The 240,588-nt window shown below is 42.0% G+C and overlaps 6 protein-coding genes and 1 pseudogene across 8 annotated transcripts; 1 reads left to right on the top strand and 6 right to left on the bottom strand.

The window, feature by feature from the left end:
- The first annotated feature begins 42,696 nt into the window (after positions 1-42,696).
- ASPRV1 (aspartic peptidase retroviral like 1) lies at positions 42,697-43,629 on the top strand. The gene has a single exon (XM_065927380.1). It carries the CDS (start codon positions 42,862-42,864, stop codon positions 43,627-43,629), a length of 768 nt encoding a protein of 255 aa, XP_065783452.1. The 5' UTR covers positions 42,697-42,861.
- Positions 43,630-60,332: 16,703 nt separating this feature from the next.
- On the bottom strand, positions 60,333-92,116 carry MXD1 (MAX dimerization protein 1). 3 transcript variants are annotated; one of them, XM_065928996.1, is made up of 6 exons: positions 92,067-92,116; positions 84,788-84,887; positions 79,904-79,933; positions 67,401-67,515; positions 65,498-65,657; positions 60,333-65,309 (listed from the first exon to the last, which is right to left on the bottom strand). In XM_065928996.1, exons 2-6 carry the CDS (start codon positions 84,862-84,864, stop codon positions 65,119-65,121), a joined length of 573 nt encoding a protein of 190 aa, XP_065785068.1. In that variant the 5' UTR covers positions 84,865-84,887; positions 92,067-92,116; the 3' UTR covers positions 60,333-65,118. The 3 variants fall into 3 exon arrangements, with proteins under 3 accessions (XP_065785068.1, XP_065785066.1, XP_065785067.1); XM_065928994.1 differs by lacking the exon at positions 92,067-92,116 and adding an exon at positions 85,625-85,921; XM_065928995.1 differs by lacking the exon at positions 92,067-92,116 and adding an exon at positions 85,067-85,586.
- A 3,380-nt stretch (positions 92,117-95,496) lies between these two features.
- Positions 95,497-102,822, bottom strand: SNRNP27 (small nuclear ribonucleoprotein U4/U6.U5 subunit 27). Its single transcript, XM_065927241.1, has 6 exons — positions 102,709-102,822; positions 101,615-101,735; positions 100,858-100,970; positions 100,067-100,146; positions 96,883-96,947; positions 95,497-95,887 (listed from the first exon to the last, which is right to left on the bottom strand). Exons 1-6 carry the CDS (start codon positions 102,740-102,742, stop codon positions 95,833-95,835), a joined length of 468 nt encoding a protein of 155 aa, XP_065783313.1. The 5' UTR covers positions 102,743-102,822; the 3' UTR covers positions 95,497-95,832.
- A 6,569-nt stretch (positions 102,823-109,391) lies between these two features.
- On the bottom strand, positions 109,392-155,218 carry GMCL1 (germ cell-less 1, spermatogenesis associated). The gene is made up of 14 exons (XM_065928999.1): positions 154,718-155,218; positions 148,129-148,252; positions 147,392-147,488; positions 146,076-146,173; positions 143,666-143,778; positions 142,641-142,706; positions 140,869-140,953; positions 139,262-139,352; positions 136,433-136,570; positions 127,610-127,679; positions 123,097-123,172; positions 118,254-118,399; positions 116,091-116,178; positions 109,392-109,616 (listed from the first exon to the last, which is right to left on the bottom strand). The coding sequence occupies exons 1-14, from the start codon at positions 154,975-154,977 to the stop codon at positions 109,488-109,490; spliced, it is 1,581 nt and encodes a 526-aa protein (XP_065785071.1). The 5' UTR covers positions 154,978-155,218; the 3' UTR covers positions 109,392-109,487.
- Positions 155,219-158,419: 3,201 nt separating this feature from the next.
- On the bottom strand, positions 158,420-231,574 carry ANXA4 (annexin A4). Its single transcript, XM_065929003.1, has 13 exons — positions 231,448-231,574; positions 205,525-205,577; positions 192,212-192,299; positions 186,732-186,826; positions 184,013-184,126; positions 183,104-183,194; positions 181,637-181,716; positions 179,565-179,621; positions 171,186-171,279; positions 164,901-164,996; positions 164,251-164,309; positions 163,103-163,225; positions 158,420-159,521 (listed from the first exon to the last, which is right to left on the bottom strand). The coding sequence occupies exons 2-13, from the start codon at positions 205,525-205,527 to the stop codon at positions 159,462-159,464; spliced, it is 960 nt and encodes a 319-aa protein (XP_065785075.1). The 5' UTR covers positions 205,528-205,577; positions 231,448-231,574; the 3' UTR covers positions 158,420-159,461.
- On the bottom strand, positions 173,479-174,407 carry LOC136162782 (gamma-aminobutyric acid receptor-associated protein pseudogene; annotated as a pseudogene).
- LOC136162783 (translation machinery-associated protein 7-like) lies at positions 195,472-195,734 on the bottom strand. Its single transcript, XM_065927242.1, has one exon. It carries the CDS (start codon positions 195,706-195,708, stop codon positions 195,514-195,516), a length of 195 nt encoding a protein of 64 aa, XP_065783314.1. The 5' UTR covers positions 195,709-195,734; the 3' UTR covers positions 195,472-195,513.
- Positions 231,575-240,588: the final 9,014 nt, after the last annotated feature.

Below are 240,588 nucleotides of genomic sequence, written 5' to 3' on the forward strand. Positions count from 1 at the left end.
CGTACTTTTGGACCCTATTTGCTAGTCCTTGGAGCCACTTCTCCCCCAATAGCTGTGCTACAACTCTTGTTATCTCTCCCTCTCTCATGTCTGATTTTCTCTCCATAGCTCCCCCTCAGCCCACCTCTTATAGTTAGGTGTCCTTGTTTCATGTGCTCCTTCACTCTCTCGGTGATCTTATCCCTTCCCTGGTCTTTAGCCATCACCTGCAGGCTGACAGCTTCCAAGTCTCTGTCTAGTCCAGCTATCCGTCCTGGGCTCCAGTTCTATGATTCTAGCTTCCCTTTGTACCTCTTCACCAGTATGCTTATAGGCATGTCACTTGCAGATCTCATTATTTTCCTCCACACATTGCCTTCTCTTCCAGAATAGCCAGTCTTAGTTAATCCTTCATCCACCTAACCACTTAAACCAGAAGCCCAGGAGCTCTTCCCCTGCTTATCCGGTTCCCTTACTTCCATCGTCTAATCACCCAGGCCTATCGGTTCTGCTCCCTAAGTATTTCCCCAGTCACTCGCTGCTCTCCAGTTCTTCCACTACTGCCTTGGACAGGCCCTCATCATTTCTTAAACTGTTGCAAGAACCCTCTCTCTGGTCCCCTGTCCTCCCTTTCAAACCCATACTCCAGCTTAGGCTGGAAACCATAACAGTTTTTGTTTTCCCATTAAATTCATATTGTGTACTTACATGTCAGGCATTGTCCCGGATCCTGGGGATACAACATAGAAAAGACACCCAGAAGGCACAGTCCCTTGCGTTCAGCACTCCCAGTATATGAGAGGAGAGAAAAAATAGAGGACACGAGAGAGCATGACACAGTGTTAGAGATTGGGGGGTGCTTGGGAACCCCTGGAAGCTTTAATTGAGGGTTAGCTAAGTTCAAGGGCTGGCCATAGAACAACTTCCTGGAGGAAGCAACACTCAGACTGCACAACTGGGTGGGAGTTAGCTAGGAGTGGTGGGAGTGTGGCGGTGAAAAAGATTTCCTAGTGATTTGATCATCCCAATTTCCCTGCTTAAAGTGCCCTTCTGAGCGTCACCACTGCCTGTAGGATAAAGTTCAAATTCCTTACCATGGAACACAAACTTCGTGGCCTCTTAACCATTACCCTGTATTCACCCTGAGCTACTTTCAGTTCCCCTAAAGCCCGGCTCACTCCCTCACAGTTCCTGGTCTTTGCATACAGGGTTCCTCACATCCTCCACCCTTCCCACCCACTCTGAGTTACCTGTGTCAGCTGACTCAGGAGACCTTCCCTGACCTCTCCCAACAGACACTGTGGCTCCATCGCCTGTGCTCCCCGCCTGTGCACACACCTGGACTTTATCTGTCACGTCATTAGAGCCCAGCCGAATGTCTCTGACTCTGGCTCCTACTTGCCAGTGCGAGATCCTAGGTCCTGCCTGGTTCCCACTTGCTCACCCCATGATCATTTTGGGGATCCTCAGGGTGTGTGTTTCCCATGTGCTGATGGGTAAGGTTAGTTTAACCCCCTACCCCCACTCCCACTATCTTTTCCCTTTGTCCAGCTCTGCAACCTCCCTTTGCCCCTGCCACACCCCATGGAGCTATCAGGTCTGCTGGACATTAACACACCCATCAGGCACACTGCACCTGCTAGGAGCCACTGACAGTCCTGTTGGTATGAAGTCAGTCAGCTGTCTAGTGTCAGAGCAGGGCCATGGGGCTTCTGGTACCCCTATTGCCTTACAGAGCCATCAGTTTCAGCTCCACAGGTATATCTATAAATCACAACTACCATCCTAGCTTAGAATTACCTCCTCCATTCCACAGAGCAAAGCTTTTGTCTCTGGGTCAGCTCATTGTACCTATCTCCTCCTCCCTTTAGAAAGAGTTCAGGCACCTCAACCCATCATGCAAATTTAGCTTCCCAAGGCACCAGTGGGCCAGACAGGTGTTACCTTCATCATCTTCTATCCCCAGGCTGAAGGTAAAAAATGTATGGATATTATTTATTTAAAATAATGGATTATATAAGCAATACTGAATATAGCTTAATCATTAGAAATCCAAGCAGGTTAGAGATTCATAGACTAATACTGATAAAGCTCCTCTTCCATCCCTACCCCTGTCTTAACAGTTTACATTCCTGGTAGGTATTGATGGGCTAATTACTTGCTGGAAATGTTCGGACTTTCTATTTTGCATTTACACGTATGTGTGACTTGCATAAAGCTTAAGAAAGGAATCTCTTTTTTTCTTCCCTGAATTTTCCCCCTTTCTACTCTCATATTCATGGAGCTGATTCCCTCTTGAGTGAGCTCTTCAGATTAGAAAAAGGAATCATCCTTTGGATGTCTCTGGCTTTTGTGTGTCAAAAACTTACACACTTAGGGAAACTTTAGGATGTGTAGACTAGCTCATGGAAGAAAAAGGATTCTCTTCCTCAGGATGAATGCTTTGACTGGAAACAAGATAGAAGAATGATTTCACCTAGGTGGCAATACCCCAACTCTTTGCAGCCTTACCCTCTACAGACCGGATGGGGGCAGGAGACAGAGGGGAGAAAGATCTGAGGTGTCTGGAGCCTTGCCCTGCCTTCTAGCAGTTCACCTGGGCAGGCAGGAGTGAGGTTCCAGAGAGTGATGGCCACATGGTGGGGCCAAGCTGGGGGGACCCAGGCAGCCTGGTCCAAGATTCCTGGCTGCCCACAGCAGCCAAGAGCAGCAGAGGTTACTAGATCTGGCCTCAACCCACTTCACAGCTGCCTCCAGTGTCCCATGTCTGGCACTTCTCAGTGTGCAGACATACCTAGCATTAAGCTTCCTGTTGGCAGGATGGAAACTCACCATAAACACTGTGTTAAGTTATAGAAACTAAAGTTTGATTTCTTGCACATCTGAATTTGTGAACTGAGATTTGTTCCTGTGGCTTGTACCATTCATATTTTGCCACTTGTGAAAATGATTTCATAATATATCTTGAAAATGTTTCCACAGAAGTGGATATATATTTATCTTTTTTTTTTTTAATAAAAAACTTTTTTTAAAATACAGGCTCATAGTAGGAAATTCTAACAATACTGCAGGAGAAAGCAAAAATTCTCCAGTCATCTATTCCCACTCCCTAGACATAACTACTGCTAACAGCTTCTTGAATGTTTTAGAAATTTCCCACGAAGATAAAGACGTGTCCGTTTCTATATAGCTCTTTTTATATATAAATAATCTCAAGCTACAGGTACTTATCTGCAACTCTTTTGATTATTTAACAATTTGACCTTTATTGTTAAATAAGTTCTATTATTTAAATAGATAGAGTTCAACTTTTTTTCAGTGATGCCCAGTATTCCATAGAATGGATGTGCCACATGGTTTTAAATTTCCAGATTTTTAGCTGTTACTAATCAAGGGCACGATGAATATCACAATAGCTAGCATTTATTTATTTATTTTTTTAGCTAGCATTTATTGATCACAGATACTGTTCTTAGCATATGGAAAGTCATAACTCTTATATCAGCCCATTGAGGTATAGGCCCTTGTTATTGCCCCTGCTTCACAAATAAAAGGACTAAGCCACAGAAGAGGTCAGTAACTTTCCCTTGGTCACATATCTGGTGGTGCTGCGTCTGGAATTTGAACCAGGCATCAGGTCCCAAGCCTAAACTTTAGTACACCACAGCCCCGTGTGAATGAATGCTGTACACCTGTGCTAATATCTCCAGAGATGGGTTTGTAGTAGTTGCAAATGCTGGGTCAAAATAAATGCACGATAAACTTTAACAGTGCTAAGCGGTTAGAAGCCTATTTTATGAAGAGAGCTATGTTCTTATTTTCAGAATCAAGTACAGAGGCCACTTGTTTCCTGAGAAGAGGTGGGGCTACACCTCTTGTGCCCAGAGACCTCACTAGGTAAGGCTGTTTTCTCTGCCATGGTGAGGGCTTCAGTTCCGCTTCCTATCTGGCCGCCTCTCTGGGCTAGACTGTGTTCCCAGGAGCCTCAGTAGCCATGCCTGTGCCCTTTCACTAAGGCCACAGCCACAGGCTGCCAGCGAAGTCAGCCCCTGGACTCCTGTCCTCCCTGCGCCCTCTTGTCTCTCAAGGGCGAGGGTACCTCCCAGCTAGATGGCCCAGACTCCAGTTTCCTGTTTATCTGAAAGAAGAGAAGCGGGTAGCCATCTAGAGAAATAAGTTGGCCACTGTTTACTTCCCCACCTGAAGCTCCTACATCTGACTGCAAGGGGCGTCAATGAGGGGCTTCCAGGTCTAGACCCACACTGGAACCTGCACAGAGGTGTGAGGTCAGAGTATGTGGTACAGCTTCTTGGCAGTGGTTTTTATAGGACTGTGTCATGAGTGTTTAGTCACTCAGTCATGTCTGACTCCACAGCACCATGGACTGTAGCCCACCAGCTTTCTCTGTCCATGGGATTTCCCAGGCAAGAATACTGGAGTGGATTGCCATTTCCTACTCCAGGCGATCTTCCTGACCCAGGGATTGAACCTGAGTCTCCAGAATCCAGGTGGATTCTTTACCGCTGAGCCACCAGGGAAGCCCTAGGACTATGTCAGTGGTTCTCAAATGGGGGCCATTTTGCCCTCACCGGCACCAGCAGGGGGTATTTACCAATGTTTGGGGATGTTTTTCATTGTCACAACTTGGTGAGGGGCTAGGGTGGGGTGTGCTGCTGGCGTCCAGTGGATAGAGGGAGGACACGGATGCTGCTAAACATCCTCTCAATGAAGGCACAGTACAGCTGTTCATGACAAGAGTTATCCAGCCCCAAATGTCAGCAGTGCTGAGAAATCCTGGGCTACAGAACAGCAGACAGTGCTCAGCACATGGCTGTCACCGTGACATTATCAGTGGCAAACACTTAACATCTTGTTCACCTCTAGCTTGCCACTGTTTTAAAGTAGTTTATACCCATGAACTCATTTAATCCCCACAACAAGTCTATGAAACAAGTTCCACTATTATCGTCCCATTTACAGATGAGGAACTGAGGCATGCGGCTGTAAACTACTAGCTCAAGGTTCCCATGGTGGCATCTAAGCTTGGCCTCTCTCAAGTGCTCATGGCAAGTGCCCCAGGACTTTCCTTCTCTCTCTGCTTCTTCCAGAACCTTGGGTTGTTTATATCTGTACAAAGAGAAGAAAAGCTGTCAACTGGTCCTCTCTTTGACACCTCTGTTTCCAGTGGCATTTGTATTTTCTTTTCTCCAGAGATTTTAACTGAAATGAGTACTGAGGGCAAAAATTATGGACAACCATGAAAATTTACTTGTTGAGTTTACACGAAAAAAATTCATCATGTCACTCCTACAGTGGTCTCTTAGAACTCTTTCAGCCTCTGGGCTTACAGGCTGGGCTGCTTGGGAAGTAGATTTGCTTAAACACGAGAGCAAACTTTATCCTCTAGGAGGACAAGGAGGAGCTGGTGAGTCAGGTTAGGGACACCAGGGATGCCAGGCTGTTCTGACAAGGCCCATAGTTTGGATAAAGGGGGTGCTTCTCCAGGTGAGGCCTCCAACAGCCAAGATGGGAAGTTGTAAATAGGATGAGGATGGCGGAAGGAGTGGGAAGGGATCTGTTGAATCAAAGCCAACTTTTCACCATAAGGAATACTTATTAATTATAGGATGCCACAGGATTGGCTATGCCTCTGAGTGTGGGAGCCGTAACCTTTGCTTTAAACAAACAGCCCCGTCACTCAGCAGTAATTAGCAGCAACAATAGGCATCTTCACAAGACCAGACTGACAGGTGGCCCACAACACACAGCCTCAAGCCTGGCTGGGAACCCGACTTGGATGCTATACCCGTGGAGCCAATCAGCCCGTGCTTGGGCAGCCCAAGAAGTACTGATACAAAAATGACATGCTCATCCTTGAGCTGTTTGCTGGAAACTTGCTATGTACTAGGTACTGAGAAGGGGCTTCCCTTGCGGCTTGGATGGTAAAGAATGTGCCTGCATTGTGGAAGACCCAGGTTTGATCCCTGGGCCAAGAAGACCCCCTGGAGAAAGGAACAGCTCCCCATTCCAGTATTTTTGCTGGAGAATTCCATGGACAGAAAGGAGCCTGGTGGACTACAGTCTGGGGGGTCTCAAAGAGTCTGACATGAATGAGCAACTAACAGTTTCACACTTTTTCTTTCAGGCTCTGACAGGAACACAAAAGAAATGTAAGACACAGACTATACCCACAGTCAAGAGAACTGAGTAGACAACATTAAGTTTGAAAAGTTGTAATAGCACAGAAATATACAGAATTGTCCCTCCATGTCCAGGCATTGGTTCGGGAGCTCTCTCCTCATCGCTGGAGTTACCAAAATTCATGGATGCTCAAGTCGCCTGTATAAAAAGGTGTAGTATTTGTATATAACCTATGCACATCTTCCCACATACTTTTTTTTTTTTTTTGCCTGGCTTGAAAAATCTTAGTTCCCCAAGTAGGGATTGAACCCAGGCCTTGACAGTGAAAACATGGAGTCCTAACCACTGGACCTCCAAGAATTCCAGTATACTTTAAATCATCTCTAGAGTACTTGCAATAACTAATACAATGGAAATGCTATGTAAATAGTTGTAAATACAGTGTAAGTGCTGTGTAAATGATTGCCAGTAAGGGGAAATTTCAAGTTTTGCTTTTTGGAACTTTATGGATTTTTTTTCCCCCTTGAGTATTTTCAATCCTTTGCTTTTTGGATTTGCAGATGAGGGCCGTATATTACATATAAGGACCCTCAGAGGCAAATGGGAATTCTAGACCAGGTGACGGGAGAGGTCTGTATCACACTGGTGTGTTTCTTGTAAAAGAAGTAGGAAACACAAAGAAGAAAATAAATCATACTAATTAATGCTTGTCAGAGATATATATTATAAACTATTTTGGTTATATCCTTTAAGATCTTTTTTCTGTGCACATACATGGATATAAATACACATACACATTCCATTACACAAATGGGTTCATATACGTTACATACTGTTCTGTGACTGACTTTTTATACTTAGCAATAAGTTGTTGACTGTTTTCCTTGTCAATAAATTAATGACTCTCTGGTATTTCACTATATACCTACCACAATTTAACCAATTCCTTATTATTGTCCCTTTAGGTTACCAACAGTGGTGGCCTATGTATAATACTGACTCTGTGCATGTCCTTATTTTTAATCCTTAGGTTTTAGTCTTTAAGTAGAATTGTTAGATCAAAGGATATGCACACTTTCAGTGATTTTGATACATTGCCCAGTTGCCTTTCAGAAAGTTTATATCAGTTTAGGCTCTGTAGTCCTGTGAGACTCTCTTTCACTACATCTTTCCTAGCATTAGATATTATTATTTTTAATTGCAAATTTGATAAGCAAAATAGTGTTTCGTTGTTACTGCTTTATTTTTACTTAATATTTTATTACTTGGACTTTGTTTGTTTTGGACTTTTTTTACAGGCCAGTTAGTCATTGGTGATTCTCTTGACAAATTGTTTGATTGTATACTCAATCTAGTTTTCTATTGGTATATTCTTTTTTTAAATTTCATTTGTATTTGATTATTATTTAGTGTTACTAGGGTTTTCCCTGGTGGCTCAAATGGTAAAGAATCTGCCTGCAATGCCAGAGACCCAGGTTCGATCCTTGGGTCAAGAAGATCCCCTGGAGAGGGGAATGGTGACCCACTCTAGTATTCTTGCCTGGAGAATTCCATGGACAGGGGAGCCTGGTGGGCTACAGTCCATGGGGTCGCATTTAAAAAAAATTTAATGTGGTTTATTCTTTTTGTCTTATTGATTGAAAAGAGTACTCAATGTATATTCAGACTGTTAACTCTTTGTCTATTTTATATTACAAATATTTTATCCTAGATTGTCATTTGCCATTTAGTTTTGTTCACTAAGCATTAGTAAAACTAAAATGTCCATGCAGTCAAGATAGCCTGTATAGGCTTTCCAAGCCACTAGGTGGAGGTGGCTGTGGCTGGGAGCAGGGAAGCCCATTGGTGGCCCTTGCACTGGTACCAAGGGGGCAAAACAAGGCCCATAGTGAGGCCCCTTGGAGAGAATTGAGTTGTGCAGTTACAGACAGAGTAGAGGTGGCCACGATATGGTGGTCTTGGTGAGGGAGTGAGGAGGGAGGGAGAGGAACCTGGGGCGGCCCACAGGGTGCGGATGGAGGGCAGAGGGAGCAGGTAGAGGATGAGCCAGAATGGGGACTACAGGAAGAGGAGGGGCTGGGGGTGAGGGGAGCGACTGTTGATGGAGTCTCTGGATCTCTAGGCCTGGCCTGGTTTCTGTCTTTGTGTCAAGCAGAGAGAGGCGTTCTCTGCTACAGAATTACAGATTTAGATAAATTCTCTCTTAGTACTTTTAATTTTATCTTTTTGGGATTTTTATTTTTACATTGAAATCTGGATGAATTTGTTGTATTTTCATGAGTTGTGAGTTAAAGATTTAACTTTCTTTTCCCTAAGGATAGATGAAGTGAAGTCGCTCAGTCATGTCCGACTCTTTGCGACCCCATGGACTGTAGCCTACCAGGCTCCTCCATCCTTGGGATTCTCCAGGCAAGAATACTGAAGTGGGTTGCCATTTCATCCTATTTATCCTTGCCCTCCTGATCTGAAATACAACCTGGATCTTACAGTAGATTTCCATGTATATACCTGAGTCTGCTCCAGGATTCTCTGGTGTTTCCCGGTGAATTGTTTTGTACTACACTAGCACCATATGTCTTGATCACATTTTCCTTAAATATTGGGTTGGCCAAAAAATTCGTTTAGGTTTTCTTGTATGATGTTACAGAAAAACCCAAGTGAACTTTTTGGCCAACCCAATATATCTCATCGGTGCTAGTGATAAGGTATACTTCACAGTTGTTTTTTTCCTCTCAGAATTTTCTTTGCTCTTGTAGGATGGCCTTCAAAATCATTGTGTCAGGCCCTGCTCCCTTGGACTGCACAGTGGGAGCTGGAAACACCAGTGACCCCAGTGGGACCCTTTGTATTCATCAGCACCAAATATACCAGGAACTGGATTTGATGAGGCTGGACTTCCTTATTGGTACAGAAATCACATGAGGTTTCTTTAGGAAGATGCCCCTCACTGCTATTGACTTGGGGGCATCCCCCATTCTCTGGCCCAAGGATATTCCTGTGGATTTTTCAGAGCCCCTGTGTCCTTGCTGCTGTGGCTGCTACAGCTCCCAGCTATATGCTCCCCACTGCAGAGAAGTCAGCCTGTACTAGGGTTTTTTATTCTTCATCTTGCAGGGAATCCTGTGTTCAGTCGTTGCCGTCTCCAAGTCTTCTCTTCTCTAATGATTTCCTGTAGGTTAGTTCTGGGGATCTTTCCTTAATTGACTCTTAAATGTGTTTTACTTCTAGAGAATTCTTCATAATTGCCAGCATTGTGACGGCTTCTTTCTAGTTTCCTCCTCTTTCACATTTGCTAGGTTTTTTTTTTCTTAATTAAGTGACTTTTCCAGGGTCCGTTTTTATTGAGGAGTAATGAACATAAAGTCACAAATTCTAAGCATACATCTCAGTGAGTTTTTTTGTATCTGTACACCATGGAACTACCACACTGATCAAGGTAATCTTTTCAGAGTTAAGAAGCTGTTGATGGGAAGTTGCATGGAGAGGGAGATCACGAGTGTGTCCCCAGGCTGCCATCTTTTTCTAGAGCTGTGTTTAAAGAGGCTTAAGGAGGGAGCCTCACACCAAGACTATATAGTGGTGTGGAGAGCAGAATGGTTAGGAGTGGTGGGTCATGGTTTGGTCATCCCCCTTACCAGCCATGGGACTTATGTACCTCAGTGTCAATAACTGTAAAATGGGAGTAGGTGATAGCTCTTACCTCACTAGCTTGTCATGAAGATTACACAAGGAAGTACCTGTCAGTGCCCCAAAAAATGTTAATTGTTGTTTTTGTTGTTATTAATAACGAGGAGGAGGAGGCAGTGGTTCTTAGTGAAGGGTACACATCAGAATCACCTGGGAGCACTTTTGCAAAAATATACATGCTCAGTCTGGCCAGATGTACTGAGTCAGAGTCTAGATTTTGAATACCTCCCCATGTCATTCTGTTGCTTATCTTGGTTAAGAACCACTTGGCTGGAGGCGGCCATGACAGAACGTAGGAAGATCAGTGGGTGGCTGCTGCAATAGTGAGGGCAGAAGGGGATTGAGCTGGACAGATTCAAAGCAGAGTGAAGAGGTCGCCAGGATGATGACCTTGGGTGGGGAGCAAGGAGGGAGGGGAAGGAGTCTGGGGTGACTCACAAGGTGCTGACCTGGATGGCGGCTTGAGTAGGTGGTGGATGAGCCAGAATCAGTAATACAGGAAGCAGGGTGGGGAGTGGGCCAGAGATTGCTATAATTCTTCTTGGGATTGTTGAATGGAGGCTTCTGGTGAAAACACCAAGCAAGTATGTGGATCTCCAGGCCTGGACCAGTGGTGTTTTTCAGGGAGTCACTGGTGGGAAGGAGATAGATCAAGCCATGAGCATGGTTGTAGAGTGAATGTAGAAGTCAGAAGAAGGCCAAGTTCATACTCATTCACCTCTGGGAAGGCGTGGGTCTATCTACTTCTTACTCCCTCCCTTGAAACAGAAACGCTTATTTCTCATGTAACTGTCCCGTTGCTGAGGACTGCTGGGAAATAAAATCAGTCTTCTCACTTGAGGATGAGTAATCACTGTGGGTCACTTCCTTTCCTCACAGGTCTCAAGGTTTTCCTCATCTGCTGATCAAAGAGCTTTATCTACCACCAGCATCCTCAGACAGCACATTCTTTGGTTTTCTTCAGGCCCTTGATATCAACCAGTTATGCTTTAGTAAGCATTTAAACCATTCCAGTCTCTCCCAGGCCTGGTTCACCTTACTCATTACCACAGAACACTACCCACACCTTTCCTTCTGCCCTGCGGGTCCCTCTCTATTCCTGCTTGTGCCATGGTAAGCCCTGCCTCCTCCAGGAAGACTTCCCTGACTCCCATCCCTTCCAGGTGAAGCCAGATGTGGAGCTTTGAACAGATTCCCACTGGCTTCCCAGTTGGGTATGGGGGTGGCAGGGATGGGTCTCAGGAAGATGGGTCTCAGGATGGATGTGCACAAGGTCACGGCCTTTCAAACTTCTTTGATCACCACTTACAAACAGATATATAAAACAGAAGCAAAAGTTTTGTGAAAATAGCACACACTCTGTGTGATCCATTTGGGTATTTTCTGTCCCGTTTATTTTTTAAAGAACAATGCTAGTTGCAGCCCCTTAAACTGATTTCACAACCCAGTCATGGGTCCCAACCCAACAGGGTGAAAAACGCAGAGTAAGATCATTAGTGCTCAGAACAACTCCAAACACAGCCAAGGGGCCCCCTCCAAATGTTGCTCTTCGGTTCCTCCACAAGCGGGCAGATGATGGCGCCGGCGGCCGTGTGCGCCTGGTGGCGGTCCACTGGGCAGTGCTCTGTCTGCTCTCTCTGTCCTTTCAGGGCCCCTGTTGGTTGTGCCATAAAGTGGCCATGGGCACAGATGCTTTTGTCAGTGCTGAGAGGTGGAAGTCTATGAAGCTCTCCAGATGCCTGACAGCAAGATGCCAGCTCAGTGTCAAGTGTCACAGGGCTGTGTATCTCATCCATTAGATGAGGCTCCTCGTGGAGGCAAAGCTTCCAGCCCCTCTGGGGCTCATGGTGTTGCTCACCTGGCTCAGTTGCTCAGTCGTGTCTGACTCTTTGAGACCCCATGGACTGTAGCACACCAGGCTCCTCTGTCCATGGAATTTTCCAGGCAAGAATACTACAGCAGGTTGCCATTTCCTCCTCCAGGGCGTCTTCCCCACCCAGGGATCAAACCTACTTCTCTTGCGTCGTCTGCATTGGCAGATGCATTCTTTACTGGTAGTGCCAGCCAGGAAGCCCTACTCACCTAACAGGGCTACAAATAACAAATAGAATAAGAGCAAAACATGGGGCTCTTGTATGCGTTATAGTAACAGTGATAGAAGTGATGGCTCTTACTGGCCAGAGGGTGGATGAAAAAGCCGTCAATACACAAGGAACATTCCAGGTGCAGTGAATCTTGGAGCCCTCTCTCACTCTGGAACTGGAAGTTAGTGAAAACAGAACCTGTAGGAGTAACTACTTCAAGACCCCTGCATTTAAGCCGGGTGCTTTATCTCTGTGAGAGCCTCAAAGTCTGTTGACATTTATTTAGTACACTTTTCTAAGAAAAGCGGCTATCTGATTTCTCAACCCACTGAAAAAGAAAATAAATTGCCTGGATAGGTGTTGGTGGTAGGTCTTTTCTAGAGAAAGAGAGATGTGTAGGTAACAGGAAAGTAAAAGCCATGGGGAGGGAGAGAGAAACAGTAAACAGTAACCACAATCATATGGTTATCTTATTCCTTAGGGAAAGCTCATATAATAATGACCACTTCAGTGGGAAAAGGGTATTTTTTATTTTTATTTTTTTGGAAAAGGGTATTTTTTAAAGCATTAGTAAACTGTGGGCCACATTTGAGCAACCACTTTAAAGTGGTTAAAATAGTGTTTTGGCTGTTGAAGTTTCATTTTTCAGAAAACATTCATGGGAACCTCAGTTATTCTGGAACTTAGGTGCTGTTGAACTGCTGCTGATCAGCGCTAGTTCGGGGTTTGAGGCATGCTGTGAGCTTGGGTTCATGGGCAAGTCCTCCCCATCCAGCCCTAGTCAGCCTCATAGCCTGCAACCCCTCCATTACTCTTACGTCAGGTTCCTTTGCTCACCAGTGTGAATTTGTGAATGAACTCCTTCCATTCTGAAAGCTTTTTGATACAGTTGTGGCTCACTGATATCCTGAAGGGAGATGTACAGAGGGGACTGAACTGGACACTCCCTGAGGATGGGGTGGGGCAGGACCTGATGCAGTGGCCTGAAGGACTAGTAGTTGTTGTTAAGTCACTGTTATGTCTGACTCTTTGTGGCCCCATGGACTGTAGCACACCAGGCTCCTCTGTCCTCTGCTATCTCCCAGAGTTTGCTCAAGTTCATGTCCATCGAGTCGGTGATGCTATTTAACCATCTCATCCTCTGCTGCCCCCTTCTCCTTTCATCTTCTATCTTTCCCAGTATCAAGGTCTTTTCCAGTGAGTTGGCTCTTGGCATCAGATGGCCAAAGTATTGGAGCTTCAGCTTCAGCATCAGTCCTTCCAATGAATGTTCAGGGTTGATTTCCTTTAGGATTGACCAGAGGGCGGGACGAAACTCCTGGGATTGGGGCTGGGATGAGTTTTTAGGGAGCAGTGGGGGGCCGAGTTCTACTCTTTTCACTGCTTTGCTTGAAGGCAGCCTGCTCACTGAGACAGAGCCAGGTTTCTGCTTCTCCCACAACCTGTCCATTTGAGGCTCACTGGCCACCTTATCCCCAAATCTGCTTCTGTGAGTCACCCTGAGTGACTGCAGGAGTGCCCCAAGGAGTAAGGGGACTTAAAGAAAAGTCAGGTTATTTCTGAGACAGAGATCACTTATTCCACACCATTTGAGAAAGCTACCTTTGAGTAGAAAGCACTGGAGTTGGCGATTTGTCACACCCCTGGAAGGTTTCTGTCTTATTTATTTGTTATTTTTGCCTGTGCTGGGTCTTCGTTGCTGTGTGTGGGCTTTTCTCTAGTTGCGATGAGTGGGGGCTCCACTTCGTGGCCGTGTGCAGGCTTCTCATTGCGGTGGCTTCCTTTGTTGTGGAACGCTGGCTCTAGGGCACTCAGGCTCAGTAGCTGTGACACATGGGCTTAGTTGCCCTGTGGCATGTGAAATGTTGCTGGACCAGGGATCGAACCTGTGTCCCCTGCACTGGCAGGCGGATTCTTAACCACTGGACCACCAGGGAAGTCTGAGGTTTCTGTCTTAACAATAGATTATACATAGTATGCAAGCATAATACAATTATATTATTAATATTTGCAAATGCTGACTATAAAATGATAATACCATGTCTCCCCATGGGGAGAATAACAATAAACTAAAATGACAATACCACAAATCTTTGAAAAGATTTCAGGAGTTTGCAAAGTCATTCACTGATGTGTCCCCAAGGCCTGAAATGAATTTGGGCTTGGTCAGGTGGTGGTTCTGAGATGCTACCTAATGGAATTCTTTTTTTTTTTTTTAATTAGGAATATAATGTGAAGGATAGAGAAAAAACCACTTAAGCTTAAGCACTGTAACTAGTGGAAATTAGATTCTGATGATGAAATCACAAATGATTTTAACAGGGAAAAGAAGGGGAATCAGCAAAAGAAGACCCATGAGCTTAGATTTTCAATGAACCCACTGTTTTTGCACATGTATGGGGTACTTGGTGTGTGGTACACGCATGTGAGAATGTCCAGAAGGAGCCAAGTTCAAAATTAGATTGTACAGGAATCCCAACCAGCATAAAAGTTGACTGCTTCCTTATTGAAGTCAAGAGGAGGAATAAGGCAAAGACAGGCCCTCTGCTGGGGGGATGGGCAGAGTATTCATGTCACAGAGAAAAAAAATATCAGCCAATTCCTATTTACTCCCAACTCTGCCTCCCTTGAGAATAGTCCCCAGGCTGGGGAGAAAAAGTAACAAACATCGTATGGAATGAAATGAAGCTCCCAACAGTAGAGGAGATGGTAATGGAACCTGCTTCCCCAGAGCAAAGTCCACCCGTCACATTTCCCCATCTCGGTTGACTCATGTCCCTGAAATAGTACTTCCAGGGAGAGGCAGTCTACCCAGAGACAGATCCATTTATTAGTCCTAGATTTAAACACAGATAAGAAACCGAAAGCTGTCCTTTTCAGCAATTTTAAATCAATAAAGACCCACTGGGTAGGGTCTGCTCTAAGCTAAAGATGACAGCTCTGGTAAATGGCTTTGGGGTGACAAAGTGAGGGTTTGAAACAGTCTTATCAGGGTGGAAACAGGAAGGAATTTTGTAAGGGAAAGGTAGTATTTTATATTTGGGTTCAACGAACTTAGTCATCCAAGTAGGTACTGGGGTAGCCTGAGATGGGCTTGTGGAGGGGCATGAAGAGACTGATTTTGCACAGGCTACCTGTAGACCAGGAGTGCTCACCAAGAAGGAAACATCCGGGGTGGGTTATCGGGATGGAGAGGGTCCGGGGACCTGGGAGCCCAGGGTGTTGAGCCCAGGACCGTCCGCTTTGGGAAGAGTCCAAATAGTTGAGAGTTGCCTGAGAGTGAAGGAGGGGACAAAGCTGTATGTCCCGAGGGCGGGCCAAGTGAGAGGGAAGCAGGCCTCGGCTCTGTCTGAGGAGGTTGTGTCTTCCTTGTCAGTGAAAGCTTTGTGCAGCCTTGGGATGGCCTCCCTGCAGGGACATCTCGGGGCGGATGCTTCTCCAGGTGGCCTGCAGATCCGCTTTGTCGTGGATGAGGAGTCCGCAGAGAGCACATTGGCCCAGGCACTTTGGAGCAAGGGGCAAACTGAGGCCTTGGGCTCAAGTCCTGCTTCTGCCACTCTGCCTGTTACTCTCTACACCTTGGTCCCTTCGTTAAACACATGGATCATGGCAATAGTACACGCCTGCTACGACTCTTGTGAAGTTTATGTGAGAGAAAGCAAGGCCCTTAGAACCACACCACAGCCTTGCTAAGGGCTGTGTACCAGATAACCTCTGTGATTGTCATCTACCTGATGTCACCGCCCCCACCTCCCCAATCTGTCACACAATTACTAATCTACTGATCTCTGGGCTGGGGAAGTAGAGGCAAGTACTTTGGGTCCCTGCCTTCCAGAACTCAAAGCCCAGTGTGGAAGGTGGAGACCCATCACATGTGAAGAGGGGGTTCGGGCAGCACAGGGCAAGCCTTGGGCAGGGTGTGTATGGCAGGCCGGGGCCTCGTTCCTCTGAAACTAGCTTCTGAAACCCTGACTTGGCTCCAGAGCATTTTCAGGTGTCCCAGGGCTGCTGTCTTGTCAATCCGGCACTCTCCTTGCCTGCTGGCTCTGGGGGTGGTGGCCGTGCATGAGGGCCCCTTCTGCATCCCATCAATGCTGGGACTGGCCAGGCTGACTTGGCAGGTCCAAGGGTCTAGGGGTGCCCCAGGGCACCCAGCACAGCAGGGACCCACAGACCTTCTTCCTGAACTTTAGGGCCCCAGATGCTAAGCCCCCTGGGTGCCTCCCCGGGCAGTCAGCACAGTGTATCCCGGGAGACAGGTGGTATTGGTATCAGTCATCCCCATTTTACAGCTAAGCAAACAGGCTGGGACCTTAAGTGTCTTATAAAGGGTGGGGCCACGACTTGGACCCAAGGTTTCCAAGGCCAAAATTGGGTGCCATTTCCATACCTCACCCTGGGCAAGACCCTAGGTGACTCAGCTGGGAACCCTGCCCTCCAGAGGACCTGGAGCCAGACGTCTGATAACTGACTACTCCAGCCAGGGGAGGGGCCAGAGGACTCCGAGAGCCCCACCCTGCCAGGCCTGTCTCCTGCTCCCCGGATCCCTGCCTCGTCATGGGATCCCCCCACAAAGCCAGTGCCTGTCTGGGAACCCTGGTTCAGGGGACCCTCCTGCCAAGTGGTCCCTGCCTGCTCACTCTTCAAGGAAATATCTCTCAACTAGTGATCATTTTAGAGAAAGAAAGCAGTAGTTTAGGAAAAAGACCTGTTTTTAAGCAGTGGTGGCCTTCTGTTTTCCCTAAAGACATTTTTAAAAAGAGTTTTAGGTCCACAACAAAATTAAGAGGAAGGTAGAGTTTTCCCATATACGTCCTGACCCCACACATACACAGTCTCCCCCAGCACCGAATATTTCCTAACGGATCCATGTATTTATTACAACTGATGAATCTATGTGGTGGCCTTGCTTCCCCCAGAGTTTCATCTGAACAGACTTGACATTGAAAACAGATATTCTGTGTGAAGAGAACGTGTGGAAACCTGTGCCTGCCCTCCTCTCTCTTGACCCTCTTCTACCGCCCCACCCAGATTCTGAAGAACCTGGATGTAGTTTATGCCCCGGATCTGAGATGGGGACAGTTAGCGCTACCCTTTGTTAATGAGCTCTGCTCCAGGTTGTGCCTCTAAAACCTGAGTTCCATGTGCCAGGTTTTAAAAAATATATATTATAAAGCATACACAACACAAAATTTGCCATTTTAACCATTTTTGAGTGTACAGTTCAAGTACACTCACATTCAAGTACATTCACATTGTTCTGCAACTATCACCACTATCCATTTCCAGAACTTTCTCATCATCCCAACCAGAATCTCTCCACTCACTAAACAATAACTCCCATCTTCCCTCCCACTAGATTCTGGCAGTCGCCATTCTACTCTGTCTCTGTGAGTTTGTCTATTCTAGGTGCCTCATAATTGGAGTCATACAATATTTGTCTTTTTGAGTTTGACTTATCTCACTTAGCATAATGTCTTCAAGGTTCAGGCATGTGGTAGCATGTGTCAGATTTCCTTCCTTTTAAAAGTTGAATAATATTTCCATTCCATGGTATGTATATGCCACATGATTCTATGTTTAATTGTTTGAGGAAACACCATGCCATTTTCCATAAAGGACATATCATCTTACATTGCCACTGGCAATGTACAAAGGTTCCAGTTTCTCCATGTTCTTGCCATCATGGCAGGGTTTTTAATCTCTTGTTCATGATTGTGTCCCCAGAGACTAGAACAGTGCCCAGCACATAGTTCAGTTCAGTCGCTCAATTGTGTCTGACTCTGCGAGACCCCATGGACTGCAGCACGCCAGGTTTCCCTGTCCATCACCAACTCCCAGAGCTTACTCAAACTCATGTCCATCGAATCAGTGATCACACCCAACAATCTCATCCTCTGTCATCCCCTTCTCCTTCTCCTTTCAGTCTTTCCCAGCATCAGGGTTTTATCCAGTGAGTCACTTCTTTGCATCAGATGGCCAAAGTATTGGAGCTTCAGCTTCAGCATCAGTCATTCCGATGAATATTCAGGACTGATTTCCTTTAGGATTGACTGCACATAGTAGGTACTCAATAAATAGTTGTTGGGTTGGATGAATGGGAGGCTTTGGTCTCTAGGCACCTGTGGAGCCCTTGTACTTGTCAACAGAATCTTCCCCTTTTAGTCCCTAAACTCCATGCGCAGAACCGTGTACCTACTGCTTCCCCTCTCCTCCTCCACTGTCTGAATTCCTCCACTAATTTTTTTATTGGCATGTAATTGCTTTACAATGTTGCACTAGTTTCTGCTGTACAACGAAGTGAATCAGCTATGTGTATACATATATCCCCTCCCTCTCGGACCTCCCTCCAACCCCACCCCACATCCCACTCCTCTAGGTCACCACAGAGCACAGAGCTGAGTTCCTTGTGCTCTACAGCAGGTTTCGACTAGCTGTCTGTTTTACACAGCTAGTAAAACCCATCTCCCAATTCTTCCCACTCTCCCCTATCCCCCTGTGTCCATGTGTCTGTTCTCTGCCCTGCAAATAGGTTCATCTGTGCCATTTTTCTAGATTCCACATATATGCATTAATGTACAATAAAAAACTAAAAATAAAACTACCATATAACCCAGCAATCCCACTCCTGGGTATATACCCTGAGAAAATCATAGTGCAAAAAGATATGTGTATCCCAGTGTTCACTGCAGCACTGTTTACAATAGCCAGGACATGGAAGCAACCTAAATGTCCATCAATAGACGAATAGATAAAGATGTGGTACACATTTACAATGGAATATTACTCAGCCATAAAAAGGAATGAAACTGGGCCATTTGTAGAGATGTGGATGGACCTAGAGTCTGTCATACCGAGTAAGGTTAAGTCCTCCACCAGTTTTTCATTTCAACACACTATCTGCCCAACCCAGGCCGGCCTGGCCCCGAGCAGGAGGAGAGCATCTTTACTCAGAGGGCTACACTGCTCAGGACCTCCCGCCTCTGCCCCATCCTCCACAAGAATTCCAGCCCACATACTCACCTGCTCTTTGCTAAGTTCTGTACACCCTGCGGAAAAAACCTCAGGCCACTTTTTATTTATTTATTTTCTAATTAAAAATTTTTGTTTTGGCTGTACCACACAGCCTGCAAGCTCTTAGCTTCCTGACTAGGGATGGAACCCATGCTCACTGCAGTGGGAACAGAGAGTCTTAACCACTGAACCACCAGGGAAGTCCTCAGGCCAGTTCTTAAACTTTCAAGTATGCTTTTTTTTTTGAAATTGACTCTTTTTACTTTACTCTTGGCCCTGTCCTATGTTCTTGGGAAGGCTGCGGGAGAACTTGGCCTTCCAACTGAACAAGAGGCTCTGCTGGGACAAACTGAGAAGACAAGTACTGAGACCGCCAAGTGTCCTTAGGTGCCAAGCCCTCCGTGGGGCTATGGGAGAGGTGGGTCTGGGGGAGAGACCCATCACCAGCTTTGCCAGCCCTTTCTGCTCCTCTTCACTCCTCCTTTAAGGCCTCCAGGCCTGAGTAGGTTGAGAAGCACATCTAGCTGCTCAGGACTGGGAAGTTGGTATGTTTGCCTTGATTCCCATTCCCTCTTCGAAGGCTCCTAGCACCAGTGCCCTCAGGCCCACCAAGGCTTGTCCATCCCAGGCGGCACTGCTGCTGTGAACCTTGGCAAGCCCCTAGCAAAGTTCTCTCTCCTGGGTTGCCTTCCCTTTCAACCAGCTGTATGTTGGGAGGTCTCATCAGTTAATTCCCACACAGGTGGTGCATTTAAAATCTCAGAAAACTTGTATTTATAGGGGAGATTTAATAGAGAGTGTCAATCTCAAAGGGTAACTTGAAGGGTTAGCTCCTTATTGTGGGGTTCCCTGGGCAGGGTAGTTCTAGTGCCTGAGGGATGGAGAGAGGGAGAGAGGGAGGAGGGGAGGGAGCAAGGACTAACTGGTGGAAGGAAGGAACTGATGGGGTGTGATTTCTTGTTACTTTCTCAGAATTCCATTCACACCATAAACAGATGGCCACCTGCTCTGCCTACAAAGGCTTGGCTTTTGGGGGCAGCTGGTCTCTACCATCTTGAGTTTTCTTTGAAAAGTAAGGAAAATAAATTGTTGAAATGATGAGAAGCAGTGAAATGTAGTATTTGGGTAGGGGAATTTTTTATTTCTTTTTCTTTCTCTCTTTTTTTTGAGAAATAATAATCCACAAACCGCAACGTTTACTCTTTAAAGTGTATAATTTAGTGGTTTTTAGTATATTCATAAAGTAGCAGAACCATCATCACTATTTAATTCCAAAACATTTTCTTTATCCCACCCATTAGCAGTCACTCCCTACGCCCCACTGCCAACCACTAACCTACTTTCTGTTGCTATGGATTTACTTATTCTGGACATTTCATGTGAATAGAATCATACAATCAGTGTCATTTTGTGTCTGGTGTCTTTCACTTGACACAATATTTTCAAGGTTCACCCATGTTATACATGTCAGTAATTCATTCTGTTTATTGCTGGAAAATATTCTATTGGCGGGTTATACCACATTTCATTTGTCATGAGGGATGTGTGGATTATTTCCATTTTTTTGTCTATTATAAATAAATAATATTGCTGTGTACATTCACATAGAAGTTATTTTTTGCAGATATATGTTTTCAGTTCTCTTGGGTACATATCTCATAGTGGAGTTGCTCGGTCATTTGGTAACTCTGTGTTTAAATTTTTGAGGAACTGCCATGGATTGGGGATTTTTGATAGCTTTTTTCCCTGATTATAAACATAATATACATTCATTGTAGAAAATTTACAATATACATAAATGTATTTAAGAAGCAGCTTAAGTGAAGTGAAAGTCACTCAGTTGGGTCTGACTCTTTGTGATCCTGTGGACTCTACAGTTTGTAGAATTCTCCAGGCCAGAATACTGGAATGGGTAGCCATTCCCTTCTCCAGGGGATCTTCCTGACCCAGGGATTGAACCCGGGTCTCCCACATTGCAGGAAGATTCTTTGCTAGCTTAGCTACCAGAGAAGCCCAAGAAGCAGTTTAGGTTCACTCTAATTATATTAATAACTATATTAATAATCTATTAATACATTAGTAGTTTAATATATCTATTAATAACTGCCTTTAACATCAATATATTGGTGGCTTTGCTTATGTACATCATTTAAAAATTGTACTGTGCTTAAAATATAGTTTTGTGTCCTAATTCTTTCACTTTACCTTCTATTATAAGCATTTTCAATGTCAATACATATTATTATAGTGTGATTCTTTCTGACTACATTCTATCATCATTGGATGCACCATAACTTATTTACTCAACATGCTGTTCTTGGACGTATTCTTTTCCACATTTCTGTGGTTATCACAATTGGTGCAATATCCTGATACGTAAATGTCCATCCACATCTCTGATAAGTTTTGAGATAAAATCTTAGAAGTGAAATTCTGGGTAAAAGAATGTGAGCATTTAAAAAAAAAAGCTTTCACTTTGAATAATTTTAGATTTGCAGAAAATTTGCAAAGATAGTACAGCAAGTTCCCATATTCCCTTCACCTAACTTCCTCTATGTTAGTATCTTATTAGCCAGAGTATATTTGTTGAAAGTAATCAGTTAACACTGGTATGCTACTATTAACTAAACTCCAGACTTTATTTGGCTTTCACCAGTTTTCTTACCAATGTTCTTTTTTTAAAAAGTTCATTTATTTTTAAATTGAAGAATAATTGCTTTACAGAATTTTGTTGTTTTCTGTCAAACAGCAATATGAATCAGCCATAGGTATATATAGCTTACTAATGTCCTTTTTCCATTCCATGGAAAATTCAAATTCCTATTGTATTTAGAAAATGAATACTTTTAAGGCTTTGGCTGTGTGTGTGTGTGTGTGTGTGTAGAAAAGTTGTATCAATTTTTATTCTCATGAATAATATAGAAGGAAAAAGACTTTGCCAATCTAATAGACATGAGAGCAAAAACAGGAATGTGACTTTAACAGGCTTTTTTCTAACCATGCCGCACAACTTGTGGGCTCTTAGTTCCCTGACCAGGGACTGAACCCAGGCCCTTGGTAATGAAAGTGGAGAATCTTAACTGCTGGACTGCAAAGGAATTTCCCTAACATGCGTTTCTTAATTGTTAGTGGGTTTACAGATTTGTTCATATTTGGTGGCCAGTTGTACTTTTTGTTTTTGGTTTCCAATCACCTGTAGGGATTTTGTCCATGTCTAGGCCTTTAGCTTCCACCCAAGCTGACATCATACCAGTGTCAAGTGAGTTTCTAGAAAGTCATCATTGCATCCTGCCAAGTCATCAAGGCAGGGGTCCCTGGGCAGGGTGGGCCCCCCAGGTGCCCTCCTCCAGGCCTGTTTCTCCCACAGAGGCCCGGCCTGGGTCGTGGACCCAGGTGACATGAGGTGTGCTCTCTGAGATTAGGCTCAACCAGTGGCCAGGAGACCAACTGTATGCAAAGAGCAGGACAGGGCAGGCAGTGATGTGTTGTCAGGAGCTCTGTCTTGGGGTCAGAAGAATTGGGTTTTGTCCTGCTTCTCTTACTACTTATGTGGCCTTGAGCGAGTGCAGTCCATATACCGAGCTCCGGTTTTTTCCCTGTGGTTGATGGGCAGAATCTCAGGGACTGAATGGACAGTTGTGAAGGCACTTGGTCAAGCGCTATACAAATGGGTGATGTGGTCAGAGAGAACCATGTAGTGAAGGGGCCTGAGCAGTGCCTTGTGTGGACAGTGCGAATCTCAACCCACCACCCTCCCGAGATCAACTCGTTTCTACCCCTGAGCTCCCATCAGGTCTGAAGGGGAGGGAATTCCACCGTGGTCATTCTAGGGCCCTTCCCAGGGAGGGTCACCCTGGAATCCAGGAGGCTTGTGGTGCCGCAGGAAGCGGCCTCCTATGGGCTGTCCACGCGCTTGGGCCCTGGTGCCCTGTGAGACTCCACCTCTGCCTCCAGGTCATTAGTCAGGCTTCTGTGCCCAGGATCAGGTGTCTGGTCCTGAAACTCAAAGAAGACAGATCCAAGACCTTCCTGGAATGGCAAGAGAGAGGAAGAACACAACCATAAAACACAAGTTAATATCTGGGAAGGTAATCTGGCCATGCTGAGAAGACACGGGAAGATATGTTCTCTTGTCCAAATGGCAGTCACAACTCGTAGCGTGGCCTCTGGCATGTCACCCATAGACCCTGAGAATGTTTCCTTGGCTGTGCAATGAGTGGGTGGTTTCATAACCTCTACAGCAGCTGTGGACACGCACCGTCCTAGAGCCTGCCAGTCCTGGGAGGGGGCAGGTTTTCCTTTTTTGTGATGTTCCTGGCCTGTGCCAGTCCCTGTCACGTGACCTGACTAGGAGTCCTTTAGCAGCGTGGCTGACAGACTTCCTGAGGCCTGCTGTTGGTCTAATCTGTGAGGGGTGTGCAGCTCTGTGTAATCTTCACGGTAAATATGCTCTAGCTCTGGGTTGGCCAGTGTTCTCGGTACACTATCTCATTTGATTCTCATTAATGTGTGTTGGGTTGGTTCTATCTTTCATGCTATAAGAGAGGAGACAAAGGTCAGGTAGCTTTCCCACAGCTGAATGGTGACTGAAGGGCGGTACTGGCTGACTCTGAGGATTCTAGGCAAAGAATTCTAGATTCTGTGCTGAGGATTCCAGCCGACTGGGTTGTGTCCCCTCCGGGGCAGAGGAAACCTGAGGGCAAGTGTCCTGGGAGGCACGTGTGACCATCCCAAGAACCAATCGAGGACAATCCTCCCGAGGAGACTCCCAGGTTCTCATGTCCCCCTGCATCCTGAAAAGATAGGGAGAGAATATTGGGAGGAGAGTCAGGACTCCTGGGGAAGAGGGTTCTCTGAGGGTGACAGCAAGCATCTCTCAGAGTTCTGGGGTCTCTGCCTGCACAGAAGGCCCAGGACCTGCCTGCACACCCGTCATGCAGAGGGCTCTCCTCGTTTCTCCTGTGTTTCTGCAAATGGGGTCCAAGGTACCTCCCCTGCTTCCTCCTTAGGCCAGAGTGAGGGTGACATCTGAACTTGCATCCAGTCAGTGGGCAGACACATGCATTGTCACTGTGCACCCACCAAGGGCAGAGACCCACATCTGGGCTCACCAGCTAGAGATAGGTGCAAGCCAGCCTTCAGTGGTTCAGTGACACAGCAAGACCCCGCTTAGTGACTCTGTCACACGAGTCCCTCCACTGCCCCCACAGAGTTACTCCTACTAATTTCAACCTCTCTCCCCTTCACCCCAGGGGCTGAAAAATTGGTTGTCAAAAAAGAGAAGAGCTCTTATGATCCTCCAAAGATGCATTCTATCCAACTTTCCTGAAGAATTTGTTGGGAAATGGTACCTTCATCCAAATCTTAATTCAGATTTAGGGTTATGTTGACTCATAAATCATGTTGGACCATTTCTTTCCATTTGTATTTATTAAAAGCCCTTCCAAGGTGGTACTGGGCCAGGTGCTGTGAATACAACAGAAGTTCTAAAGGCCAGCCTTTATTTTCCAGGTGGAAAGAGGATAGCCCAGAGACACTAAGGAGCTCAGCCAAGGTCACATAGCCACTTAGGTTCCTGCCTTTTGGCCCCGTTGCTCTTTCAACAGCATCTTACGCAACTTACACTCTGGTTGGAGATGCAGGAAAGGCACCTGTGGAACAATTACAGAACTCTCATGGGGAGGAGAGTTCCCCTTACTGGTGATTTCCCACCCACAGTGGGCTTGTTGCCAGTGTTTTTATGTTGTTTACTTATATATGCTCGTCTGGGGAGGGGTTGTAATTTTCTTTTGAGACACTGGGAAATCCCATAATTTAAAAAAATTCAGTGAAATCTAATTCCTATATTTTTATCCAGTTTGTGCTTCTTCAGTGTCTGTGTGTGTGTGTGTGTATTTTGTATTCTAGCACTTTCTATCCTCAGACGATTTCACATAGACTGATCTGGGTGAGGGCTCTCTATGTGTGCTTTACATGGGGCACAATGACAGAGACAGAGCAGAGTGGGCATGAAGTGTGGGGAAGAGGCAGCCGGTGTCCATGAGGAAAGGAGGCTTCATGCCGTCTTCCTCTCTGGGATGCTCCAGACCTGAGGGAGAAGGGGTCTGTCTGCCATGGTTGTGCCCTGGTGGGATGAGGTGGAGTCTCTGGAAAAAAGGAAAGAGGTTTGGTAAAAAGTTTCCTTAACCCAGAGATGTATAGGTTTTTGAAGGAGCCTGACAGTGTCAGTGTCATTCATTCATCCATTCAAGTAATTCTGGAGAAGATTCAACAAATAATGATATAAAATCACCTTTGGGCAAAGACCCAGAGTCAAGTTCCAGAAGGGACGTGTTTCATATCTGAGGGTATGTCTTGGTTCTGTTCTGTCCTCTCTACGAAGGAATCAGTCTGCTCTGGGCCCATGGCCTGCCTGAGGGCCTCCACTCTGCCTCAAGGCCCCAGAGAGACTCCTGGCTGGAGCCGGGCCTCTTGGGGCTGTGGTGGGGGTGAAGGCCGCCCTGCACACCGCTGCCTCCTCAAGATCAGATTGGAGGGAGTGACGTGCCATGGGGCTGGCCTGGCTCCAAGAGAAAGCGCCACCGCAGCTCCCCTGAGAAGCCAGCAGACCAGGAGCAGGGCTTGGAGAATTGTGGGCCCCCAGTCCTCCCTGACGTACCCCTGACCTTCTGTCAGAGAAGATGAAAGCAACCAGGCCCACTGTCCAGAAATGAAACCAGGTCTGGCTCTCACGAGAGACCAACATAGAGTGTAAAGATGGAGACCCAAGGCCCCTGGCACATGCTGGGGCGCCCACCTCAGGGGTCTCTGTCCTGGGTTGGGCCGCCCCTGGCCACATGGTAGAGTTAGATGGGGACGGGTGGGTCACATTTCTGACTCCTGTCTCTTTGCAGCTGTAAATTAGATAGATTTTATCTTGCTTGTTTTGACCTTTCATGAAGCAACAGCTGGAGGTGGGGTAGAGAGTGTGCAGGTTCTTCTTTTGGCCCATTTAGCAACTTCCTGTAATTTTTGAGCAAGGACAGGTATAACCCCTTGTGCCCTGAGGCACACAGGTTCCAACATATGCAGTGGCCTCAAGGTCATCTACTGACCCTGGCTCAGTCCAGTCAAAGGGAAATTCATTGTTTTTGGGGAAGCATGGACATTAAATACGCCACTGAGGCTGGGCCCTGCATCTCCTCTGTTTTACCACTTCCAATTTACTTTGACTCATGGACCTAACATTCCAGGTTCCTATGCAATATTGCTCTTTAGCATCGGACTTTACTTCCATCACCAGGCACATCCACAACTGGGTGTTGTTTTTGCTTTGGCTCCGTCTCTTCATTCTTTCTGGAGTTATTTCTCCACTGATCTCCAGTAGCATACTGGGGTCCTACCAACCTGGGGAGTTCATCTTTCAGTGTCCTGTCTTTTTGCCTTTCATAGTGTTAATGGGGTTCTCAAGGCAAGAATATTGAAGTGCTTTGCCACTCCCTTCTCCAGTGGGCCATGTTTTGTCAGAACTCTCCAGAATGACCTGTCCATCTTGGGTGACCCTACACAGCGTGGCTCATGGCTTCACTGAATTAGACAAGGCTGTGGTCCATGTGACCAGATTCGTTAGCTTTCTGAGATTGTGGTTTTCATTCTGTCTGCCCTCTGATGGATAAGGATAAGAGGCTTATGGAAGCTTCCTGATGGGAGAGACTGGCTGAGGGGAAAACTGGGTCTTGTTCTGATGGGCGGGGCCATGCTCAGTAAATCTTTAACCCAATTTTCTGTTGATGGGCAGGGCTGTGTTCCCTTCCTGTTGTTTGACCTGAGGCCAAACTATGGTGAAGTTAATGAAGATAACGGCGACCTCCTTCAAAAGGCCCCACGCATGCACTGCTACGCTCAGTGCCCCTGACCCTGCAGCCGGCCACCACTGACCAACACCTCCGCCAGAGACTCCTGGACACTCACCGGCAAGTCCGGGTCAGTCTTTTGTGGGGTCACTGCTCCTTTCTCCTGGGTCCTGGTGTGCACAAGGTTTTGTGTGTGCCCTCCAAGAGTCTGTTTCCCCAGTCCTGTGTAAGTTCTGGTGGTTCTGTGATGGGGTTGATGGCGACCTCCTCCAAGAGGGCTTATGCCATACCCAGGTCGGCTGCACCCAGAGCCCCTGCGGCAGGCCACTGCTGACCCAAACCTCCACAGGAGACACTCAGACACTCAAATGCAGGTCTGGCTCAGTCTCTGTGGAGTTTCCTGGTGCACATAAGGTTTTGTTTGAGCCCTCTGAGTGTCTCTGGTGGGTATGGGGTTTGATTCTAAATGTGATTTTGCCCCTCCTACCGTCTTGCTGGGACTTCTCCTTTGCCCTTGGATGTGGGGTGTATTTTTTTGGTGGAATCCAACATTATCCTGTTGATGGTTGTTCAGCAGCGAGCTGTAATTCTGGAGTTCTCACAGGAGAAGATGAACACATGTCCTTCTACTCCGCCGTCTTAAAAATAAATGTTAGGTCTGAACTGAACTGAGGCCGGGCCCAACTGATCAGTTATTCAGCAAATAATTTTGGGCATCTACTTTGTGCTTGTCACAGTGAGGGGCCTCCAGCCTCACATTTCCTTCAAGCTTCACTCCTTTCCCCTTTATCACTCAGCAAGGCCCACACTTTACCGGTGATGACATGGCTCCCCGGGGAGAAAAACCACAGACTTGGCCTCTGCCTCTGAGTGAGGCGTGTGGCAAATTCAAGTGTGTCTGCTCTAGAGCCTTCCTCAAGTAATTCTGGGTACTTTCCAAACTCAGCAATTCCCTAAAGGAGGGGGAGGGGGCAGGGGAACTTTCCAGGGTGAGGAACAGCACGTGCAAGGGGCCTGTGGTGGAAGGTAACAAGGGCCCTTCAAAACCCTGAAGGAAGGCAGTGTGACGGGAAGAAAAGGGGACTTTGCAGGTTGGGGCTCCTGCTGGGCAAGTGGGCCCTCTCTGTGAGCCTCCTCTTGATCCCATCACTTCACCTAGGGCACTCCTTTTTTCCCTCAGATCTCAAATGTGGAAAGCCTTCCCTGAGTGTCTGGAGGCAGTCAGATCCTCTGTTAATGCATGCTTATACTTCCTCTCGGGACCTTATCGTCAGAGGGAGCTCTGCCCTTCAGGGTTGGGGGTCTTCGATCTTCTGTGGCCTCTGGCTGAGGTGGACCCTGCCTGAGGGTCAAGCCTTAGCCTGGAATTGCCCTGAGGGGAGCACTGGCAGGAGGGTTAGCCCTGCTCCAGGGGCTCAGGGGGCCATCAGCCACAGGGCTACATGGCCCCAGCTGACGGGGGATGTGACAGGACTGCAAACGTGCCGTCAGTCCACGACCCCACATCCTGGGAGCAGCCTGGCCTCGTGGCACTGTGCCCTTCTCAGCCACCCAACACTGTCATGACCTAGAACTGTTCCATCTCTGCTCTGAAACAGTCGCCACGCTCTGATCCCAGCTTTCTCCCTCACAGACTTTTCATCCGTGACTCCATCACCCTGTCCTCAACCTCACAGAGTTCCCCAGCACCCGCCCTAGCCCATCCTCCCCTCCTATTCCCAGAGGCCCAGACCCTTTCCTCACGTCAGGTACCCTCTTCCCCCAACCTGCCACCCCCTGCTCCTCCGTCCTTCCGCTGCCCTTGACTGGGCTAGACATCTGGCCCAGGACAGACCAGCCTCCCGCTATCCCCATTCCCCCGTGGGGGAACTGAAGTGATTACAGACTCCAGGCCTCCACACGCAGCCACACCTCAGGCCTCCAGCATTAGTCTCCTTCTCTCCTGGAACTGTCCCAGGCCCTCCCCACCATCCTCCATCCATCAAGTCTCCACCACACACCTGCCAAAATCCCCAACACCACGTCTCTGAGAGATGGGGAGCCCCCGCTGTGGCCGTCATGGAGGCACACTGCTCAGTCCTGGGAGGGAGGCTGAGAGGTATGGGGGGAGCTGTGTCCCAGTAGTAGCCAGTGCTGAAGCCGCAGGGCAGGGAGGGGCCCCCCACTTCTTCCCCAGCTGTGAGGTGTCTCCTGCCTGCTCTCAGCCTTCTCTGCCCTCCCTCTCTCTCACAGGTGTCTCCCCACTGAATCTCGTCACTCCTGACTCTATTCCGCATCTGCTTCCCAGGGAATCTGGACAGACACCCCGCCTTCCTAGCTCGCCTTGGTGTCCCCCTGCACACCTCCTGAGACACAGCTCCTTGCCCGCCCAAGGCTAACCCTTCCAGCGGGGCTGTGGACATCTCCCTCATTTGTCCCCCTCAGGTCCCATGCTTCTGGGAGCCAGCATCCCCTCTTCCCAACCTTCTCCTTCCCTCTGCTGCCCTGCCCTTGTCCTCACCAGCTGGCCTTCCTTCGACCCATGTCCCTGGGCCACCAAGTTGCTAAAATGCTTAGCCATAACTTCCATCCTTCCCACCCTTGGCTGGTGCTAAGCATGCCCTCCTCCCAGAATTGTCACCCCTTCTGTCTCTCTGTGCTCTACTCTGCTTTTGGCCTCCTGCCTCTCTCACTGCTTCTCCGTCTCCGGGCCCATGGCTGTCCCTCTGATGCTGGTGTCTTGAGGGACACCTCTGATGCTGGTGTCCCCCAGGATGCAGGCCTAGGCGGGGTTCTCTGCCCAACCAATTCCCTCTCTCCAAGGGGTGATGGTTCCTAAATACTAATCTGTTGATGACTCTCAAGTTCCATCTTTCGATCATGACTTTTTCCTGAAGTCCAGATTCTAATATCCAACTGACAAAGGGACTTCTCCATTTGGTTGAACATCAACCTCAAACCCAGAACACCCCAGGATGAGTTCATAGTCACCCCACAATGCCATTCCTCTGGGGTCTCCAGAGAGTGCTGCCACTGTCCTCCAAGTCACCCAGGCCAGGAACCAGGCAGCCCTCTTAGTCATCCCTTCCAGGTGGTCAGCAGGTACTCCTGCATTCCTTCCCAAGCTGTCCACTCCTCTCCCCAGAATCACCGTGCCTTAAGCATTTTTTAATTGTACTTCTGATTCCATCACTTAACCCTGTACTCTGTATTTCTCCATTATATTTCTCAGATTGATCCTTCAGAAAGGCCTGTAATTCTGGATAAGGAAGAATTTCATTGCTCCCTGTTGCCTTTATCACCGTTTATTAGCATCACCATTTATCAAATTTTCCCTATGTGCCTATTAAAATCCCTCTGGATCATGCCTTTCTCTGTGGGCTTCTCTTGACCCTTGCTGGCTAGCCAGACTGAATCACACAGTGGTTTCTGGCCTGGGTTCCTGGGTGGATGGAGAAACCCTTCACCAAGATGGTAGCCCTGGAGTGGAGCAAGTTTGAGAGCAAGAAAAGTAGTTCAGTTTTGCTTACAGGATAGTACCTGAAATTTATACATTGGAAGGGGCCATCAAGCTGGGAGAACTTTGTGGAGATCCCATTCAAGGCAGAGATGGGGGGAGGGGTCAGGTCCACAAGTGTTCAGATCAGATCGGCTCCTAAGGGCTAAATTCCTAAATTTTTAGGAATTTTGTGAGACAGTTGTTAAACCTAGCTATTTTTAAAAAGTTAAACTATACAAAATTACAATGAAATAAGTTCTGTTAAAAACAAAGATAAATACTCAAACTCATCATCTCCTAAGAATTTTACAAGGTTTTACTGTTTATGCTTTTTTTTTTTAACCTCTCTTTTGTCTGTGGAAATGCTATATAATGTTGTGTTACTGTGCTTTTCTTCCCAGCTCTGCATTCAGTGACATCCTGTTGGTAGCTTGAAGTCAGCCATGGTGGGAATATTTACATCATTAAAATTCATAAATACCACAAATCAGGGCTTGATTGATTGTATTGTTGACTATCTAGACATAAGAAATTTATAAAGGAAATGTTAACAAGGCAGATTAAATTAATTTTAAATGTATGTTTTGCCAGTAGCCCCTACATTATTGAATGGCGCAATAAAATTTGAACACATGTTCTTCCAGTATTCAAAAACTATCTGATTCAGTAGGGAAGTTGGTCACACCATAGACAAATTCCAACATATGTTCTTATTGTTTCACTTTTTTTCTCACTAGATAGCACAAACAAAAATATCAACCACCATTCATAATGGAACTACACTCATTTTTCAGTTATAATTTTTGGTTGGTTATGGAGTCAGGGGGTTGGTAAAAATCAATGAAAGCATTACATAAGACTCCATTTGCTATATTCAGTTACAATAAAGAATACAGTATTTTTATTATTATTTATAAATTGCTAAATATCTTTTATGTCAGTAAAATTTATAATAAACTCATATACGTGTATATATGTATACATTATTTTCTCTAGCAGGTCTGTTGTTTAACATTTATCAGCACACCACAGGGCAGATTCCTTAGGCTGAGGGGTGATCAGAGACTTGATTCTTTGGAAGGATACTCAGAAGAGGGAGGGAATAATCGGTGAAAAGAAGCTCCGTCAATGTAGAGAGGAGGAGTGGGTGAGTGAGACTCAGGTGGAGGGATTAGTCTGATGGGCACAGAGTCCCCGAAAAAGGAGTGGGAGTGGACAGAACCTAGGGCTTACTATATTCTCTCTGCCTTGTAGGATGCAAGCCATATTCTGAGAGCATGAGAAAGAGAGGAAGCAAGGAGTGAGGTGGTTTGGCTGCAGTGGTCAGTGAGGGGCAGAGAAGGGACCTGCAAGGATGAGGCTGACTCAGAAAGACGGGGGACCAGGACAGCAGAATCCTAACTGTGAGCGTCAGAAGCAGGGGTGTCAACCAGGTTCCAGTTCTGGGCCCCTCCCTGCAGGACAGATTGTTTTATTAATCTCCCAGGATGATTCCAAGAGGAAACGGAGGCTGGGAGAGGCTAAGTCCTTTGTCCATGGCCCAGAGCTGCTTAGTGGCTGAGTTGGGATTCGAATGTAAGCAGGGTGGCTCCATAGACAAGGAGCCTGCATAGCAGCGCTTGCCGCCTTAGCAAAGCCCTTCAGACTGTGCAAGTTGGAAGTGCCCTGGCAGAGAGGTTGGCAGTGCAGGAGTGGCACGTGTCAAGGGCTCAAATGCATTGCCTGGCAAACAGGCCTGGCAAAGCAAAGTCACCTCACATCTCTGGTCCCAGCCTAGCATCTACCTCCCAGCATGCTCCTGACATCACACCACAGTGTCTACGAAGGATATTTTTTTTATTATAACAAATAGGGGCTTGTGTTATTTTTTTATATTTTTGTTATTTTCTTTTCTAATAATTCATTTTTATTGCTAGTTTTAAAAAGTAAAGCATAGGACGGATTGTAAATGCACAGGGCCTTCACTTTCATACATTTGAGAGGCACTGTCCTAACCCACCCTTCTAATCATGTTGCTCCCTTGCAGGAAACCCTTAGTGATCCCCACTGGCTACGGCAGAGGTTTTAAATGGTGGGGGCAGGGGACCGGTTCATGGTTGGGAGCTTAATTTAGTGTGTCAGTACCAGCATTTAAAAAAGACAAAGTGGAGTAAAATAGAAAACATGAGTGTATCACATATGGTAAATGCATTTTACCCAGTTAAATTCCTGTCTTGGGAAGATTCCCCTGGGATCTTCCCAAGAAGAAGAGATAGGCCATCCACTCCGGTATACTTGGGCTTCCCTGGTGGCTCAGATGGTAAAGAATCTGCCTGGAGTATGGGAGACCTGGGTTCGATCCTTGGGTTGGGATGATCCCCTGGAGGAGGGCATGGCAACCCACTCCAGTATTCTTGCCTGGAGAATCCCCATGGACAGAGGAGCCTGGTGGGCTACAGTCCATGGGGTTGGGAAGAGTCGGACACAACTGAGCAACTAAGCACAACACATACACATATGTAAACGTATTTTTCATATGTTATAATGCATATGTATGCTGGAGTATGATGAAAAATGTCTTCCTTACTATGATCACAGTACCAGGTTTGAATAACACCAGTCTACCTGGTAAAGACAGCACTGCTAGCCTGACTTGCAAAGTCACAGAGGAGAGGCAATTGTTGAGGGAGAGCAGGTAGTGCTTCTGGGGAAAAGAGTGAAGGTGAGCAGGGTCTAGAGGATGGATAAGCAGAGGGAATGATAGGAGTAAAGAGCCTCAAAGACCACGTCCTTCATGCTTAGATTGTGCTGGTGCTCCAACTAGGAACTGGTCTGGCCCTGGCTTCTGGAAGCTTGCAGATGGCATGAAGACTATAGTCCCTGAGATGGGAGCTTAGAGGATGGAGCCCTTAAGTCTGTCAGGGAAACCAAGGAAGACTTCCAGAGGCAGCAGTAGCTTAGCTGACTTCTGGGGGAAGAGTTAGAGTTCACCTGGAGAATAGGGCTGTGGGGAAGGCTTGCCCAGCCAAGTGAGAGGCCTGTGAAAAGGCATGAAAAAGCCTCTCATGTTTGGGGAAATACAAGCCATTTGGTGTAGGTGGACCATGAGTTAGGGAGGGGCCTCACATGCCCTGCTGAGAGTCAGGACTTTGTTCGGCCTGAGGAGCCATGGAGGAATTCAGGGCAGAAGAATGACATGAGTAGTCTTCCATCTCAGGACTCTGGCATCCCCGGGAGAGTGGATTACCAGGGAGGGGACAGCTGGGATGGAGACCTGTGGGATAACTATTGCGTAGTTGGGCTTGAAGTAGGGCAGTGGTGGTGTAGAGGGCAGACGGACCGGGATGGGGGTGGGGAAGGAGGGGGGTGTGGGAGTTGGGGTAGGGACTCAGAAGGAGCCAGCAGAGGAGGCGGGCAGTAAGGATGAAGGAATTGGGAAACTGGCTCCACGGTGGTGACTTTTGCCCAGATAAAGAAAGAACGCATGAGGCAGAGCAGGTCTGGGAAGACAATGTGTTTAGTGTTGAAAGTGGACTTGTGGGGTGCACGTGGCAGTGGAGCGGAGAGTTAGGTCAGGGGTACAGGCTGGGGAGAGTGTAGAATGCCAGGGGAAGGCGCCAGGAAAGACTGGGGGAGTGCTCTTTGAGGCACAAGATCAAAAAACTTGGGTCCCAGGAGCCGATGGGGCAGGAGAGACCTAGGAGGAAAAGCAGATTCCCTGAGGGGCTCCTGGGATGCGGCCATTGAGAAGCCACTGATGCCCTTGGCCAGGGTGCAGCTCCGGGAGGAGGGGGCAGAAGCCAGGGGCTTGGGGAGTGAGTGGCACGGACACAGTGAAACAGAAGGAAGCAAGGTTGCTCTAGACCACACGGTGCCTTGTGCGAGGTAGACCAGCTCAGTGACAGAGGGACACGGGTGGCCTTGAGTCCCATGTGCCCACAGTGGGGCACGTGCAGGCCTTGGTCCTGTGAGTGTGGACCAGCCCTTCTAGAAACTGACTGGGGAGGAAGGAGAGGAATGGTCATTAATCAAAGGGGGGATGCTGGACCAGCGAGGGACTCATCTTTAGGATGTGAGAGCCTGGTGCCAGCTGACTCAGATGAGGGAGGAGAGTCCATGAGGAAAGAGTACAGGCAGGAGCCTGCAGCCTGCAGGAAGCTGGATGGCGGCCCCGGCAGGAGGGTCAAGGCTAGTGTTGTTGCCATGAGCTTGGGGAGCAGGACTGTATGTTGAGCCTGGACCCTAGGCCCCGTGTGCCAGCTGGTGCTGCGGACAGGAGTTAGCTGAGAACCTGTGCTCTGGGGCTGGGGAGAGGATGCCCAGCAGGGACACCGACCCTGCCTGTCCTGGGTCACCAGTGGCTCCAGTGCCCGAGACGGTGACACACAGACCCCCGGGCAGTGGGTCCAGAACTGGGCAGACCAGGCTGGGGATGGTCTCGGCACAGAGCTTTGGTTTACTTTTTTTTTAATTTGGTTGTGTAAGGTCTTAGTTGCGGCATGCAGGATTTTTAGTTGCAGCATGTGGGATCTAGTTTCCTGACCAGGGATCGAATCCTGGCCCCCTGCATTGGGAGCATGGAGTCTTAGGCCCTGATCGCCAGGGAAGTCCCTTATTTACTTACAATTTTACTTTTTGTTATGGAATATTTTTGAATATACCCCAACGTTGTGGGAAACTCAAACTCTCTTATACCTATCATTTAGTTTCAACAGTTATTACTATTGTCAATGTTACTATCCCTTCTTTAAGAACCTTTTAGAAATTAAAAAAAAAAAGACTATTATTTAAGGAAGTTTTAGATTCATAGCACAGATTTCTCATATACTCCCTGTTAAAAACTTTTTTACTTGAAAATAATTTTAAACTTATAGAACTTGCAAGAACAAGTTTATTTATTTTAAAATAGTCTTTTTATTAGAGAATATATTCTCAGAATGAATATAGAAGAAAATTAAGGTCCTCATGATCCCACCACCCAGACAAAGGTACTGTCCTTGTTTTATTGTATTGGGTTAGCCAAGAAGATTGCTTGGATTTTTCCATAAAATGTTAAAAAAACCTGAACCAACTTTTTGACCAACCTAGTATCTTCTTCCAGTCTTTTTTCCATGTTTATACACATATTTTCAATTGGACTGCTGTATCTAGAAACTAACTGCCTTCCTGTCTTGTGTGTTAGCCCGAATGCCTTCGCCTCCAAATCCCTGCACAGAGTGAGCTGAGAGCAACAGCAGTCCATCTGAATTTGTGATGTGTGGTTGCCCTCATTCCCTGGTTTCAGCTCATTCCCTCCTCTCTAGCATCCCTTTACTTTTTGTTTTTCTTGGGTAATACTAGTAGATTTCTGGTGGGAGGAGGTGCCCAGTGCTCCTTGGACCACCATCTTGCCTATCTCCCATTCTCATCTCTCCGGAATTAGGGCACCCGTGTCTGAGTCTTTCTTCCCCACTCACCTGAGAACTCTGTGAGGGCAGGGCTCAGATCTGACTCATCACCCAACGTGAAGCAGGGTTAGCCTCAAGAAATAGGTCTGGAATGGAATCAACCCGCTTCTTCGGCACTGCCCATCCCCATCTAGCTTCAGCCTAGACTCAGAGCCTTACGCTCACTCACAGCTGCCAGCATGGTGTGTGGCCCAGGGTAGGTGCTCGATAAACGGCTGTTACTGCTGCTACTAATAACCTGGAGATTTCCATCCGTGTCAGGGCTCCCCTGGCATTTCCATCTTCCCTCTCCTGCCTTCCCCTCCTTCTTCTGGATGGTAAAGCAGAGACCACTGACACGCCAGACGGAAGGGGCCACCCTTTGTCCCCGTCTTCTGTAAGTCAGGAGCAAAGCTGAGTTGGCAGTGGATTCCAAAGCAGCAACTCCTGTGCCGAGGCTGTTTTATATGTTTGCATTCCTCAAGATACCAGTTATCATTAGCAGCAATTAAAGCTATTTTGGGATCAGTTCAAAGCTGCCTTTGAGGTATTTTAAGTTGGACAAAAGTCCTCCATGTGTCTAGATTTAAGCTGAGTGTCCTGATGTCATTAGAAGCCCACTTATACTTGGAGACTACAATCTGTATACTTGGATTTTTGTGAATGTTTCATAAATTTCAGGACTGTTTGTTAAAAGTGAGTCTCCAGAGCTGTTTGGACTACCTGATGAGTCCTGCTGCCAACCTCAGTTAAATGGAGGGGACCATGGGGATGGGAAAGAGGGGGATCTTCTGGGGTCTTCCCTTAGAGCCAGTCCCTGTCACCAGGTAGAACCCCTGCCCCTAGGGAGGGTGGCAGAAATCAGAGAAGGAAGGGATGAGGGCTTGGTCCAGGGTGGGGGCACCAGGAATTAGGAAGAAGGAGGAGCCTAATTTGGAGGGTCTGGGTTGGGAGGAGGGGAGTGGGGAGGCCTTCCAAACACCTTAAGTTATCTTCACAGTTGACTGAAAGATAAAAACAGGGGAAGAACTGGTTTTGGCATATTGGACTTCTAGGGAGTCAGCCAGAAACTTGTTGTGACCAAATGATGGTTGGTCCTGGCCTTGACCCTGGGTCTGGAGGGCTGGCAGTGGTTTTAGGCCTGGGATCACTGTTCCCTAAACATCTCTGGGACCCTCCAGTGTGACGGTCTTGCAGGCTGCTGACAAGGGGAGTTCAGCTGGTGGGTTGAGCGGGGTGACGTCCAGGTGGAAGGCTTTTAGACCAGGTGGTAGATGAGTGTCGAGGGGGATGCAAATGGGAGAAGGTGGTCCTGGAACAGTGAAGAACTGGGGCAGGGACCCGGGGCAGGAATACTCTGTCCCCGAGCTGTGCCCAGGACCCAGGGTGGGAAACACACAAGGAAAAGCTATCCTGCCTGTGCGCCTTTGGCCACAGGTGATGTGAATGCCACGTGTGGCATTCCCACTCAGAAGAGCAGGACTGGCAGTCCAGGGGCTGTGGTTTGGGGTTAAGGCACCTGCCAGCACTGTGGGTTTTCCCACGTGCCTGGGTGGTCAGAGCCCACCCAGATGCCCTAGGATTCTGATCTGAATCCCTAACTAGATTTTCATGCACAATTCACTGCTCTGCTCCTCTTTCCAGCTTGAGGACCTGATGCCACCACCTACTGAAGCAGGACACCAGAAGCAGCTGGGTCCCTACCTCCCAGGAGCTGTGCCATCAACCCTCCCCAATCCCACATTCACATCAACCCCAGGATAGGGCCTTGGGAGGGATGGGCCAGGTGGGAGCTGCAAGGAGCGAGGCAGGCCTGGGGGAGTTTGCTTGTGGTGGGAGAGCCTGGAGGTAGGAGGAATAGAAGGCATCATGTCTTTGGCCCCGCACAGTGAGGGCGGTGGGTGGGGGCAGAAGGCGGTGTGACCTACTTTTGAAGCAGTGTGGCTGTGACTGGGGCTGCTTCAAGTGGTCAGCCTGCACACACACGTTGGTCTTAAACTCTTCAAAACCAGGCTGTTAACCAGCTGTATCCTGTTTTCATTAGCGTGTAAGCCACGGTGATGGGACCTGCCTAGTTTTCCGGGCCAGTAAGTATGCCCAGGGGCTAATAAACTGCAGGTGCCTCCAATAAATATGGTTTTAATACTCAGTGTAAATGTGTGTGCAAAGAAATCTGTGAAATGAAAGGTGGGAGCTGAGTTCTATATGCATGTTACACAATTGCTTAGTTGTTTTGAGCTGAGAACTATAGTGTGACTGTGTGTTTGTGTTTGGTGTGTTTACATGCACAGGATGTGAGCACAGTGTGTGGGGGGTGCATTTTTGTGGACGTGTGTATATGTGTGAGTGCTTCCCAGGTGGTGCTAGTGGCAAAGCAGGAGACGCAAGAGACATGGGTTCCATCCCTGGGTCAGGAAGTTCCCCTGGAATAGGAAATAGCAACCCACTCCAGTATTCTGGCCTGAAAAATCCCTTGGACAGAGGAGCCTGGCAGGCTTCAGTCCACGGGGTCATAAAGAGTTGGAAACAACTGAGTGACTGAGCATATATGTGTGATGTGTGGTAAGGAGGGTGTGTAGTATGTGTGTGGGTATGTATGTTTCTGTTGGTGTGTGTATGTGTGTGCTAAATCGTTTCAGTCCTGTTTGACTCTGCACTCCAACCCATACTGCAGGGGGTTGCTGTGTCCTCCAGGTGATCTTCCCAACCCAGGGCGCAAACCTGTGTCTCTTACATCTCCCGCCTTGGCGGGAGGGTTCTTTACCACCAATGCCACCTGGGAAGCAGGTTCAATCCCTGGATCGGGAAGGTCCCCTGGAATAGGAAACAGAAACACACTTCAGTATTCTTGCCTGCAGAATCCTATGGACAGAGGAGTCTGGCAGGCTTCAGTCCGTGGGGTCACAGAGTCGGATACAACTGAGTGACAGCATGTGTGTGATGTGTGGTAAGGAGGATGTGCATGTGTGCATGTACATGTGCGTATAAGTCCATGTGTGTGAAGGCCCATCAGATGGGTTGGAGATACAACCAGCTACATAATTTACAGGGCCTGGAAAAATTTTGCATGGGGCTCCTTGTTCCAAACTACCAGGAATTTAAAGTCAGCAGCACATCAGACCAACCCTGGCCTTTCTGAGAGCAGAGTCCCTGGGACTTCACAGGTTGGATGCTCATGAAGACGTCCCTGCTTACAGAAAGTCCATCTTCTGTCTCCCCTCAATCTTCTTTGTTGCCTTGAAAACTCCTCAAATTCGTGTCTGCTCTCGCCCCATCCAGTTCCCAGGGTGACCTTGATCTTGGGAGTGTGGGGTGCCAGCCAGGCAGCTGGAGAGGAGCTGCAGAGCCCCTTATCTTGGCACAGCAAGGGCTGGTGGTGTCTTTTCTGCCCCTCCTGGTGTTACATCTGGGCCTCACCCGGAGCCCTGGAATTTGTAGGGTGTCTCTAACCTCTTTGCTCAAAATGACCTCCTGAGAATGCCCAGGTCCCCTCCCAGGCCCCCGCCACTGCCCACCCTCCACCCCAGGACCCCCCTAATCTCAGAACTTGAGGGGTTGGGTTTCTCTCTGGGCCCCACTGTGCCCCAGCAGTGGTCAGGCAGAAGAAACAGTAAAGAGAAGGGGCATGCAGCTTCTGGGGTGTCCCCACTGCTCACCAAGGGCTTCAATTCTCAGGGGCCCCCAATGGGCCCTTTCATGGGCTTATAATGCGTCACATGCCACTCCCCCACCCCTAGGGCAGGAGAGGGATGAAATGGCAAAGGGGAGGCAGGGAGTGGGGCCAGCAGAGCTCACAGCCCCGAAATCTCAAGGAGGGGTGTGGAAGGTGGGGACCCTGTAAGTCCTTCCTGTTTATCGTCCTGATTTACCTCCTCTTGGGATGAGTGCCTGCCTCCAAGCACACTTTGGAGATGCCAATGGGTAATAATGAGGGTGTTCCCGCCCCAATACCTATATTTGTCAATAATTAACCACGATTTCCTGGGACCTGGGAGGAGGCAGTGGCGCCTGTCCTGCCCTGGCTGGGCTAGCGCATCAGTTCAACACTGACACGGCAATCCCAAGGTTCCTGAGTGGTTCTGAGGTGTTCCAGGGATGGGCCTCTCCCAAGGCTGAAGGGAGCCGGAGAACTGAGGTCACCATTTTCCTGATCTTCACGAGAGAATCTCCCTAATCTCAACCCTTGCCAGCTCGCCTAGTAACCATGAGACCCCCTGTGTGCTTCTGTCTTGGGGACCCCGGGTGGGACTGTGTGGACAGCTAGCCTGGAGGGGTTTGCTGAGGAGGGCCTCAGGTCCAAGGACCCAGAAGAATAAGGGCTGTGGGGGAGCATGAGGCAAGGGGGGCTAGAGAGGGGACTTGTGCACAAGTGGTTGGGCAGGAGTGGAGATGATAGAAGCTTGTTAATCACTGGCTGTGGCGCTTTGCCTGCCCCAGAGGGAGTGACCAAGGTCCGCAGGCAGGAATGTGATGACAAGCTGGCTTTCCAGAAAAAGGGGGGCTTGTTAGAATTTGCCAATTTCTGTGGTATAAATGCTCCCACCATGTCTGGTTTCAAGCTACCAGCTGGTTTAAGACTAACTCAGGGGAGGGGGGATCGGGATGGGGAATACATGTAAATCCATGGCTGATTCATGTCAATGTATGACAAAAACCACTACAATATTGTAAATTAATTAGCCTCCAACTAATTGGGAAAAAAAAAAGACTAACTCAGAAAATTCTCAAATATTTAGCCATCAGCTCTCACTGCCCGCTAGATCACTGCCCTCATCAGAGGCCATCAACAGCAAAGCCCCAGGACCTAGCTGGATGCCTCTCTGAGCCCAATACACCTGCTTTCCTGCCTTTATTTGCAAAATGCCCTTACATGCACTGGGCAGCTTGGGCCTGAGACAAACCATTTAGCCATTCAAGCTCCTTATTTTTCAGAACGGTGGAGTGCAGGCTGGTCTGCCCTGCAGGTTGTCCTGATGCTCACTGCGGGGATAGACGTTGAATGACTTGACCAAAGTGAACACCAAACCCAATCAAGTGAGGACCATGACCCAGGTGCCAGGGACGTCCTGTTTCCAGACAATGGCAACAGGGAGACCTGACGTCACTGTCCACCATGATGGTCTGAAAGGCCACAGTGGGGGCGTCCAGCAGTCCTAGTTGCCAGTTGAGAAGCCACCTTACTTCTTAATTCTCTTGGTCACATGGCAGCCTCCTAACTCATTCCCACTTCCAGGGGACCAAGGGTTCAAGGTGATGAATACCAGGGAGCCACAAAGCCACTAAGGTCAGTTGCCTGGGCCACAGAACAACGCCCATTCCAGGGACTGGGAGTCCATCCACAAACATCCACTTGCAGAAGGGGCTTCCTGGTCTTGCGGGTGCAGGGCCATTTTTCTGGGTGCAGGTTTTGCATTGTGCAATCCTCTGGGAGACCCACCTGCCCAGTGACTCCACTTCCCCCTCCTCTGGGTTTCTGGAATGGCATGACGGCCCCACCTCAGCCAGGCAGCTGTGATGAGAGGTGTTGACCCAGCTGCCTCTGAGCTGGCTCACTGTGTCAGGTGCAAGGGGCTGACACAGCCACAGGGGCTGAGGGTCTTCTGGCATAGTCAGAGGCCCTGGGAACGACCAGGGGCAGGACTGAAGCCAGGGTCCTCTGGATTCAACCAGGCTCGGGTGATCAGTGGGACAGGGAGTTGGTGAGAGACCGGCTCTGGGCCAGGAAAAACAGCCCACAGCCACAGGGGTGCTGCTGGTTCTTGCTCCTCTCCCGTCTTCATCTGTCCTGTCTGGTGACAGCACTCAGCAGGCTTGGAGCCCAGTAAAGAGCACCTGCTTCCCCAGAGTCAGTTTCTACCAGGCCTGGAGGCAGACGTACATGCGCAGGACACAGACTGAATGAATGCACCACACAGCCACGGTTGTCACCTGGGAGTGGGCACACTGGTGAGGCCAGAGTAGGGCTCTGTGCAGGGGCGACACTTAAACAGGGTCATAAGTGTGGGTCCCCCAATAGCCCCAGTCAGACTCCAGCCATGAACTCCCAGATCTGTCTTCTGGGTATCCACGGGGTGGCCTGGGACAGCCCTCCACCCTCCCACCCCCAAGCCCAGCAAGAGGTCCCACAGCCAGTCTCCTCCATCTAAAGCCATCCAGACTCTCACTGCTGGTTCTGCCAACAAAGTGGATGCTTCCACCTCTTGGAATAAAAAGAGTGGAATTCTCTGGTTGTTCTTTCCACAAATGCCCAGATGAAGAGGTGGTCTGAAGAACCTGGGGAACAGACTCTTATAAAGGCTTCTGGAAGGTGAGAGGGGAGAAGCCAAGGAGGGGGCCTGCCCAGAGCTAGAGTTGAAGCCCGACTCCAGATTCCGGCACCCACTCCCAGAAGGCAGAATGACTCTGAATTAGGTGTGATCAATGAGGGAACACTACTGTAGCAATTGCATTCATGGTAAATGTGTGCATGTGTTCCCTCATTTAAGGAAACTATTTATGGGCATTCTTGATTCTGGGGACTCTCCTCCATCTCTCCAGAGAATCTTATGGGATTCTGTACTTGGTTCAGAGCTCATGAGAAACACCCAGCCTCTCACTTCACACAGAGCAGAAACACAGTAAATGTAAGCTCCTTCCCCTTAGCCACTCAAAGGGGATCACTCAAGGTTGAGGGCAAAGGGGCCTCCCCAGTGTAGAAGCTGATGGTCTCTGGTCCCTGCCTCTGGTCCCTGACTCCACCTTCCTTCTCCAGCTGATGACAGACACCTGGATGTCGTAACGTCGTCCTGTCCTCATCTGTTATTCTGGGACACAGGCTGGGGAGGGTACCTGAGGAGGCCCCCTCTGACCCAGGCTGGCCTTCCTTGCAACGTGGGCTGCCCGCGGCCTGTCCCGTTGATGGATGCAGAAGGGCGGGGCACTGATCCTGCCCGTCGGACAGGATGCTGGAGGGAGCGGGGTGGGAGGAGCAGGGGCGGAGCTCCCAGAACAAAGGCGAATGGGGAGCCGTGGGGGCCCAGGCTGGGTATCAAAAAGGCTCTGCAGAGTGAGCAGGCCACAGCTCTGCACGCAGCAGTCCGTCAGACAGCCTTCGCCTGGTCCCTCCAGCCTGCCAACAGCGGGCAGCCAGCAACAGTCTGCTTAGAGAAGCCTTGTTCTCCAGCGTGATTGCGCTGACACTGCTCTGTGGCTTTCTCTACCTGCCGTGGGTTGTTGCTGCAGTTCCAGAAGGGAGCAGAGGGATGGCCGGGAGCGGAGCCAGGAGCCGTGAGCGTGCCTTCGTCCCAGGGCTTTTCGATGGAGCCAATGTGGCCCCACACCTCTGGCTGCATCGCTTTGAGGTCATCAACGACCTCAACCACTGGGACCACGTCACCAAGCTGAGGTTCCTGAAAGAGTCTCTGAGGGGAGATGCCCTGGGGGCCTTCAATAGCCTCAGTCCCGAGGACCAGGGAAACTACGGGGCTGTGAAAGAGACCCTCCTGAAGACCTTTGGGGGGCCCGAGGCTGCCCACAGCCACCTGCCCAAGGAGATCGTCTTTGCCAACAGCATGGGTAAGGGCTACTACCTCAAGGGGAAGATTGGCAAAGTGCCCGTGAGGTTCCTGGTGGACTCCGGGGCCCAGGTCTCCGTGGTCCACCCGAGCTTGTGGGAGGAGGTCACCGATGGCGACTTAGATACGCTGCGGCCCTTTGAGAACGTGGTGAAAGTGGCCAACGGGGCCGAAATGAAGATCTTGGGCGTCTGGGATACGGTGGTGTCCCTGGGCAAGCTGAAGCTGAAGGCAGCCTTCCTAGTGGCCAACGCGAGTGCGGAGGAAGCCATCATTGGGACCGACGTGCTCCAGGATCACAACGCCGTCCTGGACTTCGAGCATCGCACTTGCACACTTAAAGGGAAGAAGTTCCGCCTTCTGCCGGTGGGAGGGTCCCTGGAAGACGAGTTCGACCTGGAGCTCATAGAGGAGGAGCCCTCCTCAGAGGAGGGGGGGCAGCAACTCTCTTGTTGAGAAGCCCCGTTTGCCGCACCCCTCAGATATTGGCGGGAGGACCCACTGTGGTGGAGGGGACAGGCACCTCTCCTCAGGGGGCCACTGGACTTGGCCAATCCTCTAAAACCAACTCCCTCCCTCCTGCTCCCCACTTTCCTGCTCCCCTCCCCGCTCCTCCCTCTGCAGGGGCCTTTATCTGCCCTGGTTAGGGGAAGCTTCCATTGGAAAAGGAACGGGTGAGGAGAGCAGGCTGGCTGTCTCAGAGGGAAGGGGGTCCTTGTGGTTGTCACACTGCTGTTGGTGGCAAAGACTTGGAGGCTAGAAGAAGGTTCCAAGAAGGCTGCAATGATGGTCTTTGAGAGAGGACTGGGGGACCCCTTCAGCTCCCCCGAGATGTGGCTCGATCACCTGTGGGCCAGGTAGTCTGACTCGACTGAGCTAGGTCCTGGCTGCAGGGTCCTTACAAGTAAGACCCAACCCTCAAGGCCAAGGTCATGGGTGCTCTAGGATTCTTCACTGTTGGGTCTTCCCACCTGCAAACTGTTTCCTTCTGTCATTTACTTTGAAACCCACTGTGTCCTGTGCCAATAATTCATGACTTCAAACAGCAATAAAGGATGACTCATGGAAAAACCATGTAATGTGTTGATTGGGGAATGAATGCAATGGATGTGAGAGGTTGGGGCAAACAGAGAAGGAGTGGTAAAGAGAAGGAAGGCTCAAGTATTTTCAGAGGGTCTCGCTGGAAAACAGAAGAGAATACATGTATAGAAACGCTATAGCTTGGATTTTCCAAGACAACCTCCATTTCAAATAGCTTGACTTATTTCCTCCATAATTCTTGTCATGTCTAATCTAATCCTGATTCCTCTAATCATTACAAGCTGCAATATTTTAGTATCCAACATGCCTCTTATACCCAAGAGTGACCCTCAAGTTGTGGTCTTGATTGGAGATTGGAAAATTATGATTATTGTAAACAACTGATAAAGTCTATGCCTGGAAATAGGTTCTTAACAGCCACCTGGGAGCTGGGACTTGGAGGCAGAAAGCATGATTGGGGGCAAGAGTTACCCTGCCTGGGGCAGCCCAAGGGCATTCTGCAGGATAGTGGAGGCTGGGTGGGGGGGAGGACACTCCAGATCAAGGAATGGGGTACATCTCTCTTAGGGGATCTACCTCATATTTGCATCCAGGTTCCTGCCCCTCTCTCTAGAACTCAGCAGGACTGGGACTCTGAAAACTCCTTGGTCCAAAGGGAGACTAAGGGTGCAAAGCTTCAAGAAATGGGAGGCGGGAAAGGTCTTCTCCCTACATAAGGGTGGAATGAGCCTCTTCTGGGAGTTTCCATCTGGACATTCGTGAGGGAGAGGGGAACAGCCTGAGTGGGAGTCAGAGGTGGGGACGAGCTTTATTCTAAGAAGCCTTTGGGGCCTTGACTTTGAACCTGTCTGAGCCGAGAGTGGTTGCTCCTCCCTCAGATTCCAGCTATGATTCTCCTGGAAACTGCGGCACCCCCAGTCTCTAATCCCCTTGATTATGAAGACCCTTCCCTGGGCTCCCCAGCATCCTAACAGGGATCGGCTACATCAGCCGCAGGGCGCATGGGCCAGTAGCAGGAGCTGGATCAAGAGGAAGTTCTTCCTCAGGAATGTGAGGACCAGAGAAGTGGTGGCCCATCCCTGGCCCTTGCCTTGGAGCTGAGGGGAAGTGGAGAAAGAGGTGGGTCTCATGGCATTCAGGTCCCCCACTCCCCATCTCAAACTTGGTTTTCAACGCCTGACAAATACATCTTCTCTCCTAGGCCAAACCCTCCCCTGAGGGGACTACCTAGGTGGCACCTCCCTGTGACCTATTTTCCTCTAGGTCCCTCAGATCCTAGCCACCTGCTGGGCTGGAGGAGGGAAGGGAAAGAGTGGGTGGGAGGTGAACAGGTGAATGGGGAGTTGGGTGCCAGGTCAGAATTTCAGGGCAACACCCAAGTTGTCCCCTCCCTGTGATTCCCCACGGACGCGGGCCGCAGAGCCCTGCCGGTGTGAACAGGAGTGGGATGGCCTGTGTCCCCGCCTCAGAGACCCTTCGTCTCCTGCTATGAGTGAGTCTGAGTCACCAGGCTCTCAGCCAGCTCTCTCTCCTAGGGGAAGCGAGCACCCGGGTGGGCCCAGCCAGACTGACATCACAGCACAGGCCTCCTGGAGGAAGGTGCTGAGAGAGGGTTCCTCTTACCTGGAGACTGGACTGAGACAAGACAGGTGCTGTGAGTGTGAAGGGAACCTGGGTTGCAGGATGGGGACGCTCTAGGGGGAGGGGGGTGGGCAGCCGGGTACCGTGGGTTTAGGCCACACATCTCAGAGGGCTTGATCTCCGGGTGGGGAGTTGCAGCTAACTTGTATGAAAGTGTTTGAACTGTGAAGGAGCATCAAGATTCACCTGGCTTCTGGGAACAGGACAGAGTAGAGCAGCAGCAACAAATTCAGCTTGGCAGCCATGGCAGTATTCAGACTTCTGGTCTGAACTTGAGACAGTGGATAGAAGACAGACACAGGTGAGGCTGTGAAGGTCTAATCCTGGCTGCCCATCAGAATCCCTGGGAGGATCAATAAAATCCACTTCTTCCTGGTGGTCCTGAAGTGCAGCCAGGCTTGAGAAGGCCTGGTCTTAATCCCAGCTGTATCCACCTCATTGCGACCCATAGGGTGGTCCCTGGGCCAGCAGAAATGCATTGTGAGCATCACCCGGAGTTGTTAGAAATGCAGGATCTGAACCCCACCCAGACATGCAGCAGAACTTGTACTGAACAAAATCTTCAGGTGATTCTTACACACACAAATGTTTGAGAATTCCTGTCCTAGAACTTCCTGATGCCTCTAGTTAAGGGGCAACTCATGATGCCCACCAGACACCCTCTTTAATGATGACCCAGGTGGCTCTGGGGTAAAAGAATCCTCCTGTCAATGCAAGAGTCACAGGAGATGTGGGTTCCATCCCTGGGTGGGGAAGATCTCCTGAAGAAGGAAATGGCAACCCACTCCGGTTTTGTATCTTGCCTGGGGAAATCCCATGGACAGAGGAGCCTGGCCTGCTACAGTCCGTGTGGTCACAAAAGAGCTGGACACAACTGAGCGTGCATGCAAGCCCCATATACTAAATGCCTACTAATTCTACTAACTTTTCTAGAGAATTCTTCATGCTTTTTTTTTTTTTAAGTTTAATTAGTTCCCTGACCAGGGATTGAACCTGCACTCCCTACATTGGAAGCACAGAGTCTTAACTACTGGACCACCAGGGAAGGCCCAATAATGACCCTTATAGTGAAAGAAAACAATTGTTCTCTTGTTCAGGATCCAAGCCAGCCACACACTGCATTTAGGGGTCATGTCTCTTTGGTCTCCTTTAATTTGAACCAGTCCTCAGACTTTGTCTTCCATGATCTTGACATTTATGAAGAGCCTGGTCAGTTATTTTGCAGAATGTGAACCTACATTTGGGTGACTCTTATATTTTCTCAGGATTAGATTCAGGTTATGCATTTTTGGTAAGAATACCCAAAAGTGGTATTGTATCCTTCTCCGTGGATCATACCAGGTGGTGTGGGACACCTATTTATTCTATTACTGGTGATGTTAACTTGAATTAGCTGGTCAAAATGGTGCCAGATTTCCCCCTGTAAACTACATGTATTTTCCCTGTATAATTTTTTAAAATATTTATCTTCTTTATTACTTATTTATTTGTCTGCTCCGGGTCTTATTTACAGCACACAAGATTCTTTAGTTGTGGCATGCATACTCCTAGTTGCAGCATGTGGATCTAGTTCCCTGACCAGGGATCAAACCCAGGCCCCCTGCATTGAGAGTGCAGAATTTTGGCCTTTGGAGCACAGGGAAGTCCCTTCCCTATATAATTAATGAGTGTCTTCCAGGCTGATGCTCTGAAACTATACAAATAGCCTTTCTCATCAGTCACCTATTAGACCCTTGATGGTCCTTGCCTGCCAATGGTGATTTTCTAATTCTACCCTCCTACATTTGTTAGCTGGCACTCAACTCTGAAGAAGAGTTTTTCCCTCCTGTTTGTTTATTTAAATAATTGTAGACTCACAGACTGTTGTTTTATTTGGTGAGCTGTACTCTGTTACTGAGAGGATGAGATGGCTGGATGGCATCACTGACTCCACGGACATGAGTTTGAGTAAACTCCGGGAGTTGGTGATGCACAGGGAGGCCTGGCGTGCTGCGATTTGTGGGGTGGCAAAGAGTCGGACACAACTGAGCGACTGAACTGAACTGAACTCTGTTACTATCATTCTGATGCTCACATTGTTTTAAATTTGGCCTTGGGAAACTCTTTAGACTAGTTTTTGTCTTTCTGGGACAGGTCCCTACCATCATCTGAGCCCTTCTTTATTTTCTGTCACAAGATGTTCTAGGTTCATCTTGTACCTTCCCTGAACCACCCCTGAAACTGGTCATTTCTCCAAGAGCCCTGGTTCCTTTAGGTGGAATCTCGTATTTAGAAACCAGGAGCTGGGTGTTGGGTATGCTTGTTACTACTAGGGTGTCAGTACTCTTAGATCCTCTCAGTATCAGAACTAAGAAAAAAATAGTACATCTATGTATGCTTCTGTATGTATCTCTCAATATATATATTTAAAATTTGAGTTCATACTGAACCTCCAATTCCAACCCAGCACCATAGAGTTTATTCTAATCTCCCTTCTTTCCATATTTGCAACTTCTTTCTCCAGTGAGAAACCTGACTCCAGGTTACTTATTTGCTCAATCCTAAGTACCCAGAGAGTAGTTTCAGAATTGCTAACCCATAAGCCTATGAAAAACAAAGCCAGAAGCAACCAGTTATTAATCACCTACTCAGTGCCAGGTGTGGGTGGTCCTTGGCAACAAATAAGAAAGATAAACAATCAAATCAGACTGCAGTCATCACAAGGCGAGTTAAGACTCCCAGGTGTGCTTAGGTGCCCTTCTGTGGCCATTAGTTTACCTTGAGGACATAATGTGTCCATCAGGAGGGCAGTTGGTGTCAGAGACCAGAGGCCACACATCCTTCTCTTACGGCAATGCTGAGGGACTGGCTGGCCTCAGTGCCCCAGAGAGGTGACCTGGCCTACCCACCTGGTCCTCAGCCCCCGAGGAGACACTGAGGCAGCTGTCAAAGCTGATGCCACCACGTGTTCCGGTCCCATCAGTCACTGTCCTGGCCAGAATCTACTGCTACCAAGCAACCCTGGGTAATAGATGTGGCTTCCCTGGCTTGGTCGCAAGGAGGACAAACCTTGCTCAGACCACTAGACCACCCACTCCACTTGGCTGTTGCTTCTCACTGCGGACTCATAAATTGGTTCTTGAGTTCTGATTGCTCAGGTTTTGTGGACCAGCCTTGCCTAAGCCTGGATGGGGGTGAATTCTCCACCTGCTGCTTGTGGGATTTGCCTAGGGCCAGCCTTGCCCTGCCCTGTCTCTCTGAGCTCCAATTAGAGCATCTTCCAGCCCTCTTTCCTGGTGGCTCAGAGGTTAAAGCATCTGCCTGCAATGCTGGAGACCGGGTTCGATCCCTGGGTCAGGAAGATCCCCTGGAGAAGGAAATGGCAACCCACTCCAGTATTCTTGCCTGGAGAATCCCATGGATGGAGGAGCCTGGTGGGCTACAGTTCATGGGGTCGTAAAGAGTCGGACACGACTGAGCGACTTCACTTCACTTCAGGCCCTGGGAAGGGTGTGAAGGAGCCCTGCCCTCCAGGGATTCACAGTCTGAAGAGGAGGAAGGCAGCCAGGCAAAGGAAGCCCAGTGTGGCATCCCCTCCTCATGCCCATGTGCCCAGGGGCTCAGGGAGGGTCATGTTGTGGGGCTGGGGGTCAGGAAGGGCTCCAGAGGAGATCTTTAAGTTGAGTCTTGAAAGACAAGTGGTTCTTTCCCAAGATGATGCAGGGTAGAGAGAGAAACGTGAGGGGAGGGAGGGAGACAAGCTGGGCTGGTGCTGGCTAACGGGGTGACTTGGGTTGGGGACAAAGGGGCAGGGTCCTAAATGGCCTTTGAGGAAACTCCAGAAGGCCAGGAATAGCCAACACTGGATTTCTTCAGCTCTGAGATGCACTCAATTCAAGAGTGCATCATAAATTTAGTATTTTTTGGAGAAAGAAAAACTAAACCTCGTAAATGTTAATGTATGTACCAATGGTGTAGCCCAACTTTAAAAGTGGTAAAATGTGTTTGTGGAGGATGAGGTGGTGGTAGTGGCAGTGGGTCCTAAAGTAAACACTTGGTTTCATCTCAAGTACCAGCTCAGATCCACACCGCTGCCTGCCCGGAGGCACTGCAAAAGGTTCTGGGACTGTGTACAGACACTGCCAGCAAGATGGCACAATTGATTGGTGATGTCTGTCCTGGGAGCAAGTGTGGAGAAGAAGCATCTGCTTCCTCCATTGTGTGTAGTCAGGGGGCTTAATTCTCAGGTAAGGGGAAGGCAGGGAAGTGACATGTTGACATCTGCATTTGTAACACATCTGAGCCTCTCCACAAACTCAGAGATGTGTGGGAAATGCCACTTAAAGATATTTTCCCCCAATATAAAAGCTAATTATGTCTTACTCTGAGTCCCCATTTAACTAGGTCTTAAGACAGTCACTGTCAATCATTTTGGGGACATTTCCTGCTCTGGATTGGCGAAAAGTCCCAGAATCTTAGGCAGCACTGAAGCCTTGCAGGAGAAGGGCTGCAAGTCACAGATGCCCGCGTCTCTGTCCACAGGTGCCTTTAGGCCACATGGCCGTTCTGGGCTTCTACAAGAGGCCCAGGTCTCAGGTCCCGCCATTAGGGACACCAGGCTAGCCCCTCCCTCTGCTATCTTGTCACTTCTTTGGGATGAGGCTGCTGCGCGGTGTGTGGGTGTCTCTTCTCTCCAGGACTGACTGCTGTCCACCCCCTGTCCGGCCAGTTCTGTCCTCATCTTTTCTCACTCACCTACAGGCCTCCCCCCACCTCCCTTTCAGGACACTCAAACATATTGTCATCCGTGGGTTTGGGCAGGTACAAAGGATGGGGAAGGGACGTATCTTCTGTCTTACAGGCGACATTGGCTTTTGGCCCAGGGACGTAAGAGAGCCCAAAAACCCTGGTTACTTGCTCTAGATGGAACAATCAACAACAAAAGCACACATTTGTATTCTCCTGTCCCACTACCCACAGATGGAGCACAGGGAACAAGTCGGGGTGGAGGGAGGCTGTCTAGGATTTTTGTGGGATTTCTGTGCTGCTCAGGCATTGGCTGACGAGGCTAAGCAGGCTTAGTGGGGAAAGGGGCCGATAACATGGAGGAAGAACCAACAGGACTTGGGGAACCTCAGTGACAGGCTGTGAGAGGGGGGACAAGTCTACATAAGGCAGCAGTTTTGCCCTCAGGGTGCAGTTGGCAACGTCTGGACGCAGTTTTGGTTGTTACAGCTCTGGGGGTGGGCAGGTTGCTGATGGCATCCTCCAGTGCCCATGACCACACCCCAACCCGACCCCCCAACACAGAATTCCCCAGCCCTGCGCATCAACGGTGCTGAGATGGAGACTGGCCTGAGGTGACTCGTGGGTGCTGATGTGGGCATTTCTTTCTAAGTGTCACAAAACCCCTACAGTGTAGGTTTTACCCCCCTTTAACAGATGGGGAAGTTGAAATTGGGAAAGGTTAATTTGCTGTGTTGCTCTCACGGTAAATGATTGAACTGAGGTTGGCACTGAAGCCTGCCTGCCTTTAAAATATTCCGTTCAGTCCACTGGAGCGGTTTGGACAAACAGATTTGGCTAAAGTGAATTTAGGTTGTTTGCATCTATTATAAATAGAGCAAGACAAGACAAAGTGGGTGAAAATGAATTTGAATAGCTGAAATGTTCAACAAAGAGGTTTTCATTAACTAAACAGTGTGTAAGGTATTTGCAGAACTCACTAACCTGTTAACTGTGGTTGGAAACATTCATTGATTCTATCGCTTTATGAAAAAAATTCACAAAAATCATCAAACACGTAGAGGAGACATATTGGTGTTAAAATAAACTAGGAAGGAAAACCCTCCCTTAAACCTCACCAAAATTCCACAGTCTTTTTTTTTTTTTCTGATTGTTGCTTATTATTGCTTGATGAGTTTTTCATTATTTAAATTCTTTTTTTCCCCTTTCTTTGACAAAAGCAATACTGCTCATTTAGGAAAACCAGAAAATTAGGTCAGTCCAAAAATATATGAAGAAACTTTGCAAAGAGCCTTGTACCCAACTCACTCTGTCTAGGTCAGACGTGGCATATTTTTCCAGACCTTTCTCTGTAGACTTTCATATGGATGTACTTCCCTTCATTCCTTCTCTTTCACTCCCTAACTCTTGGTTTTCTTTTTTAGCAAAAATAGGATTATGCAGTACTTTCTGTTTTGTAAACTCATACTTTATTTGGCCAATTCCCTATTTTTGGACCTTCAGATTGTTTCCAACCTTTTGCTGTTACCAGCCTCACAATACAGTGATGAAAAGAGCATGCTGCAACCACATGTGACACACACAAGCCTCCCAGCTACACTGGTAAGTGAAAAATATGCCAGACACAGACATGTACGGTGTGATTCCATTTACAAAATATTCTAAAACCAACAAGCAAAACTAAACTGCAGTGTGTACAGATGTCTACTCAGGAGGGAAATTATAAAGGCAAGAAAGGATATGATTACAGCAGAAGCAGGGTTGCCCTATCCCTTTGGGTAATGAGGGTTCTATGTTGGGAAAGGCATTTGGGGGCGCCTGAGGGCTGACAGTGTCCTGGTTCTCGACTGGCTCGTGTCTGTATGGGTGTTTATAATAATTCACTAAGCAGTTCATTTATGTTTTATGGACTTTTATCTATATGTGTGACATTTAATGAGAAAATTTTTAAATGAACAGAATTAAAATATTAATAATTGGCTAAAATGCTAACTAGATATTTAAAGCAGAGAGTAAAACTATTCTGAAACTTAAGCAACATACTTGAAAAGGCACAAAAGTATGCACTCCTCTTCTATGCTACATCAAAATTCCAGTTTTTGGAAAATAAGGTGGAATGTGTTTTTTAGACCAAATTGTCCCTCAGGCATAATTGTTTTCCTCTCGACTTCTTCTAAACCAAATTATTTTCTATCAAATTGCTTTTTTTATTTGGCCAAGTCATCTGGATTATTCTAAAGCTCAGGCAATTTCCACGACTCTCATCATGCTGCCTTCATTGTGCTTTGATGGTGATAATGTCCTTAACATGTAGGAGAAACCTCACTCCATGTCTCACCATCTGCCTTTGGGGCACATGACTGTGGAGACTATTGTCTGCTTCTGCTATGAATTAGAAGTTGGTCTCTTACTCATTCACTCGCTCACCCATCCATCCCTCCATCCATCCATTCAAGCATCCATCCATCCAGTGTGGTGTGCTGGGTACTGGCCTAGGTGCTAGGACAGAGCCACGGAGTCAAGCCTCTGCTTTTGCACAGCTGTATTTGAATACCAAACAGACAAAAAAAAAAAATGACTTGTCCTGTGGTGATAAAGAGAAATGAATCAAGGTGGGTGGGTGGTGGATTGAACTGATGGGGGATATGCAGTTTTATGCCAAGGGAGTCAAGGAGTTCTCGTGGGTCAGCTGATGTTTGTGCAGAGACCTGAGTGAAGGGAGGAGGCCGGGCTAGCCTTCTAGGCAGAGGCCCAGCCCCCAGGCCAGGGCAGGTGAAACAGAATGAGTGAGGGGTAGGATGGTAGGATCTGAGCTCAGAGAGGGTTGTTGTTCAGTTGCTCAGTCGTGTCCAACTCTTTGCGACCCCATGAACTACAGCTTGCCAGGTTCCCCTGTCCTTCACCATCTCCTGGAGTTTGCTCAAACTCATGTCCATTGAGTCAGTGATGCCATCCAACCATCTCATCCCCTGTCATCTCCTTCTCCTCCTGCTCTCAATCTTTCCCAGCATCAGGGTCTTTTCGAATGAGTCAGCTCTTTGTATCAGGTGGCCAAAGAATTGGAGCTTCAGCTTCAGCATCAGTCTTTCCAATGAATATTCAGGGTTGATTTCCTTTAGGATGGACTGGTGCAATCTTCTTGCTGTCCAAGGGGCTCTCAAGAGTCTTCTCTAGCTCCACAGTTTGAAAACATCAGTTCTTTGGCTCTCAGCCTTCTTTATGGTCCAACCATAAAGATTCTGTCATATACTCTCACATCCGCATATGACTACTAGAAAAACCATAGCTTTGACTATACGGACTTTTGAAATTGGCAAAGAGGTGTCAGGAAGGGTGGCTGGGACCAGGTCAGGTGGGGACTCAGATGTGCTGCTGAGTCAGGTGGAGTTGGGCAAGGGGGTTTGGGCCATTAAGGAAGGCTGAGATCTGAAGTCTGTTTTGAAATGCTCATGGATGGGGGTGGGGAGAGCCTGGGGTGGAGTGAGGGGAGCAGAGCCAGGGAGGAAGTTTTGCTGGGCCCCGCGCTGTCTTGAGCCGTTAGCCCCCACTCTGGGGGCCCCCACTTGCTCTGGTTTCCCCTATGGGCCTCTTTATGAGACCTGAGGGCTTTGCTCTGTGGTATCCCCTTCACAGTGGAGGCTTGGCATCCAGCCCACCTGGTGACAGCCCCCTGTGACTGGTATGTTCACGACTGAACACAGGAGCCTGTACCATCTCTTCAAATGCATCTGTCCACGATGACACCCCTCACAGGTCCACGACGCCTCTCACGGCAGCCTATCAAGAATGACTGGACCCTGATTCTGTCAGGCGGTCTGTGTGCCAACTTGCTATCCAGGGGTCGTTGCAGATGTGGAGAACGTGCCGGCCACACTCGACTCCAGGTTCCCATAGTTGTATTGAATGGTCCAGGGCTGAAGACAGTGTTCTGTTTACACAGCCGGGCACCATCTTGCAGATTGGCCTGTGTCCACTAACCCATGGTCCACTTGGTGGGGCCACGAATAATTTGTTAATAAAATGCTGACCTTTGCGGGTGATTTACTTTTTAAAACTATGCACTAGAGCGGATTCCAGGCTAATCCTATAAAAACACTATTCTCATTTGCTTTCAATCCAGTGAACTTTCTTGAGTTGGGAAGAAGAGTGGTGTTCCTTCCACTTCTGACAGGTGACTCAGACCCAGGTCAACTCTGCGGCTGCCTCCAGCCTCTGCGGAAAGTCCCGGAGGAGACCAGTTTCTCTAGATGAGGTGGGGTTACCTTCCGCCCCGAGGCAGCTCTCTTTTATACTTTGGCAAATTCATTTCCACTACTTAAAGAAAAACACTTCACCTTCCCTGTCCTCATTGTTGACCCTCATAACCTCACCCTGGCTTAGTCAACCTCACTTCCCCCTGCTTGCAAAAGAAAAGACCGGAAACTTTTTCATTATACACAGGCAGTGCTCCTATATGACCATCCTCTTTGTTCTCTACAAGAGTAAATCTGAAATGACTCCCAAGTTTACATATATTAAAGTAGGAAACATTTTAAATAAAAATAAAGGTGACAGAAAAGACTAGGGGGAATTTAGAACACTAATTATAAATCACATGGTCTCACATAATTACTAAAGGTGAGGTGTGCATTTAACTGTGAGCTTCCTGGCAGCCAAAGCAAGAAAAGAAAGATGATCATCTTCATGATTCACCGTTTCTCTGAGGAAACACACACCCTTTCTTCAGGGAAAGCGCTGGGATACTTGCACTGGGTTCGAATTTTTGCCCTGCCTTAAAGGATCTGAAGTGAAGTGAAGTGAAAGTCGCTCAGTCGCATCCAACCCTTTGCGACCCCCTTGGGATTCTCTAGGCCAAAATACTGGAGTGGGTGGCCTTTCCCTTCTCCAGGGGATCTTCCCAACCCAGGGATTGCACCAGGTCTCCGGCATTTACCATCTGAGCCACAAGGGAAGCTCAAGAATTCTGGATTGGGTAGCCTATCCCTTCTCCAGCAGCTCTTCCTGACCCAGGAATTGAACCGGGGTCTCCTGCATTGCAGGCAGATTCTTTACCAACTGAGCTATCAGGGAAGCCCTTAAAGGATCTAAGTGTGGTGAAGAGAGAGGCCCTGCCCTGATGATCTGTTTCCATTGGTGCCTTTTCTAGGCCCCATGCAGGTACTGCCTGGTGCTGGTCTGCACTTGACCAGCAACTGCTTTGACTCAAGCTTTTAACTCCAAAATTGCAGAGAATGTCACCATGTCTGTAGTTGCTCAGAGTTCACACCTGAAGTGTGGCTTTTCCTTGACTGTCTGGCTAGCGCTATAGCTATGATTGGCCTGAATTTGCTGTTAGAAAGATGCATGCAAAGGCCAGGACTTGAGGATCTAGCAGTCTTTTGATGAGTTACTTGAAAACGTCTCTCAGAGCCACCCCTGCACTCCCTGCTTTCTCTTTGAGGGTTGCCCTTACCGGACTGGGGATTCTGGGCTGATTGTTTGTTTGTTTGGTTTTTTTTTTTTTAATATTTATTTACTTGGCTGTGCTGGGTCTTAGCTGTGATACACAGGACTCTATAGTTGCAGCACATGAACTCTTAGTTGCAGTATGTGGAATCTAGTTCCCTGACCAGGGACTGAACCTGGGTCTGAACCTGGGCCCCCTGCACTGGGAGCTTGGAGTGTAGCCACTGGACCACCAGGGAAGTCCCACTAGGGCTAGTTTTGCCTTCTGAGCAGCACCCCGGGTGAGGGACCACCTGAAAACTGGCGCCTCCCCCAGTCAGTCACCTTCTGTCCCTGAGTCAGCCTTTCTCTGCTCCTCCTTTCAGTTTAACCACTTCCTGCCCACAATTTGTTGTCTAAACAGCACAGTCAGAGTGACATATTTGAACACTTCCCTACCCTCTAATGTAATTTTACCTTCCAGGCTGGTTTCTTTCGGAAAGTCAGAACTTTGTTTCCTGAAAATCTGTTACATTCCTGACACTCCTCCAGCTTCTATCCTTGCTAGTGAACTGACTGTCATTGCTCAGAGACACTAAGCTTCCTGACTGCCAGGCCCTGGACTTGCCACACCATGTCTCCCTTAATCCCCTCAACAGCCTCAAGAAGTTAAATACTATTATATGTTCACTATGCAGACCCAGGAAACTAGGGCCAGGTCACCCAGAGTGGAAAGGGTGGGATCCGTCTGACCAGACTGTGTGTGTTTGACCATCACCTGGGACCCCCTTCCGAGGCATCTAAGGGACATGGTGCTCCTCCTGAGGACCTCTCCTCCCACTTGGCCATCCTGCTTGTCTTCGTGGATCAGAATTCGGTCTGGTGTTTCATGAAAACATCTTCTGCCTTCTGGGCAGTGGGAATATCAACCAGGCAAGGCAGGAGTTGGTCAGACATTCTGTTTTTAACTGAATAAACTTCCCAGCAGATGGATGTTGGGTCTCCTATCCCCCGGCCCTCTGTGCGGGGCTGGGGACAGCCTCCAGGCGTCTTCTCTCCCAGGTCATGCTTTCTCTGAAGGTAGGCGGAGCCTTGACACAGAGCTCTCTGCTTTGACTGTCCTCATCCACCTCTGCCCCAGGTGCGGCCAAGAGTAATCTACAGAAGAACACCCCACCACCACCCCAAGGCTTCTCAGGGGGCGCTAGTGGTAAAGAATCTGCCTGCCACGCAGGAGACTTAAGAGATGGGGTTCAATTCCTGGGTCAGGAAGATCCCCTGGAGGAGGACATGGCAACCCTCTCCAGTATTCTTGCCTGGAGAATCCCATGGACAGAGGAGCCTGGCGGGCTAAAGTCCATGGGGTCACACAGAGTCAGATGTGACTAAAATGACTTAGCACCCATGCCAGGGCCACAGTGAGCCTCTTCAACCCGCCAGGTTCCCTGGCCTTCAGCTCTTCCGTGGTCTTGGGGCCACTCCCTTTGCTCCAGTGCTGGCTCTCGCCTCAGCTACCCACCAAGTCTAGAGCCTGGGTTAATAGAGACGCTGACTTTGCTCAGAAGGAGGGAGGTTGGCGGAAGCTCCAGCCAGACAGAAACTACCCTCCCATCCGCCTGAAGGAGGCTCCCTCACGCTCTTCCTGCATGTGGCTTCCTTTCCCTTTGGGCAGCCTGTCACCCCTAGTCAGCAGCCCCAACCTCTTCATCTGGGCTCCACACGGCCACTCCAGAGGTCTCACCTGGGACTGAGGGGGCAGAGAGCTGACTTTCCACCCAGTCAATGCTGAGCCCTGAACAGGACTTCCTGTGGGGCCCTTGAGCCCTGGAAGCTGACTCTCCCAAGCAGAGGGGAAGGCCAAGAGGGGTATACGGCCAGGCCTGCTAAACCAGGGTCTCTGTGTAGGGAGCTTCGGTGTGCCCGTCCGCGTCTAGGTCACATGACACCTAAGAGGTGGACAAAGCGGTGCTCGGTGATGATGGGGTGATGGGGACTCCAAGGCCAAGCAGATCTGTATGTGGTAATGCTGGTAGAATCAGTAGAGTGACGTCATGGGGTCTTCAACCCAAAAGACATGGTAGAGAAAGAGCATCTTTAACTCTTGAACAGAACATCCTCCTTCAGGAGCTGCCTGGGTTGCTGCCACGGGCTCCATGTTAGGGTTCAGAGAGGGTGGTTATTCCTCACTGCCAGCTCAGAGAGGAGAGATCTAGGGGAGGGTGATGACCAAGCCATGACATTCCACAATTGTCTTGTGCTTTCCCTGTTTCTGCCCCACTAACTGGAGCTGAAGGTGCCTCCACAGAAAGTAGGTAGCTGCATTCAAAGGCTTAAAACAGAAAAGGTGCCTATGCATAAAAAAGTGATTAGAACTTGACACAATTGCAATTTGCAAAAATTGAGGCAAGGGAGAGCGGGACTCTGGCCAGAGGTCACCAGCTCCGTGGACTCAAGGCAAGATGCCTCAGCCCTCTCTCTGAGTCCTCACCTGTGAAGTGGGCATAATGATGGCACATCCCCAGGGCTGTGAGAGTTCCTGGCCAGGGTCGAGGGGCACAGAGCAGAGCACTCAGTGCTCAATGAGCACTCAGCACGTGTGAGTTGACCATGGGCCCAAATAGCAGAAGAGGACTCTTTTCATCAGGCTACTATGAACAAACAAAGTCAGGAAACCTTGAAAATAAGATTTGTCATCTTGTGGGCGAGGTTCTCTTTATGTGAGAGCTGTCTTGGTTATCTGTGGTTTAAAGCTTCCTCTCTCGGCCACAGTAAACAGGGGTCCTGATGCGAGGCAGAATGTAGCTTTTGTCCATGGTGCTGGCAATTTAGTTTTGGTGGATTCAGTTTGGAGCCTGTCCACAGAGATGGACCCAGGACTCACACGTCCTAGGAAGGCCTACCATACAGTTCTGCTTTTTGGGGAGAAAACAGAAGAGGTAGGCCTTAGCTTTTCCCAAGTAGAAATACCAGAAGGATCCTTTTTCATAACACCCTCAAGTCATCATAGTTCACTTTTGGGGCACAATAAAAACCTTTCAAAAATTTTAGGTGGTTTTAGAATAAGAAGCCACTGGCCAAGAAGAAGAAAGACACCTTTTTCCTTAACTGAACAAGTGCTCTGCTGAGGGAACAATGGCAGGTCAGGGCCGGGTACTCAGCTCAGCAGACTTGCCTGGCCAAGGACTTGAACACGAAGCCTGATGCTCTAGAAAGAAACTCCGAGAGGGCAAGGGGGTTGTGTATTTTGTTCATTGGTATGTCTTCAGCTCTAAGATAGAGCCTGGCTTAGCCCAGGCACTCAATCTCTGTTTGTCAAATGAATGGATAGAAAGGGACTTCCCTGGTGGTCCAGGGGCCAAGACTCTGTGCTCTCAATGCAAGGGGCAGTTCAATTTCTGGTCGGGGAACTAGATCCCGCATGCCATAATGAAGACTGAAGACCCGAGTGCCACAACTAAGACCTGGCACAGCCAAATAAATGAATAAAAAATAATAAATATTTCAGAACAATAGCAACAACAAGGGAAGTCTGAGTGACTGTTACAGTCAGAGGAGTCTGAAGGAGAGATGATTGGGATTTAACATGTGTCTTTGGTAGGATCGTGGATCAAGAAAAACAAATGAAGTCCAAACAAATTTTTAAAAAATGAATGAATAAATGTGAATTAACCAAAGGGTTTAATATGTGAAAAAACAAATTTCCTAAACTGGGTGTGTTTTCTCCTCTCAGTGACTTGTCTTTCCTGGTGCGGTGTCCCCCTTTGCACCCCATCACTCACCACGGGCTCCCAGTCACACCCCAGCCCCAGGAGCTCTCCCTTCTCCATCACCTGCCTGGTTGTACTGACTCATCTCTTTGCCTGCAAGGGAAAACTCTTTCTCCAGGGCCCAACTTGAATGTCACCACTTCTATGATTTCTCATAGCCAGTCCCTGTATGACTTTATCCCACCACCAACTGTATTGCATTGAGTGGTGAGTACATTGCCCTCTTCCACACCGACCATGGGCTGCCAGAAAGACAGGGTAGTCTGGTTTGCTGTGTGGTCCCGCAGACAGTCTGCATGATCAGATGTAGCACAGTGGAGCAGAGCCAAGAGCGAGTGCCTGAGCAGGAGAACAGGAGGAAAGCAGCGGGGAAGGGCCTCAATCGGAGCCACACGGTCAAAGCTCCCATTACAGAATCCAAGTCCTGAGAACTTTTGGCCAGCAAATTTTCCATGATTATTAAAAGGAAAGAAAAACCTGATGAACTCAGTTCTCTAAGTAAAAAACCACGAAAGGTTAAACTGGGTACAAACATTAGGAAGACGAAAACTTCTTTAATAATGAAATAATTTATTATTTGTTAACGGTTGAACAATACAGAAGTTTACATATACACAGCAAAGATTCTCTAAAACATGGAGTAGTTCTCAAAATGCATGTACTAACTGTAGTAAAAAGCACCATTCTCTATGTCTTGACACAGGATTTACATTGGCATCATATTTACATCAAGAAATAAACATCTGGAAACAGAAATTCACACTCTTGTCTGCTGCTCCCTGTTTAGGCTGTGTTTACTGTTAGGGTGATGGCCCCCAACATTGATGGTTGACAGCAACATTCCTAGAGCACCAATTCTAAGGACAGGGGTCAAGGCAAGCTTGGTTCTCTGGTGAAAGCTAAAATGAAGAAAGCCCTCTCAATCCTCCACACCCTCCAGACAGAATATAAAATCAAAATTTAAAATCTGGGTAAATCTTAGAAAGAAGTGCTTTACTAATTCTTATTTTATGATTTTGAGAGAAGACAAAGATACTCAATTTCTTCAGCCATTCAATAGCTGATGATAACAGTCCCAGGCAATTATTTCTTCTTTCAGAAGATAGGGTAAGAAAATCATCCATGTAGTTAATGAAAAAAATCATGATAAATCACATATCATACCCCCTGCCCCCATCCCCAAATATTTCCAAAAACAAAACATCCCACAGTCTACAGAGGTCTGATCATGTAGAATGAGAAAAAACACCTCATCTAAAAGGGTCTTTGGGTCATCTTCTCCCAGGAAGGATTTTTAAAATCAGGAGTAGCCAGCTACTGAAACCTACTGCATCCAAGAGTTAGACATACAAAAATAAGAGACTGACATGCAGGAAATTGCTTTGCAGCCTTTGACTTTCTGGTGTTCAACACACAGGGCAGGTAAAAGGGGAAGACAAAGACACTTGGGGAAACAAAGAAGAAAGAAAGGAGTGAGATTTGGGGGACTAAATGGATTATAAAGCACAATGAAAGTGGTATCCTTGCCAATTCAGTATGATATAAAAACCTAAGTTATGTGTCTGTATATACTTTTCAAAAGTAAGTTTTCTCTTTAAAGGATGGGGGCGAGGAAGAAGAAGTCCACAAAATGCATTATTAAGTCCCAAGATATTGCTTGGCAGTTATTCTGAACATCACAATCCTACCCAGTTTATACTTTTTTCCCCCACACCCCAAGATTTGCTTTTGGCCACTTTAGGGACAGAGAAGAGACCCATAGGAAACGCAGGGAAGGACCCTTTGTTTCTTTTGAAAAAAAGTAGAGGTTAAAGGAGAATGCCCATCTTTTAAAAAAAAAAGTCCTCAAGCCACTTAAGTGGCCAAGTGTAGGGTCAGGGCCTTCTTAGAGCTCAATTCTGAATCAACACTGAAATTATTTTAGCTTTGAGTTGACAGGAAGAAAAATCTAGGTCCTGCTCTAAAGGGTGACGCTCTTTGAATCACTAGCATAAGATATGTGACTAAAGAAATGAGCCATGGTCACTATCAGCACCTTGAATTCTAGATCTCTGCTTAGCAAAAGAAACCAAAAACACCCTGGATGCGTGCCCGCCATTCTAAGCCAACAGGCAGGGAAAGTTAGGTCTTCTGGGTGTTAGCAGAAGCACACATAGAGATTTTCTCACTGCATGAAATTAAACTGTACTACATACTCTTTATTTTCCCACTTGCATTGCAATGGTATCAATAAGAGTGTAGATTTCTTAGTTTCTTAAAACCAGTTTTCACATAAAAATATGCATGTGCCTATATTTACACATATCTATTATTTACGTACAACAGTCAAAGTCTTAAAGGCTGGGGTTTATATCTTTGCCCATCCCCTCCCCCCAACAACCCTAATAGAAAGGTTTTTCATTTTCCTTAAAAAATTAAAAAAAAAAAAAAAAAAAGAAAAACCAGAACCAAAAAGACTGTCTAGCTCTTAACAGTCATGCTGGTGGATAAGTGAATGGCAGGGCAGATTGGCGAATCAGGGCGGCTGATCAGCCACATGGGGAAGAGGATTAGCTGCCTTGGGCTGAGTTTGCTGGTCCTGAAGTTTACAGTTTTGGTTAGAGAGAGGCTTGTCTGGCACGCCGATTTGGTCTACCTCGAGCTTTGAAAGTTGTGTCTAACCCTGGTGTCAGTTTATCACAAGTGAATAAAAAATATAGAGATCTATCAAGTTCCACATTTATATGCCATCAAATTGATAAAGGACCAGACAAACAGTGCAAAGGTCAAATAATTACTATTTTATATTGGGACAGTACATTTCATATTTCAACCAAAAAACAAAAATGCAGTTTAACTCAAAAGGCACAACAATTAAAACACAGAAAATAACGGCATCTCTCAGATGCCTTATTTCTAAATTAAACAAACAAAATACATGAGTTTTGTTCCCTTCCCTCCCTCAATGCAAGCCCACAAGCTTTTCCCAAAGTCTTGAGTTTTCGATGCCGTACAGCATCCAGCATCATGGACTTGTGAGGCGCTTGAAGGTAGCAATTAAAATGCTTTCGAGGTCTAGTGAATGGCATTCAAAAGGGACCTCAAAGTGCAGTTATATCTTTTTTCAAACATGTTACAGGCTGAGCTGGCTCTTTGAACACTATCACTCTGCTTAAATTCAGGAAGCAGGCTTTAAAAATGCAAAAGGCATACAAGTTGTATTTCAGTGCAAATCTTCAGCTGGTAATTGGAAAAGATTCCAACAATTAAAACACAGAAAAAAGAAAGAAAAATCTTTTGTATCATCTGCCCCTCCCCCCACCCAAAGCCGAAATGAAGAGAAAAACAGAACAAAACAAAAATAGAAGAATTAAGATGACTTTGGAATCATTTAGGAATCCACTACTTCCAATTAAATTTTTTTGAATACATTAAGAAATCATTTAAAAAGCAAAAATAAACACAAAGGTAATGTTTCAGACTGCTCTTCACGTCTAGAATGAGCTTCCGTGTGGAGTGCGTTTGAACTTTTAGTTGTGGGCAAGGAGGGGGCACGGAGGAGGTGCGAGGCTGTGGTGGGGAGACCGCAGGCCAGCTGGGGGCACAGGTGGCCCCCACTACCAGTTCAGCCAGCGAGCCCTTAGGTTGCAGTGCGGCTGTAGATTTTAGGAATGTTCTCATCACGTTGTGACACACACTCTGTTTCAGCGTCACAGTTATTACAAATGGTTCAAATTCAATGAAAAAGGTTCGCCAGAGGTTGAAAACATCGAGACCTCAAAAATATGAATGCAAAAATATTAAGGGGAAATGAACCAATTTTGTAGATACCTACATACAAAGTTTCTAGAACATCTATAAAAGCACAAAGTCGTAAGAATTTATTTTCCATTACATTAGTTTATATAAAATGAATAAATAGTATTTATAGATTTAATGTGTCTTATGTACATATACATGTGCTCTGTTTTAGCTTAAATAAAAATGCTACAAAGTGGGAGACCACTTAAGGGAGAAATCATAACCAGAAAGAAAAATCAGCCTTTTAAACTATCAACCCAAAAGCCTCCATAAAGAAGTTTCCGGGTGCGTCCAAAAACAGTGAGGAGAGGGATTCTAGTAACACTGTACCATCCCCTCCTGTTCACCTGCAACAGAGAGTAGAAATGTGGACTTTTCCTCTTTCACTGATGATGGACACTAGCTCAGCTAGTGCCAAAGCTCAGTTATTGCTGAAAGTTACATAGGAAAATAGTTAAGGATTGGACCAAATGTCACTTATTCGGGAAAAAAAAAAAGAGGCATAATCAGTTTGTGTTAAGTGGGAAATGGAGATCTCATTTATCTCTGAGGTAGGAAAAAAAAATGTTCCAGAGACAAGTAGCAAAACCAACTTGGAGGGGAAACGTGCCTTCGGAGAGCAGGACACAGCACGGACCCAGGGACAGCGCACAAAAATAGATTGTACCATTGTGTTCGTGAGAACAAATAACGTTGGAACTTTTATAAGCAAGGTGTCCATCTGAAGGTGAGAAATACTGCTCCTGTCTGCACGTGGGTTGGGGCATTCACTCGGGATGTGTGTACGTGTGTGTGTGTATGAACGGCATGTTTTCTGGAGGTATTCCTGACTCGTCACGGGTGGTGAGGGCCAGGTCTAAGTGCTCTTAAATGCCACTTTCAAAGCTTACTTTGGAGTTCTGAGATCAGAATCTCAACTTGAGAAGTTTGTTTCCTTCAGTTTCCTAAGCACAAGACACATTCGGACGTTTCTGCTAGGCATGTCACACAGGAAGCCAGAAAACGTTACGGAAGGTCTAGAAGACCACACAGGACAGTAAATAAGAGGGGAAACTGCCGAGATGTCAGAGGTGCTCATTCGGCCTCAGAGTTCTTGGATGCTTCAAACTGATTGGAATGTACGGTCTCTCAGAGAGACTTGTGGAGAGAAAGAGAGAAGCTAGAGGATGCAATCAGAAATCCACGATCCTGGTCGGCGTCCCCCAACTTCTTGCGGGGCTAAGCAGCGTTCAGCCACCCCATACTGAGCAATACGGAGTCGAGATGCTCCTGGGTGTCCTGGCTGCACTGACTGGCTCAGCGGCGCGGGCCGCTCAACCCCTTTCGAGATGGGGATTGGGGATTAAAAAAAAAAAAACACAGGAAAAAGAAAAAAAAACAGGAAAAAGAAAAAAACAGAAACCCACAATCCTAATCACTTCCTTGACAACTTTAAACGCAGCTGCTCTTGGTGACGTGGTACACGGAAGCCGACGTGCGAGGGGATTGTGGGCAGGTCCCATACGCTACCTAAATCGGAGCCGACAGGGAGGACCATCCGGGCGGCAGCCGAAGCGACCACGCTCTCCTAGAGACCAAGACACGTTGTCTTGTGACTGTCCTGGAGCTTTATTCTCTTGACGCTGGAGCTGGAGTAGCCCTCGTCACTGCCCAGGCTTTGCATGCTTCCCCGCTCGTCCGAGTCGCTCACGCTGCTGCAGCTCCAGTCCAGGTCGCCCGTGAGATAGTCTGTGCTCTCGACGTCCACGTCGATCTCTTCTGTGGGGACGAGACAGACCGCGGTGAGGGCGCGCTCTGGGAAAGACAAGCTCGGCTGCGGGGCCTGGCCGCCGGGGGACCGGGAGGCCGGCCCCTGCAGGCCACACGGCTTGACTTCGCTAAGTCAGGGGGCCTCTTGGTCCCCGCTCTGCCCGGGTGGGAGGGGGCGGGGGCGGGGGGACGCTCACCCCTGTCGGAGTCAGAGCGCTCGGAGGAGACGGTGGAGCCGGTGCTGTCCATCCGTATCCTCTCGATGCCCAGCTTCTCCAGCTGCCTCTTCAGGTGCCGCTGCTCTCGCTGCAGCTGGTCGATTTGGTGAATGGCTTTTCTGTCACAGTCTTCAAGTTTCTGCGGGTCGAAGGGGCAAGTTGTTGAAGGGCGTGGGCAGATTTCACAATCGGTGATGGCCCCGCACCTCCCTGCCTAGAGGTGAAATGTGCCCGTTTCCCACAGAAGCCGTCCGCCGTGTCCCTTGTTGAGCTTCTCGCGGGGACAGGAAGCAGCTGACTGGCTGCTGACCCCGTGTTCATCTGACTTGATCAGCGTCAGCGGCGCGGTGAAACCTGCACCGTTGTGTGGATTCCGGGGTGAGCTGACACACTGGCACCCGCCCCCCTCAGCCACGACAGTGAACAGACTGGCGGGAACCCCCAAGCTGGTCTCCCCTGTCTGTGGTGACGCCTCCCCCAGCACCTACTCTCTGAGCAACTGTGTGTGACAGAAGCTTCAGAAACATGCCTTTCCCTGTAAAGGTAGTTTATTCAAGTACGCATCCCAATTGCACTCGTGATTTTTTTGTGTCATGCCAAATCTCAATTAACTTTTGTCTGTTGGCAGGAATGATATTCCCTTTTGAAGTTCTCATTCCAAACTGTCCAAGTAAGAGCTTAGAAAACACATTTTCATAGATCACTTTGTTTTCACAAATCTGTTCTCTAGTTTCTCAGATAATTCTTCAGATAATTATGAAGATTGTGTAATTGTGGTTGTTTTGCTCTAAACAGAGGTTCTTGCCCCACTGCCGCAGAACTGCCATGTATGCAGGCTACTACCTATAATTCAAGTGACATGTGTCCACTTGTCACTATGACTATAAAAACACGCTAAACAGTGATTTTGGCTCAGGAGTTACCCTTTGCTTTTCAAGACACATACTGTGTGCTGACTTTGTTTCAGATCCTCTGGGAGGTGCTAGGGATACAAGGTGAATACAAAGATCTGGTCCCATCCTTGTCTGTATCCTAACATAGTGGATGGAGACAAGTGAACATTCACACAAACCATGGTCAGATGTCAACTGTGATGAGTCCTAAAGAGAGAGATCCAGCAGTAAGGACCATCTCTTAACAGGAAGAAGGCGAGTCAGTCATGGAAGGTGTCCCTGCACCATGATACCTGTGCTGAGGTCTGAAGGATGACAAGAAGTTAACTAGGTGAAGAAGGGAGGGGCAGAGTGCACCACGCAGAGGGAATAGCATGTGCAAAGGCCCTGTGGTGAGATAGCCTGACAAGGGCAAGGGACTGAGAGAAGGGCCGGGGGCGGGGTGGGGGGGGAAGAGGAGAGTATCTGGCATGAGCTGCTGCTGCACAGGCAAGGGAGTGGGGAGGGGGCGGGTAAGGCAGGCCTGGTGACACAGTATGTCCTGAGCAGCCATGCAACACTTTTACATGTGGTGACATGTTGATTTGAACTTTGGCAGGACTGACCTTGGGAAGCAGGGAGATTAGTTTGGAAGAGCCCTCTGAGGAGTCTGCTGCAGTTCATGATGGTGTTTATGGAAACAGAGCAGGCTGTGGCATATGTGAGTCTTGAAGGCATGTGGCTAAGGAGCAAGATGATATCAGGATCAAGGGTGACCCTGAATTTCTGGCTCGTACATCACACGGACAGCTGGATGGACAATTTAACTTCTGGTTCTTGGGGGTGAGAATTACTCAGTTGGGTGCTGGACAGGTTTAGTCTGTGATTCGTCCAAGAGGTGGGTTGGAAGAGTTCAGCGGAGGGAACTGTCCTGGAGACAGTCTCTCATAACAACAAACAAACTCTCAGTGGGCAGGTCAAGACAAAAAGGCACCTCAGGATGCACTTACCTTTATGTGCAATTTGGCTTTTGTTAATAAACTCAATGTAGTGTGTCGATTTGATTCTGGACCAAGTGGCACCAGCCCCTTCAACTTTTCCAGGCACAAGCGAAGGTGGGCCCGTCTACAAAAACAAGATCACAGAAGCACTTGAGACTTTCATAGCTGGCCAGAAGGCACCCAGAAGAACAAGCTCTAACAGAGTACAAAGTTGCCCAGGCCCACTGACGGCAAATGCCACCAGGGACTTCTGGCCAAGTGAACATCTTTTGAAATTAGGCAACTCTGATAAAAACCAAGGAGATGCAAAATCCATGGTTTTCTAAAGTTAAGTCTATAACACACATCAAGGGTAAACACTGATATCTATACACTGTACATGTCAGTGAGAGAATCCTTTGAACCCATACCTCTCTTTCCCCTTTCAGGACCACTAAATCATGACAACTTTATCTTGCTGTATATAATATTTATCCTTGTGAATGACAAATGTGTATGGTTGTTACAATTTTATTAATAATAGCAAAGATTGAAACAGCCCAACCCATCATCAATAGGAACTGGTCAAGTGAATTAGGGTGTACCCAGACAGTAGAGTAGTATGCAGCTATGAAAGACAATGAAATTATGCTCTATGCATTATGAGGAAAGAGCACTCAGATACTCTGTTAAGAAAAGAAAAGCAAGATACCAAACTATGCCTATAACATGCTAGCTTTGAGTAAAAATGGAAGAAAAATAATTATCTATATTCATATCTTCTTGTGTGACATAAAGAAAATCTGAAATGAAACTAGTAACAGCGACCGGGCAGAGAGGCATCAGGGCTAGTCGGACAGAGACAAAGAAAGAGAGGGAATTTTTACTGAATAATTTGTTACAGGTTTTGGTTTTTCAGCCATTCAAAAAGTTAAATGCATTTTTTTCAAAAATAAGGAAAAAGCCTATCAGTGGTATTGCTATACCAACAAGCATGCTGAGAGCTGGCAAGGACCACCTGTATGTCTTGGAGCAGGACAGAACGGGAGGAAGGCTGCCTGAGGCAGAAGCTGCAGACACTCACTGAAGAGACAGCATTTACTACAGACCAGAAGCACAAGAGTCTCTAGAATTTTGGAAATGAATACTTCACTGAAACCCTGGTTTAGGCTTTAACCTGGAACCTAGCAGATTCCGTGAATGTAAGAAACAGCTGAGGTTCAGGGTTCTTGTTTCAGTGAACCTCCACCTCCTCAAAGCCTTCACAGGCCATTCCAGTCCACAGGGCTTCCTCCTTTTCCTGAGTACTTTTCATATTATTCATTGGGAAATTCACTGTTCTGCCTGAATTTTTTGGTATTTGTGACTTAACCATTCATTGCTAACTCCTTAGAAAGTCAGGATTACAACTTAACTATTGTTGGCTTCCCTTGATGCCTTCCCCTCTCATATATATGCTTAATACATGTTTGTTGCATGGATGGTGTCTTCTATTCCACTGGACTAAGTTTCTCGGGGCTTGAGTGGTTCTGAGCCCCCGCCTCATCTGCTTCTGAGCCTCCTTCCTCATCTAGCTCTCGAGGTTGCCCTAAGCTCTCCAAGGACCCCTAAGCCCTGGTGTCCATTCCTGAGCTAGGAAGATGTAGTGGCATAAATTCTGTACTATTTTATAAGACTTCTGCTTGCTCTGAAAATCTGCCCACGTGGAATGACTGCAAACAAAGACTCACATTAGAAGTTTGCTCCTTCAACTACTACATAAGGAGAAACACAAACACAAAACCTGTGTATAAAATGTACTTGTTCACCTCTTCATAAAAGAGCCATGAAAACAGATCCTACTATTAGAAACACTATGAAAAACTATGATTAGTCATATATAGCTATCTAACTTATTCCCACTACAAAGTTTACAAATTTTTTTAAAAGTTCAAAAATTAAAATTAGACATTTTTTTCAGCCTGCTCACTGCAAACACTGCATGATTCAGAACAGTGTCATATTAGTCCTTCTATGATGTGGGTTTATCTATAGATATGAGTATGTAAATTCTTAAGGAAGTTTGTTTTCTGATAAAAATAATAAAAGTCATCTTTCCATGCAGTGTCATTTCTAGTTATCCAGGGAGTCAGGCCCAGAAAGGACAATTTCACTCCTCAAGTGTGGGTGGCCGAAGAACACTCCCAGTTGTGAAACTTGAAATCATCCATTTGACTGGTTCAAGCTTAGAGTAATACATGTTCGTTCAGTATTTGCTGACCTAGTTTTATGAAAATAGGACCGCAGTGCTTGCTAGATTTTTGTAGAGATCCAAAGCCAGCTGGTGTCTCTGGAGTGCCTGCCTCGGCCTGCTACAGTGCCTCACGGCTCCAGCCTCACAGCTACCCTGCCCACGTGCCGCACACACATCCGCAGGCTGCTGCCTGCACCGACCTCAGGGGAGGGATGAGGTGCGTGAGGAAGCTTCAGTTCCATCACAGAGCAGTGAAATTCAATTCTTGAGCCAGATGCAGAAAAGCAAACAGACCCCCCTCTAGCAGCTTCCACCGAGGGTCCTTGACTCCAAGACACACCCCTACCCCCAAGCTGGGACCCAGAATCCGTCAGCCAGCCATGAGCACCCATAGAGCGCATAGATCTAAAACAAGTAGAACAAGCTCCTGTCTCAGCTTTCTGTCCTCAGTCCTGACCCCTCCCCTGCCCAGGGCTCTGGCCTTCTAGAAGGAGCCTACTGTCCCACCGTGAACCTGGCCTAACCCCCTCTTCCAGGAATTAGCAGGTTTGGCTACATCTCCTCAACAGGAAGCCACTCGACACCTCCATCTGACCCTTACTTGGGTCCCCTCTCATCACTTATTCAGACAGACCTCTTCCTGTTGTCAAGAGCTGCCTCCCAGCTCCCCACCCCCGCCCTACCCCCAGCAGAAAAGAGTAGTCAAATCCTGGCCCCCTCCTGCCCCAACTGCCTCCTCTTTGCACTGATCCAACTGCTTTGTAAGTGATGGACTTTGACAAACCTCACCTGCTGACTCTTCAGAAATATTGTTCTCGTTATTGTGAATGGGTTGATACACCTTTGGTCTACAGTAGCACAGAGAAACCAGTCTTTGATCTGGATGCTCAGAGTCAAGTGTGGCCTATAACTAGTGATAATTAAACTAGATGCAAACTACAGCTTCTCTTTGCTATGCTTTTTTTTTTTTTAGTATCTCAAATTTTATTTTTGTTTTTAATTATTTTTATATTCTGAATGTGTCAGTCACTATACAACCAAATATTAGCGTAATGATTAAGGGTAAAGGTTTGGGACTCTGGCCTTGCCACTTATTTCCTGTGTGGCCTTGAGCAGATGACTTAACTCCAAGCAGCATCCGTTTCCTTGGCAGTAGAGGAGGAGGGCAGTGCCTCCCCACAAGGCCTGTCGTGAGTGTTAACTGAGACGGGGTGTGGAAGCCCAGACCAGGGTCTGATGGGAAGTGCTCTGTATATGGTAGCAGTTATTCTTTCAATCCTAGCTTCCTTTGAGGAAGGATAATTGCTGGGAGCAAACACAGATAATTATAACCCTATCATATTCCTTTCAAAATCAACAGGGAACTCAGAGTGTCTCACTAGGTAAACAGAGGCTGTCTGGTTACAATCCAGTTCACTCAACTCTTCCTTAAGGAAAACGGACATCTTTTGTCATTAAAAGATTTAGTGGAAAATCTAATCCATTTTCTATGGAGACACAGATCTTGCTTATGCCAAAGTTACTATTTTTTTTTTTAACATTTAAAAAATTAGCAGGGACTTTACAAAACAACCCATGCCAAAGGAAAGACTCGCTTGGGGCCACCTCCATTATGCGGAGGCAGGGCTGGAAGGGATTCCGAGGTATGGAGGGAACCATCTAAAGCACATGAAGACTCCTGCCTACATCTCTAGTGCAAAGGCCAAAGGCAAGTAAAAATCGGGGTAAATATGTACTGACCTTGGAAATGCAAGTACATTTCCGGATGTGTTATCCATACCCAGAAAACCTAAAATATTTCATGTACGATACCAAGAAGAAAGGAAAGCACGTCTAAGTACAGACTTAAAATAGTCTGGGAAGGCTCTCTGGGAAGAAAACTATAAAACTTTGCTGAGAGACAAGAAAATCTGAATAAATGGAAAAAATAGCACATCCCTAGATATGAACCCTCAAAGTAAAAATATCAATATTACCCAACTTTTTCTACAAATTTAACGTAATTCCAAGAGAAAAAAATCCCCATAGCATTCTTTTTAATGCTGGGAAATTAAACTTCATTTAGAAGAATAAAGAGACTGCCAAAATTCTTAGAAAAGATGAATGAAGAGGACTGTGCTATACTGATCATTAAGTTGTATTACAAAGTATCAATAATTAAAACCAGAATATACTAATATAGGAAAAGGTGGACAAATCAAAGGAAGAGAAGAAAAAATTCCCAGAATCAGACTTAGGAATAGATGTGAATTGAGCATATAATGGAGCTAACACTGCAAATCCTTGGAAAAGAACAGATTACTCCGAAAATAGCAGGGGAGTGGGGAAATAAATATCAAAAGACAGTCTAAATATATTAAACATTTAAATATAAAGTATATTTTGATATGACTTATTTCTGTTGTTAGTTTTCCTGAACTCATGTCAGCCACGAATTATGGAAAATTAAACCTGCAAGTGAATGAGGGTCATCAGTGAAGTGGGCTCTGGTCTTTTGGGGGCACTTCCTGCCATTCAAGCTTGGCACTGACAGAAGGTACGTAGGTTCACCAGTGTGCTCTCAGACAATTCCGAATGCTGCCCTTTTTATTTCTGCTTCCAGATTCAAGCTTCTTTGATTCTATCCACACCTTGCTCGCTCAGGTGAGCAGATTTGTAAATTGATGGAAAGATGCAACAAAAAAAGTCTCCAGGTAGAGATGATGCCATTTGCAGACAACGCTCCTGAATTTACTCTGTTATTCCTGAAGTTCTTCCTGACTTGTATGTAGCCAAGACCAGGAAGAATGGTATGAAAGCACGTGTGCAGGCGTGTGTGTGAGTGTACTGAGAGAAAGGCATGTTATCAGACATTACTCTTCTTTATGGAGGATGTAACTGAACTTTCTCTGCCAGATTTTCACAGTGAAATGTATGACACAAAAACGTATCAGGCTGGGGCAGAGCGAACAGGATGGTAGCCAGTGAAGAGGACAGATAAGTAATGAGGTTCACAGATGGAAATCCTGAAACATACACTTGGCTGTTTCATTCACTTATTAACCTCTAGCATCTCTCAAAGGATTACTATGCACTGCCACCTTCCTAGGTGCTGGTGATAGAATGCTAAGTGAGACAAAGTCACTGCCTTCGAAGTACTTAAAGTTTAGCTGAAGTTTACATCAAACATGTAAACAAATTATTGCAGAATCACTTATCTCAGCTACCTTCAGGCTGTGACAAATAACAGCTCCCACTGAAAGTTCTAGAATGGACCCTCCTTTGCCCTCTACCAAACATTATTTTTTCTTTTCCCTTATCCACATCTTGTTTGACTTAACTTCTCCATAAGGGTTTTCACAGCTTTCACAGCTTATTAGAAGCTTGTTTCCCTTTCCAAATAGATAACATTCATTTATTCTTTCACTTGCATGCTGTAGACCTCCTGTGTATCTATTTGTTGTTTCTTCCATTACCAACTAACAGAAGTGACTGTCTTCCATTTCATGTTAATCCACTCGAGTCTACAAATAATAAAGCACCTGCAGATGCTGTCCTAAGAGTAGAATCTGATCTCTTTGGTAATTCACATGCCTTCTCTTTGAGGAAAGCCGTGCTTAATGAACATGATCCACTGGACCTCATCGAGTATTAGTTTTCATTAAAACTGGGCCTAAGACTATTAGAAGGGAGAAAATAAGTTACATAAACCATGCCTATTTCCTCTCCTACTTTTGTGTGGATACAGATTCAGCCAATTAAACAGTAAATCCTATAGGATAACTGTAGGGTGAAGTGAAGTGAAGTCGCTCAGTCATGTCCGACTCTTTGCGACCCCATGGACTGTAGCCTACAAGGCTCCTCTGTCCATGGAATTTTCCAGGCAAGAGTACTGGAGTGGGTTGCCATTTCCTTCTCCAGGGGGTCTTCCCAAGCCAGGGAAGGTTGAATAACTGGAGGATGAATAAAGATAATTTCCAATATGGGTATGTATGAGCTGCATAGTGATTTTAAAATAGAATATTTAGTATAGTCTAAGCAGCAATGAATCTTATGGTGCCAAAATTTACTCCCCTAAAAGTGACTACAGGTCATGGAGATCATAACCTTCTCCAGATTTTGAGTTGAGACCAAAGCCTTACTGGATTACAAAAAAATCCAGGGGAAGAATACAAATCACTCTCTGATGGAAAAAAGTACTCTCCTTTTTCTAAAATGGTCCCTTTATAAATATTGCCAAATGCATCTTTATTACTGACTTAAGTGGAATCTTGGAAGGTTTTGAAGATCTTTCATGACTGTGATAGTAAGCTTTGTAAAATACACAAAGATAGCCATACATCCTCACTGTATGGGAACATGACACTAAGTGAGCAATGCGTAAACAGTAATTCATGCTGACTACATCTTAATAAAGTTAATTCTCTATTAAAGTATTAAATACATAATCATCTATTTAATATTTCCTTTATAGAGCCCAATTTTTAAAAAACACAAAATACAGACTATAGTTAATACCTGTTAGTTCTATTTCATCCTTCAACTATTACTGTCTAGGACAAAAAGTCAGGGAGTGCCTCCAGTGTTCTGGTAGGGAATTAGAAATTGACTGAATAACTAGCTTGTTTCTTCTACAAGTTCTTCTAAGAGGTACAGTCCAGGAAAATGGATTCTAGTAGCACAAATCAGGGTGCACCTCCACACCATCACCAGAGAGATTTGTACACTAATACCTATAACTTTCCTTTGTAATGACCAGGCTGTGTCTTCAGCCCCCTGTGGCAACAAAACAATGTGGATTTGTTACAACATTCTAGTGAAATGTGAATGTGGTAAAGGGCGTTCAAAAGCGGAAGAGTGGTGCAATGCCCATCACAACTCAGGCCCCTACCCCTTCCATGGGAGTGTGGCCATTTGAAAAGCAAGACTCCAGAAGAAACAACTCTAGGGAACTGCAGTCCATTAGCATATCTTTCCAAGAGAGACCTGACTGGAATGGCTTCTCAAGTCAGACCAGATGCCATGAAATACTGTTTGACCAGATGAAAACAACAGCTTAGGTCAGGCTGCCGAGTCTTTCTCACAGAGCACACACAGAAATCTTTTGTCATGGGGTCAGAAGACTCTGGCAGAGGTAATCTCTCTAGACCAGCTGCTTAATTCCAGAAAGGCCTGCATGTGTGTACTATTCCAGAAAAAATGGGTGTCTACAATTAAAGGAGATGCTAGAAACTTCTTTTGAAAAGGAGCCCATTCAACCACCTGACTCCTGACCCACAGGCTGCAGCGTATTTGCATTCACTCAGCCTCCATTTTGCTGAGCAGTGTATTGAAGGGCATTCAAACCAGAGGAATTACCAGCTAAGGAAAAGAGACAGCACAATTATCATCAATAAAGGGCACAAAAAAAGACTAAAAGGTTTTCCACATCCCAACATTAATTAATTAGTAGTAGTAACAGTGGGAAACAAGTAGCAATTTTAAAATATATACACATAAATCCAGGAATACCTTTTACAAGGCATGTGTAAGATTTACACGGAAACACAACAAAACTTGGCTTAGAGACATAAAAGAGATCTGAGTAAATGAACATACACATCAAAACCTGGATGGAAAACTCTAATATGTAAACATGTACTTTTAAAGGTTAATTTATACTGAAATTATTTAGCTTGAAATTTGAAAATCCCCAAAGAATTTGGGGTATGGAGAATTGAAAGACTAACTATAAAATTCATTAAGAAAAATAAACAGGTAAAATAAAAAAAAGGAGGAGGGAAGAATAGGGATTTGCTTTACCAGATCCTAAACTGCATGAAACCACAATGATTAAAACTGTACACTGGTGCAGGAAGAGCAGACAGATCAGTAGAACAGAAGAACAAGTCTAGAACCAAACTTAGCCATAAACAAGAATTTAGTACACAAAGAGGCAGCAACTTTAAACAGTGTGAGAACATCGATTCTGTAAAGGTAAATGACAAACAGGACAACTGTATGATACCTGAAGGGACAACACCGTTTTTTTGTTTGTTTTTTTTAGCCACATGGCATGTGGGTCTTAATTTCCCAACCAGGGATTGAACCCACGCCCCTGCATTGGGAACATGGAGTCTTAACCTCTAGACTGCCAGGAAAGTCCACCAAGGGGCAATTTCTTTCATACACACCCTTCATATTTTAGAATCTTTTCAAAATAAAGAAAAAGATAAATGCTCAGTAGAGAATTGGGCAAAGGTTATTTAACAGGCCTCCCTGGAAGCTCAGACTGTAAAGAATCTACCTATAATTCAGGAGACCTGGGTTGGATTCCTGGGCTGTGAGGATCCCCTGGAGAAGGGAATGACAACCCACTCCAGTATTCTTGCCTGGAGAATCCCATGGACAGAGGAACTTGGTGGGCTACAGTCCAGGGTGTTGCAAAAAGTTGGACACAACTGAGCAACTAACACTTATTTAACAGGCAGTTCACACACACACATACAAACTGTCAAAGATAATGAAAACTGTTAAACTGTCTTAGTAATATAAGAATGCAAGTTAAAACAAGTTGCGTGTTTGCTTTTTATCTATCAAATTTATAAAAGTCTTAAGATAAAATATAAACTTGTGAAGGTAGAAGGAAAATATGGCCTATAATCTGCCTGGTGGGCAATCCAGCAGTCAACATCAAAAACCACAACCATTTGGATACCATTCATTTCACAACCATGAACTTACCCTAAGGAAATAATTATGATGTTGGATAGAGATTTATCTATAAGATAGTTTAAGGAAGCATCAATTATATTAGCAAAATACTGGGAAGAACCTAAAATAGGAGACTGGTTAAATGCGTTATGGCACACCATATAATGTAATATTGATTTTTAAAAAGTATGCACAAAAGTGTAGTGGATACAGAACTTAGCAAGAATGTTGACAGTTGTTACTGCTGCAAGGTCTGTTACCGGTGATTTTTATTTTTTGTGTGCTTTTCTGAACTTTCCAACTTATTACACTAAACTATTTTAAATACTTCTTTCCAAAAAACCATTGAAAGATACATTTCAAAGTTTCACTGATCTCCTTGGGCTGCTAGAATTATGGATAATTTAATTTTTAGTATATGATTTTCTATATTTCTCAAGGCTTCCCCAGTGGCTCAGGAGTAAAGAATCTGCCTGCAATGCAGGGGATGCAGGAGATGCATGTTCGATCCCTGGGTGGGGAAGATCCCTTGGATCTGTCCAGTATTCTTGCCAGGAAAAACTCATGGACAGAGGAGCCTGGCGGGCTACGGTCCATGTGGTTACAAAGAGTAGGTCACGACTGAAGTGACTGAGCACACAATACACTATATTTCTCAAAATTTTCAATGAGATCAGTTTTTAAAAGCGAAAGAAAGACCACACACGCACCATGGGTGTTTCCTTAGGAGGCTAGACTCACAAAATTAGTTAAAATGCAGAGAAGCACATCCCAAGTGACAGATGTATCTACAGTGACACTAGACTGAGCCCTCCGCCCTGGGGGCTTGGGTTCTGTTGGGCTCTGGATCCCAGCACCTAGTACTCAGCATCTACGGTGCTCCACGAATGCCTAGTCTATCGAATGAAAATCAGCGCTGCCGCCTCTGCCACTACCACCTCCATCTCCACCATTCAGGAAATCTTTTAGTTGTCCCACTGCTAAGATTATCAAAGGGGCAGTTTGAATATAATGTCCTCATAGTGGAGTCCTGATGCACACCAACTATTCAGAATCTCTAGAAAGCCACAGAAAAGGTTTTGGTGTGAAAAAACTTAACACAAATCTAATTAACTCTGCAATGTTAAAGAGGAAAAAAAAATCCAATTATTAGAATTCTTTTCCTCAATTGCTTTTTTTTTTTTCAGAGTCATGTCAATCTTTTTTTTTTTTTTTAATGTGATGTTAAGGAAAAAAATGGCCTAAGTGTATTAGCATTTTGCAAGTTGGTCTTCTTTTGTAGGATTCAGCTACGAAAACCAAGGAGACTGCAGCTGTTCAATTGACCATCAAACCTTAAAATCATAAGCATCTACTCTTTACAAGAGAAGAACCCAACAACTTTAACTCCCTCCCACCTCCCCGACCAGCAATTGCAGCAACCAGCACTTGGTTAAATTAACTGAGAGTCCTTACTTCCCTCTCTTCTGCTCACATGCTTTAGACTAGAGGAAAAATGATCAAGACCAGAGAAGACCAAATTCCAAAAAAGGAAGGACAATAAGGAAACTAGATCACTAGCCCTTCAATAAGCAAATGTTGACTGGTCACGATCTGAATTATAAGCAACCGGCCCTGTGATGACTTCAAATCCAGTTTTCTAGAATCTTTACCTCCATCGCTTCCTGTGCAGACTGTCTATATGATTCTCATTAGACAAACTACACTTCTCTAAGATGGAGACCATGGATTTCATACCCCAGGATGAACTTACTTAGTACCCCAGGACTGAGCACAAGCTCTTAAGACATGGCAGGCAGAAAATAATCATTCTTGAACTGCTAAAATAAATGATAAAAATTGAAACCCTGTGGTATTACTGCAGAGGGTGAAGCACAAAGCTGAGTACACCTAAGAGCCCTTACCTGAAGGGATGACATTTTAATAATACAAATAAATGCCTATGAGGAGGAGGAGAACTAGGAGGCTTTTCAGCAGAAAGAGTCCCAGTTAACCAGTTCCCCTAAAAAGCATGGAGATGTAAGAGAATCTAAAGATGAGAAAGAGAAGCCACATCAGACTACCTTTCCGCCTTCAGAAGAGATACTCTGGAGTTTCCAGTTCATCACACACACAAACACGAGTAATGCTAAATGTTTGGCCTGTTCCAAGATTCTCCTCCCTTGTCAGGTCTGGTATTCCCTTTCACTGATGAAACATGTCACTCAGAACCTGACTATCAGAGTCAGACTCTCTTCAAAGAGGGTTTGCATGAAATAACCACATGTGTTTAGAGAACCATCATCACACATCATCCTGTTAATGGAGAGCGCCGAGAAAGCATTCAGTCTGGTTGGGCAGCCTGTACTTCAAACTGATGGGAGTTCAGAGACCAGAATGAGGCTTGTTCAGTGGTCTGCAGCCCTGGCTGAACATGAGAATCACCTGGGGTGCTTTTAAAAAAATACTAGTGCAGGATTTCAACCCAAATCAATAAAATCAGAATTGCTAGGGGTGAGGTCTCAGCATTGGTGTGTGTGTGTTTTTTTTTTTTTTTTTTTACCTGAAGTTCCACAAAGAATTATTAACTTTTTTCAGCATGATAAAAGCAAGTGGTTATGTTTTGTATTACTAGAGGTAGAAGAAAATGTGCTTTTAAAAACACTCCACAGAGAGTTTATTATACAAGATTGGTAAAATGCTGATAATTGTGGAAGCTGTGTGATGGATACATAGAAGTGGATTACATATTCACTCTACTTTTGTATATTTGAAAAATTCTATAATAAAAAGTTACTCTATAAAATGAGCAGAAATAAAAATGTGTTCTCTTACCCCAAAGAGTATATGACTGTGTGTGCATGCTAAGTTGCTTTAGTTGTATCTGACTCTTTTTGACCCTATGGACTGTAGCCTGCCCGGCTCCTCTGTCCATGGGATTCTCCAGGCAAGAATATTGGAGTGGGGAACCATGCCCTTCCAACTCATATGAGTATATGTGTATACTATATTTAATGGAAAAAAATTTTTTAAAAACATTAAAATAAAGGCTTTGCAAGTGATTCTAACGTGCAACCAGAGTTGAGAGTGACTAGGCCACATCATTTGAAAAATAAGGAGTCAAATCAGCAGCAGAAGGGAAGTCAGGTGAGATGTGGTAAGAGGGAGCCCAGGGAGGGTGGCCCGCCTTGTCTGAGTGCCTCACTATCTCCAATTTCTGCTTTGCATATATTTACCTAAAATTTGAGCATCTTTATTCACAAGTGAACTTCTGTTTGTGTATGTATATATCTCTCTATGTGTGTACATGATTTAAGACAGCACTACCAATTATATTCAGTAGCATGTAATTTTTGAAAAACACTATTTGTGGAAACATTACCTCTGACTTAAAACACTTTGGCCTTAGAATAGTCACATGGAAAGCCCTGCTGGGGAACAGCAGGCTGCAGGGGTGAGGGTTGGGGGTATCATCTTGGGAACTGGTGAGCCCATCTATCTAAGGGCTGTACAGGCAGTGCTGATTAGAGGGTCCTGAGTGAACTCTAATATCAGGAGCTCATTGTGAGAAGTCAAGAGCAGCAACCAAGTGTCAATGAAAAAATACATCAAAGCTCCCCCCATCCCATCCCTGGAACCCCCAACTCACCTATTCTTCTCCATTTCATTGTGAGTCGATCTGAAAGAGGGAACAATAAGAGAAACATTATTCTTGTTTTAAAGGACTGCTCCAATGCCAACACAATTATTTTAACTTCTTTCTCTCTCAAGCTGGAGGGAGAGAAGACAGAGGAAGGGCTCTACTAAAGAAATTAGTCCCTCTGGGGAAATAGATAAATGTAAATATCTCAAACAGTGTTCAAGCAGAAGGGAGAAACTGAGAGGCATGCATTCCCTAGTGGAAAAGTAATCCATTTTAAGAAAGGAAATAAAAGGGTTCTATTTATACAAAGGGAAAACAGCTGCAAAATGTGATGCGAATTTGGGTTATATAATACCACAAGGCTTTCTTTAGGTTGAGCGTGGAACACCAGAAATTTGGCATCCCCACCCAACTCTGCAGTTCTCTAGGTGTACTGTACACCAAAATTGTACGCTAAGTTGTCTGACTATAGGACACAGTTTTAAAAGGATAAATATAACCTTTCTTCCCTCAATCTTTCTACTCCTTGAAGTTATTTTATTGCATGCAACCTCCCCAAAGATGCTACTGTTGAAGAGCTACCAAATGTTTTTAGGAAGGGGCTTCCAAAACTCAGTTCAATGTAAAGATGACAGGCTGGTTAAGGCAGCCCTTTGGGTGGAATCTGAGGTCCAGCTTTGCCACTGACCGATACTGTTGAAGAAATAAAAACGCTTACCATCCTGTCCTTTACTCTTTTGTAAAATGGAAATAAAAATGATTGCCAATTATTTACAGAACACATGTGGATCAATGAGGTAGCAACTGTAAAAGTGATGAGAGAGGCTTGGATGAAAGCACAGGTGTGTGTGAAGTCAGACTATTAGTGTGTTTATAGCTGACCTTGAATATAAGGTCTGGCCTATGGATTTACAGACAGGTTTTCACAGATGTCACAAGAAGTCAGTCAGTGTGGCTATCTCAGTGTCCATCTCACATAACTCATCCCAACTAGTTAAAAATAAACTTGAGGAACCTCCCAGCATTATAAATGAACTGAATTTTGACCTTATTTTTGGAAATTCTCTAGAATCTAATCAGTTCAGGAGAGATGACACCCTGGTTCAGGTCAAGAATTCTGTGGGGCAATAATTGGAACTTTACTGGGCATTGGAAATAAATTCTCACAGTAATCATGGAGAAACCGTACTTCTGTGAATGCTCAACCACTCATTCACATCAAGGGGCACCACCATCACGTTCATTCACACCAGAGACTAGTTGTGGGATCTGGGGCATTCTTGAAATGGGAAATTTCTAATCCAGCACTAAACTTCTTTTCCACAAGGCTTCTGGGATACCAATTTTCATTCACAAGGAAAAACAAACAATACAATAATGACAGTATTTTAAATTTTAGAATATTTGTTTTCTAGATAAGGGATATGTGAACCTTAAAACTGGTTAACTTGAAAGCTTTAAATTGATTCACTTGGTTACCCTTCAGTGTTCTTCAGTTATGTTTTTCTGATGTATACTTCACTTCCTGCAATGGCCAGCAGGATATCACAGTTAACAAGAGTTTGGCCTGCAACTGCAAACCTTTGGCTTGATAGCACATGGCATTCTGGTTTTAACAGAGAATAACAAGTTCAAAGTCTGACAGATTTTTTAGATGGATGAAAATATATGATGACAGGTGGTCAAAATTTCCCTGTTTAACTGTAGACAAGGACCATTCTGAGGAGGTGGAGAAGAAAAGGGTGGATATTTGAAAAGAACATGGTGTCTGATTACAGAAAAATCAAAGCACCACAAGTTACCCTTATCCCATCTGGATTCTTTGAAGATACATATAAAAAAATTCAGAATTCCCAAGATTATCTTTTTTACAAATTCCATAAGCAGCACAACTCCTTCCAAACTTTGAACAGTTTTGGAAACTATGGATCTTATTTGATTACTTAAGAGTGTTGAACACATGGTGATTTTTACAAGGGGACTTATACCTAACAGCTAGGACATTACTGAAGTACATTTGGTTTAGTGAAACTAAATTTGTCTTTAATAAAAGGGAGGCCATTCAAAAAAGGCCCTCCAGAGACTCCCTGTCAACTCTGTTGATGGGAAAACATTTGTATTTTTAATTTAAGAATCATAAGAATATATAGACACCTTGTATCAAAATCATTTTCCATGTGATTACTGAAAAGATTGGATAACTCTGGGCTCACTGATAAAGGTCATATGTCATCACTTAAAAATATATTTTAACAAAATGTAACTAAGCCAAATAAGTCCCTGGGTTAAAAAAGATTCACCCTGTCAAGTCAGCTATATGACCACTGTCTCATAAAAGAACTGGGTGACTGAGGGCTGAGCTTCCTCTTTCACATGAGTGCCAATGCCTGCTTCACCAATGTAACAAAACACACTTTTAAAAACTCTGGATTTCAAGTCTAATTGTTTAAGTAACTGATTTAAAAAATCAGTAGGAAAGAAAAAAAAAGATTCCATCTTCCTGTAGTTCTCCAGATGATTCCAGAACAAACAATATTCACAATTTCACTTGTCTTTGTTTTTTAAACAAGCAATTAGAGAAATTTAAGATCTGCATTTTCAGTTTCCAAGAAGTTTGCTATGCAGCTAAATCTTATCTTTTTTAATTGTTGTCCAAGGAAGAGTAACCCCCAGATGCTACAAGCAAAGAGCCCAGCACTTCAACCTGAATTAACAAGAATACACTGTTACCAATGATTATGTAAACCAGAAGTAATCTATAGCTCTTAAATCAGTTCAAAATTCTGACCATACATGGCCTTGGATATAAGTCTGATTCATATCAAGGGGTCAAACTGCATTCTCTGGGGAGATGTCTCATTGTTCAGGTAAGGGTCATTCCAAACAGGTCATGAAGGAAGTGATTACATTTAAAGAAAACAACCTGCTGTTGCTTCATCTGTTTTGCTTGGTGCAATCTCCAGGTTTAATCATGGTCTTGCAGAGATCCCCGCACCACTTAAATTATTGCACGAATTGATCATTAGTCAAGAATATGAAAAACTGTGACAGCCTCCTGTTTCTAACCAGGAAAGCAAACCAAATTCATTGACAGAAATAATAGAGGTTTCCCCCAAATCCAGAGTTGCAATCATTTTCCCAGGAATAAAGCTGGATACTAAAGAAATGAGAAAGAATCTATTTCTTGAATTGAAATTCTCAACTATCATTATTTTTCTTTCCTAATCACCTTTTGGAGAAGGGAATGGCAATCTACTCCAGTATTCTTGCCTGCAGAATCCCATGGACTGAGGAGCTGGTGGGCTACAGTCCATAGGGTCACATAGAGTCAACACAACTGAAGCAACATAGCATGGCATAGCATGGCATAGCATGGCAATCACCTTTTGGGGCCAAGCTACTTCTCATTGACAACATCCCCCTCTTCTCCTCACCACTGAACATCCCTTCAACAACTTTTCTGTGAAACTTAGGAAAAAAACAAGTACTAAGGATTAAGCCTTGACTATTAATGTGAACAATTCCTCTCAAATCATGAGTGGACAAGAGCAAAAGTAACAAATGAACTACACTTTTCCATAAAAATAAAGCCAAAAGCTTCACTGTCCTGTCAAAAAGTTATTAAAAAAAAATACTGTAACAAAAAGCAACACAGATATTGCTTTATACCACTGCACACTACAAGTCAGCATTAATCTTCTTCTTAAAGGCCGTCAGTACTCGTGCATAGATCTACTTGCTGCCACCTTCAGATAATGCCAAAGGTGGGAGGGAAAGGAAAAACCACCAGGTAACTAATTAACAGGTTCATCCTTCCCATGCCTTCCTATTCAAGAGCTCAGCACATATGTGCTGCTCACTCATATCCTGTGGTTCTTCCAATGCTACGGACAATGGGGTGAACCAAGGACAGAAGAGGAAGGAAAAACAAGGGAGTTAAAGGTTTAAGTGGGAAACCTCTGTCTTTTAGTAGTCTGTATAAGGTCATAGACGCTAACCAAATACAGTTATTTGCAGAGAGTATTCATGAGAATGGGAGATAGACAAGGATTCTAAATCAGTAAGGAAAATGTCAATGATTTTCAATTACTGGAATAAAAGGTATAATTCAATGAGTCTAATAAAAACAGATTTCCCAGCTAATGTATATATTAAGGGCAAAGAGAGGAAAAAGCGGGTGCAACAGCATTAATGGAGTACTCATTTATATCAGGAAGTACATTCTGGGTTTTATTATGTGATTTCATTGACCATTAACCAAATACTTTCCAGTGAGACTTAACAAATTTCACGAACTACAAGATTAACGTAAAAAACTTGTGGCATATGAATATTTTAATATTATATCAATCTATTCCTCCATCACCAACAAGCAGGTTTGAACCTCAATCATTCCTCTTTGCCATTATAAATCGAGTGACAGATTATCAGACATATCACTGTATTTAATTTACACGTCAAATATGAAATCCTACCGCCTATGCCAAATCAATATTTTAACATATTTATAAAATCTTCACTATGAAAAGTAAAAAGTGGGTAATGTCCAGGATTTTCAGCTATAGAAAACTTGCCCTGAATCTGCAACTTCTGAAGACAAAATACTGTCACTGAGGCTAATCTCACTTGAAGTTTCCACAGATTTTTTTGTTCCAAAAGAGGTGAAAAGCAAAATTAAGTTCTGGAAAATAAAAGTTCATAAAGAAATAGAAAACACTTCCATTTCTCTTTTCTTTTCAGTCCCCTCAACTCAAACAGAAGGGTTTCTTCCAATGCCTTAGGACTATGTATACATTACTGAATCACGACTGCCGCTTCATTTACGGGGTTAAAACCCGATATCATCTGCGGCATAACCTAAAAGAGAAAGGGAAATATTTACCAAATTACCTGCTACTGCTGTTATTCTTCTTGGATTTGCTCCTCCGTTTTAAGGCATCTCTGTCCTTGTTATTGTATGGTAACATGGAGGCATAACCATGTTCAGCTTCTAGAAAACCGGAGGATCCAGTTAATGAATGAACCCAGAACAGTCAACACTCTCTCCCCTTCACAATATTTCCTTTTAAAAATGGATTTATTTTTCATTAAAATAAGACTGTGGAAATAATTAAAAGGAGCAAGGTGGAATTCTTAGAACAATGATTGTTTTTTTAATTGAGTGAATACCCTCAGTTCGGAGCAGGTGTAAGCATTCTAGCTGCTCATTGTTGAGAAAGACACAGCAAGTCTCATGGAGCCTGGGTTTCCCATTGGCAACGTCCAGCAGGTAGGTGTATATTAAGTGGGACCGGCCTCAGACGAAGGTGCGGGGCCAGACACCGGGAGCCGAGGACGGAGGATGCGGGGCAAGGGAGGCGCTGCTCCGCCGACTGGGAGACCCGGGGCCAGGCCCACTTGGGGGCGGACCGGGAAGAGCCGGGTGAGGTAAACCAAGTGCTTGGCTGAAGGGGCCCCGGGCACCCCACTCACGACGGGATGCGGAGGGGGAAGCGCTCAGGATCCCGGGGGCAGCGGTCCCTTTCCACTCCCATTCATTGACTTTGGGGCAGTGACGGCCTCCCTTCGGACCGCGCGTGAGGAAAGCTGGAGGGGTTGGGAGCGCTCGCGGGTCGCGCTCTCAGCTCCTCCAACCACCCCCGGAGCGGCTGGGCTCCTGGATCCGCTGCCAGGCCCCTCAGAGCTCCCGGCACTAGCTCGGGCCGGACCCCTCCCGTCCCCGTGCACCTCTCTCCCGTCGCTCCAGGTAGTCAGCCGCCTCCAGCAGCATCTGGATGTTCATCCGAACCGCCGCCGCCATTCTGCACCGGGGGCCGGAGCCACGGGACCAACCCCCACTGGACACGGGCTCGCCGCCGCCGCCGGACACCCGCGCCCCGCTGTGGACCCCGCAGAGCAGGGCTGAGAGAGCCTCTCTGGCGACCACGCTCGCCGGAAGGGGGAGGGGACCGGCGAGCTGGGCACCACCGACACCGTGACAGAACCTACAGAAGAGCAGCAGCCGCCACCGCCGCGGAGTGTTTATCCCCGACTCACCGTTCCCCCGCCCCCAGGCCCTTCTCTTGACAGGCCCACTTCGGCTGCATTCCTCATTGGGCGCCCTAAAGAATTCCCCGCCCCCGGACCTGTCCGATTGGGGGAAGGCACTACGGCCCCACCCCTCAGAGTCCGCTCCTCTCCCTGGTTGGTCACGCTTGACAAGGCCCGGGCTCCACCTCCTCTTTCCAATTGGTGACAGGATTCTCAACTCCGCCTCGTGCTCCTTCCCTGTTTTCCATTGGTTCTATACGGACAACCGGGCCCCTTTTTGCTTTGTTAGTATTGGCCAAGAGCTACAGAAAGCAAGCCACTTTGCCTGTCTCCCATTGGTGAAACCTTCCGACACCGCCCAGCTACGATGACGTCATCTTTGCCCTGGCTAGCCATCCCTGAATGGTTGGTGGTTAGACGCCGGGCTATTCCTACCCGAATCTGGCATTGGATCGCAGGGCTGACCCGGGCACCTAGCAGCGCTGATTCACCGACCCCGCCTCGGACCTGTTGCCGGAACCTGTCTCCGGATAAAAGTTCCGGGGATCTGCTGGACGTCCCTAGAGTGGAAGCTGGCACCGCGCTTCACCTGGGCGCTTTGCCCTGCTCGGGTTCGGGGCCAGATCCCCGGGCCTGCTAGCTGCGGCCCGGAGGTTCCAGGCTTTCCGGGGCCAAAGGTCCCGCCGATAGCCCGGTAGGGCGGTGGGCCTGGGGCTCCGGCTAGCGCCACGTGGCTGTAGCACTCGGCGGGGGAAACTGTCTCGTGTTCAGTGCTCGCCACCCAGCGTTTTTTTTCTCTCTCCAGAAAGCACTGGAATCGTGAGGCCGTACACCCCGCCCTGAGTGCTGGCCAATTACTCCCTCCTGCGAGTGGATTTTAACAGCTCAGAAACTTCCCGTACCTGCAGACTGACGCTGAATTCTGAGATTTGTTTGACATCTCTTTCAGAGTCTTTCCTTCCCTTTTAATTCTAGAGGAAAACATTCAAAAAGAATACTTCCTATTCAAGATGGCTATAAATAATGTTTTTGTGTGTGTGGTACCAATATAAATGTACGTAGAACAGAACTAAAATTTTTAAGAATTGTTCCTTAAGCTATCTGAGACCCAAGTTACGCTGTTAATATACTGACAGCTCCATTTTAAAAAGCTGAAATAAAACTCTTGGTAAATTGAGACTCCTTAATATAGAAATGAGTAAAGCATGAACATATTTAACAAAGTTTTAAAAAAGTTTATTGTTGCCAATATGTGAAAACAATAGCTTGTCAGGTAATTTACCTACATTATTGCTAATCCTCAATATAACCCCATTAGATAGGTTAATTATCTACATTTTGCACATAAGAAAACTGATGCCCAGAGAAGCTAAATGACTTTCTTATACATCCATTCAGCCAGAAATGGAAACTGAACCTAGATCTGTTTCACCCAAAGCCCATACTATAGGTGATAGTTTTTCTAAAAAACAGGAATTAAGAACCGGATCTCCATGAGTCACAAACACTGACAAACACGGGGGAAAGAAAGAAAAACATGTAATCATGATGGTAAGTTTTAAATATGTCTTTTCTCATGGTTGATAAATCCATTAAACTCAAAAGAAGAATAGAGTAACCCAGTCCTGACATATAGAACACATTTTCTGGTTTTAATGGTTAATTGGATCTAAAAGCTGATTCTTTACGGCAATTAATAAATACACTGAAGATAAAAGTTTTCAAAACACAAAAAGCTAGAATTGGGGATATAAGTTTATAAAAATTATAAAGATATTATTTTTAACTGCATGTTATTTGTAAAACAAATCTGAAAATAGTAATGAATATAGTTTTTACTGATAGTAAAAACACTGATTTCATTCTTAATTTTGGATTCTGTATACTTCTATATTTTCTCTTTGATTTTATTATGAACATTTAGCATCTCTTTATTCTTTCTCTTACCCTCAACTCTTTTTTTTAAAAAAGCCAGTCTTATTTCAAAATCATGATCCTTCCCCTGGAGTTTTAGCCTGATTGAAAATCACACTTATAAAATTAAAAAAGGAAAAATGGTTGAAATCTGAGTCAGATATAGCAAAGGAATCATTTAAACACCGACAGGTTTAGCTTAAATTCCAAACAAAAATAAATTATATAATATATAAAATCAGAGAATTACGACTAAGGAATGGACCTCTTTCTGTCAGCGGAGGGAGAAATCAGTAATCCAGTAACACCAACTAGGAAATTAGTTAGTATCATGAACTCCAAATGGTGTCTGATGCCACCTACTGGACATCAAGCAGTAAGTATAAAACAAAGGGTTTTTTCTTGTTTTTCTAGCAATTATTTTGTACAAATATATTACAATGACCAGTTAGATAATCTCAAAGTATAGATTTCGAAGAATTGAAATCCTAAAATGAAGAAGTGATTACCCCCAGCATTTGGCACTTCAAAGGCATTACACAAGCACTAACAGATGGATAGGCAAAACCCTCAAAATAAGAACTTGAAATTCCAGAATGTTTTAACCTAAATTTTATGACCAGAATTTTAAGTAAAAAGCTATGTGAAATAGGATAAACATAGGCTGACAACAGTTTATATCCTTGAGCAGGTATTAAGCTAAACTGATAAAACTGGAAACTAAAAATATATTGAAAATGGGAAGCACAAAAGATTGTATTTGTCAAATAATCTTTACTGTATTTTTTTTAAAAGCCCTAGTTTCCTTCCTCTGAGGGGTTTATACTCTAGGTGGGCAAAGGACAATATGTAAATACCAGTGCTGAATGGCAGGTTTATTAACTGCAATGGAACTTCTGACAGACAGGTACATTTCAGTTGAGTACCTCAGAGTGCAGAGAAGACAACTGTTGGTATTCTAATCCTTTAACTGTCTAAAAAGTTCCAGAACTGCTGAATGCTGAATTAAAAAACACTATTTATAATGACATTAAAATGAATTTTGTTTTCTAAGTTTCTGAGGAACTGATTTTATTCTTCGAAGTTGAAAAATCAGGACTGTGATTTACTGTCTTAGTATTAATCCCTTTCTTTGTGGCTACCTGGGACACTCTAACATTATATACATGCATGGAAACATCTCCAAGGCAGTGCTGAGTAAATAGCTGAGTTATAAGATGATCCCTGTAGCATATTATCTGTGTAAAAAAAAAAAGAAACAAACCAAATACCTCAAACTGGGCTTTCCCCCTCATTTCTAACACTAAGTCTGCTACATATATATATATATATGTATACACACGCATGCACGTCTGGAAGCAAACACTACAAAGGATTCACAGTGAATCAGGCCTGCTCAAAAGGGATTAAGCAGTCATGTTTTAAAATTTTTATAGGAAAAATGTGTTCATTTAAGAGTTGGATAACTAAAGGTTAACTTAAAAAGTTAGGGAAGTGGAATGAAGTTTAAGTCAGAAAGACAAATATCACATATCACTTATATGTGGAATCTAAAAATAAATGGTACAAATGAACTTATTTAAAAAACAAATAGTCACAGATGCAGAAAACAAACTTACGGTTACCAAGAGGAAAAGGGGGGAGGGATAAATTGGGGGACTGGTATTGACGAATTCATACTACTATATGTAAAATAGATACGAACCTCCTGTATAGCACAAGGGACTCTACTCAGTACTCCATAATGACCTATATGGGAAGAGAATCTTAAAGAGTGGATATATGTATAACTGATTCACTTTGCTGAAGAGCAGAAACTAACACAACATTGTAAATCAACTATACTCCAATAAAAAAAAAAAAAAAGAAAAACAACACTGAGAAGTCCTTAAGTGAAGAAATGTCACTAGATTACATTCAGGTACAGGTATTCGTTGAGTGCTTTACTGGGTACCAGGCACTTGTGGTGCTGGGGCTGCAGCAGCTAACAAGACAGAAGCCCTGCTTCTGAAAGTTCAGAGACAGTAATACAGAGTGTGTCAGGCACTGATCGACTATAAGGAAAACGAAACTGCAGAGGATGTGGAGAAACTGGAAGCCTCACAAATTGCTAGTGGGATATAAAATAGTGTGGTTGCTTTGGAAAACAGACAGTGCTTCAAAAAGTTAAACATGGAGTTTAACTATATAACCCAGTAATAGCACTCCTAGCTATATACCCAAGAGAACTGAAAACATTTGTTCATACAAAACCTGGATACAAATGTCCATAGTAGCATTATTCATAATAGCCAAAAAAGTGGAACAACCCAAATTCCCATCAACTGATGAATTATAAATTACAATGTGACATGTGGGGGCTTCCCAGGTGGCACAGTGGTAAAGAACCCACCCGCCAATGCTGGAGACAGAATTGGGTTTGATCCCTGGGTCGGGATGATCCCCTGGAGAAGGAAATGGCTACCCACTCCAGTAGTCTTGTCTGGGAAATTCTATTGACAAGGAGCCTGGCTGGCTACATCCATGGAGTTGCAAAGAGTCGGACACGACTGAGCAAGCACACACATCCACAGAACAGAGTATTATAAACTATAAAAAAGGGATGTGTGTGCGCTAAGTCCCTTCAGTCATGTCTGGCTCTGTGCAACACTATGGACTGTAGCCTGCCAGGCTCCTCTGTCCGTGGGATTCTCCAGGCAAGAATCCTGGAGTGGGTTGCCATTTCCCCCTCCAGGGGATCTTCCCAACCCAGAGATTGAACCCAAGTCTGTCTTCTGCATTGGCAGGCGGGTTCTTTACCACTGAGCCACCTGGGAAGCCCTTTAAGTACTGTTTATGACACAAGATGAATGAATCTGGAAAACACTGCTATGCAAAAGAAGCTAGACACAAAATGTCACATATTGTGTGATTCCATCCATTTGAAATGTTCATTTACATGAAAATGTCCAGAATAGATATACCTTTAAAGACAAAGTACATTTAGCGGTTTCTGGGGTGGAGGGTAAGATGGATGGGGAGGGATGAGAAGCAGCTGTTAATGAGCATGGAGTTCCTTTTGGGGATGATGAAAATATTTTAGAATTACTGGCAATAAACACATAACTCTGTCAATATACTAAAACCACTGACTGGTATATTTTTATTTATTTCTGGCCATGCCACATGGGGCTTGTGGGATCTTAGTTCCTGCAAGTTAGTGCAGAGTCCTCATCACTGGACCGCCAGGGAAGTCTCTGAAATGATATACTTTAATAGGTTGAATTTTATTTCAATTTAAAAAAAGCTAATAAAATAAATAAATAAAATAAGCTAAATAAAAAAGAGTAAGACAGGGTAAAAGGATAGAGAGCGAAGGGGAGGCTGCTGTTTTGGACAAGGTAGTCAGGAATGACCTTATTTTAAGCAGTGACCTGAACAATATAAAGAAGCTAACCATGTAAATCTGAAAGGTGGGAGGAGGGAGAGGAGGGATATTCCAGGAGGAAAGGCAAGTAGGAAGACTCTTAAGGTAGATATATATCTATTTTTAAGGAACAGCAAAGAGGCAAGTAGTGTGGCTGCGTGCAGTAGCAAGGGGTGAGGCTGCAGGAAGCCACGGTCCGAACTATACAGATGTGTTGACCCACAATAAGGACTGGTCTTCACTCTAAATGATAGAAAGCCATCAGAGGCAGAAGCAATGACCAGATGTACATTTATAAGGTTCACTCTGCTGCTAGGTAGGGAATAAACTGAGGCAGAAGGGAGGGAAGGAAATCTATTAGAGATGGCTTCTGTTAGTATAGGTGGGTGAAAAATGGTCAGATTTGATGTACATCTAATCACCACAATATACACTTTAAATATCTTAAACTTGAATTTGTCAATTATATCCCAATAAATATGGGGGAAAAAAGTTGTTGGATTCAAAATATACTGTTAGAGCTGAAGGGATTTCTAATGAATCAAATGTGCCACACAGGAGAAAGAGAGGAGCGAAGGATGAGCCTAGGGAGTTTCGCTCTGTGCAAAGGTGTAAATGGACAGGCCACTCACTGAGATGGGGAAGCCTGAGAGAAGATGACAGGGCAGGGAAATGAGAAGTCATTTCATCTTAAATTTGAGGTGCCTACTAATCCAAATACATCTACAAGACTGGAATTCAGTGAAACAGTAAGGCTAGAAGTACACAATGAAGAGCCACGGCAGAAGACATTTGACGCTTTGTGAAGGGATAACTCACCAGAGGCAGACAGGAGAGTCTAGGGGTTGGGCCCTGGAGCACTCTGACATTTGGATACTTAGAAGATTTGGCAGAATTTATGTCTTCGGAGAGGGGCAGCCTGTTAGAAGAAGACAAGAATGCTCCATCTTTGTTATTCTTACAGAATCAGATGATCTGATGGATAAAAGTTCCTTCAAAGCAAGACTTGATCTCATCTCTAGATCTTTAAAGATTTCTTCCTCTTCCTTTTCTTTGGTGTTAGCTCACAGAGAGTGAACCTATTGCTCTATTAGGTATTCTCAGATTATTTCTTTACAAAGTATGCTGCCTTGAGGATCTCAAGTTAGTGTGCTGAAATGACAATCATACCGAACACCACACTAAAATGACAATCTAAATACCCATTGTTTGATTTGGAGCATATTATTTCATTCCAGAAATTTTAGCTTCCCAATAAGACAACTGGGTGTGCTTTTCTTTAGATGTGCACAAATGTGATCAGAAACAGTCCTTATCGCAGATACTTTACAGATAGGCTGTATTTCGGAGGGTCAGGATATGGGAATCTACTCAACTCATTCGGCAAAAAGTCTAAGCAAAATAACCCAACTGCTTGGGGGAGCGACACTTGTGCAGTGGGTACTACAGGCTGACAGCTGATGTGGCGCATCTAACCAACCATAATTGCTACCCTTAAAAAGAGGCAATAAGGTTTCCCTGATGGCTCAGTGGAAGAGAATCCACCTGCCAACGACAGAGACACAGGTTTGATCCCTGATCCGGGAAGATCCCGTGTGCCGTGGAGCAGATAAGCCTGTGCACCACAACTATTGAGCCTGTGCTCTGGAGCCCCAGAGGCACAACTGCTGAAGCCTGTGCAGGGGTCCTGGAGCCTGTGCTCCACAAGAGAAGCCACTGCAGCGAGAAGCCCATGCACCACAACTACAGGGTAGCCCCCACTCTCTGCAACTAGACAAAAAGCCTGCAGAGCAAAAAGACCCAGCCTACCCAAAAATAAAATAAATAAAATCATTAGAAAAGGAGTTGGGGATGGACAGGGAAGCCTGGCGAACTGCAGTCCACGGGGTTGCAGAGTCAGATACAACTGAGTGACTGAACTGAACTGAATATTACCTACTCTGATAAGAAACAATCTTAAGATGTGGTAGTAAGTGAAAAAATAGGTGCAAAATAGAGTGTAAAGTTTGCTTAAATTTGAGTAATAAAAGACACGTATAACATATAAATTATATGCTTATGTATTCATGGAATATCTCCAAAAGGATGCAGTTAGCACATCATATTGTGTTCCATGTGTTTATATTGGTTACTCAACACTCCCCCCCACCCCCCGCCAAATTAAAAATCTAGCCACAAAGCCTCAAATATCAGTGAGACAGGACACAGAATAGGCAATGGTCATTAGAAAAGGAGATTCCCTCAAATAAGAAAAAGAAAAGTTTGCTGAAAGACAAATGGAGCCAAGGTTTGAAATTAGTATTTCACAAAAGAAATATACATGGCTAATACATTCTAAAAACATACACTTCCTTAGAAACTAAACAAAACCAAATACCATTATTTTAACCATCAGACTGGAAGCCTAAAAAAAAAACCCAAACATTCAATACTGGCACACGTATACAAAACAGGAATGCTCATACTTTACTGGTGATGCTTAGGTGTTAGCCTTCTAACCATACATGTATCAAAAGCCTTAAGCATGCACATAAAGGGTAAAGCATGCACCTTTCTCTCACCCAGCAATGCCACCTCCAAGAACTAAACAGGAGCAAATAAGGCAACAAGTACAAAAAGATACATGCAACAGGGATACTACTTCATGGGTGTTGTGTTTTGCTTTTTTCCCCTTACTCCTAAATAATCTACTCATAGCTTTAATTATAACAGCAAATCTTGAAGGGAAGCCAATGTTCACCAATAAAAGATTAGTTAATAAATTACAGTATAACCAAGTAGCTACTAAAACCTAAGTTTCCAAAGAATTTATAACAGCATTTAACAGATGTTCACAGTACACGGGAGAAAAAGGATTAGCAAAGAAAGCAGCATCCGGTCTCTTTGGCTAGGGGCAAGAAATATACACCCATAGGAGCCTGGAAATATAAATACCAAAATGTTAACATTCTGGGGGTAGATTATAGGTGATTTTTGTTTTTTTTCCCTACCTTCTGATTTCTCCCAAGGTGTTTTTTATTTAGATGGGAATACCAGACCACCTGACCTGCCTCTTGGGAAACCTGTATGCAGGTCAGGAAGCAACAGTTAGAACTGGACATGGAACAACAGACTGGTTCCAAATCGGAAAAGGAGTATGTCAAGGCTGTATATTGTCACCCTGATTATTTAACTTATATGCAGAGGACATCATGAGAAATGCTGGGCTGGAAGAAGCACAAGCTGGAATCAAGATTGCTGGGAGAAATATCAATAACCTCAGATATGCAGATGACACCACCGTTATGGCAGAAAGTGAAGAGGAACTAAAGAGCCTCTTGATGAAAGTGAAAGAGGAGAGTGAAAAGTTGGCTTAAAGCTCAACATTCAGAAAACTAAGATCATGGCATCCGCTCCCATCACTTCGTGGCAAATAGATGGGTAAAAAGTGGAAATAGTGGCTGACTTTATTTTTGGGGGCTCCAAAATCACTGCAGATGGTGATTGCAGCCATGAAATTAAAAGACGCTTACTCCTTGGAAGGAAAGTTATGACCAACCTAGACAGCACATTAAAAAGCAGAGACATTACTTTGTCAACAAAGGTCCATCTAGTCAAGGCTATGGTTTTTCCAGTGGTGATGTATGGATGTGAGAGTTGGACTATAAAGAAGGCTGAGCATCGACAAATTGATGCTTTTGAACTGTGGTGTTGAAGAAGACTCTTGAGAGTCCCTTGGACTGCAAGGAGATCCAACCAGTCCATCCTAAAGGAGATCAGTCCTGGGTGTTCATTGGAAGGACTGATATTGAAGCTGAAATTCCAATACTTTGGGCAGATGCGAAGAGCTGACTCATTGGAAAATACCTTGATGTTGGGAAAGATTGAGGGCAGGAGGAGAAGGGGACGACAGAGGACGAGATGGTTGGATCGCATCACCAACTCAATGGACATGAGTTTGGGTAAATTCCGGGAGTTGGTGATGGACAGGGAGGCCTAGCGTGCTGTGGTCCATAGGGTCACAAAGAGTCAGACATGACTGAGTGACTGAACTGAACTGAATAAGCACGTATTGCTTTTCAACTGGGGAAATACGGTATTGGGGCAGGGGGCAAAAAACACAGAAGACACAAAAAATCCAGTTATATTTTTTCAATATTCTAACTTTTAAACCTATGAAGAATCATGATATCTAAATCTATGGATGAAAAAAGAAAATGTGTAGGGAGATTTTTTTTTTCTAGTTATAAAAATATCAAATACAAAAGGGTAGAAATTATTGCTTTATTTGAGAAACTTACTTCCAAATCATTTTTATGTATTTTAAAAAGTCATAAAGAGCATCCAAGAGAAAAACATATATTTCCATAGGAATAAGGACAAAAAAATGGGGTTGATGACTGCCCCAAATGATATTTCCTAAAGGAAAAAAATGTAATATTTAACTTTTTTTCTTGAGGCAGGGTAAGTGAACTACACACATCATAAATAAAATTTTCTTACTTTACAAGGAGGAAGGACTGTGATCCTGTTTTTGATGCATATTAAATACAAAAATCCACTGTTCTTAAGATGAGGAAAAAACATCATTCTTCAACAGTTCAGCTCATGCAATGAAATCCAAAGGTCTGTTGAATCCACCTTTTCGATTCATGTACTGCCTATGATGAGAAAATTTATTTATTAAAAAAATTGTGGGTTTGTCTTATAAAAGAAATAATCATATGCTTCAGAAGTTAAACCTATAAACTATTTCTAAAATGGCAACGTCTATGGCAGTAAGTATTCAAAGTCAAAATCTAAACAAAAGTATTTTTGTTTAGATATATTTTCAGTATTATTTGGGAAGATTCTACAGACTTAAAAAAAATCAATCGAAAATCCATATTTAAGTAACACTAAACACCTACCAAGTTTAAGGAAAACAGAGAAGAGTTTCAAACGGGTACCTATCAAGCAAATCTGATTACACACTGTACTAGTTCTCCCCATAAGACCTTATTTGAAGGTAATTTTACAGTGGACTGTTGATTCGAGTATTTTAACTCACAGCAGTCTCAAATCACACCATTCATATTCCTAAATTAACTGAAGTATTAGTCTAAATTAACTGAAGTGATAAATGTAGAGAAAAAGACAATGTTTGAAGATGTCTTGACTTCTTGTTCATGCACTGAGATTTCAAGTATGGATTGGTTTGTTTTGTGGTATTAATAAAATATGCCTATACTTAACAGAAAGGTATTTATAGTTGAAATCCTTACATAATCAATTTAGATAAATAATTCAGGAGGAATCCATTTTAAAACCTGTAATTATAATGAAATTAAAGTCTAAAGACTTGAGATTATGCTATTTTGAAGAAAGAACTACTTATAATCTAAAATATTTAAGCCAACTACCCTTTCTCTGTAATAGTTTCTGGTTCACAGGTAAATTTAAAATTATTTTAACATACAACAATATAAACAAGGAAGATTAAATCAAGGAAAAATATGGAAACCTCACTAAAGTACGGGATTGTATAGAAAACTGCAAAAAAAAAAAAAAAAAACCAACTGCTACATTTCCTACAAACATGATTATCCCAAAACCAATTCTTTCCCAAGCATATAATTTATATTAGTTCAAACGTAATAATGGCAGTTATGCATACCTATACTTTCTCTTCTGAGACACATTTATGGCATAGGCATTTACAGAGCCATCCACCTTTTTCCCCTGGAGAAAAGCAAGAAACAAAAACCAAAACACACACACAAACAAACAACACACAAGAGAAAGAATATAGTAAATGACTTGATCAAAGAGCTGGATTCCACAGACCTCTTTAATGGCAAGATTCATTTAAGCATGACGTAGTCCAATGACTAAAAGAATTTTCAGATCCTGATGATATCCCCGAAACTCCCAAGTGTTGTAACTCTGTTCAAATTTTTAGTCACATATAAGCAAATACCAATATTCAAACCAACAAACGCTCATATGTATTATGTGCAAGGCATGAGGCATGCGGGGAAAGTAGGTAGCAGAGCCTCACCTTTTCTGGTCAGGGCATTCTTCAAAACCAAATACAAGTTATGGATATCTCCTCTAGAAAAATTCATATTCACAAAAATTTAACTTATGACCTGAACTGATGGGATTCTCAAATCAGTCACTATTCGTATATAATCCCATTTCTTGCGTAGGTTCTGAAATTTTGATTTTTAAATCAAGAATCAGGGTAACAGGTACTAATGTTGTATCACTTGTATCTCAGACTTTCTTTTTCATTAATTCCTTTATGGGTCTTCTGATTCAGCAAAATGAACTCACCACTTTCTGTACCTCATGCCTAAATGCCTTCTTAACTCCCATCCAATCTTCAACCCTCTGGTTCTTGTGCGTTCTTCAAGGCCCAAGTCAAATGACCCAGCTGCTAGGAAGAGCTCTCTCCTCTAACTCCCACAGAATGCTAACTGTGCTTTCCTCACAATTCCCTCATTTTCTACCCTCCATTTATCACGATGTCTAATCATGATGATAACATCTACATGATCACCCTGTGTAACATCACACTGTTGTTGTTGTTTAGTCACTAAGTCACATCCGACCCTTTGCAACCCCATGGACTATAGTCTGCCAGGTTCCTTTGTCCACAGGATTTCCCAGGCAAGGATACTGGAGTGGGTTGCCATTTCCTTCTCCAGGGGATCTGCCCCACCCAGGGATCAAACTCAAGTCTCCTGCATTTAGCAGGCTGATTCTTTACCACTGAGGCACCAGGAAAGTCTATTAATTTTTTTTACTAAGTTCAATTACTGAAGGCTGATTTTTGAAAACTATTTGTAGAGTTGTATATTTTCAGCTTTTTTTTTTTTCAGCTCTCTTCTTTGTCCATAAATAAACAAAACCAACTTTGAAATTTTTTAGAATGTTAAAATAGAAGGGAAAATAAGTGACTAATTTGGCATTTGAAGAGGTTCCACCATAGAATGATGATGAAATATTACAAGATACACATTACTGAAAAATACAAATGAGCTGAGAAACTATAACTGACAGTCCTGAAGTCAACTGCGTATGAATTAACATCCTTGTTGATGTCATTAAAAAAACAACTGACATCATTTGTTCTTGTGGTACTCCATAATTTTTATGGAATCTATAAATTCTCACCTAATTTTTCCTTTATAAACAAACATCTTCAGCACAGACTACATTTAAAAGTAGTGGCTCCATCTTTACATCTGAGTCTCAAGAATTCTAAACATGTCAGGCAATAGTAAAACCAAAAAAAAAAACCCCAAAAAACTAGGAATTCTAATAAGATCCTTCACTATTCTTCTAAAAACGGTGAAATTTAGTTGTCTCATTTTGAAAATATTTTTATTCATCCAATATATGTATTAATAAACCAGTTTACTTACAAAACCCTCACTGGAATAGCAAATAAGGAACTGGTATAGTCAAGAAAAAAACCTGATACAGAAATTGCATTAAATTTTAAAATGGGGTTCACATAACCATTTGTGAGAATCAAAAAGCTCATTCTTAATTTTCTCACCTCAAAACAGTCATGCCTCTGGTACTCCTCTTAGGCCACACACTGTCATTTAAAAAATACACAGGAATCCTACAGAATAACATTAGTTAGATGCTCTTAGAGCATCTGCAATTACCCCACTCCATTCATGACATAATGGAACACAAGATTAGGGGAAGTGACACCTCTCCTCAGAGATCGCAACTTCTACTTGCAAAACGAAAAGGACTTAAAATTCTATAAAGAAAGTTTTAAAAATATATTTTCTCTCCACACACACTCTCCTTGTCCATTCTTAATAGCTTCCTCTCACTTTCCTCCCTTCTTTCATTCAATTTTCTCTCTCCATCTCCCCTTTGCTCTATTTCTCTCTACCCCATCTCCCACTCCACAACCCCTCCCTCTTTTGCCTCCCCACCTCCTTATTCTTTTCAATATGATGGTCAGGGCTAGAGAGCATTCAAATTCCTGTCAATCCCTCTTCTTGAGTTATGAGATATGTATGCAGCTTGCAACGTCATCTTTATCTGGCAGCTGCTTTTCATTCTGTTTCATAGCACTCCCCTTTCCTACAATCCTTTCTTTGGTTAACCCTATCAGCCTGACACCTCAGAGTCATCACTGACTACTCACCTCCATTCCCACCACCACTAACTCTTGCTTCTGAATTGTTCTCAGTATTCCAGCCTCTCTCCTCAAATCAGACCTTCATCATCTTTCACTGCATGACTGGGCAGTTCTCCCAGTCTTTTGTTTGTCCTCCATTTAGTCTCAGGTCTTCTTTCTAAACATACATATATTCTGTTGCTCCCTTGCTTAAAAACCATTGCTTCCTCTCATCACCAAAATAATCAACTTATATTCCTCAGTATGGCTAAGGATATCATTCTGTGATTTGCCTCCTACCTCTATTTCTAGCCCCATCTATAGTCACTAGCCCATCAACACCCTTTCTCTAGTCACTGAATTTGAACCTCCTCCAATACTCTATGCTGCTTCACGCTGACAGGGCATCTCTGTGAGCTTTTCCCTCTACTTCAAATGATCTTCCTCCTCTTCTTTGTCTGATCACCTCTACTGGCCCTTTAAGATCTAATTCAAATATCCCAAGCAAATACTCCCTGAATTCCAACGCTAGTCCACAACTTCCTTCTCTTTGCTTTCAAATCCCTTCACACAAATAGTTACCGTCTTCTAAAAGAATAAACTTGTTATCATTGGGAGAAATTACAAGCGATAGTAAAATAATATTGAAAAATGGGGCAGATCAATTCACATTAAGAATACTTGACTGGCTACATGTTTTACTTACTTTTGTGGAGTCAAAGGAGGCAAATCCCATTAACTTCATCATTTCTATTTCTTCCTCTGTTTTGCCCTCTAAGTCTTCCTCTACAAAAATAAGTGATACATTTTAAACTAATTTTATACATAAAAAAGAGAGCTGGCAACAGATTAATAGTTGTTCCACTTTACCAGCAGAGAATATACTAAACAATTAGCTAAAGACTTGAATTTAATGAAAAATCCCTCAAACTGGACAGAATATAACTTAAGGTGCAAGGAAGAAGTGTGGTCTCCATCTTCCATTTTAAGAGATTGCTTAAAAGGATATGCTTGGCATCTTTAGGGAGGACCACCTTCAACATCCGACAGTGAAGATACGTCCAAAATAGAATATTGTCATGTTTTTAACTGTCCTTCCTGTATCAAGAGCACCAAATAACTAGTAATTAAGGTACAATTAAAACAAAATCTCAGAACCATATGCAGTGAACACTACGTGTGTGTGCACTCAAGTCGTGTCTGATTCTTTCACAACGGCATGGACTGTAGCCCGCCAGGCTCCTCTGTCCATGGGAGTTTTCAGGCAAGAAGAGCAGAGTGGGTTGCTTTCCTCCTCCAAGGGATCTTCCCAACCCAAGGACTGAACGTGTGTCTCCTGCATTGCAGGCAGATTCTTTACTACTGAGCCACTGCGGAAGTCCCTAATGAATACTGTCAAAAACTTAAATAGCTAAATGTTCAAAAATTATACTTAATTTGATAATTGAATTTCTAAACAAGGCTGTACATTTCCTACAGTGATTTATCTAATATTACCAGTTATCTGACGTTCTTTGCTCTTTGTTTCTTTTGTTTCTTTCTTCTCCTCATCTCTTCTTTCTTTCAGTCGAGAAGGGGAAGGAGATGTGGATCTATGTCGTCTTGGAGACCTAGTATTTAATAAGGAAAGATGTCAGAAACAGAGACATACCTGATGACCTGTGTTGACGAGCACAGATATACATGAGTGCATGAAAGGTAAAGGCTGAACAAAAGTCGGATTCCAGAGAAAAGAATTTGTTCCCCAAAGCAGAATGAGGAAGAAAGTTCTGCCTAGGCACTGACTATTAACAAAAAATTATTCATTGTTTAATTATCAGGTACACTCAGTATAGCTAGGCCAAAAATGTTTTTGCAAGGCAGAAAAAAGAAAACAAAAAGTGTATTTGATGGTTATTTAGAATCAGAGTCCACTTTTAAGATTCTTCCAAGATCTCACACTCTTGATTATATGGTTGACTAAACTATTATCACCAAAAGTTTATAAAAAAATAAGACTATAATACACAAAACGCTTATTTCTTACTCCTGCTAACTGCTTTTCATGTATTATTTCTCATTTATTCCTCAAGGCAACTCTACTATGTGGAATGTTATCAACCCCATTTTACCAATGGGAATGTTAGGTTTAGAATAAAGTGGGATAAAGTACCGCTGATGTCATGAAACCGTAAGTCCCTTTGTAAGCAATAACAACAAAGTCAAGAGCAGCGACTACGCAGCTGTGGTAAAACTTCTGCTCTGCTGCACTTACCTGGAACGCCTTCTGTGTGGGGAGCGAGAGCGGCTTCTTCTCCGATCTCGCTCCCGGGACCGGGACCTTTCTCGGCGCCTGCGTTCTCTTTCCCGGGACGTGGACCGGGACCGCCTACGCTCTAATAAAAACAAAATTGCAAAAAAAAAAAAAAAATTGCAGAGTCGAAAATTACCTCAAACATCTACTGGATGCTGAGCCGGCCAACAGTAATATAATGCAAGCCATTTCTAGATGTCACATTTAAAAAGTAAAGACACGAGATTAATTTTAACAGCATAGATTTAACCCAAACCACCCACCACCATTTCAACATGCATTATATATATATATATATAAACATATTCTTTTTATCCGCACTAACCAAGGAAAACCGGTGTGTTCGACACTTAAACAGCAGTTCTCAATTCGGATTGAGAACTTGTTAAGTGCTCGATAGTCCTCTGTGGTTCGAGGGCTCATTTAACTTTTAAGATAAACCCTGATTAGCTGAAGGTGATAGAAACCAACGAGGGGGCAGAATCGAGGTTGTATGCGAAATCGTCCCCTCTCACTGCCCCCTTTAGGGGGCTGGGGCCAGAAGTCATTAAGAGGTGAGCACCCTGAACGCAAACTCCTAAATGTCGATTTCTCTACTGTAAACTGGGAAGGAAACCCTGAGCACTTAAGAACCTGGCGGCAGCACATGCTGAGCATTACGGAGTGTGGCATCCATTCTCATGTTAGCTTTTAAAAGATAATATTTACCCTAGATGTCTAATTACGGGAATTCGGACGCAGGAGGGCTGGATGACTTGCACTCGGTCACCCAGAAACTGGAGGAACCGTGGCCTGACTCTAAATTCCCAAGCCACAAGTACAACAAAAGTTATTACAGGAAGCTGACAGAGTCGGCCAAACCCCAGTTGGGTAAAAGATTGCCTTCAAATCGGAGGGCTGAAGCGTGTAGGGCCCAGGTCTTCGTTCCCAACAGACCCCCTCTCTTCTCCTTAGAAGAGAAGGTTCCCCCCTGTCCGCGGCCCTTAGACTGGGAACCAACGTGGAAACGAATCTCCAACCGAGCCCTAGACCCTCAGAGTCTCTTCTAGACTCACCCCTCCGTGGGGAGCGGCTGCGGCTGCGACCCATTTGGAATCCTCCAGTACAAGTCGACCCGGAAACGGCTGTGCAACAACTTCCGGAGGGCCGGGAACCGAGCTTTCACCGCCGACTGGGAAACGTCCAAACGACTCGCCAGGGTTCCGGCTTCTAAAGAAGAGAGGCTGCCCCAACCTAATACCGCCTCATCCGAGCCCAGAGGTTCCGTTGAGAACAGAGTTGTCATCTCTGCTCCTCTAACCCCTCTTTCCTGGTGGCTTCACTATCTTTTCTCCCGTCTTTGGAGGTGGGCATTAGAATGTGCTTTGTTGTTGTTTAGTCGCTAAGTCGTGTCCCATTCTTGCTACCTCATGGAACCTTCAGGTTCCTCTGTCCATGGGATTCTCCAGGCAAGAATACTGGAGTGGGTTGCCAGTTCCTCCTCCAGGGTATCTTCCCGACCCACGGATGAAATCCTGTCTCTTGTATTGGCAGACGGGTTCTTTACCACTGACCACCAGGGAAGCCTCTGCTCCCTGTTGTTATTCTAGAAATGTAAGGAAAAAGCCATATATAAACCACCCTAACACAGTTCTCACCCCCGCCTCGCCCCCATTATTCTTTCCGACTATCTTGTCCATAGGCAAAAAATATTTCATATCAAACCAATCTAAACTTACCATATGCAAAGTTTTAAGTCCACATGGGGATGCAGTAGGGCGGGTCAGGAGGCAGAGGGAGCAAGGGGAAAAAAAGCATGACTGAGAGCTTTTGTTGAGTTTTGTTGGAGGGAATAGAAGAAACTGGGAAGCAGGCTAAGCAGGTTCTCTAAGACTGATCAGCGAATCTTGAGATTTTAAGGGCTGTCCAGAGCTGTTGGTACCTGGCCCTGGGATCTGTGGCAGAGAAATAATGGCTTGACTTGTGAGCTTGATAAAGGAGGTGATAGGAGAGTAGGGGCTTCCCATTGGCTGGCTTACATACTAAAGTCAGACTCATAAGGGGACTCATTTGCTATCTCGCAGAATTAGCTAGTCCTGGGAAGGGCAGTCTTGGCAAGGCCCCAGATGTCAAAACACCAGAAAATGCAAGCAATTAAAAAGGCATGATTAATACAGTTATTCACAAAAATATTTATTGCACACCTAGTACCAGAGGATTAAAAAAATTTTTTTTAACTTTAAAAATTTTTGGTTGCGCTGGGTCTTTGTTGCTGTACATGGGCCTTCTCTAGTTGCAGCCAGCAGGAGCTACTCTCTAGTTGAGGTGCGCAGACTTCTCAGTGCTGTGGTTTCTCTTGTTGCAGAGCACAGGCTCTAGGCTTTAGGGATTCAGTAGTTGCAGCAGGCAGGCTCAGTACTTGTGGCACATGGGCTTAGTTGTTACACAGCACGTGGAATTATAATGGATCAGGGATCAAACCCATGTTGCCTGCATTGGCAGGTTGATTACTATCCACTGTATCACCAGGGAAGTCCTGTACCAGAGGGTTAATCAATGAAAAAGGCAAGTCTGTTCTTGAGTACTTGCAGTCCACTGAGGGATACAAACAAGTAAACAGTATCAAGATGCAGGAGAGGGGCAGAACAAGATACTAGGAGTTCACATGAAGTGGATACCTAACTCGTTTGAGGGCAAGGGTTCTCAAGGAATGTGTCCAGGAGGAAATAATGTCCAAATGAGACCTTAAGGATAAGTAGAAATTAGCCAGGTCAAATGGGGTGACTTTTGTGGTGGGGACAGGGAAAGATTGTCCAGGCAGAGGAGACTGCATGTGCCAGGGCAAGAGGTAAGGGAGCAGATGGGCTAAAAGTGGAGACCTACGGAGCAAGGAGTGAACATGTGAAGATCAGACTGGAAGCCTTATAGGCTGTGGTCAAGTTACCCTGATGTAAAAGCAACAGAGAGCTGTTCGTTCAAGGGCTTTGAGGACCGGAGGGACTCACATTTGAGTTTATTCAGAGAACACGCTGGGTGACGTGGAGACTTGACTGGGAGGTGGGGGTACAAAACACCCAAGGAGGAAGGTACAGTGGTCTAGGTTGGAAACTCCAGTGACCTACACTAGAGTGGTTATCAGTAGGTAAGGTGAAAGTGGCTGAATTTGAGAATTGGTAAAACTGGAAAAACTTGATTCTTAGATGTCTGCCTGAGAGTTTGAAGATTCAAGGATGGCATCCAGGTTTCTGGCTTGTGAAACTGGGTAGATGGTAACATCATTTGCTAAGATAAGTCATTTAAGTTTTGGGTGAAGGCTATGTATCTTGACCTAGTTTGAGGAGCCATTCTGAACACCCAAAAGGAGATGCCAACTAGATGTGTATCTGGAGCTTGGAAGAGAGCTCTCGGCTGCAACCACACAGAAAAGGAATCATCAGAATACAGATGTTCATTTGAAGCCATGAGAGGGCATGAGGCCACTCAGGGAGGCTGAGAGAAAAGGGCCTGCAGACAGCTAGAGGAAGAACCCCAAAAGGAGACTAAGGGGTAGCCAGAGAAACGGAGTGTTATCAGGTAAGCTTTAAGAGAAGCCTGCTGTTTTAAGAACAAAGTGGTTAATTTAAAATGTTAAGATGAAAAATAAAAAACACCAAACCCCGCCCACATCTAACCTAAAGGATTTAGCAACAAAGTCTTTGTTCACTTAGTTTTATAGAGTTGTGAATGACTTTTACAGTGGAGAATTTGTATAACTGCCCCCCCCCCCGCCCCGTTTTTTAGGTCTGTGTTGCTTTTGAGATATTAGTTCCTCCACCAGGGATTGAACCCAGGTCCACCATTGGACCACCAGGGGGTTCCTTGCATAACCCGCTTGAGAAGTTTGGCTTATGCAGGGCGAAATATGGCAGGGCGAAATATGGGTGGAGGTAAATCCGGAGGTTTTGTGAAGATGGAAGAAACCTAAGCATGTTTAAAATATTAGTGTGAACAAGTCAGTTTAGAGAAATAAAGGGGAAAAAAAAGTACAGAAGAGAAAGAGAAAACCAAAGGAGTAAAGTTTCCTCAGGGACAGCCCTGAGATTTACCTCAGGCAGAAAAGAAAGCGCCCCCTCTCCCCTGCCTGAAGATGTGGGACACAAACTGTGCTCTGCTAAGGCTTCCTTATTTACTAATCAAGTTGCCCTCTCTCAGAATATAGATTATCCGTCGCTGTGTACTTTCAGCACTGTTATCTTGAAGAAAAATCCCGTTTCTAATACATGGCTTGAGGTTCCCTCATTCTAATGGTTCTTTTAATGACTTTTCAGTGGGGTAGGGTTGGAGTACTGTCAACACTTGTGATCATACTTACAAGTTCCCTCCCTAACCAGACAGGGCAATTTTCAATAAAGGCAAATTTGTGTATGTTGTTGTTTAGTCACTAAGTTGTGTCTGACTCTTTTGTGACTCCATGGACTATATAGCCTGTCAAGCTCCTCTGTCCATGTGAATTTCCCAGGCAAGAATACTGGAGCCGGTTGCCATTTCCTTCTCCAGGGGATCTTCCCAACCCAGGGATTGAACCGGCTTCTCCTGCACTAGCAGAGGGATTCTTTACCACTGAGCCACCAGAGAAGCCAGGAAGTGTATGTACTTTATATAAGAATTAAGCATCTGCGATTCCTACAAATGTATTATCTTGAGCCTTGGTTAAATTCTGTTTTACCTTTTCTAGTCCTATTTTATGTAAAATCACCAGCCTTTACAAAAGCATCCTACTTTTATCTTTACAGGGGTCTTCCCTGGTGGCTCAGACGGTAAAGCATCTGCCTGTAATGTAGGAGACACGGCTTCAATCCCTGGGTTAGGAAGATCCCCTGGTGAAGGAAATGGCTATCAATTCCAGTATCCTTGCCTGGAAAATTACATGGATAGAGGACCCTGGTGGGCCATAGTCCATGGGGTCGCAGGGAGTTGCACATGACTGAGCAACTTCACTTTATCTTTACAAATGAATGCATACTGTTGAGTCAGTAATTTCACCACCGATTAAGACGTAGTTTGACCACTAGTTAACAGTGATTGATGATGTTTGAGGTTTTCTGTTTTTGTATCCTTTTATCATGGACTTTCAGAAGAATCACAAACTGTGGCTGGGAGGAAACTACTGTGACTTTTTTTTAAAAAAATGTAGTTAATGGATTTAGGTCCAAATTACTTGAAGTTATGATTCAACACATCATTCTAGGTGGTTGATAAGTTATCTACCATTTGCACTCTATTATCCTTTTCTATTCTTTACATGGGTTCATCTTTAAGGGAATATAACTCCTGACAGTTTCAACGTTAACAGTCCAATGTTCTAGAGCAACTCTGTTCCATAGAACTTTTTGCAATGATGAACAGACTCTATATTTGCACTGTCCAATACAGTAGCCACTAGTTACTTGTGGTTAATTAAGCACTTGGAATGTGTCTAGTGTGACTGAGGAAGTAAATTTTAAATTCTATTTATTTTTAATTAGCTTAGATAACCACAGTGACCCTATTTTTACATCTGATGTTGAAATTTACTTATTAATGATGGCAATCAATCCTCTTTAAAGACTTTGAAATGTGATAAAATGTTGGCTACTAAAAGCTTGGTAAAAAATCAATGACTACCACTAATCATTTAATTCTGCCTGCCTTGCTAAGTTTCAAGCCAAATTGATTTTTTGAAAAAGAATGTATACCTATATACCTCTAGTAATTTAGCATGGAACTCTAGAATATTTCCTCTTAAGGACCTCTTCTTTACTGATAGCCAAGTAAAAATAATTATTAGTTGGCTAAATCTTGTTTTCTAGCCCTTGCAGCTTAAAAAAAGACTTGGCAAAGGTTATAAGGCAAAAGGTGACCAACACAAAAATCTTCATATATTAGTTTATATAAGACTTCAACTGACACTTAATACTTTATTAAAAATATTTCAATTAAAAAGAATGAAAAGTATGCAAAGTATTTGGTAAGAAAACAAAAGCAGATCTTTACTATCAGTGTGAAGTACTAGCTGAAAATTACCGGTTTCTCCAGTGAGAATACAACTTACTTGTGACTGAAGAAATAATTATTTTGTTTGTAAGTAATGTGGCGAGGAAACAAACAAGGGGCAGGAACCATATATAATTCCAATTTGATTAATTCATATAAGTGAAATGAAATAATTTTACTAATATACTCAAACTTTAATTATCTTTACTCCCAAGATTTGTAAAAATTCAGTTATTTTAATAATTTGATTTAAATTTATGTAAGGGTAAGGAATCTCTGATGTTACAATAAGACAGGAAAAAAACAAAAGCATCTCATGAAAGAGATATAGCCAAATACAAAAACAAGAAATGTAGTCTCTTGATACAGCCAAATTATTGTATTACAACCATTCAAATTACAGTTCTAGGGGAGGAGACAGGGAAGGCATTTAAAAGCTTCCTTTAAATTCACCATGAGGATAAATTTTGAAAGGACAAAGGTGTTTTATGAATCTATGGACATATCGCTAGGGAATAAAAACTAGCAATTAGTTCTAAAAGTTAAATCTAACTAGAAAAAAAATCAAACTTGGAAAAAAAATTCTGGTTTCAACTGAGTTATTTTTTTGGTTCATTTTATATGTTATTTATTCTTTCTCCAAATGGGTATTTATTATTTGTACAGATACACAAAAGTAATTCCCATTTTTCTTAAAACATACTAAAAATATATATTAACCACAAAAAGTACTCACTTTGACTGGAAAGATGATGGGCATGGTTATTTTCAAAATAGCAGTAAATCCAAGAACCGAACATATATAAATCATGAAAAATGTACATCTTATTTTTGACAAAAATAAGTTCTATTTATACATTAATGCTTTATTATCAGCTTCTATATGATATCCTCCGACCTTATTTACATTTACTATGAGATTTCTAATATTATGTGTAACTCAAAGGCACTCAATTCGGAGATTATATAGTCCTGAGCTTAAGTAGGAAATAGGATTCCCAACTGAAATTTGAAAATAAATAATTCAAAGATCACAGAATATGAAAATGTTTAAAGTATAATATTTGGTACATAAATAATCTGTGACCTAATGATAAAGTTGTACAGAAATCAAAGAAAAGACCATTAAAGGCAAAGGAATATCCTCAGAATCAAACTAATTTTCTTCCCCTATTCAAGATCATTTGAAAGTCTGAAGCTGATTTTCTTCTTGTTAAAATTCTAGGAAAGCAAAATAAAAAAGCATGAAAATGCTTAAGTTAAATAAAAGTTCCTCAGCTTAGTCTTCAAAACCATGAAAAAAAATTTAATGATTAATAACATATAAAGACTGGAAGAATATCTGACTAGTAGGAGGAATCATAAAGAGCAGTTGAAAAAAATTAAGGACAGCTTTAAATACACCAATTGAAAGAGCATTTATAATTGGCCAGATTATTCCTTTAGCATTCTTTTAGTCAAATAAAAATGAAACTAACAGACGGATTATTGAGGTTCACTAACATTAAGTAGGATCAAAGTTCAAGCTGAAAACTGACTCTATGTATGGTTGCAGAGAAATGTGAAATTTACCTATAGCAATTTTCTACTGATGCTAAATTAAAAAGCATGAGTTGATATCTTTATTAGCAAATGGTTTGACAGATATTCTCTTGGCTTTAAAATACTTTTCCATATATGCATAGAAATGTAATGAGGATAAGAAGAGTCTTCTTTATTATCTGTACAGTTCGTAAGGCCTTTGTCATTGTTAGTCACCTTAGATGTGAATATCTGCAGGGCCATTAAATTAAAGCTGGCCAAAAAGTTTTCAAAGTGCTGCTGTTTCCAACTGGTGAGATCTTCAGTTTTCTGGATTTTCTGGATGATGACTATTTTCAGTTCTTTTTTCTGGCGATATATACAGGAAGTTACAGCAGATATATAAAGGGAAGATCAGAAGCCTGCTGTCCAAGTTCATCACTACTTGTTCCTATAAAACAAATTTGTTACTTTAATGATAATAGTAGTATTATAAAAATAAAACAGAGAATCAAACTGTTGGATCGAGTGAACTAAAGGTTAGTATGGTGGTTAAAAGTTTGCATCTGGAATCTGACAGTCACTGTTCAAATCTCAAGACTTCCACCCACTAGCTTTGTGACCTCGGCCAAGTCACTGACTTTTATCAACTGCAGCTTCCTCACTGTAAAGGGGGAGAATAACCACTCCATAGGATTATACTAGGATTAAATGAGACAGTGCACATAGAGGGCTCAGCAAAGCCAGCTATATATTAAGTAACCAATAACGGTAGTTATTTTCATTACTGGAAAATTTCTATCAAGTACCTACATATTTTATGAACAGATACGGCCCAGAAATACAGAGACTTCTCATTTGGCTTCTATGTCTGATGGTCTTTATGTACAGCAAATACTTGATATGAGTCATTAATAATGACTTGGGGAGTCATTATTGTCATCAATAAGCATGACTCCTTCCCACTCTTGTCTAAGATATCCCACCATCTCTAATGCAAACAAGTTATTTGTCTCTTGGAACCTAAAATACATTACCATGTAAAATCAATTTCAAGTTCAGTTACATCAATACACATGAGAGCAACTTGAGATTCCAGAGCCAGGAGTTGATGCTACACCTGAGAGCTACAAACGGAACCCTCACTCACTCATGCTACAGACCTCTGGAACCGTTTACCAGCAGGTTTTCATGAAAAGAATAAATCCTTAGAGTATAAGCAGTGGCCCTGAAATGGGAACGCCTCTATTTTTTCAATAGTTGGATATATTCTCTGAACTAATATGCATTTGTTTCATCTTTATACATTCTAAAGAATATACTTTTTAAAGAAAGAATTAAAAAAATATTTGACTGTTCTGGCTCTTTGTTTCTGTGTGCGGACTTTCTCTAGTTGTGGTGACTGGGGGCTACTCCTCATTGGAGTACACAGGCTCTAGAAGAGCGGTCTTCAGTAGTTGCAGCTCACAGGCTCAGCAGTTGCGGCTCACGGGCTCTAGAGTATGGGCTCAGTAGGTGTGGTGCACGGGCTTAATTATCTGCGGCACATGGAAGCTTCCCGGACCAGGGATCAAACCCATGTCCCCTGCACTGGCAGGCAGATTCTTATCCACTGTACCACCAAGGAAGTCCCTGAAGAATACACTTTTAAAATACTGTTTAAAAATAAAATACTGTTTAAATCTAGAATTTTATATTATTTACTGAAGCATGTGTTCCTACAATGAAGAGGGACTAAAACTGGAACATTTGAGTGACAGACAAAGGCTCAACTAGATACAGCTTCTGTGTTGGAGCAGCAAGATAAATTTGGATAAAGAAGGTAGGGAACAGAAATGTTACACACACACACACTATAGTCTCCAAAATGGGCAAAATGATATTTTGTTGTTTAAGTGAACAAAATGGATATGATGACAAGTCAGATGAGGATTCACCTGGGCTGGCGGTGCAAACACAGTTGGCAGAGAGCAAGCATGTCAAAGCACAGTTGACCTTCAGATGCTTAAGTCACCCTGGACTAGTCAACATCTGTAGCAATAACCTGAGTCAAGGCAGATTTACCAAGTGTGTTGAGGACAAAGGCTTTGATGATGTGTGTATCTGATGATAAAAGCAAGATTCTCTACCCACAACTCTTAAGAAAATTAGCATTCTGGTATCTAAATATAGTTAAGGTTGGTGGGGGAAAGTAGGTCAAAGATCCAATTCTGGGGAAAGAGCCATGCAGTTATCACTTGGGAGCTGAATGGACATACCAACTTCTGACTATTACACTGTACTAATCCCCATTTATCATCCATTAGACACCTAACTCTTGCTTTGTTAAAACCTTTAACGCTGCCCGATGGCTCAGTTTATATCCATATGTGCACCTTTATCTTTAGAAAAGCTCCATTTTCCTTCTTCCACTATGGCATGGAAGCAGTGAAGTCCACACATCACAGCATCAGACATAGTGGTGGTATCTTCCTAGTTTTCATCTGTTTCCAAACTCTTTTTTTCTATCTTTTCTGCTTCTCTGAGGCTCATGTTACTTATTTCTACTATAGCTCTATTATTTCTAAATTCCAGAATCCTTAAGTCCAACTCCTTACTAGAAATCTTCGTTTAGACATAAAGCAACTCAAGTTTAAACCATCAGCTACTGAATACTACCTACTGTTTCCATTCTTTTTGGGCCATCAGTACTGTCATGCTTGCAAATGGTTTTGATTCCCGATCCTAGTTCTTAAATACCTCACACCAGGTTACTTTTTTTGCCCACACCTTAAATACCAATGTTCTTTAGGTTTCCATCCTGTCATATTGTCAACATAATTTCCTGTAGGTTGTCTGATCCAATCATTATTCCTAGCCCAGGCACTGCTGATAAACTCTAGACCCACTTGTCCACCAGTGTACCGATTTTTACCTCAGTGCCCTCAAATCAAATATGCTTTAAACGGAATTCATCATATCTTTACCCCCAAGTCATGTTCATTTTCCTTCCTATAATTCAAATATAAGGGAAAAAACTTGCCCAAGTCAGAAAGCCAGGTACTATCTCTGACTGCTTTCTTCCTCACCCTCACACACACCTAAGCATCAAATTCTACCAAGTGCACGCCTTAATTTTAAGAACCCATCAACATCTCCTCACTCCATTACTATCCTCCTTAAGTTAAGGTTCTCGTTTCTGATCTGGGTTACAGCAAGAGCATCTTTTTTTTTTTTTGAAATTGGATATTGGTTTCTTTATTTTTTAAAAGGGTCTTTACTGAGGTATAAACATACAAGTTACATAAAATATACAATAAGTTCTACTACATGTATATACTCTTGAGAAACCAGCATACTCAAGATAATAGACATATCCATCACCCTCAAAGTGTCCTTAGGTTCCTGATGCTTCCTCCCCCCTCTAGAAACCAACTGCCTGCTTCTGTTCCATAATCTGCCTTTTCTAGAGTTTTAAATAAAAAGAATCATATGGAATGTACTCTTTTTTGTCTCACTTCTTGCATTTAGCCTATTATTTCATCCATGTTATTGTGTGTACCAATAATTCATGCCTTTTTTACTGCTGATAATTTGCATTATAGCAATAGTTTGTAACCTGTCTTCCTGCCATTATCATGCCTCTAAGCTCAAAATGGATTATAAAGACCTAAATATATGATCAGAAACCATAAAACTTAGAGGAAAACACTGGCAGAACATTGTATAAAACATAAAATCACAGCAAAGTCCTCTATGACCCACTTCCCAGAGTAATGGAAATAAAAACAAAAACAAGTGAGACCTAATTAAACTTAAAAGTTTTTGCATGGCAAAGGAAACTACATAAACAAACTGGGAAGACAATCTTCAGAATGGAAGAAAATAATAGCAAATGAAACAACTGACAAAGGATTAATTTCCAAAATATACAAGGAGCTCATAAAACTGAACACCAGAAAAACCACCCAATCAAAAAGTGGGTGAAAGACCTACCAAACAGACATTTCTCCAGAGAAGACATACAGATGGCCAATAAACACATGAAAAGATGCTCAACATCACTCATTGCTGCTACTGCTGCTAAGTCACTTCAGTCATGTCCGACTCTGTGTGATCCCATAGACGGCAGCCCACCAGGTTCCCCCGTCCCTGGGATTCTCCAGGCAAAAACACTGGAGTCGGTTGTCATTTCCTTCTCCAATGTGCGAAAGTGAAAAGTGAAAGTGAAGTCGCTCAGTCATGTCCAACTCTTAGCGACCCCATGGGCCACAGCCTACCAGGCTCCTCCATCCATGGGATTTTCCAGGCAAGAGTACCGGAGTGGGGTGCCATTGCCTTCTCCGACATCACTCATTAGAGAAATGCAAATCAAAACTACAATTAGTTATCACCTCACACTGGTTAGAATGGCCAACATCAAACAATAAATACTACAGAGGGTGTGGAGAAAAGAGAACCCTTTCGCACTGTTGGTAGGAATGTAAACTGATACAGCCACGATGGAAGACAGTATGGAGATTCCTCAAAAAACTAGGAGCAGAACTATCATATGAACCAGCAATCCCATTACTTGGCATATATCCTGAGGAAATGAAAACTGAAAAACGCACATATACCTCAATGTTACTGAAGCACTATATATGATAGCTAGGACATGAAAGCAACCTAGATGTCATCATCAGATGAATGGATAAAGAAACCCGTGGTACATACATACAATGGAATATTACTCAGCCATAAAAGGAATGCATTTGAAGTTCTAAAATGAGGTGGATGAACCTAGAGCCTATTATACAGAGTGGAGAAAGTCAGAAAGAGAAATATCATGTATTACCCCATATATATGGAGAAAGATGGTACTGAGGAACCTATTTACAGGGCAACAATGGAGATGCAGACTTACGGACAGGGGCAGCAGGGGAGGAAGGAGAGGGTGGGACACAGGGAGAGACTAACATGGAAGCATTTACACTACCATGTGTAAAACAGACAGCCAATGGAAATTAGCTGCGTGACTCAGGGAACTCCAAGCAGGACTCGGTAAGAACCTAGAGGGGCGGGAGGCGGGAGGGAGGTCAGAGAGGGAGGAGACACGCACACCCATGGCTGGCTCGTCCTGACGTATGGCAGAGGCCAACACAACACTGTGAAGCAATTTTCCTTCAATTAAAAATAAGTTAAAAAAAACACTACAGGACAAAAAAAAATGATGTTGCACATATACATTTACTGACAAGAAAAGCTACACACAACAAAGTGGAAAAAAAGCAGGTTACAAAGTAGTTTAACTGTAAGATAAAATTCTGGAAAAAGAAAAAAAAATTCAGGAAAAAGAATATAGGAGATGAAAAAAGTGTCATCTCTCAGCGAACCATGTATGATTTTTTTCCTGTTTATTTTTATTTTCTATAACAAACCTCCATAAGCTACATAAAATACATATATGCAACTCCCATAGCTCTCTACAGATCTCAGGAAAAAGTCCAAACTCAATCCATAGCCTATCATGCCCTGCTCTACTCCTGATCTCATCGTCTTTCAAACCTCTCAGTTCCTTGAAGGACCCATATGCTCCCTGGGCTCCATCTGAGGATTGGTTCAGGTATCCATTCACTTTTCAACTTGTCCAGAAGAGGCTTTCCTGAGCTGTCCCTCACCACTCCCCAACACTAGAGTAAAGGTTAGAGATATCTCCCTCAATGTCACACTCTTTGAGCCCACCTCTCTTGTGCTACTCAGCTTTATAACACAAGCTTCTCTTCATTTCCTCCACTCCTAGCATAAAACCTAGCATGTAACAGGGACACAAATGTTTGTTGAATGAACAAATCAAGGAACACTAGGAATACAACTATCTTGGCCTGGTGATTTTTAATTAAGTCTCTGGCTGCTTTGGGCCATGACAGTGTTTTTTTATGGAAGTTCTAAGTTGAAGGTAAAGACAGACAATGTTCATGCAGCTCCAGAGGGTGAGAGAGAGACCAGTAAAGAAATTCAGTGGAGGCAGATTTGAACTTATTATATATCTACCTTGTCATTTACTACCTCACATGACAGAATCAGTTTTTCATCCATAAGAGTTCCAAAAGTAGTTGAAGACCCTCCATAAGAATGCTGTTAAAGAAGTTCTCATACAAGGCAGGGAGGTCAGAACTATCACTTCCAAGGCTGTTCCATGCAGTGCTAAATTCTGATATTCTATGATAGGCTCTTCAGTCTGATGAAAACTGCTAACTTCTTTGTATGTGTGTTTTGCTTTTTATTTTCTATTTTTTGCTTTCAAAACTACTAACTTCTAATAATTTATGTAAACTATAGGCTCCAAACCCTTTATAAACACAGTATGTCCTTTGAAATGATGGTTAGCTTTACTAGAAACAAACTTTCTTGATTTTTAACAGCACTCATTTTATTTTTTGAAACTGGTTTACTTTTGCATCATGACATTTTGAAACTTACACATGCATGTGATTGATGAAGAAACAAATGGTCTTAGAGATAATTTTAGGAACACTGTAGATGTCTGTCATTTTAGAAACCCACTGTGCTAGCAGATTAGGTTCTCTTAATATCCAGGATCTATGGAAACTTAGCAGATTGTTTTTACGGTATCTGTTATTAATGTATAAATAAATGAACACAATGGAGAAAACAATTAAGAGTCATAACTTTTTGAAGATGTTAAAGATGAATAATTATTTCCATACTGTCAACTTTTCCCTGCTCCCCAAATCAAACTGTGTTTCCTTCTTTTTTGTCTTAGTTACACTTCTGCTAGAATGGAGTAAGTTTGAATGAGTGAACATGGCACTTCCATCTTTACTTTCAAAAAACTCTCAAATCGATCTTTAAATCAAATATTAAAATCTTCTTATGAATTTTCAAAAAGGAGTCAAAAGACAAATACCTACAATAAAAAATTAACAAAAATAATCAGACATACCTGGTCCTTTTCAAGTGTAAGTATTTGATAGCCAGTTGTTCTACTGCATATTAGTTTTCCACTGCTATCAAAAGAGGCCAAACGTAATCTAGAATAAAAACACAAGAACAAAAAAAATGATTTTTTAAAGTGCAGATTAAATAAGCCCTACTTTAATTTCTACTTTTTTCTTCCATATTCTTTTACTTTAAAATTTTTATTTACTTACTCTCTAGAAGTCTTTTATTTGGTAATACTTTGCAAAGTCTTTTCAAACTATAAATTGAGTCCGTTTATATTTTTAAGCTTGTGCTATTATATATATCTGGGATATAAAATTAATTTATGTTATGCCTTTTTAATTGTGATAAAGTATACATAAAACTTACCATTTTAACCAAGTTTAAGTGTATAGTTCTTAACACTGAACACATTTCACACTGTTCTGCTGTAGTCAATACCACCATCCATCCAGAACCTTTACTTCTTCCCCAAATGAAACTCTGTACCCAGTTTACATGAATTCCCCATTTCTACCTCAGCCCCTGACAATCACCATCCTATTTTCTGTCTCTATAAACTCGTCAGCTCTATGTACCTCATGTAAGTGGAATCATACAGCATATGAACTTTTGTAACTGGCTTATTTCACTTAGCATAGTGTCTTCAAGGTTCATGTTACAGCACATGTCAAAATTTCCCTCCACTGTAAGGCTGAATAATACTCTGTTTTAGGTATATACTATGTTTTATCTGTCCATCTGTTGACACTTGGGTTGCATCTACCTTTTGACTATTGTGAATAATGTTGCTATGTATACAAATATGTTTGAGTCCTTGGTTTCAATTCTCTGGGGGTAAATAACCAGAAGAGGAATTGCTGGGTGATATGGTAATTCTATGTTTAATTTTTTGAGGAAATGCCATACCATTTTCCACAGAGTTTGCATCATTTTAACATTCCTAAATTTCTCCACATCTTCACCAACACTTTTGCTTTTGATATTAGCCATCCTAACAGGTATGAGGTGATGTCTCACTATGGTTTTGATCTGCATTTTCCTAATGATTAGTGATGCTGAGCATCTCTTCATGTGCTTATTGGTCATTTGTACATTTTCTTTGGAGAAGTATTTATTTAAGTTCTTTGCCCATTTTTGAATCAGTTTTTTGTTGTTGTTGTGGAATTTAGATGTTCTCTATGTATTCTGGATATTAGTTCATCAGATATATGGTTAGCAAATATTTTTTTCCTATTCCACGGGTTACCTTTTCACTTTGTTAAGTGTCCTTTGGCACATGATTTAATTTTGATAAGTTCAACATTTTTTTTTTGGTTATTGTTGCTTGTGTTTTGGTATCATATTGAAGAAATCACTGTCAAATTTAGTATCAAAAAGCTTTCTTCCTGTTTTCTTCTAAGAGTTATTTTATTGTTTTGGCTCCTATGCTTAGATCTTTGATTCATTTTGAGTTAATTTTTGTCTATGGTGTAACATAAATATGACTTCCCAGGTGGCACAGTGGTAAAGACTGCCTGCCAGTGCAGGAAGTAAGAGTTTGATCCTTGATATGGGAAGATCGCCTAGAGAAGAAAATGGCAACACACTCCAGTATTCTTGCCTGGAAAATTCCACAGACAGAGGAGACTTGCCAGCTACAATCTGTGGGGCCATAAAGAGTCGGACATGTTTGAGCACACACACACACAAGGTAAATATGAATCTAGGACTTTTAAATAATCTGTTCAATAAGCTATTTTCCAATTTGTCAGCATCCTCTCCAGAGAAATATTGCCAGCTCAACTATTAGGCAAAGCTGAACATCTGAAATCCTATAGAAAGTTAAGGATAATATGAGACATGTTTTCTTATAAAAGTACCTTGTTGTATTTCCAGTTTGGACCTTTTAGGATTAGCAGCAAGGAAATAGCTTTAAGCCCAGTATCAAGCCTATACCATTTATATTTTAGCACATTCTTTCTTCCTGATATATTAGATCTAGGTTTTATACTTTAGATTATTAATACACTTTATAGGAATGGAGCTTTATCATTTCCTTCCCATTTCATTGTATATTGTATCTTACCAAAGTTCTACCACTGTTGGTATAAATTATGGTTTTATTTCATTTTTATAGTTCTTCTGGAGTGAGGAAGAGTGGGGTGGGAAAATTTCATCCTACCTAAATGCTATGCTCCTTCGAGGCTGTAAACTGACAGATCCACTACATGGCTGATTCAGTGTATTGCGTTTGAAAATGATATATCGATTGGTGTAAGTTACAAGCAGGTCAAAGCCGAAGTTAAAACCTGTCCACCGCCAGCAGTACTGAAATACAAAGGAGAAAGATTAACTTCAGTTTATCATACTAGCAAGTCAAAAATTAAAAGATCAAAATGTCTTTTCTTTTTTTAATTCATTTCAAATATTCCTCTATCATGGTTTCCTAATTTTGTCAGTGCCTTAAGACTTACCACACAGAATATATCTGTGAGACATATGAAAGGTTTACTACACAGACATGGTATATATCAAAGCCAGCAAAAGCAGCCTTTATAATCATTATTCCTTAAGGTACTTTCTTAATATTGTCTCTTTATGATTTATTTCATCAACTCTCCACACTGTAATTTTATCATAACTAATATGGCTTTTTACTACAATTCAAAGGAGGTATACAGTTTAGGAAACTAGGAGTCTAGATAAAGGTAGTAAGAATCCACTAAAATTTCTCCTGCTTTAAAAATACTCTGAAATACCTTAAGTGATACCTTGTGTGATCTCTCTTACATGTAAAAAAAAAAAAAAAAAAAGGTATTAAAAAACTCCTAAGCTCACAATTACAGAGAACAGCTTGGTAGTTGCCAGAGGTTAAGAGGTAGGGAGTAGGAGAAATGAATGAATACTGCTTTAAAAAAAAAAAAAAGTTTAAGTTAAATTATAAAAATACTCTAAACTAACCAACACAATCACCAACTGAGATATTTTAAATACCATCAGGAGGGACTTCCCTAGTGGCTCAGTGGTAAAGAATCTGCCTGCCAATGCAGGAGGCACAGGTTTAGATCCCTGACCCAGGAAGATCCCACGTGCTGTGGAGCAACTAAGCTTGTGTGCCACAACTATTGAGCCTGTGCTCTAGAACCCGGGAACTGTAACCACCCCGTCCACGCGCCCTTAGAGCCTGTGCTCTGCAACAAGACAAGCCACCGCAATGAGAAGCCCATGCACCACAACTACAGAAAAAGCCCACAGAGCAACCAAGATCCCAGTGTAGCCAAAAAATAAATAACTAAAACCATCATGAGGCTCACAAGTTTGTTTATTCTATTAACTAATAGTCAACAGACACTATTAAGTAAAGTGGCATGCTACAATGAAGTTGAAGTTAGGACTTTGAGTGCTTGGTTGACACTATGAATTACAACATTAAATCAACAGTTCATTGATTATTTATTGAGCACATATTTTGTGCCAGGTACTGCTCTAGTCATTGAAGAGATGGCAGTAAATAAGTTTCAGCCCTAGTAAATGTATATTTTAATACATGTATGTTTCTGTGGAGGAGGACAGAATGTAATTCCAGGAGAGCGTGACAGGGCAGAGGATGGGGGCTGGCAGCTGGGGAGCCTACTGGTTCAGGCAGGTGGTCAGGGGACGTCTAAGGAGATGCTACATGACTAGCGCCCTGAGTCAACCAACGAGCGGATCGGGTAGCTATCTGGGAAAAAGTGACTTATACAAAGGGAACAACGAGTCCAAAGCTCTAGAGGTAAAAACATGCTTGGCATATCTGAAGAACAGCAAAAGGGCCATGTGGCTAGTGTAATAACTGAGGGGGATAGAAGCTGGAGATGAGTTCAGAGAGCCAGTCAGGGGCCAGAGAATATAAGGCCTAGTGTCCATAGTAGAGAAGAGTTTGGATTTCTTCTAAATGTGATAAAAGTCTAATGGAAAATTTTAGAGAAGGAGGTAACATGATCTAACTTGCATTTTAAAAAGATGATTTTGGCTGTTGTGTGGAAAACAGAATGTACAACAAGAGTAAAAACAGGGAGAGCACTTATGAAGCTACAATATAGCCCAGGCAAGGGGTACTGATGACTTGGGATTTGGGTCATAGTAGAAGAGAGGGCAAGTACATTTTGAAGCTATATGTTTAAAGGAACTTCTTACAGACAACAGGTGTGCAATGAAAGAAAGAAGAACCCAAAATTTGGAGCTTATACAATGAATGAACAAAGGAGCTATTTATGGGTTGGAGAATACTTGGGAAGGAGGAGTCTGGCAATGAAAATCAGAGTTTAACTGGGTCTTTTCTATTTGAGATGCTATTAGGATTCTAAGAAAGATGTCACATGAGAAACTGGATACAGGAGTTAGAAACTGGTGTTAAGTCATAGAACTAGGGGAGATCACTTAGGAGCCAGCCAAAGAGCAAAGACAAGGAAGAAGTCCAAGTACTGATCCTCCAGTCATATCAACATTTGTTGAGAAAGAGAAGGATCTAGCAAAGACTTAGAGGAAGCAGCCAATTAGGTAGAAAAAAAAAACCCAGCATAGTGTGCTTTCCTGGAAGTCACAGAGAAAATCTCCAAGGAGTGAATAAGCAGATAGGTCATGCTGCCAAGAACTTTCAGAAGACTAAAAACTACTTGATTTGGTAATGCAGGAATCAGTGGTGATAGTGGCATGGCAGTTTCACTTGAGTTTACTGGAATAAATGAATTGGAATGAAGACAAGCAACTTTTTTCAATGAGTTTTGCTTAAAAATGATGCAGGGAAATGGAGTGGGAGCTAGAGTGGAATGTGGGTCAGGGAATGGTTTAAGATGGGTGATGCTGTAGCATGTTATATGCTAAATCAGAATGATGCAGAAGAGAAAAACTGACAATGCAGGAGAGAGAGGTGATGACTATATGAACAAACCTTCTGAATATGTGAGAAGGGATGGGGTCGTTACAGGAGGAGGGGATGGATTAGGACAGACACATACAGTTCATCCATTCTGATAAAAGTACAACACACGGCTATAGATGCAGGTAGACTGGTAGTATTGTTGGTAGAAGATGCACAGATTCTCTTCCTATTGCCTTTATTTTCTGAATAAAGAAAGAAGCAATGTCACTGGGTAAGAATAAGGGTGGTAGCACTGCCCTTGAGAAGGTATGAGAGTTACTCCAAGTGTGGGAGGATAAATTCACTAGGGAGATGCAAGGATCACACAGCATTAAAGACCTGCTTGAAGTTTACAGTTACAAACAAAACCTGCTGGGGTATATTTGGTATTTTTCCTTAGTTGAATTCATTTGTATGGAAGCAGGCATGGAAAGCAAGGGTTTCCCTGGCAGCTCAGTGGGTAAGAATCCGCCACTCCAATATTCTTGTCTGGGAAATCCCATGGATAAAAGAACTTAGCAGGCTATAGTCCATGGGGTCTCAAATGACTCAGACATGACTTAGCGACTAAACAACAATAATTGGCATGAAGAGCATGGGAAGGGGGGATTTAACAAGAACTGAGCACTAGCCAGGTGACTTTGACAGAGTGAAAAAGGGAAAAGAGAAATTAAGAGTATAAGCCAGGGACCAATTTCAAGACGTAACATAAAATTTAAGTCAAGTAAAGAAAGAAGTAGGGATGTGGTGAGAAGGTAACGGGAAAAAGACAGTAAGGACAATGTAAGGTACATTCCAGTGGGGTCAGAAAGATGTTGGGAGGTCAAATACTAGAGGGAGAGCGCTACAAAGATACACTCTGCAAACGGTGTGCTTACAATGGAGATTTTGAAGGGGGTGTATGAATCAGGCATACAAAAACGGAGGATATGCTTACAGGAAAGGGTACCTGAGGTAGAGTGGAACACAAGATCATGGAGGGAAGGAAGGTTCAGGAAAAGATACTAAAACCACTGAGACTGCTAAGAAAAGTGGGGAGAAAGCAAGCCAGCGAGCCCAGGGAGTGATGGCCATAGTCAGAGTACTGAGTGGTGAAGAAGTATGCTTGTCAAAGGAGATATCATTCAAGTATGATGAGGGTGGAACAAGGTCTGGGAGCGGCAACTAGGATGACTAATGAAGATGCTATTTCTCATTCATATTCTCATCATTTATCACAACTGTTAACACAAACATAAAATAATAAATCTTTCAAAACTTAAAAGTTAAAATGAGGAAAAATCTGGGAGAAAAAATAACTAAATAGTGATCTAAATTAGGCTGGCTATCTGTTTCACATATGATAATATAGATCGCCAGTCCAGGTTTGATGCATGAGTCAGGGTACTCAGGGCTGGTGCACTGGGATGACCCTGAGGGATGGGATGGGGAGGGAGGTGGGAGGGGGGTTCAGGATGGGGAGCACATAGAAATGAAAAGTTAAAAAAAAAATTAGGCTGATTTTTTTTTTTAAAGATAAAAATTACAATTAGGGTAGAGTTTTTTTAAAAAATGTAGTTCATGTCTCCTTAATGGTTGTAAAATCAATTTAATGAGTCACACTCAGTTTTTAAAAATAAATTAAGTAGAAACAAAGCTTGGGACACAGAAGCTGTAAGCACTGTTTTGTAATACTTTTGTTTCCCTTATAAGCATTTGTACTGGGTGGTAATGACAAACAATTCTTAATGTGGATGGCAATCAAATCAAAAAGGTTTGAATGTCTTTGATCTAGGGTTGTAACTATAAAATAGAATCACTCTTAAGACTATGTAATGGCTCTCATGAAAGATATTAAAATATTAATAGGATAAACTTATTTATCTTAATTTCTGGATTACTGAGGGATCTTCTCATATCTCTTATCTAGACTCCAGAAGTTCAACAGTCTCATGAAAGGCTGACAAATCAGTCACCACTAAGCATGTAACTCCTTGCCCAGGAGATCATGCTACAGAAACTAAAACACACAAAAATGCTCTTCTGAGTTGTAACATATATCATGACTGTTACTGAACACATATTTTGCACTAACAGTAGAGCAATTTGTATAAGACTATACAACTGAGTTACAACCCATACTTACTTCACCATCTTTGGCAAGCTTTCTACCACACCTCATGCTGTTTCCCTCTAGTTCTTCTTTATTAATTTCTTGAGGCCTAGAAATATACATAAAACATGAAATCTCATAGAAAATAAGCAACTAATAATTGAAAAATAATTGTGAGTTCAAATCAATAGGAATAAATTGCTACTACATTCAAAATTTTGTGGTGTAGATAAAGATCAAAATGCAGGGATTAAACCTAGCCCATTACCTTTGCTAAATAAAAAAATTTTAAATCTTTAGTGTTTCACTTATTGCCTTGACTTCTAGAACACTTTTACAAGAGCACAGTAAAACCAGAGAAGAGGTGGGGGAACTCTATGAGAAATTCTGCTTACTAAGAAAGAAAAATACTTAAAGTCTAACTATTAAGTAAAATTTATTAAAATCTATTATATAAGATGTGACTTGGTATCATCTATTATTACTGTTTCACACACAACCCATTTTTTAAGAGTAGAAAAACCAAGTTCAGCATTTAACAGAAAACTGCTATAGAACTTTATCAATTAATTTTTACTTGGCCCTTTAAAAACCATAATCAACTGAGAGAGAGTGTTATTTCAGTATGAAATAACAAAATGACATTATTACTAGCTTAGAATATCAAATGATAAAAGTGATGTAATATATTCATTCATATATAGCATTTTTAAGTACCAAGATACTGGGGCTATCATCATCTCATAAATATACTGAAACAAATACAACAAATAAAAATTAATTAAATGTAGATAAAATAAAACATGACCTTGACATCCAGGACCCCAGTCTAGTAGGGAGCTAGACTTAAGTAATAGTATAATAATGTGGAGAGAACTAATGTTAAGAGCATGAAGAAGGCACAGGTTTATTGCCTGGGGTTAGAGTGGGATCATCACGGAGGAAGTATTATTTGTGCATGAGAAGGAGTTTCTTGAGGTAGAGGTCAGGGATGACCTCTGCAGAAGAAGGTCATTCCATGCAGAAGCTCAGTAGGTAGAAAAGGACCAGAGCATGAAAGGATACCAAATGTCTGAAGAATGTAGTGCAGGCAGAACCTAAAACGAGCATGAGAGACGAAGCAAAAGGCATTTGGGACAGACTGCTGAAGGGCTGCCCCTGCTACACTAATGTAAGCTTTAAGATGAGAGAGTTCCCATGTATTTTTTATTACTTTAAAATTTTTTCTTATGAAAAATTTAAAACATGTAAAAGTAAACAGCATAATGAGCCAAATTTTTTCTTGCCATCTAGGTTCAGTAATTTTTAGTTTTACTCTCAACCCACTTCTCCCCACACTCCTCCCAACTATTTCTGAGGCTGATCCTCCAGACACCATATCCTTTAATCTGTAAATAGTTCAGTATGTACTTCTTAAGAATAAGAACTTTCAAAAAATATTGACACAGATTTATCACACATGAAGCAATAATCCCTAACTAACCTCAAGTGTCCCTGGTCCTATTTAAGCAGGAAAGTGAAATTATATTTATACGTAGGAAGATAATCCTGTTGGCAATGTGGAAAAGAGTTTGGAAGAGGAGAACCCTGGAGGGAGACTTTACTTGATGATAACCCCCTTGAGTCCAGGGAGTACACTGTCTTTCTCACTTTACTGGCCTTGCAGTAGCAAGGAGATGCTCAGCATGTGTGGAATAGAGTGCTTCATTAGGGGCAATACAGTCATATACTTCTGAGGGCAAGAAAACCACTTATTCTAGCTCAGACTCTTAGGTAAGACTCTATATTATAAACTCAAAAAGGGTATACATGAGAAAAATCTTGGGGAAAAAAAAAAGACCATCCATCTTATAAAAACTGAATATACAAAAGAAGTAGGTAGGATGGTTTATAAAATATTTCATACATTACAAAATTCACATCCAAATTCCAATAAATAATTTACTTTCATTGTTTGGAGGGATTTTTCTTATTCCTACTCCAACTATCTTACTATATTTCTGCAAAGTAAGTATGTTGTGAATATATCTGGGAGAAGATGAGATATAAATTATAAGTAAATAGAAACTAAGGACCCTGGATAACAATCTTGTAATCATTATCAAGAGTTTACAGAACCCTTTCACATACTCACTGTTTAGATATAAACACACTAGACTATTATTTTAGTAAGTTTTCTGGTATATAAAAATAAATTTAAAGAGACTGGGGCAGGAAAAAAATTAAATGTAAAGCCCTTCTATAAACTTATAGGTGGACTGTCTCTTCATACTGCCTATACCAAGGAGCTAGTATAAAGATCAAACAATAAATGTGGAAGTACTTCTGTGAACTGCAGAGCACTACACACTGATAAAACAGATAATATGCTTCCTATTAAAATCAATTACAGTACAGAAATATTTTGTAGAGGCGTCATGTGCTTTTGACAAAGACACCTATATCTAAATGAGTTAATTCACCTTAAAGTCTTCAAAAAACCTATCACATTAGTGAAAATTTGACAATATCACCACAAATAAGAAAATCAGCTTTACCTATACATATATATGCAGATCATGCTTTATGAAAGCATTATTCCAAGTAACATTTCAATTAGGTTAAAAGAAAACTGTAACACTGAGACAAAGCACATAAATTATTCAATTTTACTAATAAAACAAATGACAATGCAAATACCCCATTACACTAATTGACCAGAAAGATAAATATTTATAATACTGACAGTTAAAGAAATATAATAATAAAAGTTGATTACATGATCTTTTCTCTAACAGCTCTTGATTTTAATACTGTTACTGTTTTTTTCAACATAATGAGTCCATTTAAAAATTCAGAGCAAAATCCACACACCTATCATCAATTAATCTACAATAATGGAGACAATAATATACGAAGGGGAAAAGATAGTCTCTTCAACAAGTGGTGTTGGGAAAGCTGGACAGTTACATGTAAATCAATGAAATATGAACACTTCCTCATACTATATACCAAAAAGAAAAAATAGTTTATATACCTAAGTATAAAGACATGATAGCATAAAACTCCTAGAAAACAATAGGGAAAACATTCTCAGATATAACCCAAGCAGTATTTTTTTAGATCAGTCTCGCATGGCCAAAGAAATGAAAGCAAAAATGAACAATGAGACCTAATCAAAGTTAAAAGCTTTTGCACAACAAAGGAAACCATAAACAAAATGGAAAGACAACCGACTGAATAGGAAAAAATACTTTCAAATGATTTGACTTTCAAGGAATGTTAATATCCAATACATACAAACAGCTCATACAACTCAAAAAGAAAATGAACAACCCAATCAAAAGTGGGCAGAAGACCTAAATAGACAATTCTCTAAGGAAGAAATACAGATGGCCAATGGGCACGTGAAAAGATGCTCAATATCGCTAACTATTAGAGAAACACAAATCAAAACTACAATGAGGTATACTCTCGTACCAGTCAGAATGGCCATCATTAAAAAGTCTATAAATAATAAATCTGGAGAGGGTATGAAGAAAAGCGAATTTTCCTACACCGTTAGTGGGAATGCAAATTGGTGCAGCTGCTACGAAAAAATGGTGCAGAGGTTCCTTAAAAAGCTAGATCAGAGCCACCATATGATCCAGCAATGCCATTCCCAGGCATATATCCCAAAATGATGAAAACTCTAATTCAAAAGGATACATGCACCCTAGCACTATTTATAGTAGCCAAGACATCCAAGTAACCCAAGTGCCCATCAACAGATGATTGTCTTAGAAAGATATGGTGTACAAACACATAAATATATAAAGTGGAATATTACTCAGCCATAAAAAAGAATGAAATAATGCCATCTGCAGTAACATGGATGCATCTAGAGAATACTGTACTATGTGAAGTAATTCAGACAAAGACAAATTATCATATGATATCACTTATACATGGAATCTAAAAAACAATAAAAATGAATCTATACAAAAATACCCAACAAACTTGCTTATAAAACAGAATCAGATTCACAGGCATAGAAAACAAATTTATGGTTACTAAAGGGGAAAGGGTTGGGGGGTAGGGATAAATTATATGAGTATGAGGTTAACAGATACAAACAACTATACATAAAACAGATAAGCAACAAGGATTTACTGTAGAGCCCAGGGAACTATATTCAACATCTTGAAACAGATGATGGAAAATAATCTGAAAATAAATATATATATAACTGGATCTTTTTGATGTATACCTAAAATACAATATTGTAAAATCAACTAAATTCAGTATTAAAAAAAATTTTTTTTTAAAAAATAATGCTATGATGTACCATGGGGGCTTCCCTGGTGGCTCAGACAGTAAAGAATCTGCCTGCAATGTGAGTTCCATCTCTGGGTCAGGAAGATCCCCTGGAGAAGGGAATGGCCACCCCATTCCAGTATTCTTGCCTGGAGAATTCCATGGACAGAGGAGCCTGACAGGCTACAGTTCATAGTGTCACAAGGAGTCAGACATGACTGAGCGTCACACACACACACACACACACACACACACGATATACTATACTTACCCCACCTCACTGTCTTGTTCTGCTCGGAGCATAGCCAGCCACTGCTGTTTATACACAGAAGATAGCCATTCTAAAATGTAAAAACAAATATAATATAATAAGAAATACGGAAAAACAAAGGATTTAAAATTTTAAGAGGTTGATAAAATTTTTACCATCTTAAAATTCAAATTTCAAATGGCAATAAGTAAAGCTGGTAATTTGTATTTTACAAATATGCTACAACATATGGCCTCATGATCTTTAAAGTGGTAAACGTTATCTTCCTTTGCCTTAGGACAGACTCTACTTTAATCACATATATTTAAATCTTTATTTAAAAGTATATTCTTACATTTAATGGTTTTCTCTTCATAGCTCACACTGATTTTCATGTGAGAAACATACCAAAAGTATTATTTTTAGTGTTTACAAAAGCTTTAATAGAAAATTGAATAATGGAATGTTCCTGTACTGAATTATCTAAAAGCAACTAAATAATGAGAAGTAAACCATTTCTAAATTATTAGATGAATCAAGCACACTCAATAAATAATTCTGACACATTAGGTTTAGATAACTATTATAATTAAAATGACTGTAAATGCAATATAATAGATGTTTTCCTTCAGTAGTAAGCATATTAATTTTTCTATAAAATGAGACTTTGGAAGCTGAGATTTTAATTATTTTACATAAAAACATGGACTTACTAAAAACCTAAGTAGAAGTGGCTTAGCACCATATTTATTTTTTTGTTCTTATTTATTCCCAACTAAAAAGACAGTTTTTCTAATTTTTAAGTTAAGTGATTTGTCTATCTCTACCAAAAGGCAGGGGGAAAACCCTAGTGCAATTAAAATCTGGATGTTCATGTCATAATTCTCTTTCTAATAAAGGTACCCAGATGATTTGCACTGATTTATTAGTGTCCTTCCTCAATATCCTCCATAAATATACTTTTGAGTGTTTCTTTCCTCAAAATAATATTGTTGCCATTATAAAGGATAACTGCTAAATATCTAGGTGACAAACAATTCATCTTTAGTAGGTAAAGACTAACAGCAAAGTTTATGTGACTCAGTATATCTACAAACATATTCAATCTTACTTGCAATGTATTTGGATTTTTAAGTTTTGTTTTACTGTATTTTATTTTTTTAAAAAACAGCTGACCCCTTCCCATTAAAATGATTTCTCAACTCACTACAGGTTATGCCGATAGTTTGAAATTCACTGATTTAGAGATAGAATATGGCTTTTTATTATTCACTTATAAAAATGGAATGAAAAGGTTATACATTCACAAATATCATATAAGCTATTTCCCATGAAAATGATTTAAAACTTAAGTTTCAACATCTTTGAATAATCTCCTTTAAAACTAAAAAACATTTTTTTTTGGTTGTGCCATGGAGTTTCCTAGAAACATTTTTAACAAGTTAAAAATGTGTGTAGATATTTTTGTCCCTCCTTTCTTGCCTTAATCTAAAGGTAAAAAGTCAAACTAGAAATTTTTTCAGTCACTGGTAGTTCATCCAATAGCATCAGCCTCAAATAAGTCAACAGACCCACTGGTTCGAATGCAGTGCTGACAGATGATACATAAGGAGAAATCCCTGAAAAAAACAAGACTGAAAAACATGGGATGAAAAGTGAAACAACTGCCTTTATGTAGAGCTTTTAATATGATTATATGCAGACATATCTCCAAAAGGTAGAGTTTGCCAGAATCCTTTTCGGCAGTTAGTGTTGTGGAAAGATTCTGAAAAAGTGCCTTCAAGAAGCTTCTACTTAGTGAAAACAAGTTCAACCACTTATTTTAAACTTTATCAGACCAAAATCCAAAACAAACTCAAAATTGGCACATCAAGGTGGCACCGGATAGCACTATAAATCAGCAGTTGCAGATGTAATGATAACAGTCTTAAATGTAAACACAGTGCTTTTCTAATAGAAAAAGGTCAGAATGAATTTATTTAGATAATTTCTCTTGTCTTATACAAAGGATATGGGGAAGGGGGTCTCCAAGAGCAAACTGTTTGAAAATCTAAATGTCTTAGATTTACAAAACTTTAAAAAACAAACAGAAAGATAAGATACACCCCTAGCTTGCTTAAATGAAAAAGTGTATATTCGGGTATTTCCTGAAAAATCTGTATGCAGGTCAAGAAGCAAGTTAGCACTGAACATGGAACAACAGACTGGTTCCAAATAGGAAAAAGAGTACGTCAAGGCAAAAGAGTACGTCAAGGCTGTATATTGTCCCCTGTAATTTAACTTATATGCAGAGTACATCATGTGAAATGCCAGGCTGGATGAAGCACAAGCTGGAATCAAGACTGTCAGGAGTAATATCAATAACCTCAGATATGCAGATGACACCACACTTATGGCAGAAAGCAAAGAAGAACTAAAGAGCCTCTTGATGAAAGTGAAGAAGGAGAGTGAAAAAGATGGCTTAAAGCTCAACATTCAGAAAACTAAGATCATGGCATCCGGTCCCATCACTTCATGGCAAATAGATGGGGAAACAATGGAAACATTGACAGACTTTACATTTTTGGGCTCCAAAATCACTGTAGATGGTGACTGCAGCCATGAAATTAAAAGACACTTGGTCCTTGGAAGAAAAGCTATGACCAACTTAGACAGCATATTAAAAAGCAGAGACATTACTGTGCCAACAAAGGTCCATCTAGTCAAAGCTATGGTTTTTCCAGTAGTCATGTATGCATGTGATAGTTGGACTGTAAAGAAAGCTGAGCGCAGAAGAATTGATGCTTTTGAACTGTGGTGTTGGAGAAGGGAGTCTTGAGACTCTTCAGAGTCCCGTGGACAGCAAGGAGATCCAACCAGCCCATCCTAAAGGAAATCAGTCCTGAATGAATATGGAAGGACTGATGCTGAAACTCTAATACTTGGGCCACCTGATGCTAAGAATCGACTCATTTGAAAAGATCCTGATGCTGGGAAAGATTGAAGTCGGGAGGAGAAGCGGACGACAGAGGATGAGATAGTTGCATGGCATCACCGACACAACGGACATGAGTTTGAGTAGGCTCTGGGAGTTGGTGATGGACAAGGAAACCTGGCGTGCTGCAGTCCACGGGGTTGCAAAGAGTCAAACACAACTGAGCGATTTAACTGAACTGATATTCAGGAATACACAACATACAAAAATCTATTCACAACCAGTAAAGCTTTATAGCAAAAAACAGCCTGTAGGTTGAACAATTATATGAAGCACATTGTCAGAATTAGATCATGAAGGTGTAGGAAAAAGCCTACATAATAAAAATTCCTATCTGGATAAGTAAGAATATCTTGCATAGAGCATCTAGGTATATTAGTATAAAAATGGAGTAGTTCAGCCCAAAGATCTTCATGTATAATAATCTAAAAATCTAGTTCCAAAAGATGACAATTTAACTTACTAAGTACAGTATTTTTCAATAAAACTACTTATATGAATTTCTGTATTATATCTTTCCACTTTAAGCAACTTATTTTCATAAAATTCATACTTTAACAATTATCATCTCTACCTAACTTACAAAAATATTAAAAGTTCCCCCATTATACCCACAACAGTAATTCCTGACATTAAAAAGTTACAAGGATACCTGTAAGGGAATAAATCTATTTCACTACTTTGTTATCAAGAGCCAAATCAAGCATACTTGAAAGAATGGTGACTCAAAATTACTGCTTAAGTTTACACAATTGGATATGCAATTTTAAAGAGATTAAACCTAGTGGAATTCTTTTAAGTAACCAGTAAGTTGCAGTTGGGGACTTCCCTATAGCTCAGATGGTAAAGAATCTGCCTGCAACGCAGGAGACCTGGGTTCAATCCCTGGGTCAGGAAGATCTCCTGCAGAAGGAAAGGCAACCCACTCTAGTATTTTTGCCTGCAGAGTTCCATGGACAGAAGAGCCTGACAGGTCAGAGTCCAACACACGCTTACTTAGGTTAAGCGACTAACACACACACAAGATGCAGTTAAAAAAAAGGGGGGAGGGGTGCTTTAGAACAGGAAAGACTTGGGCTGGCATTTGAGCTCTGCTTCTAACTAGCTGTGTGACAGGATAGTAGTACTTCATGTATAATACGGAACAATTACCTTGATAATTTTAAAAATAATGTTACATAATAGACATTAAATGCATAATCTGGCATGTTACTGGGACACTAAAGAATTTACACATCTACTTTTTCTTCTCCCCTTTATAATTTCTTAGATTAGGAATTAGAATCTGAACTTATCTGATAGAGTAAATGCAGTGTTGGGCCATATGTAAGTTAGTATGTTTTAGGACACAATTTTAGTTCACACAAACTGAGTGCCTACTACCTATCAAGAACCTAAGAGAAAAAGATGAAAAACATATGGCCCAAGAGAGCCACAGATATACTCTGTACTAGAGTAACCTAGCAAGAGATAATGATGCCTTAACAAGGAAGTGGTAGCAGGTACTGGGAAAAAAAAAAAAAAAGGTTTGAGAATTATCTAAGAAAAAAAAATATAGGACATGGTGAATGGATGTGGAAGAAAAGAGTCTGAGGAGGAATAGGATGACTTTCAGGATTCTGCCATTTTTGAGAGGCTGGGCAAGTTATTAATGTTGATGATTGATAAGCAAATATAGGAAGAAAAAAGAATGCAGGGATTAGGACCAGAGGGGAAAGATTAAGTATTCTTTTGAATAGATGAACTGAAGCAATTTATAGATGGCAAGCTATCAGTTAGATATCTAAGTATGAAACTCAGGGAAGAGGTCAGAACTGTATTCTTTCAATAAATCATAGGAATGAAGGAAATCATTTGGGGACACTATGTAGAATGAAAAAATCAATGGGCCAAGGGCACACTTAGGAGGTTAAGAGGTGGGCAGAGTAAGAGAAGCTTACAAAAGAAAATGAATGGTCAGAGAGACAGGGAAAGAATCAGAAGAGTAGAGTATTTCTAAACTAAGTACTGTACAGAATTGAAAGAAAAAACAATAAACCATGATATAAAATGCTAGGGAAGTTAAAACAGGGCCAACATAAGATCATTAGATTTTAAAAACAGGACAGTCCTAACTTTTGCTAGAAAGTTTCAGTAAAATAGTGGGGGCAAAAGACAGATTGTAGTGGGTTGAGAAAAGTCTGAAAGGTAAGAAGATGGAGACAGCAACTATAGACTACTTTGAAGAAGGTGATTCTAAGGCAGAGGAATAGTAACCATGAAGGGGACTCAGGGTCCAGACGGGAGTTGGGGGGATTTGGTTTGTTTTTTTAATAAGAGGTTTGACCATATTTATAAGCTGAGGGAGAACAGGAGGGGCTGAAGATACAGATTATTAAATGATAGCATAAAATTATAGGATTATGAACACAGTAGGAAGTTGGCCTGAATAGGAAGGGAGCACTTCAACCTCTAGGACAGGACAGGAAGGAGAGGTGATTAAGACTAGAAATCTGAATAAATCTTTGCCTGATTACCTTGAATTTATATAAAAAACAACAGAGTTCCCATGGGCTTCCCCTCGTAACTCAGTTGGTAAAGAATCTGCCTGCAATGCAGGAGACTCAGGTTCAATTCCTAGTTGGGCAAGATCCCCTGGGGAAGGAAATGGCAACCCATTTCAGTATTCTTGCCTGGAAAATCCCATGGACAGAGGAGCCTGGCAGGTTATAGCCTACAGGATCGCAAGAGTCAGACATGACTTAGCGACTAAACCACCACCACCCACTGATAGTGAAGTGACTGGAGAGGAAACTTGAACAGAGGGGCAGAGGTTTGATAAACAACTGCTGAAGCAAATCTTAAAAAGTCACCAAGTAAAAGTGATATAAGGAGTCACAAGGTCCAAGCTTAGCAATGAAATATGAGTTTGCAGTGGCACCAATATAAAGTTATAGAATGTTCTGGAGCAGTACTCAGCACAAAGTAGAGGGTATTAAGAACAAAGAAGGTTTAATTTAGTTTTAGAATTTTGTAAAGTAGGACAAAAAGTTGAAGGCAACTGTGAGAGAGAGCAGTTCAGATGATCTAAAATGAAATCCAGGTCTGAAAGGAAGAAAAAAGTAGGAGGCTTGAAAGACTGGCAGAAAATGGAGTTCAGAATGGACTGGAAATCAAATAACAGTGTAAGAGGGATGAGACTACGAACCATCTAGAAGGTTATTTATAGCCTGCAAACTACTGCATTTCTGATGCTGAGAAATTTTGGGTTACAGCAAGATTCAAATGTAGCAAGTACTTAATGATCAGCAGATAAATGTTACAGGAGTTAAGGTCAAATTACTAGGAGGCTAGAAAATGTAATGATAATATGGACACATCACATTACTGAAGAAGGGTGGAGAAGCAGCCAGAAATCAAGTGTCCAGGTCTTAAATGAATGTGAAAGAAAGACTGGGGATCAGAAGAGAAAGAAGAGAGCATGAGCTGGATCACATGCAACAGGGATTTAGAAAGGGCACTCAGGTGGCTGGGCTGATGACTATGTGGCCTCCTAACCCTTTATTAGCAGGATGTGTTGAGAGAAAGTCCTCCACAGAGGGAAAATACTCTCTTTTGAGAGAGCTAAATAAAATGGAGGGAATATAGGAGAGGATGTAAAGAGAAAGATCTGGGAGAGATGGTAACAAGATAGGTCAGAGGTATCAATGGGGAGGGAAGCATGACAATGAGAGTATAGAACAAAGCAGACTTAATGACCTCACCTAAGGTAAATCTAATTCGTGAGAGCTGGACCACAAAAAAGGCTGAGCACCAAAGAACTGATGTTTTCGAATTGTGGTACCAGAAAAAGACTACTGAGAATCCCTTGGACTGCAAGATCAAACCAGTCAGTCCTAAAGGAAATCAACTCTGAATACTCATTAGAAGGACTGATGCTGAAGCTGAAGCTGCAATACCTTGGCCACCTGATCCAAGGAGTCTACTCACTGGGAGATCCTGATGCTGGGAAAGACTGTAGGCAAAAGAAGTTGGTGGCAGAAGATGAGATGGTTAGATAGCATCACCAACTCAATGGACATGTATTTGAATAAATTCCAGGAGATGGCGAAAGACAGGGAATTCTGGTGTGGGGCAGTCCATGTTGTCACAAAGAGTCAGATACAACTGAAGGACTGAACACAACAAATCTAATTCTATGAAATAATGGAATTCAACTGTGCTTAACACAGTTAAATCCTAAAATACTACAATGTTTCTACACAAAGTCTGGATTTAATTTGGAATTAACATATCTCTATTAAAAGTTTAATTTTTTTCTCTTTTAATTTCCATTTGAATTTAATTCTGACCTAAAGATGATAAAAGATGTATATATTAAAATTCCCCAGATTACTGAACATATAACTGTGAATAGTGTTAACACATTTGGCACTATTTCTGAAAAATGATCAGCGAATTTCACCTACATAATTGAAACTATTTTCACTTATTTCAAATCTAGGATACATTCTTACTGAGAGAATATACCAATGTATCTTGAAGGTGTGAGCTACGTGGTCACTTTTTGCCCTCTCACAAACAGCATGGGATTTAATTTTATTTATACCCTGCTTTTGAAATGATAATTTATTCAGATATACAGGAAAAACTATTTGTCCATTTATATTTTAAAATGAAAAAAATTGCCCTCTATTGTAATTTTAAGTCAGAAAAAATCATGGATGAAATCTGGTCAGAAATTTGGGATCTAAATTCTTTTCAATTTTATATTAAAGCAAAGTCAGACTAGAAATATTTATGCCCATTTTACACTCCAAAAATATAAAGCTTATCCCCTTGCATCATAGACACACCTAAATTAAACTACTTTAGAACAGACTTTATTTTTTAAACTCTTTAAAAATTTATTAAAGCCTTAAAAGAAGTAGGATTAGAGTGGGAGTATGTAACAAGGCATCTAATGTCACACACGCCAGTGTTTGGTGTATAATATATACTAAAACTATTATAAAGCTGCTATACTGAAGGGGAACATGATCTTCAAATGAAATGGAGACTGAGCAAACAAACAAATCTCAGACCCACACCCACACAAATATAATATAAATGAATAATACAAAATTAACAAAAAAGCACTCTGTCTATAAACCTGCCTGAGTGATTTTATTACAAAACACATTACTTTAACTACCAGAAATACAACTCTCAGTCTGGTTTCCACTGAATACCTTTATAAATAAATGTACAGATTTCAACAACAATTTAAATCGATAAACATAATTATGTTAAAAACTAAGGTGTCAAAAAATTATAATTTTCAGACAAATCTATACAAATTTACAAGTAAATCTTCATATGCTACTTTCTATTTCTTAAATGTGAATACAGTACTAAATTTAATCCTACACAAGCACTAGACACTTAACTTAGAAAATTAAAACAGTAATTGTTTCACAAGTTTTAAATCATAACTAGTAAAGATATTATATTTGCTTTGACATAAAGTTTAAGACTAGGATACGAAACAGAAAAACAGCAAATTTAAGCAGTATTAATAGAAAAAGAAATTGACCTCTAAATAACACTTCGAAAGTCAAAGTCTAGTCCAAAATAGTGTACTGGTTAAGCAAATTAAAGAACACCCACATTATAGAATACTATACAGCCACTTAAATATTCTGAAGAGTATTTAAAGATATGGGAAGATACTCACAATATATAATGTGAACATAGAAAATTATCTACATGGTATGATTCTGTGTGGTATAAAAATCCTTACTGGAATTAAGGATAACTTCTATTTTCTTCATTATTATTTTTCTATGATATATATTACTATTACAGTCAGAAAGATTTTACTTAAAATCACAATTTTATCATGTTCTTACCTGAAGGTACTAGAGAATCTTGTTCAATAATTCTTGCGGAGGCCAAATCACTGATAATATACTGTAACCTTAAATGTCTGAATACTGACACAAATGGTTTTCCTTGCTCAGTTTCAAGGAAGGTCATACCTTCAAAATCTACAGAACGAATAAAACCAAACAAAAAAGCTTAAACTAAATAGCCATTCTTTTCAAAATCTATTAATTTATCTATATGAACTTGGGGAGATTTAGAAAAAAGCCCCAGGAAATTAACTTTGGTTCTAATTAGACCCTTGGGCTGGGAATTCAATTGATGCCCTTCTGGGGATTGGAGCTTACAGCACATAGCCCAGCAAGGTGGGAAAGGAAGGCTTAAGAATGGTGATCGAGGGTAGGATATCTTTCCAGAATCCCTTTTCCCAGGGACTGAGCACTTCAGTGGAACTCGAGCCCAAATGCCTCACTCAAGGGTCTTCACAAGACACAAAGGACCTGGAACATTTCTTGGCATCTTTCTAATTTATACTTTAGTTACAATTCTGTACTACAATACAAAATAAGATACAAAGACACTGTAGCTGTGAATCTGCAACACAAGGGTAGTATTTATTGTTAAAATAATTCAAAGTTATGAATTTCTTCTTCAGGGAGAATTTAAGCTTATTTCCAGAAATACTCTCAGTTGCATTCCATTATGCTCTCATGAGTGGGAAGGAAAGGTCTGCTGCTATCAATCGTGGACTTGCACATAATCCTTAGCCTGTTTTCTGTTACAAGGTATACCCACAGCAGTGGACTCAGCCCTGTTGCTATTAAGGATAGGAAATAAAAGAAGCAATCTTTAAGTATAACTATGCAGAAAATTTTATAAATTTCTATTGTTCTCTTGGTCCTGATGCATATATATCTGAAAAGACAAATAATTAAGATAACCTAAGAGAAATATTGGGCTTCCCCTGGGCTTTCCTGGTGGCTCAGAAGGTAAAGAATTTGCCTGCAATGAGGGAGACCCAGGCTCAATCCCTGGGTCAAGAAGATCCCCTGGAGAAGCAAATGGCAACACACTCCAGTATTCTTGTCTGGAGAATCCCATGGACAGAAGAGCCTGGTGGGCTACGGTACATGGGGTCGCAAAAGAGTCGGACATGACTGAGTGACTAAACAACAACAAAGAGGAATATAGTGGGTAAGGGGACTACAAGTGATCTTTTTGGTCTTATTTTCTGGGTATTTTCACCTTTATAATTTAAAGACTGTTTGAAATAAACTTCTGAAGTCCTCTTTGAAAAACAAGGGCATCAGGCCTTATGCAGTAAATGTTTCCCTGAAAAGTTATCTTAAACTGTATACTTTTATACTACTGAGGCTGGGACAGAGGGCCTAGAGTGGGAAAACCAGAAGGCAGAGGGGACCACAGCTTCCTATTCTAGTTTCTGCCACTCAAACTACAAAGTAATTTCTCTCTTGATGGACTGTTGCAGTTAATCCAACTGGAGCTCAAATGAGCATAAACTTATGTCAAAATTTACCTAACATCTACTGTTTCTATTGAGCCTCTGTCTTTTTAGCTTCTCTACCTTCTTTATCTTTTCCAGCTTTAACTTCTGTTTTTTAACTTAAATTTTCTCCTCTACTTTTTTCCTTTACAATTTCTTAAATCCCTCTTTTACTTCCATAAAGTATAACTTAAGACAGAAATTTAGTGTTTTATTCTTGAAGCAACTTAAGTTAGATTTTATTGCTATGGTCATTTACACATTTTTGGTCATGAGCTTCAAGGAAAAATAATTACCTAGTAAATCTCACTACATAATTCTAGAAAATTTATGTAAGTAAGACTGAAAGAGCACACTGAATTTTAATATGAGTCTCTATTCATCAATACACCTTTAAAAAAGTTAAAAAACAATCTAAACTGAAAGATAAATGCAACACATATTTGTGACAAAGAATTGGTTATTAAGAATATATAAAGAATGCCCATAAATCAGTAAGAAAAGACAATTACAATATTAAAATAGGAAAAAGACCTGAACAGACATTTCACAGAAGAAGAAACAAATGCTGATAAACACACAAAGAGCTGTTCAATCTCTTTAGTTTTCAAGGAAGTGAAAAGCAATACCATAGTATGAAATAGTTCAATAACAATAAAAACAGGATGATATGTTGTCCAAGAGTAAGCTGAATCTGGCTTGTACTGGCTCACAGGCGCTGATGGCATGCATTTCTTTCCAACTCCACATTCAGTAGTATCATGTTAGTCTGAAATTAGTCATGCTAAGAAAATTTGTTATCATTAAAATTTTAAAAAAAATGCTATAAATAAGTGATTATTTTTTCAGAAAGCCAGCTTACCAGCACATCACTATGTTATGCATTCATGTCAAGACATGTGTAGAATGCCATAACACTATTTTTTAAAAGCAAGGGAAAAATAAACACAAAATTAAAGACAGTGGTTGGGGAAAGCTGAAGTGACACAACAGGAAAGAAGCACATGAACAGACTGAATTATTAATGTTCTAGTACTTGATTAGTTCATTGAGGTTCAATACTTTTTTTTTTTTTTTTTTAAGAAAAAGGTAGCTATGCATAGGTAAACAATGATAGTGAACTAAGAAAATCATGAACTAAGGACTGTGATTTTTATCCACTTTTTTGCTCCTGATGGCCATTAAATTTTTTTTTCTGTAATCTCTTTTATCCAACCTAAATTTTTTCAGTATAAATAAGGGATTGAGTTAGATCATTGCCAAGGTCCTCTCCAGCGCTAAAATTCTCTATCAATAAATCAGGGTTCAATTTTAATTAAATTTCAATTTAAAATAACAATTTTAGCCACACCTTTTCTCCTCTTAGAAAACCAGACATCTGTTTCAGTCAAAAGCTGTTTTAAAGATCCATTCCAAGAAGGCACAAGTTGAAGGAACATCCACTAGATTAAAAAAAATAAGAAAGAAAAAAAGCCCGTAAAACTTCATCATTTTGAGTTCACATTTTCAAACTGCTCTCTTAAAACATAGTATCTAAAAAATGTAATTTCCATTTTATAAGCAACTGAAAGAAGTACAACTATTACATGATATGCTCATGATAAGCCTTAAATTCATCATGGCATTAATCGTGGTCCAAAGATAAAAACTAGATGAGCATATCAGGAATAAGCTAATACCTGAAAAATATTTATGGCTTCAAATGCACTATAGTTTTAGTATTGAAAAGGTAAATGTTCCACATGTGTGTGTGTGTACACACATACATATAAAATATACTATATTATAGAGGGTAGACACAATACACACATATATATACAGTATATAAAATTTACTAATTTATTTTACTCAATTAACAATTAAATTTCACTATATACTATGTGACGTTAAAAAAGAAATTAAATATGGGAAAAAGGAGTTTCTCATTGTCTAAGTGCTGTTGAGACAGTACGCACAGTAATGAAGAACATGAATTTTTAAATCCTGGCCCTGTCAATTAACAGAGAGGGAAATTACCTAATTTCTCTGGGCTTTAATTTCTTCATTTGCAAGATGAGCATTATAATATGTCAACCTCACAGGACATTAGAATTAATACGGGTAACATACTTAGAGCAGTGCCTAGCACATAGTAAGCATTCATCAATACTTATGAGAAAGAAAGAGTGCTACCAGTGGCTCAGAGACAGAAATGGGCTGTCTACCTTCCTTTAATGATAGGTTACCACATTACTAAACTTCTTTGAGGAAAAATAGTAATAGACTCTCACCCAGAAGGTGACTCATTCCCAGGTTTCATGACCATATTAATGTAAACTTGGTGCTAAGGACAAAAGGCTAACAGCAAAATCACGCAGTGAGGAAAGCAACAGACTAGAACTCACAGACCTGGGTTCTGTCTCACGTCTGCCATGTAGTAATTGTAAGAAATCTAAGTGCTACCATCTACAGAACAAAAGTAATAGCCCATTTGTTTCTTCAGAGTTGTGAAAACAAAATTATACTAAAAATGTTGAAACCTTACAAAAGGATGAAGTGAGACATATGCCTTAAGTACAAAAGACCTTTAAAAGAATCTCAACATTCTCTAGAAAAATGTGTGAAAAATTCATCATAAAGTTATTAATTCAACTAAAGCTCAATTCTGAAACCATTTCTGAAAACCATATAAAATATTTAACATTTCTGATCATGTAAATAACATGCTAATTATTGGAAAAAAAAAAAACTTGGAAAAAACAAATGTATTCCTAGAAGAGAAAAGTATAAAGAATACAATTAAAATTACTCATGATACCAATTCCCTAAAGCCTAAAGACTTAGCATTCTGGCATATTTCCTTTTCCTCTTCTTGCATGTATAATCACTCTTACCACTGAACACTAGCTGTTTTCAGTTTTTCACTATTATAAGCAATGCTGAGTGGCTATCTTTACACACATCACATTATGGAAATACCTTTTTAAGGGCTGTGTATACATCCATCTCCACTTGCATCACAAACAAGTTAGATGAACCAATGAGTTGTTTCATGACATTTATACTAGAAAAGATAAAACAGAAGTAGTGAGCCTCGCTTTATACCAAAGTTAAAGACCCTGGTGGAACTGAAAACTTTTTAAAGTCTTTTTTATCAAAAGAAAACACGGAATTAAAAAACTACATCAGTCTTTTTGCCCAAGACAAAGAATCTTAGACAAAAACAATCTATTTGAATGTAAGGATACTTATAATTCAGACTGTATGCTGCAAAAGGTTTTTTCTTGCACTGCTGAGGAAACAAAGAGCTTGCTCCGCTGATTAATCAAGGTAAAGCAAAGTCCTAGTAAGATAAGTTTTAGCATGCTCTGATAAAGTGGCAGTCTTCCCTTTCTTTTGCCTTTCCCTTTTATTCAATTAACAAAAATTCTGTCAAAATTCACTGAAGGAGATATATCTTCAAAGTAACCTTTTACCTCTAGGCTTAAGAGAATTGTTTAGTCATAAAACAAATTTTTATTTTACTAAGGGAGTAATATCAAGAAATAAGTGTTAGTGTAAATTTAGAATGGAAATGATATTACTAGCTCTTTCCTTTTTTCCCTTTCCCCCCACTACCCTCAACAAGCCAGAAGAGCATCTGAATTTTTAAGGTGACCACTATGATTTATCTCCCTTTTGAAAAAAGCTCAGTGAGAATTATAGAAGAGAAAAAGTGTTTCTAATGACTTTGTTTATGCCTTGACATCATTTAGGTGATGATTTTCTGGTAGAATATAATACTTCTCAAATCTTTCTATCAAAGTACCTCCTAAGGGCAGATGAAAGGAAAGGACCCAGGAATCTAGGAGAAGGCTAGCCATAAAAATAACATTCCTATTAATTTTTGTACTTATAAGCCCAAAGAAACTTGAATTCTCTCTATTCCACGATGTATTTAAACATAAAAATGTTTACTTCTCTCCTACTCCTCCCTACTCTTGTCCCCCCAAAAGTCAGCAAAACTGACAAACCAGTAAGCCACTCAATGTTAAGCCTTTGGTCTTGTACATTTCCATCAGAATGCTATATACACCCAGGGACATTTGTACCCCTGTTTCAGAAAAGGGTACTGAACCCTGTTCTGCAACCCTGAAAGTGTTTATAGAGTTTCTGGTCTTTAAAAGTTCATTCCAACTCTGAATTTCTCAGACCCATAGCAGATATGTTAGCTCCATTATTACAAATAAGTTGAGAGAGAGCAGAGACCATGACGTAATTACCTCTGCCTCCTTCAAAGCCCTTAACAGAGCACCTTTACATATAGCAGCCATTCAGAAGTTACTTGAAGGGAGGAAGGAAGAACAAGCAAACCAGATCAGAAGCCCACCTTAATTGTGAATTTAGTTTCATCAGTCTTAGTAACATGTTTAAGACAACTTTCTCAAATGTAATTTCTGGATAATAAGAGATGGTGGTTTTTAAAATAAATGTTTAGATTCTCTAAGAGTCCAGCAAAAGTGAGATAACCCTAGAGATTTTCTATAGTTTTACAGCAGCAATGAATTTTTCCATTAAAATTGATCAAAACAGTAGACATAATATGCACTGTATCAAAAAAATGCACTGTATCATTTACAACAAAGGAAAGAAACTTAGATACATTTCATTAAGTTCACTTTTTCAGAATATATTTTTGTTTTATACAAAAATGTCTTGCATACTTTAACAAATAAAGAACAGTATTTTGAAGCTTTTTAAAATTCAAATACCTGAGTTCTTTAAAAAGTTCAACATTCTGGTGAGTCATCAAATTGTTCAGAAGCCATTCAAGGCACCTGAAATTAAAACATGGAATTATTTCATTATACATTATATATTTATGATTTATAAAGTAGGACATACAGTTAAAGTAAAAACAGAATATTAATCTTGCTAGGACATGCTCAAATATTTTAATTTAACAACTGGAAATTTAGTACTGTTTTTGTCAGCAGTTAGTAAGGGAATATTCCCTTAATATTAATAAGAGCCTTTCTAATTGAGAAAACTTCCAAGTTTGTGTTAAATGGTTTATGAAGGGCCTTACATACTTCTGTTACCTTCTTTATAATTTGAAAATGGGTACTGCAATTCTCAAGAGTTAAAAACACTGCCAGTAGTTGCACTGATATACAGTCAGCCCTCGGTATCCGCGGGTTCTCTATCCGTGGATTCAACCAACCGAGAATTGAAAATATTGGAGAAAAAAATAATAACTTCAGAATGTTCCAGAAAGCAAAACTTAAATTTGTCACAAGACAGCAACTATTTACATAGCATTTACACTGGATTTATAACTATTTACATAGCCTTTATACTGGTATTATAAATAATCCAGAGATGATTCACTGTATACAGAAGGATGGTTATTTGAAAATACTACACCATTAAATAAGGGAGGTGAGCAAACGCAGATTCTGGTATCCACCCAGGTCCTGGAACTAATCCCCTACGGATAGTGAGGGACGACTGTAATAGCTATTATGCCTACTGCTTTAAAACATTTAATAGAAATGTACTGTAAAGAGGGATCATAGTTTTTATAAGCATGTATAACCCACCCACAGTCACAGGGACCACACTTGAGGAGTTTACTAATTAGTCCAAATATAAAAAGGAACCTTTTATAGCAAATTCTATTCTTTTCTCTCTCTCTTTTTTTTAATAGCTACACATTCTCCTAAGGAACCAAAGCAGTCAAATTCCCAAAAGTGGAATGAGAGGAATGAGAGGAAAAACAAGTTAGGGAACTCACTTTTTCTTTACAGAGTCTAATCCATAGGTCCCTGCTGATGAGTAATAGCCACACACAGTTTTCACATTGATTGTCTCCTTCATTGTCTCACCACACTGCTGTATTAAGCCATCCTGTAAATATAAATAAGCACTGGAAAGGCCCATTTCATGCGGGAAAAGTTAGCTCTGAATATGTGCTTTCACATATTAAAAAGAAAAAAAAAAAGGAAGAAAGAAAGAAAAGAAAGAAAACCATTAAGTGCAGCAAGCCTAAGTCTTTTTTGAAAGTCCAGTAAAACTTCCTAAAAAAAAAAATTCAGCAAGTATTCAACTAAATACTTGAACTGAAAAATGGAAGGGAGAAGGTAAAAGCAGTAAAACAGAGATAAAAATTGCTACTCTCTTTTCTGTTCTCCTCTCTGGACTTTTGCAAACTTAAGCAGCATTCTGTTTTGCCTGTTCTTTTAAAACTAAGACCTTTTTACATAGATGACTATGTAATGGGCTAGGCAAGTACACAATATGAATCAATTTAAACTTACGTTGAAATTTTAATCTAAAATGTTTATATATAAGATTTCAAATAGCTAATTTTATTTAATATAGGGAAAGAATTCTCTCATTTTTTACTCAAATTATATTCACCATGCAAGAGTATTACTGTTAAACAGCTAAGTCACAAAGATAATGCAGAAAGTGAATTTATTCAAATTTCTGAACTACATCCACCATGCAAGAGTATTATCGTTAAATAGCCAAGTCACACAGATAATGCAGAAAGTGAATTTAGAACAAAACCGAAACAGGATTAAAAGTTTAAAAAGTATAATTACTGAAAATAAGTATTGAAAGGATCAAAACATTAAAAAAATCAAATTACTTCAGCCAAGGATATTTAACATGCTATTAACTATTATTTCAAATAAATCAGTATAAAAATGCCACATAAAAAGAAACTTAACTTTTTAAAATGATCAAAATAAAATGTTGACTCAAATTGGGATTTTAAACTTTCCGGCAAGCTATTCTAGACTCCGCCCCTTTCCTTTTAACATCCATCTGGGTCATCAGGTCTAGAGCATAATCCCTGCTTAACCTTGCCAGTATCCAGTTTTCCTCTTCATGCTTTTACCCTCACCTAGACCCTCCCATGGATTACTGCAATAGGATTTATACTCAACTTTCCTTTCAGCTCATCCTTCACATTGATAAAGCATTCTTTCTAAAATACAACTCTGTCTTTCCTCTGAGTAGAACTTTTCAAAAGCACTTATAATATGCAAAGTGTTAACTTTTTAAAAGGTACTGAGGGACTTTCGTGATCTGGGCTCTGCCTCCTTTTCTCCAACCCTTCTTCTATTCTATGCTAGATCTGTGTTCCTCTCAGATTCTCTAATGCTCCATTATTTTCTCATGTCTATATCTTAGTTTTCTGCATGAAATGCTCTTTCTTCCCCTCTCTTCTTACAAGATAAACACATATCTAGTTTTTAAGACTCAACCTCAAACACAACTTCCTTCTTTGACACTACCAGGTTAAAGTGACCACTTTGCATATCCACTAAATGCTACAGAAAGTTTATCATCATATCTATAAGATTGGACAGCTCTTACTTTACTCTTTGGGCTTATATATCAACCCTTCCTCCCTGACTCTATACACATTACATTGTGAGCTTCTTGAAGGCATAGATATCTTTATTTACCTCTCGATCTCTATGCCTAGCTTGACACACTGCTCAATATACGTCTGTTGAATGAACAAATCTGTCATTCTACCAATAGATTATATACATGTAGGTGGTTTACACACAATTATTTCCTAAGAAAACATTTACATAGAAAGCACTCAATGTTTTCCAAATCCATGAACTATATGAATTAATAATCAAATCATAAGCCACTTGCTTCATAATAGTCAAGGAAGTCATTAATGAACAGAAAGAAGTGAAAGTCGCTCAGTCATGTCTGACTCTTTGCGACCCCATGGGCTATATAACCCATGGAATTCTCCAGGCCAGAATACTGGAATTGGTAGTCGTTCCCTTCACCAGGGTATCTTCCCAACCCAGGGACTGAACAGGTCTCCTGCACTGCAGGTGGATTCTTTACCCGCAGAGCCACAAGGGAAGCCCCATTAATGCATAGAAATCTATAAATGGATTTAGACAAGTATATTTGTTCCACATTATAGTCATTCTAAGATCTCTACATAGAAACAGCCTGCATTCATTTTACACAAGTATCAAGACCCTCCTCATTTGTAGTAAAGTTTTTGGTTAAACATTTTAAATGACTTATCACAAAAGAAGTATTTATATATTTATTTTAAAAATTATAAAAAGCTAGGTTTTATTATTGTTTTTGGAAGGGATACCTTGAAACAAAGACACAAGTGTTACCCTTTTTTGAGTAACACGCATACTTACCAATTGTAGCATACAAGCTGCTGCCAAAATGGCAATGACTCGACTTGGCTTTATTAAGACATCATCTCGATACAGTGACCCAAATGCCACCTGAAGTGCTGAAATCAAAATACACAGATAGAATGAAATAACAATTTGAGCTGTAAGAATATTACAAGAATAAGGACAGTCTTTATACACTGAGACATATGTCTAAATCTAGTATAAAAGGATAAGATGATTATCACTAATAAAACTACTAGTAATGGTTACGGACTGATGATGCTTTAATAACAATGTTATACATTTCCATCAATTCTATCAAATCCTGCTGGATTCTCCTACATCTAACCTTGTTATCAGTTAGTGGTCAGAATTAAGACACCCTTGGAAAGAGTTTTATGACGATATCCCCGAGTAGATCAATCATTAAGTACAACTACACAGACCAAACGACAATCTTAACCCTGGTGTTTCAGTGCTTCACTGCGGAGCATGGAATACCTCCTGGTCCTGTGAGTGAGTGCTCAGTTGTGTCCAACTCCGTGAGACACCATGGACTGTAACCAGTCAGGCGGTCGTCTGTCCATGGGATTTTCCTGGCAAGAATACTGCAGAGTGTTGCCATTTCCTCCTCCAGGGGATCTTCCTGACCCAGGAATTGAACCCGCATTGCCTGCGTATCCTGCCACCACAGCTATTTGAACCTGTCCATCCTTTTCTCTACTGCCATTCTCATTTGTGTCCTGCAAGGTTTGCTTTATAAATATTCTTTGCCTATGAGGTCAGTACTGGGTACTTCCACTTCAGTTATCAAAGAGAGAAGCGGGAGCACCAGGACAGGAGTGAGAACTATAGTCTGATCCTACCTCACTAAGCTGCTCTGAGACCTAAAATAAGTCTCTTAAATCCTCCTGGCCTCAGCTTCCTCATCTAAAGGCCATTATAACTCTAAAACAATACTGACTACCTGATACATCTACTTGTTCCCAGAAAAGATCTTAATGTATATGGAATAATTAATGAATACTGTTTACTAGCTTACTGTTTATTGGTTATACTTCTCCTTTCTTCACTCTGCATCCTCTATACCCCAGGCAGATATATTTTTAAACAAGAAAGAAACAGACTGATAAAGCTGACATGACAAAGTAAGATGAGGGATACACAGAACAGAATTGATAAAAGTATAGAGTAAATCAATAAAAAATTGTCACTGTGGAGTGTTAAAAGGAGCTTTTTTCCTGGTTAACAAGAAGAAAATATTTTCTGCCGAAAGGATAAAAAGGTTATTTTTTTAATCATTTTTACATAATGGTAATTATGGTGACAGTTACCTTCTATATCAATATTCTGGTCAGGAATCTCCAGTTCAATGGTATTCATGCTGGATTCTTTCCAAGAACCACTGAACATACTAGAAAAGTAGCCAGACTTAACAAAATGAAAAAGAAATTATGATAAAGACACTATTAGGCTTATCAAAATACTATGTTTTTAATTAAAGAAAACGAAATTCTCATATTACTATCTGAACTGAATTCTTGTGTTACTACTTGAACCAACTAAGCTTGTCACTCAGTGGAACAATTTCTGAGTATATTACATATATATGTTTTCCTTTTCAATAGTACTCTAAATTCAGGCATAGAAATTATATATTTAAGTATCTCATAAACATATGACTGCACACAAGATGGACATAAAATAATACACTAAGGAAGAGAGAAAAGAAACTAAACACTGTTAGAGTCCTTATTCTATCCTCTTCCCCTAACTTTTTCCACTTTTGTCAACAGAAGGCACTAAATTAAGTACCTCACTGGAATGACAAAAACACACTCCTAGGCTGCTGTGACAATGAAAACTCAAAATCTGTTTCCTAGAACAAACTAAGTTCTCACTAACAATATTCATAGTGTATCTCTTACAGAATGAGACTTTCCATCAGACAGGACAAATATTCATGCAAAAGACTACTGTGAAATACAATGAGAAAGAAAAAGACTTAAAAGAATTTGAGTTGTTTTAAGCGACTACCTTGGCTACTCAAAGAGAAAAATAAAATACTTACTTGACATAAATATATTTTGTGTAAGCTCCACTCTTCTCCTAGAGCACAAATCTTAATGTCACTGTTTTCACCATTTAAAAATAATGTTTGATAAATATATTTGGATGTACTCTTCAGTTTTTTCCTGTTAAAAGAAATGCAAACATTATATATGTGTAATACTGAGTATTTTACTTATTTTGCATGTAACTCTAAATACTCCTTTTGCTCAATTTCTATTAAATAGAACCAATCTGCCCATGGTGTAAAAAGATAGAGATATTATACATTCAAATATGCTTATGTATGGAAGGGCACATAAAAAACTAATAATAGTGGGGATCTCTGGAGTACTCTTTCCCAAGAGGAGCAACAGTGGACAGAGGGGGGTGGAGTGGGAGGGAAACCTTTCACTATACACCTTTTTGCAATTTTTGATTTTTGAATTAAGTCAATTTCCTATTCAATAAAGATAAATCAGCATGATGATTTTGCTTATTTCCTTGTCTAGAAATCAGCACTATGGACAATGTCAATATAATTGCAATAATACTGCAACTACAAAATGAAGAACAAGACCTACCCAAGTATTTTAAAAGTAAGTTACATTTGCTGTTACTTTAGTACCAAACAACTTTTTTAAAATGTAATTTACTTTTATTTTTGGTGTGCTTGGTCTTCATTGCTGTGCGGGCTTTTCTTTAGTTGCGGCAAGCAGGGGCTACTTTCCAGTTAAATAGTGTGCGAGTTTCTTATTGTGGTGTCTTCTCTCATTGTGGACAATGGACTCTAGGACATGCAGGCTTCAGTAGATGCAGCTCTGGGGCTCTAGAGCAAAGACTCAATTGCAGAGGCACATGGACTTAGCTACTCTGTGGCATGTGGAATCTTTTCAGACCAGGGACCGAACCCATGTCTCCTGCATTGGCAGGCAGATTCTTTATCATTTAGCCACCCGGGAAGCCCCCAAACTATTCTTAAACTCCTAAAAGCGTGTTTTTCCCTAAATTAGACAAATGGTTCACAGCCTCAGACCAAAGGTTTTCAAAACTATGCTCAATGGAGCAGTGTCTTAGGTTTTACAAAGGACAGTGAGGAGTGAACTCTGGGTATCCCATCTAACCTCAACCAGAACAGCATCACATATTATTATGCATCTGTAAATATCTTGGATTTGTGCATAAGATTTAATTTAAAGGAAGAACTGTGTAATTTTTGTTTTGACAATCTGTGATCAAGATGGTCCATCCAGTAGGTGAGGAAACCCCTAGGCAGAGGTTGCTCAATATTTTTTATACTCCTGGCCAATTCTGACAGCTTTCTTAGTAAAACTTTTAAATGTTAAAAGAAAAAAAAATCATTAATCATTGATTATTAATGAAAATGTAAATTTAATAATTGATTACATTTTTTATTACATGTTAAAGAAAATCAGTGATCATTCTGACGGCATCTTAAATCTGTGTATTGAATACCTCTTCCCAACAGACAATAAAAATTGCACATGCTTTGGTGGTAGACAGACTTGGCTTTGAGTCCCAGCTCTATGACAGCTCAGTTACCTTACATGTGAGAAAAGGGTATAAATATTCACTTCATTGGGTTACTGTAAGAGATAAATGAGACAAGTAGTCTCCAGTTCCCAAAAGCACTCTCTCTAGATCATATGAAGGTTAAAAGTGCAGAAATGAATAAACCAACAACAGCAATAAGGTGAGGTTGGGCTTATCACGTGATGAGAAAATTCCATGGATCTGGAAGTTAGAAAACAAATTGGAATGGAAAAGAGCAGTGAAAGTCACAGCCCAAAATGTATCAGGATCTAGAATGGAGGGTGAAGCCCTTCAGAACTGTGGGGTGGGGATGGGGCTGGGAGGACGAGATGTCAAGAGAAAAAGAAGGCAGAAGTGAGGTAGAAAATGGGGAAACTTGTTCCCCTAATGACCTCCACCACTATGAACACAGAGCATAGGTAACTCCTGCAAACAGAATCCAAGGTTTTTCTAGAAAGAAACAGAATATATTTATCAGGAAGAATTAAGACTTTGGTGTAGGTGTTGGAGCCTCATCCTGGCATTTGAGCAATCTGTAACCTGTTACTTACCAACCTATTCACCAGGATTTAATCCTGGTTCCCAAACAGTGTACCAAAGCACCTGAAGCACCACAGCAAACTCAGGGAGGCATGTGAAATATTCCAAACTTACAGGAAATCACAGCAACATCATTCAGATAGTATGTGATCTACACTATTAACTTGTTTGGACCTGACTATTAAATATTTCTTTAGGGCCAGAGGTGCCAAGGAAAACATTACTGAGACACCAAAGGTACTATGAACCAATAACGTTTAGGAATCTCTGTTCTAAAACAGAGCATGCTGCACCCATATACAACCATATACAACTTAGTAGACAGTCTTCCTACTCAAAGGGGAGGCTCAGTAGTAATAAATCTATTTACTCAACACACACACACACACACACACACACACACACACAAGCTACCCATTCTGAGGCAGACAACCAAGGATCTCCCAACATGAGGAAAATTAGGAGTATTAAAGACTATTTTTAAAAAGAGAGAATTTGGCATCAGGGGAAATGTATAATTCAGGGGAAAGAGAACTTAAAAAAAATCCCAACACTTTAATTATAACTAGCACACCTACAGAGTTGAGATTTTTTGTTGTTCAGCCGCTCAGTCAAGTCCAACTCTTTGAAACCCAAGGACTGTAGCACGCCAGGCTTCCTTGTCCTTCATCATCTTCCGGAGCTTGCTCAAACTCATGTCCATCACAGTGGTGATGGCATCCAACCATCTCGTCCTCTGTCGACCCCTTCTCCTCCTGCCTTCAATCTTTCCCAGCAACAAGGTCTTTTTCTAATGAGCTGGCTCTTTGCATCACGTGGCCAAAGTACTGGAGCTTCAGTTTCAGCACCACCAATCGAAAGCATCAATTCTTTGGTGCTCAGTCTTCTTTACAGCCCAACTCTCACATCCATACACGACTACTGTAAAAACCATAGCTTTGACTAGATGGACCTTTGTCAGCAAAGTAATGTCTCTACTTTTTAGTACACTGTCTAGGTTTGTCATAGCTTTTCTTCCAAGGAGCAAGTGTCTTTTAATTTCATGGCTGCAGTGATTTTGGAGCCCAAGAAAATAAAGTCTGTCACTGTGTCTATTGTTTCCCCATCTGTTTGCTATGAGAGTTGAGATTATTACATTTATAAAATAGGATGCTATGATAAAGGATGACTCAGAAGAAGAGGGAGAAAAGAGCTCTCAGGACCAAAAACATGGTTGCTGAAATTAAAAAAAAAAAAGGAAAGACAAAGTTAAAGAAAATTTCCTAGAACATAAAGCAAAAAGGACCTAGAAAGAAAAAAAAGAGAAAGAGGTGCAGTCCAAGAGATCCAAAATTCAGTTAAGTGGGGTCCAAGAAAGAAAAAACAAAGATAATAGAAGAAAGGGAATTACAGAAGAAACTTTCCCCAAAGCAGTCTTTAGACTGTAAGGATCCACAAAGCACCAAGACCATTAAAAGACCTATACTTAAGCACCTTCTAAAGTCCAAAATACCAAAGAAAAAATTCCAAAAGCTCCAGAGAGAAAAAAAAGTCACCTAAAAAGAAAAGAGAATTAGACCAGTATCATATGAACTAATACCATCAAAGATATAAAAAGTTATTTCAGATTAGACTTCTATAAAAAGATGACTAAAGTGAGAGACTAAATTTACAACTAGGTAAGCACAAATTACCTTCTTTAGCAATTTTCTTAGGAAAATATAGGATGTAGTTCCCTCAGAAGAGTTCAGAAAAGACACAGGCTATAGAAAACAGGATCTAATCCTACAGAGAGGGTCAATGTCTGTCCCAAGATAAGTGCTGACCTAGCGGGCAATGAATCCAGATTGGAACAGGAGGATGAAGGGACCTGGGAGGGAGGTTTGGGTTTAAATAAGACAGACTCCATGCAAGTGTGTTTGGAAAGAGAAAAATCTGAAGACAGGATGAAGGAATATCATTTTTTTGTCAATGCTGGGGGTGGAAGCTAGTCAGAGAAGTCTAGGAAAATAAAAAAGCAACACACAAAAAAAGAGTACTGCTCTAATAAGCTACAAATGAAAACAGGGTCCGAATTTAAACGCTTAATGGAATGTAAAAAAAAAAAAAAAGAAAAAAGATTCAATTTAATTATGAGGTTAGAAGATTTCTCCCAAGAGAAAAACAAGTGGTTGTGACTTCGGAACCAGGAAGTACGATTTATAATCCTAGCACACTACGTGACTCTGCGGTGAACAACATTTACATAGCTCTAAGAACAAATAACTGTTCACTAGATTTCCATTTTGAGACACTCTGTAGACAAGAAACTAAAGATCTGGTTGCAGAACAGCTGAATTTTAAGTCTTGTTAATGTAAAAGTAAAACATGAACTTGACAAAAGGTATTAGGTAGAAAGTGGGCCTGGAGACCAAAGCTTTTCATGGAGTGGTGGCTGAGGCAGAAGTGCACACGAGACAACCTCAGGAAGCGTATCAGCGACAACTCAGAAAATTCCTGATCTTAAAATTTTCTTACAACCCTTTGTCCATGCTGAGCTGAATAAACTAGGCATCTTATGCTGGTATACTAGTATAACACACTAGATTCTGATATACACTTCCTAATAAAGATTTGCTTTATTAGATTTTCCATTCCACTCTACTCATGTAATCTGGGGGTCGGCAAACTTTTTCTATAAAGGTCTAGACGGTAAATATTTTCAGTTTTGTGAGCCAGACAGCCTTCAAGCAAGTTCTGATGGCATGCCAGTGGGTGGTTTCTTGCTAGCCAGTCTCAGCCTTCCACATCTTAGCAAACTTTTCTACCATCTAGAGGGCCACAACTCCTTTAACATTTGAATCTCAGCTTGGAAAAGGTGTCCCTATTCCAAATTTGTTTCTTCCTTGGATAGTCTGTCTCAGCCCTAGAAGTAGTGACTGCTCCCTATGTCCTCTATTCTTGTATTTTTCAGAGATCTCTTTACTTCAATAATGGTTATGTTAAATTTTCTCTCCTCAAATTACTATGTAATTTCTTTCAAACGGACCCCGACACATATATTTCTATGCGTGTGTTAGACGCTTAGTTGTGTCCAATTCTTTGCAACTCTGTGGACTGTAGCCTGCCAGACTTCTCTTGTCCATGGAATTCTCAGGCAAGAATACTGGAGTGGGTAGCCATTCCCTTCTCCAGGGGATCTTCCTGACCCTGGGATAGAACCCAGGTCTCCTGCATCGCAGGCCATCTGAGCCATCAGGGAAGTCCCATATATTTTTATAGTGACATTAAATACAGTGGTCTAAATACTAATTGAAAGGCAGAGATTATCCTATTGGATTTTTTCAAAAACAAGACTCAACTAAATGCTGTCTACAAAATACTACTTTAAGACACAGGTTAAAAGGGAATCAAAACAAAGTGGTACTGGCTATAGTAATACGGATGTAAATATCTTTATATTTTGTAAAGATAAGGGGAGCCGATTCATCAAGGAGACATAATATTTACTGACTGCTTCCATACCAGGCACTGTGCATTGTATTAGCATCTCCATTTTAGTCATGAGGAAATAAGGCTATTAAGTGCAAATTATAGACCAGAACTCAGAACTTGAGCTTGTAAAACTATACTGCACTAATTCTCCAAAAAGGGAACTGAACAGTTTGACAGTCGGGTCCCTTTTTGTAAATATAAACATAAAACTGTATGAAAGGATTTAGAAATCAAATTACTTAGAGGTTATTATGATACTCTTATTTTACAATAAACATGTAACGTGTAGCATAAAATTTTACACTCTTTTAAAGTTTCCTTTAAAAAATTACATCTATGTGATCCACTGATAGCCTTAAAAAAGGTAGCAACGAGACTGTTTATGTGAAAATATATTCAACTTACAAAGGACATTTTAGTTCCCAAGTAAATACTCCGTTTTTCAACTCTTCTAAAAAATAGGTTAAGCAAGCTGCCTTACACTTGGTCAAAGACTCTGAGTGTGTGAGACGCTGAAAAGACTCTGTTGCTATTGAGGAACAAAGGTACACACTACTGATAAATTTCACCTTTACAGTTAAAAAGAGCTCCTGTATGTAATCATTTCCCTTCCGCTGTGGGACAACAGGGGTGCCCATTTCAGGGCCTGAATGTACGTGTCTCGTACTATTCAAGGCAGCCGGATGCAAAACAACTTAATTCTACTGCCACCCACTCAAGAGAGGACCAAGGTACGGAAGGCCGGCCGGCTGGCCCTGTCTAAGGTACGAGGCGCAAGCCTTGGCTTGGCGTTTCTCAGTCTCATCTTGGGGCGGTAGCACCACCCTGGCGGCGTCTGCGGTTTACAAGCCAGACCACGGGGCGTCTCCCCAGGTGCACCCCATCCGGCCCGCCTCGGACCGACTCTTAGGTCTACCCAGTCAAGGGCACGTCCGGCTCTTCACAGGCTGGGGAGAGCCGCAGCCCCTGAAACCCCCAGGGCTCACCCCCAGGCCGGGCCGCGGAAGCCGCCCAACAGGTGCGAGCGCGGACAGTGCGGGCGTGTCCCCCTCCCCGCCCCGTACCTTCGAGGGGTGTTGAGGAGCCGCTGCTGCTCGTCCCCTTCCTCCTCATCCTCGTCGGTCTCGGAATCCGGGTTACAGTAGCAGAAAGCCCCGCTGTTCCGCTTGCGCTTGTGACTGCCCGGACAGTAACAGAAGCCATGGCCGGGCGCGTCGCCACCAGTCTCCGGCCTCCGGGCGGAGCCCCCAGCCCCAGAAGCTGGCTCCTGCTGGGCTCGGGCTCGCCCTGGGTGGCGAAGCACCCGGCTGCTCAGCGAGCCCATGGGTCACGGCTCCCCGAGACGGCAGGGAGCGCACCTCAGGGAGCCCAACACAGACGGTCTCCCACCATGGCCCGGCCACCACCGCCAGCCTCCACAGAGCCCGAGTTGCCTACACAGCCACCTTCTCACGCGCGGCCACGACCGTTGCAGTGGACACCACAGCCTCCATCCTCCGCCCCGCCCGCTGCGTCTGGCCGCCACTCGCGCGAACCGCAGGACCTCACCCCCTGGCTTTTGCAACAAAGCGCGGAACGTAAGGCGCATGCGCACGGCGAGCCTCCGGAAGGGGCGGGGGAAAGCGCGCATACGTCACAGGTGGAGCCTGCGCAGAATGGGTTGAGGGCGGGAACAGGGCAGCGCGTGTGCTGTCCCCGGGGTATTTACGCTGAGCTTGGCTGATCTCTCCAACAATCCTGAGTTGGAGGCAGAACTGCTGTTTAGCTTTAGTTTGGACATCACTTTGTGTTAGCAAGACTGGCAATTCTAGCTTATTCGTTCTTTCTGCAAAGATTCCCTAAACTCCAGATGTCTTCTGGGCGCTCTGACCGGCACGGGGCAAAAAAGACATTGCTGTTTGGGGGTCTTTTTTGGAGGAGCTCACCATGTGTGAGCTTGGCGTTGCAGGGTCCGACACGACTGAGCGACTGAGCACCAACCATGTGCGAGGGTCACGCCCTGCTCAGGCTTTCCAAGAGAGGAGGACCTCGAATGTGGAGCTTTGCTAAGCCCTTGGGTTTTTGTGTATGTGTGTTTTATTTTTTAATGTTTTTTTAAATCGAAGGATAATTGGTTTACAGAATTTTGTTGTTTTCTGCCAAATATCAACATGACTCAACCATCGGTATGCATATGTCCCTTCCCAGCCCTTGGATTTGTTAAGGGGCACCTCTCGCCTGCTCTTAACTGATTACAGCGAGTCATTCCCAGGACTCTTTTCCTTCCCTCCCAGCGGCAGTGGGATGTCTGAATAGGCTTCATACCGGGCCTGTCAAGGTTTAAAGTGCCTTCTGGAGGTCCAAGCAAAACTTACAGGTGCTGAGCAAAAATTAAAGTTGTATACGTGGAGGATGCAGCCATTGCTATGGACCCTGGGTAGTCAGCTTTCATTCTCTGATTACCTTCTGCTAGTTTTCAAATGAAATGTTTATAATGACAGTGAAAGTGAAAGTCGCTCCGTTGTGACTCTTTGAGACCCCCATGGAATTCTCCAGTCCAGAATACTGGAGCGGGTATCCTTTCCCTTCGCCATTGGATCTTCTCAACCCAGGGATCAAACCCAGGTCTAGAGACCTGGCAAATTCTTTACCGGCTGAGCCACAAGGGAAGCCCTTATAATGACAGTATTTATAATGAAATATAAATGGAATACTTAAAATGAATTACTCTAATATGATAAATACCTATGGACTCACCACAAATATAACTTAAATTTTAGTAAAAACTTCAGTATATTATACTAGCTTTGATTCATTCAAGTAGAACAATAGAAACTCCCTTCCCTCTACACTATCCTCAGAATGGTTAGATCATTATTCCCATGAATGTTTTTATATGTGTACCCATAGCAATATATTTTCTTTTGCGTGTTTAGACATGTAATTAAATGGAATCATTCATACCTATCATTCTGCACCTTTCTTCTCTCTCAAAATTATACTTTTGAGACTTAATCAGTTGACAAATCTCTAGTTAATTTTCACTACTCATTTTGTGACTAACCCAAAATTTCTTTATCTTTTCCTTCACTGAGGGAGTTAGGTTGTTTCTTCTTTAATGTACACAAGAGCAGCAGTGAATACCATGTGCAGAGATTCACTAAACAGATCCCCAGAAGTGTTTGCTGGGAACTTTATATAACTTTATTATCTATTGCCAAACTACTCTCTGAAATGATTACACTAGTTTATACTCCCATCAGTGGTATATGTAACTTAGGGTCCCAGTGTACTCACTCAGAAATATGAACTGAGAGAGGCTGGCTGAGGTAGCTTGGAAGGGAAATGGGGAGGGGAGGAGCAGATCCCCTGCTGCACTGCCAGAATACCTTTTGTCAGCACAAAAGGATACACATGGAACAGTTGTGGGCCACTATAAGACACCAAGCATGGGATCATCTTAGATCCTGTCTAAAAGGACTGGGTGGCATGACAGACTTTGGCACAGAGCCTGAGTTTCTAGGAGCTGAAAAAAGGAGAACTGCATTTGCTTGCGAAAGGAACCAAAGATGAGTAGTTTATTGATGATGGAGTTGTAAAGGAAGGCAGGATTGTCTTTAAGAATTAGCCTTTAAACATCTGATAGCATCACACAACATTGATCATCTACCATCACAGCACTAGTAGGTAAAAAGCTTCCTGTTCCCCTTTGCTCTTCTCCTTCCTGCTAGGTTGGGGAGGGGAGGTTTAGAAGGAAGCCAAGGTGAAAAAAGAAGCCCATTGTCTCCAAATGCCAGCTTCCTGCTGGCAATAAACCAGAGCTAAACAAGAGGAGAAGCCTCAGCTGTAAATGAAGTTTGAAATTTTAACTGAAAACATTCATTACTGAAATGAAATTTTATGACCTGCACAGTAGGACTTTTTAAAACCTAAGAATGACCAGAAAAGTCACAACCCTATCCTCTATCTAGAATTTTCATCTAAAGACAGGAGAAGAACTAGACCCAATGAATAAATGTAAATGGATACTGGGAGAAAAAAACCAAGTTGCTTCCTAAGTATATTACAAAGTCGTGCTTCTTCAACTTAACAATCATTCCCTCCAGGGTGGTTTTACCGCCTCTCTAGAAAGCTTCTCATCAACATGTACAATTTGTTTTAAAATTCTGGCTAAGTCATATATTGGGTTGGCCAAAAGTCCATTCAAGTATTTCTGTAACATCACATGGAAAAACCTGAATGGACTCTTTCGGTCAACCAATGTAATTTAAACATAAAATCACCAAAAACTTGGAGTGCTTCCAAAGCTAAATAAAGTTGACCTGGAGATTGCATGCTTTTCTAGGTAGGTATTGAAGCAGCAGTACTATTTCCTACAATTAACTGCAATGACTAAATATTCATGTAAATAGCTTTCCCCAATAGTCAAGCACTTGCAGTAGGCAAGAAGGAACAAATCCCTATATTTCACCCATCAAAATACAACAAATATTACAGAATGAACAAAGAAGACAAATATTCTTATTTGATATGAATGTTCTACTTAGTAGAACTGAGAGCATCACTCATTTCCAGAGATAAATTAAATATGCTATTTTCTATCATTAAGTAGAATTTGGTGTATGTGAACATTAATTTTACAGCTGTAAGGGTAAATATGTTATTTTCCTTAATGCTGTACTTTCTAATAGAAATTGAGTAATATAAATCCTTCAAAAAGATCTCACTTCAGAATTCAGGATGAAAAAACTCACAAGCAGAAAAGTCAATCAGAGAAAGCATATACCTCATTTGAAAGACACCATATTTTATTGGAATTATTTTTCTGTGTTGTATGCAAACTGAACTTTTAAATTAAATCCAAGTACACCTTTACAATAATTCTAGAGTTGAAAGGCACAGTGCAAGTGTAAATCAACAAAATGCAAGTATTCAAATCAACAAAATTAAAAATGATTTTAAAAATTATTTTTAGCACAAAAATTTGTAAATTCAGAGCACTACACCATCACCAGAATATGTAGTTTGACACTTAATTTTTTCACATTCATCTTCAAGCTGGCTTTAAGACCATTATTATTATTATAATATTATTATTATTATTAACCCTAATATTGTGGAATGTTCAGCATTTATGTTTGGTAGTCAGACATATATGATCTGTATAACCACACAGAGTTGAATTTATTCAGACAAGTCAGTGAGTTTGTTATACTTCAACCTGGAGAGTCTAACTGACCTTAATGTAAGATGTGATGGAGGGAGTCTCCAATGCTGAACTTAGTACTAAGATCAACTAGCACTTTAGATGAAAACCTAAACAAAGCAGATGTGTAGATGCTTTCAAACAATGACTGTAAAATAGCAAACTGGATAGATATTCTTACTAACTAGACGCTGACAATTTCAAGTCAAGAAATTACTAGCCACTCTAACAATAGAATGAGGGAATAAAAGAGGTTTTAGAACAGTCTTCCGGTCTTCCACTTCAATAGTTTTCACCAAAAAGAAAATATGAAATAACGTAATATATCCCAATTTCTGTGAAACAAAAATAGGAAGAGATCTGTTGAAAACATGGAGCACATTCTTATTTCTAATTTGAAATCTCCTTTTAGGTTTTATGAGCTTTGAAATGCAAGTACAGCTTTAAAGCATCATAGTGGGTAATTATAGATGAATAATAATACAGGCTATATCCTAGGAGGCATCTGTAGGCGTTTTAATTGGAAATAAGCATTCTGAGATAATGCTAATAGCAGTGTAGAAAAATTAAGTTAAAAAGAATTCGAAGTGTAGGGAATCTTCCTGTGCTCTCTGGATTTTATTTTAATCATCTCCTCCACAGAGAATGAGCAGCACCTTCCTGTAGTCTCCGGATGTGTCACCCTGGTGGTGGGGGGTGCAAGAAAAGCAGAGTTCAGTCAGAGAAACGGGCTTCAAGATAGAATATACAGCTCAAAGTCACCTAGGTTAACTTTCCCAATCTTGCCTGGATTTTTCTAGGAGAAGTGTTTTTTTTTTTTTTAATGACATTTGTTATTTTTTTTATTACAAAAAGAACACTTGTTCAATGTAGAAAATAAAGACATAAAAGAATATAAAGATCATCCATAATTCCAACATCTAGAGATTACTATGCCTAACATTTTGGTTTTTGTATATCCTTCCTGACTTTTTTCTATGCATATAGATTCCTACATGATGAGATTGTAGTATTCGTCTGTATTCTGCTTTTTTACTTAATATTGCTGATCTCCTATTATTAAATATTCCTCCACAACATCATTCCTTAATGGTTACAGAGTATTCCATTTTACATAGGTAAAATAATTTATTTGATCTCCCCCCATTGGATATTTATGTTGTTTCCAATTTTTCACTGTTAAAAACACTGCTGTAATAAACATACATTTTTGTGCATTTTCTTAATGATTTATTCAGAATAAATTTTCATAAAATGGGAATTGCCAGATTAATGATCATGCATTTTCCTTTAGTATGGTTTGCAAAATAGCCTTCTAGAAAGAATAAATAATTTTTAGGTAGAATTTTTCATGGTCTAAATAATAGATCAGTTTTTGTTAGTGCTTCATGGGTGACTAGAAAAGATGGGATTGGATTCAAAGTTTACTGTATATTATTCAAATCAACCTTAATACACCCTTGTTGATACTTTGCCTCATTGATCTGTCAAAAGATAAGGATGTATTAAACATATCCAGCAAAGTATCCCCATCAACATCTTCTTCTGAAGTCTCAAGTTTCTTATTTGTATATTTGAATGCAATACTGTTTGGCAACTAAAGTTTCATGGTAATTTAATCTTGGTTGTAATGTGTAGCTTTTATCAAAATACAGTGATCCACTTTTTCTCTGTTTAATGCTTTTCCCCCATAAATTTTTTTTTTTCTTTCTGGCCATGCTGCACAACATGTGGGATCCCAGCTAGGGACTGAACTCGTTCCCCTTGCATCGGGAGCCGAGAGTCTTAACCACTGGACTGCCAGAGAAGTCCTGAATTCTTCTTTTTATTTACAGTATAACCCCTGCTTTCCTTTTATTTGTCTAATGTTCTTTTCCCTGGCTTTTTCTTTTAAAGCTTCTTACATATCACTGTATTTCAGTTATTCTTTATAAACAGTATGCAGTAGGATTTTGTATTTTTACCTAATCTGGGAGTTTATTTATTACCATAACTTATGTTTTTAACCTCACTGCTGTCTTTTTTCTATTATTTACATATTTTCTATTTCTGTCCTGCTCCTTTTGGCAGTTGTTATTGAATGGGCCATGTAGTCTTTATTTTTAGACTTTTCAGTGTTGTATGATATGAGTGTGTGTAAACACATATTTGCATATTTATACATATACAAACACATAATGTAAATATATTTGTTGAGCTGTTTCTCCAAGTCAATATTTTTTACCCCATCATTTTAGGGTCTGTGTAGTATTCCATTGTATAGATTTTCCATAATTTGAGTCATCCCCTATTGATTAATAAAAATGAAAATAATATGTAATAAACTCTGTAACCACTAAGTAAGAATTTCCTGTTCCCCTCTTTCTCCAGCCACTTATAACCTCTAGTGTGCTTTTGGTCTCTATGAATTTACCTAGTCTAAATATTTCATGTAAGTAGAATCATATACAGTATTTGTCCTTTTGTGTCTGGTTTATTTCACTTAGCGTATTTCCAGAGTTCATCCATGTATCAGAAACTTCATTCATTTTATGTATGTATCTACCACACTGTAAACATTCATCTGTTAATGGGCCCTTAGGTTGTTTTCACTTTTTGGTTATTATGAATAATGTTTACATTGGCGTACAACCTCGTTTTCATTTCTTTTGAGTATATACTTGGGAGTGGAATTGCTGGGTCACATGGTAATTCTATGTTGTTTTTTTTTAAATTCTATGTTTAATTGAGGAAGTACCAAACTGTTTTCCACAGTGGCTGTACCATTTTACATTCACACCAGCAATACACAAGGTTCCAATTTGTCCACGTTGTCACCAACATTTGTTATTTTCCATTTTTGTTTTAATTTTAGCCATCTTAGTAGGTATGAAGATAGTCAAACCCTCTGTGATTTTTTAATTGGATTGTTTGTCTCTTTGCTATTGAGCTATAGGAGTTCTTTATACTTTCTGGATAGTAAACTCTTACTAGATATGATTTGTAAATATTTTCTCCCATTCTGTGCATTAGTGCACCTTTACCTTATTATTTCCCCTAAAGAAAACACTAACAATAGCTACATAAGAGGTATAGTTTATTTTTTAAACATTTATTGCCAAATTGCCTCCTAGGAAAGTTAGACTAGTTTACAGTGCTTCTGTAATAGATGGTGAGTTTTCCCCAAGCCTTTCTCAATGCTGGTTATGAGCTCTTTAAACTTTGTTAAGGTATTTTAGTGAAAAATGATGATCCATTCTTATTTGTAATCTATTATGTATTAGTGAAATTAAACATTGTCCATATTTAATGTCCATTTTGTGTTTCATCTTTCATTGAGCTCATGTTTTCTTTTTGTTCAGGTTTTTCCTTTTGGATTTCCCCCCCACCTTTTTCTTAGTAATTTGTACAAGCTCTTCAGATAGGGATATTAACCCTATATTATATGTTACAAATATTTTCCCATAGCTTCATTTACAGTCATCCTTGAATCTTAAAATTGTTTTATTTACAGCTAACTATATTTCAGCACTGCAAAATAAAATGACCTCACAGATTGTACAGAAATAGAAACAACTTTCTGAATGCCTTGCAGACATAGTTACAAACTCTGCAGTTCAAATCACCCAGTAGCTACACCTCTCCAAGCTATGAGTAGGATTCAGAATATTTAATTCACAGATCAAATCCTGACTTGACATTTACTGTGCTGGCAACACCAGCTTCTAGGGACATGAGTCTTGGTTTCATATTCCTTGGCTTCATATTTCATGTTCCTTCTGGTTTCCTCAAAGAGCAAAACTGCAGTAATGAGGGGTTTTGAGCAATGTCAATCATTTCTCATTACTCCCCATGCCATGTTAGGACGCAATGTCTGGTGCCAGGCAAAGAACAGCAATCCAGGACAACTGTCGTGTTTTCCCTTATTTTCAGCAGACCTCAGCAGGCCCAGGATGGGGTTCTGGATGACTGATTCAATAGCTTACCTTTTATTGTAAGAAGGTAGAAATGGAAATTGTGCTCTTAAAACCATTCATTAAAATATAATCTTTCTCTGTCTGGGATCCACAGGAAATAATTACTATATTTAGAAGGCAAATATTTTCAGCTTCTAACCAGGCAGAGATTTAAATATCCATGTGAAAGGAGACAGACTGGAAATATTTGAGAGTACCACTTTAAAGGGAAGGATATCTGACAAGAAGGAGATGATAGGAAGTGTCTAAATACCTAGGTCAGAACCTGCTCCTTTCATCAGCGTTTTCCCCTGGCTCCCGTGACCCACCTTGATGAAGGAGTATAGGGACTTTCCATAGAGTCTCTTGAAGTTTGCCCGGATGTCCAACATGTCAATCTCCGCTCGAGAAACCATCACTCTGATGAGGGTGTCGTCATCGGTGCCCAAGCCCTAAGGAAGAAACCAGATCCCTGCATAGAGAGCTGAGCTGGTTTTCAGACAGGGCCCTTCGTTAGGCTATCAAGGCAAGACTATGTATCAGTCTTCCATTGACATCCTCTGGGCTACAACCTTAGGGGCCTGTGGAATATCGCTCCTCCTCACAGAGCTGAAGGCTTTCTCCAACTTATCTTTTCAACCCTCTGTGTGCTGACCAGAGGAGACCACCCTCCGCCCTTCTAGAGACATCCCCTGTGTTCTCCAGCCCGCCTGCCTCACCTACAGTGATCCACCCACCATGTCATCCTTCCCTTCTCAGCTTCACCATCCTTCCTACCATGTAAAATCCTCTGATATAAAACTTCCTTTAAGGTTCTGCTTAAATATACCAGTTCCTTATAAATTTGTTTTTGATCCTCACCCCCAAACAAGCATTTTTAAAAATACCCTTTCCTTTGTGTCCTTAAAATATTTGGATCCTCAGTGACTGTCTTACATTCTGTTTTGTTCTTATGGTGTTTTGCACATACCTGCCTTCCTGTCTAGAAGTCCTGCCTTCCTGTCAAGGCTAGAAGCTCTCTGAGAGCAAGGACAGATTTTGATCTCTCTTGCCCCTCAGCAAGCAAGAGTGCTTCCACAGAGTACCATTCATGGTTAGGAGCTGGGGCTCTGAAGCCCGTCTGCCAGTGTTGGCATTCCTGCTCCATTAGGACCCTGAGCAAATTGCTTAGCCTCTTTATGCCTCAGTTTTCTCAACTATAAAATGGAAGTTGGTAATGGTACCTGCCCCACAGAGCTGTTGTGGGGATAAAATTATACATATAAAGCATTAGGAAGAGTGATCACACATTATAGAAGTACTCAATACATATTATCTAGCATTATTATTAGCAAGCACTCGGTGAAGTATTTGAAGAATTGAACTGAATAGCTCAAGCTGATTTTGGCTACTTTGTGTGGGGTATGTAAATAAGCATATGAAGGTGGACATATAAGACCCTCAGAGCCATTCAGACACCAACAACGAGGCCATTTACCTTCATGGATTTATAAAGCCTTTCAGCAAAATATGCAGATTTGTTCCTCATGCACTTTACTGTCAAGAGATTAAAAAAAGAAATGAAAAACTTACAGATAAAATCTACGAGAAAAAAGTGACAGTTGTTCCCATTGTTTCTACAAGGTCTGAAATAGTATCTCTTGATTGTTTTGTTGGAAAAATGTAGCCAACAATGTTTTATGAGCATAGGCTATGCTAAATGCATTTTCACAGGTGGAAAGTACCCTCAATTTATTGTCAAGTTCCTGAAGAAATACTTAATAAAGGCCATTAAAGCAAAGGCACCAAAAAATTTCAAACATTATTATTATCTGTACCATATGAAATAGTTATTAGTTCTAACCATTCACAGACTTGCAAGAAGCAGCTAGTATAGGATTAACCTTTCCATGTACTGAGATATAAAGGCACAAAGGATATAAAAATATATAAAGCCACATGGTACAATAACAATCAGGCTGTATATAGTATTTCTCACTTAAAATTCTGGCTCGCGCACATCATGAGTGCTTTTAAAAAATTTGTATCCCCGAAAAAAAATTTCTACAACTCATGATGACAAATTGAGAACAAGAAGGAAAGCCTGTAAAAATTTGTTTCTCCACTCCCCACTCCCTACCAGCTTACCTATGGCCAGCAGAGCATCTTCAAAGCTGCCAGATGTTTCAGATTTAATACTCTGTTCAATATCCTTTTGTGCTACCCTTTTGTATTCATCAAACACTACAAAAAATAACAAAATGAAATTATAAAAAATTTAAAAAAAAAAAGAATAGAGGAAACTAAAATGTTTAAGAGAAAGAGCATTTTGAACTAGACGATACTGGTTATTCTCCAGCATTTTTCAAGAGGAAACTAGTTAGCAATGCGGGTGAGAACCAGGGTGCCTATGACAAGTGGAATGGGCCAGAGATGTGAAAGAATGTTGCGAATCTTGGAAGACATAAGGCAAGTCATTTCCCTTCTGTGGGACTCTGTTTTCACAGCATAAAGTGGAGATTACCTCTGGAGAGATACACTTTCTTAGCAAAATGTGTCTCTTTAATTTTTGCCTTGGTAATCACTTCATCTTCCTTTCAGCTCATCAAAACTAGAGCAATTCCTATTTATATTACAATAGTCAAGACATGGAAGCACCTAAATGTTCATCAACAAGTGAATGGACAAAGAAGATGTGATATATATAAATACACACACACACACACACACATACACATACAATAGAATATTACTCAGCCATCAAAAAGAATGAAATAATGCCATTTGCAGCAACATGGATGGACATAGAGATTATCATACTAAGTGAAGTTAGAGAAAAACAAATATTATATGATATCACTTATAAGTGGAATCTAAAAAAATGATACAAATAAACTTATTTATACAACAGACGCAGATTCAAACATATAGAAAACAAACTTATGGTTACTAAAAGGGAAATGAGGGGGAGGGAAAAATTAGGAGTTTTGGATTAGCAGATAAAAACTACTATATATAAAATAGACAAACAACAGTATCCTACGGTAGAGCACAGGGAACTATATTTGGTATCTTGTAATAACTTATAAAGGAAAAGAATATGAAGAAGAATATATATATGTGTACACATACACATAACGGAATCACTTCTGTATAGTGGAAAGTAACACAACGTTGTAAATCAACTATATTTTTTTAAAAAATTAGAGCAATTCAACCTTTTCTAAACTTAGTCCCATTTGATAATATCTGGTTGCATCTTTTAATAGACTTTAACATAACTAAAAATTCTCTCCTTTCTTAACAAATATTTTAAAATGTTAAGGATCTTCCCATGTGTCTCAGTGGTAAAGAATCCACCTACCAATGCATGAGACATGGGTTCATTCCCTGAGTAAGGAAGATTCCCTGGAGGAGGAAATGGCAACCCACTCCAGTATTCTTGCCAGGAAAATCCCATGGATGGAGGGGCCTGGTGGACTGCAGTCCATGGGGTTGCAAAGAGCCAGACACAACTGAGCAACGAAGCGCACACACACACTTTAAAATGTTGTGTACGTATTTTCCTCTCTTGCTGCCTCCTCCGGAGCGTACTTAGGGTGTGTATCTGTTTTATCTTCTTAACACTGCTTTCTTTGGAATGCTGTCCCACAACCCTATCAGTCATTCTCACAGGACTGTCAAACCAGGGACACTCCTTTCACTGAACATATACCATAAACTCTAACAACTGAGTGAGCAGTTCATTCAACTAGGACCAATCAGCCTTACTCTCCTGGATATTTTTTGACTGAGCAGACCATGAGGATGGCTAAAAGCACAGTAATTTTTAACCTCAGAGAATGTAAGCCTCACCTGGGAAACCCGTTAAACTACTTGGGTGTCACTCTCAGAAATTCTAAATCAGCCTATCTGAAGTAGAGGTTCAAGAATCAGCATTTTAATTTTATTTTTACTTATTTTTGGCTGTACTGGGTTTTGGTTGCTGCACCTGGGCTTTCTCTAGTTGCAGTGAGGGGGAGTTATTCTCTAGTTGCAGGGCTCGGACTTCTCACTGCGGTGGCTTTTCCTGTTGAGGGGAGCACAGGATCTAGGGAGTGCCAGCTCAGCAGTTGTGACACACGGGCTTAGCTGCTCTATGGTATGTGGAATCTTCCCAGACCAGGGATGGAACCCATGTCCCCTGCATTGGCAGGCGGATTCTTGGACCACCAGGGAAATCCAAGAATCAGGATTTTTAATGAAAACCCAATTTTTGAAAACTCTGCCTTAGAAATAAATCCATGACTCCCTTCTACTGAGATTTCCCAGAACTGCCTTGATTTCTAGTCTTTTTAGAGCTGTTCAGCTCTCTTCAGTACAGTGGATTGCTAGTATTTTCCATTTCATTTTTATCCCATTCTACATTGTCTCCTCTTTTCCTATGTAATTATTAAATGTGTATCACTTGGAATTAAAAAATCCAATTGACACATTTTCTAAACCTCAGTTTTCTCTACTCTAAAATGGGGAAAAGAAGAGAAGCGAAAGGCAAGAGAAAAGGAAAGATATATCCATCTGAATGCAGAGTTGCAAAGAACATCAAGGAGAGATAAGAAAGCCTTCCACAGTGATCAATGCAAAGAAATAGAGGAAAAGAATAGAATGGGAAAGACTAGAGATCTTTTCAAGAAAATTAGAGATACCAATGGAACATTTCTTGCAAAGATAGGCACAATAAAGGACAGAAATGGCATGGACCTAACAGAAGCAGACGATATTAAGAAGAGGTGGCAAAGAATACACAGAACTATACAAAAAAGATCTTCATGACCCAGATAATCACAATGGTGTGATCAATCACCTAGAGCCAAACATCTTGGAAAGCGAAATCAAGTGGGCCTTAGAAAGTATCACTCTGAACAAAGCTAGTGGAGGTGATGGAATTCCAGTTGAGCTATTTCAAATCCTAAAAGATGATGCTGTGAAAGTGTTGCACTCAATATGCCAGCAAATTTGGAAAACTCAGTAGTGGCCACAGGACTGGAAAAGGTCAGTTTTCATTCCAATCCCAAAGAAAGGCAATGCCAAAGAATGATCAAACTACTGCACAACTGCACTCATCTCACATGCTAGCTTTCCTTGAGGCTCAGCTGGTAAAGAATCCACCTGCAATGCAGGAGACCTGAGTTCGATCATCCCTGGGTTGGGAAGATCCCCTGGAGAAGGAAAAGGCTACCTACTCCAGTATTCTGGCCTAGAGAATTACATGAACTGCATAATCCATGGGGTCGCAAAGAGTCGGACATGACTGAGTGACTTTCACTTTTCTTTCTTTCACATGCTAGCAAAGTAATGCTCAAAATTCTCCAAGTCAGGCTTCAACAGTACATGAACCGTGAAATTTCAGATGTTCAAGCTGGATTTAGAAAATGCAGAAGAACCAGAGATCAAATTGCCAACATCCGTTGGATCATCAAAAAAGCAAGAGAGTTCCAGAAAAACATCTATTTCTGCTTTATTGACTATCCCAAAGCCTTTGACTGTGTAGGTCACAATAAGCTGTGAAAAATTCTTAAAGAGATGGGAATACCTGATCACCTGACCTGCCTCTTGAGAAATCTGTACGCAGGTCAGGAAGCAACAGTTAGAACTGGACATGGAACAACAGATTGGTTCCAAATAGGGAAAGGAGTACATCAAGGCTGTATATTGTCACCCTGCTTACTTAACTTATATGCATGGTACATCATGAGAAATGCTGGAATGCATGAAGCACAAGCTGGAATCAAGATTGCCAGGAGAAATATCAAGAACCTCAGATATGCAGATGACACCACACTTATGGCAGAAAGTGAAGAAGAACTAAAGAACCTCTTGATGAAAGTGAAAGAGGAGAGTGAAAAAGATGGCTTAAAGCTCAACATTCAGAAAACTAAGATCATGGCAAATAGATGGTGAAACAGTGTGAACAGTGACAGACTTTATTTTGGGGGGCTCCAAAATCACTGCAGATGGTGACTGCAGCCATGAAATTAAAAGACGCTTGCTCCTTGGAAGAAAAGTTATGACCAACCTAGACAGCATATTAAAAAGCAGAGACGTTACTTTGCCAACAAATGTCTGTCTAGTCAAGGCTATGGTTTTTCCAATAGTCATGTGTGGATGTGAGAGTTGGACTATAAGGAAAGCTGAGCGCCGAAGAATAGATGCTTTTGAACTGTGGTGTTGGAGAATACTCTTGAGAGTTTCTTGGACTGCAAGGAGATCCAACCAGTACACCCTAAGGGAAATCAGTCCTGAATATTCTTTGAAAAAAGTGATGCTGAAGCTGAAACTCCAATACTTTGGCCACCTGATGCAAAGAACTGACTCATTGAAAAAGACCCTGATGCTGGGAAAGACTGAAGGCGGGAGGAGAAGGGGACGATGGATGATGGCATCACTGACTCAGTGGACATGAGTTTGAGTAAACTCTGGGACTTGTTGATGGACAAGGAGGCCTGGTGTGCTGCAGTCCATGGGGTCGCAAAGAGTTGGACACGACTGAGCGACTGAACTGAACTGAAAATGGGGAAAATAATGTCTGCTTTCATTGTTATGTTGCAACAAACAATACTTATAATATACTAAGCACTGCACCTGGAAGATAGAGAATTAACAAAATTTTAGTTATGATGAATCCTCACTATTGTTGGTTGGTAAGAAAACTATGATGTTTGTTCAAATAATGCTTAAAAGATTTTCTTCCAGGTGGGAGGGGGGATCGGGATGGGGAATACGTGTAACTATATGGCTGATTCATGTCAATGTATGACAAAACCCACTGAAATGTTGTAAAGTGATTGGCCTCCAACTAATAAAATAATATTTAAAAAAAAAAAAAAAAGATTTTCTTCCAGTGGCTTACAAGCACAAGTTACACTACTGACTTGTGCCTAGAAGCGAAAATTGTTAAAAATATATTAATATTTGCATTAAATCCACCTCTGAGGACATGCAGTTCCTGAAAAGTATCACCAGGGGGAGATGTGCTTTATTAATAATCAGGCAAGGGAAGGCAAAAAAATAGGGAGCTGAATCAGAAGTTGGTGCATCTGATGATGCTTGCATGCTCAGTCGTGTCTGACTCTTTGCAACCCCATGGACTGTAGCATGCCTGGCTCCTCTGTCTGTGAAGATTCACCAGGCAAGAATACTGGAGTGGGTTGTCATTCCCTTCTCCAGAGCATCTTCCTGACCCAGGAATTGAACCTGGGTCTCCTACATTGGCGGGTGGATTCTTTCTGAGCCACCTGGGAAGCCCTGCATCTGATGATAGTTCATGACATTTAATAACTGGAATAATCATTTACTGTCAGTGTGGAATACCTGGAATAACTGCAACTTTCAAATATATTGTAATTTTCAATTATTTTTTAAAGTTTTCAATTTAGCAAACTCTTTCGCCTCAAATTTCTCACCAGTTTTGTAAACTGTGAGTGATTATAAGGGCATGATGAGTTTATAAAATTAGGATATAGCATAAAGACCTAGAGAGCTTATATAATACATGAAATATCTTACTAAACCTTTACCACTGTTTACAGGAAGAAAATAAACCAGACAACAAATATTCTACAACTGTATAGTGCCTTTTTCCCAAAGAACTCAAAAGTACATTACAAAGACTAGCATTATCAGAAGCAAAACAGAAACTTTACACATAGGAAATAAAATTTGAAATTATCCACACTTCATCTTATGCAACAAATCCCCTAAAGAAATCACTTCTATTAGCTTTTACAACTTGGATGTTAAACAGGAATAAATGTCAACCAATATTTCTATTTTAATACTTGCTGATGTACTAAAGATTTTGTCTTATATAACTAAATTTAAATAGAGCTACTTTAGAAAAAAAGATTGACTATGGAAGTGGGTGAAACTGAAGTTTCTCAGTCATGTCGGATTCTCAGTGACCCTGCGGACTGTAGCCTACCAGGCTTCTTGGTTCATGGGATTTTCCAAGCAAGAGTACTGGAGTGGGTTGCCATTTCCTTCTCCAGACTATGGAAGTGAATTTCCTACAAACAGGAATGCCAAACCTCTATGAACATATCTGCTGCTGCTGCTGCTAAGTCGCTTCAGTCATGTCCAACTCTGTGCGACCCCAAAGACGGCAGCCCATCAGGCTCCCCCGTCCCTGGGATTCTCCAGGCAGGAATACTGGAGTGGGTTGCCATTTCCTTCTCCAGAACATATCTGCTAATTACTCATAATTAATCTTCCAGCAATTGACTCTCATGCATATCTTTGCACTCAACAATTCTCAAGCTAAGACATTTAAGACAGATCAGTACAATTAGTAAAGTACTTTACACCAAGTAAAGGAAAAAAGGTTATCGGTTATGGGTAATATCATTTTCACTATCTTTCAAATAGTTTCTGTAGAAAAAAAAGCAAGTGCCTTACCATGCAACAGATGATTTCGATTCCGAGAACAGAGAACAGTTAGAAATTTCACCTCATCTGTCCCCCATTTCTTCTCTCCAGCCTCATACAGGTCCTGAAGCCAAACAAAGCACGAGTTTAAAACACAACAGAGAAGGTGCCAGAACATCTGTAAATACTTCCAGAACTTCAAAGAGCGGGAGTTGGCTTAGTTTTATTTTCCTGGTGACGGGGGTAGAAGTGGTGTTGGCAGTGAGTGGAAATGACTCAGGATTTTTCCTTAGGTATAAGACTAATGGAACTCTATGATATCTCCCAGAGAGTCAGAGCAAACATGCAGACTTCGTGGTTTGTCTTAAGAACCAAAGGAATGCTTGACTTGGGCTGTTCCCTATGGTAGCCACTAACTACATGTGGCTATTTGAATTTTAATTAACTACAGAAAATTTAAAATTCAACCCCCCAGCCATACTAGTCACATGTCAAGTGCTCAATGGCCACATGTGGCTTAGTGGTTACCTATACTAGACTCAGAAGGTGTAGAACATTTTCAACATTAAAGAAAGTTCTATTGGACAACACCACTCTAAAATGACCCGTGATTTACTTCTCTCTAGTGGCACGTGGCTTTTCTCCCCACTGTTCATTTATAACCAGCAGCTGGCTTGTTAAATTTCTCAAAATACCCTTCACTGATACATTTTGTCACTCCTTGGGCTTACCGCCATCTACTCAGCTGTTTCTTCACTTCCCTCTCTACTGCCATATGATTAAAGAGTCAGTTCTCAGGACCATGGAATTTTATCATTTTACAGTTGATTTACAATGTTGTGTTAATTTCAGGTGTTCAGCAAAATGAATCAGTTATACATATATACTCTCTTTTCTAGATTCTTTTTCCCATACAGAGGACTGTGGAATTTTATTTTTATTTATTTATTTATTTAGGACTGTGGAATTTTAAAGCTGGGAGGACACAACAGGTTTATCTAGTTCAGTGTTCCTCAAATCTGATTCTCAGCAGGCTTGTGCGTGCTTCAATCAATAAAGTACAGTGGTGGTGACACTGATTTCCGAGGCTAGGTCATAAAGCTCAGGCAGCTGTGGTTCTCATGGAATGCTGGCTTTCTAGGTGGTCCCTCTTGAAAGGCAGCCGCCACGCTCTGGGAAGCCCACGCCACCTGAAGAGGCCACAGGTAGGAGACCCTTTCGAAGCCTGAGGTGAGCCCCGTGTTCATAGCCCAGACACCAGACACAAGTGATGGAGACTCCTACCCCCAGCCATCTGAGCCACCTCTAGCAGTTCAAGTCTTCGTGGCTAAGACCTCTGACATTATAAGTGAGGCAGTTCTTACACAGCAATTGTAACTAGAACATGTGGGCAAACAAGGAACTTTCCATCTGTCACAGAATGATACTTTTGTAAAATATCAGAAAACCTAACTTGAAAAGGGTAAAGTTTTAGTTATGGGTAGAAAACGGTATCTTTTTGTGTTAGTTTTTTAAATAACTAGTGAGGTTGGTCATTTTTTGGTGTATTTGCCATTTCTATTTTTCTTTTTTTTGAGTTGCCTGTTAATGTCCAATGTCTTTTTTTTTTTTTTTTTAAGAAATGGGGCATTCTTATTCAGAACGAATATGAATAAGTTTCAATAACAGTATTGAAACTGTAGTTTACTTATGTATTTTCATATTAAGTTTACTATACATAGGGTGAAATTTCTCCCCATTCTATCATTTGATCTTTAATTTTGCTTGTGGTATTGTTTGGTAAAACAATTCTTTCTTTTTAAAATTTAGCCAAACTACTTTATGGTTTCTATCTTAAAAGAAAGTGCATACAAAATCCTTTTCCAGTTCCAGATTTTAAAAAGAATATTTAACTCTTTATACTACCTTTATGGCTTACTTTATTTATGCTAAAAATTTCATTCTACTTGGGATTTATTATGCTGTCAGGTGAAAGCTGGGATCTAACTTTATTGTTTCTCAAACGGTTAGCCAATCTTTCCAACTCCACTGAGTAACCTGTGCTTTCTTCACTGACTTGAAATGCATATATTCTGTATATATTCCTGTATATTCTCACATAGGCTTGGTTCTGCTCTTAGACTTTCTAATTATTCCATTGACTTCTCCCTATCTCACACCAGGACCACGTGCTTTAATTCATTTGTACATTTACTATACATTTTTTTTTTCATTTGTACATTTACTATACATTTAACTATATATTAGGGCAAGTCTGTCCATACCCTTCTTGTTGAGATTCTAATCTCCACTGTCTTTCCTCTACAGTCCTCACCTTATGTGATTGTTTTGTCTTTTTTTTTGGTGTTTTCCTCTTTATTGATGTGCCTCCTACCTTCCCCCACAATTTCAGTCCCTTCCATCTACCCCCCAAAAAGAAGGTAGCGAAAAGAAAGGATTGTTGGGGCTCTGAGCCCCTTGGGCAGTTAGAAAGGGAACAGAAACCAAAACAATCACCAGATGTGACAGAGATTGACAATCAAGAAGTCTAAAGCAGAATGGGAAAAGTGGTAAAGAAAGGGGAAGAGAGAAAGGAGAGGTATTAGAGGCCATCTCCCCCATTAAGCCTTGTGTTAAGAGGGTCTGGAGGACAGTCTCAAACATTAGGGAGTGCAGGTCCTGAAGAAGGGAGGTGGTGTTTTAACCTCAAGGAGGAGTAGGTCAAGGAAGGGGGGCCACCTCTCTCTTTGTAGAATGGGACCCCCCATCTTAGGGGCAGCAGCTTCACAGACCATAGACACTTCCATCACTGTAGGCAATGTATAGAAAGAAGTCTTCTTCAAGGTGTTCCTGGTACAGCTGACCCATCGTGGCACTGGTGGGTGGAATGACGTTGTTGACGAAGAAAAACAAGGCATCCTCTGCTCGGAAATGAATTCGCTTCCGGAGTAAGAAGTAAAACTGACCAACTGTAAGATCAGAAGGCACCAGGTATTTCTTTTTGTCCAGGTCTCCTATCCGAGCTTTGGGAGCCTTTTCTACTATCACCGGGACCCGGTCCGGGTATTTCTTTCGGATCTTCTTGCCCTCAGAGCAGCGCTTCTCGAACGGATGCTCCTCTTTATACACGAACTTCATCCTCCCGGGAACCAGGTTGGACCGGGCTGGGCTGAGGGTGTTTTGTCTTTTTTTTCCCTGAAAATTGGAGGCATTTTCAGCATTGCCTTCGACAACAATGACTGTTTTGTGCAGTGTCATTTCTGATCAATGCTGCTTCTAATAAACGTTTATTCTGTCTTTCCTTTGTTTCTTTTTAGAATATTTATTTATTTTTGGCTGCATCGGGTCTCAGTTGTGACACACGGGCTCTAGAGCAAAGGGTCAATAGTTGCGGTGCTCCGGCTTAGTTGCCCCTTGGCATGAGGGATTTTAGTTTCCCACAGGGACTGAACCCGAGTCCCCTGCGTTGGAAGGCAGATTCTTAACCACTGGATCGCCAGGGAAGTCTCCTTTCCTTGTTTCTAAGAACACTTCCCCTCCGCTCCTCTAGCCTTCTCTTTATCTCTGCTTGTCTTCATGCAGTTCCATTTTCAGCTCCATTATTTTCTCATTGCATCTTTTTTTTTAAAAGCTCTTGTTTAGGTAATTAAAACCTGTCATTCTCTTATGTGTGTCAGGATCCAGAGCGAGCTGAAATTTGTCTCTTCCTTAAAGTGAGCCCCTGTTTGCCTCCCTTTGGGTCCCAGTTTCTTCACGGGCCACATAGTATTTGAGTTGAGATTAGTGGATGTTCATGATCTTTGATCTTGAAATGATAAACAATTTATCCAGACCTGGTTTTCTCCACACAACACGGTGCAATGGATTCTTCTTGGAGCTCCTCACTTTTCATCTGGATGAATTTCAATCAGGAGGACTCGCTGCAGGTCCAGTGGAGGCGGCTGAGACACAGCCCAAGTTTTCCCTGAGGAGTTTCTCCACTTGCAGGAAGCCACTCTATTTCCATCGGGGGCAGTGTGTGTGTGTGTGTGTGTTAACTTCTTTTCTGGGGCAGCAATGACTATCCGGCATCCTTGGCCCAGCTTTGCTGCCCATCTGGCACGGTTTCCAGTTTTGATGCAGATTTTTCTCTATTTTTGTATTTCCTGGTTTGTTTTTCAAAGTGAATCAAATATGTGCCAGATTCTAACAAAAGCTCTGAAGGGCATTTTCAATGTGCTTTTAATACATTATGAATTTCTTTTTCAAGTAGGAATTCTGAATACTACCTGTTATTTCCTTGGGTGTGGTTTTCATTGCAAGAATAGATAAAATTGGACATTTAGCTTCTCTATATTTTAAATTTTCTACCTTTGATAATAAATTACTACCTAATTTCCCCTGTCCTGATAATTCTTTTCATCACAAACTAATTTACTTGCCTCAAAATCCAGTTCCATAATACCCAAAGTCTGCAAATGGCCCTTTGCTGATGCACCTTAAAGAACAAAGGCTAGCCAGATTTTCCTCTTGTTTTATTTTGGAAGAAGAGTGGAAACCTTGGAGAGGGGTTCTTAAATTCTTTGTTTCTTTGTAAGACTTGGAGGATACAGAAAAATGAGTTCCAGTCCTTCCAGCTTCCCCCAGCCCATATTTGTTGTTAAGCACCTTTTCACCTGGTCACTTACAAGGAGAACTATGCTCCCTGAAGGACTCCCAAATATTTGTTAAATTGCATGGTTTTGTTGTGTTTTTTAAAAATTAGGCATAATTGACATATAACATTATGTTAGTTTCAGGTGCAGAACATAATAATTTGATATTTGTACACACTGTGAAATGACCCCTCCCACAATGAGTCTTACCATCTGGCACCACATATAATTACAAAGTATTTTTTCTTATGATAAGGACTCTTAAGATCTATTCTCTTTGGAATTTTCAAGTATGCAATATAGCATTAGTGTTTTTTTAACACAATTTTATTTATTTACTTTTGGCAGCACTGTGCAGCCTCCCTGACCAGGGATCAAACTTGTGCCTGCTGCAGTGAAAGTAGAGTCTTAACCACTGGGCCACCAGGGAAGTCCCCAGTATTATTAAGTGTAGTTACCATGCTGTACATTATACCCTCATGACTTATTTATAACAGAGTCTGTACTTTTTGACCTCCTTCACCCGTTTTGCCCACCTCCACCCCTGCCTCTGGCAACCACCAGTCTGCTCTCTGTACCTATAAGCTTGTTTTTTCCTTGGTTGTTGTTTGTTTGTTTCAATTCCACATATAAGTGAGATCATATAGTATTTGTCTTTCTCTTTCTGGCTTATTTCAGGTAGCATAAAGCCCTCTAGATCCATCCACATTTTTGCACATTTCAAGATTTCACTGTTTTTATGGCTAGAGAGCATTCTTCTATTCATATATACGACAATTTCTTTCATTCATCTGTTGATGGGTACTTAGGTTGTTTCTATTTCTTGGCTATTGTAAATAATACTTCTGTGAATAAGGGGGTACATATGTCTTTTTGAGTTAGTGTTTTCATTTTTGAGGGGCAGATAGCAGAAGTGAAATTGCTGGATCATGAAGTAGTTCTATTTTTATTTTGTTTGAGGAAACTCCATACTGTTTTCCATAGTGGCTGCACCAATTTACACTCCCACCAACAGTGAATGAAGATTGCCTATTCTTCACATCCTTGCCAACAACTGGCTGTTTATTGTGTTTTTGATGACAGCCATTCTGACAGGAGTGAAGTGATATGTCATTGTGGTTTTGACTTGCATTTCTCTGATTACTAATGATGTTGAGCATCATTTCATGTGTCTGTTGGACATCTGGATGTCTTTGGAAAAAATGTCTATTCAGATCTTCTGCCCATTTTAAAACTGCATTGTTTGGTTACTTCTATTAAGTTGTACAGGTTCTTTTTATATTTTAGGTATTGACTTTTTATCAGATATATGATTTGCAAATAGTTTCTCTCATTGAATAGGTTGCCTTTTCATTTTGTTGATGCTTGCTTTTGCTGTGCAGAAGCTTTTTAGTTTGATATAGTCCTACCTGTTTATTTTTACTTTTGTTGCTTTAGCTTTCAGCATCAGATTAAAAAAATTATTGCTAAGACCCATATAAGGCAGCTTATCACATACGTTTTCTTCTAGGAACTTTATGGTTTCAGGTCTTACTTTGAAGTCATTAATTCATTTTGAGTGAATTGTTATGTATGGAGTAAGGTAGTCGGTTCTGGTTCCTTCTTTTGCTTAGGGCTATTCAGTTTTCCCAACAAAATTTATTGAAAAGACTATCTTTTGCCCATATGTATATTCTTGGCTCCCTTTTCATAAGTTAATTGACCATACATGTGTAGGTTTATTTCTCAGATTTCTCTTCTATTCCATTGATCTGTATGTCTGTTTTAATGCCAATACCATACTCTTTTGATTACTGTAGCTTTGTAATATGAATTGCATGGTTTTAAAAAATCATACAGACCTAGAGTCAAAGAGCCCAATTCCACCAGTTATGTAATCTTATACAAGTTATATAAATCTGAGAATCAGTTCTCATAGTCTATAAAACAGAAGTAATATCTACTTCACAGATTTATTATAAGGAAAAAAATGTAAAGTAGTTAGCACAATGCCTAGCACCTGGCAAGCCCACAAAAAAAGTGACAGTGGATATAATGTTTCAGGAATAAATTGCTCACTAACTCTTTATTTAAATTCAGGATTCAGGATAAGAAAGTTGTGGTACATATAGACAATGGAATATTACTCAGCCATTAAAAAGAATGTATTTTAATCAGTTCTAATGAGGTGGATGAAACTGGAGCCTATTATACAGAGTAAAGTAAGTCAGAAAGAAAAACACCAATACAGTATACTAATGCATATATATGGAATTCAGAAAGATGGTAATGATGACCCTATATGCGAGACAGAAAAAGAGACACAGATGTAAAGAACAATCTTTTGGACTCTGTGGGAGAAGGCGAGGGTGGGATGATTTGAGAGAATAGCACTGAAACATGCATATTATCATATGTGAAACAGATCGTCAGGCCAGGTTTGATGCATGAGACAGGATGATCAGGGCTGGTGCACTGGGATGACCCTGAGGGATGGGATGGGGAGGGAGGTGGGAGGAGGGTCAGGATGGGGAACACATGTACACCCATGGCTGATTCATGACAATGTATGGCAAAAACCACTACAATATTGTAAAGTAATTAGCCTCCAATTAAAATAAATTAATTAATTTAAAAAACTAGATTCAGGATTCACCTGGGCTATGGAGGTTCCTTCCAGTATGCCCCCAAATGTTCTCCTAGAAGTAGCTGAAATGCACATAAGCATCTGAGAGTTTTAATACCTTCTCTTTCCTCGAAGTTTCTGGATTGAAGGCAATTTCCTGTATCTCTTTATGGGATGGGCCTCCCTGAGTCTTTAGAATTCTTAGGATTTATATACTTCTTTCACTTCTAGTGAAAGAAAAAGCTTCTTTCCTACACAATCCTGAGTGCTTCATTATTGTTCAGTTGTTAAACTGTGTCTGACTCTTTGTGACCCCATGAAGTGTAGAATGTCAGGCTCATCTCTTCTCCACTATCTCCTGGAGTTTGCTCAAATTCAGGTCCATTGAGTCAGTGATGTGATCTAACCATCTCATCCTCTGCTCCTCATCCTGAATGGGACAAATCTCTCTCTAAGGTCATATACTGGTTAACAAAGTCTAGATCCAAACTGCATGGGTTCAAATCCCGGTTCTGTCATTTATTATCTATGGGAACTTGAGCAAGATATTGACTTCTCTGAGCCTCAATTTCCTTGTCCATAACATGGGAATACTTAGTTCATAGGGTTATTATAAGGAATCAATGACATACTTCATATAAAGAGTTTAGAACAGTGTTTAGCCCCTGGTAAGGACAAAACCAGGTCCTTACTAGGTTTTATTAGTTATTATTTTTAGTGTTATCTGGTCACAGTGAAAACACCATTAGTTGGTTTCAGGGCAGCCATCAGTGGGCTGGGTACCAGGGAAGCAACTGCCTCTTAGGGTTTGGTATTAGTTTTACCCATTTTACATAGGTTGTATTAAATGTTCTCTTTGGGAAAGTAAAAATGTGAGGTCAACAAAGCATAGGCAGGTCCCTTTATCACCTAGTGATTCAGAAGACACTCTGTGATTCTGTGGGGGCAGCCACACCATGGTCCTAATGTTAGAAAATCTGGAACCCAGGGATGCTTATATACTGATGCCCCAAACCAGCCCCAAGCCCCAGGTATCTCTGCAAGAAACTTCTGCTATTAAAGGCACCTGTGGGGATCTTTTTTCATAACAAATCACAGCCTGACCAATATCCACTGAAATATAAGAAGATGTCCACCAACTCGGCCTGCCTTATTGGCAAAAGAGAAAAAAGAAGCTTCAGTTCTACTCACCTGGGCATCCTGTCTCACGAGAGCATCATCCAGATAATTGCTTTCATCCCTGCCTCCCTGAGGATGAGAAAAGCAAACCACAGAGACTGAGAGAGGATCCAAGAAGATCTGGGTGCCCTGATAAGACAGAATGTCTGGGAACCCAAGGACGGGGCAATTAGACAGAAGGGGCATGAGTGCAGCTTAGGGAGAAAGGACAGATGTTCTCAAATGTGTTTGCGTTACGCCCATGGCTCTGATCTGATCAAACAGAGGGCAAGCCTGGTGTGGCTCCCTGATGTTGTATGGGTGTCTCTGACAGTTGAAGGGGCAGGAGAACAAATATGGTCTGGTGAGTGCTCCTCCCAGGACCATAACCCCCTTTTTCCTCCCCTTCCTCCACTCCCATGTCTTCCCAGCTAGCTGACTTATGTCTCCCTAACTGGCAACTTTATGCTGATCAACTCTGCCACATAGGAGCTGGGGAAACAGGAGAATCAAGAGACTCTGGGGCCAACTGTGGGGGCCTGAGGAGCACCCCCAAAGTGCCCTATCCCTCACCAACACCAGGAGGGCAGGACTGAAAGGTAGAGGAATGCCTAAGTGTGGCAAAATGGGCTACTTTTCTCTGGTTTGTTACACTATTTTACCGCTAGGCTATTCCAATATGCTACAATCTAGGCATGGCTCTGCAGTGGTAAATCTGGGAGGAAAAGGAAAAATGGGTAGGAAGTAAGAAAAGCAGGCTGGTTGGGACTTCCCTGGTGGTCCAGTGGTTAAGGATCTAAGCTCGAGTGCCACAACTACTGAGCCTGTGTGCTCCAGGCCCCGTGCCACACCTAGGGAAGCCCGCACACCGCAGCCAGAGAAGACAGCATGCCGCAATAAAGAGCCCCACACCACAAAGAAGACCCGGCACAGCCAAAGCAAAAACATAAAATAAAATGAAGAGAAAAGCAGGCTGGCATGATTATGTAAACATCAGCGACACAGCAAAGTGGGAGTTGGAGATGCTTTCCAGGCTTCCGCTTTGGTTGTTGGAAAAACAGAAACAAGAGTAATAGAACAAGATGAGGGAGAAAAAAGAGTTGGTTTGGAGGCAAAATGAGTTCAAGTTTAGTTTAGGAGGACTGAGCGGATGGAGGGAGGTGATGGCAGAATATCCACAAGGAAACAGGCAGTGAGAAACAAGAGCCTCACACTCTGGAAGGAGGTCAAGCCTAAAGAAAAAATTGTGAAGTGGTGTGAAATGCTTGTAAATCCATCTTTCTTTTCTGGCATCTCTGCCCCGACACTGGCCCAGACCTGCTTTTTTCATGATATCTGGAATACCAAGGTAACCTCCTGCCTGGGCTCCCCTCCTCCAGTTCAATTCATTGGACACACCGCTATCACATTACTCTTCTAAGACGTTCCAATCACATCACTCTACTCCAAAACCTTCAGAGCTCCCCACGGCTCTCCAAAAAAAAAGCACAAACTCTCCCCAACATGGGACCCCAGTTCATTTTCCGGCTCAGCCAACTGTTCCCTGAACCTGCTCCATGTTTCCTGACTCCTTGTCTTGTCCTCACTGTTCTTCCTGCCTGGAATGTACCCACACAGACCTGTGCCTCTTGAAATTCCAGCAACCCTCCTTGTCCTCTCTCAGCCAGCACCCCTGCCATGAAGCCTTTTCTTTGTTTCTGCAACCAAAACCTCTCCTTGAACCTTTCTTCTACTCTGTGCCTCTTTTTTGGCACATACTTTCATGCTTTTATTAGAGCAACACATGGGCCTGCTAGATCCCCTTCTGACAATATAAATTCTTAAAGCCCAGGACTGCCTTTTAACCACATTCCTAACTTTCAATGAATAATGATTGTCTGGCGTATATTAAGTACTTGTATGTATAAATGAGAAAAAAATGGGGATGCAAGATTAGCTAGAGTCTTTAAAGGAGAGAATATAAAACAACAGAGAGGCTTCAGAAAAACACAGGGAAAATTTTCCATTTGGGAGGTTAAAAGGTTGATAAAGGCTGGAAGAGCAGGTAGAGAGTGAACGTCTCAGTAAACCACCCCCCACCCCCATCAAAGGTGGGAGCAACTCACCGCGGACAGAGACACCAGCACGCGCTGGAACATGAACGACGTGTCAGAGCGAATATCATCTTCAAGGCTGCGCCCATATTCTAGCAAGAGAGTCAAATTAGTGACATCAGAGTGAAGATCCCTGCCCGAACCCGGGTCACACCCCAGAGTCTTCCGTCCTCTCCTGGACCAGCCTGATTACTGAAGCAGCTCATTGTGAGGTTCTTCAGCCCATACACAGCTGATGAAAAACTACAGTCTTGGTAAAATGGTCAAAATAAGTTGATGTTAGAGCAGAAACAAGATGCTCTTGTTGCTTAAATTGGGGGTTGAGAAGCCGGGGCTGTGATCCCCTCTTTTGTGGTTCCTACTGTCTAGGGACCTGTCCTGAATGTGGTTTGCAGTGACACGCAGAACTGGTTAAGCAGCACGAGGAAAGGCAAACCGCGTGGAGGCTCTGGGCCTGTGTTTGGGGACAAGCGGCGGGCTGTCCGCAGGGAGAAGACCACAGGGAGTCAGCGCTAGAACCAGACTCCCAGGTTTCGAATCTCCCGCTCTGAACCTCTACCAAAACACTTACTGTTTTGTTTTCTTTCTACTGAACTGTACGTTTATTATAGAAAACTTAGGAAAAACGAAATGAGTTAAATGAAGTGGCAGGGGGGGAGGCAGGGAACAAAACCTCATCTAATCACCCAGAAATAATAATCATTGATCACATTTTGGTGTGTATCCTTCCTCATTTTCCCCACATCACCTATTATTTTTGTTTAAGAAATGGGATCACAGCATCTCATTTTATGATTTGTCTTTTTCCCTTACCCATATAACATACCACTCATTGTAATTTAATAATATCCTCCGATATACATTTTGATGATTATGTTGTGTGGATGTGCTGTATTTTGTTTAGCCACTCTGTTGGACATTTTAAGCTAATATAGATGACACTGTGGGATCTGAACCTATGGACATTTTTTATTATATTCTTAGGTCAAAAAGGCATGTCTCTTTTAAAGGCTCCTCATACGTACTGTCCTCTGGAGATTTTTAAGGGGGAGTATTGCCACTGAGCGACTGAACTGAACTGAACTGAACTGACTGCCACTGAAGGTGGTTGCAGGACCTACAGCCTAGTCTGAAGGTAAGAAGTTGAGGAGACTGCTCCTCCAGGTCAGTCCCTGGAATGCTGATTCAGTGGTGCCACCACATTTGAATAAACACCTTTGATTCTCTCCTTGATACTAAAGAACAGCTTTCCAGCTTTCAGGGTAATAAACACTTCACTGCATAGCCTAAGAAGAGTGGCAGGTACACCTGAGAAGTCTCGAAAAGCCAACAGTCATTTGGATCAACAGGGATCTGCCTGAGAGCAGAGCTTGTAGCTGAGGCTCCCTCATGGTCAGTGTTTCAGTGGGTAACCTCCCACTTCCAGTCTAGTTCTCAGAGGACAGGGCCTCCACCAAGCCCTCTGAGGATGCTACATACGCAGCTGGTAGGTCTGGTTTATGCGCCGGATCTCCTCAGGCGTCCGGGAGGCCAGGATCTCAATCAAGCAGCCCTCATCCGTGCCAGCTCCCTAAATGTAAAAGCCAGAGGAGAGGGCGTTATGAGTCAGGTTACCAAGCTGAGTCCCAGACACAGGAGGAATATAACCAGAAATCTGCAGAGAATAAAGACAACTCCCCTAGTTCTAGCAATAGGATTTGCTCATTTTTAACTTTCCTATCCAGATTCCAACATGCTTATTAGTCATAACAAACATTTCATGGGCTGTTTTGGGGTGTTGGTTAGGAATAGCTTCCATCCTCTGCGGGCATTGTCTTGCCTTGGTCTCCCCTGTACTTTTCCTTTGAAGGACAGAATCTTCTTCTGTTTCCTAGTGACTAGCCCAGAACCTTCCATGAGCCTGAGTGTTCATTGACGTGAGGGAGGAGGGCAGTCATAGCTGAATTTTGTACTTGGTCGCTAAAAATTGGCAGAGTCTGGTGTAGGGCACAGTGGCTCCAGCATCTTGGAAGGCTGAGAACTCTTGACGGGTTCTGAGCTTACAGCAGACCAAGAGGCCCTCACAGTGTCAGTCAAAAGTTCCATTTCTCAAAAAAGGAGCTAATATGGCAATAAGTTGTCTGGAGTTACACCACAAGCACAAGTATAACCACTCCCCAGTGGGCCACCGGGAAGAAAGAATTTCTTCACTTTTGGGGAAATAACTTTGAAGTTACAGTTGCTAGATTGTAATGTCCTGTTTTCAAGTTGGCTTAAATGAAGGAAAATCCTTCCCCCATACCCTCCTCCTCCACGCTCTCAGGCCTCTGTCATGGCTTCTTGAGAAAGCCCGGCAGCGGTCCTCCTTTGCACCCCCAGCCCCAAGAGCAGGAGGAGAGGAGCACAAACCTTCATCGCCTTTCGCAGCTCCTGCACATCGTACAGCACTGTGGGCGTCATCATTCCCAGGATCACCTGCTCGAAATTGCCACTCAGCTCTGACTTCAGGTCGTCCATCAGGTCCTGGGACACAAGGAAGTGCTCCGCTTAACTGCTCCAGTAACAGAAACCAGCTGCCCTCGGTGAGGTCCAGGGATGGCTGAGGTCTCCAAGACCCTCTCAGGGGGCTCATGTCCTCGAAACCCTCTTCATAAGAACACTAAGACGTTGGGATCTGACATTACACCCTTATCCCCTCCCAGCTGTCCTGTGGAGCTTGCCAAAGGCTGCTCAGCACGTCTACAGATCCAGTTATGTGAAAAGGCTATGAAAATACTCCTCCCCTTCCCAACTACCTATCTGTACAAGACCAAGTTTTTTTCCTACTGTAACCAACACCAGGTATCGCAACAAGGTGAATGCAGAAGCACATATGAGAATCCAGCTGTCTTGCATTCAGCAGACATTAGAGAGATTTGAAAATGTAAAACAACGCCAATCTTCTCACAACTATTTTTTTGTTTTGGAATATAAAGCTATTTTTCCTGAAATTGTTATTTTTGCTAGCATGCAATGAGTTTTTATTGTTTTTAAAATAAGTAAACAAATACTTAGTTTTAAATATCCTCAGTGTTAATTTCTAATACGGTCAATATTAATAGGTGTAAGCAGCAAAAACAAAAAAAGTCTTCAATAATTTAAGAATGAAAGGGGCCCCAAGATCAGTGTGTTTGCTCACTTATGAACACACCCTGAATATATTTCCAAGTCAGTATCTACCTACAATATTTTTAACAGCTGCATAAATTTCTATATGTAGATGTAATATAATTTCTTTTATCAATGCCCTGTTTCTATTTTTCTACTATTCTTCTAAATAGGCATTTAGTTGCATTCTTGTAATCATTCATGATTAATTCTTAAGGCTCAATTGTTAAAAAGAAATGTAATAATTACTTGGACAAAGGACCAAATTCTAAAGACATTTAGTCACATTTCCTCTTACAGGTCAGAGAGTTTAAGAGCCTGCTTAAGATCAACTAACTAGTAAGAAGGCGATTTGCTTTCAAGTTCAGATCGCAGATTCTCACAAACCTGAGTCCAAAACACTGTATTTTAATCTATTGTACCTATTTTTATGCTAATCCACATAGATCAAACAGATGAATGAACAAATAAATTAGCATTCAGTCAATCTGTTAAGGCTGCTCATCTTAACAAACTGCTGTCAGGTCAGCTTAGCTCTGAAGCTGAATAAATCAACCCCAAATATGTAGCCACACTTTAGCTCACACACCACATGCATGTTCATTAAACTTCTTTGGGGATTCAGGAGACTTTAAAATGCCCAGAAGATAGTCCAAGCAACCTGATGGATAGAATCTTGTTTTCTGCTGGTGCCCAGCCAAGGTTGGCATGTAGATGCTCCCTGGAAGAGCTAAGCCAGGCCCGTTCTGCCCAGCAGCTTAATGCCTGTCTTTGGGAAGCAGCCTCATCTGACTAGCTTTTATAAATTATCTAGGAACAGAAATACTTATCATGGAGTTAACAGCACCTGAGACCTGGAGGCACTCACTGATAACGTTTACTCAATAAAAAGATTGTCTAGTCACACAGATAGGCTTTCAGTGATATGAAAAGACCGGGTGAAGGACTCGGTAAGTGAGCTGTTGGAAACGAAACTGACACAGGGTTCCTCAGGGGTGTGGGATTCAAAGCAGAAGGGGAAACATGGTGAGTGAACCACCTCTGAATGCACAAGCCAGTAAAATGCACACACATATACACACACACACACAGAACCCCATTCTATAACTGGCGGGGGTGGCCCTCAATTGAGGATCACTCAAAGGAATGAATATATGCCACAAATCGGTTTACGTAGAAGAGTCAGAATAGACCCTAAATCCTAGGAGAGTCTATTTAGAACAACAAACTGGATTTAATATTTTAATCGGTTTGGAGGATCTTCGTTCACAAGTGGCCAAAGGAAACCACCAGGTTGAGGGAAGGAGCATGGGAAGCAGAGCCCTGCCTGGTGCTTCAGAGCGGGTGGGGGCAGTGAGTCCATTCCACAACTAAGTCCCTGCAAGAAATTGTGTGCAAAGAGACTAAACTTAGCCTTGAGCTTTGTGAATCAAGAGCTCCGTGAAATCACTTCTGGCTACGGACAGTGGAGGAACTATAGGACGTGTTGAAGCTGTTTGTTTGTTTTCAAGAATATCTTTAAACAAGGCAAGGGATCCACCTTTTAAAAACAAATGGCTGGGCTTCCCTGGTGGCTTGGTGGTAAAGAATCTGCCTGCCAGCGCAGGAGACATGGTTTCTATCCCTAGTCCAGGAAGATCCCACACACTGAGGAGCAACTGAGCCCATGCGCCGCAACATTGAGCCTGTGTTCTAGAGCCCCAGAACCGTAACTACTGAAGCCTGGGTGCTCTAGAGCCTGTGCTCCAAAATAGGAAAAACCGCTGCAGTGAGAAGCACAACTAGAGAGAAGCCCTCCTTGCCGAAACTACAGAAAAGCCCACACAGCAATGATGACCCAGCACAGCCAAAAATAAAAATATAAAATTATTTTAAAAAAATCCAAAACAAAGGGCCACTACTTCAGGGATCAAGTAGGAAGGGGTCCCGGCTTCCCTGTTGCCTGAGAGATCCCTTGTCAAGGTGGAGAGCACAGGCCTACCCTGCCGATGGTGGTCTTGTAGGCTGTCCGGATCTCCTGGTGCTGGGCCGTGCTGCGATAGGCCAGGACGTTGATGATGGCATCTTCATCTGTGCCTGGTGGAGAGAAGACAGGGAGGGAGTGCGATTTGAGCAAGGAATGAGAAAGTGGATTCCTCTACAGACACTGGCATAACCCTAACACACAGAGAGAGCTTTCTAAGCAAAGAAGTTCTTATTCGGAGTGTTTGTCTATTTAGAAGGGAAACAGACACTAGATTTAGTTACATGTTGTTGTTTTTTAGTTGCAAAGTCATGTCCAACTCTTTCACGACCTTATGGACTGTAGCCCGCCAGGCTTCTCTGTCCAAGGAATTTTCCAGGCAAGAATACTGGAGTGGGTTGCCATTTCCTCCTCCAAGGGATCTTTCTGACCCAGGGATCAATCCCTTGCCTCTTGCATTTCCTGCACTGGCAGGTGGATTCTTTACCACTGAGCCACCAGGGAAGGCCCACTAGTTAATTACCACTAGATAAAAGAGTCAAGGTCTCTGAGCAATAGTTTCCTTATCTACAAACGTGCATGATCACAGTACTTTCCTACTAGGGCTGCTGCAAGTGTTAAATAAAGCAAATCAGTGCATTACTTAGCACAATGCCCAGTGCTTGCTAAATAGTCAGTACATGTTGACTAGGATCACCCGTTTCCCCTTCTCTGGAATTCTTCTCAGAGTCTTTGGATCACCCATATTTATCATCCATGTTCTTACCTTTCGCTCCTCACTTCTATCTCTTTATTATCTGCTCTGAGTTTTGAAACAGTTCAAATTAATTTTCAAAATTCACCATTTGGCACTTCATAGGGTTTAAATTGGCGGCTGATAGTATCTACTTCTTTTTAAGATCTGTAACTGTGTTTTTCTTTTCCAAGCTCTCTTTCCTGATCTCTGATTAGAAAACTATTTAACTTTATTAAAAGTGTTCATTTGAGTGACTCTTATGGTAGACTACTTCTTATGTTTTGGAAATGTGCACAATAAATAAAAATAGAATTTTGTGTTATTTCCTAAAAAAAAAAAAAAAGCCATTTGAGCTTTTTGTTGTTGCAAATGTCACAGTGTGTGTGGTGTGCTCAGTTGTTCAGTCATGTCCGACTCTTTGTGACCCCATGGACTGTAGCCTGTCAGGGTCCTCTGTCCATGGGATTTTCCAGGCAAGAATACTGGAGTGGGTTGCCATTTCCTCCTCCAAGAAATCTTCCCGACCCAGGGATCAAACCCTCGTCTCTTGCATCTCCTACACTGGCAGGCAAATTCTTTACCACTGAGCCACCTGGGAAGCCCTGTGTAAATGTTATAGAAACCAACTCATTTTCCTTTTTTTTTTTAAACACATATGTACATTTCAAAAATTATTCTTTTCCATTATGGTTTATCACAGGATATTCAATATAGTTCTCTGTTATACATTAGGGCCTTGCTGTTTATCCATTCTGAATGCAATACTTTTTTGCATCTACCAACCCCAAACTTCCAACCCATCTCTCCCTGCCTCCTGCTTGGCAACCACAAGTCTGTTCTCTATGTCTTCAAGTATGTTTTGTAGATAGGTTCACTTGTGCCATATTTTAGATTCCACATATAACTGATATGTTACTTGTCTTTCTCTTTCTGACTTATTTCACTTAGTTAATTTCCAGTTGCATCCATGTTGCTGCAAATGGTATTATTTTGTTCATTTAATGGCTGAGCAATAGTCCATCATATATATGTACTGCATCTTCTTTATTGATGCGAAACTTTTTACAACCGCCCATGAATTCCCATGATGCATTATCCTAACAAACTTTTTCGTTATGAATTCAAATTAAAAATGTCACTAATTTTGTTTGTTTTTTTGCAGCAACTTTTACAGAAAGACTTTATTCTGATCCTTCAAATTGGTCCCTCATCTTAGTCACATCTGGATGTTCATATATGTTGGGTGAGTGTTCAATTTTTTACTGTTTATACTATATGGGGAGTTGTGATGAGTTACAGAGGAGAGTCTATTTAAATATTTCAGGGAGAAATGAAAAATACATACATTCTTTGCAAAATTAGAGATCTACAAAAATGTGAGGTGTAGAGAGGAAGCTATAGAATTTTAAGTTTACATACCTTAGGAATCTACTCTCTGTTCTTTTTTTTTAAACAAAGAGGATAATAGATACAACCTCAGATATGCAGATAATACCACTCTTAGGGCAGAAAGTGAAGAAGAACTTAAGAGCCTCTTGATGAAAGTGAAAGAGGAGAGTGAAAAAGTTGGCTTAAAACTCAACATTCAGAAAACTAAGATCATGGCATCTGGTCCCATCACTTCATGGGAAATGAGGAAACAATGGAAACAGTGATAGACTTTATTTATTTTGCAATGATTCTAAAAATCATTGCAGATGGTGACTGCAGCCATGAAATTAAAAGATGCTTGTTCCTTGGAAGAAAAGCTGTGATCAACCTAGACAGCATATTAAAAAGCAAAGACATTACTTTGCCAACAAAGGTCCATCTAGTCAAAGCTATGGTTTTTCTGGTAGTCATGTATGGATGTGAGAGTTGGACTATAAAAAAACCTGAGTGCTGAAAAATTGATGCTTTTGAATTGTGGTGTTGCAGAAGACTCTTGAGAGTCCCTTGGATTGCAAGGAGATCCAACCAGTCAATCCTCAAGGAAATCAGTCCTCAATATTAATTGGAAGGACTGATGCTGAAGCTGAAACTCCAATACTTTGGCCACCTGATGTGAAGAACTGACTCAATGTAAAAGACCCTGATGCTGGGAAAGATTGAAGGCGGGAGGAGAAGGGGATGACAGAGGATCAGATGGTTGGATGGCATCATTGACTTGATGGACATGAGTTTGAGTAAGCTCTGGGAGTTGGTGATGGACAGGGAAGCCTGGTGTGCTGCAGTCCATGGGTTTGCAAAGAGTCAGTCACGACTGAACTGAACTGAATAGATACAACCATCCTTTTTCCAGAACTCTCTTTCAGCTAAGGGGAGAAAGTTCATCACCTTTTGGTTTTTTACCCCATTTCTGTGAAAGGCACCACCCTTCTTCTGGTCTGTTAGACTTGAACCCTCAAAATAACTTTGATTATTTAAACTGCTCTCTTCCTTCACATTCAGAGTTCTTGAATATGCAAAATCTAGCTCTAAAATCCTTTTTGCATCTGTCCCTTCTTTTTCATTCCTACCACAACCACTCCAGTTCAGGATTTCTTCTTAGATAACTATAAAGTTTACCACTAGTAGTCTTACCTCCTAATTGGTCTTTCCAGAGTCCTGCCAGATTCATTTTCCTAAAAGGAGAAATTCTCGCAGTGTCTTTCCTCTGCTTAGGATACATGATGGCTCCCCACCATCTGTTGGATTTAGTACCAGCACTGGAATCTGGCCTTTGGGGCCCTCAATAGCACCCCATTCACTATTGTAAATATTCACATAAAAGGATACAGGCAGCCAAATCCAGAGACTTTGCTCTTGAATTCCTGTACTTGACCCGACTATACTGTACTCTGTTCTCCTAACCTCCTTACTATACCAATCTATGGGTTATTGTCTCCCTAACCCCCTCCATCTAGCATCCTGATTCTGGCATTTGTTGTTTGCTGGACTATGCCTCTGGGTCAGCCTCCATGTCAGCAGTACTCTAGGACCCCTCTATGGCTCCTGCCTTCCCGGAAGTCTCCTAAGCAGCCAACACCTATTTTGCCAGTACATTTCTGCTGCAGGCCATGTATTTATCTTGACTCCTGGAGGCCTCAGCTAAAATGCAAAACAGGGCGATGCTCACTTTCATCCCATGCTTTGCTCATGCTGCTCCATTCACCTGAAACACATTCCCTCTATTTATTGAATAAACTCATCTCCCAAGGCCCATCTCAATTTCTATATCCTCCAAGAAGTTTTGCCTGATGCCCCTAAATGAAATCTGATCCCTCTGACTCCTAATGGGATCTTGTGCCCCTCCTTCCTTATCATATTACTAACTGATCGTATTTCCATGAATGCCTTTGCCAAGCCTAGCATCCCTGGATGATTGGACCACAGGATTAGGTTTATGGCCCTTGTCTCCTCTGACTGTCTTTCTCTCACTGGCCCACACAGCAGGCACTGAAAACGGTTGGTGGTATCGAATGCCTCCTGACTCTGAGAATTCCAAATGCCATGTAGTCTATGTTCCAAATTACAGCGCTCTTGCTATCCACCAAAGAATTAGGATACACCTGAAAAATGAGTAGGCCAAGTACTTTTTCCATTTTATTTATGAAAAAGGGAAAATGAGAAGATAGATTCAAGGCAATGTCCTATTCAGAGGTAGGCAGCAGGATAGTATAGTGGCTTACCCTCCAGTTCTAGAGTCAGAATGCCTGGATTTGCCTAGAATCCTGACTCTAACAAACACATCCTGCCCCAAAAACCTTGGGCAAGTTAGCTGATCTCAGTAAACCTCAACTTTCTCATTAATAAAATAAGCTGCTGTCAAAATTAAAACATAATCTATGCAACACATTGTGCCTGACACATAGTAGAGCTTAATAATGGTTATTGTTGCTGCTAATTGTATTGGGGCTGAGCAAGATGAATTCTTTGTGGATAGAAAAACTGAGAAATAATGCCTCATGATTAAATGTCTTTATCCAAATCTTAAGGAGATTTTAAATAGTAGGTATGAAACAGAGAGCACTTCTCTGGCCAAATGTTCACTCTGGCAAGTCTGGAGGGAGGGTCTAGGTCAGTGGAACCCGAAGTGCCCAGGCATGGCTATGTCCAACTGGAGGGAGGTCTTGGCCCTGGGGAGCTCCCAGAGGTTGGTGCACTGGAAGACAAGCCCTTCTGGTCACATGCACACAACCTTCTCACATAAAGTCATACCCACTGCCCAGGGGCACTGTCCCAGCCACAGCTGTCACAGGAGCAGAGAACAGGGGCCTGACTCAAGCGAAAGAATGTCTACTTAGAGTTGGCAGGCCCCAGCTTAAGAAGGGCTCTTTGAGCGTGACTCAAGGCTCAGCTCCACTTACTCTGTATCTTATTACATAACTCTGAGTCTCAGTTTCCCATCTGTAAAATGGGGCAAGAATAACAACTGCACCAGCTGCTCTCATTGTATCACGGGATTATGGTATCTACCCATTCACATAATATTTGTCAAAATGCTTTGTTAACCTTCTGGCACAACATGCATGCCTGGGTTAACTAGAAGACAAATATATTTTTCAAATTTGATAGATTTATAATGCTGGAATGAAATTAATTGGGGAAGCCCAGAATGAGTTCATCACGTTTAAAAGTCTGTAGTAAAAAACCCTCCCTTCCAGTTTGCCTTGAAAAGTCACCTTGTCCCCAGTGTGTTTTCTTAGAGTGAGACATACATTTGCTTGTGGACACAACGCCCTCTGGGCAACTCTGGGATGCGGGACACACAGGGGATGTTCACCGCCAGTGGGACACTTACCGAGCCCTTTCATGGCCTTCCTCAGGGTCTGGGCATCTTCGGCGGCGTTGAAGCCTGAAGTGGCTTTGACAGTGCCTCCCTTGGCTGCCTGAGTGCACAAAGACAGACAGAAAGGTGTGACCAAGAGGCGCCTTCCTACCAGCACGGTGGCAACTCGCACAACAAATGTTTGTTGAGTACCCACCAGGGGCCAGACACTTGCCCAGGGGCGGGGACACAGCAGTGACTGGGAGAGATGAGGCTCTTGTTCCCTTGCGGCTGATGTTCAAGTTCAGCCAGAGGTAGACAGTAAAGAAGCCAATAAGCAAATATTCCACCAGGCAGCCGGAGGTGAACAGGGCTACAGGGCAGAGAGAGGTCGTGAGGGGCTGGCCCGAGGAGTGGCATTCAGGCTGAGGTCTGACTGCAGGAAGCAACTGACTATGCAGAGATCTGGGGGAAAGTGCTGCAGGCAGAGGTAACAGCTGAGGCAATGCCCTGAGGCTGGAGCTGGCTTCTGAGGGACGAGTGGAACAGAGGTCAGTGGGACTCGACTTGGAGGACAAGCTGGGCAGGGGTAAGGTAAGTGACACCATTACCTTTGAAGTAATCTTGTCTCCCCAGAAAGTGGGAAATCAAACCTGAATCCAATCAAACCTCTTAGGTCAAACACCAACTTATGATAAAGAAGAGAAGGAGGAAAATGTTAGCCCACACAACAGGGCTGTCATCAGCACGATCCAGACTATGAGAAACACTACTTGATGAATGCTCTAGGTTCTTTAACAAATTGCCAGAAGAAATAGAAAAGAGAGAAATGGAGGGGAAATAAAACTTGAAAGAGATTAAAAATGCACTTCAATAATCATAATGGGTAAACCTTATTGGAATCCTGAATCAAATAGTAAAAAAAATAAAGAAATGACATTTATGAGGCAACTGGAAAATTTTTTTAAAGTAAGCTGGATGCTTTTATATTATTCGCCTACTTGAATTTGTTCCTTTTTCATAACGGCACTTAGGGTAACAAATTTAGGCCGCTTTGCTCCTTTTCCAAGACAGGGAGGGAAATAGATACCACCTTACATAAAAGTGGGGTGATGAATGCAGAGGGGCAGTTGGTTCCAGAGGCTTGCGTTCCAATGCTGCCAACCACACGTAACAGAACCTGCTGCTGCTGCCGTTCGGCTGCTCAGTTGTGACTCTTTGTGACCCCATGGACCATAGCCCGCCAGGCTCCTCCGTCCGTGAGGTGTCCCAGGCAAGAACACTGGAGTGGGTTGCCATTCCCTTCTCCAGGGAATTTTCCTGACCCAGGCATTGAACCCATGTCTCCTGCACTGGCAGGAGGATTCTTTACCACTGAGCCACCTGGGAAGCCTTGAACATGGACTTGATATTTGATGCCATTAAGCAACTAATGTTAACATTTTTAGGTATGATAATGTCTTTGTGCTTATATTCTATTTTTTTAGGAGTCGAATCTTATACACATCGAAAGAGTTTACAGATGAGAGGATAAGGTGATTGGAATTTGCTTCAAAATTTCAGGTTAGGGGAAGTGGAGACACAGAAGAAACAGGTTGACCATGAATGAATAGTAATAATAATATAATATTGTTAATATATATGAGTTATGATTATATAATAATTATTGACCATGAGTCAATAATAATTATAGGTACAAAGGGGTTCTTTTTACTATTTGATCTGCTTTTGTATGTGTTTACGCTTTTCCATAATAAATTAAGAGACATGACGAGGGCAGAATGAGAGCCTTCACAAGCTGGTGAAAAGTGAAAGGTGTTAGTGGCTCAGTTGTGTCTAACTCTTTGTGACTCCATGGATGGTAGTTCAGCAGGTTCCTCTGTCCATGGGATTTTCCAGACAGGAATACTAGAGTGGGTTGCCATTTCCTTCTCCAGGGGATCTTCCTGATCCAGGGATTAAACCCGGGTGTTCCGCCCTGCAGGCAGACTCTTTACCATCTGAGTTACCAAGGGAGCACACAAGTCGGTGAGGATTTTCTATTTTATTCTAAATGTGTTATGAGCCACTGGCAGGTCTGATTTACACATTTGAAAGATCACTTGGGCTACTGTATGGAGATACAGAGACCAGTTGGGAATCTGGGCCAAGATCCAGGGATATGATGGTAAACGAGGGTGAAATAGCAAAAATGGACACAGACAGACTCAGCACATGTTTTGGAGGAAAGGAGGCAGAACTTGCTGATGGACTGATGTGGGAGGTGAGGAAAGAAAAGCAGCAAGTGTAACTCTAAATCATTTCCTTAAGCAGCCAAGTAGAGAGTGGGATCACTTATGTAGATGGGGAAAGCTGGAGACTATCAGATTTGAGATGGCAGTGAGGAGAGGGATTTAGAACTTCTATTTTCAAAACGCTAAGTTTGGGATGTTCGTTACACATCCAAGTAGAGTCTAGAAAATGGTTGGTTGTACAATGTACATCTAGAGAGCTAGTCTCTTGTAATACATTTAGGACACATCAGTGTTTGGATGGTAGCGGACAAAATGACCCGGGGAGAAACTGAAGAACAGGGGTCCTAGGACAAGCCTAGACCTCTCTAGAGGCATAGGGTTAGCAGAGAAGAACCTGAATGGATGGCCAAGAAGGACTGGCCCTTGAGGGGCCAATAAAAGGAAAACCAGGACTGTGTGTTGTACAGAGGCTGAGGAAGGATGGAGAGGTCAGTGCCTGCTAGGGTAGGTATGAACAGAGGGCACAGAAAGGATGGTCAGATCTGGGAACATGGAAGGTCCTGGTGACCCTGACAAGAGCTTCAGCAGTGGAATGGAGGAGACAAAAGCCTGACAGAGTGGCAGAGGGAAGGAGAGGGCATCAAGAGGAGGAGATAGCAGCTCTAGATACCGAAGGTGAGGACTAGCATCACCAGAAACCAGCATGCCTTAAAGTGAGACACACTCTGATGTGTACGAGGGATAAAAAGTTAGTAGAGACTAGTAGATTCTGCAAATACAGACTAAAAACTAAAAACGTCGACAAGCAAAATATGGGTTAGTGACCAGTAGGAACCATTTAATTGAATTCTGACTTAGAGATGATGTACTGATTAAGATCAAGGTGCCCTGAGTACTTCTAATGTATTTACTAAATTATTAATGCTATTTTATTTATTTATTTTTTTTTTTTTACAAAAGTTTATTCCTAAATGTACAATAGGTTCCAAGACAACACATCATTCTAGCTATGGGTGGCAACAGATATCATGGCAGGGAATCCAGGTGTTTAAACAGGAATGGAACTAAGGGTCATCACTGCCTCAGGCGCAAGGGAACAGCCTACTTTTTGCCAGATTTGTTAATTCCACCAGTGGCCAGGGGGCCTTTCCCCGAAGCCTTTGCTTTTAGCTCCTCGAGTTTCTTCTGCTCCTCCTTCTGCTTCTGCTTGAATGCCTTATCTTCCTCGTCCATCTCCTTGGCTTGCTTCTTGGGCTGCTTCAGGGGCTTCTTCTTGCCACCTTCGCGGCCCGACATGGCGCCTGCCGCTCCTTCCCCAGACCCTGCCCTTAATGCTATTTTAAAATTGATGTTATTTATAAGGGCTTCCCAGATGGCACTATCGGTAAAGATCTTGCCTACCTATCAACGCAGGAGACATAAGAGATGCAGGTTCAATCCCTAGGTTGGGAAGATTCCCTGGAGGAGGAAATGGCAACCCACTCCAGTATTCTTGCCTGGGGAATCTCACAGAAAAGCCTGGTGGGCTACAGTCCATGGGGGTCAAAAAGGGTCAGATATGACTGAAGTGACTTAGCATAATGTATGTGAGGCGGCATAGAGAAATACATATGATTCAATATAAAATAGATGAAAAAAATCAGTGAACGAACAAACCATAGAAAATTACGGTAAGTTGAGTTCAATTCAGTCACTCAGTCATGTCCCACTCTTTGCGACCCCATGGACTAGAGCATGCCAGGCTTCCCTGTCCAGCACCAACTCTCAGATCTTGCTCAAACTCATGTCCATTGGGTCAGTGATGCCATCCAACCATCTCATCCTCTGAGGTCCCCGTCCCCTTCCGCTGTCAATCTTTTCCAGCATCAGGATCTTTTCTAATAAGTGGCTTTTTCGCATCGGTGGCCAAGTATTGGAGTTTCAGCTTCAACTTCAGTCCTTCCAATGAATATTCAGGACTGATTTCCTTGAGGATTGACTGGTTGGATCTCCTTGCAGTCCAAGGGACTCTCAAGAGTTTTCTCCAACACTACAATTCAAAAACATCAATTTTTCAGCGCTCAGGTTTCTTTATAGTCCAACTCTCACATCCATACATGACTACTGGAAAAACCAGAGCTTTGACTAGACAGACCTTTGTTGGCAAAGTAATATCTCTGCTTTTTAATATGTTATCTAGGTTGATCATAGCTTTTCTTTCAAGGAGTAAGCACCTTTTAATTTCATGGCTGCGGTCACCATCTGCAGTGATTTTGGAACCCCCAAAATAAAGTCTGTCACTGTTTCCATTGTTTCCTCATCTATTTCCCATGAAGTGATGGGACCAGATGCCATGATCTTAGTTTTCTGAATGTTGAGTTTCAAGCCAACTTTTTCACTCTCCTCTTTCACTTTCATCAAGAGGCTCTTAAGTTCTTCTTTGCTTTCTGCCATAAGTGTGGTGTCATCTACATATCTGAGGTGATTGATATTTCTCCTGGCAATCTTGATTCCAGCTTGTGTTTCATCTAGCCCAGAGTTTCTCATGATGTACTCTGCGTAGAAGTTAAAAAGCAGGGTGACAATATACAGCCTTGACGTACTCCTTTTCCGATTTGGAACCAGTCTGTTGTTCCATGTCCAGTTCTAACTGTTGCTTCCTGACCTGCATACAGATTTCTCAAGAGGCAGGTCAGGTGATCTGGTATTCCTCTCTCTTTCAGAATTTTCCACAGTCTGTTGTGATGCACACACTCAAAGGCTTTGACATAATCAATAAAGCAGAAATAGATGTTTTTCTGGAACTCTCTTGCTTTTTCGAGGATCCAGTGAATGTTGGAAATTTGATCTGTGTTTCCTCTGCCTTTTCTAAAACCAGTTTGAACATCTGGAGGTTCACAGTTCACATACTGTTGAAGCCTGGTTTGGAGAATTTTGAGCATTACTTTACTAGCGTGTGAAATGAGTGCAATTGTGCGGTAGTTTGAACATTCTTTGGCATTGCCTTTCTTTGAGATTGGAATGAAAACTGACCTTTTCCAGTCCTGTGGCCACTACTGAGTTTTCCAAATTTGCTGGCATATTGAATGCAACACTTTCACAGCATCATCTTTTAGGATTTGAAATAGCTCAACTGGAATTCCATCACCTCCACTAGCTTTGTTCTGAGTGATGCTTCCTAAGGCCCACTTGACTTTGCATTCCAAGATATCTGGCTCTAGGTGATTGCTCACACCATCCTGATTATCTGGGTCATGAAGATCTTTTTGTATAGTTCTTCTGTGTATTCTTGCCACCTCTTCTTAATATCTTCTGCTTCTGTTACGTTCATACCATTTCTGTCTGTTATTGTGCCTATCTTTGCAAGAAATGTTCCCTTGGTATCTCTAATTTTCTTGAAGAGATCTCTAGTCTTTCCCATTCTATTGTTTCCCTCTGTTTCTTTGCATTGATTACTGAGGAAGGTTTTCTTATCTCTCCTGTTCTTTGGAACTCTGCATTCAGATGGATATATCTTTCCTTTTCTCCTTTGCCTTTCACTTCTCTTCTTTTAACAGCTATTTGTAAGGCCTCATCAGACAACCATTTTGCCTTTTTGCATTGCTTTTTCTTGGGGATGGTCTTGATAAGTGCCTCCTGTACAATGTCATAAACCTCCATCTATAGTTCTTCTGGCACTCTGTCTATCAGATTTAATCCCTTGAATCTATTTGTCACTTCCACTGTATAATCGTAAGAGATTTGATTTAGGTCATACCAAAATGGTCTAGTGGTTTTCCCTACTTTCTTTAAGTCTGAATTTGGCAATAAGGAGTTCATGATCTGAGCCACAGTCAGCTCCCAGTCTTGTTTTTGCTGATTGTATAGAGCTTCTCCATCTTTGGCTGCAAAGAATATAATCAATCTGATTTTGGTACTGACCATCTGCTGAAGTTCATGTGTAGAGTCTTCTCTTTTGTTGTTGGAAAAGAGTGTTTGTTATGACCAGTGCGTTCTCTTGGCAAAACTATTAGCCTTTGCCTTGCTTCATTCTGTACTCCAAGGCCAAATTTGCCTGTTACTCCACATATCTCTTGACTTCCTACTTTTGCATCCCAGTCCCCTATAAATGAAAAGAACATCTTTTTTGGGTGTTAGTTCTAGAAGATCTTGTAGGTCGTCACAGAACCATTCAACTTCAGCTTCTTCAGCATTACTGGTTGGGGCATAGACTTGGATTCCTGTGATATCAAATGGTTTGCCTTAGGAACGAACAAAGATCATTCTGTCGCTTTTGAGACTGCATCCAAGTACTTGCATTTTGGACTCTTTTGTTGACTATGATGGCTACTCCATTTCTTCTAAGGGATTCTTGCCCACAGTAGTAGATGTAATGGTCGTCTGAGTTAAATTCACCCATTCCAGTCCATTTTAGTTCACTGATTGCTAAAATGTTGATGTTCACTCTTGCCATCTCCTGTTTGACCACTTCCAATATGCCTTGATTCATGGACCTAACATTCCAGGTTCTTATGCAATATTGCTCTTTACAGCATTGGACTGTACTTCCATCACCAGTCACATCCACAACTGGGTTTTGTTTTTGCCTTGGCTCTGTCTCTTTATTCTTTCTGGAGTTATTTCTCCACTGATCTCCAGTAGCATATTGGGCACCTACCGACCTGGGGAGTTCATCTTTCAGTGTCCTATCTTTTTGCCTTTTCATACAGTTCATGGGGTTCTCAAGGCAAGAAAACTGAAGTGGTTTGCCATTCCCTTCTCCTGTGGACCACGTTTTGTCAGAACTCTCCAGCATGACCCATCTGTCTTGGGTGGCCCTACACAGCATGGGTCATTCTTTCATTGAGTTAGACAAGACTGTGGTCCATGTGATCAGTTTGGTTAGTTTTCTGTGATTGTGGTTTCCATTCTGTCTGCCCTCTGATGGATAAGGATAAGAGGCTTATGGAAGCTTCCTGACAGGGAGAGACTGACTAAGGGGGAAACTGAGTCTTGCTCTGATGAGCAGGGCCATGCTCGGTAAATCTTTAATCCAATTTTCTGTTGATGGGTGGGGATGTGTCCCCTCCCTGTCCTTTGACCTGAGGCCAAACTCTGGTGGAGGTAATGAAGATAACGGCGACCTCCTTCAGGAGGCCCCATGCATGCACTGCCACACTCAGTGCCCCTGACCCTGCAGCCGGCCACCACTGACCCACGCCTCCCCCGGAAACTCCTGGACACTCACGGGCAAGTCCGGCTCAGTCTCTTGTGGGGTCACTGCTCCTTTCTCCTGGGTCCTGGTGTGCACAAGGTTTTGTGTGTGTCCTCCAAGAGTCTGTTTCCCCAGCCATCTGGCAGCTCTATGGTGGGGTTAACGGCAACCTCCTCCAAGAGGGCTTATGCCATAATCATTACGGTAAAGGAGGGGGTAGAAAGGAAATGGAAATAGAGACTTAAGGGTCAGTGTAGTTTTTTGATGTGAGACACAGATTTCTCTGCCTAGAAGCCAAAGCAAGACAGAACTGTAGTCAATAAGGAGAACTGCAGTGTCCACGAGAGGAAAAGAGATCATCTGCCCAGGAAAAACTCTGCTGTTCTTTGAACTGTGTGTGAAAGTGAAAGTTGCTCAGTCGTGTCCGACTCTTTGAGACCCCATGGGATAGTCCCTGGAATTCTTTGGACCAGAATACTGGAGTGGGTAGCTGTTCCCCAATCCAGGGGATCTTCTCAACCTAGGGATCGAACCCAGGTCTTCTGCATTGCAAGCGGATTCTTTACTGTCTGAGCCATCAGGAAAGCCCAAGAACACTGGAGTAGGTAGCCTAGCTCTTCTCCAGGGGAATTTCCTCACCCAGGGATTGAACCCAGGTCCTCTGTATTGCACGTGGATTCTTTACCAGCTGAGCCACCAAGGAAGCCCATGCTATGCGGAGTGAGAGGCAACCTAAATTACTGGCGCTCTTCTGGGCTTCCTGATTTAGCAGAAGGAAGAATCAAACTAGCTTTGGTTTTTCATTTATCTTCCCCTCTGTTCGCTGACACAAAATATGACTATAACCTGTTAACAATCTGGGCTTTGCTGTTCTGAATTCTGTTTTCTTGTCATTGAAACTGGCCTAATTAGTCATGGCCAGCACTTACAAAAATTGTTCTGTGTCATCCCCTTTCCCTTAGTTCATCTGTCAGGTGTGCGCCACTGTGATGTGCATCTGATTGGTGGAGACAGCAGATGGGGGAGGATCTGCCTGATATCCATGGTTCCCAGATGGCAGTGGAGTTCAGATTCATCTGGAAACCTTGCTCTGTTCAAAATGGGTGCTATGTGCTTTTAAGATGCTAAGAGTTCAAAAGCTGAGAGTAAGAAGAGATCGCCAAGGCTAAATTTAGGGCTGAGGCCATGAAGAGGTTTCTTCTGACTTTTCTGATAATGCTTCTTTTCGCAAATGGTAGAATTTACCAAATTACCAGTGGTAGGATGTTATGGTGATAGCACAGACCAGCCTAGGGAGATCACTATGAATTACTGCAAAGGGAGAGGGTTTTACATCTTACATAAGCCTTGGTTGAAAGGCACCCCCACAGCCTGGTGCCCATGACTCCAGTAAAATCTCAGATTCACGCAGACAGTCAGATTCATCTCCTCTGCATCACTTGGGGGTCATGAATTCTGTAAAGAGAATCCTAATATTGGGAGAAATTTCACCTGTAGGTCTCTGCGAAGGAGACATGGTGGGCATATTTTGAGAGGTAGTAAGCTTAGTGGGAAGGAGCACAGGCATTGGAGTTGAACAGATCCAGGTTGGACTCTTGGCTTCAACGCGTCCTAACTCTATAGTCTAGGAGAAGTTTCATTTTTCTCACCTGTATGTTAAGAATAATAATGATACCAATCCACAGGGCTGTTGTAATAATGAAGGAGGATAATACAGCATAACGCTTAGTACAAACAGTAAATACGAAACCAAAAACTCAACTCAGTGGCCTGAGTGGCTCTCATCAGTACAATTCAACATGACCTCAGTAACATTTCTATAATAAATATAATAGTGAGATTCTTATATCTGTTTCTGATAATATCCCTAATGCAAGCCAATGGGGTAATGTCAAAGCAAAATCTAGAATACAGCACTGTACATGGTGGCAAAAACAATGTAAAATAGATCTAAGGCTCTCTTTAATTTGATTCAAGGATGTACATGTGGCCTGTAAAGGCATGGAGGATTTTTATACCCATAGGGCAGTTCTTTAGCAAGTCAGACTTGAGCTCTATGAGCTAGTCCACCTTAAGCTGGACTTCTCATTCCCACTGTGGTCCACATCAAGCCCATCCAAAGGTTTCAGGCCCCAGAGGGTATGGGTCTTACCTGCTGGAAGACCAGCCTTTCACCTCCTGAATATGGTCAACTTCTAACACTCATCACTTTTCTACACTTGACTGAGAAAAAGAGAAATCAATGACATTACCTTCCTTGGTTAGTGGTTAAGAATTCACCTGCCAATGCAAGGGACATGGGTTCCATCCATCCCTGGTTTTGAAACTACTAAGCCCACGTGCCAAACTACTGAAGCCCACGCACCCTGGAATCTGTGCTCCCACACAAGAGAAACTACTGCAAAAAGAAGCCTGTGCACCGCAACTAGAGAGTAGCCCCTGCTTGCCACAACTAGAGAAAGCCCGCACAGCAATGAAGAAACTGTGTACCCCAACAAAGACCCAGCATAGTCAAAAAACATATAAAATAAAAATTTAACAACTTCCTTGGGCACTTAATTGCATCCCCCCAAAAAGGTATGTTGAAGTCCTAACCCCCAGTACCTCAGTACCCTTATTTGGAAATATTGTCATTAAATTAATTAATTAATCAATTATAATAAATTAAATCAAGACGAGGTCCTACTGGAGTACAAAGGTAAGCTGCTAATTCAACATGAATGATGTCCTTAGAAAACAGCACGTGAAGACACAGACACTCAGGGAGAAGCCACATGGTGACATGTTGTTGACTCCAGTCTCTGCTGAAGAATGCTTAAGATTGCTAGCAAACCACCAGAAGCTAGAAAGAGGCAAGGAAGAATTCCCCTCTGGATTTCAGAGGGACCTTGGCACTGCCAATACCTTGATTTTGGATTTCCACCCTCCAGAAACATAAGACAACAAATTTCTATTATTTTAAGCCACCCAGTTTGTGGCACTTTGTTATGGCAGCCGTATGAAATTAGTGCAGGCATATTACCTGTTTTCTTCTACTCTCTACCAATAGTAACAAGCAAGTTGGTGATTGGCTGTCAAAATTCTAAATGGCCTAGCTCAGCCCTTGACCCCCGCTGGAGACAGCTTTCTGAGTTGAATGTTTCACAAAGTTCTTTCGGAATTCCGATATTGAAAGAATTTTGGATGGTATTCAAACACTGCCTTTTAAAGCAAACTGCATTGCTGACGGACACTAAGGAAGTGTTAGTCACTCAGATGTGTCCAACTCTTTGTGATCCCATGGACTATAGCCCGCCAGGCTCCTCTGGCCACGGAATTCTCCAGGCAAGTACTGGGGTGGGTACCTAGTGTGGGATTAAAATTAATATCTAACAAGATGAATTGACAGAGGATCATGCAAAGATAGCTTATCTGTGAGCATTCTTAGGGACTCTTTTTTTCAGGAACAAGATAAGCTGGGGAAATTTGTTCTTGTTAGCTCTGAAGTATCTATATTGATTCAATTCCAGGGCATAATGTATCATCACCTGTTCAGGGAAGGCAGGAGATTCCCCCCAAGGAAGGCTCCTCATGGCAACAGGCAAAGGGAACAGAGGATGTAGGGAAGAATGATGAAAACAAAGAGCTAGAAATTGGTATTGTATCACAATCGATGAACTTTACTCAGTTATTAAAATAATAATGAAGATGATAAATGTCAAAAGATTGGAACATGATACAAAGAAATATGTAGCAGTAAAAAGGAACTGAGGAATAAATTGCTGATATGGCACCATGCAGTCCATGGGTGGACTGCAAAAAATACAATGCTCATAAAAAAGGAGTAGACGCTCTGTGATTCCATTTATAGGATCTAGAACAGGCAAAACTAATCTATGATAAAAACAATCAGATCAGTGATTGTATTTCTGGACTGGAGTGGAGAACAGGGAGGAGACTGATCTGGAAGGGGCATGAAGGAACTTCCTGAAGTGAGGAAATGTTCTATCTTAAGAAGAGGGCAGATATATGGTACATTTGTCAAAACTCATCTACCAGTAACCATAAGAGCTGTGCATTTCACTACATGTAAATTATACCCTTGAACATTTTTTGTAGATATATGACAACAGTGGCTTTTAAAACATGTTTTCCTTTTAGAAATGGATCATATGGTCATTGTAGAGATTTGGAAAAAAAATTTTTTTAAATTAAGAAGAAAATCTGAGTGGGAAGGGGAAGGATAAATTAAGAGGTTGGATTTAACATATACATACCACTATGTGTAAAACAGAAAACCAACAAAGACCTACTGCAAAACACAGGGAACTCTACTCAATATTATATAACCTATAAGGCAAAAGAATATACATATATCTGAATAGCTGTGCTGTATACCTGAAAACTACATGATATTGTAAATCAACTATGCTTCAATAAAATTTTTTAAAAGAATTAAGAAGAAAATCAAAATACCCATAACTCCATTGAGAGTAAATAATCTTAATATGTTATAAGATGTAATATAAACGTGTTAGCATAGCAAAAGTTAGAGTGAATACACTAACTCTTCTTTATGTTCTTATTACTACTATTTCAAAACCACTATCAAATGAGTAGGGTCTAAAACTAAAATGATGGAAAATAATAGGGAATTACAATGCTGTTATTATATCAAATGGCTTTCCTTTCCTTTAAAGACATACTTAAAAAAAAAAAAGACATACTTTATCTGTCCAATAAGTAATAGTCATAATGGGAAAACAGGATCTACGAGAGCAACTGAGGCAATTTTCCTCAGTGGAAAGCCCATGAAAGGGTCACTTGGTTATAGTCTTCACATGTAGAAAGGCTGAGAGCTTGTTCAGAACAGGAAGAGCAATCCATTAATTTTGAGTCCCCAGAGCCAATTACCACGCACAAAGTAGGGACACCATAAACATGTGAATGAATAAATTTTGTACATGTAAATTTTGTACTGAATAAATGTTGTACATGTCCAGGGAGAACCCATCAAGAACAAATAGATTTTACATGAAAGCATAAGAGATTTGGTGCAGACATGAGTAAGCCTTTGACTGTCAGGGATGATGAAGAAAATTCTAAAATATCTAATGAAAAAAAAAAAGTTAAACATATATTACTATTTGTTCTGTATAGTTTACACCTCCATTTTCCTAAAGGAAGGCGTCGAGAGCTGGCAGAATGTCCAGGTCCTCTCTGGGTATAATATTCTACTTCTATTATTTCTCCCCAGAAGACCAGGGATTAAGCATCAGCTGCCCATTCATTTCTCACTCTCCTCATTTGGGCAGGAGAAGGAGAGCAGGTGGCCGGCCTCAGGTAGGGCCACATTTGCAGCTGAACGGCTCAGCTTCCACATCAGTAGGGAGCTTTATGGAACCCTCAACGGGATCCAATTCCCTGCCTGTCTCAGAGATCAGATAACAAAGCTCAGAGGAGTCCAGCCACAGCTAGCAGCAGGAGGTAGATGAGAAGCTAACACACTCTGATGAGCCTAAAATGATAAGGTAGCACCCAATGTGGACGGCAGTCATCTCCTGCTGGGAAATGTGGTGGGATGTGGGATTTTGGATTTTTCCTTTTTATTTGCCTAAAGTTTCTACAATGAACACATCGTGCTTCTGCAGAGAGAAATAACTTGTTTCTGCATCTCAAGATATTAGAAGGATTCAAAGGAGTCCCTCTTTTGAGTTAATTTTCAGGGTCAGCTGACTCACCAGCCCTGAAAGAGTGTTTCACCAGTGTTTCAGGTGACTCACCAGCCCTGAAAAGGTGTTTTTGGAAAAAAAAAAAAGAAAAGAAACTACCTTTCCATTTCCTCCTCCCTCCCCTCTGTTGAGCAAACAACCCTTTGTATAAGACAGCAGGCCCTGATTACACATTCTGTACCTGTCTGGGGCTGGCACCAGGGAGGGTGAAACCCATCCCCAACTTACCATGATTATGACTCTATGTCAGGGTCACGGTTCGGTCAGTCAAGCAGAAGTTCCTGTGTGATAAAAGCAGAAGGGATGAGAGAACTGCCATTAAAATCATTAATCAAGATAACTCACAGTTTGTACAAAGTTAAGCCACAGGGAAATAACACCCAATTTCATCAAGAGAGCAGCTATTGATTAGCCAAAGAGACAAAAGCCAAGCTAATCATTAAAGAAAAACTGTTCTAAGAGGCAAGTGAATTATTCCAGACAAACAGTCTCCTAGCTGCTCTTCTGCTTGGAGATAACACATTACAGATATGATTCCTCTTGCTTAGTTAGGGTGGGCTACATTACTTGAACTCAAGTCAAGCCTAGATTCTAAACTAGAAGTGTTAGTGGATCAGAAGAGGTGCCTCTTGGAGACAAAAGATAATCTGACTACATCAGGGGGAAAGTGCTGCACTCCAGCCTTTACCCTGAATGAGTCGTGTGTGTGTGTGTGTGTGTGTGTGTGCGCGCACTTGTATATGATGACAGGCCACTGGCCCAACTCACACTAGACCTTTCTTTTTCCCAATGGCCACTGTCACTGCCACCATCTCAGGACTTAAAGGTGCTTCTTCCCTTTAAGCTACAGTCTTACCCACTCAGTTTTGCCCTTGGTTCTTCAGCATCCCCTCCATCAAGAAGCCTTGAGCCATCACACATGTATTCAGTCATTTAGAATGCAAGAAATGTCTTTACTGTAGATGAGCCTCTGTGGGGCAGACCCACTGGCTTCCTGTTTTCACATTCAGGTCCTACAGAAAAGGCTCCTTTTCTGAGCATTTGGTGAGATCCTTGAACTCAAAGAATTCCTCTAGAACCAGAAGCATGGGCATCACCTATGAGCTCTTTAAAATGCAGAATCCCAGGTCCCCACTCCAGACCTACTGCCAGAATCTGCATTTTCACAAGATTCCCAGAATATCCGTCTGCACAGTGGTTTGAAAATCACTGGCCTAGACAACCCTGTCAGGTTGTTGTTATTGTTTAGTCACTGAGTTGTGCCTGACTCTTTGCAACCCCATGGACTGGAGCCCGCCAGGCTCCTCTGGCTATCCTGGGATTTCCCAGGCAAGAATACTGCAGTGGTTTGCCATTTTCTCCTGCAGGGGAATTTTCCTGACCCAGGGATTGAACACACACTTCCTGCATTGGCAGGTGGATTCTTTACCGCTGAGCCACCAGGGAAGCCCAATCCTACCAGGGAGCCTTGTTCTATAATTCCCCCAGAATAACTGCATCCTTCTTGGCCAACTTTATCACCGAGTCCTGTTGGGCCACAGTCTCTCTTCATCTTCCACTTTCTGAGGCTCAGCTCCCTCTTCCTTGTTTCCCATCACTCACTGCAGACTTATCGTGTTTGACTAGGGGGTCAATCCCTTCCTGTGGGGAATGTCAACTGGCCCCGAGGCACAGCTTGAGCAAAGGTGCAGAGGTGGGGATAAGCCATGGCTTCAGGGATGGCTTCAGGGACAATGAGATGGCGAGGCTGCTGGAGCAGAGGGGTCCTTCCGGGGAAGGCTCAGAGATGAGGGTGGAAAAGCAGGCGGGGAATTGATTATTAAGGGCCCTGAACGTCCCCCTGAGGAGTTTGACTTATAATGTAGGCAGTGGGGAAACAGCGAAAGGGTTGGGTTTTGCAGAGAAATAATGTAAGACAAAACATACTTTAGCAAGTTACTATACTAGGGGGTAGACTAGAGTCAAAGCCAAGGAGTCAGGAAGGCTTGAGATACTATTAAAATACAGGAACAAAGATCTATACTAAAATAGGCAGAGATCTGGGCAGGATGTGGCCCCTGGGACAGGATTTACACATGACATTTTTGTAAGGAAGACATTATTGGATTTAGTGACTCCTGAATTATCTGAATTTATACACTCAATCACTAAATATTCATAACATACCTCTATATCTCAGTCATTGTTTTAACTGATAGAGATAATATGGTGAATAAGACAAGAAACCTGCCTTCAAGGAGCTTACAGTGTTTCAGAAAAGACTGACAACAAATAAAGAGATGATTACATAAGACAGTGTGACAAAAACCACTACAATATTATAAAGTAATTAGCCTCCAACTAATAAAAATAAATGAAAAAAAAAAGACAATTTGATACCAGTAAGATGAAAATACAATAGGATAATGGTATAGAACAAGAATCAACAAACTTCAGCTCAGGGGCCACATTCTAATTTTAAACAGTCTATCAGCTAAGAAACATTTTTAACATTTTCAACAGTTGATCAAAAATAAAAGGAATAATATTTCCTGACACATGAACATTCTATAAAATTCAAATTTCAGTGGTGGTTTAAGCAAAACCTTCTGGAAATATTGAGAGTCATTATTCAATGAGCTAGAAATATTTTACCACAGGAAGAAGCTGTGTCACATTTGAACACAGGGTGCTTTTAGCCAGACAATGTATTTTAAAACTTGGACAGCACACAGAATAAGTCCATTTATATAAAAACAGCTGTTGTATATTTATTATATACTAGTATCAACTGAGTTTCTAAATAGATTTCAGAAATGGATGCAGTCAATGGCACCCTTTGATTCTTTCATTAGATAGCAGATAATACGTGTAAAGTGAACCCACACAAATGCTGACTAGCACAGTACGTGGCACCTCAATAATTAGGCAGGAGTGAGGAAGGAACTGAACACACCCTCCCCCAACACAGAATTGCTGTAGGCCTCCTCTTCTCAACTCCACAGAACCATCAGCCCCCGGAAGATGAAAGGCCCTTCTCCATCTGTAAAAGCCCACCCACATGTGCAGAGCCAAGGATTCTTATAGCAAGGGCCCCCAACTTCTGGAATCTAGTGCCTGATGATCTGAGGTGCACCTGATATAATAATAGAAATAAAGCAAACAGTAAATGTAATGTCCTGGAATCATCCCGAAACCATCAGCACCCACCCCCGCTTCCAGTCCACGGAAAAACTGTCTTCCATGAAACCAGTCCCTGGTGCCAAGAGGGTTGGGGACAATTGCTCTAAGGAACCTTTTCTCCCTCAGCCTCCTTGATTCTTTTGCTCTTTCTCTCTGATGGCCAGCCTACAATCCCATAAGCTGATCAGTATGACCAAGTTCACAGTGACCCAGACTCTGTTGTTGTATACAACTGTGAGGTTGTATAAGCTCCTTTTGTAGATCATGGGTGGGGGGAAGGGGCAAATTATTAGCAGCTGTGCCTCAAACTTTACAACTGGGAAATGCAGACACATTCGGTTTGGGGCATGGCTCAAATGACCTTAAAAGCATCAGGACTCTTCAAGATGGAAAGATGAAGCCTGAAGAGACCATATGTTTGAGATGTCTTTTAAAAAAACCAATATGTGGATGGGAACCTGCATCTTCTTTGTAATACATGAACTCCTCACCTAGGGCTTCCCCGATGGCTCAGTGGAAAAGAATCTGCCTGCAATGCATTAGACAATGAAGACGTGGGTTCAATCCCTGTCAGAAATATCCCCTGGAAGAGGAAATGGAAACCCACTCCAGTATTCTTGCCTGAAAAATCCCATGGATAGAGAAGCCTGGCAGGCTATAGTCTATGGGGTCGCAAAGAGTCGGACATGACTGAGCAACTAAACAAGAGAAACAGATACCTTAGGCTCAGGACAGGGCTCTCGAAGGTTTTAGGACCCTTTAGAGCAACTGAAAGAAAGCTGGTAACTCAACATAAGAGACTTTTCCCAAAGGAATACATATTCCTTTGCATAAGGGAATAGTAACGCTGTAGACTGTTGTTTAGTCACTAAGTCGTGTCTGACTCTGCAACCCCATGGACTGTAACCCACCAGGCTTTTCTGTCCATGGAATTTTCCAGGCAAGGATACTGGAGTGGGTTTGCCATTTCCTACTCCAGGGAATTTTCCCGACCCAGGGATTGAACCCATCCATGCCTCCTGCTCAGCAGGTGGAATCTTTACCACTGAGCCATCTGGGAAGCCTTAAGCTATAAATAAATTCAATCTATTTCAGGTTAAGATTACATGTACTTTCAGAAATAATTTACAATGAATTCACAAAGAAAAATTAGGTATGTCAGGAACACACCCCTATTGTTTTTCTATAGGATGTTTAGGACAATTATTACACTACTCCACATACTGCCCTATTATATCACTGCCAGAAATTGGCAACCCAGTGCAGACTCAACCATAAAGTTTCTTAAGTCCTTACGGCAGACTGCAGATACATGAACAAGGCCCACTCCTCGTAACATTGCAGGAGGCCATGCAGACAGCAGTGTGATACATTCCTCCCCACCCACCCAGACTTTGGACAGCAGGCAAATGAGACCGACTAGTAAAATCAGTAAATAATCATGAAAACAATGATATGCAAACTCATCTAAGGAGGAAGAATGGCTCTCAAGATGAAATCAGCTGGCCAAAAGCTGTTAGACATATTTAAAGAAAAATTCTGTCCAACAGCAATGCAAGCTCAACCCAAAACCGTCACTGAGGTTTACTCTAAAATGTTTCTCAAAACCCTGGCCTCAAGAAAGGCTGGCATGGCCCCAGGGTCAATGTTCCAGGCGTCAGACATTCCCCCACTGTGAAGATGAATTTTATCTATCTAAAACTCTTTACTCTGATTCCTTGATTGCCAAGGAACCTCAGGACTAGAGTTTGGCTTCCTATGTGGACTTACCTACAAAGTACTGCAGTATAAGGATTTTTTCCTAAGTAATAGTTATATTTTTCAATGTAAATAAATAAATTAACCATATGTGCAAGCATGTGAGTGCCTATGAGTGATAAGCCTATAAATACGAACCTGTCCCTAAGAGACAGGTTAGCACATCCCTTCTGGATGTGCTAACAAATACGACTTCTCTGCTCTTGGCAGAGGCGACACCATGGTGAATTCACCCCATGACCAGATGCTTTCTTTGAGACCCCAACATAACTTGGCAGTTGGTCTCCATTCAGATGCACAACATTGACCCAAGCAAGACCGGCACTTCTTACCCTTCACTGTGAAGGGGTCTGATGGCCTTGTGACACATTCTTACACTGAATCCTTCTCCTCCCTGGAAGATCACATGTGAGTGACTCATTCACCATTTTTCTTTGGTACATGGTTTCACTTTAAATCCCAGAGGATGACAAATTTAAACTTTTAGCCTGTGTACTTGTGGAGAGTGCAACTGGGCTCCACCCAGGCACTAAAGGCTTTTTAAAACTGTCTATGAAATAGGAACATGAAAGCAGCTCTTCTTCATTGGATTTTTGATTCTTCTAAAGTTAAAGGAAATTTTTTTGCCTGGATGGGGTTTTTTATTTTTAAACATTTAATCCAAGCAAAGTGTGTAGGCTAAGCGAAGGCAAAGTTGAAGACTTGCTTGTTAAGCAATTCTTAGAGAAGAATCTCTTTCAACCCACCATCTGGCAAGCAACTTATGAACAGTTTTTTGTCCAAATTTTAGCCACTTATTCACGGCACTGTTGGAACAGTAATAATAACTTCAATCCACAAATAATTAAAAAACACATTTTACATATAATTTAAAACATCCCCACTCTTTCTCTACCACTCATTCCCACATCATGCCCAAGTCTATTCAAGTTTTCTTCACCAATGATTCCTTTGTTCAAAAGGCAGAGAGAAGGAAGGAAGAACATGTATTAAACACTCCTCTACATGACCTTAATCTACCTAATAACCTTTGGAGTCCTGACATTATCTCCACTTAACAAGCCAGATGGATAATACAGTAATGAAAGTTGTTTATGGCAAGTTCTATATTGTATTAAGAGATAAGATTAGAAAAATAAAAAGAGTAATGAGATGGCCTTAATGATTGCTGGACAGCAGGCTGGGTCCTGCACTCTTAGTTTACTGTCTGCCCTCCTAAACATCTTTCTGCTTCACATTAATACCTCGGTTTCCCCAGGCACAAAGCAATGCATATGCTAATAAATTTTATAAATATTTCTCTGGGTACTGTTTTCAAGTCTTCATAGTATAAAGTTTCAAATTTTCCTAAGTAATTTTCTCTCATTATCTGAGTGACTCCAAGTGCCACCTGTTGACTACAGATCTTTGGAATTCTGGTTGGCTGACTTTTTGATGGTGGAGGTGTTTTTAAATTATTTTGTCTTTTAATTGCAGACAAATTGTTTGGACTCCCCTCCTCCTCGAAGGCTAGTTAGCATAGAAACAAGAAACGATGTACTGGTAACACCAAGTACTGCTCTCAATCATGGAACTAATAGGATAGTTTCACTGATGTTTCACGCTCAGTCATTCAACAATCATGAGCTGAATGCCTGCCCCAAGCCAGGTACCATTCTAGGTGCTAAAAGGCAACCTTAATCTCTCCACTAGTTATCTTCTTATCAAAAATTACCCCCTGTGCTTTGTCTGTTCAAGAGCAGCCTAACAGAAAAAAGTTCTGGCAGTGGTTGGCGAGCACTCTGCTGAACATCCTTCCCACTGCAAGGACTCTACACCCTTTCTGAATGTTCATCTCCCAGCCTTTGGTCTCCTCCTTCTGGTCACAGGGCTCACTCCCCCAAGGGGTAGCCTCTGTCACTGCTCAGTGGCTCAGCATCAGAAAGTTGGCCTTGTATTCCTTGTTAGGTGTGCTGGAACTAGAGGGGCTTTGTTTTTAAATAAGTATTTACTGACCATCTAGTTACACTGAGTGCTTGGGTGCTTTCTCATGGGCTTCCCTGCTGGCTTAGACAGTAAAGAATCTGCCTGCAATGCGGGAGACCTGGGTTCGATCGCTGGATTGGGAAGATTCTCCTGGAGGACGGCATGGCAACCCACTCCAGTATTATTGCCTTGAGACTCACCACAGAGAGGAGCCTGGCATGCTACAGTCCATGGGGTCGCAGAGTCGGACATGACTGAACGACTAAGCACACAGGTGATTTATCAACACTATATTGCTTCCCCTTCTCACTGTCCAGTGAATCGGGCGAGATAACTTAAATTTGAGAAAAGTTAAGCATAATGCTGGAGAAGGCAATGGCAACCCACTCCAGTACTCTTGCCTGGAAAATCCCATGGACAGAGGAGCCTGGTAGGCTGCAGTCCATGGGGTCGCTAGGAGTCAGACACGACTGAGTGACTTCACTTTCCCTTTTCACTTTCATGCACTGGAGAAGGAAAAGGCAACCCACTCCAGTGTTCTTGTCTGGAGAATCCCAGGGACAGGGGAGCCTGGTGGGCTGCCATCTATGGGGTTGCACAGGGTCGGACACGACTGAAGCAACTTAGCAGCAGCAGCAGCAGCAAGCATAATGCTCAAAGTCTCTCATGTAGTAGGTGGTAGGAGTTGTGTTTTCAGTCACAGCCATTACTCTAAAGACCTTCATGCTATACCATGCTAAATGCATGTGTCTTTACATACGTGTATAATTATACACTAAGACCAGTGTCAGTGATAGAAGCTTTTAGGAGTAACAATGGAATCAAAACTTCAAATTGTCCCATCTTTTGCTGAGCTAAATGCTTTCTTTTTCTTTGTATCTTTAACAAGCTGGATGAAAAAAAAACAAAACAACAAGAACACTCCTCCCAGACCTATCTGCTGAACACCGGACTCCACTTTGACAGACAGCGCCCAATCAAGAGTGGTGGCTCTTTGAAGAGAGCATGTTTCTAACCCTACATGCCCCTGCCCTAGTTCAGCCATCCAACCTTTCCAGTGGAAGAACAAGGCAACACGGCTCTGCGACAGTGTCTCTTGGCGCCAACACACGGCCAGAGTCATGTCATCTCCAGCTGAGCGGTACTCAGTGTTTCCATCCAAACTCCGTCCAGGCACATTCTGTGCCCCTCCCCTCCATGACAGGGCCGAGCATCCTGTACGCAGTTGGATGGGTTCCACCCACAATCGGAAAGTACCCTCGATGCTGCCCACTTCAGAGACTGACTGAAGCATCACGCCACGGAGACAGTCAAAGGCTAGAAATAATGGAACAGCTTGATTATGTTTATCCTAACATCAGCAATATTTAGACTGTCCAGGATACACCAGTAGGGAGAGAAAGAAGGGTTGCTAGGAATAACTCTTCCAGCTTATGCTATGAACTGAAAACAGCACGGGCTTTCATTCAAAGTCTAACATGGGGTTTGGCGCAGCTCTGACATGTTTGCTCAAGCCCCAGATGGCAGTTTACTTACACGATTAGAGGCAGAGCCCCTCCAGGCTTGAAACACAACTATTCTTTTGATCTCTCAGAGTTGATTTTCCCTTAATTCAGATCAAAACGTCTAGCAAACAGCTGAGAGAGCAATTCCCAGGCTGTGCTGGAACTACACAAAGAAAGCAGGAGTAGAAATGGAGTGGAAACACCTGCCCGAGAAAGAGTTCATTGCCACCACGGGTTGTTAAGAGTAGAGAAGGCTACAGACAGCGCCCAGCCCCACCCTGCCTGGAGACGGGAAACAGACCTGTCTACATGTTAAGTGGTAGACCTGCCTCTGGGGAACATGTGCAATAATAACGTGTGGATTCACTCTCTGACCCAAGGTCTGGCAGGTGCTAGTAGCACGGGTGGGACAGGTTCCCACTAGCGAGGGAGAATCCATGCCGCCCCTCTAATAGGAAACAGCAGTGGGAAGGTCCAAACCTGAGGGTGGTGTGGCCAATGCCACAGCCTAGCCGCCCATTTCAGACAGACAGGACCTCCTCCTTCCTTGGAGCCATCCTTCCTCTGACACCATCGTCCCTCTGTAACCAAGATGCTGAAGCCCAGAGGCCAACCACTTGGGTTTATAACTCTCCCACACATACTTCCTCACTGTGTGATTTGGAGTCAATTATAATCTCTCTGTACCTCAATGAGTTTCCTCATTGATAACATGGAATTCATAATAACAGTAACTTCATAGGGAGGGTTGTGGCAAAGATGAATCAAGTTATTGCATCATATCAAGTACTTAGAATCTCACACATATTACGTACTCAACAAATGTTAGCTATTCTTTTTATTACTATTCTCTCCGAGTAACTTTTATCCACCACATACACATATTCCAACATACCAGTTTAACAAACTGTTTTAGGGGTGGGTTACCAACTCCACCCATATTAAAAATATCTGTGGTGTACAGAGTTCAGGCTTTTACATCTACAACCGTTCAAACCAGATTTCCCTTAGGATCCTTTTGGCCACCAAGTTGATGGGGTCCTCTGTGTGTGTCTGTCCTCCGACATCATCATTGTTCTCAGAGTTGTCTGAATTCTAAGACAGCGTCTTCCCTGGAACCTGCTCACCAGACTCCCATCCTGGGCCCCTACTGTCTTGCTCTTAATTCTTAGCAGTGCCTCGCACACAGTGGAGCTGTAAGAAACGCCTGTTGACTTTAACTGAACTGGCTGCTCCTGCAGCCACAGGACTATGTTAACTGCCTTGGCTCCTCCGGCTTCCAGAGGCCTAGTCTCCAAGAAGGGCTCTCTTCCCCAGGGCGTCTCCTCCTCTTGCCTTATTTCTGGGCCCCCTGGTACTCTCTAATGAAGCATTAGCATATATGCAATTACTCCAGTCCCACTGGGGTTTACTTTCTAACCACAGAGGAAAATATATTCTCTATCTTGAAATCTTAAGGTAGGCAGAGATTTCTTAGGACACAAAACAGCACAAGCTATAAAAGTCAATATAAGTAAGATTCAGCAAAATTAAAAAAGATTTGTTCAGTAAAAGATACTATTAGAAAAGGGCCTTTTATTCTCACTAAAGGAAAATTAACAGAAAAGCCATAGATTGGGGGAAAATATTCACAACACGTATATCTGATAAAGGAACTTGAGCTGAGAATATATAAAGAACTAAACGTTGTAACACAAAGATGAACAAGGCAAGTTTTTAAATGGGCCAAAGGCTTAAGACACTTCACAAAAGAAAACACATGAATGATCAGTAAGTATATGAAAAGGTGCCTGTTATTGGTTATGAAGAAAACACAAATTAAAACCAAAATAAGATACCATTCACATCCCTTAAAACGGTTAAAAAAAAAAAGAAAAAAAGGAAGAAACAAAAACAAAAAGTAGACACTATTAAATGTTAGAGAGGGACTTCCCTGGTAGTCCTGAGGTTATGAATCCGCCTTCCAAAGAAGGGGACACAGGTTTGATCCCTGTGTACAACTCCACATGCTGTTGGGCAACCAAACCCGTGCAGCGCAACTACAGAAATGCCCACGCACCACAAAGACCCAGCACGGTGAAAAGCAAGTTTAAAAATAAATAAATAAATGTTAGAGAAGAGGTAGAACAACTGAAACTTTCAAACACTGCAAACCCGAGAGAACTATTTGGCAGTTTCTATTAAGGTTAAACATGAATCTACCCTTTGACTCAGCAATTCCACCTTATTTACCTAAGATAAGTGAAAACCCATATCCACAGGAAAACGTGGGCAAGAGTGTTCACATGAGCTGTACTCACACAAACTGCTGCAACTGGAGACAACTCAAATACCCATCAACAGATAAATGGACAAAGAGATTGCAGAATATTCATGCAATAAAGTACTTTTTAGCAAACGACTGACACAGTGATAACACAAGTGAATCTCTAAAACATTATTCTGAGTGAATGAAGCCAAAAAAAACAAACTAATATATAATGCCAGAAAGCACAAAAGTGGTTGCCTAGAGTTAGGGATTGGAGGTAATGGTGAGGTGGGGGGACATACCTGCAAAGGAGTGTGAGGGAAGGAACTCTAGGGTATGACTGAAATGTTCCTGATCTTGACTGAGGCAGTGGTACCCAACTGTATACATTTGTCAAAATACATTGAACTCACTTCACATCCATTAGGATGGCTACTATTAAAACAAAACAAATCAGAAAATAAGTGTCAGTGAAGATATGGAGAAACTGGATCCCATGTGTACTGCTGGTAGGAGTGTAAAATAGTATAGCCACTATAGAAAACAGCATGGTACTTCCTTTAAAAGTTAAAAATATAATAATTACTACGTGATCCAGCAATTCCACTTATGGGTATATATTCCAGGTATATACAATATGGAGATACATACATACATATTAATATACATAGTCTTTCCAAAAAATTGACATCTGGGACTCAATGAGATATTTTTACACCCATGTTCATAGCAGGATTATTCAAAATAGCCAAAAGATGGAAGCAACCTATGTGTCAACTGATAGATGAATGCATAAACAAAATGTGGTACATACAACAGAATATTATTCAGTCTTGAAAAGAAATTTGACACAGACTTGGAGGACATTATGTTAAGTGAAATAGTCAGACACAAAAAGATCACTACAATACGATTCCACTTATATTGAGAACTTAGAGTAGTCAAACTCATGTAGGATGGTAGTGCCGTAGGTGGAAGAAGGGGTGAGAAAGAATTATAGTCTAGCAGGTATAGAATTTCAATTCCACAAGAAGAAAAGCGTGGTAGTGATGGCTGCAAAACAATGTAGCTGTAATTACACCACCAAACTGAATGCTTAGAAATAGTTAAAATGGTAAGTTTTATCTTATGTGTATTTTACCACAATTTTTAAAAATAATTTTTATAGTATTCTTGCCTGGAAAATCCCATGGACAGAGGAACCTGGGAGGCTACAGTCCATGGGGTTGCAAAAGAGTCGGGCATGACTTAATGACTAAATGATAACAACAAACAACAATTACAAAGAAAAAAAATTTTTTTTAATAAAATAAAAAGAAGCAATTTTTAAAAGTGAACTCCTTAAAAAAAAACACCTCACTGAACTAAGCACTTAAGATCTGTGCATTTTATCATATGTAAATAATACTTCAATACAATAATAAACATGTCTACAGCCAAAAGTATGTGATTAAAATAATACACAGGTATACAGCTTTGCAGGCTGAGGGTGGCCTCTCAGGTAAAGCCTGCCCCTGTGAGTCTACCTTTAGCAATGTCCTCTCAAAGGTAAAATCCAACTCAGTGGAATCCAAAAATCCATACAGCTTTTGCATAGCATCATGGGTAAAGCCACATCTCCTCAGGGATAACGGCTATTCAAAGAGAAAAATCTGTCCAGCATAGTTAAGCTTTGCCACAGGTTACACTGTTTTTCCCACTCCATTTCCCAAGTTACTTTAAAATCAGAGGCCCTCAAAGAAACGTGAAAGGTCACTTAATTCCATTTTCCTCTTTCAAAAATACCGGAAGTAAACTATTCTGGGCAAGTAAGATTCTAAGACAGGAACCCCACTAACTGTTCACATAGCAACCCCAACCAGTTGATCATAAGCTACTGGTGTTGGTCTCCAGTTCTTGTCTCTTTTACCACTAGAGTTTCTGTATGTCCACCTGTACCCAGGTCACCCGGATCCCTCCTTATGAATCACAGACTACAGGCCATCATATCCTGAAACCCCCAATTCCAAGGCTGTATGTCCACCTGCACGCAGGTCACTCGGATCCCTTCTTATGAATCATAAACTATAGGCGACCATATCCTGAGACCCCAGTTCCAAGGCAGACCAGTACTCTTGATTTTCTCTCTTGTCTCAGCCAGCCTAGGTCTCAGGGGTAAAGAAGAACACCTCATCAGAAAAAGGAAACCTGAATCTAATGTCTGGTCTTTTTTTATAATCTGTCCCAGAGAAACTAAAGTCCACTCCATCTTTCTTTACAGAATTCTTGTGAGGCTGGAAGGAGGAGACAGACAGGATCTGAATGAGAAACTCAAGTACCAGAGGGGAATGACTGGCAAAGAGGTGGTGAGTGGCCAGGCTTCCTATTGTCCTGTTAGGTTTCATTTGCCTACAGGTGGGAAAACAGTTATTACATAACCCAGGCTTTCCCTCACCAACACTACCACCTCCATTTGCCACAAGGGAAGAAAACTCCCTTCCCAAATGAGCAGGAAAAGCAGCTGAGTTGTCTTCATAGATTTACACTACTTTGACCCTGGCAATCTGGAATCAGCCGGAGAAGAAACACGGCTCTCTTAAAATGTCACGTTTTCTTCTGGCGCTGCCCATGCCCTGTAAATACTGGAGATCTAGCTCTGTGGGTGACTCTCTCTCCCCCTGGATCAGCCACTCCTTCCGTGGACTAGAGTAGGCATCTATTTTCAAATCTTTCCTGCGTTCATGCTGACTCTGGCCAAAGAATACAAAAACAGAACTGTTAGAATTCTTCCATGGTGGATGTCTGATTCACATAGGGAACTTGCTATTTCTGATGCAGCCTCTCCCGTTTGTTTTTTTTTTGTTTTTTTTTTTTTCATGAAAAACCTCACGAAGGCAAAGGAGGGCCACGGAAGAAACTCGTGACAAAATCCAAAGGACTAGGACTGACATGAGACAAGATCAGAAGCTGAAAGGAACTGAAACTAACTAGAGGCAGATGGTGTGAACGTGTGTGTAAGAGACACAGAGAGAGAGAGCCAGAAAGAGGGGGAGTGTGAGATGAGTGACGTGTCTCCATCAGCTCAGTGGGGAATCCCTCCAGAAAACTCCAGCCCAGCCCACCCGCTTGAGCTGAGGAGCTGTGGGGTGGACCCTTTACTGACCCTACTAATTCCCCAAGCCAGACAAGAAGCAGAGTAGATGCAGGCAAAGGTGACCAAAGAAAAGAATCCTGGTGGAAAGGCATCCCTTATGTATCAAAGAACCAGGCATTGGGGATAGGAAAAGATGCCATCTCAGAGAGGCAGAGGGAAACGGGGAAAACCAGTAAGAAACAGGAATTGGACTCCTGCTTAAAGCTGATGCCAAGACAAAAAGGACTCAGGTGTTCTGTCCACCTTTCCTTTGACAGACACAGCCTGCACCTGTGTTGTGCAACATGGTAGCCACAAGCTGCCAAGCAGTTACTGAGTAATTGAAATGCAGCTAGTGCAACACAGAAAATAACTCAATTTGAATTTGAATTCCATTTAAAATTGAAGCAGTATAAAATATTTTTTCATAACACAGGACAGCAGCATTTTTTGGTGGGGCCACGATTCACTGTAACCGTTACACGTGCGGTGTGCTTGTCAGCCACATTGCATCTTTTCTAGTATTATACTGAATCACAGCACCAATCCACTTGCTGTCAACATATTGATTCACTTTGATATCATCTATGCATTAATGCAACATTTTGAATGTGTTTATTTGAATATGTTCTACAGACAGCATGAATTACAGTGATACCTATATAAATTGTAATTCATAATTACATTTAAACACTTTAATTATAACATTTTCTAGTGTGAAAAAATAACAATGAACACTTTTAAAATTTTTAAAAGAAGGTGGCTTACTGATGTGGAATTGAGTGAAGAGGCAGAAGCACTGTGACTGGTACAGTAAGGAAAAAGAGATTCAATTTGCATAAGAGTTAGTAAATTAATTGGATAGGTACAGTTTTTTTTTAATATAAATTTATTTATTTTAATTGGAGGCTAATTACTTTACAACATTGTAGTGGTTTTGCCATACATTGACATGGATCTGCCACGGGTGTACATGCGTTCCCCATCCTGAACCCCCCTCCAACCTCCCTCCCCAGCCCATCCCTCTGGGTCATCCCAGTGCACCAGCCCCGAGCACCCTATCTCATGCATCGAACCTTGACTGGTGATCCGGACAGGTGTAGTTTTAATCAGCACCATCTTATAGAAAAACTCGAATGGACTTTCTCTCCAACCCAGTGCTTTGGATCTACTGGGTAGGATAATTGATAATATTCATTTCACCTGTCTAGTTTTTTTTTTTTAAATGTGACTACTAGATAATTCAAACTTACATTTACGGCTCACTTGATATTTCTATCACATAGCACTGATCTACACATATCTTGTGTAAAAATAATTTTAAAATTTCTTCTTTATTTTTAATTGGAGGCTAACAGCTTTACAAGGTTGTATTGGTTTCTACTGTACAGCCGTGCAAATCTGCTCTAAGTGTGTATATATATATATATCCCCTCCCTTTTGAGCCTCCCTCCCGCCCTCCCCCCCACCGTCCGGCCCCTCTAGGTTGCCAGAGAGTTCCAGGCTGGGCTCCCTGTGTTTTATAGCAACTTCCCACTAGCTCTCCAGTTTACACATGCTAGTGTATATATGCAATGCTACTCTCTCCATTCAACCAACCCTCTCCTTCCCCTGCTGCATCTACAAGTTTGTTCTCTATGTCTGTGTCTCTATTCCTGCCCTGCAAATAGGTACATTAGTACCATTTTCCTAGTACCATTTTCCATATATATGTGTTAATATAGGATACTTGTTTTACTCTTTCTTGACTTACTTGACTCTGTTTAAGAGGCTCTGGGTTCATTCACCTCAATTCAACTGACATATCCGTTCCTTTTTATGGTTAATAATAATTATTACAGCTACTGCTGAGCATATACTTTATTGTGTCAGACATTGTTCTAAATACTTTACATGAATAATTATCTCAGATATCTCTTTTAAATCTCATCAAGAAAATTATTTATCTTCTTGGTGACTTCATTTCTCCCATTTTTTTTTTTAAAGAAAGAAAAACACAGTATGGGGCTATGACAAAAGAATGAAAGCCTTGGAATGTGTAAAGGCAATGCTTATTCCTGAAAATAATTCACTTAATTATTCAGAAGAAACAGTCAGGGAACTACTGGGCATCCTCAATATTTGACGGAAGAATAGCAGTCTAAACAGGAGGAGAAAAATGATTAGTGTAACACCGAGAAATCCTTTGAGACTAAAGATTTTGGCTTAAATATTCTGTATTCAGAACATCAAGGCCAAGGTTAATTTTCTGCAATCACCCTTTCCCTCCTTCCCAAATAGAAAGGGATTTGATTTTTAAAACGCTTATGTGTATTTAAGAGGGCTTACCAAATCTAATATTAATATAAGAAGGTTTACCAAATATTTAAATAATATTCTTTTCACTACTGTTTGGTTTCAACTATTCCCCCTTCCCCAAAATAGAATCCTCCAGCAGGAGTCCTTCTTAAAGAAATGAAGCATCTGCAGAGATCATGAAAAATTTAATATTAACACCTTGAGAGATCATAGAAAACAGATAATACTGGTTAGCTTAAAAAAAAAACAAAACTCTTTACTTTTTTATAAAATGTATATAGCAGAAAATTTATTATTTGGTTTATTTCTGTTTTAGCAACCTCAGGATTTTGTGGTTGTAACAATGAAATATGGATTTGGGATAGTTAGCATTAATTTTATCTGTCACTATCAACCTCTTTTTCCCTCCAGTCGTTATTGTTTTAAGTTGCCTGCCTGATCTGATAAACTTGTTTCCTAAACCCAGCAAGCATGTGGGAACAGGCAGAATGTTCCACTGCAGTGCTGAGAATTATGGCTCTTTCTTACAAAAGAAAAAGATCAACTTTCATAGGATTTTAGAGACTATGAGGCCTTTAGCAATCACATCTATTTCCCCCATTCATTTTATTTTATAAATTATTAAATCAAATCTAAGCACCGAAAAGGCCATTTTAAAACAGTGTATACATACCATCTACTTTCACTTTTTGCGTGTTCCAATCTTTTAGCAGTTGTAATCACAGTATGTATATCATTTTATGTCCTACTCTCTCCTCTTAATTTTCCTAATTTTACACAATCATCACATTTATTATTTTATTAAATTTATATTCTTCCATCGTATTGATACATTATAACTTATTTAATGTCCCTACTATTTGGTTATTCAGGTTTTTTTATGATATGACTACAATCTTCATAATTAGCTTTGTAGATTTTGTTCTTCTTTAGACCTATTCCTTGTGATACCAATACCTGGATAATTATGAATATTTCCTGTTGTCCTCCAAATTTACAAGGATATCCAATTCTCAGCCAGTCAAAACACGTTCAGTTGCTATACTTATTTATTATTTAATGTTTAGGTGTAAGACTGAGCCTTATCATAGGTTTAACTTCTTTGAATAACACCGAATCGTCTCTTTTTCTACTTATGCACTTTTTTGTGAATTATCTGCTTGCATTTTTGCCCATTTTAGGGATCCTGATGCTTTGCTAGCACATTTCTAGGAATTATGCACATATTATAAAACTTAATCTTTTATACCCAGAATTTATTATTGTCTTTTTCCAATTTCATATTTTCCTTTTAGTAGAGTCAAACTTTGGGAGAAAATTTTTAAATCATATCTATCCATCTTTTCCCCCCTCTTCTTATTACCTCAGTGGTTACAAAAGTCTCTTTTTTGATGAAATGTTGATAACCGTTAAGCTGGATGATGAATAGGTACATTAGGTCTCCTTTTACTATTCTGCCACTTTGGGTGTATGTTGGGAAAAGTTCATAATAAAAAAAATTTGTTTTTAAGTACTCATTCCCACTGCTAGAATAATCACTTTATTTTATTTCTGCCAGTTTTTCTCCCACGTCTTCCATATTCCAGTTGAGGAAACTCTTGCCTAGGAGGTTAAAGCAACTCTCTTACTATATGACTCATCTTGCTTCCCACCCACTAAACTTAGCCACAACATCTTCTGTTTTGGGCCCGGGGAAGACACCCAATGACAAGGCTATTTGGAAAGAGCTAGAATTCAGTTTAAGAAAATTTGGCTGGAAGATCCTAAGTAGCTGGTGCTTTATTCCTGCAAGCTTACTCCAACCCTGCCCCACTCGTGAGCCATGATAAGACAAGGGGTGTGCTGATAAACTTAATAGCTGGCTCTCCAAGGAAAGAAAACCCTGATTTGTAGCCATTTCTTTGGTGTAAATATTTTCAACATGATCCATTTCAAGTTACTTATGTGGTGTCACTGAACTTAGAGTTGGTAATCAGTAGACAAGGGTATGCCATTATACAGTATTTCCACCACACAGACACAAGAAACGTAAAGAACTTCAAGAACATATGTAACAGTAAAAAGTGGTAAAATAATTAGAAAGTGATGGGGTGTTTTCAATATAATTTACTGATAAATATTTCTACCTTAATATAATTCATTTAATCCTAAATTCATTTAATTTTTAAAAATGGCTATATTTAACAATTAGTTTGAAAAAACCCTGAACATTTAACAGTCATTTCTGATGAATTTCCCACGTGGCTCAGTGGTAAAGAATCCATCCGCCAATGTATGACACGCAGGAGATGTGGGTCTGACCCCTGGGTTGGGAAGATCCCCAGGAGGAGGAAATGGCAACCCACTCTAGTATTCTTGCCTGGAAAATCCCATGGACAGAGGAGCCTGGTGGGCTACAGTCCATGGAGTTGCAGAGTTGGACATGACTGAATGACTGAGCATGTACTCTGATGGGTTGGTATGAGAATGCCCCAAGACACCACTGGAGAACAGTAACAGAAGCAGGATTTTTTTTTCAAAAAACTGGGTTAAAAAAAATGACAAAACTTACCATTTTAATAGTTTTTAATAGTTAAGAGTATCTCTTCCCCATTGCTAGAATATTTGCTTTATTTCTATTTCCTATGTTTTATTCTATTTATCTTATTTCATTTTAAAATTCAGTGGCATTGATTACATTCACAATGTTGTACAACCATGACCACTATCCATTCCCAGAACTTCTCCATCATCCCACATAGAAACTTTCTACTCATTAAATAATAACTCACCATTTCTTCCTTACCCTAGACTCTGCAAACCATCATTCTGTTTTCTGTCTCTATGAATTTGAATTTTACCTTATATAGGTGGAATGATATATTTGTTCTTTTGTGTCTGGATTATTTCACTTGGCATAATGTTCTCAAAGTCAACTATGTTTCAGTGCTTATCAGAAATTCACTCTTTCTTAAGGTAAAAGCAGGGTTTTAAGACCAATATTTAAGGCTACCATGAATGCTCAGCATGGAAGGAGAGTGTGTGGGTGTCGCACCATCTTCTCTCCTCTGAGGTATCAACCTTCCTCAGATTCACCAACATACAGAAAACCCAGGGAATCAAGTCCACCCAAAGCATGGCCCCAGTGAGGAGGTCACAGGCAGCTTTAATAGGGAGCACAAAAGAATCTGAAAAAGGTAGAAGATCCCATGTGCATGATTAAAATTCCCCTATGTTTATATTTTGACTATATCCAGACCAGTATTTCAACCTAAAAGAAGTTCATACAACTAAGTGGTTGTGAAAGTGTGGTTCCATGACCAGGAACATCACCATCAACTGGGAATTTGTTACAAGTGTAAATTCATAGGCCCAGCCTCAGACATACAGAATCCAAAACTCGGGAAGTGGAGTTAAGAGGCTCCCCCACATGATTCTGATGCATTCTCAGATTTGAGAACCACTGCTCTAAAGTAATGATTCTGGATTCCAACTACAGATGCCTAAAAGGTTCCCAAACCATCCCATGGGCATAAGTATAGGTTCTTATTCATGATCCTTCACCAACAGTAAGTTGATGGGGACTCCCTCGTGGTCCAGAGGTTAAGACTTTGCCTTCCAATGCAGTGGGTATGTGTTGCATCCCTGGTGGGGAAGCTCAGAGCCCAAATGCCTCTGGGCCAAAAAACCAAGAACAAAAGTAATAATGTTAACAAAAGTCAATAAAGACTTTAAAAAATGGTCCATATTAAAAAAATCTTAAAAAGAATAAGGTAATGGGGAAAAAACAAGCAAAATTTTATTAATAGAAGGGGGAGTCATAACATTAACATCTTTTAATATGTTATACACATGCATGAATAAATATGACTCAGGATATGTGTCTGCCAAAGATTATTTGAATAGTAGCGTTCTCAATGGAGAAGGCAATGGCACCCCACTCCAGTACTCTTTTGTCTGGAAAATCCCATGGACAAAGGAGCCTGGCAGACTTCAGTCCATGGGGTCGCTAACAGTCAGACATGACCGAGCGACTTCACTTTCACCTTTCACTTTCATGCATTGGAGAAGGAAATGGCAACCCACTCCAGTATTCTTGCCTGGAGAATCTCAGGGACAGGGGAGCCTAGTGGGCTGCCGTCTATGGGGTCGCACAGAGTCGGACACGACTGAAGCGACTTAGCAGCAGCAGCAGTAGCAGCAGCAGAGTTCTCAAAACCATCCAGTGCAAGCACACCTTACTCCTGGCAGGCCTGATCTGTTAATTTACAAGATCCGTGAAACCCCAGATTCCAGTCTTCTCCCACGTTTGAGTGTTGGCCTAGGCTGTAAGGCACGCATTCAGTCCAGGAGACAGCAGGCTACGAATCCACAACAAGGGCAGAGCTCCGGTCCTTGCTTTAAGATCTAACCCCACCTGTGGGAGCCAGTTTATTCTGGCATCAAGCTGAGGCAGACTATTGTGCAAGATTTCTGCCAGGATTAGCAATAGTATCAATCTCTATTACACCCTCCTTCCTCACTGAGAGAGCCTTCATGAGTTGAGGGCCTGAGTTTGGTAGACCAGGAAGGTGGGACTCTCCTAGGAAGAAGGAATGACTGGACCAAGGCAAGCCCATTCCAACTGCGACAGCAGTCTACGAGTAGCCACGTGACGCACCGTGGAGGATGAGAAGTAAAGGCAAGCCTGTCTAGAGGCCTGGAGAAAGAGAGTTCCCCATGCTAAAAATGACTGAGTCAGCCTGCCAACTTCCCCCTTTCTTTTGGCCTTGGATGAAGGCACGACCTGGGCTTCCCTGGTAGCTCAGCTGGTAAAGAATCCACCTTTAATGCAGGAGACCCTGGTTCAATTCTTGGCTTGGGAAGTTTCCCTGGAGAAAGGTTAGGCTACCCACTCCAGTATTCTTGGGCTTCCCTGGTGGCTCAGACAGGAAAGAATCCGCCTGCAATGCAGGAGATCTGGGTTTGATCCCTGGGTTGGGAAGATTCAATGGAGGAGGGCATGGCAACCCACTCCAGTATTCTTGCCTGGAGAATCCCACGAACAGAGGAGCCTGGCGGGCTGCAGGTCATGGGGTCGAAAAGAGTCAGACATGACTGAGCAGCTAAGCACAGAAGGCATGACTCAGTGTCCGGAGCTATGGCTTCAAAAGGATCCTAATTAGTACAGAGGGTAAGGCACCTGGCATGGTATCTTGGGAAAAGCTCTTAAACTTTAGTGGGCACAAAAATCTCCTGGGGAGTGTTTAGAAATACAGATCTGGGGGATGTCAGACTCTAGAGCTTGAGTCAGTACATTTTGGGTGGGGCTCAGAGACCTTACTCAATCAAGGTTCAATATGCAGTCCTGGTTATTCTCACACCCAGCTCTGAGCCCTGACTCTCAAATAGGTGGTCTCTGCATGAGACCCCCTGTTTCAAAACTGCCACTTGCTGTGTGTGCAGGCACTCATCGTCTTTACTTAAACATTCATTGCAGGGCTTCCTTGATGGCTCAGTGGTAAAGAATACTCCTGCCAATGCAGGAGACCCGGATTCGATCCCAGATCTGGGAAGACCCCACGTGCTGAGGAACAATGAAGCCCATGCACCACAGCTACTAAACTTGTGCTCTAGAGCCTGAGACCGAACTACTGAGTCCACATGCCTCAACTACTGAAGCCCGCAGGCCCTAGAGCCCATCTCGGCAACAAGAGAAGCCACCACAATGAGACGCCCATGCTTCACAACTAGAGAGTAGCCCCACTCTTTGCAACTAGAGAAACGCCCACACAGCAACGAAGACCCAGCACAGTCAAAAATAACAAATAAATAAATGTAAAAAAATTTTATTTTGCTCCTATCAGGTACTAGGCATTGTGAAAGAAACAAAGATGAAGATGATTTTGCTCTCAAGGAGCATGTAAGCCTGTAAGAGAAACAAAACTAGTACATAGCCAACCCAGTGACAAAGCAGCACCCGGCAGCTATTAATATGAGAACTTCAAGGAAGGGAGAGACTGCAGACTAAGGAATCCCACCTCACTCCCCCACCCAAGAGAGTCAGAGTCTGATTAAGGTTCAGATAGGATTTTAACAGCAAAGAGTCTGTAGGCGAAGACAGTAAAAATGAGGCTTCCGCTCTGATTATGACTGGTAAGACTTATTTGGAAAAGAGAATATTTGACCTTTGAGCAATACAGGTTTGAACTTCCCCAGGACAATTTATACCTGAGTTTTTTTTTTCACTAAATGCCACTGCACCACTACACTATCCACAGTTGGCTGAATCTGCAAATGTAGATCCCAAGATATCCAAGAACAAAGGATAAGGCGGTGGGGAAGTGGGAAGTATAAAGTGATACGTGGATTTTTCAACTGGGCAGGAAACGCATCAAGGGTCAAATGCATTAAGTTTGGCTGGTTTAAGGATATGATGGGAGTGGAGACAAAGAATGGAACAATCATTTTTAAAAACGGGTCATTTGGGGGACCTCCCTGGCTATCCAGTGCTTAGAACTCTGTGCTTCCAGTGCAGAGGGTGCAGGTTCAATCCATGATAGGGGAACTCCAATTATAAATGCTATGCAGTGTGGCCAAAAAAAAGCCTCTGGACTAGCCCTGCTCTGGCTGAATGGCACTCCTCCATGCCTGTGCACAAGCCCTTCTTCTCCGATTCCCACCTCCAAGATTACTATCATTCCCCCTCCAGGAAGTCTTCTCTGATCACCCATGATGGGGTTAGGTGCACCTCCTCAGTTCTATGGCAGGTTGTGCACAGTGTATTGAGTCACTTCTCATGCAGTCCTATGAGTTTTTAATTGTTGATTTGCTTGTTTATCTCCCTAAGGATGGGGTCTGGGTATTTTACCCTTGAATATCTAGCATCTGTCACATTGTATAATAAATAAATGAACCTTTATCCATTTGGTGGGGGCCACTGACATTATGCCCACCAACTGAAGGCCCTTTCACATGCATGTCCAACCATATCTTTCAGGTAAATTCCTAGTATTCAAATGCATGGAACACAAGTCAATGGATTTTAAAATTTTGGGAAACACTGCCAAATTTCAGGGCAATTCTTAACATAGTGTCTAGGCATTTGACTGATCTCAAGCATCTTGAACATTTAAGACAAATTCTTCAAAGGTGGTGGTTCAGGTTCCCACAGCAAAGCTCTCTGTCCAGTTCAAACATAACTGAACAAGTTGCTCCCAATAAAATCAACACAACAGGCAGATTCCTGGGTCCCACCCTGTCATACTGCATCAGAACTCTGGGGGCAAGAATCTGTATGCTGTGCAAGCTTCGAGGGGGATGCATGCAAAGTTTGGAAACAACTGCTTTAGAAGTCATCTTAGTTTAACCTTCTCCCCTTCCCAGCGCCATCAGAAAGGGGCTGTGGAGTTTCTGCCCAGATATCTCCGGTGACAGAGCTCCTGCCAACTCCAAACCCATCCAGCCTGTGGGTTTCAAAAGTCATTTCCTTAAATTCAACCAGAACACTCCTGCCCAGCTCCTCTCAGGGCCACAAACAGTGAGCTGATTCCCTCATTCACAAGCCAAGTCCCTCCTGAAGCTAGGGCCGTTAACCTGTATCCCCACACTACTGCCAGCTCCAGTTCTTCCCACCATAGTTTACATATCAGCTTGACCAGAAGAAAGATGAAAAGGAAAAGAAAAACATTTGGTCAAGATTAGTTTATAAACCAGGAAGCTGCAAATCCAAATGCCAAATCACTCTGAACCAAGCACTGACAGAGCCACAGTAAGGCAGGGAGCCGAAGGGAACAGGCTTTAGTACCCACTGTGTGTGTGCATGTGCACACGCACACGTGCATGCTCAGTCGTGCCCAACTCTTTGCAACCGTATGGATGGTAGCCCACCAGATGCCTCTGTCCATGGGATTTTTCAGGCAAGAATACTAGAGTGGGTTGCCATTCCCTCCTCCAGGGGATCTTCCGGACCCAGGGATCGAACCCAAGTCTCCCGTGTCTCCTGTATTCGCAGGTGAATTCTTTACCACTGTGGAAGCCAGTATCCAGCAGCTGGATTTAAATCTTTTTGCAAGGAGTCTGACCCTTGAACCACCACTTGGAGCCTTGGGATCTCTTCTGTAAAACAAGTTTAATAATCCTGCGTCAGGTTGGAAAAAAAAAGGATTAAATGAGGGGACTTCCCTGATGGTTAAGAATTCATCTTCCAATGCAGGGGCACAGGTTTGATGCCTGATCGGCGAATTAAGATCCCACATGCTGCAGGGCAACTAAACCTGTGCGTCACAACTACTGAGCCCAAGCACCACAACAAAAGGTCACGCATGTTGTGAGGATCCCACATGCTACAACTAGCATGCTATTCAAAGTCCTTCCAGGGAAGACACTGCAGCATCTACCAAACCGCCTCTATAAGTAGCCCTCATTGTAGTGAAAGCAAACTCCCAGCTTATGTTTGGGCCAAACCACAGCCCAAAGTCCAAACAAAAATTTTAGAAGTTTCTTCTTTTATATAAAGAAAGTATTTAAAATTTGAATCCTACCACAAAGTATACCTGTAATTGTTTTAGTATAAAAAACATTTTTAAATGGGGAACGCATGTACACCCATGGCGGATTCAAGTCAATGTACGGCAAAACCAATACAATGTTGTAAAGTAAAATTAAATTAATTAATTAATTAAAAAAAACATTTTTATCCTCAAATATCTGGATAAAATTGGACAACCAAGGAAAATTCCCTCTCTCCTTTATTCTGAATCATCAGGTACTCTTTGGCAGAACGTCTGTTACTTGAGTGCCTGCCCTCACCTCCATCTCCCTTGGAGAATAGCAGGTTTAGTCTACCAGCAGATGAGCAAGCACTGGGAAAACTGATGAGCGGTAGATATAAGAAGAGAAATGGGCCACCAACTACAGTTTGAAATGACCGGGTAGTCATCACCCTTTCAGCATCCCCTTCAGACACTGAGGGCTGGCCTGCTTGGACTTGGCTACACATGTTACTCTCTAAAAAGCTTTCAGACAAAAAATATCCCTAACCAAATGCAAGCATATCTAGGAAGGAAATTCACAGCACTTTTGACCCAGTAGTTGTGTGTATGTCTATCTGTGTTTGCACTCATGTGTGTATCCCCAAAGCAAAAGAAATATGATCTAAGCTGAGGGAGGGGGCCTGGCCTTGACCAGAAAGGACCCTGGGAAGTCAGCCGGTCCTGGCCGGCTATGGTTACCCATTTCCTCATTCCTGCCCACTTCCTCTGTAGCTTGCTCTTCCACCTCTGTCATCTGAGAATTCCATGGCAACTAAAGAGCTAGAGCTTCCCTATCAACAGAGTTACTTGCAATATAAGGAGGAGGTGGAGAGTACTAGCATTGATGGGCAATGGGATGCATCACTTTAGACGCGAGTAGGGTGGGGGATCCTAGTCATTCTTCCCACTGTCACCTGCAGAGAGGCAGATACTCACTTTTCCTGAAAGCTGTGGGTTACTCAGGTCTCACACGCTCCCAACAGCTTACAGAAGACTTTCATCAATTTGGGAAGCACTTAAAGTTGGGCAGATTGTTGAAAAGCAATAACCTCTTTGGTTTCAGAGTCTCCAGCTGGTCAAAGCCACGACCACAGAGTAAGACTGGGCCATTCGCAGGCTCAGTTCATGGATCTCACAGTAGTAACAGATTCCCATGTGCCAGGCATTGTACTGAAAGCATTAGGTCCACAAGGAGAGAAAGAGTAAGAGACCAGGAGAAAGGAGTAAGTTTCTTTAAAGGAGTAAAGAAAGAATTAAAAAAGCAAAACGCGGGTGTTAAGAGTCAGTTCCAGGGAATATTACTCAATCCTTTCTTTGTAATGCCTAAATCCAGCACAGCGCTTGGCACATGAACTCGATAAATAACTGCAGGGACCTCTGACATTCTAGGCTCCACACACTGCTATGGAGGTCCTTCTGCGAGGGGCGGGTGGATACGGGCGGTGTCTGCCTCCAGCTCGCCCACCCGGAGCGAGTCCCGGCCGGCTCCACCCTGTGCCGCCGCCGGCACCTCCGCCTGGGCGCGGCGCCCGACCGGCCACCCCCGCGAGGCCCTACCGAGTTGCCGCACCCCTTCTGCAGCCCAGGACCCCGGCCCGGGGGCCCCCTTACCCCAGAAGCCGAGATGGGACGGCGCCCGTTCTCTGCTGCCACGGAGATCACACCCAGGCAGGGCCGGGCAGCGGGTCTTATCCCGGACGGACCCGCCCCGCTTCGGGGTGGAGACTGAGCCCAAGTTCCTGGTTGTCCCTCTGCCCACGAGACCGGAAAGTCCTCCGCGGCGAAGCGCACCTGGAGTCCGGGGAGGAGGGGATGACGCCCCCGGCCTCGTCCCCGCCCGGGATCCCAGATCGCCGGCCCCACCCGGGTTCCCGCGAGTCGGAGCAGTGGGACTCTCGGGTTGCGGGTGCCCGGGCGCCCCTGCACTCGCGGAGGCCCGCGCCCAGGGCCTCTCCTGCCCGCGCCCTGCGCCCACCGCGGCCGGGATTGCCGCTCAGAGTCAAAGCTTCCTCCCCGGGACGCTGCACTTTCTCAGGGCCAAGTGGAAAGTGGAACGGCACATTTACATTCCCGCGAAACTCCCAGTCGTTCCACTTCTCCCTTGAGAAAAACCGAGTTCCCTTTCTTGGGGAATGGGAGTTTGGAGCAATTCCAGAGCTTTCTCTCTTTACCTATAAATTACCTGGGTTCGCTGCTGGTCCGTAGCTCCCAGGTTCGGCTTTGAAGCAGAACTTCCTACCCCTTCTTAAACAGTCTTGTATGTTAGTATCTGCCTCCCCTACAGGACTCGAGCCTCTTGAAGACACTGACTGGGTACGTGGTCATTGCACACACACCCAGTACCATGCTGGTTCATGGCAGGTACTGCGTGAGTGCTTGCGAAATGAACGCATTGGGTATATAAGTAAATTCGGACTTTATTTCACAGAAGGTAGGAAGTTTTGGAGAGTGTTTTATACCCAACAGATAAAGTGGCTGTTAGCACCCTGATAGCTGTAGAGGTAACGATAAATTATTTCCTTAAGATGCAGCTAAAGAGGGTGACAATATGGTTAAAGGCATGGGTTTTGTAACCAGACTGATTTGGAGTCTGCCTCCCTTTTCTCTGCTTGATACTCTGAAGCTTCTGAACTTCAGTTTATGAACTAACATGGAAGAAACTAAGTTAACAAGACAAAGAGTGGAAAAAGAATGAAAAAAGGTTAATTAATTTTTCTCAGAGGGATTAGAAAAACTACTTATTCCTTAAAAAGTAAAAAATAAAAGGTTAGAAATTGAGCAGATGCACCCTGCCAAGGTCACCTTTACTAGGCAGGTGTACCCAACTCACAGCAGCCTTTTTCTTCCACATAACCACCCTCATGCCGGGTTGGGAAGCCAGAGTCATTGCTAACTTTACAGGATACAAAAGGCCAAGAACTGATCTTTGAGAGCCTTCCTATTCCAGAACTCGCATGGGCTTAGCCTGAGGCTAAATTTCTGCAGAAACCACTCCTGTGTTGTTTCTTCCTCTGTGCAATCCTGCTTGACTCATAGGTTTTCCTGAGAATATCCCCTCACTAAAGCACTTACACAAGAATCTATATCTCAGGCTTTGCTTCTAAGCCACCTGAGCTACAAGTATTTTATTTTATTTAATTAAAAAAATTTTTATGAGTATTTAAAAATTAGTATAATCATTGAAATTAAAGACTCAAAGAAGCCTTTAAACTAAGAATAGCAGGGGACTTCACTGGTGGTCCAGTGGCTAAGACTCCACACTCCCAATGCAGGAGCTAGATCCTCTAGATCCCACATGCCCACCACAATGCCACTCCTCCTACCCCTTCCCACATCCCCTAATCTCCCACTGCAAGTAAAACCCTCATGGCACAGTGAAGATCTGGAGTGTCGCAACTAAGATCCAGCATAGTCAAATAAATTAACTAATTAATTAAAGATAGAATGAGCAAATGCATTGCTCCCTCTTGAAATCTGACACAAGCAATAGTAGATTTTTTTTTAAAGGAATGAACTAGGGCCAATTGTACCAACATGAATGGACCTAGAGATTATCATATTAAGTGAAGTCAGAAAGAGAAAGACAGATATCATATAATATCACTTATATGTGAAATCTAAAATATGACATGAATGAACATAGCTAAAAAACAGAAAACAGCCTCACAGTTAGAGAATAGACTTGTAGTTGTCAAGTGGAAATAGGGTGGGAGAGGGAAAGATTGGGAGTTTGGAATTAGGAGATGTGAACTATTACATATAAATAAGATGGATAAACAACAAGATCCTACTATATAGCACAAGGGACTGTATTCAATATCCTGTCTGTAATAAGCTATAATGGAAACAATATGAAAAAGAATATGCATAACTGAATCACTTTGCTGTTCAACAGAAATTAACACAACATTGTAAATCAGACAAACTTAAATAAATTTTTTTAAATAGTAGATTTAAGAAAACTCACAAGAACAAAAGAGGGAAAATAATTAAATTTAGGAAACTGGAAAGCAGATACTGCAGGTAGTAATTGACTTAGCAGACCCGAGAAAACTGACTCCTAAGACACTAGTAGAGAAAGCCAAGAAGCAACATGATATTATAGATTTACCCAGGATAACCCAGGTATTGCTGCACCAGGTCCTTCTAAAAGTAGGTATGTAATTCTGACAAAAAACAGAGGATTTTTCATTAAGAATGTACTGGAAGCAATGAATCTCCTCTGCATACTTCCCAATACTACACAGGTGTCACCGCTCTCTCCCATTTGGGTGGAAAATTGGAAATATTCTCTGGAGGGGATAAAGCAGAGGATCTCTGGAATGGGGCATACAAGGTATAGTCAAGATGTTCTGGCTATCTAAGGCTAACCAATAAACTACACAGATTTTGATAACTAAAATCAATGGCCGTTTTCTTACATCTCGTGATTTTGTAGGTCTGAATTTCAACAGGCCTTGGTAGTTCCTCTGTTTTGTGTGACATCAACAAACATCACTTGGCCTCACATGAGTCAGAATAGTTATTATCAAAAAGACAACAAGTAGCAGTGAGGATGTGGAGAAAAGGGAACTTCTGCACTGTGGGTGGGAATGTAAATTGGTGCAGCCATTATAGAAAACAGCATGGAGATTCCTCAAAAAATTAAAAATAAAACCATCGTATGATCCAGCAGTTCCACCTCTGGCTAATTATCTGAAGGAAACAAAAGCACTAATTAGAAAAGATATATTCACCTCTATGCTCCTTGCAGCACTATTTATAATAGCCAAGATATGAAAGCAACCCAAGTACCCATCAAGAGATAAATGAATAAATTATATATATATATATATATATACACACACACATATATATACACACACATTACACACAGGCTTTCCAATTGGTGCAGTGGTAAAGAATCCACCTGCCAATGCTGGAGACACAAGAGATGAGGGTTCAATCCCTGGGTGTCAGGAAAATCCCATGGAGAAGAAAACAGCAACCCACTCCAGTATTCTTGCCTGGGAAATCCCATGGACAGAGGAGCCTGGCAGGCTATAGTCCATGGAGTCACAAAGAGTTGTACATGATGGAGTACACACACATGCATACATATATAAGATTTAGTTCACATATGGAATCTAAAAGACAAAACAAATGAACAAAAATAACCAAACAGAAACAGAGCCATAGATACAGAGAACAAACAGCTGGTTGCAGTGGGGAAGCGGTGCGGGAAGGAGAGAAATGGATGAGGGAGGTTAAGAGGTACAAATTTTCAGTTACAAAATAAGTGAGTCACAGGTATGAAGGAAGTCACATTGTGGGGAATACAATCAATAATATGTAATATATTTTTATGGTGACAGAGGCCAGCTAGGCTTATCATGGTGATCATTTTGAAATGTACAGAAATATCAAATCATTATGTTACGTACCAAGAACTTTTATATAAATGTGTGTGTGTGCGTGTGTATATGTGTATGTGTGTATATATATATATGTATGTGTGTGTGTGTTTAAAATATACACCAGATAAGACTTTTTAGAAGGTTCATTTGGTAGTATTCAGCTGGCAGTTGGGCCAGTCTGAAGGATTCACTTACACGTCTGGCACCATGACAAGATGAACTGGAAGCCTGATAGCTGGCACTGTCCATCAGAACACATACACATGCCCTCTCCACATGGCAGTAACAGGATGGTCAGATTTCCTATGGAGGTTCAGGGCAAGGCACCCAAAAAGGACTCCAAGAAATCCAAGCAAAAGTTACTGGGCTTCTTACTACCTAGGCTGGGCAGCTCTTGAATGTTACGTCTATTGCATTCTCTAGCTCATGGAAGTCACTAAGGCCAACCCAGATTCAAAGAAGGGGAATTAGGTTTCATCCCTGAATGGGAGGACTAGCAAAAAAATTGCAGCCACCTTTAATCTACCACACAAGCATAGGGGAATGGTACTGAAATTGAAGATCTATCAATACATGAAACCTAACATAAAGAATATTGAGCTGCTCAGTATTCTTCCTTCACTTGACTCCTACAACACTGGCAACCAAGATGAAGAGTTTGAAATACTCTTCTCTGGGGAAGAGTAAAGACCTAAGAGACTGTCATCAGTTAATTAATGAAAACTGGAGCTACCCTTTAGAAAATTCACTGTAGTCGAGCCCCACCCCTTATACAGGCATAAAGAGCTTCCAGGGAGCTTTTTATTTCAATTTAAATTTTTTGAATTTTATTTTTCTTTTAGCTTTATTAAGGTATAATTGAAATACAACACTGTATAAGTTTAAGATGCACAGCATAATGATTTGGCTCACATCCATCGTGAAATGATTACCACAATAAGTTAATGAGGATCCATCATCTCACACAGATACAAAATTAAAGAAATAGAAAAAAACACTTTGTGTGATGAGCATTCTTAGGATTTACCCTCAATGACTTTCATGTGTAACACACATCAGTGTTAATTATATTTCTCTTATTGTAGATTACATCCCTAGTACTTATCTATCTTGTAACTGGAAGCCTGCAGTACCTTTTGACTACCTTCATCCAGTTATTTCTACCACCCACCCCCAACCCCTGGTACCCACAGATTTGATTGTTTTTCCTGTGAGTTTGTATGTTTGTTTTTGAAATATAACTGACCTCAAACACTATGTTAGTTCCTATTACACAATGCAGTGATTTTTTTGTAAACATCAAAATGATCACCATGATAAGCCTAGCTATGATATGTTGCAATACAAAGATATTACTTAGATATTGACTATATTCCCCACACTTTCATACCCATGATTCATTTGTTTTGCAACTGGAAGTTTGTTCCTTTAAATCACCCTCATCTCTTTCTTTCCTTTCCCCAGCCACATTCCCTCTGGTAACCACCTCTTTGTTCTCTATAATTCTGTTTCCATTTTCTGTTTGTTCATTTGTTTTACTTTTTTAGATTCCAAATATAAGTGAAATCATACCATACTTATCTTTCTTTGTCTGACTTATTTCACTGTAACACAGTACTCCCTAGGTCTATCCGTGTTAAAAATGGCAGGATTTCATTCTTTTTTTTCCAGGTAGCATTTTACACCTCAGTCTTAGGGTTGCTAGATAAAAAACAGGATACTTAGTCCCTTAGGATACTTGACTGCAAGGAGATCAAGCCAGTCAATCCTAAAGGAAATCAGCCCTAAATATTCATTGGAAGGACTAATGCTGAAGTTGAAGCTCCAATACTTTGGCCACCTGATGGGAAGAACTAACTCACTGGAAAAGACCCTGATGCTGGGGAAGATTGAAGACAGAAGGGGATGACAGAGGATGAGATGGTTGGATGGCATCACCAACTGGATGGACATGGTTTGAGCAAGATCCGGGAGTTGGTGATGGACAGGGAAGCCTGGGGGTGCTGCAGCCCATGGGGTCGCAAAGAGTCGGACATGACTGAATGACTGAACTGAACTGACTTAAAGTGGAATTTCAAATAAACAGCAAAGAATTTTTTATTAAATTACAAAATACTTAAATAAGTATGCCCTAAATATTGCATGAGATATATTTATATTAAAATTATTTATCTAAAATTCAAAGTAAACTAAGTGTCCTGTTTTGTTTTGCTAAGTTTTACACTATTAAGTAAGAGCAAACAGTCAAATGGCATCAGAATTTAAGGGAAGGATCTCAGATGAAATAGAATAGGACAAAAGAAACTTGAAAGAAACAGCTATAGGGAGAGGTGAAAATTTTGAAAAATCTTTCATTGATCTCCCTTGAGAAATAAAAATAGAATAGAAATAGAATAGATTCTCTGAAAATGAACATTCAGAGGACCAAATAGAAGTCAAGTTAAAAATATAGCAAAAATTTAAAACTCAGTAAAACAGTAGAAAGATGGGGCTTTCCTGATGGCTCAGATGATAAAGCATCTGCTTGCAATACAGGAGATCCAGGTTCAATCCCTGGGGTGGGAAGGTCTCCTGGAGAAGAAAACGGCTACCCACTCCAGTATTCTTGCCTGGAGAATTCGATGGGCAGAGGAGTCTGGCAGTCTGCAACCCATGGGGTTGCAAAGAGTCAGACATGACTGAGCGACTAAACACTTTTACTTTCACAACACAAAGTTGAAGAAATGTCCTAAAATGTAAAGACAGAAGGCAAAAAGAAAAGAAGGATGTAAGAAAGGGTAAGAAAATTCAAAAGCCAGCCCAGGATTCCTGGGAAGCAGAAAGCAAGAAATCAATTAACTATTAATAGTTCAGTCATATATATTTAGAACTAAAGGGCATGATTTTCCACATTGGAAGTGCTCATTGACTCCAACAAAATGTACAAAATCACACCCACACCTAGGCACACCATGACAAAATTTCACAAGAGTGGGTACTTAAGAGTAGATCTTTCCAAAGAGCAAAATGAGGCTGAATACAAAGGACCAAGAACCAGAATGGCATCAGATTTCTCCCTAGCAACACATGAAACTGGAAAACAATGGAATAATGTATTTGCAGTTCTGGGAGAAAATTTCTTCCAATATAGATTCTTTGCCCATCCAAGCTATCAGTCAAGTGTGGGGGTAAATAAAGATATTTTCAGACATGCATGATATTTAAAAAATTTTTATTTCCCAAGAAACTTTTCTTAAAAAGCTTTCAGGTGATATGTTCCACCAAAACAAGGAGGTAAGCCAAGAATTTAAAAAATAAATAAATAGCGGAATGGGCAATTGAAAATTGAATGGCAGGAAAGGGAAGTTAGTTAACACTATAGTTTTTGAGTCTAATTTTCTTAAAATGTAGAGTATTATCTAACATTTATATAAGCACTTACCATTGCAGGCAGATTCTTTACCATCTGAGCTACCAGGGAAGCCCTTAGATATAATATTTCATCTTGCATGGAGTGTCAGTATTACTATAGATGGCATACAATCATTTACAAAATTATATTAAACTTCCTGTGGCAGGTTGCATTTTTCAAAATCATTTGCAATAATATATTTAGTCTCTTGTGTTCTTCCAACCCCACCTTCCCTACCTAGTCAAGAGATGGCATCTTTGTTCCTGTTCTTTGGACCTGAGTAGACTTCTTGGGTGAGTTTCTGTAACTACACAAGAAAGTAATGCTTTTGAAGCTGGCTCTTAAAAATTGATACAGTTTCCATCTAGTTCTCTTACTCAGAGCATATGCTTGTGGACCCATGAAGTGCCCTGAAGTCACCATGCTGCGGAGACCACACAGATAGACAACATGTAGACAGAGAAAGTCGGAGGAACCCCAGCTGTTTCAGCTCCAGCAGTTTGAACATTCCCAGACTCAATGGCAAACATGCTAATGAGGAAAACAGATGACCCCTACATCATCCTTGCCTCATGGCAACCAGGTGAGAGACCCTGAGTGAGAACCACCTAGAGGAGCCCAGCCCATCGCCAGAATCCTGAGAGATGATGGTAGTATATGATTATCATTGCCTCATATCATCAACATTGGGGTGTTATTTCATGTCACAATAGATTACCAGAACACTTCTAGATAGAAGTGGGGGGGGGGGTGTCCTAGCCCAGACTTCTGAATATCCCTCCCCAATACTCACTGAAATGCCCGTAGCACGTAGAGGGGAAATTTTTACCCTGAGTGGCAAGCTCCTCTCTGATATCCAGTCTGGCTGCTGGCCCAGAAGGAGGTGAGGACAAAGGCAAGATAACCTTCAGCCCTCTGGGACAGTGGCTTTGCAAAACATTAAGAAGAAACCTTGCAGGAGTGACATTCCTTGCCAGATGGCTCTCTTCACAATCTTTATAGGCTGCTGGAAGGTAATCGATCCTCCAGCCTAAGATATTAGAAGAAGATTCTAAGGGCATCCAAACAGACAGGCAGGGAGCCAAGAAGAATTAGCTCATCCTCTTTGGGAACAAATGCAAAGCGTGTATTAATCTTTTAGCATTCAAGGATGAGTAAGCATAAAAAAGGATATAAAACCATGAAAAAATTCTGGAACATAGAAAAGAGCATCTAAGAGACAGAAGAAGAAACTGATTTTTCAAGTTTTACAATATGAAGCAGAAGTAAGTTTGAAACTGTTTCTTCTATAACTTTGATAGACTGAACAGAACAAAAAACATAGAAGGGATCGGAGTAATTTTATTTATGAGGTAGAATAAATAGTTATGAACTAGATTGGATTATTCCATATTCTAGAGAGAAAAGAGTTTTTTACAATCATCTACTGAATAGTCACAAAAACTGACAAGATATTTTTCTGCAAAGAAAACCTCATAAAATTTCAAAATGAAAATAGCATCTCTGGACTTGCCTCGTGGTTCAGTAGTTAAGAATCAGCCTACCAATGCAGGGACATAAGTTCATTTTCTGGTCCGAGAAGGTTCCACATGCTTCAGAACAGCTAAGCCCACACGTCACAATTACTCGGCTGGCGTGCCGCAACTACTGAAACCCATGGGCCCTACAGCCCCTGCTCTGCAACAAGAGAAACCACCTCAATGAGAAGTCTATGCACCGAAACTAGAGAGTAGCCCCCACTCACTCCAACTAGAGAAAGTTCATGTGCAATGAAGACCCAAAGCAGCCAAAAATAAAAATTAATTAATTTAAAGACTAACATCTCTGTCCCTACTCTTTGGACTTGAGTGGACCAGCTATACCACTTCTTAGCTGATGACCTTAAGAAAAACAATTATCTTTTCTATACCTTAGTTTTCTTGTTCATAGAACAGAGATAATAACAGTACCTATCTTATAGGTGCT

Source organism: Muntiacus reevesi, chromosome 3 (assembly GCF_963930625.1).
Source record: "Muntiacus reevesi chromosome 3, mMunRee1.1, whole genome shotgun sequence".
Lineage (NCBI taxonomy): Eukaryota > Metazoa > Chordata > Mammalia > Artiodactyla > Cervidae > Muntiacus > Muntiacus reevesi.

Bases quoted from the DNA above. Each gene is read 5' to 3' on its own strand.
- ASPRV1 (XM_065927380.1), top strand. From the start codon at position 42,862: ATGGCCGGGAGCGGAGCCAGGAGCCGTGAGCGTGCCTTCGTCCCAGGG.
- MXD1 (XM_065928994.1), bottom strand. From the start codon at position 85,697: ATGGCGGCGGCGGTTCGGATGAACATCCAGATGCTGCTGGAGGCGGCT. The intron at 84,888-85,624 runs GTGCACGGGGAC...CCGGTTTTCTAG, and splicing joins CCTGGAGCGACGGGAGAGAG to AAGCTGAACATGGTTATGCC. The intron at 65,310-65,497 runs GTGAGCGTCCCC...TCGTCCCCACAG, and splicing joins GCGCTCTGACTCCGACAGGG to AAGAGATCGACGTGGACGTC.
- SNRNP27 (XM_065927241.1), bottom strand. From the start codon at position 102,742: ATGGGTCGCAGCCGCAGCCGCTCCCCACGGAGGG. The intron at 96,948-100,066 runs GTAAGTAAAACA...GCTTTTCTCCAG, and splicing joins CCTCCTTTGACTCCACAAAA to GGGAAAAAGGTGGATGGCTC. The intron at 95,888-96,882 runs GTATGCATAACT...TTCTCATCATAG, and splicing joins TCTCAGAAGAGAAAGTATAG to GCAGTACATGAATCGAAAAG.
- GMCL1 (XM_065928999.1), bottom strand. From the start codon at position 154,977: ATGGGCTCGCTGAGCAGCCGGGTGCTTCGCCACCCAGGGCGAGCCCGA. The intron at 139,353-140,868 runs GTATTTCCATAA...TTTTTAATCTAG, and splicing joins TATACACAGCCCTTAAAAAG to TGGATGTTCCTTCAACTTGT. The intron at 123,173-127,609 runs GTAAGTATAGTA...GTATATTTCTAG, and splicing joins GAACAAGACAGTGAGGTGGG to GCCTCAAGAAATTAATAAAG.
- LOC136162783 (XM_065927242.1), bottom strand. From the start codon at position 195,708: ATGTCGGGCCGCGAAGGTGGCAAGAAGAAGCCCCTGAAGCAGCCCAAG.
- ANXA4 (XM_065929003.1), bottom strand. The intron at 171,280-179,564 runs GTGAGTAGAACT...GTTTGGCTTCAG, and splicing joins TCGTGAGACAGGATGCCCAG to GACCTGTATGAGGCTGGAGA. The intron at 164,997-171,185 runs GTAAGGCACTTG...TATTTTTTGTAG, and splicing joins TCGAAATCATCTGTTGCATG to TGTTTGATGAATACAAAAGG.